The sequence below is a fragment of the Schistocerca cancellata genome, chromosome 2 (assembly GCF_023864275.1).
Source record: "Schistocerca cancellata isolate TAMUIC-IGC-003103 chromosome 2, iqSchCanc2.1, whole genome shotgun sequence".
Classification (NCBI taxonomy): Eukaryota; Metazoa; Arthropoda; class Insecta; order Orthoptera; family Acrididae; genus Schistocerca; species Schistocerca cancellata.
The window spans coordinates 528,597,824-528,886,181 of record NC_064627.1 but is presented as its reverse complement, the minus strand read 5'-3'; the positions used below and the strand labels follow the sequence as shown (position 1 = coordinate 528,886,181).

Genomic DNA, 288,358 nt, shown 5'->3' with positions numbered 1-288,358 from the left:
TTGCTGCATATTGTTTCATGAACTGAAAATGTTGTTGTCCTATACTGATGTCTCTTCTCGCATGACTTCTCTTAGTTGTATCAGTCAGTGTTCGATCTGCTGCGTGACATCCTGGGAGATTTTCACTTGAAGCTTATGGAATATTATGCTTCTTGCACACCTTGTCCAAAAGGTTAATCCCCTTATCTCCATGTGCTAACCCTTTTGAAGCTTTGTGCCAGGAAAACAATAATTATATTTAGGAATGTGTAATTCGACAGGCAGGTTATCAATAATACCACCATCAACTCTGATGTGCTTGTTATCACTCATGTTATACTACTGCACAGTTTGACTTTGCATGGACTTTTGGAAGTGACAGGTAAATAAAAAACAATATTATTTATTTCATGATTACTGTTTAGGTGTATCTTTAGTAGGAATAAGAATGAAACACCCTTGAATGGTGTATTTTGTTATGTCTCAGTAGTTATAATCACAGTGAATATATATGATATTTACGTCGATATATACGTTAGCCCTCATAATCGTGGACAGGAATGTAGTCGCAATAATGGAAGCATCAGAACCATCATGATGAGTAACGATTAACCCTAATCTTGCAATAAATCAGCTTTGATTTTTTTACAGGTAAGTGAAATTTAAAGTCTAGCTGTGAAGGAAACAAATCATTTGTAAAGTGTCACATCTGCAAGAAAACTGTGTGCAGGACATCAAAAGACTATTATTTTTGTTCATTATGTAACGGTAACTGGTAAAAACAATCAGCAAATACATGTGAGTTTTAAAATATAAAATTATAATTTGTGTAAACCTTGTTTATTTTTGTTAATTTCATTCTAAATTTCCTAGTACTTCTAACAACAGATTCATTGGCAGTAACAATAACCCATTGACATAGGGGAAATAAAGGAAAAGATCGCGGGTCATTAGTGACCCAGCCGTGGTTCTAGGTATGTCCAAATACCAGCGGTTCTACTGTTAAGTGTACACAGCATTCCAAGTCCCTCTTCTTGCACAATGGTGGGCGCTATGAGGTACACCTGATGTCGACATCCCGCACCTATTCCTGCATCTCCGAAACCTCGTAATGGCCACTGCGCGGGCAAAACTGCTGCCGTTATACGGGAATATGCTGGTCAGGAGTGATGATGTCATATGCTAATGAGAAAATTTCCTACACTTAAGGGACCAGTTTAGCATAGCGGTCATATATCGACATAACTACTGGCAAAATGCTCAGAAGATCACAGAGGTTGCCTTATGGAAGACCAGAAGCTAAAATATTTGTAAACATATTGGGCATAGCAGCGATCAAAATGAACAGTAAGAGCATTTTTATTCATAATTGGTGACTGGTTTGGACCCAATGCGGATCATTTACAGACAACACTCGAGTGATAACTTGTAGAGATGATGGCACGAAGCAAGAACTGATGATACCATCCACAGATCAACTACAGCAGTAGGGGCGGGAAAAATCAACCGGGTAAAACCGGTACCGGTGTTTTAGTTCTGAATAACCAAAATATTTCGACATTTGTTTTGTCCCTGGTACAACAGGTGTTTTTTATTTTCTCTCTCTCTCTCTCTCTCTCTCTCTCTCTCTCTCTCTCTCTCTTTTTTTTTTTTGCTCAAACTGAGTTAAACAAACCATAAAATCAGTTAGCCATAGTAGCACTGCTAATTTTTTTTTGTTTTTAAGCAAAGCTTCTTTTCTTTTTCTTTTTTTTTTTAAAAAAAATAATAATTTTCATTCATAAAATTTGCATTGGATTTAAATATTGCGTTATTATGGACAATAAGTTGTCTTCAATAAAAATGCCTACAGAAACGACCAATAAACACATAACACAAGAATTGGTACAGCATTATGCAGGCATGTCTCTGCTACGACGTGTTGCGGTTTAAGGTGCAGTGTTGCGGGACTTGCCCACACCTGGTCTACACGGTAGTCTCTCGCTGTCGTCACCAGACTCATTTTGTATTGCAGAATAACGCCAACCCTAGTCTGGAAATATTTTTACATTGTGAGCTAACAATGCAAGGTGCTTGTCTGTCAGATCTATGAAATAACAAAATAGGAAGAAATTATGTTAACAGTAATGAGTTAAAAACTTGGTAACAATTCATTTGTAGTATACAGTAAAAACGTAAAGTACTTGATATGCTGTCTGTGTCTACATAATGTGCCTTTATCTGCTTATTGCCCATGAAAACGGGCAAATTAACACAAAGAAAAAGAGTTGTTCAACATCAGTTTTCACCCTTGAGCACTGATTATTCGCAATGTCCAAATAGTACGGCCCCAAATTATGACTTGATTTTTGAGCAGATTTTCAAAAAATTAGAATCAGTGGCAGAATACAAATTATTTTTTTGTAGTATTCAATCACATTTCAAGAAAAGCAGTGAATGGTGGGTGGACTATCTTTTCTTTTATTTAGCTGTGTAATTTTATATTCTGATTCTCCGTATCTTGAAACAGAGCACAAGTTTTTCCATCTTCGTTCAATTTCTAACATTTACCACAGGAAATAACACATATATCTATTTTTTTAAGTGTACCGTGTGAGCTGCTAGAACTCAGAAATGAGTCCCAGTACAATCAAGGGAGTTGCATGGCATGGTAGCCATATACCCCCCCCCCCCCCCCCCTCCCCCAAATTCATGAAGAATGTTCCCATTTTTACGTAAACGGCATGCTCTTGAAAATATAAGGGCTGCAAAGTTTCCCCCTGAATGTTCTGGAATGTTCGGGAATAGTCCACAATGATCCAAAATGTTCTGGAATGTTCGGGAGTAGTCTGAAACATTCGGAAAGGTTCCAGAATGTTTGGGAACATACCAGATCGTTGTGGAACATTCCCTAAAACTCTTGAATTTTGTTAAATGTTCTGTAACATTCTGGACCATTTGAAGCCATTTTGGTATGTTCTGGGATTTGTCACTTTTGGTGCTACCAGTAGGATACATTGACTGAATACAAACTGAAAATAAAGTGTGTAAAGTTTACTTAGGGTATTTGTTAGCAAAAATTTGATTTGGTTTATATTGTAGTCAATGACCAAATGTAAAACAGGAGGAGATCTTCCCAGTTTGGAAGTTAAAAGGCGAAAACAAAATGAACAGCGAAAAAAGGAAACCGACAAAGGGTGTGAAGCATGTTTAAGTTCCCAACAGATGACTAGCGAGTAGTGTGAGATGCAGAGAAACTGAAGAACAACAAAATGAACGGACTGAAGAAACCACAATTGCGACACAGTCTTACAAAAAGAATGTGAACTCAAGCCGGCCATGAAAATATCACATTCAAGAAGCACAGACGAGAACAAGTAAACAATACAACCTAACAAATGAAGCATTCCATTACTACCCAATGAAAGAATATAACATACACAAACATGTCGTAGTCGGAAAAATGGATAATCTCTGCCAATTTTGCAACATGAAAAAATTCAGTAGAGAAACACCAGGATTCTATTGCATGAATGTAAAATTTCGGTTACCACCACTGGAAGCATCTCCGCAAGAATTTTTACATTACTAGGCCCAGCAAATTCCAGAATCTAAACACTTTCCTCAAAATATAAAAGCGTACAACACTTCTTTGAAATTACTTCTTTCGGTGTCACTTCGATCAGCATTAAGATAGGTGAAATTGATTATGTTTTTCCATCTAAGGATAAATTTATCACAACCACTACCCAACAAAATCATAAATTTCGGCAAGTATCTTTCATCGCTGTCCGAGATGTACAGAGGATCTTACACAAATACCATCAACTGATTCACACATTCAAAACTGCCCTAGACCGAATTATTTCTGATGCCGATAAAGTTACAATTCCAGCTGACAAAACACCATCTGGAGAACACGCACGTCGATTTAATGCATCTCAGACAGACGAAGTCACCATCGTAACTCTAGACAGTGATAACACAAGCCGTGACATAACGGTACAACGAAGAAGAGAAGAACTACAACCCACTGCAGACACATATGCTGCCCTCCAATATCCATTAATATTTCTGCATGGAGAGGATGGATATCTTTTTACTGCAAAACAAACTAACCTGAAACAGGCGTATAAACAAACAAAAAGTCACTTCCAAGAAGTTCTATGCTTACTGCTTAATGATCAGAGGCAATGAAGCATACAATCACATTCTCAACACTCGCTGCTTATTCCAACAATTCCTTGTAGATGTGTATGCAAAAATAGAAGCGGAATGGATGCACTACACAAGACTGAATCAGAAGAAACTATGCATAGAAGAACACACCTACCTTTGAGGTGCAGTCATAAATGAAGGAAACATAAACTACATTGGAAGAATGTTAATCTTATACTCGTCTTACATGGGAAGTATGACACAGATGTACAAATACGCTCAAGATGCCAGTAGGATGGTATCAACTAGCATGTTGACCATTAGTGGCTCAAGCTTAGCTGCCAAACATACTAGTGCACAGGCACAAAACCCGGCAGTAAAGCCGAAGTAAATTGAACATTATTGTTAGCGCACTAAATTCAAATATGTAAGGGACAATCATATTAGGTATATAATCTTTTAATTTCTTGTAGTACTTTAACATACATAGGATAAGCTGACATATCCATTTCATTAAATAAAAGAGAAGCCGACAAATAAAGGGCATCAACCCCTATCGGCAAATGTAAATATAAGTTACGTACATGCTAAAACACTGTACATCTCCATACTATGTCAATGTACAGTGTGGGGGCAATTGTGTAGGTACACAGTGGAAGACCCCCAGATATGGTAAAGTCAAAATTTATTAAAAAAATGAAACAGCGGTAATGACAGAATCAAAGACCAACCATAATTATCAACAAAGACATTAATTATGAATCTGCAGGAAGGCACAGACAAATGAACAAAAAACATCACTCAGTTTTTTGTACATGATTTTGCTTCACTCTCTCGTATGTAGAAGGATGGTTAAGATGTATTGCTCGGAGTATGGCGTGCTATGAGTGTTTTGTGTTATAAATGATTCTGAGTAAGAGAAGACTTAATAACAGTATTAAGTATTTTTATTGAAGTGAAGTGGAGCCAAGTTGGGAGGAATTTCCTTCATGTTTTATGTCATCTTGAGAGGCACTGGTGTTCCCTGGAGTCGGTTGCCTGCATCTACAATTGATATGTAGGAAACGAAGTCCACAGTCATATTTTCACAAGGTTAACAAGAAGGAGAAGCTTTCAGAAGATGACAAATATAATTAAAATATATATAGTGATGGACAGAAAAAAAAGAGAAATGATGCAAGGTAAAGTGAATGAACAGTAGCACAATTTCGTACGTACAGAACATTAATAATCATGCGATTATACTATCCTTTAATTTTTCCATTTTAATTGTACACACACACACACACACACACACACACACACACACACACACACACACACACACACACACAATTATTATTATTATTATTCAGTAAGCGTGCATAAAACAAATTTTAATAACAACTAAATGGGGCAAGGTTGGTCCCGAGAAACTATCATTTACATGTAGATTATATCCGATATATGCTGAAACATTTATTTTGCATTTTTATTATTTGTTTGAGGCAGTCCTTGGGCACTATGCAGAGGATGAGTTCGGCAGCAGAAATTCCTATGTAACAGTAAGTGCTGTATGGAGCTATGATCACCATATGGATTGCCAAAGAAAGTTCAAAGGTATGATGCAACTTTAATGCGTTGCACCATTCAGACTAATTAAGATATTTACATCATTTTTGGCTTACATGACACACAACATTTTTATGCAGTTCAGTCAATTTTGCAATGTGTGCCTTGGTGGCATGCATAATGCCCAGCCTGCATTCAAACTCTATCCACACCTACTACAACACATTCACATCAACTGTGGCAGTGGCAGCAACAATAAATCACTGATGTGTTTGACAAGCATATGGAAGATTCTGTCCTTGACATAACCCCACAGAAAGCTGTTTAGAAAATCTCCATCCTCCTTTAAATGGCAAAGAATGTGCACAGTAAACTGCATATGTTGTGGCTTGTTGTTTGGTCTCAGTGTGTCCAACAATTGCACTCAGTATGGATACTTCTGTACAAGTTTCTAAAGAACATGGTGTACAGTCATCCTAGGAATTTGCAGCATCTGCAATGCCCTCCAGACAGACTTTTGTAGTGTGTTGAAAAGTCAACTATATCCATTCCGTGTCAGCTTCATTTGTCCCAGGTGGTCTAGTATGATGCTTCACATCAGTGACTCCTGTCTACATAAAATTCCTGTATCACCAGCTTATCAATGCCTATGAGGGTGGCTGCTTCCTATTTCATACTTAGAAGTTCTTTGACCCTGCAGGTCAGATTTGGTCTGAATAAACATTTCCACACACTGAACTCTTTCTTGGATCATTGTCTTTATGCTTCACCCATCACAATCTGGAACACAAACAAACAAAACTTTGTTAGTTTTTCTGTCATGTCAGCCAAACATGACTTGAATATCCTAATTCGTTTGGATGCTGTAACACACTGAAGCTGTAGCATACCTTTTGAAACAACCTGTTATCCTTATGAAATTCAATGAACATGCAAGCAAACAATTTAATGAAAAAAAATCTAAATGAAAAAGAATGTTTTGTACAACTTTTAGTTTAGTACAAGCTTAGCTACTTCTCAGACAGTTTTTTGTATTCATTTATATACAACAAAATTTCAGTAACATTCAAAAATGGAAGAACTACTTTAATTTGGTATAACAGAAGAACAAAAATCGCTAAATCACTATTCATGAGAATTTGAATATTTAAAAAAAAAAAAAAAAAAAAAAACAAGCTGCAGTAATTGAAGAGAGAAAATAGAAGAAGAAGAAGAAGAAGAAGAAGAAGAAGAAGCTCAACTTTGATGAATCTTACAAAGTTGTTGTTTGTCTGGAAATCCAGGAATAACAAGAGAAATACTGAAAAATAAATGTTTATTAATTTAACTTTGACTATGATACTCACAGAATTTCCTTTCAAAGGATAGGCTTTACACTGAGGGGTATAAGTAGGTACTATAATACCGAATAATACACCCATTACTAAAAACATTGATTTACTGTACTTGATGGCACAATGTATACAGCACAAAACACCAAGAAGAGGGCACCAAGAAGTGGGTCTCTGCTTGACGCTCCAAAGAACATGGCAAAGAAAAATCAAACCTTCGTAGCTGGTGACACTCGATGTTTAACTACTTCTGTGAACGTCGCCACATAGCCCCCACCCCCTTGCAGTATGGAGTACTCGTCAGTGGACGGGGCCAGCGGGGCAACAGGCAGATGTGTGATTGGTAACTCCTCAGCGGCGTCTGGGATCGGCGGCGATGGCTGTGGTCGCAGCTCAAGTGGGGGCCACTGGACGGTGTAGTCGTCGAATCTCTGAGGGTGGTGAAGGCGTCGGCCGGCCCTGGAGTGTCGGTGTGGTGAGGAGATATGCGACGCATATGGCACACGCAGGAACACAAACCCGTTAAGGCGCATGAATGCTCCGATAGCGTTGACGGATGTGGAGGGCATGAATGAGAATCGTCGCACTACTGACGTGGCTGGTGTGGAAGTAGGTGGCGACGCACTCGGTTTTACCAACAGTATGTAAGCAGAATCACTCGGATAGTGATAGAGAGGTTCGTGATGTCCTCCAGGGAAATTTCCACCCGCAGTTCAATCATGTGTGTCTCCGGTGGAAGGCCCTGGTCAGTTCTGGGTAGGGGTGCTGGGAAACCTCGGAATGGGGAGCCGGGAGGGGTCAGGGGTTTGTGCCGACCCGGCGAGGGGGGCACGGGACTGTTGATAATATGTGCTTGGTTAGGTGTACCTTGATGTTCCCAGCATGGGGGGAGAGGTCTGAGAGCTGGGCAAAGAGCTTGGCGGAGAGCTGTTGGTGTCACTGGAGTTGGCTCGGGACGAATTGGACAGTGAAGGTCGGGGCGAGAAACTTCAGAAGGGTGAGCTGGGAGTGCTGCAAGTTGCAGGGGGCCTAGAAGTGGGAGTGGCTAGGGGCAAAATAAGGGAGCTCGATTGTGAGCTGTGAATGTGATTAGAGGAATATGCATCCTCGACAGGCGGGGGCGGGGATGTTGGCTCCACGTACGCTGGTTTTATCCGGTGAAGCGATACAGTGACTGGGTTGCCTTTGACCTCGATGTCTAATGTCTGGTCTGTGCGTTTAACAATTTTATGTGGGCCAGTATAGGGAGGCTTTAGGGGAGTCCGCACTGTGTCATCACGGAGCATTACGTATGTGCAGGTTTCCATGGCTGTAGAGTGGGGGGGGGGGGGGGGGGGGGGGGGGGTAGAAGTTTAGAGCAATGCAGTTTGATGTCTCTGAGTAAGGTGTGTAGCTCGGAGCTGATGGGTTCAGGTGAGGGATTGACCAGTTCACCAGGTAAGACGAGTGTCTGTCCATACACAAACTCGGCAGTTGTGCCCTTCAAGTCTTCCTTGTAGGTGGCGCGGAGGCCAAGCAGTATGAATGGCAGTGCCTGTCCATAGCTTTCCATGGCATTGAATTGCAGTCTTTAGCATCTACCGTGTTTTTGCTAGCGTCTGTAGTTATGAATAGTTCTGCCTCCAGGCGAGGGTGTGCTATGGTAAACACCGAGGCCAAAAGTTTTTTTAATTCCTCGAAAGCGGAGTTCATTTCTTCTATCCAAGGGACGGGTCATGTGCCTGAATGCAATTCCTTGTAAGTAGTCAGCACTGCATCTGTAACACTGGTTGCACTTTAGCGGGTGGGGGGTAAAGCCCGCTGATGACACCATGAATCCTAGGAAGTCAACGGAGGTCAAGTGTAACTGCAGCTTCTTATTGTTTGTTTTCGATACCTGCTGCCTGCAAGGTATCGAGTACAGTTTGTACATGGGTCTTGTTGTCCTTTAGTGAAGGGCTGAACACGAGGATGTCATCTAAATAGGTGAAACAGAAATCGAGGTGAAAGAGAACCTCATTTATGAATCGCTGCCAAGTCTGGGCTGCTTTACGAAGACTGAAAGGCATGTAACAGTATGCAAAAGGTGTGGTAATGGCTGTCTTTTCAATGTCTTCCAGGTGCCATAGGTATCTGATGATACGCACATTTGCAGTCAATGACCAAAAAATAACTACAGCCGAATAGTGCGTGTGTAAAATCGGCTATGTTGGGTACAGGGTACTTGTCAAGAATAGTGCGGGCGTTGAGTAGTGTGTAGTCTCCACACATTCTCTTGCTACCGTCTTTCTTACCTATGAAATGTATCGGTGTAGATCACGCGCTGGAGGAGGGCTCCAGGACTTTGGCTTGTAAAAGCTCAGTAATTTGCTCCTTCCCAGTCTGCATGAGTTCAGTTTATAAGTGTCTAGTTTCTACAAGAGATTGGAGGTCCGTCGGTTAAGCGCAGTTTGTGGACGGTTCCGTTTGTAACGACCGAGACTGTTGGGTCGATGCGTGCGGCCGCGTACTTGTGAGAACTCATGTTGTGCAGCAGCCTGTTGGAGTGGCATGAGGTCAGTGCACTCGGTGTGGTTCAGCAGGTCCGAAGTATTCCAAGGGTGCTGTTTGGTTGTCTTCAGGTCAGCTTTTTGTGTCCTTGCTGACATAGTGTGCTGTGTGGCCGTAATCTGAGTTGGTGTCATGATGGGCATTTCTAGGGAAGATGTCTGCCGCACAGAGGTGACAAACGAAAGTGCATTACGCTTGCGTGTAGTGGCAGTCTTGTCTTTAGTTAGCGAGTCCGGCACAGGAGGTGTCGCTGGCAGTGAGGGAGTACAGGCCTCAACCGTGGTGTTGGAAACTGGCGCTAGTGGCGACATGACAACTGCCTGTGCGCGAGACGTCACTGTTTGTGCATGCGGTTGTCGTGGTAACGGCTGAATGTTTACAAATATCCGTGTCTATGGGTTGCAGTTGTGCGGAGTCTGCCGAGGGAAGATTAGCACTGTGTGTGGGTGGAGAATCACTGTTTGTACACTGAATCGAGGCACTGGTAATAACCTTAGAATTGTGCTCTGTGATGCGTTGCTGTAGCATCTCGATGTGGTGTCTGGCGGCCATAAGCTCGAACGTAACCTTTTCCATTCGACGTTTGATCTCATGCTGTTCCTGTTGTAAATGTGTCCTCTCGTCTGTCTCAGCAAACAGTTTGTCACTAGTTTGTTGTAAAGTGGTTAAGAGTGAGTCACACAAAGTGAGTCGGTATCACATGCACTCGCAGTGGCGCACTGGGCCATTCGACATTTGAGCTCGTGCTGTCCTGTTGTAAATATGCCCTCTTGTCTGTCTCAGCAAACAGTTTGTCACTAGTTTGTTGTAAAGTGGTTGAGAGTGAGTCACACAAATTTATTAGGAGGAAGTACGAACTCAAGTCGGTATCACACGCACTCGCAATGGCACACTGGAAATGTTCACCTGAGGGTTCGTGACAAACAGTATCGCGCCCTATGTTAGGCGAAAGTACATGGTGGTTAAGAAAGCCAATGCCCAGAATTGGTTCTGGAATGTCTGCCAACAGAGAAGTCCACTTAAGTATGCACTTGGGGGAAAGGTGAACGGAAAATGATGTTGAGCCTACACACTTTAGACGCATAGCATTGACCGCTTGTAACTGTGTATGGTGTGGTTGGGTGTTTGCTGGTTTCATTGACAGTGGTAGCAAAGACACATCTGCGCCCGTGTCGATGAGGAAACAAATGCCGTTACACAGTCTTTGATTTACATGCGAGTGCACTTAGGGAGTGGCTTCTCTACTGAGTGGAGGGATGGCTGGCGGCTGGCATTTTCGTTGCAGGTGGTAGCACCTAGACTGACCTGCGCGATGCGTTTGGATAGTAGCAAGTAGGGCTGCATCTCTTAGCACCCAGTCCAAACTTGGTATGGTAGTAGCAGAGTAGCAGAATGGGTAGAGTTGTGGGTGCTCTTGCGGCTCTGGATAATTGGAAGTGTGTTGAGACTAGGGGGAAGGGGCGGAGGTGGCGTAGTTGCTGCTGTTTGTGTGGCTTGTAGCTGGTTCGGCTGGCCCGGTGAGTTGTGCCGGGTGGGGGGGGGGGGGGGGGGGGTGTTGAAGCCTGGGGGGGGGGGGGGTTTCTGGGCATGGAGTATGCACTGGAGAGTGGAGTACACTCGGTCAGCAGCACGGATGCATTCTTCAGTTGATTCATCTTCGTGGCTGGCGATGGCAGTTTGGACGGAGAGAGGCAGTTTCCCAATCCATATTAACATGAGGGTGTCACTGGGCAGGGCCCATTGGTTGACAAGGAGTTGTAAGTGTCACCACAGTTGTGACGGAGTTTTGTCACCGAGGTGCTCCTCGTAGATGAGGTTCTGAACCTTTTCCGTTGATGTCTGGGTGACGCGTTCCAATATTATCTCCTTGACAGTTGTGTATTTGTCTACCTGTGGGGGTGTGCTAACTAAATCATGGAGCAGGCCTACACGGTCATGGAGGTTGATCAGCAGTCAGATGTATCTTGAGTCATCATTGAGCAAATAGTATAGAAAAGTTTGTTCTGTGAGAGCGAACCAGAATTTGGGGTGCTCTAGTGTGAACGTTGTTGGTTTCGGTAGCCTCTCAGGTGGCGGCGGTTTGGAAGCAGCTGATGAGTTAGGTGTGGTCTCGGATGTCAGGTCCCATGTGGGGGGGTTGCTGTATCTTCAAGCCTTCGCGGCGCAGCCAGTGTGCTTGGTGGCACTGTAAAAACGGGCGGTTGGGCAGTAGGGTTGTTCAGCGCAACGAAGCAGTCAACCGACATGGCTGGCGCAACACGTGTTATGGTACATGGCTGAGCATTAGGCCAGCGTTCACAATTGATGTTGCTTGGTCCCCTGGTGGAATAGTTCACTGTGCTCGACTGGAGCAGTGCGGTACTACGTGACCACGGTGCGTTGTTTACAATGTTCACATGGCACATATAAAAAGAGGTTCCATGAACTGGTACGAAAAAGTCCTGAGGTACGTTCACTGGTGAAGGTATGGTAGCACTTGCATTATTAGAGTAACTGCCTGACAAGTCAACAGAGACGTTCGTGAACTGTGCAACTTGTTACTGTGCCACGTTCGTGGAAGGATACTGTTGAAGTCTATATGGGACAGAAGCAGGTCCATCTACAGAATTAATGCTGTCTGCTTGCACACTGTAATTAATGTTTCGTTGCACTGCTGTAGATGTAGGAGATGCGAAGGGGTTGTTCCGCTGGTGGGACTCATATTTCAGCGTAACGTGGGGGAAGCATGGCATCACAAAACCAAAGTCACTTGGATTGTTCTCTAGGTTATGTACTCAAAGTGGCGCGGAAGAAGGTTCCGGCGATGTAGCGTGAGCTGATTTCACTGTGGCAGGGTGTTGGAAATCCAGCAGGTTAAACACGCTTTCTTCATTGTGCTGGTCGACGCCGAACTCCGGGTGTGTGTTGCCCGTGGTCATGGTCTCCATGATGCGGTTGAGTTGATGGATATAAATGGCGTTTTTCGCGATGCGGTAGTCCCAAACGCTTACCTCGTGCGAAATGATGGAATAATGAACTCGGGTTCACCAATATGGGGTATAAGTACGTACTATAATACTGAATAATACACCCATTACTAAAAACACTGATTTATTTTACTTGATGGCACAATGTATACAGCACAAAAGACCAAAAGAGGGCACCAAGACGTGGGTCTCTGCTTGATGCTCCAAAGAACATGACAAAGAGAAATCAAACCTTCATAGCTGGTGATGGTCGATGTTTAACTACTTCTGTGAACATCATCACAACACCAATGGTGGGGGTATCTTTGTTGCCATAAGGAATGTGATAATATCTGGTGAAGGTTTACATATTCCAAATGTGAAGTTAAGCATCAAAGATCGGTTAGACAGCCTAATCAGATGCCCTTATAGTCCACCCGCATTGGAGCTATAATTGCTGAGCACTGGAATAAACCTGGAGAATATTGGAGGTAAGTTTCTTGATAATGCTGTTCTTATAGGGAAGACTTGAATTTGCCATCTTTAGAATGGGAGCATTGTGTGATTAATACTGATACCAGGTACAGGGATTTGTGTGACATTGTTCTGCTTGCTTTTTCTGAAATATAATTTGAGCGTTTAGTTAGAGAAATAAGTTATGAGGGCAATTTTCTAGATCTCACAGCAACTAATAGACTTGAACTTCCTGAATCAATTAATGTACAAGCAGGAATCAGTGTCCACAAAGCTGTTCTACCATCAATGACTACACTTCGTGGTGTAACATGCACATTGGTAAAGCAATGTGCCACCCAGCATCTGCGTAGCCAATAAATGATGATTGCAACAGTTAAAAGTATTCTTATTAGTTTAGCAGTTTGGAATCACAAACTTGAAGCTTGTAGATATTGTTGGTGCACATAAACTGGTACAGATAGACACCACATGTCCTCATGGTGGCATAACAATTGCAGTTTACTATGTATTGTGGTACTTGTTGGCTTGGCAGTTATTCTCTCCTGCAGCCTTCCAGCTTGGAGAAGTGAGACACACCACTTAATAAAAATAGAATGCCATTACAATGTTAGTCAAAACAAGAAAGAATCTATTTCTCTGTCAGTTTATATGGAACTGTCATTTCACATGGTCAGACAGGGTTCATGTAATGTCATATGAAGTGTACAGTATGAACACTAAAGAAGCACTTCCTGTTATTTGGTAGAAAGCATAAAATTTATCAAAGCTTCCATATTCCAACATGTAACTATTACTGAGAAGAAGTCCACTTTAATCTAATATACATCGTTTGTCAGAACATTTATACAAGATGCAGTAGTTCAGAATTTGAGGATGACAACACTCACAATCTTAACATGCACATTTCTCAAGCTAGGGAGCTACAAAATGACTACAACTGCTTTACTGGCACATGACAGTGCCCCAATAGCCAACAGTAATCACATTTGCGCTCACTAACCTCCAGCAATGCAGTTCTCCCAGCATGGCGGTCTGTTTTCCCATCAGTATTATGATGCAGTGAGACAGTAAAGCTTTGTTTGGTGGACTGTGTAGAATCCAGTGTCATTTTTTTTATTAATTACTTGTGGTAGTGGTGTGTGTTGTAGGGTATTTATGGGTATTTGCATCCAAAAGATTTTTTAAGGAGTTATCTACACACACTGACAATTACTGGTAGGAGAAGATTAATTTAAATTAAACATTGTGCTAACTGTATGTCTGTATTGAATAGAAGTGTAGAACAACACTTAGAAGGAATATTCAAAACCTTTCATGAATAGTCAACTAACTTAGATAAAGACTTATAGTCTAGTAATGCAAAAACTGACACTCAAGATGTTAAAGTAGATGTAAATAAGACAGAATTAAAAGCAGGTCTAAAACATTTAAATAGTGGCTTAACCATTTGTGTCCCAACAATATGAAAAAAAATTATACAATTTTAAAAGCCTTCACAAAATTAATCTTTAGTATCATAATAAGGAATGAATTCAAGAAGAAATTGGCAAAAAGTAAACAGTCAATTGTTTTAAGAATGTGGTTTCACTTTAGAACCACTGGGACAGGCTGTTTTCAAGCTCTTATCATTTCATGTGATATACTTAAAAGCAATTTCACATTTTTCCTTGACGCAATCTCACATTTCTCAACTTCCATCAACCCATAATGCCCAAAACAAATTATAGTCCTAAATAAGAAACAAAAAATGGGTCTAAAATCTAACAAATTTACATGAAAAGGCCATAACACCCTAGTGGTTTCATTACAAAACCACTCATAAAAGCAGTAGTACAATCTCATATTTATGTTACAATAACTAAAGATATAATTACTTTCAATTTAAATTATCTCATCAATATGATCATGTCTCAATTTCTTACACGCATGCTGCACAGTCTCTGTGCCGACTATTGCTTCTGAACACTGTTAAATGACTACAACAATGCACTACATTTGTAGTACCTCTGTATACCACTGTATGTCTCTGTCTTGCAATATCATTGGTGGATTCATGCAAAAGGCACTGGTACTTCAAGACAAAATTAAAGAAATGGTGGTTTGAGGCAGAAACCACTGATGGTCAAAGGGTTAAATAATAAAGATGTAAGGCTCTGGCTTACACAAATGTCCAGTGACTGCTGAATTAAATAATAAGTTATTAGTAAAAAAACTAACTTAAAATTAGGACTGAAGACTGAATTATAAGCAACTAACCAGAAATTAGATGAACAGAAAAATGATTTATGAAAGCTGTGGTGTAACATGTTGTTCCACCTCTTTCTTGGAATCAGATGAAAGATGTTCATGTAAAAACATTGTTTAGGTAGTTAGCATGTACAGAATTTTCGAATATGTGCACACTGGTTTGAACTCTGTACAGAGTTGGAGTGAGACACATGAGCATAGAACATTACCAAGGTGGAACACCGATTAGGCACCTCTACCTGCTGTGAATGGGTCACTTATGCTTTGGTGCCACAGGTTGGCAACGTTTTGGAAGGCAGAGAACAAGAGGCACTGTCTACAATGACAACACCCAGAAACAGTTGAAAGAAGCTGAAGACAAATGTCAGTCTATTCTGTTCTGAGATTCAGATCGAGATGTTGTTCTGATGAATAAGAGATTTGTCCACCAAATGTTATAATTGTTATATAAGAGCAACAAAATACAGAAGAGTTCTATAAAAAGCAGTTACATCGTTTCATAGCAATTTTGGATAAATGTGGGCTCTCTTACAGTCCTTGACCATCTGCAGTTGAAGAAGAAGTCACATGGATAAGGAGTGACACTGCGTAACAGGTCTACAGCTTGAAGAAACTATGAGCGGGTACCACAGGAAAATAATCAGGGTAAAAGTTTTTACATAGAGCATCAAGGTGACAGATCATTAGTGAAGTTGTTGGCTCAGTTACAACCCATAACTTGAGTTGTAAAAACCCATTTTGGCACTGTTATATCCTAGCCAGTAATGCCAACCGAGCCCGCTGCCAAAAGGTTGGCAGCATCAAAGTCCGGACGCCGTCCGCATAAGCAGCGCCAGCGATACAGGAAATCGCCGCAAGTCTGCGCGCGCCACCGCTGGCTTCTGGCTTCTTAAGCGCTGGAGTCGCGAGCGCTAGGACAGTTCTGTATTTGCCGCTCAGTGGTATACTCGCCACCAATTTGTGTACTTGCTAGTCAGTTGTGTGTTCATCGCAGCAGAGTTGTTGTTTGTCGTCAGCCGACGCTGACCTAGCCGCTCCGACTCAAACTAGACAGATTTCTGTAGACACGGAGTTCACTACTGTGTTTCTGTATCTTCATTAATAAAGATAAGTACCGACTTTTATTTAATCAGAGTGTTTGGGTTTTCATCTTTCTGTTCACTGTTCCAGCGGACCGGTCGGCCCGCTATTAAAAGTGTGGCGGTGACTTCGTAAGCCATTTCTACAGCGAAGTGTTTGTCGCTACGAACGCCGCCACAAAACTGGCGACGAGGACTTCCGAACTCGTGTGCAGGGCTGGTTCAACTTGTTTCTTGTTATACTAATTATAGAGATAAAATTTTGGGGGCTGGTTTAATTTGTGTTCACTATGTCTGCCGAATTACAACAGTTGATCTTGTTACAGAGTCAGCAAATACAAAGTCTGGTGGAAGCAATCGCCAAACAAGCGGCTAATCCACCAACACCAAAGGAACAAGCACAGGCAGCACCACCTTTCCGTGCTTTTGATGCATCAAGAGAAGAATGGCGAGAATATTTCGCGCAGTTGCAGGCGCACATGACAGTCTACAAAATCACAGGTAATGAGCGGCAGCTTTATTTAATTTCCACTGCAGGCGTGGACATCTATAGACTACTTTGTAAGTTGTTCCCGGAATCCAAGCCAGAAGCTTTAGACTATGACATTGTTGTTAACAAGCTTGCTGAGTATTTCGAGTCGCGAGTTCATGTGGCAGCAGCCAGATTCAAGTTCTTCAGATTAAAGAAACTGCCACATCAATCTAGTAAACAGTGGTTAACAGATTTACGGGGCCTCACCCGTCAGTGCCGATTTAATTGTGTGTGTGGAGCTTCCTACAGTGATGTCATGTTACGAGACGCTATTACTCAAAACATTGCAGATTCTCGTATTCGTGCTGCTATCTTAAAGTTGCCTGACCCGTCATTAGAGACTGTGTTGAACATCATTGAAGCCCAAGATACTTTTGACTATGCTGAGTGTGAGTTCGATCAGCCATGTATTTCTCAAATTGCCTGTGCTAAGCAAGTTATGTCATGCCCGCGGCCCCACCGGCTGAGTCAGACTATAAACACTAGCTGGCAGCGTCATGTTACAAAGATTCGTCAGCCGCGTGTGCAACATGATAGAGTTAAGTCTTGCCCTAAGTGTGTTCTTGCTCATCCTCGTGAACGTTGCCCGTTAAGAAACGCGGTTTGTCACTTTTGTCAAAGGAAAGGACACATCCAGACTGTTTGTCTGCATAAACGCAAGAACAATTCTAGTGCTGCCCAGCCCATGGATATTCATGTTATTCAAAGCCAGCCCGCCCAGAAGGTCGCGTTTAAAGACTCTTCCACAGTTCGGGTGGGTAATAAACTTGTTCGCAATAAGCCACCCACCCAGCCCTCTGCTATGCGACCCAAGCGTAATTCAAATGCTGTAAAAAGTAATTTACAGACTGCAAGTGAAGCGGGAGTTGTTGTTCCACCCGCCCAACCCACGAGTTGTCGTAAGCAGCGAACATGCGCTAAACGCGCTGATTTTGTGTCTTCCGCCTCCACTGCACCGATCCAGAGACAGTGTAATAAACTATTTGTGAAGCTACGCATCCAGGATAAGACCTTCAATTTTCAATTAGACGCTGGTGCGTCTGTGACTCTAATAAATAGTGCTACGTATGCGGCTATCGGCCCCCCTAAACTTTCAGCGGCAAAACATTCTTTGGCTACTTATAGTGGAGAACAAATTCCTGTGTTAGGTGTATATAGCGTGCCAGCCACATTTCGTGGCAATACAAAAACAGTTTCATTCACAGAGCTCCGTGCTACAGACAGTGTAAACATTTTCGGATTAGACTGTTTTGACTTGTTTGGCCTGTCTATCCAAGACAATGTGTTGCAAATTAATTCTGTTGTTGTTCCTCAAGACAGCATAACCGATCTGTGTAAACAATACAGTGACATATTTAAAGACGAACTAGGTTGTGCTGCGAACTTTGCCGCTCATATTACGTTAAAAGATAATGCTCAGCCTCGATTTTTTCGTGCTCGTCCAGTGCCTCACGCCCTCCGGGCACCTGTAGAAGATGAACTTCGTCGTTGGCAAAACAACGGTGTTATTCAACCCGTTTCAGCGAGCCAGTGGGCTTCTCCCTTAGTTATTATAAAGAAACCGTCTGGCAAGTTACGTTTGTGTGCTGATTTTAAGTCGACAGTTAATCCTCAGACTGTCATTGATTCTTTTCCTTTGCCTAGACCGGACGAGCTGATGGATAAGTTAGGGGAAGCTCGTTTCTTTTCCAAAATTGATCTCCGTGAAGCATATTTGCAATTGCCCCTCGACGAGCAATCACAACAGTATTTTGTCATAAACACGTCGTTGGGGTTGTTCCGTTTTCTGCGTTTGCCTTTTGGTTGTGCGTCAGCTCCAGCTGTTTTTCAGCGTTTTTTGTCACAACTTCTGGCTAATGTGCCATCATGTTGCAATTATTTAGACGATATTGTTGTGTCCGGTCGGACGCCTGCTGAACATTTCCGTAATTTGGAGTGTTTGTTTACAGTGTTGTCTCAGGCAGGCCTACGTTGCAACATCGATAAATGTTCATTTTTCCTTACGGAGATGGAGTATCTGGGACATGTTATTAATGCTCAAGGCATTCATCCCTCCCAGTCACATTTAGCAGCTATTCGTGATTTGCCCGCCCCTCGCAATCTGCATGAATTGCAAGCAGTTCTTGGCAAATTGACATATTATATTAGGTTTATACCTAATGCATCACAGATTGCTGCACCGTTGCATTGTCTCCGCCGTAAGCATGTTCTGTTTGTGTGGTCAGCTGATTGCCAATCAGCCTTTCAGCAGCATAAAGAGGCTTTATTGAATGATCGTTGTCTGGTCCATTATGACCCAAACAAGCCTCTAGTGTTAGCTTGTGATGCCTCTTCTTTCGGCCTCGGTGCTGTGTTGTCTCACCGAGTCGGTAACACCGAACGTCCTATTGCGTTCGCATCTAAATTGCTAAACAAAGCTCAGTGTAATTATAGCCAATTGGACAAGGAAGCGTTGGCTATTGTGTTCGGTGTCACAAAATTCCATCACTACCTCTATAGTAGACCATTCTATTTAGTAACAGATCACAAGCCTCTGACGTCACTGTTTCATCCGTCTAAACCAGTTCCTCAGCGGACAGCTCAGAGACTACAACGTTGGGCTCTTTTGTTATCACAATACCAGTATGAGATACTGTATCGCCCTACAGCTCAGCATGCCAACGCGGACGCGCTTTCTAGATTGCCGATTGCTGCGGATGATGTCTTCAATTCCTCTGAAGACTCTTGCCATCAGATTGACGCCAATGAGCATCAATCCCTCCGGGATTTTCCGATTGATTATCGTCAGGTGGCATGTGAGACAGCTACGGATCCTCATCTGAGTTTACTATTACGTTTTGTTCAACGTGGTTGGCCGTCCAAGGCAAAGGACATATCGGATCCTGTGGTTCGTCGCTATTATCTGCAACGTCATCTGTTGTCTGTTTCGCAAGGAGTTTTGCTGTTACGCACCGAGAATGACCAGCTTCGTGTAGTGGTTCCCCAAGTGCTCCAATCCAAGGTCCTCGACTTGTTGCATCACGGTCATTGGGGAGTGGTCCGCACCAAGCAGCTTGCCCGCCGTCATTGTACATGGATCGGCATTGATAAGCAGATTACGCAGATGTCTACAGATTGTTCGACGTGTGCCGAATACCAAGCTGCTCCGCCTCAACGCTATTTTGAGTGGGCACGCCCTGCCGGTCCCTGGCAGCGAGTACATATTGATTTCGCTGGTCCATATTGGAATTCTCGTTGGCTCATCGTGATAGATGCATTTAGTAATTTTCCGTTTGTTGTGCCCATGCAGTCTACAACGTCTGCACAAACTATACAGGCGTTGACTTCAATTTTTTGTATTGAGGGTCTTCCAGAAGTTTTAGTGTCTGACAATGGTCCACAATTTACCTCTGCTGAATTTGAAAGTTTTTGTTCTGCCAATGGCATTCGCCATGTTCTTACTCCGCCGTTCCACCCTCAATCGAATGGTGCAGCGGAACGTTTTGTACGCACATTCAAGGATCATATGGACCGTCTTCGTGCTACGCACTCTCGTCAGCAGGCCCTCATCACGTTCCTGTCGTAGTACCGGACCACGCCACGTGACGGCCCTTTGCCTGCGGAGCTTCTCCACGGCCGTCGTCATCGCACCCTACTACGGTTGTTGCACCCCCCGGATCGACCCGCCGCTTCTGAGCATCGCACACGTTTTCAGCGCAACGACGCCGTTTTTTTCAGAGTTTATCACGGTCGCCGTCGTTGGGAACGAGGCACCGTGATAAGTGTCCAGGGTCACGGTTTTTATACTGTTCAAGGTGCTACTGGGGTGCACAGGAGGCATCAGAACCAGTTGCGCCGCGTTGGCCCGGATTCTGCCGCTCGTTCTTTGTCCACAGATTTGGTCCGCGGCGGGTTCCAGCCGCGCCTTCCGACTTCGCTGCCGCCTCCAGGGCAGCAGCAGCAGCAGCAGCTGTCGCCGCTACCACGCCGACAGCCCGTCCCATTGATGCCTCCCGCACAGCTTCATCTGAGAGCGCCCCAGGTGGTCGCTCCAGCGCCTGCAGTCCCTCTTCAGTCGCCACTGCCTTCGGAGCAGATGGATGTCGACCCCTCAGCCAGGCTGCCATCTCAAGCGGTGGCTGTGCAGCCTGTCCTGCAGCCGCTTTCCTTGGGCACCCCCAAGGAGTATGACACTGCAGCGCCTTGTCCGGCGCCCACTCAGCAGCCGTCGATGCAGCGTCAGGAGACGCTGCCTCTCTTCGTGGGTCCCGACGCCCCGTCGCGTCCAGTACCAGAAGCTGCGCCCGTGGTCACAGGCGTGCACCCTGACCTCGGTTTTCAGTCGGTGTTTCCCGAGGCCCCACGCAGCCAATGCTGGGGTGCGGACCGGGGACTGCCACCGACAACAGTCTCCGCCCCGGTCTCTTCTGCTACGCCTGCGGCCAGACCCCTCCCCCGCCGTCGACGCTCGCCACGTCATTATTCAATGACGGTGCGGCGATTTGGGGGGGAGGAGTGTTATATCCTAGCCAGTAATGCCAACCGAGCCCGCTGCCAAAAGGTTGGCAGCATCAAAGTCCGGACACCGTCCGCATAAGCAGTGCCAGCGATACAGGAAATCGCCGCAAGTCTGCGCGCGCCACCGCTGGCTTCTGGCTTCTTAAGCGCTGGAGTCGCGAGCGCTAGGACAGTTCCGTATTCGCCGCTCAGTGGTATACTCGCCACCGATTGTGTACTTGCTAGTCAGTTGTGTGTTCATCGCAGCAGAGTTGTTGTTTGTCGTCAGCCGACGCTGACCTAGCCGCTCCGACTCGAACTAGACAGATTTCTGTAGACACGGAGTTCACTACTGTGTTTCTGTATCTTCGTTAATAAAGATAAGTACCGACTTTTATTTAATCAGAGTGTTTGGGTTTTCATCTTTCTGTTCACTGTTCCAGCGGACCGGTCGGCCCGCTATTAAAAGTGTGGCGGTGATTTCGTAAGCCATTTCTACAGCGAAGTGTTTGTCACTACGAACGCCGCCACAAAAGGCACAGTTCCATGACAGGAATGAGATGTAACATTTAATTTGGTGCCCAAAGGTGAAGGACATGGACAACAGCACCTGAAATAAGAGACCTTGTGTGGTAATAAAAAGGACTTTCAAGAAATAATTAAAGTACATAGGGCATTGCCAAAAGCAACATGAATAAACTATGAAGAAGATATAGGTGAACACATGCTGTAGTGTCACCCAAAGTGATTACAATATTTAAGTAGAAGCAGTTATTCCACGATTTGGTAAAAACCAAATAAACGTTAATTATCACAAAAGAAGAGATAAAGAAGATTAGCTGACCACAGCAACCAGTCAACAACAAGAAATATTTACATACTGAAGTAACTGTCGACAAGTTAGTCAAGAAACCTTACTTCAACAGAACCACAGATTCTGATTCAGAGGCTATGAGTGCAGCAGTGACCTTTCAGAGGCTATGAGCACAGCAGTGGCCACTTCGAGCAACTGTGCAGCAGCTGACCACTGCAACAACAGCACAGGGCAGAGCAGCAGCCAATATATCTAACTACACGATACCTGCACAGCGGCTGATTGCGACATTGCTTTGCCCATGCACGATGCAGCAATAGCATGTGCTTTTTGTGTGTGTGTGTGTGTGTGTGTGTGTGTGTGTGTGTGTGTGTGTGTGTGTGTTTGTGTGTTTGTGTGTGTGTGTGTGTGTGTGTGTGTGTGTGTCACAGGATTACAGTGTTCTTGGGTACATATGTTATAATCACCACGTATGCCTATCGTCACATGCAAAATGGCTAGTTGTCTGTCAGAAATAGTAAAGAAACTGAAGAGTTGTACAATGGTAGTGAAGCTCAGGCAAAGTAATTAAAGAAATTAGAAGGGCTAGATGATTTACAAAGATAAGAGGGAGAGTTAAAAAATAGAAAAACCTAAATGGAGGAAATAAACATATGATTAATATCTCTGCACAAGGATTTAGGAAGTATCTACAAAAGTCTGATATTGAAGATAGTAAAGTTAGCTAGGGTGTTACAGTATGAAATAAATAAACAGTGTAACCTACTAACAAATGAAGTGAATTAGCAGTTTAAAGAGTTACATGATGACACTAAGACAGTATACACTGAAGTGCCAGAGAAACTGGTATAGGCATGCGTATTCTAATACAGAGATATGTAAATGGCCAGATTATGGTGCTGCGGTTGGCAAGGCCTATATAAGACAACAAGTGTCTGGCACACTTGTCAGATCAACTACTGCTGCTACAATGGCAGTTTATCAAGATTTAAGTGAATTTGAACTTGGTGTTATAGTTATGACATGAGCAGTGGGACACAGCATCTTTGAGGTAGCAATGAAGTGGAGATTTTCATATATGACCACTTCATGAGTGTACTGTGAATATCAAAAAATGTCAAATCTCCAACATTCCTGTGGCTGGAAAAAAGATATTGCAAGAAAGGGACTAATAATGACTGAAGAGAATCGTTCAACATGACAGAAGTGCAACCCTTCCACAAATTGCTGCAGATTTCAATGCTAGAGGCCATCAACAAGTGTCAGTGTGTGAACCATTCAACAAAACATCATCGAAATTAGCTTTCAGAGGCAAAGGCCCACTCGTGTACCCTTGATGACTGCACACACAAAGCCTTACACCTTGCCTGGGCCCATCAACACTGACATTGGACTGTTGATGACTGGAAACATGTTGCCTGGTTGGACGAGTCTCATTTCAAATTGTATCAAGCAGATGGATGTATACAGGTATGGAGACAACCTCACAAATCCATGGACTTTGCATGTCAGCAGCTGGTGGAGTGGTGGAGGCTCTTTAATGGTGTAGAGCATGTGCAGTTGGAGTGATGTGGGACCCCTGAAACATCTAAATATGACTCTGATAGGTGACATCTATGTAAGCATCCTGTCTGATCACCTGCATCCATTAACATTCATTGTGCATTCCTACAGACTTGAGCAATTCCAACAGGACAATGCGACACCCCACATGTCCAGAATTGCTATGGAGTGGCTCCATGAACACTCTTCTGAGTATGAACACTTCTGCTGGCCATCAAAGTCCCCAGACATGAAAATTATTGAGCATACCTGGGATGCCTTCAGAAGAGATTTCCACCCTCTCAGATTTATGGACAGCCCTGCAGGATTCATGGTGTCAATTCCCTCCAGCAATACTTCATACATTAGTCAAGTCAATGCTATGCTGTGTTGAGGCACTTCTGCATGCACGCATGGGTGGGCGGTTGGGGGGGGGGGGGGTGGGGGATGGGGTGAAGGCGACACTACATGATATTAGGCAGGTGTATCAGTATCTTTGGCTCTACAGTTTATATTCAGATCTCAGGTATGCGAGAACAGATAGAGAAATGAGAGCTAAACAGAGATTTTGATGAAGTAATTTGTGCCCTAAATACTTTGATCAATTTGGTGGAGCACCTGCAGGAACTAGTTGAACCAAAAGCAGAAAAGAATGTTGATTATACTAGTGCTATCACCAGTTCTTTCGGAGACACTGTACTGCACTTGAAGGAATTCCTAAAATTCAAACCAGATAGTTCTGTACAACTAGCTATCTTTTTGAAGCAATTTAAGAAAGTATTACCTGAGGGTTCAAGAGATAGAACTAAAATAAACTTTATTGTTAAACATTTACAGCAGGAAGTAGTAGACTGGAGTTCCAAATGCTGAAATAAGATTAAGAGACCGAGTCACTTGAAGTAGCATTTAAGAGAGAGTTTAAACATCCTAGCAAGTGTACTGAAGTGTGATGATCATAACCCTGATTATGAAAAATGTATAAATATTAATGAATATTCAGAGGAGGAATTAAGTATTAAATAGTGTGTGTATCAGGAAGTTTGGCCACTAGAGTAGATGCTAAGAATTTTATTGTTTATAATCATTAATCTGACAAGCATGTGAACAATAAGGTATAAAAAGTATATTATTAAGTTGTGAATAGAGGGTGCATGAGTTGTCATGTGTGCTGTCAGCTGAAATAGTAGAGTTTGTGGTAAATCACACCTGTGTTCAGGTAGGTATGCCACATTATGTAGATGCACTGTATGTGTCAAAATACAACAGATGGAGGTAAAGATGTATGTATGGTGTATCTATTCTCCTAGAGAAGGGTGAGGCTTAGAAATTTACAATCCTCAAACCAGTCGTAAAGGACAATCACAAGAAAAACTCACTCACACACACACACACACACACACACACACACACACACACAAGTTAAACAAAAGCTCTTCCTTTTAACTAACTAACAAACAGCTCCAGTAAATATAGATGACAAACATAATTGCCTACAAATTTAACAGAAGTTTACTGGGTCTAACTCCCCATCAGTAAAACAAGCAGCCAAGTGAGTATTGTACTTTGCCTGTACTCAATTGTCCCAAAGAGTCACCAGAGTAATTGCAAGGGGTAAGGTATCACTGATGTTCCATAGATTGGATAACGGAGAATTAAGGGTACAGGCAAACATAAGAGAGTTCACAGCTGACCCCATAGCCTCATGTCTGGCCAAACTGAAGGCCCGGTTAAGCCAAGACAAGGTTGTATCCCACCGAGGCCATGTTCTACCATGATAAATGCACAGAGTGGCCTTGAGGTTCCTGTTAACTTGCTCGGCAAAAGACGCCTTGGGATAGTACAGGGTGGTTGTGATATGTTTAATAATATTGTTAAAGCAAAACCCTTTAAAGGTCTTGGAGAGGGAAGCTGGTGCATTATCGCTCACCAGGCTCTTGGAGGACCAAACCAAGAATGATCTTAGATAGCTGCTGGACCGTGATCTCAGCAGTGGTTCCCTGCATGGGCAGCAGCCTCTCGAAATGGGAGAAGGCATCCACAGCTACAAGGATATACTTATTGCCCCTTTTGGTACAGGGTAGAAGGCTGATTTAATCAATAAACATATGATCCAGAGGGTATTCCTCGCATTCAGATTGCAGGAATCCTCTATGTCATCCCAAATCAGGTTTGGCACTCTTACACAGAACACAGTTACTGACAGTGCTGAATGTCCCTGTACAGTGTAGGCCAGAATAATGTGTCACATACCCAGCTCAAAGTCTTATATGGGCCCTGGTGTCCACCCACTGCTGAGTCATGGAAATAGCAAAGTACTATCCCGACCAGTCTCCAGAGAGGCACACTTTCCACTTTTGACCAGACCCAACTTGCTTACAAAGAACACCCTTTCAGAGGCAAAATCTGGGAACCACCTCTCCTCCTTCCTATTGATTACAGAGTGGACCCCAAATAAGACCCTGAAACTGCTTGGTATGAAGACCGCAGAAGAGCTCGGGTGTTTTGAAGAGAACAGCATTCAACTGGAGGTCCAGCTCAGTATTACTTTACCCTTCCTCCGACTCTTCCAAAAACATGCAACTAAACTCATTGGTGACATAATTATCAATTCCCCCTATGTGACGCATTCGAAAACGAAAGACTGAGATGCATACCGCCGGCGGGCAATACAACCAGTCATGCAGGGCATGGCCAAGACCCAACTCAGAGCATGGTTATCCATCTCGATTATGAATTCTTGGTGTTCAAGATAAAAGCTGAATCTTTCCAGGGAAAATAGGACTGCCAAAGCTTCACATTCATTAATGGAGTATTTACGCTTGGGGTTGGTAAGTCACCTAGCAGCATAGGCCACTTGGTGTCTCTCTCCTAATTTGTCCTTGGAGGAGAATGACAGCAATGCCAGCCTGGGAGGCCTCTGTTTGAACAATAAAGGTATTGTGTCTTCCCCTCCCCTTTTCCTGATGTCAACTATTAGGATGAGGAGATCACTGTACCAGACACCGTTTAACGAAATGATCTGAGGAGCCACAACAGTAACACCGACATGGTAGTGCCCTGCTTTCACTAATCTGGACAACCTTCTAGGTATTTCCTTCCCCAGGAAGCTGACTGCATGACAACATCTCACTTTGTTCATCCACAAAATCTAAAGCTTCAGCTGAGTCAATGAGTTCCTGAAATTGCTGTAATGACTCGGGCTGCCTTGAGAAAATGAAATGCGACTAGTCCTGAGGCCACATACCCTCAATCGTATGTTTGATGCAACTCTATTCCAACACCTGCATATCAAGGGCTACCACAGATGTGCATACATGGTTGAACTATTGAGCCAAAGTTTCATCTGGTGCTTGCAAGTGCCAATAGAAATCCCATTCTAATTTCACACACATCCATACTGGCAGTTTTCTTCCCACTACTCGCTGCTGAAGCTGCCTCAGAGAGCCCTTAGATTGCAAAACTTCAGAAACAATGGTACTCAGAACCCTTTTAGTCAGAGGCTAGTTAAGAGCCACTATAACTGGATGTGGCACTTGAAGGACATTCGAATGAACTTGCAGATGAACAAGCAACCAAAAAACAGATCTAATCTGAATTAACGTCTCCACTGGCAACTCTTTCACTTCCTTTAATAATGTGGCAAGAGGATTAGGCAGTTTAGCAAATTGTTCTGATAATGCAACACCAGATGGAGACGTGGCCACAGCAGCTGGCACAGAGGTGCTGGGTTCAGAATCCAAACTTCCCCCCCTCTAAACGTAACACCAACAGGCGAGATTGGAGAACATGCACAGTGTTTATTAGGTGGGCTTGAGTTTCTACAGTGGGCTGTGGCAAGACAAGTAAGGCGAAATCAGAGAAACAATGACTATAATGCATTAAATGGGCTTAACTCAACAAATTTGCTGATAGGTGGGTTGAGCGGATTCTAAGAAGGTTACAGTGTGAGAGAACACATCTATAGCAGCAGAAAGACGGAATATGAACTCACCATTATCAGTGAAGATGTTAGCTGATATCATTACAGGAGTGTAGGTTGCTGTACAGAGACAGGCCGCAAGGTCAGCAACACTTCCGTCACACAACTGGCTGCACATGCACAGTTCATATATCAGATGCTCACAACCTAAATATGCTATGCCCAGGCCTCTGCAGGTGGCCATGGTGGTAATGGTCTCCTGCAAACAAGGAACAGACATCAGTATATGAGAAAACCAGTAATATTATAAGGAGAAAGGCAATTGATAGAGAACTACAAGCCACATGAAAATGTAGGAGCCCCCTCCCGTAGATAAAACTCTGCTACCAGTTGAGTCTTAGAAATTTACAATCCTCAAACCAGTTGCAAAGAGCAGTCACAACATAATGCAAACACAGGCTTGTAGTTCATAAAGATTTATTACACATATCCCCAGAAACAGTTTTACAATATCTCTTACAAAATAGATTGAAACAAGTTAAGCAAAGACTCTTCCTTATAAGTAAATAATAAAAAGCCCCAGATGAAAACAGATGACAAGTGTAATTGCCCACAAATTTAAAAGGAATTTACTGGGACTAAATCCCCATTGGTAAAACAAGCAACTGTACAGAATATTAAATGACAAATTTTAAGTGAAAGAGTAAATTCCCCAATGGGAACCTTAGACCAATAAACAGACCATAGAACAAATGAATTCCACCAATTATACAGTGACTTATTCCACTGAACTCACTTGTGAAATACCTTTCAAGCATAACAACAATATTTAGGCAGAAAAGACAGTTATTGTTATAGTCAGTTTAAGTTCCATGCAACAGCGAGCACAGCTCAATGGATGACCCACCCTATTATAAGGGTGAGCAAACTATTAAGAACAGGGGACACACCTTGGCCCAGCCCGAACACATTAATGAGAGGAATCTCCAAATAATTACAAGAGAGAATACTCAAGTACTGGGGTGAGCAGCGACTCTGATGGAATACACCCAAGTAGCACCGAGCATCACCAAAATATAGCTGGGCGAGACAACAGCGTCTGAACATATTTCAGTCAAGGTGCCACCCGCTGTATTGATCAATCTGGAACTGATTGTGCCTGCCGCTTGTAGTACACTGTAACATTTTTTAAAAAAAAGACCGGCAGCCAAACCAAAGAACATAACACAACTCTCTTATTTCAGAGCTAAGCCCTCCCTTTACATTTAATACTCTTAACACATGCAAGACCTCAAACAAATTATTCATAGCTCATAATTCTTTACTCTTACAAGCAGGCCCCAAGAAGAAGCATACTGTCTGGAGAAGTTGACGGACTGCCAAACCAAGAGCATAAAAACTTATAATACAAGACACTAAAGTCATTGCCCCTCCAAATGGAGACCACACAATAAATCATAATATCTCCACATAAAATTACAAGCACACTGTCTTCACACTAAACATGGCCTGCTCACTACTCTACAATGACTCACACAGCCTTCACACTACTCATGCTTAGCACTCCCATCTCTGGACAGTGTTTTACACTCGTAACTCCACTACTCAACATACACAGGAACCAAGACTGGATTCCTTATTCCTGTCATGGTGGGGATAATCACATACAAATCACTGTTTCTGGCTGTGAACACAAATTACAATCATATTGATCAAAAATACAACTTCAAAGAAATAGCAGATGCCCCCAGCAGCAAACAATGAGAATCCACATAGCATATATAGGCATCCAACATCAGGTAGTACAATATACACACTTGCTAGTGCATTGGAGGCCATCACCACCAGCCTGCCGCCAACAGACTCCTCAAATGATAACACAGCACCGTGAGCAACCAACGCTCCTCTGTAATGGTCACTCCAAGACTTGCCAACACAACATATGCCCAAGCAACAGGCAAGCACGACCACTAGAGCCCCTGAGTGGAAAACCAAGAGAGCCATAGCTGGAAGTACCGTGCTTAAATAGCAGCCATAAGAGGAAAACCAAAGAGAAAACACCCATGCCAGCTTAAACGGAGTTACTGCCCCTACTAGATAAGATAATCACTGGTGCCAGTGACTCCCCCATGCTCAGAAGGTATTGTGTATTATTCTGAAGACACATACAGATCATTACGCATGTGGTGTGCCTCAAGTAGCCAGTCATAGAGCTGGGAAAGGGACACCTTTTATTTTAAAGTTATTTATGAGAAGTTATACAGAGGCAGAGGGCCAATGGTCACGGCTGAACTGTGAAGTTGGTAGCCACTACATTGGTGCCAGGGTACGCTAGCACGGTGTGTGGTGGGGGAAGGCAGCTGGCCATTACTGTGGACTGGAATGATGCCGTGGTGGTGCTGGCATATGTCTGCAATGGGTGGGTGGCGACAAGAGGTGTTCTGGGTTGTGTGCTGTGTGTGATGGTGGGCAGTGGCCCAGTGCAGGCTGGAATTGCAACTCACGGAAGATGATGTTGCATGGTTCAGTGATGGATGCAGGAGGTGTCCCACGTACTGAGAGGAGTTGTGCCATGGTGCAGTCTTACTGAACATGGGTGGCAGTGGGGAACTGGGGCAAACAGGGAATTGGTGGACATGCAGGGTGTGGCCAGTATGCATGGCATAATGCATGCCAGAGTGTGTGGGTGTTGGTGAGTGTTCCTGCTGTCTCTGCCATCTGCTAGATGCACTGGTGGGGTGCTGGCACAGCAGTGGGAGAGGCACCACTTCTTGGATGCTGCAGGCACATTCTGAGCTGCGGTGAAAGTCGATGAGCTGCTGGAGGAATGGCACCTGTGGCTCAGTCAGTCAGTGGTGGTGAAGCATTGAGCTCGGTGTCATGCATTGTGCCTTTAGCGTCAGGTTCTGCATGCTAAGGAACAGCAGCGGGAGAGGTAGCAAATGGGAGCGATGTGGTTGCATCTAGGTTCCAGGCACTGGTGGTGTCAGGGTGGGTGTCAGTGCCAGCAGCGTCATCCGTGACATCAGTGGTTGGTAGGATTATCTTGACTGCTGGTTGTGCATCAGCGTCATTGATGGTGAACAAGTAAGCTGGCTTTAGTCTGCTGTTTGGCACCACTGACAGGCTACTGTGGTGGCACACAGTGTATGTTTTGTCACTTGGCTGTAAAATCAGGTTTTTGCCATGCATCGTGGAGGTATCAGCTGCATCTGGGCCATGTAGTATTGTGATTGCTAAATTTAAACTGGGATACACAACATAGTGGGGAAAGCCACTTGTCAGGGCCAGATGATGATGATGATGATGATGATGATGATGATGATGTTTGGTTTATGGGGCGCTCAACTGCGCAGTTATCAGCGCCTGTACAAATTCCGAACCTTTGCTTAGCCCAATATTGCCAATGTCATGATGATGATGAAATGATGAGGACAACACAAACACCCAATCATCTCGAGGCAGGTGAAAATCCCTGACCCCGCCAGGAATCGAACCCAGAACCCCGTGCTTGGGAAGCGAGAATGCGACCGTGAGACCACAAGCTGCGGACTTTGTCAGGGCCAGGGGCTGTCCCTATACCAAGTTGGCAGAGGATGCTTCCATGTCAGCCTTCTGGCCACCCCATGAACCTAACAAGACCAGTGGCAAAGTGGAGGACCATTTTCCAATGCAGCAGGTAAGAGAGGATTTCAGTGTTTGGTGGAAACGTTCCATCATGTGGTTTCCTGCAGGATGATAGCTAGTGGTAGTATGGATGAGGGCACCACACGTCTCAGTCATGCTTTTGAACACATGGGAAGTGAATTGGCACCTGCAGTCAGATGTTATGTGGTGGGGAGAACCAAAACATGAAACCCATGTGTTGATGGACACAGCGGTGACTGTTTTGGCCAAAATGTCTAGGATGGGCATGGCTTCTGGCTAGCATGTTAACTAATCTATCATTGTGAGGAGAAAGTGGCAGCTGTCTGTAGAGGGCAAGGGGCTGACGAGGTCGATGTGGACATGGTAGAATCGATATTCAACAGGGGGAAATGAGGTTGTGAGCATAGGAATGTGATGGCCCACTTTGACACACTAACATGGGATGTAGTTGTGAGCCCATACATGGCAGTCCCGTTGGACGTCAGGCCATAAAAAAGATCCTGGATGAAGGCAGGAGACTTGCAGATGCCAGGGTGTGCTAGCCCACGCAAGCTGTCAAAAGTAGTTTACAGAAGGCCAGAGAAGGTAGGGGTGGACGCAGTCTTTGGACCCAGTGGTGTCCATGGAATCAGATGGGAGAACACATGAAACATGTAAGTCAGTGGCCAGTGCACGGGTGAATTTGGAGAATGAGATCTGAGTTCGGATCCTGACATTAGTGCACTACAGTGGGGTTGGGGGTCTGGGCTCCTGCGAAGGCCTCATAATCTAGCAAAGGGCTGAGGGTACAGGAGTGGCTGAGGCAGTCAGTGACAATGTTGTCGATGACAGCTAAGTGGCATACATCAGTGCTAAATTGCATATGCACTCCTTCCGGCTGAAGTGCCAGAGCGAAGTTTGATCACCATCTTCCTGAGAAAAACCCATCATGAGTGGCCAGTGGTCCACAAAAATGGTGAAATTGCACCCCTCATCAGAGGAGCAAAAATACTTCACTGCCTTGTACATTGCAAGCAGCTGCCAATTGCACGCAGCGCATTTGTGTTGTGGTTCTGACAGCTTGGCTGAAAAGAAAGCAAGCAGCTGCATAGTGTCCCCAATATGCTGCCTAGGGACCACGCCAATTGTGGACTGACTCACATCAGTGACAATAGTGATGGGGACAGAGGGGGAGGGGGGGGGAGGTGCAGCAGAAGAGCTTCCTAGGTAAGGTCATGTTTGGTGTGCTCAAAACTGGCTGACATACTTTGAGTCCATGGTATGGGTCTGCTACATTTTGTATACCTCACAGTGCAGCAGTGAGGGGTTCCTGAACAGGATCTATTTTTTTTTTTTTAAGGAAATTGTGGAAAAAATTTTGCCATCCCCAAAAATTTGGGTAGTTTCTTGTATGTTGTGGGGCATGTAAACTCAGCAACTGTGAGGACTTTCTCGGGTAGGGGACATGAGCCGGATGTGAAAATGACGTGTCCAAGGAACTCACTGTCTGCTACCCTGAACACCCATTTGTTCACATTGAGGAAGACCCCAGCTTGTTCCAGGCTGGTAAAAATCTCCCTGAGTAGTTCATGGTGGTCCACCAAGTTCTGGGAGTAAATAAGGATGTTGTCCGGATAAGCAAAGCATACCATTGTGCCTTGGGGGACGTCTTCCAGAAAATGCTGCAAAGTTTTCCCGCCATTACAGAGGCTGAAAGGCATAAAGGGGCTTTCAGAGAGACCACAGTGTGTAATAATGATTGTTTTCTCCATGTTGTCCAGTGTGATTGGGATCTGTGTAAAAGCTTTTGTACAGTCTGTCTTACTGAATATGGTAGAGCCCAAAATGATGTTACTATAACTGTGCAAATAGGGGACAGGATAACAGTTGGGAATTTTTCATTTATTTAGATGCTGGTAATCACCACAGGGGGACCAGGTGCCTTCCTTCTTGGGAGCTAAGTGGAGTGTGGAGGACCATGGACCTTTTTAAGGGCACAGGATTCTGGCAGCAATGGAGGCTTCATTTTCTGCCCACATGAACTTGCTTTCGGCTGGCTAGAGAGGGTGGATGCAGCAGTGTACCAGTACCAGTGGACCCAGTGTTGCCGTGATATAGTGCACTGTGCCATGGTGCACCTCATGAGCAACACCAGGGGGGGCGGGGGGAGGGGAGTGGAAGTTTGCAGATGAGATCAGCAAAAGGGCGCTGGAGTAGGATAGGTGCTGAATGGTAAAGTGGGAGGTGTGGCAGGTGGTGCAGGGTGGGGAATGATGTGATGCACCACCTATCAGATGACTCTGAGTGAGATCAGAGAGGAGATTCAAGTGGGAAATAAATCTGCACTGAGGATTGGGTTGTTGATGTTGGCCACAGTGAAGGTCCAGAGAATCTCCTCAGCAAGGCCAAGGTCAAACAACAGGTGTGGGGGACATAGGTGGTGATGACAGAATCATTTGTGTTGTTGAACATGAAAGGGGGGGGGGGGGGATTGCAGCCAAAAAGGATAGGATCCTGTCTGGGAAGATGGACAAGTCCAGACTGGTGTCGATAAGGTATGGTATGGACAAGATGGAGTAATGGTGGTCTGATACGAGCAGGCACTGTGAATTTGTGGAGCAACTGGCGGCACTTACTGCCAGTTGCTGACTGTGTTTGGGTACCACGAGCATAGTGGATGGCAGTTTGCTGCATCACTGCCAAAGCTCTCATGGTACCAGCACTCATGGTTCATGTCAAGTGGCTCCTACTGCTCATTAGGCAGGTGGGGGATGGGTATGGGTTGCTGCACCTGTGGGGTCGTCTGTGGTGACAGTTGCATGAGTTATGTGGGCCTTGGACTTTGAAGGGTAGGGGGGGGGCGGCTGAGGTGGTGGGGGGGAGGGGGACATGAGCATGTGAGGGTGGAGGTTAAGTTAGCCATCTCACTGCACAGGCGGGCCATGATGTGTGCTAAATCAGGCTGCATGTCCTGAGGCACAGGCAGTTGTATTCTCTTCAGCTGTGCTTCATAGCAGCTGGGAGACTTGTAACTGTGGTAGTGGGGGGGGGGGGGCAATCAGGGTAAGGAGAATGGGCAATGGATACTGCTGGCAAAAGGTCAAAGGATTTGAACATTCAATTTGCTATCATAGTAGCCACATCAACATATGTATGATCCTGCATGGCGAGCTTGGTGCGGATGGCCACAAGCAAGTGAAAATTGCAGATGTGAAGGAGGAGTTTGTCCGGCAAGACATGGGTTTCATCCAATGAAAACAAGGCCCAGGAGCACTGCATTTCTGAAGATGCTAAGTGTGTGATAAGGTGCTTTTACAGTTTATTGTAGCTACCAAACAGTGGAGGTTAGTGATAATGTCATGAGCTTCTGCCATGACCATGGGTCTGAGCTGAGCTATGGTAATAGTGAACTTCATTGTGTTGCTCATAATATTAGCTCTAGCAAAGACTGCCTCGGCAGATGCAAAACATAGACACAGGTCGTGGCATCAAAGGCGGGGAGATGGATGAAAAGTCTGCTCGGCTGACTGGTTGGCACCAGAACTTGTGCAAAAGGTGTAGCACTGCTCATGAATTGGGCAAACTATGTGAGCAACTGATTAAAGACAGTTACCAGTGATTGCAGCTTTGACAGCACATTTGCATGGCTGTGATCAAAGGGAATGCTTTGTGTCACAGACAAGATTCCAAAGGTTTGCTCTGTGGGACCATTTCCCGAAGTGTACTGCATCTTGATAATAAGTGTAGCTGGACAGATGGGAAGAGGAGATGATCAGGATGGCACATTTGGTGCTCATGTGTGCACTGTGTGACACAGAGGTATACAATGGGTGCTCTAAAGGAGGGATGTGCTGTGTGAAAAAATTCAATAATTGGGTTCACCAGTGTGGGTACACATTTGTGCTGTCACTTATCACCACACAGCACACATTGCCACTTTATTTAAAAAGGAAAGTAGGTGGGGGGTGGAGTGGAATGGAACATGTATTTTAGAAACATGCATGAGGTTAGAAATTCAGCCACTTGATTATTTATTTATGCACACAATCAAAAACTACTCATAATTTGTTTAAACATCTGTTTACAACAGTTCATGTCCTTGTTGGCAGAGAACTTGCTGTCCTGGTATTGTAAGGGGGGGCCTACAATAACAAGGTGCTTGCGTTAAAATAGGTAGCAGCACGTTTGAGTCATGCTGTGATGAAGCAAGCTGGGATCTTTTTATTTCCTGTCTTGTTTTGTCATCTGCCTCCTTAAATTTGTTTTTTCACTTTTAACTAGTTACTATTAGCATATGTAAGTATAATTTGCAGGGTTGTGAACAGTGAAAGTAAAGAACTGTGAAACGCAACTGTGCAACTGTTGGCTATATCATTTACAGTAATCAGTGTTGAACTTCCAACCTCCATTTTTCAGCCAGCATAATAATGGAGTACATCAACACCGAGGACTATCAGTGAAGAAATAAATCTGGTGAAAGTCACATATGGTGCCCTTATGGGTAAGGACTATTTTATGTGGGCACCATAAACTAGGACTCACAAACTTTGACAGTGAACTCAAGAGTGGTTTATAGTACAGTGATTTTAATGAAGGAGATGCAACAACCAATCAGCACTTGGGTTTCATGGCCACAGTATGACAGCAGCCAATCAATGAGTGGTTCTATGGAAGTAGCTGATAGCTGTACTTCGTGGCAAAGTTTTAAGAAAGCATTTTTAGCTGAATATTGGTCCAAAGAGAAGCAGCAGAGAATTTTGAGTAACTTTGCGGAAGAGAGAGATTTGGCTCTAGGAAGGTTACTGTGAAAGGTTTTGTTGGCTTTGGATAAACAAACTGAAATATTTGGAAAAAGAGCTAGGTAGTGAATCAATAATTATTGGTTTAGAAACTAAGTTGCATCAGAAAGTTAGAGAATTGCTTGTTCCTGCCCCCAGGGGTAATATTAGTGATTCCTTGAATTATGTTCATGAAGTGGAGAGGGTGAAGCCCTCAGTGGAAAATCGTAGGAGGAATTTTGATGACAATAATCAATCAGGGAGACAACTTCATGTAAATAGGATGAACAGACTAATTATAGTAGAAATTCAAGGAATGGCTCTGTGGAGGATAGCCAGAATGGGGAAGGAAATGGTAGGAGAAATTCAATCAACAGAAATGGAGGAGATGATTTTAATTCTGGATCAAACCATTTAAACTAGATAACGCTCCAGTTTTGGCTTGCACTAAAACAGTTAGTGATGAAGAACCGCTTGTGTATAAATGTGCTGTAATCATGAGTAAGGGTAATGAAAATGATAGTAATAAGATGAGTGTAATTACTAATTATAGGGATATGTTGAATGATGGTGTGGGTAGCAATGTTACTCTTATAAAAAGAGAGGAGGAAGTTACTTTAATAAAATTAAGTAGTGAAACAGAGTGTGTTGCTGTTGCTCAGGATGTCCAAAGTGTCTAAATGGATGCTAAATTTTTAAAGGGGGCATAGGAATTCAGGTTTTTTGCTTTGTGGTCTAATACTGGAAACAAGAATCAACTAATTAGCCAAGTATATGAGGACAATGAAAGTCACAGTGGGTCCAATTCAAACAGTAATGATAATGATAATAGCAGTGATGAATCTAGTAGTGATGAGGATGAAGTATTTGAATTTATGATTGATAATGATGGTAAGGTGTTAAGTAAAGAAAGAATAAAGGAGAATAATATTAGGCCTAATGAAGAGTTAGAGTTTGAGAGTGGTAATGAGGAAAAGGACAATGCTATCTGTCATTTGACTGTGTCTGATAATCATTTTGGTAAGCAGGATGATAGTTTTTTCCAGGGAAAGGATTAATGAGGATTTGTTGCATGAAGAAGATCACATGGTAAGTAAAAAGGAAGTGTGGCACCCTATAATGACAGCAAGTGTACAAGGTAAGCATGTTTAGTGTTTATTGGACAGTGGTAGTGATTTGAATGGCATTTTACAGCATTATTTTGGATCTATTAACACAGAGAGTGTAGTAGTGATGCATGTTTCTGGAATAAAAATAACTGGTGCTACTGGTAAGCTATCAGAGTGTGAAACAAGAGGTACTATTAACTGGGAACTGGGAGGACAGCTGTTGGAGTGCAATTTCTTGGTGATTCAAAATCTCAGCATTGCTGCAATATTTGGGACTAATGGTGTGTAGATATTGATTTTGCTAGTCATAAGTTTAGTTTTAAGTACAACAGAAGTAGGTATGAATTATCATTTTTGGGAGGTATGGACGAGTGTGTGCAAACTGAATTAGATTTGCAATTAAGAGTTTTGACCAGTGAGTGGGTTACTGAGGAAGAGGAGGAGGTTGGAAATAATAAAGAGAGTTGACAATATTACAGGTATTTTAAATAGTCAAAGGAAGGAATTGAAAAGTATTCTCCTGAGCAACTGTAATGTATTTTCAGACAGGCCAGGTTTGGTAAGAGATTTTGAGTGCATATTAAAGTATAGGGATCATGAACCATTTTTCCAAGAAACCTTATATTATTCCATTTTCAAAAAAGGAAGCACTGAGAAAAGAAATTCAAAATATGATCTCATGGGGGATTATTGAAAGGTCAACCAGCAGGTGTAATAACCCACTTGTGGTTGTAAAGCAGAAGAACAGTGGTGTCAGGTTGGTTCTGTATGCCAGGAAGTTAAATGAAATTGTAGTAGGAGAGAGTGACAGACCAGCTAACACAGAAGAAATTTTGCAAAAGTTCCATGGATGCAAATTTCTGACTTCTTTTGATGTGACTTGTGGCTATTGGAATATCTGTTTAGCTAAGGATTCTAGGTCATGTAGGGCATTTTTACATGAAGGTAAGTGTTACCTGTGTGGTGCTATTTGGTCTGAACTTGTCGGTGTGTGTTTTTATCAGAGCAATTGACAAGGTGCTAGGTGAGATATTAACCAATGAAATAACGGTCTATATAGATGATATCCTCTTAGTGAGTGCAGAATGGTTCAAGCACTGTAAGACTCTGAATGAAGTATTGAGAGCTATGTATAAGGGAGGTATGAAACTGAAATTAAGTAAATCTGAATTTGTAAAGAAGAAAATTTCATTTTCAGTTTACAGGATTAATGAGGAAGATACACAGCCTGATACAGAAAAACTTGCTGCTATTGCAGATTTCCCACCCCCAAAGAACAAGAAGGATCTTAAAGCTATGTTTGGCTTCTACCGAAAGTTTGTATCAAATGAGTCATTTAACCATCCTTGCCTTGGTCATTTGTTGAAAAAGAATGTTGTGTGGAATTGGACAGAGGAATGTGAAGAGGCATTTCAGAAACTTCCTGGCAGATTAAAACTGTGTGCTGGACCGAGACTCGAACTCGGGATCTTTACCTTTCGCGGGCAAGTGCTCTACCAACTGAGCTACCCAAGCACGACTCCTGACCCATCCTCACAGCTTTACTTCTGCCAGTACCTCATATCCTACCTTCCAAACTTAACAAAAGCTCTCCTGCGAACCTTGCATGCAGGAGAGCTTTTGTTAAGTTTGGAAGGTAGGAGATGAGGTACTGGCAGAAGTAAAGCTGTGAGCTCTCCTGCGAACCTTGCATGCAGGAGAGCTTTTGGTAAGTTTGGGCACACAAACAAACAAAAACATACACACAAAATTCAAGCTTTCACAACCAATGGTTGCTTCATCAGGAAAGAGGGAAGGAGAGAGAAAGACGAAAGGATGTGGGTTTTAAGGGAGAGGGTAAGGAGTCATTTCAATCCCGAGAGCGGAAAGACTTACCTTAGGGGGAAAAAAGGACAGGTATACACTTGCACACACACACACACATATCCATCCGCACATACACAGACACAAGCAGACATCTGTGTCTGTGTAGGTGCGGATGGATATGTGTGTGTGTGTGCGCGAGTGTATACCTGTCCTTTATTCCCCCTAAGGTAAGTCTTTCCGCTCCCGGGATTGGAATGACTCCCTAGCCTCTCCCTTAAAACCCACATCCTTTTGTCTTTCCCTCTCCTTCCCTCTTTCCTGATGAAGCAACCGTTGGTTGCAAAAGCTTGAATTTTGTGTGTTTGTTAGTTCATCCCTATGAAATCCCCAAACCACCTTCCCTACCCTCTGGCTCCTACCCTTGTAACCGCCCCCGGTGTAAAACCTGTCCCAAGCACCCTCCCACCACCACCTATTCCAGTCCTGTAACCCGGAAGGTGTACACGATCAAAGGCAGAGCCACGTGTGAAAGCACCCACGTGATTTACCAACTGACCTGCCTACACTGTGAAGCGTTCTATGTGGGAATGACCAGCAACAAACTGTCCATTCGCATGAATGGACACAGGCAGACAGTGTTTGTTGGTAATGAGGATCACCCTGTGGCTAAACATGCCTTGGTGCACGGCCAGCACATCTTGGCACAGTGTTACACCGTCCGGGTTATCTGGATACTTCCCACTAACACCAACCTGTCAGAACTCCGGAGATGGGAACTTGCCCTTCAGCATATATTCTCTTCTCGCTATCCGCCAGGCCTCAATCTCCGCTAATTTCTAATTTCAATTTGCCGCCGCTCATACCTCACCTGTCTTTCAACAACATCTTTGCCTCTGTACTTCCACCTCAACTGACATCTCTGCCCAAACTCTTTGCCTTTACAAATGTCTGCTTGTGTCTGTGAACATGCGGATGGATGTGTGTGTGTGCGAGTGTATACCGGTCCTTTTTTCCCCCTAAGGTAAGTCTTTCCGCTCCCGGGATTGGAATGACTCCTTACCCTCTCCCTTAAAACCCAAATCCTTTCGTCTTTCCCTCTCCTTCCCTCTTTCCTGATGAGGCAACCGTTGGTTGCGAAAGCTTGAATTTTGTGGGCATGTTTGTGTTTGTTTGTGTGTCTATCGACCTGCCAGCACTTTTGTTTGGTAAGTCTCATGGTTTCAATGTTTACTCTCTATCACCTTTGGCTTAGATACAACGTCAATCATTAAAGCTGATGGGTTGTATCCCATTCTTTGGTATTCTCCAAACTAATATTTCATTCAGAAAATCTGTATTTTCACACTTCTTTTTCACTCCTGATACAATGTAAGTACATGAAATTTAATAGCTCCTTTTAGCAAAATTAAAATCCAGAACACAAGAACAAAAATGACCTTCACATTAATCAGTCACTTAGTTTACAACATACAATGAGTCATACATAATATTGTATATAAAGTAAAGGCTTGCATCTATGCTACAGAGGTGATTCGAATAAAATTACTAAAATTTTCTCCCAATTCTTAACAAAAATAAAGAAAAACAACAATGAATACACTGCAGGAAGTGGTATAATGCTTCAAGGTCGCCAGCCTTGGTGCATTTCACCAACCCCCACCGACTTGGGTGGTGGTATCACCATTACATGAGTTAGTGTCTTCACAGTCAGAGTAAGAAATTCCTGACTGCATATTAATTGGTGGGATCAAACATTATATTTAAGTAACACTCTGTGAGTTAAAGAAAACATTTTCTTTGTTGTTTAGTTTGGTGGCAGTAATTATGGCTTTGTCATTGTCAATTTTTTCCTTGCCTGGATGCATGCAAATGGGGGCACACTACTGCCAGCCGCTCTCAGCCCTCACAAGAATTGTCAGAACATGGATTAGAAAACAAACCAAGCAAATATCTGTATTAATTCCTGAAGTTGACCTTTTCTTAACAATAAGGGGAAGTGTTTGCTGCACCCTCACACCAACCATCTAAAAAACATCAAATTTGCACAAAAACTTCTCTGATTATAATCAGCATTTGAGTAAATGAAGCTGGTTCATTTGAAAAACCTTAGCTCTATACTAATGATTCTTCTAATATTGAAACTTCCATATACAAAGAACATGAAAATAAAACAAAAAACTTAATACCAGCCTTCAGTGAAGAAATTGCCGATGATTTCATTCCTCTAGCTCTTAGGAAAACTCCGTAACAGGCTAACCTACATTTACTCACATGTCGCTTCAAGAATAAGTGGTGTAACTCCACGCTTCTTCTTCTCCCCCCCCCCTTCTTCTTCTTCTTCTTCTTCTTCTCCCTATCCACTTTTTTTTTTTTTTTTTTTTTTTTTGGGGGGAAGGTGGGGTGGCAGTAATGTTTAGTGAGTAGCTTTCTGTTAACATCATGAATAGTGTGAATAGTGTAATAACTAATTTGCGTAGCAACCATGTAGGTATCAGCACAAGTTTCTGCTGTAAGTACAGACACCTACCTGCTGACAACTGAAGTGGTGTAGTTGAAAGTTTCACCATTGTGCTTACTATTGTTTCGAGTTTTCTTAGTTCAATATGAATCTTTTAATTTTCTAACAGTTCCAGTAACAGGATTTTACCTGTTTAATTGTTTAAATTATATCCACTGTGATTCACTATGAGTTCTAATGATAAAAACATCATCAGGAAACTCATTATTTGGGGTGACAACAGATACAGCGATGAATCTTTTCCATCATATTCAGACTTGTGGCAGCTATTGACAAATGATAGTCAGCTCTTTGAACTGAATTTCTTTGGCTACAGTTCTAATTGGATGTTTTGTTTTGATGTAAATGTGCTTGATCATGTTCTGCTGTGTAATATGTGCAAAACAAAGTGGTGTTTGCTTACTACTTGTATTTTGTGGTTTCCATTAAACATTCGACAAAGAGCCACAGAGATGAGCCCAGATTCATGCAGTTCCCGTATTTTCTTTGCTGTGCTACGCTATTGTGGTCATGTAATGGTCACAGACAATGGATTATGATAGAGCAGGCCTTGTACCTTCACGATTGTGTGTGCCAGATATGCCGCAGGTTTTGCGTTCGTTGTGTGCAGTATAATTTTCAGACATACCTTGCCTGTTTATGCTTCCGGACTCACAAACGCAGCTCCATAGCCTGTCTGTGTGTGTGCCTCCTTGGCAGGAAGACAAGCCACAGTGCCAAAATGTGACACTACAACTGGACAATACAATGCGTTGATGTGTCCGCATCATAGTTCTATGCCAGTTAAGAACGAGGATTCTGTGGCTGTGATAGACACTTACTTGGTACCAGTGCTGGTGCTGCTACTGCTAGCCTGTCTACCAGCCTACCCGCTCCTTCCGTGCTGGTTTGGTATACGTCAGTCAGGACTGCCATTTCTTTCACGCCAGATAGAATCATGACTTTGCCACATTCCGTTCCTACCACTATGTTGTTTTATGCCCCCATGCCCACTGTGCCATATCTTCCATGCCACCCTCTGCTGCCCACCACTGAGAATTCAGGTGACATAGCACTTTCCAGGCCAGTATCTATCAGGCCTATATTGTTCGATGTGTTGCCAACATACCACACGCACCTACTAGCCCTTCATCCGTCCACATCGTGTCTTCTGCACCGACCTCCACTGGCCACCACAAAGACCTCTGGTGACATACCACTTTTCAGGTCAGCGTCTCTCGCGCCTACGTTGTTCAACATGTTGCTCACATTCATGTGTACCTGTCAGCCTCTCTCCCGCCCATGCCTCTTGCATCACAATTTTCACACCTTGTCTTTATGGACTCCACCCAGACCTCGGGCTACAGCTTGTCTAATGCACTGGTCTCTACTGCACTTATGCCTGTGTTTTGTCCTCCTATATCCACTGCGTCAGTTCCCCCACATGTTTCCTTCAAGGATGGAGTGCAGATCATCAGTGACTTATCACCGGGCCCACCTCACTGTCCACTCGTTCGACTCTTGGTGCTCTGTTGGTGACCTCAGGGCAGGTTGATCGCTTCCCCTGTTGCCTCCACTCACCCAAGACAGCCCAGAGACTTAGTTCATGCTGGTAGATAATATCCTTGACATACATTGTATGCACAGTGATAACGCAAAATTTGTCTGTCTTATCTTGCATCTACGAGAACATACTGATCTAATCAGTGACCCCATAATTTTCCCTGCTTCCTTCCCAAAGTATGGCAATGCCAAGTCAATTATCATCGAATGCTTCTCTTGCTCTCCTGAAGATGTCTTGTGCTATGCCATCTGTGTGGAAGTTTTAGGAGATAAAAATACTTCGGAACATTGGAGGTGTCTAGATACCCTCATTGATTCAGACATGCTGCCCAATTCTAACCTGTGGGTTTTATGGATGGTCAAGCTCCCATATGACTTTCAGTTGCACCTGTTGTCTTATGCAAACGACCCCCTGGATGCTCACCTTCTCTTCACAGATAGGGCACACAACATTACCACCATTGGCTGCTCTTATCCTCTACCAAGCTCTCTTCAAATGACGCAATTGGCACAACTGCCTCACTGGCACACTGTCCTCCTTGCAGACGAGGCTGCACACACCACATGGGGTAACACTGCTGCCGCCTGTCGGCCTGACTCGAGCCTTTCTGGCAACCCCTCCCATGGAACCTACCAATCCTGGTACCAAGCACAGTGCAACAGATGGTGCGAGCAACTCCTGCTGCACACAGTATATCCACTGTGCTGGTTCCACATCAGATTTGATGATGCTGCACAGAACTGCCATCCTCCATGCACACGTGACTGAAACATGCTGAGCAGTTCAGTTTAGGTGCCCCATCCCGCACTCCTTAGTGTCTCCTCAAATCAGTCATCATCTCTGGATTCTCTTCCTTCCAGCCGCCTTCATGTGAAGGATCTCATTACACAGTCCTTCTTTCTGGTTGACACTGGTGCCGATTCAAATGTGATTCCGAGGTCACTTGCTCTAGTGGACCTTCTCCAATCACTGATGATGATAATCACTCTTCTGACTGCAGTTCTCGCCCGACTTGTTTCTTACTTGGACATTTCAAGGAGCTGATGTTGATTTTCCAGTTATCGCCATAGATTTCCTTGACTCTTACAGCCTCTTTCTTGAGCTCTGCACGGTGGTGGTTACTGTACTACTCGTCAACAAGACTATTCAGAGTTTCTCCTCCCCCATTACAGCCTTTCCAGACTATTTGCCTGAGCCATTTGCTCACGCATCTACCGAATGTTCACACTTGGCTGAGTCCCTTGCAGCTGTTCTCGTCGAAGTCACATCGCAACACCGTGACATCTCCACTCTTTGCTCCAGCAACAACACCCTACGCCGGTAGATTGTCAACATGACAAATAAATTGCAGATAGCTCATCAATCAAATACAGAGTTCTCTATTTCAGAGGTACCCTCCACCAAGGGTTCTGCACACTTGCCTTCAACACCTTCACCAGTGGTTTCTAACGTTAGCAACTTTAACGCTTGCTGTGTTTCATGTGCCATTTCTCAGACTTCTCCTGGCACACTGCGTCTTCAGTTGACAAGTGTGACTGTGCATCAGATCATCACAGTTACTGTCAGAACATGCCATTGTTTGTACATCATGTAAGGACTTCCAGTCAGCCACAGCCCTTGCCACCTTAATGTTACCTAGTTATGTCATGCTAATGCTGCATTACAGGAAATGATAGGCATGGATATTGTGCAATTGTGCACCCCTCCTATAGCACCTGGTGATGCCCTGTTCATCTGGTGCTGAAAAAAAAAAAAGAGACTGTTTTTCCCACCTCCGTGGGACTACTGCAACCTGAACACTCATATGTCTTCCCCACATTAAGGACTTCTCCCAACAACTTCATGGCGCACATGTTTTAAGCATGATCAACTGCTAAAAAGCATACCATCAGATCCCAATTTTTAAGGACAACATTCTGAAAACAGCAATCACCATCCCCTTTGGACTGCTTTAATATGGCTTCATGCAGTATGGTCTAAAAAACGCAGCTCATACTTCACAGAGATTTATTGACTCTGTACTGTTTTTGCTTCACACACCTGGATGACACCCTCATATATTCTTCCTCATCATGAAAAATGAACATCATCTGCAACAGGTCCTACAAGTTCTTTCTGACCACGGTGTGGAAATAAACCATAAAAAATCACAACTCCAATGCTCCTGTGTCCTGTTTCTTGTATATTCTGTCTCATTTGAGGGTATCGGTCTGCCATCTGATCACGTTGCTTTCATCGGTAACCCCCATCTCCCTGAAAACTATTGCGAACTGAAACAGTTTGTGAGGATTGTGAACATTTTTCAACCTCATATTCCCCATGTCGCCTCTCTTCAGGCCTCTTTTAATTGATGCTTTGGCTGGAAAAAATCACTTCTGGGTTTTGTAACTTTCAATGGCCCAAAGACAAGAAGCGCTCTTCCTGTGACCTGAAGATGGTCCTTACAAATGTATCTATTGCCGATACTTGCCTATCCATCACTACTGATGCGAGTGAAACCTCCATTGGAGTTGTGTTACAGCAGCATGTCAGTGATCTCTCTCAGCCTCTGTGTTTCTTCTCCAAAAAAGTTTCAGCCTCTTAGTGTAAATGGTCCGCCTTCTACAGGGAGCTCCTGGCCATTTATAAGGCTATACATTATTTCAGAGAGGACATCGAAGGATGAAAAGTCACTGTGTTCACAGACCACCAACCGCTGGCTAATGCCCTTTACAACCCCTCGCCTGACATACCTTGTCACCGCTTTTGCCTTATGGACTTTTATGTCCATATCCAACCGGAATCCATTAGATTAAAGGGACCGACAACGTCGTGACAGACTACATGTCACATGTGTATGCTATCTCTTTGGTCATCGACCTGAATGAACTCGTAAGACAAGAGCCTCACCGTTCTTCGTCTCTGATCATACAAACCCATCATCTCCCTGGCTCGACATCTCTGATCCCTCTACAGGGAGCTCTTGGCCATTTACGATGCTGTACACTACTCCTGAAAGGACATCGAGTGATGATAAGTCACTGTGGACCATCAACTGCTGGCTGACGCCCTTTCAACCCCTCATCCGACATACCCCGTCACCGTTTTTACCATATGGACCTTGTATGTCAATATCCCACTGGTATCCATTACATTAAAGGGGCTGACAATGTTGTGGCAGACTACATGTCGCATGTGTATGCTATCTCTTCTGCCATCGACCCAAATGAACTCGTGAGACAACAGCCTCACCCTTCTTCGTCCCTGATCATAAAACCCCATCATCTTCCTGGCTCGGCATCTCCGATTTTATGAGATGTTTCTACTGGTACTCCCAGACCTGTGGTTCCCACATCTTCTCACTTTCGAGTTTTTTTTGGCCTTACATAACCTGGCCCACCCTGCCAATAAGGCTTCTGCTAGGTTGGTCATGAAGCATTTTGTATGGTGGGGCATTAACAAGGACAGCCATGCTTAGGTCCAGGCCTGCCTCCCATGCAAACATAGTGAAACTGGTCTGCATGCCCAACCACCATTAGGCCAGTTTGTCATTCCTAAGGATAGATTTTGCTATGTTCATCTCGACCTCATTGGGTCCTTACTCCCTTCAGGTGGTTGTTGGTACATACTATCTATCCATTGTCGATTGCACCATGAGGTGGGTTGAAGCGGTTCCTTTACCTGATATTACAGCCAACACTGTAGCGCAAACTTTCAATCAGGAACCGGCTCACAAGCTTAGACTGCCCCTCCTCCATCACCACTGACCAGGGGCGGCAATTTGAGTCATCACTTTTCACTAAACTGTGCGATTTGTGTGGCTCTAACAATTTCCTCACAACTGCGTATCATTCTCAGAATAACAGGTTAGTGGAGCATTGGCACAGGAGTCTAAAAACTGCTCTTACATGACATGATGCCTCATGGTCAGAGGCCCTATTACGGTTTTTTTTTTAGGGATTCACACTGCTTTTACAGACAATGTATGTGCCTCTTTGGCCAAGATCTTGTTAGAGAATCCTCTTGTTCTTCCAGCTGAGTTTGTTGAGAATGACGCTCCTCCTTTGACAGAGCTGCCTACGTTTGTTAAGTGTGCATGCTCAAACACGGTCGGCATGTGACGCCTCCTCCTAGTTATCACTCTACTCCTTAAGTGTTCTTACATAAAGAGTTTCCACAGTGTGATTATGCGATTCTTTGCAACAAATCTGTTTGACTAGCCCTTCAGCTTTCATATTCAGGTCCCTACAAGTTTGTTCCCCATGCTGCAAAAACTATCAACTTTTGTCTCCAAGACAAACATCATGCAGTGTCGCTCAATCACATGAAACCGGTATGGGTCCTGAATGATACTGTTCCCTCCTCTCTGGCTTCTTCAGAGGCTTGATCCAGTGCAGACTCCCTGTCCCTTAATACCAACAACCAATGGACACTGTGTGTTTCCCCTCTCCATGAATGAAATGTGTGTGCAGTGCCATTCACCCGCTTTGACAAGGAAAAACCATGTGACTGCTACTTCCTTTTGTATACCTGCCCCTCTGTCTCAGGAATCATCACTCACTTCCGTCCACTCGGGCATCGTGAGATTCGCTGCTGACATCTCAGCATATCACATTGACAATCTCTCTCTTCAACTGTGAGATGGGCTACTGTTTGTTCTCCTGGCTCACCTGCAATCTACAAAGGATCCTGCCACTGCCCACGTAATGCACCTTTCACACATCACCTGACACAGATGAAGACAATATCTCTGCACTCATCGACATGGGTGGATGCCTTACCATTGTCATCCAGCTCCTTCAGCAACACACTCCATCACAACCACACTCCGTGCCTATCACCAAAGTGAGTTCATCCCAAATGTCCTCCTCGGTGGCTCCGTGATTTCGAAGTGTTCACCGTAACAGTCAAGCCTCCACACAACAGGTCTGACATCCCCTTGTAGACTTCTCAGTCCCACTGGAATGTAAATTACATTGATGATGACACACTCCTTCGTCCTTCCCCATGTTGCTTAGCATTGCTGGTGGAGTGGGGAGGAAGGGAGGAGGGCGGGTTTGCCATAGTTGGCTCTTTGGACTGAACCTTTTCGGGTAGAGTTCTATTCAGAGGTTTCGTTTTGATGCACACATGTATAATCATGTTCTGCTGTGTGGTATGTGCAAAATAAAGTGTCATACGCTTACTACTTGTATTTTCTGGTTACCATTAAACGTTCATACATAGATCCACAGACTTATCCAATGCTAGTTATGTTTTTGATTTTTCTATTTTTTTTATTTCTTAACAACAACAATTAAATTACAGTTAAATTGTTTCTTGTTTGTCAAAAGTGTTTACAAATATAAAGTAAAGTCATGGAAAAGACGAATTGCAGAACGCATTATCATAGTACTTTCAGCAGTGAGTTCAACTTGCATTGCCATGCTCATCACAAAGATACTTGTATATGTTGTGATATTTTTTATAACAAACTCGGGCATTCAACAAATGAAAGAGTAAAAATAAAGATTACAGCTTCAACAGAACCATGGTTTGCATTTATGCAAAACTGTAAAAGTTCGGGAGTTAATGTAAGTGGACAATGAAAAGTAAAATTTTGACAGCTGCAAATGTGCCTTTTAACTAGCTTACTACAAACATAAGGCACTGCTATGAGCTGTGGCACTGCTATGGCACTGCTATGAGCTGTCATCAAAATTAGGGTTCATGTACTGCTGGGTTGGAGCAAATGGACCTCAGGGTTTCCAAGAAATTGTTGCATATTTGATCAAACACATGGAGAGTATCTCCACAAAATAGGTTGTAATGTACAGTGATATCTGCTCAGGACAGGACACAAATTGGAAAAGCGACACAACATTTAGAAATAACATTGAAATCATACACCATAAATTCATACAAATTTGCCATTCCTACCTTCCCAATAATGTGATTTTGTCTCTACAGAAATTTTCAGCAGGAAATAACAGATATTTTGTTCCAATTATTGGTAGAATGTTATTGCTAGGCCAAGGAAAAATCTTTAATGTCACTGTAATGATAAAGAATGGCTTCTTCTTTGTGCACTTATTGAAGTCAATCATAAAAATGAAGACTAACACTGAAAAACATCCAGTTTTATGGCCAAAGGCAAAGTGGATTTGGTAAAAATGATGACTCATTCATTATATATTCCAAGGAAACTCCTTCAACAGACATGGAATTTTAAAAGTTGGACTTACAGATGGACCTAAAAATTAACACAGTTACTAAGAGAAAGTTGTTCACATGACCACAGGCTGTTACATAAGAGATGAGAGACATGGAGGATTTTTTGCTCTTCATCACTCCTAGTAAAAAGCTCTGGATTTCCAAGCGGGTTGTTGTTGTTGTTGTTGTTGTTGTTGTGGTCTTCAGTCCTGAGACTGGTTTGATGCAGCTCTCCATGCTACTCTATCCTGTGCAAGCTTCTTCATCTCCCAGTACCTATTGCAACCTACATCCTTCTGATTCTGTTTAGCGTATTCATCTCTTGGTCTCCCTCTACGATTTTTACCCTCCACGCTGCCCTCCAATGCTAAATTTGTGATCCCTTGAGGCCTCAGGACATGTCCTACCAACCGATCCCTTCTTCTAGTCAAGTTGTGCCACAAACTCCTCTTCTCCCCAATTCTGTTCAATACCTCCTCATTAGTTATATGATCTACCCATCTAATCTTCAGCATTCTTCTGTAGCACCACATTTCGAAAGCTTCTATTCTCTTCTTGTCCGAACTAGTTATAGTCCATGTTTCACTTCCATACATGGCTACGCTCCATACAAATACTTTCAGAAACGACTTCCTGACACTTAAATCAGTACTCGATGTTAACAAATTTCTCTTCTTCAGAAACGCTTTCCTTGCCATTGCCAGTCTACATTTTATACCCTCTCTACTTCGACCATCATCAGTTATTTTGCTCCCCAAATAGCAAAACTCCTTTACTACTCTCAGTGTCTCATGTCCTAATCTAATTCCCTCAGCATCACCCGACTTAGTTCGACTACATTCCATTATCCTCGTTTTGCTTTTGTTTATGTTCATCTTATACCCTCCTTTCATGACACTGTCCATTCTGTTCAACTGCTCTTCCAAGTCCTTTGCTGTCTCTGACAGAATTACAATGTCATCGGCGAACCTCAAAGTTTTTATTTCTTCTCCATGGATTTTAATACCTACTCCGATTTTTTCTTTTGTTTTCTTCACTGCTTGCTCAATATACTGATTGAATAACATCGAGGAGAGGCTACAACCCTGTCTCACTCCCTTCCCAACCACTGCTTCCCTTTCATGCCCCTCAACTCTTAAAACTGCTGTCTGGTTTCTGTACAAATTGTAAATAGCCTTTCGCTCCCTGTATTTTACCCCTGCCACTTTCAGAATTTGAAAGAGAGTATTCCAGTCAAGATTGTCAAAAGCTTTCTCTAAGTCTACAAATGCTAGAAATGTAGGTTCGCCTTTCCTTAATCTAGCTTCTAAGGTAAGTCGTAGGGTCAGTATTGCCTCACGTGTTCCAATATTTCTACGGAATCCAAACCGATCTTCCCCGAGGTCAGCTTCTACCAGTTTTTCCATTCGTCTGTAGAGAATACACGTTAGTATTTTGCATCTGTGACTTGTTAAACTGATTGTTCAGTAATTTTCACATCTGTCAGCACCTGCTTTCTTTGAGATTGGAATTATTATATTCTTCTTGAAGTCTGAGGGTATTTCTCCTGTCTCATACATCTTGCTCACCAGATGGTAGAATTTTGTCAGGACTGGCTCTCCCAAAGCCGTCAGTAGTTCTAATGGAATGTTGTCTACCCCCGGGGCCTTGTCCCGACTCAGGTCTTTCAGTGCTCTGTCAAACTCTTCATGCAGTATCATATCTCCCATTTCATCTACATCTACATCCTCTTCAATTTCCATAATATTGTCCTCAAGTACATTGCCCTTGTATAGGCCCTCCATATACTCCCTCCACCTTTCTGCTTTCCCTTCTTTGCTTAGAACTGGGTTTCCATCTGAGCTCTTGATATTCATACAAGTCGTTCTCTTCTCTCCAAAGGTCTCTTTAATTTTCCTGTAGGCAGTATCTATCTTACCCCTAGTGAGATAACCCTCTACATCCTTACATTTGTCCTCTTGCCATCCCTGCTTAGCCATTTTGCACTTCCTGTCGATCTCATTTTTGAGATGTTTGTATTCCTTTTTTTGCCTGCATCATTTACTGCATTTTTATATTTTCTCCTTTCATCAATTAAATTCAGTATTTATTCTGTTACCCAAGGATTTCTACTAGCCCTCGTCTTTTTACCTACTGGGTCCTCTGCTGCCTTCATTACTTCATCTCTCAAAGCTACCCATTCTTCTTCTACTGTATTTCTTTCCCCCATTCCTGTCAATTGTTCCCTTATCCTCTCCTTGAAACTCTGTACAACCTCTGGTTCTTTCAGTTTATCCAGGTCCCATCTCCTTAATTTCCCACCTTTTTGCAGTTTCTTCAGTTTTAATCTACAGTTCATAACTAACAGATTGTGGTCAGAGTCCACATCTGCCCCTGGAAATGTCTTACAATTTAAAACCTGGTTCCTAAATCTCTGTCTTACCATTATGTAATCTATCTGAAACCTGTCAGTATCTCCAGGCTTCTTCCATGTATACAACCTTCTTTTATGAGTCTTGAACCAAGTGTTAGCTATGATTAAGTTGTGCTCTGTGCAAAATTCTATCAGGCGGCTTCCTCTTTCATTTCTTAGCCCCAATCCATATTCACCTACTACATTTCCTTCTCTCCCTTTTCCTACTACCGAATTCCAGTCACCCATGACTATTAAAATTTTGTCTCCCTTCGCTACCTGAATAATTTCTTTTATCTCATCATACATTTCATCAATTTCTTCGTCATCTGCAGAGCTAGTTGGCATATAAACTTGTACTATTGTAGTAGGCATGGGCTTCGTGTCTATCTTGGCCACAATAATGCATTCGCTATGCTTAGCTTACCCACACTCCTACTTTTTTATTCATTATTAAACTGACTCCTGTATTACCCCTATTTGATTTTGTATTTATAACCCTGTACTCACCTGACCAGAAGTCTTGTTCCTCCTGCCACCAAACTTCACTAATTCCCACTATATCTAACTTTAACCTATCCATTTCCCTTTTTAAATTTTCTAACCTACCTGCCCAATTAAGGGATTTGACATTCCACGCTCCGATCTGTAGAATGCCAGTTTTCTTTCTCCTGATAATGACATCCTCCTGAGTTGTCCCCGCCCGGAGACCCGAATGGGGTACTATTTTACCCAAGAGGACGCCATCATCATTTAATTATACAGTAAAGCTGCATGCCCTCAGGAAAAATTACGGCTGTAGTTTCCCCTTGCTTTCAGCCGTTCGCAGTACCAGCACAGCAAGGCTGCTTTGGTTAGTGTTACAAGGCCAGATCAGTCAATCATCCAGACTGTTGCCCCTGCAACTACTGAAAAGGCTGCTGCCCCCTCTTCAGGAACCACACGTTTCTCTGGCCTTTCAACAGATACCCCTCCATTGTGGTTGCACCTACGGTATGGCTATCTGTATCGCTGAGGCACGCAAGCCTCCCCACCAACGGCAAGGTCCATGGTTCTTGGGGGGGGGGGGGGGGGGGTCCAAGCGGATGGCGGTGCTGAAGTACCACAACATTACAATGAGTGACATACTGATCACTTTCTGATGAAGTCACATGGTCTGCAGATGCTGTGTTATTTATACTAGTGGAGTAGCACCTCCCTCTGACTATTGGCAGCCTTGTACTGTCTGGCAAGTGGGTGGAGAGGGGAGCGAGCCTGCATTGGAGGGATTGCAAGTACTTTATCTGCATCTCTGTGTGGGCATTTTCATTATGAATGGTGTTGGTCATGCTCTTGTCATATTAGTGCTAGCACCAGATTGCATGCCACACTTGGTTGGTATAATTCGTATCTGTTGACAACACTGTCATGAAACCATATTTTAATGAAACCTCTTATGACACTGTCCCAATAACCCGTTGCTTGGCAAAGCACTTTGGTGTTCTGGATGTCAGGTGTGGTTTTCCTTGAAACGATGCTCTGCTATCACTAATATTTCTGGCTGTTTCAGTACCAAGTGGCTGATGTGCTCCTCATAGTGTTTGCCCAATGTATTGATGGTCACATTCACAGGTGATTCTGTAAATCCCCAATATGTTCTCTTTTAGTTGGTTTTTCACAGAGTCAACATACCCTTTCATCCTTGATGTTGATTGGAAGCCGGTTTTATTTTGCATTTTTTCACTTGCCTCACAATTTTGGCTATGTCTGGTGTCATGCACAGAAGGGAAGTGAGTCTCTTGTCTTCTTCCTCTTCCTGCTTTCCAGTATCTTGTCTCATCTTGAATGCCCTAATAATCTACACTTCACTGTAACTATTTTTGTGTAATACTTCCTTCAGGAGCTGTAGTTGACCTAGAAAGCTCTTTCTTTTTATTGCACATGACAGGGTGCAATGCATCCTGAAACAATCATTGTCTCTGAACTGTTCCTATATTGTATCCAGCATACGGTGCCATAAAATGTATTCAAATCCTGCATTTGATATCACAGTAAGTGGGCCACACCTTAACCACAAAATATACTCACCCCCCCCCCCCCCAAATTACAATACCATCTCCCTGTACTTTGCTCTTGGGCACTTCACTTGATAGCATTTAACATTGTCCAGGCACTTGCCAAACCGAAGCCTTCCAGTCGATTCCCACAGGGTATAGCATGATTCATCACTTCAAATCATTCACTTCCAGTCATACAATGTCCGTGGAATCATGATATTACTCTTTAGTGTATCATAGCACTGACTACAGAAATGTGTGGCATATGGGGACCTGCTTGAACATTGTACCCTCATTCTTTTTAACTCCCTACATATTGTCACTATGCTAGCAAGACTGCTGGTAGCACATCAGATCTCATGAGTGATTCATTCACACTGATTTTGTGTGATTTTTTACAACCACTCACAACAATGCTTGACAGTCCACATCTGCCGATACATGGGGTCTGCCTGGTCTTTAGTTGTAGCTGTTCTTTCTTGTTTCCACATCATAATCATCTCATCAACGGTCAGTTTCAGCCAGCTTAGAAGGATGGAAGTGTCCCTGGTGGATCTGACCATCAGGTGACTAGTTCATATTTGAGGTCACAGAGTCTCATGACTGACCCATTCTGCTGTCATTTCTTTTCTAATAACAACACAATACTCCCCACCTTCATTATTTTTATACTTGTGGGTCCAACTCCATTACAACTAATGTTCAATTCCACATTTGCCACTGTCACATACGCCACTCACTAAACTAGCCATTGTGTTTGCTTGGCTATTCTGGCATGAGACATTTCTGATTTGTTAATGGTGGAGTTTATAGGTATACCACTGGTCCTACCAGCCACAGGTGATATCAAACTATAAACACAGTAACATCCACTGACAATGCTCCAACAGCAAGCCAACATTGAGGATGAAACTGTATAGTTATGTTAATAAGTGGGCAGTCACCTCATGTCTTTTCATTGCATGCTCCAGGACACAATGATTACTCCATACAACAGGCTCCACCACTGACTCCATACACATCACTTCGTAGCTCCATGCCTGATCATGATGAAATGCCATGAAACACACAAGACATGCTGACAATGACTTTGACATTTCCATTTCTCTTCACTGACTGAGTGTGAGGTAAAATTGGCCTTCCTAGGCACACTTATAGTAGCATCCATATTTCCATCATTTTTCACTGACTGAGATTAAGATTCAATTGACCTTTACAGTCATTCACATTACAAGCCCTACATGTACACCACCATTCTACAGTCATACAGTATTGATCATTAATTGCTGTTACATGTCCTTTGAATTTTAATTCACTAGAGTCATTTTTAGGCTGCCATACTTCAGTTGGTAAAAAATGGAATTGTCTGCCTGTTTGTCTGGTCTCTCTGTCCGACAGTTAAGAACCCTTTTGCTCAGGAACTGGTACACATATCAAGTGTAAATTTTGGTTACAGAATAAGGTCTGTGGTTCCTTGGTGCTGTAAAAAATTTAAGCTTTGGCATCAATGCAATCAAAAGATACAGCCTGTATGTCGCATATTTTGATATGAACTAACTCATCAAAACCTGCAGGGTACTTCCCGTTGATCTAGAATCATTAAATTTGGCAAGAAGCAAGGTTTTACAGTACAAGTATGGGAAATAATCCAAAAATTGTTAACTTGTAAATATATGTAATGTATATATTGTAATTATATAAAATGAAAAAATATTCATTTTTCATGTTATCCCACTGTTCGTCTGTTAAGGCCATTTTTTTCTCAAGAATGGGTGGACGTTTCAGGCTGAAATTTATGTCACTTAGTAAGGCAGTGTAGAAAAATTATGCTTCTATGGCAATGCAATCAAAAAGATATGGCCATTTATGTCAGATATTTGAATGTCTTGTCAGTACTTACATTGATAATGGGCAAGAATGATGCAAATTCTTCATTCCTGGACTCTCACTTACCCAGATTTTTTGCAGTTTTGACAAAAACCTCTATTCAAAAGAGCATCAGTATCCGAAGTAGATACTGGTAAGCCTTTTTATTTACTATCCATCTACATCTACATCTACATCTACATGATTACTCTGCAATTCACATTTAAGTGCTTGGCAGAGGGTTCATCGAACCACAATCATACTATCTCCCTACCATTCCACTCCCGAACAGTGCGCGGGAAAAACGAACACCTAAACCTTTCTGTTCGAGCTCTGATTTCTCTTATTTTATTTTGATGACCATTCCTACCTATGTAGTTTGGGCTCAACAAAATATTTTCGCATTCGGAAGAGAAAGCTGGTGACTGAAATTTCGTAAATAGATTTCATCGCGACAAAAAACATCTTTGCTTTAATGACTTCCATCCCAACTCGCATATCATACCTGCCACACTCTCTCCCCTATTACGTGATAATACAAAACGAGCTGCCCTTTTTTGCACCCTTTCGATGTCCTCTGTCAATCCTACCTGGTAAGGATCCCACACCGCGCAGCAATATTCTAACAGAGGATGAACGAGTGTAGTGTAAGCTGTCTCTTTAGTGGACTTGTTGCATCTTCTAAGTGTCCTACCAATGAAACGCAACCTTTGGCTTGCCTTCCCCACAATATTATCTATGTGGTCTTTCCAACTGAAGTTGTTCGTAATTTTAACACCCAGGTACTTAGTTGAATTGACAGCCTTGAGAATTGTACTATTTATCGAGTAATCGAATTCCAACGGATTTCTTTTGGAACTCATTTGGATCACCTCGCACTTATCGTTATTTAGCTTCAACTGCCACCTGCCAAACCATACAGCAATCTTTTCTAAATCGCTTTGAAACTGATACTGGTCTTCAGATGACCTTACTAGACGGTAAATTACAGCATCATCTGCGAACAACCTAAGAGAATTGCTCAGATTGTCACCCAGGTCATTTATATAGATTGGGAACAGCAGAGGTCCCAGGACGCTTCCCTGGGGAACACCTGATATCACTTCAGTTTTACTCGATGATTTGCTATCTATTACTACAAACTGCGACCTTCCTGACAGTAAATCACGAATCCAGTTGCACAACTGAGACAATACCCCATAGGCCCGCAGCTTGATTAGAAGTTGTTTGTGAGGAACGGTGTCAAAAGCTTTCCGGAAATCTAGAAATACGGAATCAACTTGAGATCCCCTGTCGATAGAGGCCATTACTTCGTGCGAATAAAGAGCTAGCTGCGTTGCACAAGAACAATGTTTTCTGAAACCATGCTGATTATGTATCAATAGATCGTTCCCTTCGAGGTGATTCATAATGTTTGAATACAGTATATGCTCCAAAACCCTACTGCAAACCGACGTCAATGATATAGGTCTGTAGTTCGATGGATTACTCCTACTACCCTTCTTAAACACTGGTGCGACCTGCGCAATTTTCCAATTTGCAGGTGAGCGAGCAGTTGTATATGATTTCTAAGTAAGGAGCTATTGTATCAACATAATCTGAAAGGAACCTAATCAGTATAAAATCTGGACCTGAAGACTTGCCCGTATCAAACGATTTTAGTTGCTTCACAACCCCTAAGGTATCTACTTCTAAGAAACTCATGCTAGCAGCTGTTCGTGTTTCAAATTCTGGAATATTCCATTCATCTTCCCTGGTGAAGGAATTTCGGAAAACTGTGTTCAATAACTCCGCTTTAGCGGCACAGTCGTCGGTAACAGTACCATCGGCACTGCGCAGCGAAGGTATTGACTGTGTCTTGCCGCTTGTGTACTTTACATACGACCAAAATTTCTTCAGATTTTCTACCAAATTTCCAGACAATGTTTCGTTGTGGAACCTATTAAAGGCATCTCACATTGAAGTCCATGCAAAATTTCGCACGTCTGTAAATTTTAGTCAATCTTCGGGATTTCGCATTCTCCTGAACTTCACATGCTTTTTCCGTTGCCTCTGCAAAAGCGTTCGGACCTGTTTTGTGTACCATGGGGGATCAGTTCCATCTCTTACCAATTTATGAGGTATGAATCTCTCCATTTCGTGCTGTTTCTGCCCTGACGGAGGCTTCTGCGTTTAATGTGGCCATTTGGGAACTTACAATGTGGCAAGTTCTTTTGTTGAGTGGAGGATTGAGCCAGTAGAAAAAACAGAATCACGCTGAACTAGCAGTCAGGAGGACCATCCAGATTTACATTTAGTTTGATATCCCTAAATTTCTCCAGGTAACTACTGGATAGCTCCTCTGAAAAGAAAATAGCCTGTTTCCCTTACAGTTCTTTCCCGATCTGAGGTTGTCTTGTCTATAATGACCTTATGATGAGTGTTAAGTTTTGATCTTTTCCCATCCCCCCCCCCCCCCCCCCCGAACTCCCTGGTGCTGTTCACACCACTGACCATAATTGTGACAATGAATACTTTGGTTATAATGTAAAAGGTATGAATATTCTCTTGGAGAGGATGGTGGGTTGGGGTGAGTCAAAAGCCACTTTATGACAGCAAAATCCCTTTATTAGTTTCCAAACAATGGGTAGTCCAGAATGGAATAACAACAATATTAAGAAATGGATAGATTGTTACCACATACAGGAGCAGACAAGACAAGACAAGACAGACAAGACAGACACAACAGAAAGGATGCTGTACATTTTAGCTGTTGGCCAAAATGCCTTCTTCTGAAGTAGAAACCACACCTGCATTCACACAAACGCAGCTCACACACACATGACCATTGTTTCTGGTTGTCGCGGATGGACTGGGTTGTATCTGCGCATGATGGGAGGAGCAATCTAGTGGCAGGTGTAAGGAGGCAGCATAGCACGAGGAGGGGTAGTAACAGGTAGTGCAGCTTGTGGAAGTGTGCAGAAATGTGGTAGGGTCAGGGTAGGGCTGCTAGAAGCAGTTGGGAGCTTTGTGGAGGAGGTGGTGAGGGAGAGGAAAGAAGGAAAAAGGACAAAGGAAAAGGAGACATATTGTGTGGAAAACAACTAGTGGATGTATTGGTGGAATGGAAGGCTGTGTTATACTGGAGTGGGAGCAGGGAAGGGGATAGAAAACCATAGGTCAAGTACTAGCAAATGTTGACGTATGGGGGCTTACGGGAACATAAGGTATATTGCACGGAGAGTCCCACCTGTACAATTTAGAAAAACTGATGTTGGTAGGAAGGATCCATATGGTGCAAGCTGTGAAGCAATTGTTGAAATGAGGCATACTTCTTGGGCAACATATTCAACAACTGAGTGGTAAAGCTTTCTCTTGCCACAGTTTGTCACTGGCTATTCATGCAGACAGACAGTTTCTCAGTTTTTAGTTAGTTTACTACTTCTCAGTAGTTGATATTAGTAGCTAAAGTCCACATCAGGTGGGTGCTAATTGGTGGGCAAGGAACCCAGGGAAACAGACAGCGAAGCATTGTCGTGAAGACACCAGTATCAACTGCACCAAGCTCAGTGTGATGTTGGACCAACCTTGCAATGTGAGCATTTCTCACTGCGTGGCTGAGCTGCATAAGTAGCAGAAGTGGCTTTCCTCCCCCACTCCTCGTCAAGCATCTGGCACTGGTGATTGCTCACTGCCTTGGTGGTAAGGAGGGCCTCAGTTGGACCTTCAGCCCATAAATATAAATACTGTGGTTGGACCCCCTGTTAGTCAGTCCTGGCAATATGCCTGTGAAATGTAACAGACCAGAATGGAAAGCAAATGGAACAGATCATTATTACAACTTTTAGTTCATTGAGGGCTAACCACCACCCAAATTCCAATACCATTTTGAAGATGTAATGGCTGTATTTTGTGCCTTATCTTAGTACACCAATTATATCATATGCAACCTTTCCAAATTAGACAAAGAACAAGATAATCATAATGTCAGATACATAAAAAAAATAGTAATCTCCACCTAGTGGATAATTATTGAGTACTAAAACATCAAACCCATAAAACTCAGTCTACTGCTAGGAACATATCTGAAATTCTCACTGTGGCGGTGTGGTTTCAGTTGCCTGAGATTTCAGTCGTGTGTGTGTGTGTGTGTGTGTGTGTGTGTGTGTTTGTGTTTGTGTGTCTATTGTTGACAAAGACCTCAATGGCTAAAAGCTCTATTTGTGACAGTGTTTTTGTTGTGCCTATATGCGACTCAGCATCTCCGCTATATGGTGAGTAGCAACTTTACTTTTTATAATATTGTTAAATTCTATCCTGCATCTTCCATTGTTTGAAATTCTCATATTTTATTTAATTAATGTATAATGAAAACACGTTATACCATAATGAAAACCTCTTGGATTTCCATTTGGGTGGCAAGGTTAAAATACCACATTGTTCTTCTCGTGAAGTGTTGAGATATGCAGATGCTGTGATATTTGTGCTAGTGGAGTGTCTCCCTCTACCTGGCTACAAGCGGACAAGTACTGTCGGTCGGCCTGGCGGATGGGGGAGGGAGTGAGACTGTGCTGGTGGGGGTAGCATGTGCTCTGCTTGCATCTCTTTGTAGGAATTTATTTATTTATTTATTTATGCATTTATTTTACCTGGCAAGATTAGGGCCTTCAGGCCCTCTCTTACACCTAACCAGGCATACCCAGATTCAACAAATTTCAGTTTCTACAGAACATTAAGGACATATAACATGTTATACAGTATTAATGTTACAGAAAAAATTAGAGATTATAAAAGTACTACAATGATAATTATAACAATCAAAAAGTAATTATAATAATCAAGAATAATAATAATAGTAATGACTATGTATAGGAAAGTGAACATATTTTTTCTTTTATGAATGTCAGTCCTATTGCTAGTTGGGAATTTTCTCGTTATATTCTTGCAGCTTGTGAGTTATTCTCATCAAGCAGACACATAAGATGATAGAATGGGGTGAAAGAGATATAGAAAAGGTAGATAAGTTAGAGGAGGAGAAATAGAATGGTAAAATTCGAAGCTATGATGGAGAGGAGAAAGAAAAAGATGAGAGGGGCACGACAATGGTGGCTATACCGTCCCTAATATGTAAGTCTTGAGTTCCCTCTTGAATGTTAAGTGGTTCTGGATAAGACGCAGATCACAGGGGAGCACGTTCCATAGTCGTATGGCTGAGATGGAGAATGACACAGAGAAAGATTTTGTGTTATGTAAAGGTACAGCCAAGATGCTAGATGTATCCGATCTAGTATAGCGGTTGTGGAATGATGATAGGTGTTTAATGTGAGAAGATAAGTATTGGGGGCACCAGTGGCTAAGAAATCGTTGAAGTAAGCACATCGTGTGGAGATCGCGTGCCTTATGTGGGCGTATCCAACCTAGCTGGGAGTATGAAGAACTGATATGATCATGCAACCATATATTGCATACGTATCTAACGCAAGCATTCATCACTAGCTCGAGGCATCTCGAATTTTCACTATTTGTGCCGTGTTGAACTACATCACAGTAGTAAAGATTAGGCAAGACTAGTGTTTGGACTAATTTTTGTTTAACATGGGTTGGAAATATTTTTCTAAATTTTTGAATTGCATGTAGGGAGGAGAGCGATTTCCGGCAAGCTGTGACTGTTTGTTCTTCCCAGTTTAGGTGTTCATCCAAGATTATTCCAAGGTCTTTTACTGTTTTTTGGTATGGTAGTTGGGTACCATTGAGGAGTATTTGAGGGACTGTTTCGCGAAAGTACCGACTGATTAACTTTGGATGAGATATAAGTATGACCTGTGATTTCTTGGGGTTTAGTTTCAGACCTAGGTTCTGTGCCCATCGAGAAACAGAGCAAAGATCTGCGTTCATACTCGCTACTGCGTCAGCAATGTTCTTGGGGCTTGCACTTATGTACAGTTGGATGTCGTCGGCATATAGATGGTAGTTGCAGGAGTGAATCACTGAAGAAATATCATTAATGTACAGTGAGAAGAGTAATGGACCAAGGACGGAGCCTTGGGGAACTCCAGAGCGCACGTTTTTCCATGATGACTTTTCCGACCCACAAATGACTTGTTGACTTCTGTTTTTGAGGTAGCTGTCGAACCAGTGTATAGCGCTGTTTGAGAAATTCAGCTGTTTCATTTTAATTAGTAATATATCAAAGTCAACTGTATCAAAAGCCTTGCTAAAGTCAAGCAGTGTTAGGATGGTAGCTTCACGTCTGTCCATAGCATGTTTAATGTCATCAGTTACTTTGATTAATGCAGTTGCTGTACTATGGTGCTTTCGAAAGCCTGACTGATATTTGTTGTGGATGTTATGAGTTTTGAGGTAATCCGTCAGTTGTTCATGGACGATGTATCCTAGGGCTTTAGATATTGCAGGTAGTATGCTGATCGGCCTGTAATCACCTGGCGACTTAGGGTTGTCAGTCTTGGGTATAGGTTGAATTAAACTTTGCTTCCACTCAGTAGGATATGTACTACTGACAAGAGACAGGTTGAAGATGTCTGTGATAGCTGGAGTAATAGTGTCTACGACGTTCTTAATCATGCCAATGCTCACTCCATCATTTCCTACTGCCTCGGAAGAGATTCTCATAATTGCCTTGTGTACTGTGCCAGTAGTTACATGTTTTAGGTAAAACTTGTCTCTCGAGAGATTGATATCTTGGGGCTGGTAATTTGTCACTGCGTGGCAGTTTATAGCTGTTGAGAAGAAATCATTGAATTCTTCTGCAGACGCTTGATAAACAGCGTCAGATCTTCGCTTCCCTATACCGAAACTGCGCAGCTTTTTCCACAGTGCAGCAGGTTTTGTTATACCGCATACGACAGAGCGGGCATGTCTGATTTTGGCATTCCTCACGCTTTGCTTGGTTCTATTTCGGAGTTTTCTATAAGCTTCGTACGCCTCGGGAGTGGGTTACGCTTGAAGGCCCTATGTGCAGCATCACGTTTATTCATTAACTGGCGTAATGCAGTGGTGAGCCACGGAGCGGGAGCTCTCTTTACCTTGACAGTGCGTTGAGGAGCATGTTTATCATACAGTGTAATAATTTTGCGACATAATTCCCGAATTTTTCCGTCTAAAGTCGGTTCATTGCTTATATCATGCCAAGGGATGTCTGAGCAATCCTTTTGAAGAGCGTCATGGTTAACAGTTTTTAGGTTTCTGTAGGTTACCAGGTGAGATTTTTCTTTGGTAGTATGCACTGAGTAATTTAAGAATATCACGTCGTGAGCAGAGAGTCCTGGAGCGGATGCCTGATTGGCGCGAATTATTTTATCTGGTCGCTTTGTTGCTATTATATCTATGAGTGTATGGCTGTGTGGCGTGTGATGAGTTGGGTCCAGCGGTGTTAAACTCATATCATTGGAGTGGAACAGTCTCCTTAGTTTTTCTGCAGAGGGAGATTTTAACTGTAAGTCGATGTTTGTGTCGCCCATAATGATTATGTGTTCATACAGTGTCACGAGCGAGGACAGGGCAGACTGAAAGGAGGACATAGCACCGACGTTTGGAGGTTTATAGATTACTCCAATTAGCAGTTTCTGATTTGATGTGTTTATTTCGAAAAACAAGAACTCTGCTTCTCCTTCGCCCTTTGCATCCGATGTGCATAGTACAGTAGGTCTGAGATCAGAGCGAACATAGGCACCCACACCACCTCCGCGTCGTGTTTCACAATCTGCTCTTAGGAGAGAGTAACCATTGATTCGGATAGCGTCGGAAGAAATGTTTGGTTTCAACCAAGTTTCAGAGACGAGGATAACATGGAACAGCGATTGGCAGAACAGGTCACAGAACTCGTCGAAGTGAGCCGTTAGCGACTGCGCGTTCGCGTGGGCCACAAAGAGCCCGTCGCCGGAACCGGTCCGTCCCATTGTGGCCGCCTGTAGGACCGAGCGCGCTCCGTCTACCTGCTGGTCGGAAGAGGGACAAAAGCTGGATTTCGCGGGGGAAGACATATTTACAGGTGTGTCCAAGGTCGTGACTGACTCAAGCGTCTGTGAGCTAAAGGTGAAAGACAAGCTGGAGGTATCGGAGAAAGGAGCAAAAAGAAAGATGGAAAGTGGCAGTAGTGGTTACGAAAAAGATAATAGTAGTAGTAGTGGTAGTGACGAGGATGAAAATGACAGATATAGAAAGGCGGTTTTAAGGAGATTCCTGTTAATGGACAATGTTAATTCCCGTTTGACTGATAATATGAATATGCATGAGCACTTATGATAGACAAATAAAGAAGCAATATTTATGTGAAACAATTGACTGATTTTAAAGAGAGTACTTATGGTGCTTATAGAAATAACAAAGCAATATTTACGTAAAAAAATGAAAAAAAGAATAAAAATTAACTTATATTAACAGAGTACAATATGAGACTTTGTGTCTCGCGATATTTCGCTCAGACTTTCAGTTCGGACATGTTCGTCACCGTTTTCCTCCCTCCTTCCGTCTTGACTACGATCCTGCCATCCTGGGTCCATACATTTTGAAGGCCGAACTGTGTGATCGCAGTGTTCAAAACTTTTAGTCTTTCGCGCGTCAGATCTTCCCTCAGGGTAACCCCACTCTTGGCGAGTTTTCTTTTCTGGGCAAACACTTCAGCTCTTTTTCGGTATGACACAAATTTAATTATTATGGGCCTGGGTTTCATGGCACCTAGTATCCTGCGCCCAACACGGTGGCTTCTGTCAATGTCGGTCACGTCGATCTGCACGCCAAGTTTCTCACGCACGAGGCTAATGGCCAGGTCGTCGGTGTTTTCACGATCGTTCTCAGCTACCCCGAACAAGCGCAAGCTGTTCCTTCGCTGATACTGCTCAATTTCATCGGTGGCCGCAGACAGTTTAGCTTCTAGGTCGGCGGCTTTTTTCTCTTGTGCGGCCAGGGACTTTTTAAGAGACTGGATTTCGGTGCTGTTGCGCCCGACAGACTCTTGCAGTTTTTCCATGACCGCGGCCGTCACAGAGTCCGTGATGGACTGCACGATTACGTCTAGAGTGTCTTTACTGTGCAGCGCCGCACTCACCTGGGACCGGACGAGCTCCCCGATGTCGGGAAGCGAGGCCTCACCTGCCGACGGAGACCGGGCGCCCGCGCTGCCTGCGCCCCTGTAGCCTCGCCTGCTGCTTACTCGTGCTCTTCCCATTTTTCACTCACTTATCACTTGTGGTAATCAACGGAGAACAACACACCACAGCAAGTAACACTTGTTTAGTCGTATGCACACGTTGTGGACTGCCGCACTTCTCTGTAACACCTTCAATGAGCGGAAAAACTCGCGAGCCAAAGAAACGCGCGTCACTCAGTGGCCGCCATCTTACTTATACTTCTGGCCACATCTTGCAAAACTGGACAGTGCTGATCACGATCTCATCATATTGTTGAAAATGCTGAATTCCAAGCTGCACTTGGTCGGTATTCTTAATCTCTGTTGACCAGACTGTCATGAATCTGCATTTCAGTGAGTGAATTTATGATGCTGTCCCAATAGCTATTTGCTCAGCAAAGCACCTGTGTTCAGAAAGTCAAAGGTGTGGTTTTCGTTGAAACTATGTTCTGTTATTGCTGATTTTTCTGTCTTTCCCATTTGCACATGTCTCATGTGAAACTTGCAGAATTTCAAAATACAGCGCTACTTTCGTCCAAAGTACTGTTGGACACTTCCACAGACAATGCAATATATGCCCAGTACATTCACTTTTAGTGTGTATTTTGTATAGCCAAGTCAATCTTTTGCCTTCAGCAGTGGTTGGATGGTGATTCTTATGTTGGATTTTTTGAGTAGCTCTGTTGTTCTGGCTAAGAGAGGTCCCAGGTATGGAAGGAAAACAAGTATCTTGTCATCTTCTTCCTCTTCCTGGTTTCCAGCATCTTGTGTCTTCGTCAAAGCCCTACCAATCTGTGCTTCACTGTAACCATTTTTGCAGAAAGCTTCTTTTAGGTGTTGTTCCTCCAGGAGGCTGTCTTTAACACAGACGACGTGTGCTCTATGTCCAGTGCCTGTCTACTATGCCCTTCAACCACAAAAATATTGTCAACACAGTGGAAAAAATGCTTGGTTTCCTGGTTAATGGATAGAAGAGCCACCTCATCAAAGTCTTCCATGTAGAGGTTTGCAATCCGAGGAACAAGTGGGGATCCCAAGCCCACTCCACACATCTGTTCATAAAACTCTCCACTGCACTTTAACTGGGTGGTTTTCAGTGCATATTAAAAGAGTTTAACTGTTTGCAGCTCGATATGTTGGTACAGCAGCACCAAGGCGTCTTGCAGAGGTACTTTCCTCAGTAACGACGTAACATCGAAACTCATGAGCAGATCATCTCTTCATAATTGCGTATCCTTAAGTATTTTCAGGAGATTGGCCAAGTTCTTAAGATGATGACTACAGTACCCTACATGTGGTTTTAAAAGTGTCACCACATATTTTATCAACCCATAATGGTGTTGAGTGTCTGCCACAGAGGCATTCCTTCCTTTTGGATTTTTGGCAGTCTGCACAGGCATAGTGTCCATGGCGCCCTTTGAACTTCCTGTAGGCTGGGTCTTGTAACAGTGGGCCAATTTTATGATAGTAATCATTGGTGCATATTAGCATCATTGCATTACCTTCATCTGTTGAAAGAAGCATGTAGTCAGCATCATCTCTGTGATCAGATAGCCTGCTGTTATCATCATATTTGGTATCAAAAGTCAAGAGCCTGCAGCTTTCCCAGCAAATCTCCTCTGCTGCTTCCTTTGGCAGTTCTCAGAATGCTTCATCCACACTATTAATAATGTCCAGTTTCGAAGTTCAGTACTTTCTTGAGCTATGGGCAGCTGTGAACTGTCCTGCCAGTGCGTGGGGAGGGGGGTGAGGTTGCAGTGGTGGGTGTTGCCGGCATTCCATTTGCATTTGCGAGTTGGATGGCACCGATCGCACTTTCGACATATTGATACAAATGCCAGATTCCGTACCACACTTAGTTGACATCCTAATTCTCTGTTGAAAAGATTTTTGTAATCCTGCATTTCAATGGATTACTTAATTACAATGTCCCAATAGCTGGTTGCTTGGCAAAGCATGTTGGTGTTCTGATTGTCAAAGATATGGTTTTCCTTAAGGCTATGCTTTGTTATCACGGATTTTTCTTTCCATCCCAGTTGAACATGCCTGAAGCATTTTGGCAGTGTTTCAAAATACAGTGCTGCACTTATCCATTGTACTGTTGGCCACATCAACAGGCAATGCTGTATATTCCAAGTATGTAGATTTGTAGATAGTATTTCACAGATCCAAGCCACTCCACCTTCAGCAGTGGTCAGAAGAAAGTTCTTATGTCACATTTTTCGATTAGCCTCACAATTTTGTTTGAAAGTGGTCTCAGGTAGAGAAGGCAAATGAGTGCCCTATGTACCTGGATGATCAGCATTGTCTGCCGTTATGCTGGATGTGGTAGCTCAATGCATGCAGGCACAGGTCTGTGTGTGTCTTCTTCCTATACACTGAATGGCCTAGAAAACCATCTGCCTTCTTCCTTCTAGGAATGGGAGACAAACATTCTCCACTATTTTCACTGTGAAAGCAATTTGCCAGAAAATGATGAGTATGATACTCATTGAAACACTGGTATTTTAACTCTGCCACCTGGCTGGAACCTCAAGAGCTTTTTCACCAACAGCCAGGCAAGCCTGCATACACATATACTGCACCTCAATAGGGAAGAGATGTTCTGCAGCATCAAACAACTGGTAAAATAATGCACCAGGACAGCAAAACTGCTAAACATTAGTTTTCCTTCAAAAATTTTAAGATGAAAACATCCTACGACAGTTTATGTACCTATGACACCCAGTGAAATCAAAGATGACCGACCACATTTTATGATGAGCAGGTATGGCCATAGTGAGGGAGCACATTCAGTTTACTTGGGAAGAGCTGGACAAGAACTTCTGTACTCTCCTCCCATGCCACCTGCATATGGCAGAGGCACTACCAGAATACATTTGAGAATGGGCACATTACATCTTTTACATCAACAGCTAGGTCAGAAATGATGTGTTGCCGCAAAATAGCTTGGCATATCTGAGACTGTTTGGAGCTCAGACAGCCAACAAGGAGCCAAATAACACTAGAGCTATTGTAAATATGACGGATAAAGTAATGAATTCAGCTACAATTCGGACCTCAAGAAAGGACTGAACTTCGCACATGTCCTGAGGACCATACCAAAACTAGACAAGCAGCATTGAGGAAGCAATACGAGGCCTACCAAAGGAAGAAGCAGAGGAGATCTGCCAGGAAAGCTGCAGGATTATTGACAAGTCCTAACTTCCAAAAACATACATTATGGTAGCTAACAGGAGGCTATCCAATCACTTAAAGCTAATGCTGACACATGGTTTTTCCAGCAGATAAAGGGAATGCAATGTTGCTGATAAGCACAAATGATTACCATTGTAAAATTGGCTCATTGCTACAGGACCAGGCCTACAGGAAGCTCAAGAATAATCTAACCTCAATTATGACCACGTGAATTGTGGCTCTGCTGAAGAACTCAGATTTGCCAGAGGCAGTGAAGGAGAGGCTGTATATGAGGGCACCATGGACACCATGGTTGTACAGACTGATTAACATTCACAAGGAAAGGGTACCACCTCAGCTGACACTCGACATCAACAATTCACACAATTATGGAGTGATAAAATACCTGACAACACTTCTGAAACCCCTTGTAGGACACTGCAGTCATCACGTAAAAACCTCTACCGATTCTGTGAAAATTCTTAAGGCTGTGTTGTTACAAAGAGACAACACTCTTGTGATTTCAACATTACATCGCTATTGAGGAAAGTACCTCTCTTCGGTGCTGCTCTCTCATTTTGAGCCACAAATAGTTAAATTCTTTGAACATGCACTGACGACCACCTACCTCAAGTGCAATGGAGAGTTCTATGAACTAATGTGTGGAATGGGCATGGAATCCCCACTTGTGCCAGGAATTATAAGCCTCTACATGGAACACTTTGAGGAGGTTGCTCTTCAAATCATTCATCAGAAAACCAAGCATTTCTTCTGCTATGTTGACAATACTTTTGTGGTTGAGAGCACAGCAGACAGGCAATAGATGAGTTTCTGGATCACCTGTTAACACACTCGTCATATTGTTTTTGGACCATGTTAACAGCATTTATCACAACACTGCTTTCACTATGAAAATATAGGAGAATGGTTATCTCCCTTTTCTGGAAATAATAATAAGGAAATAGGTAGATGGTATGCTAGGCAATTCAGTGTATAGGAAGAACACATATACAGAATTGTACCTGCATGTAATGAGCTACCACCATCTAGTGCAAAGGCAGACAGTGCTGGCCACGCTGGTACATAGAGCACACGTCATATGCAGTAAAAAAAGTGTCCTGGAGGAACAACAACACCTGAAGGAAGTATTATGCAAACTGAAGCACAGATTAGTAGGGCATTCAGAAGAGGTAAGATGCTGAAAACTGAGGAACAAGACAAGAGACTCGCTTTCCTTCCATACCTGAGAACCCTCCCTGGTAGAATTGCAGGGTTACTCAAAAAATCCAATAAAAGTACGATCTTTCAACCAATGCTGAAGACAAAAGATTGACTTGGCTATGTGAAGGACCCATTAAAAATGAACATATAGTACATATACTGCGTTCCCTGTGAAAGTGGCCAACAGTACTTTGGGCAAATGGATCACTGAATTTTGAAACATTGCATCAAGGAGCTTTGCTCAGCAATCAGCCCAGGATGAAATCATAAAGGCATTCACTGAAATAGGGATTCACAACAATCTTGTCAACAGAGGTGAAGAATACAAACTACGTGCGGCTTGGAATTCGGCATTATCAACAGTACGAGTAGAGCATGGGCAGCACCATTCAATTTGCAAGAAATGGTTGGAATGCCTACAAAGAGATGCAAACAAACAGAGCACAATCTGCCCCAATCAGCACAGCTTCACATTCCACCCTCCACCCCCTCCCCACCCCCAAATCAATCCTGCATCTGTCAAACAGTCAGTATACAGCTGCCTGTAGACAGGCAAAGGGGGACACTCCACTGGTCCACTAGTAAAAATATCACAGCATCAACATATCTCAGCACTTTGCCAGAAGGATTGAAACACAAGACGTTTTCACTATGGCATAACATGTTTTCATTATATGTTAATTACACAGAATGTGAGAATTTCAGATGTTCCTAGCAACAGAGTTTTTTTTGGTTTGGTATGTTGGTACTCAGTAAATATTTACATATAACATTATCCACTAGGTGGTCATTACAATTTTGTTTATATATCAGACATTATGATTACCTTATTCTTTTTATAATTTGAAATGGTTGCATATGATATAATTAGCATACTAAGATAAGACACAAAATACATCCAGTAACCTTTAGAATGGTATTGGAATTTGGGTGGTGGCTAGCCCTCAATCAAAGAAAAGGTGTGATAATGATCTGTTCAGTTTGCTTTCCATTCTGGTCTGTTACATTTCACTCTCATATTGTCAGGACTGCCTAAGAGGGTGTCTAACCACAATAATTATGGGCCAAGGTCAAACTGAGGCCCTCCTTGCCACCAAGTCACTGGGCATCTGCCAGTGCCAGATCCTGGATGGGAGGTCACAGTCTGAATATTTTTTGTGCTCGTGTCAGTCGGCATAGCTGGGACAGGCAACCAGCACATCCTGTACTCATACAGCCATGCCAATCTGCCACTTTTGTTCCTGACGCAGTTCAGCCATCCAGCCAGAAATGTATATCTTTCAAGGTAGGTCCACCATCACGCAGAGCTGGGCATAGATGATACTGTCATCTTCACGACAATGCTTCACTGCCTACGTCTGTACATTCCATGTCCACCAACTAGCACGCATGTGATGGGAGCATGAGCTACTAGTATCGACTACTGAAAAGTAATAAACCAACTAAAAACTAACAAGTTCTCTGTCCACATTAATAGCCACTGACAAACTAAGGCAAGAGAAAGCTTGACCACTCAGTTGCTGAATATATTGCCAACACAGAGTGCTTCATTTCAACGACTGCTTCACAGGTTGCACCACATGGATCCTTCCTACCAATACCAGCTTTTCTAAATTGCGCAGGTTATAAGTGTCCCTGCAATATATCCTACATTTCCACAGCCCCCTGACCTCAACCTTCGCTAGTCCCTGTCCTCTAGTTACCTATCCCCTTCTCTACTTCCATACCAGCATAACACAGCCTTCCATTCCCCCAATGCACTCACTAGTCCTTTTCACCCCAATATCTCTCCTTTTCCTTCCAATCTTTCCCTTTATTTCTCTCATCCCCAAAGCTTCCAACTGCTTCTACCAACCCTACCCTGTCCCCATCACATCTCTGCACACTTCTACAAGCTGCACTACACGTTCTCTGATCCTACCCTGCTATTACCCACCTTCCCCACCCCATGCCTCCTCCTTACACCTGACACTGGTTTGCTTCTCCCATCATGTGCAATTACAACCAGATCCAGCTGTGACGGCTAGAAACAGAGATCATGCATGTATAAGTTGTGCTTGTGTGAACAAGAAGAAAGCATTTTGGCTGACAGCTAAATCGAACAGCAGTCTTTTTGTTGTGTAACTTGTCTCATCAACTCCTCTATATGGTTTGAAAAGTAATAAATACATCTTGCTGTCACTGAGTATCTTTTGATTCATCCCAATCCACCATCCTCTACCAGAGAAGATCCGGACCCTTAACATTACAATCATGGGGGAATTGGAAGAGTGTCAGCTCATCATACTCAGGGTTCCGTGTTCGAAATGCACTAATTGCAATTTTCTTTTAACAGTTTACACATGGAATTGTTATAGGGAAGAACATTTTTCTGACATGCAAAAGGATGTTTTGGAGTTTATTGCAATGTTCTTTTGGCAATCTGTTTTTGCTTCATTAGTTGAAAGTAGCAGGCCTATATATACATTTCTATACATAACACCGCACCTATCAGTACAAATGTACTCTGTAGGTTTGCTACTTTCAACTAATGAAGCAAAAGCAGACTGTCAAAAGAACATTACTACAAACTCTGATGCGTCCTTTTACAGGTCAGAAAAATGTTCTCCCAAATAACAATTTCACGCATAAAATGTAAAAACAAATCACCATCAGGGCACTTTGAACTCGGGACCTTTAGTACAACGATCTGACACTCTACTAACTCCCTTACCAGGGCTCTTCACTGCCATGGCTTAGGGATACACTTTTCCTATACACCATAGTTCTGGTGTTACTTTTAATTACCGTTTACATATCTTCTACTGGACGACAGAATGAACTAAATCGGTGTCTTGGTTGATACTCTATCGATACACATTTGGTGCCAATCTGAGTGTCTGATATCTGGAGGGTTGGGTGTCAATAGTGCGTTGGGCAGTCAACTCTGCTCTTGGCCACAGTTGGTGCAGTGGGCATTCATTCATGTGTTTGGTTCTTTATACATGTCCACATGAAATTACATGCAGCTTCAAACAAGCAACAATGATCTTTTAGTAACAGAAGTAGACATTAATGGGCAAACACTGAATGAAGTGCAGCATGTAAAATTCCTTATAGTCCAGATAGATAATCGGTTAAAATGGAATCAACACGTGGATAAATTTGCCAAGAAGTTCAGTTCAACACATTAGGCCTTACAGGCATCTCCCACCGTGTTGACCTAACGACAAGAGTGTTGGCATATTATGAATATTTTCACTCCATGGGGCATCAAACCTAAACATGTTTGTTCAATAAAAGTGAGCAGTAAGAATATTGTCCAAAGAAGACACTCTTACATTTCGCAGAAAATTGTTTAAGGATCTTGGGATTCTTATACTCACTTCACAATACATTTACTACTTGATGATTTTTATAGCTGATAATATAAATCAGTTGTAAATGAACTGTTATATAAACAGTCACAATACAAGACATAAAATAATTTTCTAATAAAGATCGACTCCTCAACCAGGATTCAGAATGGAGTTACGTTCTCTACTGGTAAGACATTCAATAAGCTCATGTTATTATAACGCAAAAAATTGGGAATCCCTAATAGTTCAAAAGAAAATTAAAACACATGCCTCTCTAGCCACACTTTCTACAAATTGTCTGGATAAGGTTCAGTGACTTAAAGGTTCTGTAGCCCACATGTTTCAATGTTTGCCATAAAGCTGTACAAACAATAATATACTATAAATAGTACTAAGTACTGATAGAGGTAAAAATATTTTCTTCGAAAAATACCACTATAATCAAGTAGATACTATGCTAATATTGGCAAATAAACAGTAGCTATACAGTAGAGCTAAGGTGGCAGCATGTTTTTTTCTAAAGTGTATCAGCTTTCTTTCTAATTTTTCAATTAAAATACGTGGCTTAAATGTGAATAGTGCTCAACAATATAGTGATAGTTTATTGCAAATATACAGAATACAACATAAGTTTCTACAAGACTTTGCCTTATATTAACATATTTTTTTAACTCGTACCACATTCCTAAGGATTCTCCTCCTTGATGGGATCTATAGAACATGAAAAAATTGATTTCAATTGAACTTTGTCCTCATATGTCAAACTTCATAAAACCGCATTTAAAATAGTTGGAAAATCAGTAAATACATGGCAGATGACACTCAGTTCTGAATCACTGGAATAAGCGGAAGACAGTAAGGTCAGTCATGAAATATGAACTGGGTATTACACTGAGGTGACAAAGTCATGGAACAGTGATATCCACTTTTGCAGATGGCGGCAGTACCGTGAACACAAGGTATAAAAGGGCAGTGCATTGGCAGAGCTGTTATTTGTACTCAGGTGATTTATGTGAAAATATTTCCAATGTGATTACGACTGCACGATGAAGAGACTTTTAACGTGGAATCGTCGATGGAGTTAGATGCAAGAGAAATTCTACTTCGGTAATAGTTATGGAATTCAGTTTTCCAAGATATGCAGTGTCAAGAATATCAAATTTCAGGCATTACCTCTTACTATGGACAATGCAGTGGTTGACGGTTATCACTTACGGCCAAGAGCAGCAGCGTTTGCATGGAATTGTCACTGCTAACAGACAAGCAACACTGCATGAAACAACCACAAGAATCAATGTGGGATGTACGGCGAACACACCCGTTATGACAGTGCAGCAAAATTTGCCATTAATGGGGTATGGCAGCAGATGACCAACACACGTCTTTCCTAACAGCACAAAATTGCCTGCAGTGCCTCTCCTGGGCATGTAACCATGCTGGTTGATCCCTAGATGACTGAAAACCACGGCCAGGTCAGATGAGTTCCAGTTTCAGTAGGTAAGAGCTGACGGTAGGGTTCGAGTTTGGTGCAGACACCATGAAGCCATGGACCCAAGTTGTCAACAAAGCACTGTGCATGCTGGTGGCAGCTCCGCAATGGTGTGAGTTGTGTTTATATGGAATGGGCGGGGTCCTCTGGTCCAACTGAAGCAATCATTGAATGGAAATTGGTTATGTTTGGCTACTTGGTGACCATTTGCAGCCATTCATGGACTTCATGTTCCCAAACAATGATGGAATTTTTATGGATGACAATGTACCATGTTGCTGGGCCACAACTGTTCGTGACTGGTTTGAAGAACATTCTGGACAATTTGAGCAAATTGTTTGCCCACCCAGATCTCCCAATATGAATCCCATCAAACACTTATGGGACAAAATGTTGCACTGGCGGTACTTTTGCAATTATGGACAGCCACAGAGGTTGCAAGTCTCAATACTTCTGCAGGAGACTTCCAACACCTTACTGAGTTGATACAACATCGAGTAGCTGCATTATGTTGGGTGAAAGGAGGTCCAACATGGTATTAGGAGGTAGCTCAGGAGTTTAGTCACCTCAGTGAATGTCTTGCAGACAGAAATACTCAACCCTCCTTCAGAAGCAGCTGTAAATGTTTACCTACAGACTAAAATACATCTCTCTCTTTCGCTTAGGAAGAAAGCAAACTTTTCAGCAAATCTGAAAGAATTACGACACACGATGTAGAAAAATAGTACTAATTTAAAGTTAAATTACTTAACAGGATTACAGCAAACCAATGGAAGTAGTCAAAGTAGTTTTGAATGTGACTGCAGAATCTTTACCTACAGAAGAAACCTCTCTCTCCTCTGAAGGAAGATTCTTTCTACATACTGTAAAGTACATGAAAATGAAGGTGTTGTCCAAGAAGGGCTTACAGGAATTTGTGAGGAATGAAAATGCGTCATGCTTTACCAGTCTCTTCAAAAATTGTTGGTAAATTACTAACAAGCAAATATGAAATACAATGTCAAGATATCAATTTCATTTCTGGAAAGATAACAGTACATTCTACAATATCAATGAATATTCTCTTTGGAGAAATTCTGAAAAATCACAAGAACCTAGAAATCCAAAACATTTGATTATGTACTCCATTAAGTAACAAAAAAGGTAAAACAATCGAGAACCCAGAGATTGGTTTCACCACCACAGTGCTTTACTAGGCAAGGAGCTATTGAAGGTAGTTTGCTATTGCTTTCTCTTAAGTTGCATTGCCTCCCCCAGCCAATTACAGAGGAAATAAAGCGTAACACAAATTCCAAACCAAGGTGCAATTTGAGTTTTTGGAATTAATTAACACTGCAACAATAAATTCTAGGACTGACTGAGGATAAGGCCTCTGAGCTAGTATTATATAAACTGGAAAATAAGGAAACTGATATCCTACCTTTTAATGATTTAGATTACGTTTAATATACGGAAAAGAAAGCACAGCTGTAAAGGCAAATGAAGGAAATTATTTCTGTTATGAACGAGCCTGTTGTTAATCATCTGACTCTCAATACAAATTGACACAAAGTCTCATTGGGAGGTAACACACATGTAACAAATAAAAATAAAAACACACACCAAATTCCCTACAAGTGCCAACATCCAAGGCAGCTTAAATCCATAACACATCTTAATGGGTAATACTGTATTAACAAGTGTTTCAACACACTGTTTTAATCCCAAACCACCACTTCATACATTCCTGACACAGTGAAGAGTTTTTTGTCATATGTCAACTAAATGTTTTTGAAACATTGCCTACCAGTCTACATTTTCCCATTGCAACTGTCGAAGCACCATTTGGCTTATGATCTTTCAAAGGTGCAATTTTTTTAATTTTCTAATATCTGTACAGCATGCTATTCTTTTCTCCTTAACCCTCAAGGGTTCCTTGCTTAAAGTGTGGCAAACCCAAATAAAATTGTTCTGCACCCTTCCATTGTTGTTTCACAATGGCAAGGCCGTATCTAATCTTCTGTTATTGCTTCAGTTAACGCAGTGATAAACTGTGCTGTCATATGTCCAAGTGAGCAGCAGTAATATAAAATAAACAGCAAATTAACGAATTATTTGGGAATAAAGAGATGACTCAATGAAAGCCAGAAGTGCTGCGTCGTTGACAGATACAAAAGCAGAGCTTTGCTTTGCTAGCTTTCGGAATGAAATTCCTTTCTCAAGCTGTGGGAGAATGAGAAACACACACACACACACACACATTATTGGGTGAGGGGACAGCCACCCTTGGGTTTAAGCCAGAGATATTATGGTAGCGAAGGATAAGCTGTAAGGCGAGCTCCCATCTGCACAGCTCAGAAAACCTGGTGGCGGTGAGAAGGATCCAGACGGCACAGATTGTGAAATAGCCACTGAAATTTTCCATGTTGTGCTCCGCTGCAAGTTGTGCCACTGGGCAGTCCACCTTGTTTTCGTTTCTGGCAACAGTTTCACAGTGGCCACTCATTCTGGTTGACAGCTATTTGGTTGACATACCAATGTAAAATGCTGTGTTGTGGTTGCAGCAGATCTGGTATATTGGATTGGACTGATCTTGGGGAAGACGCCAAACAGCGAGGTCATCGGTCTTATTGGATTATGGAAGGATGGAGAAGGAAGTTGGCTGTGTCCTGTCAAAGGAACCACCCCAGCATTTGCCTGAAGCGATTTAGGGAAATCACAAACAACCTAAATCAGGATGGCTGGACGTGGGACTGAACTGTCGTCCTCCCGAATGCGAGTCCAGTGTACTAATAACTGCGCCACCTTGCTTGGTAGCTGGTATATAACATGTCTGCTTTCACACGTGGTCCAGCCTCTGATGGGGTAGGATAAGACTGTGACAGGACTGGAGTATGAGGAGGTGGGTGAATGGACAGGGAAGGTCTTGCATCTGAGTCTTTGCAAGGGTCTGATCCCTGTGGCAAGGGATTGGGTGGTGGGAGTGGCATAGGGATGGACCAAGATGACATGGAGGTTAGGTGAGTGGCGGAACACCATTTTTGGAGGGGATGGCAGTATCCTGGGTAGAATGTCTCTCATTTCAGAGCATGTTGCTGGTAATAATAAATGATCTGATGAAGGACATGGCTCAGTTGCTCCATTCCTGGGTGGTATTGGGTGACAATGGGGGCACTTCTTTGTGGTTCGTTCTTGGAATGGATCTGAGTGGTCTGCGAAGGCCTTTGAGAGGCTTTCAAGCGTACTGGGTAAGAGAGTTCTCATCACTGTAGATGTGTTTGTCACAGGTGGCCAGACTGTATGGGAGTGATTTTTTGGTATGGAAGGAGTGGCAGCTGTCAAATTGTGGATACTGGTGGTGATTGGTGGGTTTGATGGGGACTAAGGTGTGGCTGTAGCCATATGCAAGGAGGGGATTGACTTCTAGGAAGGTGGCATGATGGTTGGAGAAGGACCAGGTGAAGTGGGTGGGAGAATGCTAGGTAAGAAAAAAATGTACGGTCCATGCGAGAAAATGACACCAAGCTAGCAGCACAATCCCACAATGAGGCAGTTGTCCATGAGATAATGAGTAATCAACTAAGTGGTTGACTGACTTCTGATGCAACTGTGCTGTTTAATACTTTGAGGGGGTCATTACTGTGTGATAACAACTATCCATGGCAATAGAGTGATATAATGAAAGTTTATTTGATTATTGTTTAATTAAACAGTGCTTTAGCACATATTGTGTAAGTTTTATTTTATCAGAGTTCAATTAAAATAGGATTAAAATTACAGCACTGTGCTCATATGCATACCTTAACACACAAAGATAGGTATTCTTTACAAGAGTACAAAGAGTGCTGTGTGCCCACTCATTTTATGACCATCGGCACATCCGCAAAGGGGTTAAATGTCTCCCTACATTCATATCATATTTACAGTTTATGTTGGCAATACTTGTAACCTTGCTTCTTCTTGTACATGCATTTCACAATTATCAACTTTCATTTCAAACATCATATTTTCAATAATTTTTTCCGCATTATTAGCCTTGCCTGCATCACAACAGTTGACTTCAACCAGACAATTATAGCTTATTATTTTACATGGGCCATTCCACTTGTAAATGAGCCAGAATAAAAAGTGTAGCTTAAAGGAATGATATTTACTTCTTTTTAATAAAATATTATTTCTTTTTTTAAAAAAAAGGTGGCACTAACTTAATCAAGTTTATTGAACAGGGAAGTTACTGACATTAAGTGTGCACAACATCGTGAAATTTAAAAAAATATATTTAAAATTATTACTCTTTTCTACAGTTGAAGTGCTATCCCTCAGTTTTGTAAATATTGGTCTGATCACATAATCTATGGTGCTTTCGAATGCATCAAATTCTGGAAACAAGCAGTTCTTATGTAATTTTGGAAAACGCTTTCTACTATGTAAATTCCTTTGTTTTATTGTATTTTTGTTGTAATCTTTATATCTGATGAAATCTGTAACATGAAATACCTCAAAATATGCTCTTGGGTCATCACTTTCTTCCAGAACCTCTTCAGTAGAATACTGCATTGTAGTTTTGGAGGGATTATTCACTGAAAAACCAAATTTATTACCACCTAAGTATATTTTGTTACAAGTGAGATATTTTATAAGTAATTTTAGTAAGGAAAGCCTATCATCAAACCCTGTTTTTCACACTTTTAAGATTAATTTGGCTACAGGTATCATTGAAACTGTTCTTTACGCAAGAATATTTAAATACAGGAGTATCTAAAAACACGACATGAATGACACAGAAAAAAGTGAGAAATTAAGAAAGAAATGTAATGAGACCACACACACACACACACACACACACACACACACACACACACACACACACACACACACACCATAAGATTGCTTAATCAACTGATATCATCATTTGATTTCTACAAATGTGCCCCATCCTTGTCTAGTGTAGTTAAATGAGTCCACTAAATTCTGCTGGAGAGTCGAATTAAAAGAAAGCAGTTCTTGCTAAACTCTTAGATAATGTATCAGATATGCACTAAAATAATCAAATAAAATAAAAAAACCAACAAGTGGGTGTGGAATGAGATATCTGAAGAAATAAAATGGAAAGTCTGAAAGCTTTATTTGAGTGATGTCTGTTGAAAATACCCTGAAAGAAAAAGCACAAAGTTAGTTAAATGAAGGGAAGAGAATGACATTGAAAAATCACACGACAATGACAATTACAGAAGCATATGGGTATTTTGATATTAAAATCCTGACCTAAACATCCACAATTAAATATTTTAAATTCTGCCCACCTCAAATACTTCCATCCCAGACAGCCTAACATTTACTATCTCAATATACAAATTTCACCTTTTTTGGAAATGTTGCTAAACTGAAAACTTTCCAGAAAACCTACAGAGCTGGTAAGATGTGGCACAGTACTGAAGGTGAACATTGCAAAACAATACACAGTAATAAGTATGACGTGAATAATTTACAAAATACTGGTGATTATGGTACTGAAACAAAATCTGTTGTAGTCAGGGGACAGTGAACGTACATGGCTCCATTGAGAATTTACTGAATCAGATTCTAAAACAGTTGTCTTTATTTAATGTCCATTGTTTTTTAAACAGTTTGAGAAACAGAAGGAAAAATCTTGGAAATGCCAAGTTATACCACAAATTTTTGGAGTAACATACTAAAATTAAATCCACTGTCCTTCAAAATCATGAACTAATAACTTTTATGAGTAGTGCCTGGATTAATGGAAATACAAAGCTGTCACATGCTATTTGGGAGGAAATGTCTTGTATAAGTCTTCAGCCTAGACAGTTGTTAACACCAGCATCCGTGATCCTCTAAAGGAAAAATTTCCAGTCTTCATTATTTGCTTTTCTAGTGATGGATGTACTGGACAATTACATACATCAGAGTTACATTTACTAGAGAAATGTGTTAACTTGTATGTTGAGTCAAACTTCCTGGGCTACATCCTATGGTAAGGATGATGATGATGATTACACGGTCCATCCAAAAAGTTCCAAGACAGATTTTATTCCTGGTGTAAAGCAATGTCAGCATGATAACTACAGTGGCACACCCGATGGATGACTCGAACCTCCCGATGGGGGGGAGTTGCGCGAGTCGTGACAGGACACCTCAGACTGCGCAGCAGTATTGTAACAGTGTTGTGTCGCAAATATCAATGGTGCCACATTTTTAAATAAAGTGTTCAAGGTGTTCTCCAGAATGTTTTTAAGAAGAAAGTATGTGCAATGTTTGTCCTGCACACAAAAACAATGTAAATGGACACCTTCCCTAACTTCACTGAAATGCAGAATGTGGGCAATTCAATTCTGTTAAAAAATCATCACGAGCAACAAGACTTGATTTTTCAGTAAAACCTACCACAAAGCAACAAAGTCTAGAAATTCATATGAAGGGTGAACGTTCTGATGACATAATCAACATTCAAGTCAATGTGGTGTGCGTGCTGAACATCCAGAAGGAATTTACTGACAGTTTACATTGTTCTATGAACGTTCTCTGTGTTGTAGTCAAGTGAGAGAGAACTATATAGAATACCTGAAGCATTAAAACCACCGTCTATGTTTCTCCATCTTTTTTTTATTAATCTAGTCTTGAAACTTTTTAGACTGATAGGGTAACAAAAAGACCTGTATGACAAAAAGGAAAGATGAGGCAATAACTGCTAAAAGTGCAAGAGACTTCTATAAACATGCAAGAAAACATATTCAAGTAATAAGAGTGCCATTTGTAACAAGGGATCCAGCTTTAGCATGATATGAAACTATACAAGCAATTGAGATGTCCCAAACAAAACAATTTTGAAGTCCACACTGATTCAGTTTATTGCATGGTTTACCTATCAGCCCAAATTTTGATTAGTTCGTGTTTTAGGGCCAAATATATCCAGTTAATAAACAGTGTCACCTCTTTAACATTCTGATGAATTTAAATCCTCATTTATCAGCGTATATTTGGTTATTGAAGTGATCACAAACAAGGAACACGTGTTATGGTGGTGTGAATTTAAGAAATGGGGGTGATTCGTAGTTTAACATTTGAACTGCAGCCAACAGCATTGTTCCGCCATGTTAACCCGTAGTGTACGCTTCAGTGACGATTTTCATGTTAATTTAGGTATGACAAGGTTATTTATGCACTATGGTGTTCATTATGTGTGGTGTGAACCAAGTACAGGTATTACTTTAAGAATAAACAGAGACTGTTTTCCAAGCATATAAATTCTACTAGGTCAGAAACAAACAGCATTGCCAATTACCACAGTAGACAATGGCTGGAGGATGTGGTGTGGAAAAGGGAAAGAGAGCACAATGGCAACAGAGCGAAATATCATACTCTCCCTCTGCACCGAACACCTCATCAGAGCTGCCTTCTTGAGTGCACACCACTGCAGTAGTGTTTAAAGTAGACAGTAGGGTGGAAAAAATAAAGTCGTCATGTACATGTAAAGCAGAGCTGGAAAATTCGAGGCGATGTGTTTTAAAATGTGTGGATGATGCCATGACGTTTAAGTTGGAGTAAAATAACATATTTTACAATATAACACTGAAAATGTCAGGTGATATTTCTCCGATATTCAAAGCCAACAGATAATAAGGCCAATTAGCACTTGGATTTTTGTGATTTAAATCATAGTAAAATCATCATCTAGATTTGTAATTCCATTCTTTTATATTATATTACAGAAATTCTGAGACCATCAAGCTACTCATTTTATGTATACATGTTGCATGTGCAAGAAATATTGGTCACAGGCACAAGACTATTAAAATGTCATTTCTGTTTTGAGTATATATATTGTGTACAGTTTCTAGTATGTTACTAGTACCTCAAAACAGGTCTTGTAGTTGTCCAAATTCATAGAAAATTGTAACTGTCTTTCAGAACCTTGCAAGATACAGTTGATTTTGGGCACACGTAGAAAGATGGGAGATTTGTCCAACATATCTCAACCCATTACAGATTAGCAACTTTGGGTTCTGTGGTGGTGAGAAGTGATCAATGATAATAACCCGCTGCCATGGACATTAACAAAATTCAGTGTGAGTCATTATTCTATATACGTATCCTTGAAAATGTTTTTACCAGAATGTGGAATCTTTTTTTGTTTATGATTTTTATGATATTTGGTTACTGTTACACCTAGTTCAGTGATGTAAATAAAAATGTGGAAACTGTATCCTACTGTGATTACAAAACACTGGTTTTAAGGGTGATTTTATCTTTACAAAGAAGGCAAAGGTAGCTCATGTTAGTGGACATTTTGTCTTTTTCAAATGGACAACTCTTTAATTAAAATTCCTGATGGTCATATTTTTAAAAACTCCAACAAAGCATGCAAGGGTAGAATCTTTATCATTATAAACAACACACTGTTTTATTTGTTGGTTAGGAAGAACTACAAGCATTTTCTAAGCAAATGATAAATAAAAGTGTCATTCATTTTTGCATAACCAAACACGTCCTCTCATAACACAAATTATTATAAAAAACCAACAAACTGAGACAAAACATTTCTAGTTGGTCACCATGGTTAACCCTAGCTTGAAATGGTGTGCAGACTTAACAGGAGGCACTGTAATACAAAAGCACATGATATTACTAAAATGTCTCAGTCACCTCTTCATTTACATGAAACCAGTAAGAATACTAAGCTTAAACTGGAGGAAGTTGTGTCACAAATAGGTTTGTCAAATTGTGGCACATTTAACAACGGAAGGAAAGCAAGCTTTATCATCAGAAAAAATAATAATAATATTAATACTCTGCCAAAATGGCTTAATTACAAACAGGGATGAAGTAGACAAAATTAGTTTTATTACATGTGACATGTAAAAACATTTTATCACATATGTATTTATAAAATGAATTTAATATACACATATATATATACATATATAATTAAACAATTTATAAGACAAATTATACACATCAATACACACTGTCAAGTGACAGGAAAATTTCAAATGCCTATTTCTTAAAACATCCAATGCAATCAGTAGGATTGGTATCACAAAAGAATACTGTAGGTGTCTATCAGCAACTTGTGACGATAATTCAAAAACTAAATAAAATAGCATTATGTGCGTAACATTTCACACCCACTGCACACAAATTTACCACATAAAATACTATGTGCGCCATAAATTTAATATTGAGGAGACATGTAATGTACATTTATGAACCTGTAAGAACTGTAAAATTATGGATGTGTAATTACTTAATTTCCATATTGTTCAATGCAGGAAATAATTATGTTACTCAAAACCTGTTATTTAGGGACCACCGAGATATTTAAATAATTCTGCAGTCTTGCTGAATCATGTCACTGATGCTACTTATACGCTACACTACAAGAGAAACTAAAACTATATATTTCTTGTACAGTTGAGTACTAAGCTTTACAGGCAATGATAAACCAGGGTAATTCTGTGTATCCTTACACACAATTTTGTAAAGCGGCATGAGAAACAACAAATAGGAATGAGTGGACACATTCAAATACAAACATTTCCTAGTAATAAATATCTAATCTAACATCTCAAACTAGGCTATATTACAGAAAAAATGCATGCTACTGCAGACAAAACAGGAAAACAAGAAAAAATAATCTACAAGCCACAATGTGTAAATGACACTTATGAGATCATTTCTGTCAATTATATCATTTATAAGGTGGCAAATCTATACAACACACACATATAGAATAGTGGATACAAAAATATTGGGATGTAAGCACCACATTACTTAAATGTCATATTCACGAGAATGAATAACTGCCATGGAACATAGGGATCATTTTGCAGTTTTACACAAATACACAACTATAAAATTACACTAATATTAATACTAACACACATATTTTCCGTAAGTTAGAATACACTATAAATGCAAATATTTTATCACATCACAGCTAAAAATCTCAGATTTTCATGCACATATGTAAAAGATAACAGTGCTTTCTTCTGTAACAAGAATTACTTCACTAATTCTTCTCAATACTGACAGAAAACTAAACAGTAGCAACAGGGATAAAGAAAATAAACAATTCAGAATCTTTTTACAAAAAAATTACCTAGCACTTCTAGCTAGAAGGTCAAATAAACATAGTCAGAAAAACAAACACACACACACACACACACACACACACACACACACACACACACACCAGAGAAAGAGATAGATTTGATTAATTAATTTTTAAAAAATAATTTCTCATCCTCTTCAAGTTTACTATGATTGCCAGAAAATATCCTTGTCACTGGGTTTAGATTTAGATCTGTAATTATTTTACACTTTTTAGGCCCAAAAGCTGTTTCTTTGGTTCATTCAACTGTTAATACTGGCAAGGATTGATCCTAAACAAACCTAAATGTTGCTCCACAGAAGTTGTCCGATATGCAAACGACACGGAGAAAATTTTATTTCTCAAGCTGTGCATGTAACTGTGGAGCCGGTTTAGTTTTCCAAACTTTTAAGGCAATTTCCACTGAAACAAATGACAGAGGACACAAGCTACCTGCCACTCTCCAAGCTTGCTTTCTTTATATCACTCATAAAAATGGATGTACACACTATTTGAAAAGTACGAACATAGAAAAAAAGTACGTTTGAGTGCTAGAAAACATGTTCCTGCAGACTTCTTCATATTTCTTCATCACTGAGTCTGATGAAGCGAAATTATAAACCCACATGCAATTTCGAGGATACTAAAATTCTGAGGCATTAATTAAGATTAATATTCACACTGTCCACTGGCATCTAAATCTACAATTCATGTATGGCATGCTCAAAACAGTCTGACACGAAATTGAGAAAAAAAGTAAAAAATGAAAGAGGCACAAAACAGAGACAGCTAACCAACCCTGTTGGAGGTGGAGGTGAGGAGGAGGGTGAGACCTCATACTTGATTTAAACCTTTACAAAATTTAAAAGCCTGAAAATCTCGATAACAGAAAGTAATTTGAAACAATGAATGTTCACACTGTGGTAATGAGAACATATCAATTATAGAGGTATTTCCAAGGAACCACAGGTAACCAATTTTCTAAAACACACTCAAATTGTAGTACTATCTTCTACATAGAGTACACAAGAATGATGCCTGTACTATTCTGTGTCATCAAAATTAGAGACAGAATCCCCATATATTCAGACCTACACATGTTATGCAACTGTGGGGTTGTTGTTTCACACTAATAGATTTTTTTTTTCTAGTTCTGTTATTTCACATTGTTTGAAAACCACATGTGTGTTGTATATGTATTTTTCCAGCAATGTGCACACTCCACAGCCGGCACAAATCATTTTAACAATTACATATAAATAGTTCCACAGCAAGACAGTAATATGTACACTTTATATACATGTAGAACAATATATGTTCACATTGCACTCAAACATTTGACAATAGAACAACAAAATATTGAAAGTTCTACATTCAACAACACAAATCTGCAAGAAAAGAAACTTTGTTATTCTTCAACACAGTAAGATTTTTCTAATAAATTTGTAATTTCTGAAGCAACAGCAATATAACAAAAATGGAAGAACAGTTCAGATACAAAAATATTCATTTTAATTTAGATTTACTCATTGAGTTTCAGGCTCCTCTCTAAATCAAGAACAGACCATTTTACCACAGTTGACATGGAAGCAGAAGTTTTAATTAATGTGTCTCTGATCATCTGCCTCAATGGCTCTGTGTAGCTAGTATCCTCATCCACTTAAGATGCAGAGATTAGTCAAGAAGAAGTCACATAAGACTCACTACCGAAGTGTTTATTTCCCTGGAGGTAGGCCTACATGCTTGATGTGAGCTATTACTTGAGTAATGGAAAATGTGCATTTTAAATAATCTATAATGATCATTAGGCTGTATTGTAATTTCACTACTTTTTGTGGTAACAAGAGTTATAACAGTGTCCATTTGAAGCTACAGAAATGCTAACTGATTTCTAGTATCTGCTGATTTGTTAGCATTACTAAGAGCAATACATCAAACATGAAACTTCCTTAGTCTAACAACTGTTGCAAAATTGTCCATTAAAATTTACAAAAATGCTACGTCCATTAGTTGGTAACTGTTACAGCTACTAAGAGGCACTACACCAAAATGTGGAACATATAATATCAACAGTATGTGGTATTATGAAGCACTGTTCATTTAAAATGAGCAGAATGTATGACACACACACACACACACACACACACACACACACACACACACACACACCTCCAACATTTCTTGCAGTCAGCACATCATATCATTCCTCTTTAAAACAGCTTGAGGGCATTTGTACAACATAGATAATCCATCAACACACTCCTCCTTCAGCCAGCACTGGGCACAAACACATTGTGGACATGTACTTTAGCAAATAGTCTTGTCCTGTATGCTGATTTACGAAATCAGCTTGTACTAACATCTTTCATATGGAATCTTTCTGCCTACTCTGAAAGATGTGAGGCTTTCAAAATAGGATGGAAGCACAATATACATGTGGTAATCCACTTACTATTACAACCAAAAAAGCACGTCTCTTTCCCTATGTTCATGAGCAGAGGACAGAAATTGATATTCCATAAACCGTGCTGCTTACCAAAGCAAGTAGTGTGTCGTCATTAAAACAGTCTCCTACATGTACACAACTACTGGCCTGTACACCTTACCATCTATTAAGTATATGAAACGATTTCTTGTAGTCTTTCCAAATTTAAAATTACATAACCTATTACCGATTACATCAAGCAATATGTAAAATTTCGTACTCTATACACATTACAATCTCAAGGAACGTTTCTCCTCGATCCAAACACAAAATTACCCTGGAATGAAACACTTCAAGTCTTTGTCACGAAAAAGTATCATCATCTTACTGTCAAAAATAGTTCCACATACATACAAACGCCTTCTCCTCAAAAATATTCGGGCAATCTTAACAAATCTCACCCACTACATACGTCGTTATCTTCGACTGACACTGTGCACAACAGATTCAAGCATTTTCTTCTGCAGTTGGAAGCCAAAATGCCATATTTGTGCAGGCAGACGCAAGCATCATGTACTTGGGGTTGAACTGCACGCACTGGACAGGTGCTGGATGATCTGCATTGAGGACACAAACTTTGTACCCAGTATCTGCGTTCCACACATGAACTCTGCCATCCGTCGACCCACTGAAGACAAACTGCGAGTCTGGGCTGAAAGATGCTTCTATGGGTATTCCCTTGTTGTTTAAATGGCCAGTAAATGTCTGCAACGGTGTCCCGTGGAAGGCATCAATCAGTCGGATAATTGACCCATTTGTAGATATCAGAATAGTTTTCCCATCACGACTAAATTTTAGTCCAGTCCAATCACACTCCCTTTCTTGGCTTAATTTAAACGTTATGAAAGGACCTTTATCGAATGATCTCAAATCGTACAGTTTAATATGTTCTGAGTTTACCCCGGCTGCAAAGATAAGTCCTTCAGGATCGTATGCTGCAACTGGTCTTCCTGACAGATGCATAAGCCCTTGGCAATTCGGTGACCTCAGATCCCACAACCGCAATGTTTTGTCCAGCGAACCTGAGAGAAAAGTGTCTTCAACAGGGGATATGCAGAGTGAGACAACTTTCTTTGTATGTCCTGGGAAATAGCGAATATACTTATTATCGTGAAGGGATAAATATCGTATAGTATCATCCACTTTTGTGGAACTGTGAATTGCTGTGTTTTTTGCATGCGTAAAATGTATGAGATCAACTCCATATTTCTTGCTGTTGACTGTCCTCATCTGTGTCCCTTTTTCACAATCGTATATCACAATTTGATCATCCTCGCTGCAGGAAATCAATGTGTCTCCACTCGGCGAAAAGTCAATGCTATTTATCTTATCTGTATTCTCCCTGAATACTTTCGCTACCTTAAAACTTCGAACAACGTGGTCTACCAACTTCATGTTTATATAAGTTTAGCTGGATATTAAACCATACACGTATAATCCAACAACGCTTGATAGTTTCACCGCAGTACTACAGGATAACAAAGAACAAACGCCGACCGGAGAGAATCAACGTTCACAAAACACATGCCTTCACTTCACCGTCGTACGTAAATAATACTGTTAACAATTAACAAAAACGCGGGTTTTGTGTATTACGGCAAACCAAGGCAACCTTCGACAAGCTTAATCACAACACTAACGCGACAACTCTACCTCCGTCACAGACTTCCGACGTATCACTAACCGCGATCGTTAGCTGCGAACCGTGGAACGAGATATCTTGCAATAGATGTCACTGTATTCGCTGCGTCCAGACAACTGCACGAACTCCATACTTTGCGGTGGAACTCTTTGGTTCAGTACGTGATGTGGTTTATCTTTGTTATAGTCTGGAACTGAAAGCTGCACCACAGTCCACACATGTGGTGAAAGTATAAGGAAGTAGGAACTGATGCAAGTGAGGCCAGTGTATATGACGTTTGTGATAATACCAATTGCGCTCTCATTTTCCGTGGAGGTATATCTGAATGACATTACACAGTTCACCTAGTGTCAATATACATTTTATTTACTGTGATATTAAAGCTGTAAATATATTTCTCATTTACAAGCAATGTTTACTGTTTGTTGTGCCATATGTTGAAACTAAACTGAGTGACATGAAAGCTACATTATTCTTTAATACCAATGTTTCGTTCGAATAAGATTTTTTTCAGTCAGAGGAGAGCCTAATCTGCTGTAAATAAATAATCATCTTCATTTTTCAGTGTCGCGATTAACCGCCGAGATGCCACCAACAGCGAAAGAAATAAGAACAACCTTTCTAAAATTTTTTATAGAAAAGAAGGGACATCAGTATGTACATTCATCCTCAACAATTCCCCTTGATGACCCAACACTCCTCTTTGCAAATGCGGGAATGAATCAGGTTAGTAACCTGACGAATTAAAATAGACTTTCTGAGCCTGACATGCACATTCTTTCTTTCAATTTGTTTGCCCTGGAGAGTAAATATTAAACTAGAAACATTTGTTGTGTACACTGAGAGATGAAAATATTGGTTGTTACTGTAATTGCCTTTACATGTTTATTCAATATTTGATTGTGAATCGGGACTTTTTCATCATATTCGTTAATCATTAGTTAGACTGGTGTAATAACCGAAAGGAAAGCGCTGTTCTCAAACAACTACAATTATAAAATCAGAATGGTCTAGAAAAGCAGATGGACCATATGGTACTTGGTCGGGTTATATTTTCAACATTTATGTTTGTTATGGTGCAGGAACAACTAACGGAAAAAGCACTACTTCGATATAATAAATATATCAATGCGAGGAAGAAAAAAAAAGTGTATATTGTTCATTGAAAAAAGAATTTGATATCCTGAAATATAGTGTACATGATATTTTCATGGGTTTATTAAATTTCGTTGTAGATTCCTTTTGGCTGTCAAGGACAAATCCAAACAACCCTGAAATTTCCACAGCATATTTTAATAGTCATAAGTTTATTATTTTTAAACTGCCCTGCCTTTTTATAAAAATTCTTCCTCGAGTTTGGGAAAGCAATTGCTTCTTTTTGGGAAGCCAAGCTTGTCATCAGTTTAGATAAGTTTCTCAACTTAGTTGCCACATACAGGTAAATATATGCCTAAGGCTCAGATTCTTGTAAGTTACACTATGTGATGAAAAGTATCTGGACACCTGGCTGAAAATGACTTAAAAGTCCGTGGTGCCCTCCATCGGTAGTTGTGGAATTCAACATGGTGTTGGCCCACCCTTAGCCTTGATGACAGCTTCCCTCTCACAGGCATACGTTCAGTCAGGTGCTGGAAGGTTTCTTGGGAAAGACAGCACTTCATGGAGTGCTGCACCGAGGAGAGGTATCAATGTCAGTTAGTGAGAGCTGGCATGAAGTCGGTGCCATTCAAAATCATCCCAAAGGTGTTCTTTAGGATTCAGATCAGGACTCTGTGCAGGCTAGTCCATTGCAGAGATGTTATTGTTGTGTAACCACTCTGCCACAGGCCGTGCGTTATGGACAGGTGCTCGATCACGTTGAAAGATGCAATCACCATCCCCGAATTGCTCTTCGACAGTGGGAAGCAAGAAGGTGCTTAAAACATCCATCTAGGCCTCTGCTGTGATAGTGCGATGCAATACAACAAGGGTGCAAGCCCCCTCCATGAAAAACACGACCACACTGTAACACCACCACCTCCAAATTTTACTGTTGGCATAACACATGCTGGCATTCCCCATATCCATACCCTGCCATTGGATCGCCACATTGTGTACCATTTTTTGTCACTGCACAATGTTTTTTCACTGTTCAGTTGTCCTATGTTTACACTCCTTACACCAATTGAGGGGTCGTCTGGCTTTTATCGGCGGGATGTATGGCTTATGAGCAGATGCTCGACCATGAAATCAAAGTTTTCTGATCTCCCACCTGTCATAGTGCTTGCAGTGGATCCTGATGCAGTTTGGAATTCCTTGTGATGGTCTGGATAGATGTCTGCCTATTACACATTGCAACCCTTTTCTACTGTCACTGATATCTGTCAGTCAACAGATGAGGTTGGCCTGTACGCTTTTGTGCTGTATGTGTCCCTTCACGGACTTGCATTCGGGAGGATGACGGTTCAATCCCACGTCCGGTCATCCTGATTTAGGTTTTCCGTAATTTCCCTAAATCGCTTCAGGCAAATGCCAGGATGGTTCCTTAGAAAGGGCATGGCCATCTTCCTTCTCCATCCTTCCCTAACCCGATGGGACTGATGACCTCGCTGTTTGGTCCCCTTCCCCAGCAGCAACCAACCAACCAGCTGTCCCTTCATGTTTCCACTTCACTATCGCATCAGAAACAGTGGGGCTAGGAATGTTTAGGAGTGTGGAAATCTCGCGTACAAACGTGACACAAGTGACAACCAATCACCTGACCACGTGCAAAGTCTGCGATTTCCGCGGGGGAGCCTATTCTGCTCGCTCATGATGTCTAATGACTACTGAGGTTTCTGATATGAACTATGTGGCAGTAGGTGGCAGCAAAATTCACCTAATACGAAAAAAAAAAAAAAAGTTTTTGGGGGTGTCCAGATACTATTGATCACATAGTGTAGCATTATATGAGCCAACTCCCGTATTACATCTGCACCTACATGTCTGCTGTGCAATTCAAAAGCAAGTGCCAGGCAGAGGGTTCATTGAATATTTCTCTGTGTTCCACACAAATAGTACACAGGAAAAATTAAGACTTAATTCTTTCCTTGCAAGCTTTAATTTCTCTTATTTTACATCATTTCCCCCTATGTAGACCCTAACAAAATATTGTAGGATGTGTGTAGTGTAGGCAGTCTCCTTAGTAGTCCTTTTGTATCTTCTGGGTGTTCTACCAATAAAACAGTCTTTGATTTCACCTTCCCCAAAACATTTTCTGTTTTATTATTCAAACCTAATTTGTTCATAATTGTACTATCTAGATATTTAGTTGAATTGACAGCTTTTAGAGTGTATACTCTCACCCGATTGGCTTATGACCAACAGAAACAAATTATCAACAGCAACATGCAGTGCAAGAGTCTAGTACACCATGAGTGCACTTAAATGTGCGGATTGACTTGTTTTTGGTCTGGAGATTGGGATTTTCTTCCCGATGTTCTGACAGGCTAACCTTTTGTGAAGCTCAAGGCCTAGGTTATATTGGAATGCGACAATTTGGTTGAGAGTTGGCAAAGCCAGTGAGTATCAAAACAAAAATAAAATTGCTGATACAAATTGATGCCTAGTGTGGTTAGAAAATCATATGTCCAACACTGCAGTTACCCACTTTGACACATTATTTGGCATAATCCATATCACTTCCGGCACTTGAATTTAGCATATGTTAAAATTCAGACGTAAGAAACACTATTCTTTCGTTTTCGCCTAAAAAAATTCCTGCCCCGAGACACAGGCCTCCAAAGATGACACTGTGAACACCATTTTATAATTTACAGATTTTTTTTTTTTTTTTTTTTTTTTTAATTCCAATCCAGAAAAGTTAAATTTTTTGTGTTAACAGAAACATCTGATTCCACCCGTCTGCTTTGACCAATGATGTCACCAATATGGTGGAAACGACCATTCACAACAACTCCCATATTGCAACTATGATGTCATTTTGCAAACATGACAACAAACAGAAAAATAGATTGGAAAACCATCAGACACATATTCCTCCAAAAATATAATGAAACTAACAGGACAGGCAGGGGTAAATGGGGTTTTTGGGTGGGGACAAACTAAAAATAAACACACACCACTAAACCAAACAACAGAAACTATAAAATAAAATGACCACAGCCTTCCCAAAACCAATTAAAAACAATATCCACTGGAATCGAACACTTCCCTTGACCTATATAGGTCAACAGCAACTACCGATACCACACTATAAGTCTCAAAACTTTCTCCACCACCACCACACTTAATCCTACCACAAAAAACCCCCTAGAAAATCAAAACGAGAATCAAACACTCCCCTTGACCTGTTATCCTTATCTCCACATATAGCCGTCCCTGAAGCGAGACACCAGAACTTTAGTAAGCCTCACTTCTTCACGGCACGCTGAACACTTCACGACTTCAGCCAACATGCCAAATAGCTGAAGAATTTTTATTAGAGACAACACACTGTCCCCCATCATTACTGACAACTGAAAACTGTTGACATTGTCAGTCATATCCATACCTACCAAAGACATAAACAAAATGATTTACCAAAATTCACACACGACGAACAGAAAAAAAAACTACAATAACATCGACATAACAAAACCAAAATCGTTAACTCACTGAACAATATTCCACTGAAAGCACAGTCACCACTGATACCACACACATGCAATGCTCCCACGTAAATGAACCCTATACTCCACATAACACGCTACCCATATACACACCACCAGAGACTGCAACAATACACCGCCTATAAACACGCCACACAAGCAAATTAAACCAGAAAAATCGCCTAATACACAACACACACACACCACCAGGGAGCACCCATCAAAATGACGCCTACAAAAACGTCCTGTTGATTAGTACCATGTAGTACTGTAATCTCTGCATGGGAGAGTTTCCACTTTTAAGTTGGATAGATTTTATTTTAAAACATCATTTTTTTATTTTATTTTCAAGGTTAATGTATGTCTTCACTGAAGATCTTTCTTACTAATTTCTTTGTTACAGTTTCTATTGTCTTTGTTGCAATTATTTCTTATCACTTTCTTTGTTGCAGGTATTTCTTGTCACTTTCTTGGTTTCAGGTATTGTCACTTTCTTTGTTGCAGGTATTTCTTGTCTCTTTCTTTGTTGCAGTTATGTGTTTTCACTTTCATTCTTGCAGATATTTCTTACACTTTGTTGTAGTTTCTTGTCCATTTCTTTGTTGTGGTTGTTCATTGCAGGTTTCTCTATTGTAGTCGTTCAGTGCTAATTTGTTTACTGAAGAGGCTGCTGAGAAATATGAGGCCATCTAGTGAGTTCTGTGTTTTCATGAGGAATTTGCCAGTTGACACAGTTGCTGTGTGTTTTGTGAAAAAGACTGTTTGAGATGTTTTCTGACTGGGGCCACACGAGAGTGAGGTGTTCTGACAATTTACACATCCACAAAAGAGTGATATATAAGACAAATAGAGGAAGAATTGTTGTTGTTGTTGTCTTCAGTCCTGAGACTGGTTTGATGCAGCTCTCCATGCTACTCTATCCTGTGCAAGCTTCTTCATCTCCCAGTACTTACTGCAACCTAAATCCTTCTGAATGTGCTTACTGTATTCATCTCTTGGTCTCCCTCTACGATTTTTACCCTCCACGCTGCCCTCCAATGCTAAATTTGTGATCCCCTGATGCCTCAGAACATGTCCTACCGACCGGTCCCTTCTTCTTGTCAAGTTCTGCCACAAACTCCTCTTCTCCCCAGTTCTATTCAATACCTCCTCATTAGTTATGTGATCTATCCATCTAATCTTCAGCATTATTCTGTAGCACCACATTTCGAAAGCTTCTATTCTCTTCTTGTCCAAACTATTTATCGTCCATGTTTCACTTTCATACATGGCTACACTCCATACAAATACTTTCAGAAACGACTTCCTGACACTTAAATCTATACTCGATGTTAACAAATTTCTCTTCTTCAGAAACGCTTTCCTTGCCATTGCCAGTGCACATTTTATATCCTCTCTACTTCAACCATCATCAGTTATTTTTACTCCCCAAATATCAAAACTCCTTTACTACTTTAAGTGTCTCATTTCCTAATCTAATTCCCTCAGCATCACCCGACTTAATTCGACTACATTCCATTATCCTTGTTTTGCTTTTGTTGATGTTCATCTTATATCCTCCTTTCAAGACACTGTCCATTCCGTTCAACTGCTCTTCCAAGTTCTTTGCTGTCTCTGACAGAATTACAATGTCATCGGCAAACCTGAAAGTTTTTATTTCTTCTCCATGGATTTTAATACCTACACCGAATTTTTCTTTTGTTTCCTTTACTGCTTGCTCAATATACAGATTGAATAACATTGGGGCAGGCTACAACCCTGTCTCCCTCCCTTTCCAACCGCTGCTTCCCTTTCATGCCCCTCGACTCTTATAACTGCCATCTGGTTTCTGTACAAATTGTAAATAGCCTTTCGTTCCCTGTATTTTACCCCTGCCATTTTGCACTTCCTGTCGATCTCATTTTTGAGACGTTTGTATTCCTTTTTGCCTGCTTCACTTACAGCATTTTTGTATTTTCTCCTTTTATCAGTTAAATTCAGTATCTCTTCTGTTACCCAAGGATTTCTACGAGCCCTCGTCTTTTTACCTACTTGATCCTCTGCTGCCTTCACTATTTCATTCCTCAAAGCTACCCATTCTTCTTCTACTGTATTTCTTTCCCCCATTTCTGTCAATTGTTCCCTTATGCTCTCCCTGAAACTCTGTACAACCTCTGGTTCTTTCAGTTTATCCAGGTCCCATCTCCTTAAATTCCCACCTTTTTTTGCAGTTTATTCAGTTTTAATCTACAGTTCATAACCAATAGATTGTGGTCAGAGTCCACATCTGCCCCTGGAAATGTCTTACAATTTAAAACCTGGTTCCTAAATCTCTGTCTTACCATTATATAATCCATCTGATACCTTCTAGTATTTCCAGGATTCTTCCATATGTACAGTCATCTTTTATGGTTCTTGAACCAAGTGTTAGCTATGATTAAGTTATGCTCTGTGCAAAATTCTACCAGATGGCTTCCTCTTTCATTTCTTTCCCCCAATCCATATTCACCTACTATGTCTCCTTCTCTCCCTTTTCCTACTCTCGAATTCCAGTCACCCATGACTATTAAATTTTCGTCTCCCTTCACTACCTGAATAATTTCTTTTATCTCATCATACATTTCTTCATCAATTGCGGAGCTAGTTGGCATATAAACTTGTGCTACTGTAGTAGGTGTGGGCTTCGTGTCTATCTTGGCCACAATAATGCGTTCACTATGCTGTTTGTAGTAGCTTACCCACAGTCCTATTTTTTTATTCGTTATTAAACCTACTCCTGCATTACCCCTATTTGATTTTGTATTTATAACCCTGTATTCACCTGACCAAAAGTCTTGTTCCTCCTGCCACCGAACTGCACTAATTCCCACTATATCTAACTTTAACCTATCCATTTCCCTTTTTAAGTTTTCTAACCTACCTGCCCGATTAAGGGATCTGACATTCCACGCTCTGATCCGTAGAACGCCAGTTTTCTTTCTGCTGATAACGATGTCCTCTTGAGTAGTCCCCGCCCGGAGCTCCGAATGGGGGACTATTTTACCTCCAGAATATTTTACCCAAGAGGATGTCATCATCATTTAACCACACAGTAAAGCTGCGTGCCCTCGGGAAAAATCACGGCTGTAGTTTCCCCTTGCTTTCAGCCGTTTGCAGTACCAGCACAGCAAGGCAATTTTGGTTAGTGTTACAAGGCCAGATCAGTCAATCATCCAGACTGTTGCCCCTGGAACTACTGTAAAGGCTGCTGCCCCTCTTCAGGAAGCACACGTTTGTCTGGCCTCTCAACAGATACCCCTCCGTTGTGGTTGCACGTACGGTATGGCCATCTGTATCGCTGAGGCACGCAAGCCTCCCCACAAATGGCAAGGTCCATGGTTCGTGGGTGGGTGGGTGGTAGGAAGAATTAAATACTGTGAATTAGTCGACTACAGAGCTAGGTGTCAGTCCTGTTAAGAGACCATGGTCGTTGAAGTAGTCATAAGCTCTATGCATCAAGAAACCGCAGAGAAATTACTAAAGCTATGGATGAATACACTACAGCAAAACTGACCACTCTTCAAAGTAGAAATTCCATCTTGAGAAGAAAATGAATCAAAGCACTCTTGCATCTCTTGCCTGGAATTTTTCACGAATATCAATTCAGCTGTTGAATACTGTGCATCCTATAGTGAAAAGGTGCAAGTTTTAACAATTATTCAGAGATATTTTCAGAGAAAAAAGTTTTGAGCCATGTTCCATCAATATCAAAGAACATGGTAGGCAAATCAGGAAATGTGAGGTCTGTAAAAGGAGTCTTTGGAAGACCAGATCCCTATTATGGTCATCCTATGGAAGCAGTTCAATTTAAAATGTGCAGTCATTTTATCTGGGCGATAAATGGGACTGTTCTCGCCAGAGTGCCAACAAAATACACTCTATAACTGTAACAGCTGAAGGTCAAAAAGTTGTGAAAGTGAAGAGGTACATGACTCGTAGTGTTAAAGAAACTTTTGCAATTTATAAGAGCAACTATACAACTTTACATATGGGAAGATCAAAATTTTATGCACTACGATGTAAGTGGGTAGTTCCACACCCACCTAGAGATGTCTGTCTATGTGCGTACTGCACGAATTTTGAACTTTGTGTGGGTACTTTGAAGAACTTACTGGAGAATGTGACATATGACACCTTAGTTGAGCAAGTGAAGACATTAGTAGTCTGTGGCATAAAGCGAGAGACTTGTTTGTTTCAAGTATGTGATGACTGCCCTGGAAAGGGAGGACTGTCTTTACAGATACTTGGCGTGGAAGACAAAGCAGATAACACTGCAGAAATTACGTGTGTGACATGGGAGGAAAATAAATTGAGAAAACTGTTGCCTTTGACAGTTTCATTGATGAACATGATAAATGGTCAGTGAAAGCAGTAACACACCAGCATCTGAAGAAATTGCAACAACACATTGCAGAAGTGAGAGGTCGTGTACAGGCTGAAGAACTGTGTTTGGTACTTCACTGTGATTTTGCTGAGAACTGGTCTGTAACTCTCCCACAAGAATTACAAGGGTATCATGGGAGTAATGACCAGGTTTCTATTTTTACAGCAGTGACATTTTTTCGAAACGAGACCACGAGTGTTGTAGTTATAAGTGACGACACAGGACACGACTCAGCTCAGGCTTTGCTAGCAATGCGCAAAATTCTTCAACTGCAAACAGAGACAGAGAAGACAATCATCATTTATAATGGTGCTCCCAGTCATTTTAAAAATCATTCCCAGCTGTTTGAACTAAGTAAGTCGCTTGTGCCAACTGACTGGATATACAGTGCTACTGGTCACAGGAAGGGGCCTTGTGATGGTGTAGGCGGTCTGCTGAAGCACCATGCTACCAAACGTAATCTTTCCAGACCAAATACAGCTGTGATTCAGAATGCCGAAGACTTTACAAGAGTTGTAAAATCTTACACATCCGCAGCCCTCATTCTTTTGTCCAAAGAGAAAATTGAAGAATTCTGTGAGCAGAAAAAAGAAGAATTGTGTAAACAAACTACTAGGATTTCAGAAAACTCATTTTTGGACTCAAAGTGATGAGCGAATTCATATTGGTTACACTTTAGAGAGCAAAAAAGAAGAAACTTTGTTTGTTCGGCCAACACCTCAGAAACAGTAGGATAATATTCAGATTCACAACCTGAGAAGGGGGATGTTTGTGGCATGTGTGTATGACTGCGACTGGTGGATTGCAGAGATTATAGATGCTAGTTATGAGTTAAACAAAATTGTAGTGAACTTAATGCTACCACATGGACCAGCTGCTGGATATAGGTTTCCAGCTGAAGGACAGCAACACCACCATCAGTGCTCACTTCCTGCTCGCAATGTTTTGAAGTGCTCCAGTTTCTATTGGTTCAACAGGAAGACATCACTCTATATCAAAGGAAGATACTGAAGCATTGGAAAACATTTTTAGTTCATAGACTGGCTAATTTCAGTACAAAACAAGAGTGCACAGAAGTTGTATAAATTGAAACCTTTAAGTTGTTGGACCTTTCACATACATTTTAGAACCATTTAAAATGCTTGATAAATGAGTCTCTTACTCATCTCTCAAATCTAAAATTATGTTAAATAAGGCTAGGTTTTGATTTTTATGATGATGATGTGGTAATAAGACAGGTTTTATTCTCCTTTTCAGGGAATGTAGAAGTATATGTTACTAATCAACAGAAAAAGAATCAAAATTTTATGGCTTCGCATTTTTGAAGAAAATTTTTTCCATAAATTATATAAAAATGTTCACAGTGCTATAGTAAAAGAACTTTGACAGTTAAGTCCAAATAGAGGATTTAAAAGACACACACACACACACACACACACACACACACACACACACACACACACACACCTAAAACTGTTCCAGAGATTTAAAATTCTTCCAAAATTCCCATCTTCAAAATGGAATGCGCTGTGTCATCTTTGGAGGGCTGTGTCTCAGAGCAGAATTTTTTTGTTGTCGAAAACAAAAAGTACATGTTCATTACTTAGTCCTTCATTCTAACGTATACCAAATTCAATATCGTCTTAGACTATGAAGTTAAGATTTTTTCCTAGCCTCCCTGAATTGATATAGACTGTGTCATTTACAATTTCACTTATCATTCTGGTGACATCATTAAATTCTATCCCATTGGAAGCAAATTACAAACCAAAGGAAATTACGAATGTACATTGTTCTTTGCTAGAGACAACACACTCGCAATTGAAGACAGGTGCTGAAAAATGGGCTAACCCTCAAAAGTAAAAGCTTAGAGGGGGATTGACAGAAATTATGGTATCTTCCAATTTATGTAACCTTTATAGCTGTATATGGACCTTACAACATAAAAAGGTGAGTATACAGTAATAAAAGAGAATACCTGTCCCAAAACCAACCAGTACTCCTTTTTCTACACCATGCACAAAAAAGTTTGAAAATTAAAAAAAAAACTCCTTTTAAAATAAACCCTAACAAACAGAACCAATCACTAACTGAACAATCACTGACAGCTGCCTCATGGACAAAAAACCACATGGACGAGTTATAGAAAAAGTAACATGTCGAAGAAAACATTAACACACGTCACCAACCTAAACCAGATTCACCACCAAATTGATCACCATCACTTCTGTTGGAGGGAGACACTTGGCCATTTTCATAAGCATTGCCACTTTTTATAGATACGACTTATTATACCAATACACCATACTTCAGAAGGCAAGTTACTGTGCTCATGGAATTGCACATCACCTCAATGAACATGCGACATTACTATTGGATCTCTCTCACAACTGACACATGCAATGACTTTTTACAAATAATGCATCAAGAAGCTATCCTGACTTTGATTCACAAGCAAGTACCAACTTAAACAGCATAATTGCTTCAAAACACCCTCTTTTCTCATTCCAACTTGACAGTTTTCGAAAAACTTTCCATATGATTTCACACACCATATCATCATTGTGACAGGTAAGAGCTGACACTTGGTATCAAAAACTTCAGCTGACTTCATAAAACCTATTGAAATCAGAAAGAGCTGCCTGAGGGCAAAAGTGTTTTCGGTTGGAGAAATATATTTGTTGTTTATCTGATATAGATTAATTGAAAAGGAACTCCCTTCACTTTTTTCCTATCATTTTTAACATTGCTTTATAGAACACACCTTCTTCTTGTTAACTTTATTTCCAGTTTTGAGATTTTGCTGAAATGTAAAAAATTCTGTAGATGAATACTTATTCCGGTGTATATTTCCTGTTTACCAGTTTAAACCAATTTTTTTGGGGAATGTGGATCCCAACAGTGAAATGTCAAAATGGGTCAGAGCTACAAATACCCAAAAGTGCATTCGAGCTGGAGGTAAACATAACGATTTGGATGATGTTGGTAAAGATGTTTACCATCATACATTTTTTGAAATGTTGGGAAATTGGTCATTTGGCGATTATTTCAAGGTATGTACAAATTTAGATGTTAATAAGACATTGCTTACTAACTGAACAGTAATGGCATACAGTTTTTTCACAAATAAAGAATAGTTTTTGCACAGTAAAGAAAGGAAGAAGGTTGGTGTTTAATGTTCTTTCAGTGTCAAGGTCATTGGAGATGTGCCAGGTCAGATGGATGACATTGGTGGAGGAAATTTGCCATGGTTGTGTTGAGAGATGGTGGTGATGGTTTAGCATGCTTCAGGGAAAGTACAAAAACCAGAATCAGCAAGTTGGAATGTGATTTGAGCCACACTCTTATTCTAGAAGAGTAAAGTGTCAGCCAGGACACAGCTTAACATAAGGAAAGGTGACTGCGAGAGTACAAAGTAGTCCAAAATGGAAAAAGAAGTATAAATACTTACATTTTGTCATTTGGCATTCTGAATTGTACATCCTTGGCTGAAATTGAATCTGTTATATACCCATTTGGATCAGAAAATGTGAGAAATTGCAGTTTCAATGAGGCAAGGAATCCAGTAAAGCAGTGGGTGTTGTGATAAAGTAGATAACAAGAGACAAAGAAATGGTAAGATACATAGGAATGTATGTACAGAACCTGGAAAGAAGCAAGGGAGAAAACGGATAATGTAGAAAATAATAAAGAAAAGCTTTTAATGTTGTGAAATCATGAGCAGAAGAAATGTGAGTTGTTGAGATGTGGTACTGAAGTATCAGACATACATGATGTACATTGGTGAACCAGCACAGCCGAATACAAATAAAAGATACTACAATGACCTTGGCACTAAACTAAATTCACGTTATATCCTTGTTGTTATAAATTATTAGTATAAAATTTTAGAACTAATAGTCATGAAAATGCTTTTAACAGGCTCAAAAAAGTTTTGCTTTGGTAACTCATAGCAGGATATTGACTTATTAAACACAAAATATGAATAATTTGATTTCCCAGTAAGATTCATTTTAAAAAACTGAATTCATAAATGTAGAAAAAGTTTTAAATATTTGTAACTTTTAAAGTGAGCTTTGAGTTCATAAAATTGTATTTGTTATGATTTTGGCAAACTTGAGACTGTGCTTCACTTTTAATTTTTGTAGCAAATTCAGAACTACTTTCACTCAAGTTAAAATATGCTGTAATTAATTTAATTTTTATAATGTCAAACACCTAATTTGTTGTTTTACCTAATTTCAAATCATCAGTAATCTTTTTGGAGTCTATGTTATCTAATGCTTATGAACTTGTAGCCATAAAAATTTCTCAGTCGAAGAAATGAGCTTGTTTCTTAATGTGACAAAACATTGAAAATCTGCACCAGAGAAACAGCTAAGTGGAATAAATGTATTAACTATTGGGATAACAATAAATATATTTTAATAAAACTGCATAACACACCATTTGTCCTCTGCATGGAACTAGTTAATTAAGATTAATTTTCATATGCTGAATTTGGATTTTATTTTAGTTTTTCTCCATGAAATACAGTTTCTTCTGGGTATCAGTTTCTTTGCTGTTGTGAAAATATGCTATAATTTAATGGAAATAAGTTTCAGTTCACATGCAACAGGGGAACTTTATTCTCTGTGTAATCTGATTTCTATTTGTCCATCTAATGTTAACTGTCATAATTCTGCTTTGTGCTGCCACCTGGTGAGTTTCCTTGCAAATTTGCAGAAAGAGTATTGGTGCTACACTGTAATGGCAGTATTGTGTTTTGTGCTTATGTAAAGTTAGTGTTGTAAGCGAGTATTCTGTCAGAAACCTTTGTACAGCCTGTCTAGACAATGTGTAAATAAACCCAGTAAGTTTAGTTACATATGTGCGGAATATATAGTGAAAAGTCAAAAGCATATCATACTCCTGTAGTTAAGAAGGCATGTGAGTTGTATTTTGACTGCAGACTTGGGAACCAAGATAAGTCTGTTGCTTCGCATCTTTGTTATTACGTATGAGCAAGTAACTTGCGTAAGTGGCTGTACAGTTCTTGAGCATCAATGCCATTTAGGCTAACAATGGTGTGGTGTGAATACTAGGATCATGCCACTGACTACTACTTTTGCTTGACCAAAATGAGAGAGTATTCTACAATATCAGATCGTGCTATTCACGGAGCAAAGTGGTGCAGTGGTTAACACAGTGGACTTGCATTCGGGAGGGCAATGCCTGCGTCCGGCCACTTCAGGCAAATGCCAGATGATTCCTTTGAAAGAGCACGGCCAATTTCCTTCCCTGATCTGATGGGATCGGTGACCTCAGTCAACAGCACCTCTGTAGGGACTTTAATCTGGCATAGGCACAATCTGAGTTATTGGCTTCATGATTGCCAGGATGGAATTAGCTTGCTCAGGGTTTTAAAATGACTTCATGTAGGAGGCACCAGAGTGAGTTCATGTACTGTACTGACAGTCGGTGGTTTGTTTGGAGCATTGCATCATGTTCACAACCCTGAGGAATGGAGGCTCTTTATGGTTCCTTGAAATAAAGTTTAAAGAGCAGTCCTCCTTTGTAAAGCTACAAAATATCCCTCAGCTCTTGCGATCCTTTTTGTAAAGCTACAAAATATTCCTCAGCTCTTCCGATCCTTGATTAACACAAAAGAGACTTGTGAAACTATGCAAGACTTGGTCAGTTACTTACACTATAATATGAATAACTGAGAATTGTGTGCAAATCTGAAAGTAAAGGGCTATTGAATGGTACGCAACTAGATTACACAAAGTACTGCTTCTTTCCATGCTAGTGGGACAGCCACAACAAGAAGGAACATTACGTAAGAGTTGCCTAAGCGAAACTCGTACATTCCAAGTAAGATAAGTGTTGTATGAGTTGTTAGTGAACCCTGAAGATATGTATTTCCTACCCTTGCATATTAAAATGCAGTTAATGGAGATATTTGTAAAAGGGCTGGCCAAAGAAAGGGAAGCTAATGCTCGTCTTAAAGACAGTTACGCAACTTCAGCAGTGCAAAGATTGAAGAGCGAGTATTTAATCGCCCCCAAATATAAGAGCTTATGCAAGATACAGATTTCACCAACTTGTTAAGTGAGACTGAAAAAGATACATGGAATGCCTTCAAGTCTGTGTATGCCTGTGCTTGGAAATCATGAATCTGATTACTATAAAGAAATTGTGAATAACTTGATAAGATGTTTCCAAAATATGAAGTGTCATACATCGCTAAAGTATGTCCTCGATTGCCATCTTGGCAGATACAAGTGATGAACCTGGGGAACCTTTTCACCAGAAAGTTGTACTAGCTGAAAAGTGGTTTGTGGGGCAATGGAACAGCAACATACTGGCAGAATATTGTTGGCCCTCAGGGACACTGCAGAACATGAATATAAAAGACAATGACTAAAATGGTCTTTTAACTTATCCTTGGGTGAAATATTTGTCTTTCAAAGGTTCCCAAATTATGTATTTTTCGTAAATAATGAAACCTCTAATTTTGGGAAACAGTATGTGATAGGAAATTTTTATTTTCAATTCATTATTCCCCATAACCGCGACAAGTGAAAAACCATAATTTTATCTGGAGGACAGACAAAAAGTTGAAATGTGGTGTAAATTGTAATTCGTAAAATTTCCTTTGAATAATCTACTAAAGAAAATCGGATTGAATAATTATTTAGAGCAGTCAGTTGAGGTATTTAAAAAATAATCATAATTACAACCATGTGCATGTGAGCACACATGCACGTGCAACTTTATTCTCAATTAAATTCCCAATTGTCTGCAAGACGTTCTAGAGCAGGCATTTTATTGCAGTTGCACACTTCTGTCAAACAGAAACATTTTTCCTCGCTGACAAGTTACCTAGAATATTTTGCGATAAGTTATTAGTGAATGAAAATAGCAAAAGTAAACGTTGACTTTTTGTTTCCAAAATTTGATATTAATCATAACATACAGTGTGCAGAGCTCAGACATATAAGATGGACTGCAATATGTTACTTCAAGTTCTTATCAAAATGTACACCTAAGAATATTGTTTCGTTTATTGATTTATCATGATGCATAATTTCAAATAGTGTGATAAAGACTGATGGGCTACTGAATTGCTTGTATTATGGTTGACCTAAATTCAGTGACAGTCCATTTGCAGAGAACAAGTTGTTAATTTCTGGGAAAATATTATTTTACATTATCAAGTGTTTAAGCAAGTCCATCAGACTTGCATCCTCAACAAAGAGAACTCCATGTGTTTCTTAGATATATAATGTAAGCTCATGTATGTGTAACAAGAACAAGAGTGGGTCTCCATCTCGATCTCTGTGGTACACCTGTAGTAATATTGCTCTGTTTTCAAGATGCTGCTTCATTATGTACATTCCCTGTGTTTCTTAATGCAACATTCGGCATCCTTTTAGTAGGACAGAATGAAAATCAGTTACCTGAAAGACCTCCGATACTGTAATACACAGAGTACGTTTGGAAGAAACTGCACAATCAAAAGTTTTCAACAAGTCACAGAAGAGACCAGTTGGCAGTATTTTGCTGTTCAAATTTTGTATAATATGACTTGTGGATTGAGATATGGTGTATTCTGTGGAAAAACTCTTCTGAAATCAGAGTAAGTGTGAGTTCTCAGGGCTTATTAAGGATGTAGCAACTGTCACAATTGATCAGACAGTTCCCTTACTTGAATCTCAATCGATTCTTTAATGAAAGTCCCAGAAGCTACATGCATGTGTCAGAACCTTAGTAAGGACACAGTCCATTTGCTGTAATCCTGATAAGCAGTGTTCCATGACTGATGACTTGTTAGGTTACTTCAATCTGGTGTCTTGTTGATGTTCTTGGACACACAGGCAGTGTATATGATAGAACCCACACTCTCATAGTCCGAAATTGTCCTCTCCACTACCAACCAATGCCCACTTTTTAACTGGTGGGCAGAAGACTGTCTTCACAGGGTGTTTATGATGAATTCATCCTGTCTTTCCAGATAATGCGCCACAAAATGGGATGAATGTGGTGGCAACATTCTCCTGAGGTTTCTCTTCTGTTTTCACAGGTTGTACAGTCATTGTCAGACATGATGCTCTCAGAGTTTGCCACTCAGTGTCCTCAGATGTTAAAGTTCTTGGTTGACACATCTGTTTGTCACAGAGGGGTTAAGACTCCATGTATCAATATTATGAGGACATGATTCTTGTGAGTGTATGTAATTTCTGGCCAGTGAGTTCCAAAGAACCTGGTGGAAAAGTGAAACATTTAATCTCAAATATATGTCACAATCCTTAAGCTTACAGTTGTTAAAATATTTTTCTAAATCCATGGATTTGCGAATATGATCTGGATGTTTTCTGAAATAAGGGCTAAGCATATCATCCAGGTATTTAGCAAAGCGAATAAACACGGGCACCAATGTTGCTAACAAAATCCTATCACTTAACAGTGCTGTCTGGCAAGTATGGATTAGTGGAGAGGTGGCGTGGCCTCCACTGCACTTGGGATAGATCTGAGTTGATCTTCTGATATGCATTGTCTTCTAACTGGCCCTATATCTTCTCAATGTTATGCTGATGAGATAGGACTACAGTTGCATTGACTTTGACATCTGTTAAGAGCACAATATCTGGATCTTCTCCCAGTTCCCATATGATAACCCTCTTCCTGCTAGAGATGTTTGGTTGCATACATTTTCTCTGTGTGAGAGTGTGACAGGTTTTACAGAAACAGAAGAGGAACCTCAAGATGATGTAACCATTGCATTTATTCCATTTTGTGTTGCATTACCTGGAAAGATAGACAAATCCTCAGAAACACCAAATGAAGATGGTCTTCCACACACCAATTAACCCATCCATAATGACATAAAATTTTTGGCTGACACCTGTAGCATTATACATATCTTTCTACTCTTCTTCCTGTAAGGCTGCCTTTAACCTTTCTGTTGCATATTAATGAATAAGTCTGTTTTACATCTCACCAATTCTTTGTAATTAGATACAATGTTTAGTATGGCTAATTGTGCTCCATGGTCAGACAGACCATTCGCTACGCAATAAAAATATATATAACTGGTTAAGTGTACACTCCCAAAAATGTTGTCTACAGATGCTTTCCTGTGTAATTCTGGTGAGAAAATTAAGAACAGAAGAAATGTTGTAAGAGTTCAGTAATATGTCCAAATCATTCATTTGATGTGAGGGTTTAAGAAAATTAGTATTGCAAAAAAACACAGACTTAATTCATGAATTCAAATTTCGTTCATTGCATAGCTTTGAAGAAAGCTATCGACTAGGCTGCTATTATTAATAATAATAATAATGTTGTTGTTGGTATTTTGTATATTTTTAAAAAGCACATGATTCATAATTCCACAGACTACTTTTTCTACAATTGGATGGAAAACCTCAAGTGAGAAAAGTCTCATTACTGATATTAAACAATAACAAAACATTTGTAAAGCACTATTTTCTTTATTTTAAGTCCACGTTGCTCTTAGCACAGCTTTTTATATTATTTATAAACAGTAACCCACACACTCCCAGTTGTTTAAAGAATCAAACTCCCATTTATAAAATACCATATCTCCTGAACTATGTGTCATAAAAGATTTTTATTTTGTAGGTTGAGTGTGTTGATAACGGTTTGTAAATGTCTTGCAAATAGAAGTCATAGAAAAGAGATAATAAATTGAAACTTCATTCCTGACACTGAAGTTTTACTGCATGAGCAATGAAAATGTGGCAATATTTTCCTTTTTTACCTTGTGTGAGGGTGTTGGCAAGAAACAGTTTTGAAAAGATTTGAAATAATGTGTAAAATTTGTTGGAAGTTGCTAATGGCTGACATCAGCAATTTGAGTTGCACTGGCTTGAAACATATACATAGTTTCCAATTTTAATACGTATTGTGTGAAACTTTTAACACAAGATTATGCCTGTTAATGAGTAGATTGTAGCAAAATTTTAAAGTTTGAAATTTGGTCAATATTTATTTGAAATAAAAACTGGGCATAATTACCACAGGGAGTTATTTGTGATTTTTATTTATACAAAATTGTACATATTTTCTATCTGATCACTGTTCTTATTTCAAAACGATCAGTTTCAAGCAATGTCACCAAGCTTCAGAACATTTAAATAATGAAAATAAATTACACATGAATTCTATCCTTGAGTTTATGATATTACAAAATTGAAACATTATTCTATTTAATTACAGTAAAAAAGTTGAGTAACATATGATATCTCAGAGTTACACAGTAAAGAGTCTTAGTAAAGCACCTTAATGGAACTATCGGTTACACTGTCATGTACTAAAGCTGTACTTAAGTGTGTTCACTTTATATTACAATTTTTGAAGATATTTGATATGTTTGGAACACTTAAAGTGTTAAAGAGTGCCCTCTATGTGTACTAACAGATATAAAATACAATAATTTATATAGGAAACATTACAAAGTCGTGTATGAGTATTCACCATATAGAGGAGATTCTGAACTGCAGACAGGCACAGTGAAAAAACTGCTATACATTTTAGGTTTTGGCCAAAAGGCCTTCTTATGAAATGCATACAAAAGCACAATTCACAACACGTGACCACTGTCTGGCCATTGTGGCTGTACTGAGTTGTAACTGTACCTGATGGGGTCAGCAATCCGGTGGTGGGGTTTGGGCATGATGTGGAAGGGGGAGGGCGGGGTGGCAGGGAGGGGTGGGGGGAAAGTGTAGTGCTGCAAGTTGGAGCAGGCAGGGATGTGTTGGGGACAGGGTAGGACTGTTAGGGGCAGTCAGGACATTTGGGTGAGGAGGGAGTGATGGAAAAGAGAGATGTAGAGAAATGGACTAATGGGTGTTTTGGTGGAATAAAGGCCATGTTGTGCTGGGGTGGGAACAGGGAAGGGGATAGGTAAGTGGAGGGACAAAGGCTAACAAAGGTGTGAGATACAATGCCAAATGCAGGGGATGTTGTGTTGGCGGATGGGGCTTTGGTTGCACGTGCTCAGAACAAGTCATAACTCAGCGAGTGTGGTGGGCATGAGCTTGCTCCCAAATCTTGTAGTGCATGTTTTATATATTTGGGGGAGGGGGCAGTTACGTAACATGGCTGTGGGCACAAAGGCTGCCAGTGGTGACCACCACATTGAGGGATGCCTTCAGGTGCCCGAAAGAAAGCACACTGCCAGGGCAGTTGTGCTAATTCAGGCCCAGCCATTACCTACTGAAAACAGGTATGTAGTATCACTGATTTGCTGCCAACACACCAGCATAGATCAATAAAATAGGCAAAGACAGCTGCACCTCCTCCAGTTGTCATTAAATGGTTGAGCAACTTTGAGAGTTTCCAGCAACTCTTCAGAGAATATGCCCGAAGTCACCATTGTTGATAGACTGTGGAAAGACACACTTAAGAGTTCTGTATTAACAACAAAGAGGATTACATGGCTGTAATGGAAGTAATAGGCAGAGAGAGCCTTCATTTTCACACTCATTCCTCAGAGCCATTGAAATTCCTCAAGTGGTGGTCTGCAGGCTACCTTTTAAAATTTACCTGGGTCACCTCAAAGATGAGCTTGAGGGTAAGGCTTTTATTGTTAGGGTGGTCCCCATATAAAGCCATTGAAATCTTAACAGGCAGATGCCTTTTTTTTTTTTTAATTTTGTTATCCTAGTTTATAATACTGAAAATCAGAAAATATTTCAACTTGAGCATGTTGTGAATATCACAGGCATGTCAGTACAAAAATTTCACGGTAAAGATCGCAAGGCGGAATGTTGTTCTTTCCAAGGCCTGAACCATGTAGCGAGATTTTCCACAATGCCTCCCCAATGTGCAAAGTGTGCAGGGCCGCATCGGAATAGACTCTGTATTGCACCAAAAGAGGAAACACCCAAATGCTGCAACTGTTATCTCAACCACATTGCTAGCTACCGCAGGTGCTGAGTGCAAAGAATTTGAGAAGGTGTACGCTAAACAGCAGGCCAACAACAGTCTGGCCAGATGTGTTACACCTGACCTGAGCTTTAGTAATGTTGCAAGAGCAGAGGCTGCCCTGTCCATTCCTCAGGCAAAACTGGCATAGCTCTGTGTAGAAAAGGGTGCCACCAGTCAGGCCTCACGTGCCAATGTTTACAGCATAGGCGAGTGGGCCGGAGTGAGTGCTGCACACTCTGTCACTCAGGAAGTCATTGACAGGTGCATACCAACTCAGGAATGCCCTGAGTATGGTCCAGTATCAGCCAATGGAAGTGCACAGCAGAAAGCACCTACCTGTCCAGCAGGTTGTGGTAGACTTGCATGGGGATGTATTGCCGATGGGACGCACGTACAATGTAAACTCTTCTCTGCAAATTAGGAAAATCAGTTCCCTTCCTACAGATGATTTCGTAGGCGACCTCCAATCTGTGTTGAACAGTCAAGGAACTGCTCGTGACTGCAATGACAAAAACCCATTGAAGCCTATAACCAATAGGTAAACAAGAAACACCATGGATAGTGCTCAAATACATCAGTTAACAATATGCACATAGAACACGTGCAGCATATGTCCGCAGGCTGGTGAGTTTGGGCAATTCCTACAAGACAAGACAGTTGATGTTTGCCTCAACCAGGATACTTTCCTTAAGTACAGTGTCTGTCTGTATTAAGACCTCCCTAAAACACCACATAGTGCTGCTACCACTGTTCACTACAATTGAACCTTAAACAGTATGGCATGAGATTAAGGTGGCAGTGGAAAACCACTGAAATAGAGGCGGCAGGCAAGGTGGCCACATTACCCACTGACAGTGGCTCTCTAGAAAGTTACAAAGCAGTTCCTAGGGAAAGGGCAGCCAATTCCTCCCATTAAATTTGGCAGAGAACTTACCTGTGAACCTGATGTCAGAGCCCGTGTCTTGTCTGACAAATTCGCCGACAACTCCCAATCAGTAGAGGATAAAATTGATGACCAGTATACTTGAACTGTGCAACAAAGCTACCCATTTTTTTTCTCAGATGTGGCAGCAGGTGATAACATCGAACTAACAAATGAAGACAAAGTAGGACTTCAACTTTGCACCTTGAACCTCAGGAAGGCTGGAGGTTGTGACCAAGTGGTGTCTGCCATGCTCCAGCAATTCCCACTTTGTACCGTAAGACCATTACTGAAGTTTTCAATCCCATTTTGAGGACTGGCAAATTCCTAAATATGATAAAGCTGCTTGACTACCTAAATATTATCTCTCTCTCTCTCTCTCTCTCTCTCTCTCTCTCTCTCTCTCTCTCTCTCTCTCTATATATATATATATATATATAATAGAAGGAAACATTCCACGAAGGAAAAATATACCTAAAAACAAAGATGATGTGACTTACCAAATGAAAGTGCTGGCAGGTCAACAGACACACAAACGAACACAAACATACACACAAAATTCAAGCTTTCGCAACAAAATGTTGCCTCATCAGGAAAGAGGGAAGGAGAGGGAAAGACGAAAGGATGTGGGTTTTAAGGGAGAGGGTAAGGAGTCATTCCAGTCCCGGGAGCGGAAAGACTTACCTTAGGGGGAAAAAAGGACGGGTATACACTCGCGCACACACACACATATTCATCCACACATATACAGACACAAGCAGACATAAGGGAAAACCCAAATCCTTTCGTCTTTCCCTCTCCTTCCCTCTTTCCTGACGAGGCAACCGTTGGTTGCGAAAGCTAGAATTTTGTGTGTATGTTTGTGTTTGTTTGTGTGTCTATCGAAAAGCGCTGGCAGGTCGATAGACACACAAACATACACACAAAATTCTAGCTTTCGCAACCAATGGTTGTCTCGTCAGGAAAGAGGGAAGGAGAGGGAAAGACAAAAGGATTTGGGTTTTAAGGGAGAGGGTAAGGAGTCATTCCAATACCGGGAGCAGAAAGACTTACCTTAGGGGGGAAAAAAGGACAGGTATACACTCGCGCGCACACACACACATATCCATCCGCATATACACAGACACAAGCAGACATGTCATATATAAAGGAAATGTGCTGACTAATTCACGGACTCATCATTGCCCAGCCCAAACCGTTAAGCATGGAAATTTGGAGGGATGTTGATCTTATACTGGAGGCATTGTTTAAGAAGGAGCTTTTTTGTTTATTTGACATTCCCTCACTAAGTGGGTGAAATAGGGGATGAAAGGTTTTTTGAAAATATGTCACTATTAAGGCAATTTTGAAGTTAGAACTACAAAAATTGGTATTTGGTTCTTCAGTCAGAAATAAATATAAAAAAAAGTGCTTCAGCATTTTTGGAAATTCGACCTGTAATGGGGTGAAATAGTGCGTGAAAGTGTTTGTTGAAAATAAATTATTATTAAAGAATTACTAAACCATTTTTAAAGCTGCATCTAGGGAAATTGATTTTTGACTTCTCAGAAATAAAAAAAAAAGTGTTTTTCATTGTTTTTGGGAATTCACCCCCTGAGCGGGTGATGTAGAGGATGAAAAGTTTTATGAAATACTTCATTATGAAAGTAGAATAGTGTTTTGGTCAGAAGTACGTTCAGAAAAGACCATGTTTCTATGGCCTTAATTAGCGTGGAAAGCATGAAAGGTGTGCAGTTTGTGAACTAAATCAAAGAAATCTATAACACTCACTAGAATGAATCAGCTTTGTCCGAATTGCATTGAAGAGAAACAGATGATTAATAAATTAATTTTTCAGCAGGTCTAAAATATGTTTTTAAAATTATTTTTGGTGTGATTACTACACAAACTAATCATTACTAATGACAAAATTGATACCATGTTTAAATGCAGTTCCACGCACAGGAATATCCATTTGAGATGAGGGATGTGTGTTTTCATGTGTATGAAATGACATTAATTCATTGGAACATTTTAATTATGCAAAGGCTGCCATGTAACGAGTCACTAAACACTTTCACAGTGTGTAGATTTACACATAAGCAGTGGGTATGAAAACATACAAATTCAACAAATACTGTTACTGAAAAACAAAATAAAATCTGTGCAGACCATACAGTCTACGCCAGCAGAGCAGCATGCTCTAAGCTAGTGATCGTATTGAGCACATTGACAGAGAAGAGTTGATACCACCAGAGCACTTTAGGTGTGGCCACAACACATAACAGTAGCTACTGCAGCTTATGGAGGATGCAGTGAGAGCCTTGAAGTGTCAGGAGTACTCAGGGGTGATACTCCTGGATGTGTCCTGCATGGCCGCATGCTTAATAACCACACCAGAAACAGCATTTTGACAGCAAGGCTTATACAAGCAGGTGTGTTCAAGTGGTCTGTCCTTGGCCCCCTGCTGTAATCCTTGTACACATCTGACATCCCAAGGACGGAGACAATTTTGTTAGCCTTTATACACGGACAACACCGCACTCTATGCCCACTGCCTGAATGTCAGAAATTCTGTGTCACTGTCTGCAGGTGGCAGGTGTTGTTTTAGAGACCTGGGCCAGGCAATGGTGTTTGAAACTGAACATTGCAAAGAGTCAGGCTGTTGTAATTACGTGGTGCAGAGTGCTGTTGGATCTTGTGCCTGTGTGGATCATGAAACACACCACCCCATGTTCTTGCACAGTGCAGTATCTCGGGGTAACCCTTGACAGGCACCCCTTCTGGGGTCACACAATCGGAAGTTTGGGGTAAAGCATGTGGCCTTCTGAATGCACTTCACCCCTTGCTAAATCCTGAGTTAACACTTCCTCCACACTGTGGCGCCATGCTGTATCTAGCACTGATTCGACCAGTGCTAGAATATGCAGCCATAGTGTGGGGAAATGCAGCTGAATGCCTTAGTTGGTGGCTTCAAGGCTTGTTGGGGAGAGCCTTAAGACTTGGCATGCATCTCTCGTGAGATTTCCTTACCCGGGAGCACCAACAAAGAAATCTTTATTCCTCTGATACGGGACTGATTCTGACAGACTGTCCGACTATTCTATGAAATGTCGTGGCATTCTGAAAACAGGCTTATTGCAAATCTGGATAACCAGCAACATAGGAAGGGGGACTGCTAGAAGGCCAACCTGCCACCACAGTGAATATAGGATAAACAAAACATGTAAAACGTGCTCAAATTACAAAGAGGACATACACAAAAGTTAGGCACTAGCAACACTTTTAGAAAAAGCAAGAACAATTAATAACAACTTAGTATGCACAAAAAATACAGACTGACTATTAGGAAATGAGTGAGTGCAGTAGGATTAGTCATGGTTGAGGCCAGGGGATTATAGGAATACAGAATATATTTCACAGTTCAGAAAAGTTGGTGTTGCTAGAAAGGATCAAGACTGTGAAGGTGAAGGCTGTCATTGAAGTGAAACACATTGTGTTTGGCAGGAACTTTAGCAAATGGGTGGTCCAGATGTCTCTTGTCCACAGATTGTCCGTGGTCATTTGTGTGAACAGATAGATTTTTTTGTCATCATGCACATCTAAAAGGAGCACAGTGATTGTAGCGTAGTTTGTAGATAACTTGACTGCTTTCACAGGTAGCCCTGCCTTCAATGGGATGAAAGATGCCTGTGACCAGACTGGAGGAGGAGTAGGAGGGGATAGTATGTATGGGACAGGTCTTGCATATATGTCTGTTGTGGGGATATGAGCCATGAGGCAGGGAGTTGGGGGTAGGGGTGGAGTAAGGATAGTCAAGGACATTGCGTAGGTTTGGTGGGCTGTGGACTACCACTGTGGGAGGTGTGGGAAGGACAATGGGTAGAATAGTGCTCATTTCAGACAATGATGAGAGATAGTCAAAACACTGGCAGGGAATGTGATTCGGATGCTGCAGTTGTGGGTGGTTCTCAGTCGTTTCTGTACAAGGTTGCTTGGGTAGTTTTGGTCTGTGATGGCCTCATTGTTACATTTGGTGAGAGACTGCTTGTCACTGCAGATATGATGACCACCAGTGGCTGGGCCCTGTGAAAGGGACTTTTTGGTATGGTATGGTATGGGATGGGGTGGGTAATAACTGTTGAAGTGGAGGTATTGCTGGTGGTTGGTAGGTTTGGTACAGACAGAAGTACAGATTTAGCAATCCTTAAGGTGGAGATGAACATCGAGGAAGGTGGCTTGTTAGATTAAGGAAGAATCAGGTGAAATGAGTGGGGGAGAAGGCATTGCATATCTGGAGGAATTGGATAGGATGTCCTCATCCTCGGTCAACTTCATGATGTCATCAGTGAATCTGGGCCAGGTGAGGAGTTTAGGATTCTGGGTGGTTAGGAAGGATACCTCTGCATGGCCCATGAACAGGTTGGCATAGGATGGGGCCATTCTCAAGCCCATTGCTGTACCACAGATTTGTTTGTAGGTGATGCATTCAAAGGAGAAGTAATTGTGCATGAGGATGTAGTTGGTCATGGTGACCAGGAATGAGGCTGTAGGTTTGCAGTTAGGGGTAAGGTAGTATTTACTAACAGCAAGGCCATGGGCATTGGGGATGTTAGTGTAGAGGTAGATGGCATAGACAGTGGCAAACAGGTTGCTGTGTAGTAAGGAAGACGAACTGTGGACAGTTGATGGAGGAAATGGTTGCTTTCTTAGATATAGGAGGCTAGGTTGTGGGTAATAGGCTGAAAGTTTTGGTCCACGAGAGTAAAGATTCTCTCAGTGGTGCACAGTAACCAGCCACAATGGTGTCTCCTGCGTGGTTGGTTTTATGGACTCTGGGAAACATGCATAAGGTATGAGTGTAGTGGAGTAATAGGGGTGAGAAGAAAGATTTTCTCAGGGAAGAGTTTCTGGGATAAACTTGAGGATTTTAAGAGTGACTGGAGTTCCTGTTGTTCTGGAATGGGGTCACTGTGGCAGGATTAGTAGGTAAACGAATGTGACACCTGGTGGAGTCCTTCTGCCGGATAATCCCTGCGGATCAAAACCACAGTGATGGAACCTTTATTGCAGGTAGGATTATTAGGTCAGGATCGGTTTTTAGGTGGTGGATTGTGGCTCTTTTTGTGGATGTAAGATTGGTTTCAATGTTGCGGGATTTAAGTAATGATGGTGTGGCAAGGTCTGAGGTTAAAAATTAGTGGGATGTTAAAGGGGTATTAGAGGATAGTTGGGGAGAACTATGGTTGGATGAAGAAATGAACCGAGTAAGGCAGGGTTCATTATTGGTTTTTGTTTGAGTGTGATTGTTAGGTTTGGTGGTGAAAAAGTACTTCCACTGGAGGAACTGGGAGAAGGAGAAAATGTCTTTAACAAGTCCAGTATGATTGAATTTGGGAATAGAGCAAAATGAAAGGACTTTGGAAAGGACTGACACTTCTGTGGGACTAGGGGTTTTGGAGGATAGGCTGACGACTATGTTTCTGGTCTGTTAAGGTTTTGGGTTTTCTGTGGTTGTGGTGGGGAGTTTCTGGGGGTGTGGTACGTGTAGTAAGTTTGTAATTACATGTTTGTTGGCTATTAGGGGATGTGTGAGAGGTTTCTAGGCTCTTGCAGAGCTGGAGGATAGTGGAAGTCAAGGCAGAAGTACGAGGCATACAAATATGAGAGTTTTTTGAAGTGGTGTTGAGCATAGAGATTGGTACTTTGATGGACAGGCCATTTGGTGGAGGGGGGTGAGGGAGTCCAGAGCTAGGCAACAATTCAGGAACAGTATGCGGGACTGGGTTATGGCTAGGGGTTATCTGTATTGGTGCAGATAGAAGCAGCAAAAACCCATAGTGGAAAAAAAAATGCCTAAATCCAAGTAAAATACATGGGAATAACTCATTGAAGCACACAAAATCACATGCGAAAAACTCGAGGACAGAATGGGTTAAGGACGCGGGTAGAAAATAGTCAAACCTTAGGAAGTAGGCCCGATAGTGAATGGCAAAAACACAGTGAGATTTAAGAGAAAATAAATCAAAATACAATAATAGTGGGATGCCGGATAGTGGGTCACAATGTCTGGGCAGAGGGAACAGCAGATGTAATTGGGTTTGGAGAGGTTAATACATGCGTGTTGCAGTAATGGAAGAGGGAGGGGGTGGAGGTTGGTAAGGTTGAGATTCAACAAGTATGTGTAGCACAGGAGAGCATGGAAAATATACACAGGGATTACTTGGGGGAGGGACTCCTCCAGCAGTCAGATACATCCATCCATAAACCGTGCCACACTGACCCCCATTCCAGAAATCCAATGGAATCTCCAGTCCCTCATTAAACTCTTAGGCCCATCCCAGAAATTCTCTCCTGACTCTTTCTCGTCATCCCTACCACTCCCCACACACTTATCTTGTGCATGCTTCTTGAACTCCATAAACCCAACCACACAGGATGCCCCACTGTGGCCAATTACTGTGCCATACTGAGAGCATCTCTACTCTTGTGGAACAACACCTTCAGCGTGTTAGCCATAGTGGGATGGCAGGTGGAATATAAGAAAATATTTTAAAGTTTTGCCATCTTTTATGACAGCCTGAAAACTATTTTTGTGGTCAGCCAGAAATCAATGGAGAACATACTGACCATAGTTTTCAGTCTTCAGTTCGCATTCTTCCTCTACTCACTGAAAGAAAGGTTTTTACTCTCTGTTTACTCAGCGGGATCAGGCACTATGATTTTCATAGATAAAAGATTTGCATTCCAGCTGGCTAATGTATTCAGTAAAAGTTCACATGCACAAACATAGTAATAATCACAATAATAATAGTAATACTGATGATGATGATGATGATGATGATGATGATGATGATGATGTCTCTATCATATGAGCAGTCCAGAGGCGACCTTTACAGATAGTTCCAGTTAAATGGCTTTTTGCCTTGACTTCTAATCGTCAAAGTTAATTGCTTGCCACAAAAGTGGAAAATAATCTCACCACTTGTCTCTCAGTGTTGTTAACATTTATGGGCGGCACACAAACAATTACTTCCGTGAAATCTAAGCGATCCAGGTTAGTCCTCAAAAACTCATTTCCTATTTGTACCGAAAAAATGCATTTAGTTGCAGACTGGCTGTGATGTCATCAAAGGCAGCACGTATGCCGGCGTTTGACTGACATAGACTGATTGATAGCTGGGTGTGAAGTGAATGTCACTGCCTCTCAGACCATATTTAATATGAGCACAACAGACAGTCGAACGGAACATATGCCATTACCTGTTCTATGCCCATATAGCAGCATCTAAATGGCCACTTTCTTAGACACACACTAATTTATAACATTGTTTTGTATCAATCTAAAATCTTCGTAATTTTTGTATGAATGGAGTTACGTTGGCTTTAATTACAGAAAAAGCTGTAGCTCGACTCTCTTTAAACTTTGCTGGCTACAATTTTTAGAATGGAGACTACGTATTGATTGTTATTTACATCAAAGTCTTGAAACTTGTTAAAGCTTTATTAATTAATGCATGTAATCTGAACTTTCTATCATTAATATAAATGGTACTTAATCTATTACAAATAAGGACATTTTGTCCCAAATGTAGTTTTCAGTAAATTACTTGAATACTATTAAAGGTAGCTTAATAGGGTCACATAGTTAATGTTCTTATATCAATCTGAAGCTTCATATGAATTTTCATATTTCTGAATCTAATATTTAGTGCCTTCAGGACTTTGTAAAAATGTTGATTTTGATCAAAATTTTGCTCTGGTCAAGTTGAGACTTACAACAGTTAATTGTGACATACGTATGCACATTCTGAACAATTTTTGGCTTTCTAGCTTTATTATTTAGCGCCACTTTTTTTTTTTACTTAAAACAATGTACTTAGTGAAATTTTTCATCTGATCATTCTGAGCTATAACATTAATGTACTGAAGCATATGTTGACAAAGCTTGGAAAAGCTACTTCAATTTTTAATTTCATTCTTAGATTATGGTGCAATACTTATATGCTACGCACAGGTACGTTATGACGACATGGCACTAGTAGCAGTGAACTGGGGTAACTCCTGGCACACTCACTCACCACTGTCTCTCTCAAATGATACAGCGCTTGTTTTGCCACACCATAACTTACCTAACTGTATAAAAGACACCAACCATTTCCTCCACCAACTTCCCACAGTTCCAGTTCCTTTACCACCTCGCACCTTGCTCGTCGCTGTTTATGTCACCTCCCTCTATCCTAACATCCGTAATGCCCATGGCATTGCTGCTATTCAGCACTATCTTTTCCAGCACCCAGCTGACTCTAGACCTACAACTTTCATGCTGGTCACCATATCCAACTGTATCCTCACCCACAGTTATGTCCCTTTTGAGGGCCCACCTAGAAACAAATCCGTGACACAGCAATGGGCCCATGCATGGCACCAGCCTATGCCAACCTATTCATGAGCATGTAGAGAAATCCGTCCTAACGACCCAGAATCTCAAACCCTTCAAATGGCTCAGGTTCATTGAAGACATCTTCGTGATCTGGACAGAGGGTGAGTACATACTATCCAAATTCCCCCAGAAACTCAATACCTTCTCCCTCGCTTGCATTGGCATCTACATCTGTATCTACAAACTCTGCAAGCCTCTGTATGGTGTGTGCAGAGGGTACGTTGTACCATTAGTAGTCATTTTCCTTTCTGTTCCACTCACAAATAGAACAAGGGAAAAAAGACTGTTCATTTGTGTCCATGGTCCGTAAGTGAAATGTATGTTGGTAGTAAGATCATTCTGCAGTCAGCTTCAAATGCTGATTTTCTAACTTTTCTCAATAGTGTCCCTTGAGAAGAATGTTGGTTGCATTACCTGTTTAATGTACTTTGTGAACACAGTGTGGATAACAAAAGAACTGTGTTAATCAAACATCTTGTCAGACATATTATCTGCAATAAAATTATGGGCAAAATCTTTGATCATTTTCAAATTTGAACTGAAGTACAATAGGGTAATAGACTGTCTCCACTCCTGTTCAACCTAGTACTCAATATCAGACATTTTAGGAAAAAAAATACCTGGAATAAATATTAGAACAAAATATAAACAAGTAGACATTAAGTGCTTTGCTTTTTTTTTATGATCTAGCAATAATTACCTGGACTCCTGAAGAAGCAAGCCACACCGTTAAGAAGTTTCGAGACTGCCATCAGGATCAGACTCAGAATCTCTTATGAGAAGAGACAACACGTAGCCTCGAAGAGCTGAAACCTGGCATCACTCACAACCAAGTGTGGCAATGTCTGACAAGTTAAACACTTAAACTATCTGGTGGAACTATGGGAAACTCCAACAATGAAACAGTAGCGAAAGGTGTACACACACACACACACACACACACACACACACACACACACACTAGCTGGAGACCAATTGACCTGCCCTTCTTTTTAAGTGTCCCAAACGTATCCCTCCCTTTTCCCAAATGAATGAACAGTTAGTTCTGAAAGCTAGTTTGTGTGTCCCCTTTAGGTGTGTGTGTGTGTGTGTGTGTGTGTGTGTGTGTGTGTGTGTCGACAGTACTATACGGTGTGTGTGTGTGTGTGTGTGTGTGTGTGTGTGTGTGTGTGTGTGTGTCGACAGTACTATACAGTTTGCCTGCTGAAGCTAAGTACTGACAAGCTTCTGCCTCATAAGTTATTGCTTCAGTCTTATCAAGTTTCCCTTTGATGCAATTAACAGTATATGATTATAGTTCATATTAATACTGTACACTGTGTGCAGGTTTCTATTGAAGTTAGTCCCTTTGGCTACAGATGGTGTATAGGTAACTTCTAGGAAGTAATTCTAATAATGAATGAAAAAACTGAAAATGTTAACAACTACCTGTTTGCTTATGAATGCCATGTCTTCATTTATTTGTATTTGATTCAAATATGTAAAAAGTGTCTGACTGGGACGTTAAAGTTGTTGAATATTGCTTATAATTAAAACAAAATAATTGTAAGAATTTTTCCATTGAGAGATTGTGGCAATTTCTTTCAGTTTACTTGTCATGTAAGTACAACATCTGTATCAAGTATGCTGTACTGTTGACCTGACTCACTTGGCTCGAACAAAATTCCAGGAAATTTTCCCCTTCTATGGCCCAATCTGTATAATGAAATTAATCTCAAAACAGGTTTCTATTGGTTTTGTACATTTTCACTGGCACACTATTAACAGTTGAAATTATTGTGATTTTTTTTTTTTTTGTATAAATTTTGTACTTGTTATAAACATAATGTCTCAAGAGAAATCTGAAGAACATCCTCATTATAAGCATATTCAGCATTATTATTAGAAAATCTGCCAAAAAGTTTGTCATATTAATGTGAGGGTTGACCTGTGAAGTGGATTATATAAAATAGAAGATTCTGTAGATCAAATATAAACTGATATCGAGTTAAAACTTTGAATTCCATAACACAATGCTACGAAAATCATTTCGGGTGATTCCAGATGTTAATATGTTTTCTTAAACCTTCTAATGAAGTATAAAATGAACTGAAACTTGCATTCAGCCATGTCTCCCACCATCAGTTCTCTTAGCAAAATGTTTGAAACACTGAATTGTGTATATGGAAATGAAATTTTCTGTGTCTTTTTCATCTCTGATGAGTGAGTGCTGCTGTGTACGAAGAAAGAATGAATATTAGTTGAAACTAATTGGAAAACAGCCTAAATATAAATTGTGTACATGACAGATATGACATTTAACCCAGAACACTATTAACAAAGTCGACACTATTTATAAACAAAATTTTAACCTTTACTGTAAGTTAAGATACATGTATTTTTGACATTTTAATAAAAATAATTCTTTTCAATCATCGACATTCAATACACCAATTTTACATGCACTATGTTTCAGAAAGAAATTTGCACGTGGGCATGGGAGCTGTTAACCACTGTCTACAATCTACCAGCAGATCGTTTGTATGTTACGTATTTTGGAGGAGATACAGCAGCTGGATTGGCACCAGATGAGGAGTGTCGACAGATTTGGATAAATTTGGGGTAATGTGTTTTAATGCAAGAAACAGTAATTTTAAAAGTTTTGTTAGTAGAAACATTTGTGCAGTGTTGGACAGAATCAGTGTTCACGTTGGGTACTATTGCAGAGAGAGACTTGTGGTCAACAAATTAATTGAAAGTTCCCACTGTGATCTAATTTTCTATTGATAAGAAAGAAAATCTTTGTATAAAATTGTGAGCAAATAGGAAATTGGCTGATAAGACCAAAACACAATCATACCTACTGAAAAAAAAAGTCATTGACTGGCAGATAGCAGCAGGAGCAACAGTAATGTGCATGAATATTTTTTGAAGCTCATTATGCCTAGAAAATAAAGACTGCATGCAGTAACAAAACACACTGTTATTGCGCTATAATAAAACATTTATAACTTTTAGGTTTAAAGTGCCATATTTGTCCTTCTTCATGAAGAACTTTCCTGAACTTCGTGATTTTATTTAAGTGGTGTATGAAAGAATACACTAAGCAGATTCAGAAGGATGTAGGTTGCAGTAGGTACTGGGAGATGAAGAAGCTTGCACAGGATAGAGTAGCATGGAGAGCTGCATCAAACCAGTCTCAGGACTGAAGACCACAACAACAACAACATGAAAACCAAAATGTGTGATAACTGTAAAAATAACCAGAGGTTTTCACATGGAAATACGAAGTTTTTTAAGAGTTTTTGAAGTTCATCACATACTACACCTCCAGTAATGCATTTGTTGTGTAATGCCCTGTTGTGTATCATCAGTCCATTGTATAACAGGAATGCAAATGTGTATGTGTAGAAAAGTGAGGCTTAATGTAAACTAGTACAAAAAGTAAATTTATGCTTGTGTATCCTGCTACTGGTGCACTGGATCTGTATTTGTAAAGAGCAGAGATCAAATATTTGTTTGTCTTCCAACTTTAGGATTTCTGCCATTTCCTTAATCAGTTAAACAAAATGCTGGGAGGGTTTTCTTGAAAAGCACACAGCCAGTTTGCTTTCCCATACTTCCACTATCTGAGCTTGTGCTTGTTCTATGTGAGCTGCCATCTCTCTCTCTCTCTCTCTCTCTCTCTCTCTCTCTCTCTCTCTCCCTCCCCCCTCACTCCCACCCCTTTCTCTCATTTTAAGATGATACACCAAAATATTATAATTGTGATTCCTTTTGCTTTTATTTGCCTTTCTTCCAAGCAATGGAACTCTCACTGTAGTGCAACATAATTAACGTTTGACGATTCCTGACCTACTACCAAAATATATTCTAGAATGTATAGCTGCATTAATGCACTGTGGTGTTGAACGTCGGTGACACAGCTTCCCTATTTTATTCAAAGAGAGCTATGTGGTAAGCAAGCACACAAGAAAAGTACTCACAACAGTCAAACAGTTTAATGACGACACAAAACTTTACAATCCAGCACAGGCATTTACACCACAAGTCTGAAATAGCACAGCTGAAAGCAGTATCTAGTATTGTAGCAAAATCCAGTTCACGAGAGCAGAATCCTGGTAATTATCATAAAATTGCAAGCCAGAATGGATTAACTGGTCTCTGCTCCTTGTTATACATCAGCGATTGGTGTCTCGGTGAACTGTGATGGCATCGATAGGTGCCGTCGTGTGCAGACCTCAGTCCCCGGGTTGATGGTGCCGCTGGCTGTTGGCTGGCCCCATACTGAACTTAATGAAGGTGTGGGTGATATGTTAATGATGGCTCACTTGGCCGCCTTGCAGAAGTGGAGGCGACATCCAGTCTCCGTCTGGCAGTTCCCGCACCAGTGATGGCAACTCAATTAGTCTTTACTTCACGTGGAAGACACGTGTCGTGGTTGAGGCTCTGGCCTGTGAATGGTTGCAATATGAGTGTGTTACCACATTCCTCTTGCCTTGGGGAGACGACAGTTGGGATGGCTGCTGCGATGCTCCAGATCTGTCTGTTGCTAAGTTTCCTCTAGGAATGTAATGTCTGAGGCATTGGGCTGTGCTGAATCCGATGTTGCCAGAAATTCCTGTAGTGTAACATATCACTTTGGTTAAGTGAAGCATTGCACGAGCATTTTTAGAACCAGTGAGTACTGATTGTCACTAAAAAAAGTTTAATTTTGTAATGAATTAGTATACTGTACCATTTGGATGCACGTTTTATATATGCACGTATATTATGAAATGGATAGATGCAGCATGTCTGCAAGCTGGTATGATGATAAACGTCACACCATTGTTGTAGTACCCCGAGGTTGGGCAGTTTATTGCGTATCACTTGCCCTGCCTTAGAGATATGATGCGACCCATGGAGGAAGAGCAGCTGTGACATTGCCTGTGACGTCACAGGAACAAAAGAAAACTTGTTATATAATCACTCAGTTAGAATCTGTGGACTAAGAACATATTTTGCACACAGTCCTTATTAATGTAATTGTGGTGTTCCTAATAATGAAGCGGTTTTGGACTCAATGGTCATTGTAAACAAGAGCACAGTATATGATGTAATGTTTACGAGAAGCATTGTACTTATTTCAAGAATGGATGTTGGATTTCTGCTCCTAATTTCCAAGACAAACTGCAGCAGTTCGAGAAAAGAAGTTCAATCATAAGATATTAGCAAGTATGCAGAAATAATAAGATGAGCACAATTAAATAATCGCAAGTTGTAGCTCCTGATCAGACCACACATTGCCATCCATTATCATGGTAAACACCCAATGCAACATCATACCCCCTTGTTGGCAGGAACTGGGGAGTTAGACAGGAAATGGCGTTTGTGAAGGTGGCTCCACTTGACCTGGTTGGAAGTGCCGCAGCTCAGTGGTGGGCGTCAACCACTCTAGCTCCAAGGTAGGATATGTTTTTATGTCTTGCTCCCAGAAGGTGTGGATGTGAATGTGCCACAGTGGCACCAGCTTACCTTCTGGTTGCACTTCCTGTGGTAGGCCTTCTCTTGGCTCCAACTGAGGAAGATCCTACAAAGAGCTGAAAAATCAGCTGATGAGTGCTCTGTGTGTTTGGGTGTGTGCAGGGCATGACAAAGGACCAGAGGGGGTCCATTGGCTGGAATGATTATTGGAAAAGTTGGAGTGCTTGGGTGTGATTGCTGCTGATGTGATACGGGTGCACATGGGGGTGGTGGTAGTTGATCCTCCAGACAAAGCCACAGCTGATTTTGGTGACATGCTGTTTGCCCATTGCCCACTAGCAGTGTGAAGATGCACTGTCTCTGCTGCTTCTGTATATCTGCAAAGGTCCAGTGCTCCTGACAGCTAAAGTGCAGGACCAGATTTGAGTCTTTGGTTTGAATTTCAGTGATGGCAGTGTTTGGGATGGGTGTGAGACTGGCACCTGTAAGTGTAGTAGAATGTGCAGCTGGTGGACGTTCAACAGCTCTACTGGGCTCTTTCCATAGCACCACTTTGCCAATTCTGTTTGTTTCTGTGACCCAACATTGCACTATGTTACACAAGTATTCTCATTTGTTTGGTCACTACATTTTCACACCTAATGACCATTGTACAGCTGACTGGTTACAGGATTTTAGGCAATACAGTTGTAACAAATGAGGCTTTGTAACTTGTTGAAATGTCTCATTAAGTGATATTTTTGTTTGTTGCAGGATTCCACCCAGTCATGTACTACCAGGAAGCATGAAGGACAACTTTTGGGAAATGGGAGAGACAGGACCTTGTGGCCCATGTTCAGAACTGCATTTTGATCGGATTGGTGGCCGTGATGCATCTCACTTAGTTAATCAAGATGATCCAGATGTTCTTGAAATCTGGAATCTTGTGTTTATACAGTATAACAGGTGAGTAAATTTTGGCATTGTTTATTTAACATAACAAAAATTAGATGAGAGAAATCAAAACCAGAGTAAAAGTTGTGTGCACTGCTGATCAACTGCAACAAAACAGATCTTTAATTTGTGATAGGGAGACCCTGAAGTAGTAGAGTATTTGAATCATGTTTAAAAAAATTTGTGGCAACACTGCAAACCTCTTGCAAAAAGTGGATGTGTCTTTACTGCAGCTCTGTTTGTTTACATATACAATGCACAGTAAATTAGATATATCTTTCATTCTGTTTACACTTGTAGAATGGATTGTCATATTAGTTTCATAGATAAGATCCCTATGCATGTCACAGTGATGTAGAGGTAATCAGTCATCCTGGGTTCAAGCCCACCCATTGCTTAAATTTTGAATAAAAGCATCAGAAATCATGGCCAAAGACTTCCAGTATGAGGAGTCAGCTTTGTTCTGTCAACGGCTTTGCCAGAGTGGCCGGAGGAGTGGAGTTAGATTCAGGCCACATTCTTGGCCTTTGCGTGGAAAACTATCCTTAAAAGGTGAAACAAGTTGTTATGATAAATGGCACGTGGATGCAGAAGGCACCAGAAACTGCAGTGTTAAAGGCATGTTATGTGTATCCACAGAGCAGTTGGTCTGTAATTGAAAAAGTACCATGGCAAACTCTCCTTGAGCATAAGATTTGGGATTAGTCCCCCATCCAGAATTCGGGCAGGGGATTGCCAAGGTGGAAGTAACCATGAGATAAAGACTGAATAACAAGTGAAAGTATAACATTCTGTGAGTTAGGGCATGAATGGTCAGAAATCTGAATGTGGAAAGTAAGCTAGGAAATCTTAAAAGCTAAGTGCTAAGTTTGTCTAGATATAGTGGAGGTCAAGAAAGTGAAATGGGAAGAAAAGCATTTCTGATCAGACACTGGAGTAATATCAACAGCAGCAGGAAATGATATAATGAGAGTAGGATTAGCTGTGATGAGGAAGGATGGGCAAGAGTGAGTTACTATGAACAGGTCATCGATAACGTTGTTCTCATCAGGATGACAGAAAACCAATATCAACAGCAGTAGTGCAGGTAAACATGCTGACGTCACAAGCAGAAGATGAATTGGTATGGAAAGTATATGAGGATATTGTCAGGGCAATTAAATATGTGAAGAGAGGTGATCATCTAGTAATCTTTGGGAGGCTGGAATACTGTGCTAGGGGAAGGAACTGAAGATTGTCTTACAGGAGAGTATAGACTCAGTTGTAGGAATGGGATACTAAAGCAACCAATAGAGCTCTGCAATAAATTTCAACCAGTAATAGTGCATACACTGTTCAAAAATCACATGAGGTGGTTCTGTACTTCAAAGAGGCCTGTAGACATGTGTTCATTTCAGCTGGGTTACATCAGTGTCACACAGAGATTACAAATTCAGCCCAGGGGCAGATATGGACTCAGATCACAATTTAGTAATGATGAAGAGTGGACTTAGACTTAATAGGCTCTTTCAGAAGAATCAATATGGAAATAAGTGGGATATTTAAGCACTGAGGAATGATGAGGTGTCTTTGATGTTCTCTAAGGTTGTAGATACTGTTATAATACTACAATAGGCGGTTCAGTTGAAGATGAATGGACATCTTTAAAAAGGGCAAACAGAGAAGTTGGGCAGAGAAAAATAGGTACAAGGAGCGTATCTGTGGGGAAACTTTGAGCAACAGAAGATAGAATTTATTTGATCACCAAAAGAAGGAAATACAAAAAGTTCAGGAAAATAAAGGAATGCAGCCTATTAAGTCACAGATGAAACAAATTGAAAAGCAAGTAAGTAAAGATAAAATAGCTGCAGGAAAAATGTGAAAAAAAGTTTTGTGAAGGGCTAATTCAGCATGTAGAAAGGCAAAACAACCTGTGACGAAAGCAAAGGCATAAACATTAAGAGTGCAGTTGGAATTCCACTGTTTAAATGCAGTGAAAAAGGGAATAGGTGGAAATATTTCATTGAAGGTCTCTACAAGCATGAATGAGCTATTAGATGATCTGGTGGAAGAAATGGGAGCCGTTGTGGAAGGTAGAAAGGAAGATTGGGTTTAACGTCCCATCGACATCAAGGGCATTAGAGACGGATCACAAGCTTGGATTGTACCAAGGATGAGGAAGGAAATTGGCCATGTCCTTTCAAAGGAACCATCCCAGGAATTTGCCTGAAGTGATTTAGGGAACTCAGAAAACCTAAATTAGCACAGCCAGACACAGGTTTGAACTGTCATCCAGAATGCAATTCCAGAGTACTAACCACTGTGTCACCTCGATCGGTGTCAATGCAGATGACAAAGGATCCAGTGTTACATAAGTCAGACTTTTAAAAAAGTCTTAAAGACTTGTAGTCAAATAAGGTAGAAGGAAGAATTCCTTTAGATTTCTCTGAATTTGTTGGGGGAAGTAGCAACCATATGACTATTCAAGTTGGTTTGTAGAATATGAGTCTCAAGACATATAATCAGGATTTGGAACCATAACATCCACACAATCCCGATGATAGCAAGGGCACATAAGTGCAAGAACTGTTAATCTGCTTAATGGCTTGTGCATCCAGGTTTCTGACAAGAATAATATACAGAAAAATGAAAAAGAAAATTGAGGATCTGTAGAATGACAATGTTTGCCTTTAGGAAAGGTAAAGACATTAAAAAGGCAGTTCTGGTGGTGGGGTTATCAAATACAAGCAAGACTTTTCTTAAATGTTAAGATACATATGTAGGATTCGACAATGTAATATGGTGCAAGATTTTCATAAGTATAAGCTACAGTTAAAGACATGTAATATACAATATGTCTAAGAATCAAGAAAATCAATAAGGTTGAAAGGCCAAGAACAAAGTATACAGATTAGAGAGAGTATAAGACAAGGATGTAGCCTTTCTCCTCTACTGTTCAATCTGTACATCGAAGAGTATAAAATAAAAGAAAGGTTTAGGAGTGGGACTGACTGAATTTCAGGGTTAGAGGATATTGGTGGTAACATTCACTGATGACATTATTATCTGTAGTGAAAGTAAGAAAGAATTGCAGGATCTGTTGAATGGGATGATCAGTCTAGTGATCATGCAGTATGGATTGAGAGTGAACTGAAAAGACTTAAGAAAAATCCGGACACTTTCATAGGATTTGTCTATGTACAAAAAGGTTTTGGCAATGTAATATTGTGCACACAGGTGATACACAGTATGTATGATAATACAATCAGCATTAGAGATCGTGAAGTACACAAAGTGAAGGGAGTCTGCTACCTTGGAAGCAAAGAACATAAGACAGATGGAGAAGGGAGCACATAACAAGCAGATTAGCACAGGCCTTTCTTCCTTCCACAACAGCCCCCATTTCTTCCACCAGATCATCTAACAGCTCATTCATGTTTGTAGAGACCTTCAATGAAATATTTCCACCTATTTCCTTTTTCACTGCATTCAAACAGTGGAATTCCAACTGCACTCTTAATGTTTATGCCTTTGTTTTCACCACAGTTGTTTTGACTTTTCTATATGCTGAATTAGCCCTTCACAAAACTTTTTTCACATTTTTCCTGCAGCCTTTTTATCTTCACTTCCCTGCTTTTAAATTTGTTTCATTTGTGACAAGGCTGCATTCCTTTATTTTCATGAACTTTTTGTATTTCCTTCTTTTGGAAATCAAATAAATTCTATCTTCTGTTGCTCAAAGTTTCCCCACAGATACGCTCCTTGTACCTATTTTTCTCTGCCCAACTTCTCTGTTTGCCCTTTTTAAAGATGTCCATTCATCTTCAACTGAACTGCCTATTGTAGTATTATAACAGTATCTACAACCTTAGAGAACATCAATGACACCTCATCATTCCTCAGTGCTTAAATATCCCACTTATTTCCATATTGATTCTTCTGAAAGAGCCTATTAAGTCTAAGTCCACTCTTCATCATTACTAAATTGTGATCTGAGTCCATATCTGCCCCTGGGCTGAATTTGTAATCTCTGTGTGACACTGATGTAACCCAGCTGAAATGAACACATGTCTACAGGCCTCTTTGAAGTACAGAACCACCTCATGTGATTTTTGAACAGTGTGTGCACTATTACTGGTTGAAATTTATTGCAGAGCTCTATTGGTTGCTTTAGTATCCCATTCCTACAACTGAGTCTATACTCTCCGGTAAGACAGTCTTCAGTTCCTTCCCCTAGCACAGTATTCCAGCCTCCCAATGATTACTAGATCATCACCTCTCTTTACATATTTAATTGCCCTGACAATATACTTTCCATATCAATTCATCTTCTGCTTGTGACATCGGCATGTTTACCTGCACTATTACTGTTGATATTGACTTTTTGTCATCCTCATGAGAACAACGTTATCGATGACCTGTTCATAGTAACTCACTCCTGCCCATCCTTCCTCATCACAGCAAACCTACTCTCATTATGCCATTTTCTGCTGCTGTTGATATTACCCCAGTGTCTGATCAGAAATGCTTTTCTTCCCATTCCACTTTCTTGACCTCCACTATATCTAGCCTGAAACTTAGCACTTCGCTTTTAAGATTTCCTAGCTTACTTTCCACATTCAGATTTCTGACAATTCATGCCCTAACTCACAGAATGTTATACTTTCACTTGTTATTAAATCTTTCTCTCATGGTTACCTCCACCTTGACAAAACTATTTGTTGCTCAAAATGATGTACAAGGGTACCACTGGGCAAACAAACAGGCAACAGTTCATCCATTTGTGTTCTATTATAAAGATCAAGATAAACTAATGAGTCCCAGTTTTTGTGTTATAAGTGACTACAGCAGTGCAATCTTTTCAACTGCAATTAACAAACCAAATAAAATTGCTTCACCCTTCCGTAAACAAACTGATGTTCTTCTCTGATGGTACTGCAAGCCTATATAAAAACAAGAAAAATTGTTGACATCTCCTTTCACAAAGAAGACTGTGGACTAGATGTAGAATCACACTTTTTTGCATCATGCCATGGGAAGAATGCATGTGATGGAGTTGGCAGCACAACAAAGCGAGCTGTCACTAAAGCTAGTCAGCAGTGGACCTGTTGCGCGGAGTGGCCACGCAGTTAAAAGCGCCACGTCACGGATTGTGCGTTCGCTCCTGCTGGAGGTTTGAGTCCTCCCTCTGGCATGGGTGTATGTGTTGTTCTTAGCGTAAGTTAAAGTAGCATGTAGGTCTAGGGATCGGTGACCTCAGCAGTTTGATCCCATAGGTATTCACCCACATTTTCTGTGGGCCTATGGGAACCAGATATTGACACCTCAATAAATGTTTAAATTCTGTAAAGAACAGGTAAAAGGGATTACCTGTGTTTTTATAAAATGTGTGGAAATTCACGAACTCTTCGCCAGTGTCTTGGAGGAAAGGTTCAGCACTTGTCAGATGATTAAAGGCACATGATTTTTTTTTATCTTATATGTCAGTCACACAACATGCTCAGGTGTCAGTTCACATCAACATCCCCCAATAACGAACACCATCAGTGCGGAAAACTTGTACCAGCGACACTTAAAAATAGTGGGTTGTGTTTATGGCGAACATTGGTGGATTACTGAAGTTGATAGTATTGATTGCCAAAACCAAGATGTGCATGTTACGTTTTACCACCCATCAGGACCAAGGACCTCATTTAAAAAAGTTGAAAAGGGTCAAGTCTGGATATCTGTTAAAAACGTACTAAAGAAGCTGTCTCCCCTGTAATTTACAGCAGTGACAGGGTGAACTGCTAACCTAATGCCCAAACCGAGTGAAGAAATTTCTCTGTTGTTGAATGAGCAACATAGTAAAAACAAATAAGTTGAAAACAAGATAATGTAATTAGTTGACTCATTTTTAAAAAAAGTTATCATAGTATGTTTAAATTATGTAACTGATACACTTTATACATTAGTCAAAATATTACAGATATTAAAAAATGTATGTGACTCTTTTTTTTTTTAAACTTCCCATTGTATCTCAAAGTTGAAATTTATACTGTAGTTTGATATCATAAAGGTCTACAAAGTGTGTAATTTTCAGATTTTTATCTGGTCCTCTAACAGAGATATTGCAAGCCAAAGAATGAAAAAATTTAAAAAATCAATTTTTAAAATAATGTGTTTTTTCAGTGTAAGCTTCTCACCATTGAGATTTAAAAAGTAAATGTACTGTGTAGTGTAATAACACAAAAAATGTTAAGGCTGAGAAATTACTCCTTCTTTGGAAAAATACTGTTCAAAAATTGAATTTTTTTTTAATTTGCGACCAATAAATTTGAGCGATTAAAAATATATTAAGGAATACATTCATGGTGATCATGGTTTTAATTTATAGCCCAGTGTGTGCTGAATTAAATGTTTCTTATTTGAAAGGCCTGGGGCAACATGTTACTGAATAATTCAAGAAACTGCAGATACTTATACAGGGTGTCTACGACCCGGGACAACTGGGAGATCTGGGAAAAACCCGGGATTTTTTTCATCCGGGAGAAAACCGGGAAAAACCCGGGATATTTTTAGAATTCCAGAAATTTTTCATTGTTTTAGTTTTCAGTTAAATTTTTGTAATTTTGACTAGTAAGAACCGACACACTAACAAAGGATATTACTGTATCCCGCTACTGCAGAATAATACTTCAACAATAAAACATGAACGAGAGAAAAAAACGAAAATAACTTAAATTTCAAAGGAAATGCGCCATATACGACGACGACACAAGTGCTCATGCAAGCGTCTGCCAATTGAAAATGTGTCAAAGGCTTTAGGAAGACTATGCAGTGCTTCATAACAACAAATTGCCTCCAATGAGCGTGAAGTCGCAACTGTTTACATTCAATTTGTTTTAGCATTTAACGTGCGGGCTCATGCGCATGCGCAGTAGAGTCACGTTTGAGTAGTAGATTCTCCCGCTTCTGTCAACAGGAATGTGGCTGTTGGCTGTGCAAGCAGTCGCAGCAAGCAGCTAGATACTTCCAGGAAATGGGGGCACGTAATTCATATTCTTGAGGGGGGAGGAAAAAAAAACTTGTTCCACAAAGCACCTAGCATCCAGCGCACGTTTGCCTATCAATTAGTCATATGATTTTGAAACGCTTCTCTGTTGGTTTTTGAACACATTTTAAGTTGATTTCTGAATGAATCATAAGCTGACTTTTGAATGCATGCATAGTGTACATGATGTCTCTGTCAGGAGAATCCTCGTTGCATCTAGAAATAAACTTTCCACAGACAAAAGGGGCGGGCTATACGAGCTGAGTGGAGTAAAGCCGAATGGATGAATGGCAATCGCTGTCTGATTATGTGGCTGATTGGGTGTGCAAATGATCAGCATTGTTATAATTACTAGCGAAATCCATAGATTCATACTATCAGAATGGAAATAAACGACTGACAGGAATAACAGGTGAGAAAGATTATGTATTATCTTCTCGGTGTGTCCAAAAAAATGAAGTTTTGACAGAAAATGTTTGGCCAGATCGCTACACTAGTAAGGACCAGTAGTGCAGTCCCCGGCTACCAGCCGCTTAAGTTCTATTATGGAAGTAACACGGAAAACGTGTTGTACGAACACGTAACAACGCCTAACCGGAGAATAATTGCGGGAGAACTAAACCAGTGATTCTGGCAGGGTTAGTGAAGTTAATCAGCAAACAAATGTTGGCAGTGGCAGCAATAGCTACAGAATTGGTGATGACAGGATTGTTTGTTAGAACGAGGACGGAGAAGAAACAAGGACATCACACAAATTATGGAAGAATAAGATGATTCCAAATTTATATAAAAATTTTGTAATACTAGTTTTCGATCTCATGCTAGAGATGAATGAAACGTGAAACTATTTCCTAACATAAAGCTTTTTGCTTGTAGTAGCTGTCGTGTTATAAAAATTGACCATTTGTGCCAAAACAGTCTCGTTTATTTGGTGTGTTATAAAATTGCTGCCGTATTAGAAAGGCCTATTTTGTTTTATCTAGCATACAGTGACAAAAGAGACGTAATCAGATCGAGAAACCACACTAGTCTTGGGTATTATTTGTATTAACAGCTTTTTCAGTATTAGACTACATTTTGATTTTCCATGTAGCAAAACTTTGATGAGGTAAAAGATTCTTTCACAGAAAGGAAAACACGCCATGTAAAGCTGTAGCAAGATTAGAGAGAAAAAAATGCTAGGAGCTAAGGTTTGAAGAAATGTGTAATTTCTTGCTTATCTCTTGTCAGTACTGGTTTTATATATCCTGTATTTAATTTTATGTTACACAAAACAGCAAGTTATTAACTAATGGGCAATGAAGAGTTCAGATTTTCCGAAGAGTTCTTGTTCTCTCGATTACAAATAATCCCATCCGCTATTAATTGCAAGATTTTTTTTTTAAGAGAGGCAGGCTGCCAAACCGGCCGACTGGGAGCAGGAGAGGCACCACAGGACATTTCAATTTCCATTCTCCTGAATATAGTTTGGACGTGCAGTAGAAAAATGCTGTATGAAGAGGCATGAAACTGCACATGGGCGTACGCAAGACCAAATAATATGTCTTACATTTCCTCGAATACATACGTTTTATGTTTCAGACTTTTCAGAAAGATGTGCGCTACAAGATGAACATATTTTGAAAATTCGATTTTTTTTAGTATTGACCCGGTTCGCAAATGTCGTAGATCCGGGGCTGATGCGCAGAGCAATCTGAGCTATAGTGGGTAGTCTCCACGTGACCCGTGTTTACGTTCAGTGATTTTGCTGTTTCCCCTTAGTTTACTCTCATGTCAAATGAATACAAAACAGATATCCGTGGCTGGGAGCTATCAAGTGAATTAAAACACATTCACATAATTACTAAAGGCTGAAATATGTCATTAGTTTCAGATTTTATTTTATTTCCACCTTTCTGACAGTCAAGCATTAATCGCCTTGCAGAACAATGAACTTGCCTTACGCGGGCAAGCGCTCTACCATCTGAGCTGTGAGACCGGGTGTGAGTCGTGCTTCGGTAGCTCAGATGGTAGAGCGCTTGCCCGCGAAAGGCAAAGGTCCCGAGTTCGAGTCTCGGTCGGGCACACAGTTTTAATCTACCAGGAAGTTTCATATCAGCGCACACTCCGCTGCAGAGTGAAAATCTCATTCTGGAAGTTATTTTTGTCTGTTTGCTAAAGAAATTTGACTTTTGCTAATCTTTTCCGCAGAGGCAGTCAATAGCTACAAAATAGCAGGTCAGCAACTGGAAGCAGTTAATACCATAAATTATCTGGGAGTACGCATTAGGAGTGATTTAAAATGGAATGATCATATAATGTTGATTGTCGGTAAAGCAGATACCAGACTGAGATTCATTGGAAGAATCCTAAGGAAATGCAATCCGAAAACAAAGGAAGTAGGTTACAGTACGCTTGTTCGCCCACTGCTTGAATACTGCTCAGCAGTGTGGGATCAGATAGGGTTGATACAAGTCATAGAGAAGATCCAACGGAGAGCAGCGCGCTTCGTTACAGGATCATTTAGTAATCGCGAAAGCGTTACGGAGATGATAGATAAACTCCAGTGGAAGACTCTGCAGGAGAGAGACGCTCAGTAGCTCGGTACGGGCTTTTGTCAAAGTTTCGAGAACATACCTTCACCGAAGAGTCAAGCAGTATATTGCTCCCTCCTACGTATATCTCGCGAAGAGACCATGGGGATAAAATCAGAGAGATTAGAGCCCACACAGAGGCATACCGACAATCCTTCTTTCCACGAACAATACGAGACTGGAATAGAAGGGAGAACCGATAGAGGTACTGAAGGTACCCTCCGCCACACACCGTCAGGTGGCTTGCGGAGTATGGATGTAGATGTAGATGTAGATGTAGATTTGAAACGAAATGTTTAATTCCACAGTACTGGGTAGTTTCAACTGTTTGCTGCATTTCAAGTGCACGTTTTCATTTTCTAGCATGTATGGCATTATGGCATAATAAAGAACCAAACATGATATAATACAGTACTGGTGCTCCAAGAAAATTTACATCCTAAAAACCACACTTAAAAGCTTAATATCAGGTCGGGGTCTACGGTACTTCATTGGGAATCTGAACATACGAATGTGCCCTTAAGTATGCACTTTAAATGTGCACATTTTAATATGGTTAACGAAATTCCGATGCTCTTGCAGTATCATCTTTCATTGATGATCTTTTACACGTACGTACATACGGGCTTCCTACGTCATGATATCTACCCAATCGCGGTGTCGCCTGTTACCTGAGCTCTCTGGCAACTGCTGAAACGAACCTATTTGTAACAGGTCGCAGGAAAATATTAAGATTGGTGGTTTGAAAAGCGTTACTTTCAAAGTAAATATCCTTTTACGTAAGTTGAACTACGTACAAGAATGGACCGTGAATTTATTAAATCACAAAGCGTTTGGCTCTCATTTAAAAATGAGGTGTCTGATGACGAGCCATTTAGAAGCATTACGAACCCTCGAACCCTGAAGATCAGACATTTATGTCATTATTAAAAATTTTACAGGCACATTTGTATGATATCTCTTAAAGTGTAACATGCACAAAAAAGATCAACAGTATATGCGAAAGCTTAGCTTCTCGTGCAGCTTGAGACCAATATTTTATGTGAAAGCTTTGCTTTTCTTGTAACAACACTATGTATATTAATTTAAACTATTAACTTTCCCTGTTTGGCACGCTACTTAACACTGATGTTGCTATTGGCTGACTACATCACATGTCCTATGCTCTGAATATCCTCTGTCATCAGCGGCTTACGAAAGCGCATTGAAATCTCGGTTTCAATGGTTCAGGAAGTAACATGCGGTGTTTGGTGGATTTCCAATGTATGTTTTCGTAATACGAAAATACGCAGCGTACATGTTGCTGCACACAAAGATATTTCCAAAACGTGTCTCTTTCTCTGAGTTTCGTTTTCTAAAGTGCCGGGAAATTGTACGCTCGTGTACAAAACCATAACCATTCAAAGGAGTGATAGGGGAAAATATACTGTCATCCTGGAGAAAGTGTGTTTTAATCCGGGAATTTTTTTTCCTTGTCCACGTAGACACCCTGTTATAAGAGCAAAAAACCGCTTGTGGCATGAAACAAAAATGGCTGCTTTTTCTAAATGATAACCACTAAAAATTTTAAAAAAATAATTTTGAATCCACCAAACAGGATGGAATTCACCCTGCAGGTACCATTTTTTGCTGAGTGGTCAAGCAACCAGTGTTGGACCAGTTGCAATAGGTTGACCCTAATGGTTAATGTTAAGTCCCCACATGTTACTGGTTCAGATCTTGTCACATGCTTTGATTTGTTTCTTTATAAATCTTTATCAAAATGACTTCGATCATTATTTTTATTCAGTTAATTGGTTTAAATATAATTTTTCATTTCTGTTCATTTGTCACAGTGTTTTACTTGCATTAACTTCTTCATTTACTCTCATTTTTGTTTCTAAAATTCTTTTTTCACTTGAGATCTTTGTTCATGTGAGTTTAATTATTCTTATGTATTAACTTTAATTTAATTTCTTCTGTTTTATCTTCCTGTATTTTCCTTCATTTTATTGCATTCATTATTTCTATTCCTTATTCTGTTTTTCTTATAATCTCTTCACCTGCACTATTTTGTCCATAGTGCAATAAGAATTTGTGTTAAATGTTAGTATGTGGATTACCTTCCAAAAAAAACTATACGTCTAGTAACAAGAAATACATTTTTGAGACCATTCCACAGATAATATAAATAGATTATTTCATCTTTTGTTTTTAACTGACAAATCGGTATTTTCAAATTGTTAAATATTATGATAGATAAATAAAAATAATTAAATTCACATGCACCAAAATTCCAAGTGTAAAAAGTGTAATAGAAAGAAGAAATGAGAGCAAATAAGACATTTAATACAGTGTTCAAAACGATGTGCTCAAGGAATAGGCAAAAAAAAAAAAAAAAAAAAACCATTTAAACCAATTAATTGAATAAAAATAATTATCAAAGTTGTTTTGATAAAGGTTCAAAAATAAAAATTTTCAAAGCACCTGATAAGTTTTGAAGCCACAACCTTTTGCATGTGGGGACTGCACCTTAGCTATTGTGCTACACAACCATTCTGGCGTACGTTAAGTTTTTTTTTAAGCTATAGAGAGCCAAATGAAATTCAATTTTTTTTTTCTCTCCTTCTGGTACTAACAAACTAGATCCTGTTAGGGTGAAGGGCTGCTGGGTGTGATATTTGGGAAGTTAACCAACAACACCGTATAGATGGTTTCAAAAAGATGATCCCACCACTCCTTGTCAGAATTGCATCCAAGATGCATATATCTATGTGGTGGTGTTCCAGATGTGCTCAGTTGGATTGATGTCAGATGATCTAGGGCTCTTCATAAATATGCTATAGGTTGTGAAATGTTTTTCAAACTCTTGTGACTCCAGTTCAGGAGTGATGTTGGTGCGTTGCTAAAGAAACAAGTAGACTGTAAGGTCTGTAGGTAAAAAATGTATGCATGTGATTGGATGGTAGGTTCCTGCATTGTTTGCTGACAAGATATGATGGCCGATGTACCAAGACACACATTTCAAATGCAGTGATCATACCCTCCTCCACATGCCTGAACGAGACTTTCTGTCTGTTGGTATAGATTTCAATATACTGGGCCATCTGTATGTACAGGTTTGCAGCATGACTTCTCTATATAGATATTTCTTTTTGTGTTTTGATCATCCTGTAGTAAAGTTCTACATCCATAGCAGTATTTGTACACAAGGACATTTTACAAGCAGATATGTGGGGTGGTGGCTTTTGTACCATATAACGAAGTGATGATTCTGATTGGAATGGATTCCCAAGGTGGTTTCGTGCCAGCACTCAATAGGCAGTTACAATTGGCAACTCATTTACCACATTTTGTTGTTTGCTTGTTAAAATAACATTTGCTGTGTTTAGTAAGAGATGTGGTGTCTTATCCATGTTGTTGTTGTCCCTTGCAAACATGCAGAAATTTGATATTGTACAGCCAAGAATTTGCACAATATTGTCTCAGTATCTAATTATGCTGTTGCTGAGCATTGTCCAAGTAGTCCGTTGAGCTATCGAGGTGTTATGCTAATCATTGCAACATCCCAGTGTTTCTTGGCATAGTTATGTCCCTGACTTCAACTCACTGTATCAAGTGTATTTTCAGATATGTAATCATAAGTCTCAATGTCCCATGTGCTTGCATTTACACATATTTCAGTGAGTTGCACGTTGTTCTGTGAGCAGTCTGATATATCTTGTGATAAACAGACCACAGAATGGCATTCTAGCTGTTCAGATTTCAGGTGTGTTGCTGCAATATTTTGCTTCTGAGGCAGGAGAATCCCTTCACTTTGTCTACTTCATGGGCCCCAATTTTGATGTTTCGTATATTATCTTTCCTCAGTTTACTCTCAGTCCATAGTGAGTGCTCACTTACACTATTCATTCTGTTTGACAGATCCTGCAATTCATTTAGCACACACATTGGTCAGCACACTGTTCTCCCGGCTGTTGTCAGTTTTCATGATTGGTGCCACTACTTCTCAGTCAAGTAGCTCCTCAATTGGCCTCTCAAGGACGGAGTGCACACCGCTTGTCAACAGCACTCGACAGACCTGGACAGTGACCCATCCAAGTGCTAGCTGAGCTCAACAGTGCTTAACTTTGGTGATCTGATGGAAATTGGTGTTACCATTGCAGCAAGGCTTTTGGCCCTATTTGTCACGGCTTCTTCAATTTCAGATTGAACAACAGTAGGGGTGAAAGACTGCATCCCTGCCTTACATCTTTTCTTACAGTACTTTGCTCTTGATCTTCCAATCTGCTTGTTCCCTCTTGGTTTTTGTGCACATTGTACGTTACCTGCCTTTTCCTTTAGCTTACACTTATGAAGATGTTGCACCATATTACATTGTCAAATGCTCCTCCCCCTGTTGACAAAAAATTCTTGATTGCCTTATCAAGCCCATCGTCAGAACAACTTCCTTTCTAATGCCTTTACTGTTCTAAAAGACAAACATTGTCATGTAACAGATCCTCAGTTTTCTTTACCATTTTTCTGTATATAACTCTTGTAAGCAGCTTGGATGCACAAGCCATTAAGCTGTTGACAGTTCTCACATTTATCTGCCCTTGCTATCATTGGGATTGAGTCACAATATGTTTCCAAAGTTTGATGGTATGTCTTGACTCAGATTGTACAAACCATCTTGTTGCCACTTCTCCCAGCCATTTTAGAAACTCTGGAGGATTGTTGTCAAAGCCTTCTGCCTTATTTGACCACAAGTCTTCCAGAGCTCTCTTACAATCTTACTCTTAATACTAGATCCCCTATGGCTTCTTTACCACATCTGATTTCTTCCTCAGTCTCGTCTTCAGACATGTCCTCCTCCTTAAAGAGAGGGCACAAAGTGATTATCATGTTTTGATTAAACTGTCTGTAGTCTCTTTCCCTCTCCGACCCTACTTCTCTTCCTCAGTAAGGCTGCAGTCATTCTTAACTTTATTTTTTCTTCACAGATTTATAATTACTCATAATGCAATATTCTAACCCATATTTTTTACTGTCATCTATACCATTAAAGTTTCTTTGTTTGATAAAAAGTTACAAATGGGTATAAAAGTAGGATAAAAATAGCTGGCACTTCCTGCAAACCGTAAATATTGTAGTTAATATTTATTGTATTGATGTATGTATGTATTATTTCATTGCAGAGAGTCTGACGGAAGTTTAAAACCCTTGCCAAAGAAGCATATAGATTGTGGAATGGGACTAGAGCGCTTGGTGTCTGTTATCCAACAGAAGCGTTCAAACTACGATACTGATCTTTTTGTCCCACTTTTTGATGCCATTCAGAAGGTATGTGTGTAGAATTGAAATATTTTTCAAACAGAATTAGTAAAATAAATTGCTTTAGATAGGATTTTTCATTAGATGAAAGATTAAATATTTTTTAACTTGGTTTATTGATAGTACAAGCTTGTGATGTGTCATAAAGAAACAAAACTATTCTCCAAATATGGCAGTGGAAAGTTCTGGTAGAGTGAAAGTTAAGGAGTAAAAGTAACTGAAGAGAAGAAGCACTGAATCACTGAAAGTCACATAAACAAGACTGATAACTTTGCCAATTTATGGAGTACACACAGAACACTGTTTTCTGGCTTAAGTAATGCGCAAGAGGATATGCAACAAAATTTGGACATGAGCTAAAGGCTTTATGCAAGTTCCATCTGTTTCTGCTGCTATTTTTCATTGCATCTGTTTAACCACTATGATACTATGGAACAATGTACACCAAATGCTAATGTGTTCTATTTATATTTTACTGAAAGTTGGACACCTTAATTACTTATGCTTTATATTTTATGATTGTCAATTTGTTTGCATTTACAGGCATACTCTGCAAACCTCTGTGAAGTGGATGGCAGAGGATGCTTCGCATGGTACCAGTTATTATGGCTTTTGCTCTGTTCCCTCCATACAGGAAATACAGAAGAATGATTCACTAAACTGCCTCCCATTATGCACTGCTGTCGGCAATTTATTTGTGGTAGTCATAGCCAATCGAGTGATGGTAGCCAATGAGAAAGTTTTTTTTTTGTGGGGGGGGGGGGGGGGGGGAAGATTCAAATATATTACATTTCCTTTTGATATGGGGAATGGATGAAAACTAGATATGCTGGCAGACTGACGTGTAGCAAGCCCTAAGGCATAAGTAAGTTTAGAATGTGACAGTGTGGTTGCAAGTTGGCAAAGCCAACAAAAGTGAATGGAAGAAAACTACATGTGCTGACTGACCAAACTGTAGCAAAGCCACAGATGTAGATTAGTTTGGAATGTGAATATTTGGGTGCAAGTTGATGAAGCCAACAAATCTCTGCGTCAAAATAAGATTGTCCTAATACACTAGGTGACAGAGGTCATAGGATAGCGATATGCACATACACAGATGGTGGTAGTATTGTGTAAAGAAGGTATAAGAGGGAATGCATTGGCGGAGCTGCCATTTGTACACAGGTGACTTGCATAAAAATGTTTCTGACGTGATAATGGCCACACAACGTGAATTAAGAGACTCTGAATGCGGATTGGTAGTTGAGCTAGGTGCATGGGACATTCCATTTCAGAAATTAAGGAATTCAATATTCCATGATCCACAGTGTCAACAGTGTGCTGATAATACCAGATTTGTCATTATGTCTCAGCATTGACAACGCAGCAGCCGGCGACCTTCACTTAACTGAGAGGAAAGTAGTAAAGGCCAGCTTCTGTCCACATTACACCTACTAACAAACAACAGTACTTACATTTTGACAGTTTCCATCCTTTCCATGTCAAACGTTCCCTTCCATACAGCCTTGATATTAGAGGCAAACACATTTGTTCGGATGCAGACTCTTTACAGCAATACACTAAAATTTTCACCTCAGCCTTCACTGCACGTGATTAACCCACCAGCCTAGTTCAAAAGCTAATCTCTACATCTACATTCTACATTTATACTCCGCAAGCCACCCAACGGTGTGTGGCGGAGGGCACTTTACATGCCACTGTCATTACCTCTGTTTTCTGTTCCAGTTCACCTTCCTTCCTTGCTTCCTTCCTTCCTTGCTTCCTTCCTTGCTTCCTTCCTTCCTTCACCTCTCTTCCTTCCCAGCCATCACATCCAGTCCTGGGGCTGCTGATCCCTCCTAACTACTACTTCGGTGCACACCACTTGTCACTCAATATTATCCTGCTCAGATAATTTGACAAGGCTATGACTTCCTAAAATCTCGCCCTTGAATGAAATCCATTCTGTCTGAGATTTTGCCCACCGCACCTAGAATAACTTTTCATCACCGGCCCAACCTCTGCAACATTCTTGTCAGACCCCATGCTTCTTCTGCACCTATTGCCCTACCCTATGGCTCCTACCCCTGTGACCATCCTTGCTACAAGACTTGCCTTATCCACCACCCATACCAGCCCCGTAACTGGCAAAACATATTCTATCAAAGGGGAGGCCACCTGTGAAATGACATGTCATGAATGATCTGTTAATGTGTACACTGTTCAGCCTTTTACATCAGCATGTCTACCACCAATTTATCAGTTAGGATGAATGGTCATAAGCAGAGGGTGTATACTGGCAATACATATTATACTCTTGCCCACTGCTGTCCCCAACAATCAGTTTTTTCATCTCATCCTGTCCTATAAGTCTCACCTGATCTGGGGTTCTGAGTGACTTTCCTAAACTGTATCCCTTTACCTAAACCTCTCCAGTACTTTTCCTTCACCTCTCTTCCTTCCCCTTCAGCCCTTCTGCTTGAAGAAGGAGCCACTGGCTCCGAAAACTTGTATACATAAAAACTTTTTTTATATGTGTGTTCTTCTGCCATTGCTTGGTGAGTAGATTTTTTTTCTATCCAGTTACATTATACTGTAAAAAAATTTATTATTTTTGATGTAACATTAGACAATGTGACTATCATGTCATTTTTAAATCTGATTTATTGTTTATAACAACCTGGTGCATATAAGAGAACAATGGAATAATAAACTCGAAAGTGGTTACCAACTAATGGTCTTCAGCAAATATTATTGATGTGGATTTACAGCTACTTAATTGCAGTTTTGTATAATTTGTCATGAGGTTCATGCCCCTTAGTTCATTCAGTAATGATAAGGAAAGTCTGTAACCAACCACACATACTTAATACAAGCAGATGGATTATGGGAAGTGTAGAAGCTTATGCACATGTGAGTTAGGACCTTGTAGTTTTGGAAGGTGATATCTGCTGTCCTCAGTAGGTAACAACATATGTAACCGTAGTGATGTGCAGGGTTACCTAAAATCATTTTGTGTTAGCCCTTGCTTGCAATTCTAGAACACCCTTTTTTTTTTAATTGCTGTCGTCATTCTCACATCACCAGTTCTGGAGGAACTTCGTGGTTGTTATGAACAGCCCTTTCCACAGTTTAATACTGGAGTCACTGAAGAGTGGATTTCATTGTGGCTCATGTCTCGCTGTGTATAGCGTTGTTAGCTTCAATGATACTGATCTCAATAAACCTATCATATGCCAGTGTTTGGTAAAGTTATTCAGAGTAACTGTGATCTGATAACCTTCGTCCCTAAAAGAAAGTCTCCTTGCCGACCTCTTCTGTATCTGGCCTTTGTCACAGACAAATATATAATACAACACCTAGCTTTTTGCAGATTAACTTAATTCACTGACGTAACTTCACACCAAATGATCGGGTTATCACCCCATATGGGAAACATGTTTTTCCTGTGATATTCCCATAATTTTGATAACCACCAGTGCGAGCAATGTCTCAAAATACTAATTCAGAAAAAGTATGGTATTCTGCCACTAAAATATGTGGACTGCATTATTCCAAGAGTCGTTTAGCGTGTTTTGCATGCTAATCCTCGTACCATTGATCCTCAAGGCATGCTCTCTGAAAATTTTAGTTTGCTTAATTTTTATTGCTATTTTTCCGTTGGGAACTGAACACTCCACAAATATGTTTTGAAGATTCAGTGTTGTGTGTCACGTTGTTGTCATTGTCGTTGTCGTTGTCGTCGTCATTGTTGTATTCAGTCCACAAACTGATTTGTTGCAGCTCTCCATGCTACTCTATCGTGTGCAAGCCTCATCATCTTTGAATAACTGCTGCAGCCTACATCCTTCTGAATCTGCTTAGTGTATTCATCTCTTGGTCTCCCTCTACGATTTTTACATTAGAATTGTGATAACCGGCTTACTTCTTAAGTTGTGTTTTGGAGTACATTTCAGAGTTAAGCTCAATTAATGCCTCCATTCTGGAAGCTCACTGTGTTACTTGATTTTCAGTTGATAATTAAATATTTCTGTCAAATTCCATAAATAACATTCACTTTTTATTATTATTACTATTATCAACATGAAATTTTCACAAGCTCTGCTCATTACATGAAGTCTTGTAAAAGAACCGTTAATTGGAAAATCATTATATTAAAATCACATTTTGTCAAAGACATTGGTACACAGTCACCCTGGAAACTACTTTTTCTTAGAATATTGTATCAAAGCTGCCATCCCACCACCTATCAGGACCCCGCATCTGTAGCCCTTACTCGTTTTCCAAGCTCAGCTGATGAGCACGACCATATCTGCAGAGCTGTCCTGTAACTCCACGGAAAATCTGAAACTCGCGATATAATGGAATCAATATTGATGATATTGCATCATGAATTTGGAGATGAAGACATGTTGACTGTTTTTTATGTATAGGAAATAGGCTAAGGGATACAGCGCCTCCAAAATGAGTCATCCACACTTTAATCTTGACCTATAGTTTTATACCACCATCCTAGTGAAATGTAAAAAAAAACATTTACATGGTATATTAGTCAGATCAGATTACTGGTCATTTTGTATAGGACTACATACCATGAGCACTCAGATATTCAGTCTGTAGAGACATAGCCTTTCATTTCCACAACTTCTCACTGTCTTATATACACACTGAAGAGCCAAAGAAACTGGTACACCTGTCTGATATCGTGTAAGGCCCCTGCGAGCGTGCAGAAGTGCCCCCACCCCTGGGGGCTCGCCGCTCTTTGACTTTGCTACCATGGGACCCCAACCTTTGCAGCATCTTTTCCCTTCCATGCTAAATGTCTATCTTCTTGCTGTTCTTTTTCCCCATTCCTTGAGGAACATGTGTGGGCTGTTTTTGGAAATGTGATCTGTGTTTTTGATACTCAATATACGAATACTCTCCACTATTCCATTTTTCTTTCTTCATTCACTGTCTCCTATCCTTTCTCTGCTTTGGTGTTTGAGGTTCCTCTTTACTTCTTCCTCCCTGTGTTGTCCTGAAAGCCATGTCTGACACATTACAGGTGACTGGGTGACGCGTAATTCCCATACCCGAGTTGACATGTAGGGTTTGCATGTACCCCCTGGTACAAGCCAGGCCCAGCAGAGAGGGGTGATTGCCTGAGCTGCTACCTTCCCAAATTTCTGATTGGTCCCTCTGTCAGGTGTTCGGGAGGTGTGACCTGAAATATGAACAATAACATAATTCAGGTGCAACCTCTTTCGAAAGGGGGCCCCCAGTTGGAAGGAGTGCGCCATCAGTGATGCTGGCAATCGTGCAGCTGCACCAATGTTCCTCGTGGTTTCATGTACTGAAAACAGTCAGTGCGTTGCTATGCTCAATCCATTTACTATTGAGAAAGGTGCTGATGCAGTTGCTGGTCCTGTGAAATCCTGCTCTCGTTTACGCAATGGCATTTTGCTTTTGGAGACTACTTCTGATTCTCAATGACAACAACTGCTTGCAGTTTCACTTCGTGTCGAGGTCCAGCAAATGCTAAATTCTTCCTGTGGTGGTATTTACACTAGTCTGCTTGATGGTCTGACTGAGGCAGAAATACAAACATACCTCTCCCATTAGGGAATCATTAATTGAAAAATCATTATATTAAAATCACATTTTGTCAAAGACATTGGTACACAGTCACCCTGGAAACTACTTTTTCTTAGAATATTGTATCAAAGCTGCCATCCCACCACCTATCAGGACCCCGCATCTGTAGCCCTTACTCGTTTTCCAAGCTCAGCTGATGAGCACGACCATATCTGCAGAGCTGTCCTGTAACTCCACGGAAAATCTGAAACTCCTTAGTGGCCACACGCACTCTCTTTCTCACGTTTGACAGAGTGGTTCCATTAAAGATCTAAGCACCTTATGAAGTTATCAAGGCCAGACCATATATTCCAAACCTGATGCGCTGCTTCCAGTGTCATCCATACAACAACAACACTCGAGAGTCCTGTCGACTACCTGCCAAATGTGTAACTTGTGGTAGGGATGCTCACGAGGGTGATTGTCCACCTCCTTCTACCTGCTGCACCAACTGCATGGCGACCATGCTGCCTCCTCCCGCAATTGTCCCATGTATCTCAGTGAGCAGGCTGTCCAGGTGATCTGGGTGGAGGAAAAAGTGCCTTAACTGGTAGCTTGCAAGTTGTTGGCGAGTCGAAAACCCTGCGTTCCACCATCTGGCACATACAGTACTGTTCTTGCTGCATCTCGTTTCATGAAGAACGTGGCCACGCTGACATGTGACTTTGAATTTAGCACCTCGGTTCTGAATCGCGCAGCGTTATGGTGGCCTCCCTGTCTCCTCCTCCACCAACTCTGCAGCCGCCGAGGTGCACCCCTCGGTGTTTTACTTGTCATGACTCTCTTCCAATGGAACTTTCGCAGCCTATGATCCAACAAAGAGGATTTACAGCTGCTCTTATAATCGCATCTCCTACTTGTTCTCTGCCTTCAGGAAACAAAATTATGTCCTCACAACCACTTTGAGCTCTCGCATTTCTTCCCAGTCGGTTTTGACCTTCACCCTGAGGTTGGCATTCCAGCTCATGGGGGTTTCGTGCTGCTCATACATGGCTCATCCCATCTCCCTGACTACCTGCCTTCAAGCTTTTCCATCCTCACTTGACCTTTTCCCTCTGTACTGTTTACATCCTTCCATCATTTGATGTCACCAGGGTAGACTTCCTCCAGTTTATTGGGGAGGTACCGCACGCCTTTCTGCTGCTTGGTGACTTTAATGCACACCATCCTCTTTGGGGTTCTCCCAGAACCTGTCAAAGAGGTGCCCTTTTGGTTGACCTTCTTAATCAACTTGACCTCCTCTGCCTTAACGCAGTAGCACCCACATTCCTTTCAGACTCCACGCACACTTATTCCCATTTGGACCTATCCTCCAGCACTGCCCAGATTGCCCATCATCTCAAGTGGTCTGCTCTCTCCGACATCGGGTGCTGGTGACTGCGCAGTTGAGTGCCCTACAAACCAAACATCATCTCTCTGACACACATTCGAGCGACCATTTCCCGTGTGCTATCCATTTGCTGACTCATACCCCATCTACGTGCACACCCAAATGGCAGCTTACTAGGGCTGACTGGAGGCTTTACCCCTCTCTGACGACATTCGACAAACAACATTTCCCCAATTGTGATGACCAGGTGAAATATCTTACAAATGTTATCCTTACCGCTGCAGAATGTTCCATTCCTCACACTTTTTTTTTACCATGCCATGATCCGGTGCCTTGGTGGACTGAGGTGTGTCGCAATGCAGTTTGCACACAGAGACGTACTCTCCACATTTTTAACCATCATCCAATGATGGCAAACAGCATGTATTATAAATAGGGACAGGAAAAAATCGGTGTTATTTTATGGCCAAAATCGGTGTTATTTTTTGCACTTTTCGGTGTTATTTGTCTGTGTTATTTTCTGGCAAGCTTTTTCGATTGTCAGTTATCTATTTTTGTCATATTTAACCATTTTTCAATGCTGTGTTGAAAATAGAACTATTCCTAGGGTAGGGTGGGCCATACATGAGACAAGTATAGAGAAAAATTATTTTAACAAAAAGTTTTGACACAAATAATTATTTAAAAACAAACACCAATGGTAAAAATAAAAATAACAGTATGATGCAGATATTTTATTGATGACATGTTTCCCGCTTCTTCATATCGTTCTTGAGCCGTGGAGACCACAGAAGCCGGTCTCTGCAGCTCAAGAATGATCTGAAGATCTGCTAGGAGCGTGAAACGTGTCATCATTAAAGTATTTGCAACAGAGACTATTATTTAAATTTTTAACATTTGTGTGCTGTTGTTGCGCTTGGTCACGATGGTGTGGAGTGATACATGTATTTTAAATACTGGGAAAAAATTATTTATCAATGATGTATCCAGCAGATTAAAAAATATACAGAACTTCCCTTTTTTTCAGGTCCGCAATCAATTTTTGACACTCGATAGTTTTTCTCATTGACTTAAATATATATGTTAAATGGTTGAAATTCCTTATGGAATAGCAATAATGAAACTTAGAAGAAAGTATTTTAATGTAAAGAAAAATCTCTGCCTTTGCAACGCTATTCTTAATAAATAAAATGTCTTGGCTGCATCCCCAAGAGATTTTTCTGTATGAATATCACCAAGAAAGCTTGAATGTTATTTTTTAGGTATTCCTAAGGAACAAAATCCTTATAAACATTTACAAAAGGTATTTAACTTGGGTTAAAAATAAGACAAAATTTAATTTTTTTAATGTTCTCTCAGATGTTGCTTGGAAACAAGATTTATAGTATATTTCGTTACACGTTTTGAGTTTTAAATTCCATTTTCCATCAGTAACACAGTCTTTTAATAGAAAAATATTTTCTTTTAATGTAGCATTTTTTACACACATAGCTATAAAACTGGTAGTAAGACTCATTTGTGTACTGCATTTTCAGCTGTTTTTACCAAGATCTGGACAAAGGGGGGGAAAACAGACAAAACATCTGATATGCTTACCTTACTGGTAACAATGAAGTGTAAACCTGAAATATCCAAATGCGGGAACTGCAATAGCTTCGAAACAATTGAAAAATGCGCCACAAACAAAACACGAGACAAGCGAAGTGTACCCCCACTCTAACTCAGACAGCTATGCGCATCCGCGAATCTGGAAGCTTGGCAGCATCAGAAAAAATTTTGCGAGTAGATGCTGGCTGCTTTCTCTCACTGTTATACTCCAAACAGCCACACCCCAAGTAGTCAGAAGCAGGAGTAGGCACTGCTTATATGCGATTTCAGCTCTGCGCATGCTTGGCAAGCTGTCTGGTATCTGCTTAAATGAACCTTATTTCAACAAAATTTGAAAACAATCACATCGATATTAATTAAAATTTTCGTAAGTTAATACACGCAGAAAACATTAACCAAAACATAGAAACAAGATAAAACTTAACATAAAAGTCTGATGTTCTTCCCTCAAAGTATTAACTACAACTCACTTAATGACTTTTAATAGTATACATTGAAGTGACAAGAACGTGGGATAGTAATAGCCCATACACAAATGGTGGTAGTAAGGGCATACACACGGTATAAAAGATCAGTGCGTTGGTAGAGCTACCATTTGTACTCGAGTGTTACATATGAAAAGTTTCCAATGTGATTTTGGCTGCATGACAGGAATTAACAGACTTTGAACATGGAATAGTAGCTGGAGCTTGTTGCATGGGCATTCCATTTTGGTAGTCATTAAGGAATTTAATATTTTGAGATACATAATGTCAACAAGGTTCCAAGAATGCCAAATTTAAGACATTACCTCTCACCATGGGCAAGATAGTGACTGGAGGCCTTCACTTATTGATCGAGAGAGCAAATGATTTGGCCACCCAGATCTCCTGACATGAATCGCATCGAACATTTATGGGTCGTAATTGTGTGTTCAGTTCTGGTACATCATCCTACACCGACAATGCTTTTGAATTTATGGATAGCTATAGAGGCAACATGGCTTAATACTTCTGCAGGGGACTTCTAATGTCTTGTTGAGTCCATGCCACATCGAGTTACTGCACTACGCCGGACAAAGGGAGGTCCAACACGATGTTAGGAGATGTCCCATGACTTTTGTCACCTCAGTGCACTCGTAAAGAGCATTTATCCTGTATGTAAAATTCATTGCTGCTTCTCCTCTTGTATATTTTGTTGTTGTTAGATGGTTTTGAATGTCCGTTTAAAAACTGCTACTAATCGCGGCAACTACACTGATGGAAAAAAAATTGCAAGACCAAGGAGGAGTTGTGCAATGTAAACAAAAGTTGGTTGCCATGTTTCAAGAGCTCGTTGGAGGGAATGGTGGAGGTCTTTTGCATTTTGTGATGAAAGCTGGTTCTGCCTCCATGCCGTTGATGGCCATTTGTTGGTTAGGAAGTCACTAATAGAATGTACCAGAACACCTGCTTTTGGATGGGGAATGGCTTTAGTAATGGATGACCCTTCACAAAAGTGAAAAAAAAAAAAAAAAAAAAAAAAACTTTTTGTTTACTTATCTGATTTGGAACTCAGTTGATGATTAGGAATCAATGCCATATTCCATTGCATATGACTGATACACCCTGTTCCATTATTTCTTCCTTATTATCCTACTTTCTGAAATTGACTGTGACTATTTCTTCTGGATTCCTCTTGTGGCAGAGTGTCTGTGGTGAAGCTGCCCATTGCAACAAAGGTTCTCCCTCATTGACCTATCTAACTACTTCATTGTATACTATGAGGGTTGTGAAATGCAGTGACTCATTAAATATTTCCTCAAATTCCACAATTGGTTCTGGATGTCCTTCTGAACAATGAGTTCATGCCAATCATTCTCTCTCTCTCTCTCTCTCTCTCTCTCTCTCTCTCTCTCATCGTTCCTTTTACTGAAGGTGCTCAAGGATCCTAATTGGATATCGGTAAATGTTTTACTCCTTCCCTTGATAAAAATTTTTTGATAGCTTTTCTCACATATTGTGGCTTTTGGGGCTTATAGCTTTTGGGGCATTTCTCTTTTATACTGTCCATATTAATGTTTGTGGGCAATTTTCCATTATACCATGCAGGAGGATCAACAGTCTCTCCTCCTTTTGGAAACTGTTTCTCCACTTTTAAAGGTTGTAATCCAAATTTAATCTTCTCTAATTCCTTCATGGTTTTATCCTTGTTTGTTGACTTAGATAAAAGAACGAAACAGTACCTTGGACAACTTGTAACTTGGACATTTTCAGTTCCTGGATGGAGTGATTTAACCATATTCTTTGTAAGCTGTGGGTCTGTTATCATTTCATTTTATAGTACTTAATCTATACAATACAGACAGTACGTATTGGTAATTCTGAATTCTGTTTTTAGGGCACAGGAGCACGCCCTTATTCTGGCAAGGTTGGTACAGATGACATAGATGGTATTGATATGGCTTACCGAGTACTGGCTGATCATGCACGCACCCTGACAATAGCATTAGCTGATGGGGGTCACCCAGACAATACAGGCAGAGGGTATGTACTGGAGTTGGTGTTGTGTAATTCAAGTAATCAAAATATAATAAAAAACTGTTGAAATTTCATATTTTTAAGAAATTGAGACTGGAAATCTAATTGATTGCTATTGAGTCACTTGAAGTATTTATTTAAGCCTAAGCATAAATTTGTTGGTTCTGTATATAGTATCCATTAAAGCTGCTCAGTGTGCAGAAAGTTTTCCATATTAAAATAATATCAGATGTTCAGATTAGTACAGGAGATAGGGGTATGGTTTGACAAAAAATGAGCACTTTTCAGTTTTTGTTAGTGTAATGCAGTCATGGTGGAAGGGTAAATGGATACTAATAGAAATGAATAGCACTTGCATAGCATGCTTCAGTCATGATACTTTCAAGTGCTTTTTGAGCAGTCTCAGTTTTCCTTTTATATACTTCTGTCCATTTAAATTGCCTTGTAATTGTTCTATTGGAAATGATTACTTTGCCACTCTCGTGTTCCTTTAATTCAGAATTCTTGCTCAGCATTGGTTTGGAAAAAATGAATTAATTCATATACATCTCAAGTGAAGAGTGGTGGAAAATAGTGAAAAATAAAGATTTAATTTCCTTTAATGAATTGTTATGGTTGTTATGATGTAAATAGTAGAAAGGCCTAAAAATTTCTATCTGCTTAAAATCTAGCAACATTTCAAATAGCCAGCAATATTTTCAGTGCTAACAAAAAGAGGTCATGGCATTAGTTTCTGTGCTGTATAAACCATTCCACTTCCTCTACCAAAATATGGCAATCAATAATGGGGATTTATGGAAGAAAATAAATACGTCCACACACTATTATGTTGAATAATGCCATCCTATCTCGGAAAGTGGCAGAAAATTTCTTCCAGATCATCAGTTCAGGCAGTTAAAGCCCCCACATTCTGTCTGTCACAAAACTGTGGAGAGGAAGAGACTGAATTTTATGATGGATAACACAAAGGGGTACAATCATCCATTCACACTGTGGAACCTGGAATCAGGTGTCAGAGGCTTACAGTGTCTCACCTCGGGCAAATAAGATTCAGTATACTACATAATCTCAACTTACAATCATGCTGCTTTCAGTATAACCAGGACTGGTACCAGCTACTTCGATTTATTGAAGAACACTATTATAATAACCCATATGAAGTGGAGAAGGATAGTATGCTTACCAGTAAGTTTCTAGCTTTGCCTAAGCATCTTGTGTGGGGGAAAGAGTCATTAAGGAATCATCAAGTATCTTCTTGTCTGGGTTCTGGAGTCTAGAAAACTGCTTAGCTGGTTTCTGTTTCTGTTTGGGTTTGGGAGATACCACTCATCAATGAATAATGCCTCTCTAATGAAGGCAGCAGAATAGGAAACCTTCCTCCACAGTCAGTTTTAGGGAGTCTTCTTCAGAAAGGCGATAATAGGACATGGAGGTACAATATTGTCAAATCATTTTAGACCAGAGAATGTGAAGTTGCTTTCCCTTTCAGTTACTATTTTTCCTTATCAAGTCGGATGTGTACTTGTTAGATCACTTCCTTCAAGAGAACAATGCACCTGAAGGAAGTGTGCTCTTTCATTTTGCCATCACCATCATCAGTATTATATTCACAGTAAAGAGCGCAGTTGAATTTTCCTTATTTGTGGATGAGTTTTACATTTTCTGTTCCTCTTCCATTCTCAGCTAGACAGCACATCAGTTTCAGCTGATGAATTACAAGCTGGAGGAATGGTAGAAAAAAATGAGGTTTAAGTTTTCATTACAAAAAAATCTTTGTTTGATTGTTAGACTTACATTGAGTTCCACAAGAATGGTACCAATTGAAATTTTAATGTAATAGTTGCTTCATGGTCATACATTGACTTGACCGTCACAGCTCAAGGAGTTTAAAGTCAGAAGGCAGAAAGAACTTAACATCCTTAAAGTCCTTAGCCCATGAACCTGTAGAGCTGAATCTTATACAAGGCATTTGTGCAGTCCCGATTTAAGTATGGTTAATCTGAATATGCCATATATTCACCACTCTCGTGGGTTTGTGCTTGGCTGCCATAGCGCTCCAGCCTTTGCTGTTCTTTTTCCCCTCCCTTGGGGAACTTGCCTGGGCTATTTTTGGAAATGTATTATGCATTTTCGGTAATCGGTATCAGAATACTCTCCACTGTTTTTCGTTCCTCTTTCTCTTTCTTTGTTCACCTTCTTCTATCCTTCCTCCGCTTTGGTGTTTTGAGGTTTCTCTTTTTCTTCTTTTCTTCTTCCTCTCTGTGCGCTCCTGAATGAAGGCTGGCCCACGCATCTTATGTGTAACAGGTGACTGGCTAACACATAATTCCCAACCCCAGGTTGACACTTAGGGTTCGCACATACTCCCTGGTACAGGTCAGGCCCAGGGAGGGGTGATTGGCCGAGCTGCTACCTTCCCAGATTACCAGTTGGTCCCTCTGTCATATGTATGTGAGGTGTGAACAATCACGTAAGGCGGGTGCGCCCCTTTCTGAAGGGGGATCCCAGTTGGAAGGAGCGTGCCATCGGAGACGCTGGCAGTCGTGCGGGATTTTCTCCCAAATAGCCAATCATCTTCATAGTCAGTGGCTACAAAATGTAAACGGAATGAGGCTAATGATTCAATGACCCTCCCAGCTGCACCATGGTTCCTTGTGGTTTCACGTATGGAAGACAGTCAGTCCATTTCTATGGTAAATCCATTTATTATTCATAAAGGTGTTGATGCAATTGCTGGTCCTGTGAAATCCTGCTCTTGTTTACACATGGCACTTTGCTTTTGGAGACTAGTTCTGATTCTCAAGCACAACTGCTTGGAGCTTTGCTCCTCCATGGCTGTCGTGTTAGTGTCCAGGCCCATCGAACACTGAATTCTTCCCACGGTGATACATTGGCCTGCTTGATGGTCTGACCGAGGCCAAAATCCAAATGTACCTCTCAGCCATTGCCGTCTATCGGGTGATGAAAAAGGTAGATGCCTCCTTAGTGCCCACTTTTGATAGAGTGTTCTTCTGTCAAAGATCAAAGCAGCTTATGAAGCTATTACGGCCAAACAGTATATTCCAAACCCAATGTGTTGCTACCTGTGTCATCGCTATAACCACATTCGAGAGTCCTGTTGACACCCAGACAAATGTGTAACCTGTGGTAGGGATGCACGCAAGGGCGATTGTCTGCCTCCTTCTCCCCACTGCATCAACTGCAATGGCAACCATGCTGCCTCCTCCCACGATTGTCCTGTATATCTTACTGAGTGGGCTGTCCAGGAGATGCGGGTGAGGGTAAAAAGTGCCTTACCTGATAGCTTGCAAGTTGTTGGCTAGTTGGAAACCCTGTGTTCTGCCATTTGGCACCTACAGTACTGTTCTTGCTACACCTTGCGCCATGAACGACATTCCCACACAGACATGTGACCTCAAATTTAGCGTCCCAGTTGTGAAATCATCCAGTGTCACGGTAGCATCCCCGTCTCCTCCTCCCACTGTGCAACATGCCGCCAAACTTGGGCCTCATGGGGCTGTCACCAACTACACAACTGGCAGGCCAGAAAGGACAGAAGGAATACTCCTGTGAAAACTTCTTACATCCCTCCAGCCATCCGACATTTGACTCTTCCTCTGAAAATCAGAAAGGCTCAAAGAAGTCAAACAAAGGCAAATGGTCTTCTCCTTCACTGACTCAAAGATCCTCTTCAATGGTGTCACCACATGATACCCTCGCCCGGCTGAACTCCATGTCTCTGGTGCGCACCACCAACCATTTTTCTGCCCCGGATTCTGCAGGCTGACAAAAGGAAAATGCTGACGCTTCTGTAGGCCTCATAGAGTAGGATCCTCCTGCCTCTGTGTCCTTTAGCAGTGAGTCTTCGAAGGCTGGCACTTGGCAGCCAGTGAGGTGACACCCCTCACTTTTTCCTTGTTGTGACGCTCCATGAATGGAACGTTCATGGTCTTCAGTCCAACATAGAGGATTTATGGCTGCTCTGAGAATCGCAGCATCCACTTGTTCTCTGGCTTCAGGAAACAAAATTGCGTCATCACGTCCGCTTTGAGCTCTCGCATTTCGTCCCAGTCCATTTTGACCTTCCACCCCATGGACGGCATTCCATGTCATGGGAGACTCATGCTGCTCATAAGAGATGACAATCGTGGTCAACCCATTCCCTGATTACTTGCCTTAAAGCTGTTGCAGTTTGCCTTTTCCTTCCTCACTAGACCTTTCTCTTTTGTACTGTCTATATCCCTCCGTCATTCATTGTCATCGGGGCAGATTTCCTTGAGCTTATTGGGGAGGTACCTCACCCCTTCCTGCTGTTCGGTGCGTTCTTCCAGAACCTATCAGAGAATTGCACTCGTGGGTGACCTACTCAATCAACTTAACCTCCTCTGCGTTAACATAGGAGCTGCCATGTCCCTTTCTGATTCCACACACACCTATTCCCATTTGGATCTATCCTCCTGCACTGCCCAGCTTGCCGAACATCTCTATTGGTCTGTTCTCTCTGACACTTACTCGAGCAACCGTTTTCCATGTGCCATCCATTCGCTGACTACCCCACCTACATGCACGCCCAAATGGCAGCTTACTAAAGTCAAATTGAGGCTTTACTCCTCCCTGGAAACCTCCGATGAACAACACTTCCCCAGTTGTGATGACCTGGTGGAATATTGTGCAAATGTTGTCCTTACTGCCGCAGAACATTCTATTCCTTGAACTTACTCTTTACCATGACGTGTCCTAGGCCTTTGGTGGACTGAGGTGTGCCACGGACACAATTTGCGAGCAGAGATGTGCCCTCCATGTTTCTAACCGTAATCTTATGATTGCAAACTGCATTTCATTCACTAGTTCTTTTAACATTTCCACGTCCTCTTCCATTGTGTGGGCCCACCGCCAATGGCTCTCTGGGACCAAGATCCATTCCACAATTTCCAGCCTGACTAGCAGACGATGTCATCGTGAACCCTATGCTACCTCCAACATTATGGGCCGCCATTTTGTGGAGATTTCCTGCTCCTGCCACTGTCACCCTGCCTTCGGCTATCAGAAACTAGCAGAAGAGGCTCGAGCAATACCATTCTCTTCTCAGAATCCTGAATGCTACTATGCCGCCATTACTATTATTGAGTTAGATTGTACTCTCACTTCATCCCAATCCTCCGCCCATGGTCAGACAATGTTCACATGTAGATGTTGCAGCACCTTTCCCTTGCAGGCAAGCACTTGGTGCTTCATACATACAACCACATCTGGGCAGAGGGCACATATCCCAGATGCTGGCATGAAGCCACTGTCATACCCCTACCGAAGCCCAGTAAGGACAAAAATCTTCCTTCTAACTACCGCCCGTTTCTCTCACCAGCTGTGTTTCCAAGGTGATAGAACATATGATACATGCCCAGGTGGTACGGTGGCTCGAGTCTCGCAATTTACTAACCACTGCAAAGTGTAGATTCCGAGTGTAGCATTCTGCAGTTAACCATCTCGTCACTTTGTCCACCCATGTCATGAATGGGTTTCTGCAGAATTCCCAGACTGTAGCTGTGTTTTTCGATTTGGAGAAAACGTATGGCACGTCCTCTCTAGAAGTGGGGCTTCCATGGCCGCTTGCCATGGAATTTTTAGAAGACCGCATTTTCAAGATAAGTGTGGGTTCTGCCTTGTTGGACACCTCTATCCAGGAAAATGGTGTGCCTCAGGCTTCTGTCTTGAGTGTCCTGTTTGCTATCACCATTAACCCTATAATAGCCTGTCTCCAGCCAGGCATTTGACTCCCTTTTCATTGACGATTTTACCATCTATTGCAGTTCTCTACGGAGCTGTCCCATTCAGCGGTGTCTTCAGTGATGTCTCAATCATCTTTACTTGTGTAGCATAGAAAATGGCTTTCATTTTTCCACTGACAAAACTGTTGGTATGAATTTCTGGCTGTGCTATTGGTTTTGTCCACCATCTTTACATTTTGGGCCTGATGCTCTTCTGTTTGTTGAAACTATATTCCCGGGGCTCGTACTCAATAGGAAACTTTCGAGGTCCTCCCTTGTGTCTCCGTCAATGTTCTATGTGTCCGCAGTGGTACTTTCTGGGGAGCAGATCGAACCAACCACCTCCATTTGCACCAGTCCCTTGGCCATCCATTTGAAACTAGACTATGGGTGTTTTGTTTATGCATCTGCATGTCTGTCCCTTATGCTGACTCAATACTATCCACCATCATGGCATTCATTTTGGCCATTGGCACCTTTTATACTACCCTGGTTGAGAGTCTGTTTGCAGAAGGTGTTGAACTACCGCTGTCCTATCGCCGTGGCTTTCTTCTCAGCAGATACACATGTTGTTTGTCTGCCACGTGTGGCCACCCATCCTGTGCCTCCTCCTTCAATGACTCCTTTGATCGCCGGGATGGGGCATGTACCTCTTCTCTGTTACCTCCTTGAGTTTGTTTTCGGCTCTTACTCCGGCAGCTTAACTTAATGCTACCTGCACCTTTCATGATGGGTTTGAACTCTTCACCACCTTGGCTTTGTGTGGTGGCCTGTGTTCACCTTGGCCTTCATTCGCTTCCTAAGGACACTAATCCAGCCTTGCTCTGTTGCCTTCACTTTCACGATCTTCGCACAAAACTTCATGGTAGTACCTTAGTGTACACTGATGGCTGTTGGAACGACCGTGATGTTTGGTATGCCTTTGTCATTGGCACTGACATTCTTTGGTATCAGCTTTTGTAATACTGATCAGTATTTACAGCAGTACATCTGGTGACACAGACTTTCAGTTGCATCATCTGCTCAGACTTTGTGTACCCTTCAAACCCTCTGTATGCTGTACACCATCCATCCTGTAGTACAGTGGGTTCTGGAAAGCTGCAATTGCTCACTCTTGGTGAAGCTGCTGTGATGTTTATGTGGGTTCCTAGTCACGTTGATCTGACAGGAAATAAGGCCGCTGATGCTGCTGCCGAAGCTGCAGTCCTCGTACCTCAGCCTGCTAGTTCTCGTGTTCCCTCTGATGATGATCTTTGTATTGCTGTCTGTCAGCAATTGGTGTCACTTTGGTATCACCACTGGTCCTCCCTTGTGGGTTATTAAGCCTCTCCCAGTGGCTTGATCGACCTCCTCTTGGCCCTCTCGCCATGAGATCATTTTAGCTAGGTTGCGTATCAGCCAGTCTTTTTAGATGTCGCCATTTGTTAAGTAGTGCTCCCCCACTACTTTGTACTCATTGCACTCAACCTCTGACAGCCCACCATTTCCTGACGGAATGCCCTTTTTCTAACCATTTATGCTCTCATTTGTGTTGCCATCTGAGTTATAGGCCGTTTTAGCAAACGATGTGCGGGCTGTCAACCGCATTTTCTTTTTATCTATTGTAGCAGTATGGTGAAGGGCATTTAATTTTTAGTTCATGGCCTGTGTTTCTCTATGGTGTATTTTATGTATCTTTCTCGACGTCCCTGTTTTTAGTTGTCTTCTCTCGCGTCGATTGGAATTAACATGTAGTCATTTTTAACTCTTCTCTTTGTATTCGTGTTCTACAGTTCTGACAAGGACACACATGACCCTCGTCGTTTTTGCACCCTAAAACAAAACAAACAATAACGGCTCTGCAAGACACATGCATTTAAAAATGTTGCATGCTGTCCATAGGGAGGTGATTAGGCTGTGTGATCCTAATCTGAGTGTGAATGCCTTGTGGAACTATAAATGGCTGACATTAAGATTATGTGATTATGGTTTGGAGCAGGTTTGCACCTTGTGTGAATAAGACAGTTAATCTGATTTTAGATATGACAGTGGTGTATTTTTCATAATTATTTGAACTGTGCTTTCAACTTTATTTTAAATGAGTGTTATGACTGTTTTATGTACTCATAGGTCCCAAGGAGACAAATTTATTCATTTCAGCTGCTAAGGTTCTGTATCATTAATTAGTAAAGTATATACAATGTGTAGTTATTGGTATTGAGAACGCACCTTAACAGAAAATTTGTAATCTACTCAGATTGTGTGTGCCCTTGACTCAGTAGTGAAAATGTATCTGGCTGAAAATGATTCAAAACATTGTAGGGTCTGGCATAACTTGAGGATGTGAGATGGTATATATAAAAGTCTTGGCAAATGATGTCTGTAATTCTGTGAGGCTGTTCACAGATGGTGCAGTTATGTGCAAAGAGCTAATTTGATATAAATGTATTGTTTTGTTGTGGTCTCCAGTCTGAAGATTGGCTTGATGCCTCTCTTCGTGCTACTATATCCTACGCAGACCTTTTCTTCTCCAAATAACTGCTACAGCCTACATCCTTCTGAATCTGCATACTGTGTTCATCTCTTGGTCTCCCTCTAAAATGTTCCCTCACACTTCCCTTCAGTACTAAATTGATGATTCTTTGATGTCCCAGAATGTGTTGTATCAACTGATCATTTCTTCTAGTTCAGTTATGCCCCAGATTTCGTTTCTTCCCAGTTCTGTTCAGTACCTCTTCATTAGTTACTTGATCAGTCCATGCAATCTTCAGCATTCATCTGTAGCATCACATTTCAAAAGATTCTGTTCTTTTCTTGTGTAAACTGGTTATTGCCCATGTTTCTCTTTCATTCACAGCTACATGTCATACAAATGCTTTCACTAAAGACTTCCTGACACTTAAATTTCTGTTCAGTGTTAACAAATTTCTCTTCTTCAGACACACTTCTTATCATTGCCAGTCTGCATTTTATATTCTCTCTGCTTCATTCATGATCAGTTATTTTGCTGCCCAAATAGCAAACCTCATCTACTACTTTAAGCATCACTTGATTTAATTTGACTATATTCCATTATCCTTATTTTGATTTTTTTTTTATATTCATCTTATATCTCCTTTTAAGACATGCCCATTCCATTCAACTGCTCTTCCAAGTCCTTTGCCATTTCTGACAGAATTACAATGCACTGGCAAACCTTGAAGTTTTTAATGCTTCTCCTACTCCCCATGTTTCTTTGGTTTCCTTTACTGCTTGCTCATTGTACAGATTGTATAACTTTTTATGAAGGTGGTGCTGTACATCTTTAATGAATGTTGAGAACTGAATTGTGCAATACACAGCTGTGACAGTATATTTTATTACAGACGATCGCTTTCAGTCTAGGCTCAGACCATCATTGGGTCCAAAAAACCTCTTAGCTGTGCATGTGTGTGATTATAGTACCAGTTATCAGATATACAATGCTCCATCATTACTATTAGCTGTAGATGTATAACTTTGTGTCCATTTACCCCCAAAGCTGTTCATTGTGTGATAACTTCGTGGACTGAACAGTTTCAGTCCACAACTTCATCAGAGTCGTTATCTGCCCCTGGAAATGTCTTACAATTAAAATCTGGTTTTGAGGTCTCTGTCCTACAATTATATAATCAATCCGAAATCTTCCGGTGCCTCCAGGTCTCCTCCATGTCGTTTCATTAGGGCGAATGTAGTGGCGAGGAAACGGGGGTAGATAATGAGGGTCTTCCATGGCAATGTAGGTTACATAGAAAGGACGGAGAAATCACTGAACAGGAGGCAAAACTTTGTGCCCTTAAGGCTGAATTATAAAATGTGCATTTGGAATTATGTAGGCTACAGGAAGAAAAAGAGGTGGGGTGTTGGAAAAAGGTAGCAAGCAAAGGGAGAAAAAGGGAAACTGTTGAAAAAACTTTAGAAATTCAGTTATTACATCAACTTTGCTTGCTGTCTGAAGTAATGGAGGGAGGGCTTCATCCAGATATGGTTGAATGTAGGTTGAAACAGAATATTAGCTTAAAGAAAAAAGACAGGTCGGGATCAAATCAGAATAGGAAAAGAAGAATTCTGCTTCTAGGTAGCAGTGATGGAAGGGGTGTAAGCCAGCAGCTTCAAGAGAAATTAGGTGCAAGATACCAGGTCATAAGTTTTGTGAAACCAAGTGCTAGCCTTAGCCAGGTGACAGAAAACTTAGGTCAGGTATGCAGGGACTTTGAGAAGAAAGATCAGGTAATTATAGTTGGGGGAGCAGGGAACAGCCTGGCTCTGACTTCAAGATTTAGTATTAGGAGTGACCTGTCTAAAATAGGAGCAGAAACTGGGCACACAAGTGTGCGATTTGTGGAGGTCTTTCAGCGGTGAGCTGAGCAGACACTGGCAAAATCTCACATAAGTATTGTTTCAGTGGCAGCTGGGGATACACTACACATGGCATGCACCTAAATAGGAAGGGGAAAGAAAAGTTAGCTTCCAGGATTGCACAGGCTCTGGAAATCAGGGAATTTCAAACACATCAGAGAAATCAGGGAAATTTGAAAAAATACTGGAAAAATCTCGTTTTTTGTCTCAGTAGATGAAATGGTTTGTTTATTGAGGTGTTGTGCATTGTAACTGGCTGGGTGCATCTGAGTACCGCTTCCCTACTCTCCTCATTACTACCATTTCTCCCCTTCCCACTATTCCCCTCAGCTTGCAGTTAGTGCTGCCACCACTTCTTGTCACTAGCCCCCCCCCCCCCCCCCTCCCCGGGGCTCAGCATTCATTTGCTGAGTACGGGCTTGGCGACCCCGGGGTCCTGAGCTGGGGACTGGTCAGCGCCGCCAGTCTCCTGTCACCGTAAACCCCGGACATACTTCAGCGACCACCGCATGGCGCGGCGGTGGAATGTTGTGTGCTGCGGGGAATGGTAATCTCGGCTTGACCGCCTGGATTGCGAGGAAGGTAAACCTCTATAAAAACCCCTCAATCTTACGGTGTGCTGCGCGCCTATAAGATGCATGGCTGTTGGGGTGGAACAGTCGCAAGCGGGCAACCTCTGGGGCACCTGCCGCACCCCAGTTGTATAGGGCTTACTCAGGCACGCGGGGCTCTGTCTGAGCGGACCTTTAGTTCCCTAGCTGCTCGTGGGACCACAATGGACCCTTCGACCTCTACATTTCCCCCTACCAGTGGATTGGGTGGGCCACTGGTAGGAAAACACACCCAATCGAAAAAGTGACTTCGTGCTGGGAGTCCTCCAGCGCCTGGTGTTACTAGAGATTTATCAGACTGTCGTAACAGAGCACATGCTGATAATCAGAATGTGTTTTTGATTGTCAAACGGAAGGAAGGTAGCTTTGAGAGAGTTTCTCCCTTTTATATCCACAAGGGTCTTGAGGGAATTGCAGGAACACTGAAATCTGTGAAGCGTCTGCGCAATGGGACTCTGTTAGTTGAAACTTCTAGTTCCCGTCAAGTCACTTCTCTTAGGAAAGCAACCTGTCTTGGAGAGTTCGCTATCGAGACCGAGCTCCACTCCACTTTGAACTATAGTAAGGGTGTTGTGACATGTAGGGACTTGGTGGATATCCCCAAGGATGAGTTGAAATCTGAGTGGGCTGACGAAGGTATTGTCGACGTGCAGCATATTATGAAACGAGTCGATGGTGACCTAGTCAAATCCGACTCGTTTATTCTCACGTTCAATTGCCCGAGACTCCCAGAGCATGTTAAAGCTGGTTTCTTACGATTGCCAGTATGGCCATATTTCCCCAACCCAATGCGCTGTTTTAAATGTCAGCGCTTTGGGCATACTACGTTGGGGTGCAATGGGATAGCCACTTGTGGTAAATGTGGTCAGCCTGCCCATGAAGGAGCCGATTGTTCATCGCCTGTGAAGTGCGTGAATTGCTCTGGGAGTCACCCTGTCTGGAGCCGGGTCTGCCCCATCTATCTCGAGGAACGGAAGATACAGGAGATCAAAACAACTAAGCGCATCCCCTATGGTGAGGCCAAGAAGCTCTTTCAGGCCATGCAGTCTCCTGTGTTTAGAACATCTTTCGCTTCCACTCTGCAGAAACAGTTGGCCACTGTTGCTACACAAACGGAGGTTGCTAGTGTCAGCACTAATAACTGTGTTTGCCAGTGCACTTGTGCTGCTGCGGTTGTTTTGCAACCTGCAGCTCTCCCCACAACGTCGGACAAGGCCGTGGTTGCTGACATTGGGGTACTTCCTGCCCCTCCCCATATGGCACCTTCTGCCCAGGCGAGTAAAGCTCCAACTGTTGACAAGGTTCTGCATTCTAAGCCCCCCAAGACGAAGACGCCGAAGGTGAAGGTTTTGCCACCTGAGGAGACTAGTCAGGCTCAGTCCGATGATGATGCCATCGTACTGTCTGACATCTCCCTTGGGTCGCCATCGGAGCTGATGGACATTGCTGTCGACCGGGGGCGATATTCTCGCCCCAGGAGTAAATCTCTGGCCAGTACTGGCTCTCCTCCAAAGCACAGGGGCAGGGTGAAAATTCAGGCACCCTGATCACTGGCTCCCATATTACAGTGGAACCTGAATGGGTTCAGGAAGCATGTGGCCAAATTACAACTCCTTGTACAAGAGCGCCCCTTGTGCTTATGTCTCCAAGAGACACATTTCCGGGCCACTGATGCTCCTTTTTTACGGGGCTATACCGTGTATAGAAAAGATGATCTGATGGGGGAAAGGGCAAAGGGTGGTGTTGCAGTTTTTGTCCATGACATGCACCACTCATCTGAGCTCCCTCTCGTTACGGACTTGCAAGCAGTTGCAGTTGACCTTCTTGTGGGGCAGAGGCTCACAATCTGTTCCGTTTACTTACCACCTCAGGATGCAATAGACTCTGAGGCTCTCACAGACCGTATTACCCCGCCCATTTCTCCTTCTGGGGGACTTCAATGCTCATAATGTCTTATGGGGCTCTCCAACTACTTGCCCGAGGGGTCGCATTCTGGAAAGCCTCATGGCATCCAAAGAACTGTGCATCCTCAACTCTGGTGCTCCCACTCATTTCTGTACTGCTTCTGGGTCGTCGTCAGCTATTGACCTTTCCTTTTGCTCTCCAGCACTCGCGGATTCTGCTCTGTGGGAGGTTGCCGCTGACCTCCATTCTAGTGACCAATTCCTCATTTGGATTCGCCTCCTGGATGAGACTGTGGCATTACCAGTGCCACCCAGGTGGCACCTCTGCAGAGCTGACTGGATACTTTTCAGCGATTTAGCTGTTTTGGAACACCGTGCCAGCGTCCACGAATGGGTCGACCATGTTACAGCCGTGATCTCCCATGCTGCTGAATTGTCGATCCCACGGTCCTCAAGTCATCCCAAGAGGCACCCTGTCCCTTTGTGGAATACTGAGTGCTGCTCAGCCATCCGAGCCCACCGTGCAGCTCTGCGCCGCTTCAAGTGCCGTCCCTCAGCTGACAATCTTGCGGCCTTTCGGGTGGCAAGAGCCAAAGCGCGGCGAGTGATTAAAGAGAGTAAACGACGGTCATGGCAATCGTTCCTGAACTCCATCTCCCACTCCACTAGTTCTACAAAAGTATGGGAAGCCATCAGGAGGATTTCCGGGAAACGCAGCCAACTACCTGTCACGGCATTGCTGCATCAGGGTTGTCTACTCACGGCACCGAGAGACATTGCCCAGACACTGGCCATGTATTTCGCCGAATCTACTGCCACTATTAACTGTGATCCAGATTTCTGCCACTACCGCACTGCCATCGAGAGGGATCACTTGGACTTTCAGTCTCCAAATTCTGAACCCTACAACTGCCCCTTCACAATGTGGGAACTGGATTCGGCGCTGTCTGTGGCTCATGATACTGCGCCAGGTGATGATCAAATCCTGTACAGCATGCTGCAGCACTTGTTGCTGCCATCCAAGGAAGTTCTCCTGAATTGTTTTAATATGATATGGTCATCCGGCACGTTCCCTGACTCGTGGAGGGAGGCGATTTTGATTCCCCTCCTCAAACCGGGAAAAGACCGAATGCATCCCAGTAGTTATCGGAGTACTGCTTTGACGAGCTGTGTCGGGAAGACATTGGAACGCATGGTCAACCGTCGCCTGGTTTGGCTGCTCGAGACCAGGCAGCTCCTTAGCCACTCTCAGTGTGGCTTTCGGAGATGTCGTTCAACTATAGACAACTTGACCCTGCTTGAGGCGGCCATCCAGCAGGCCTTCCTGCGTAACCAGCATTGTCTAGGTGTATTCTTTGACATTAATAAGGCGTATGACACTACTTGGCACCGCCTTATCCTCAATCAACTCCATCAGTGGGGCTTTTGTGGCCATCTCCCCATCTTCATTCGGTCCTTTCTTTCCTGCCGCCTCTTTCGATACCGGGTTGGTAATGTGTTATCTGATTTGTACGTGGAGAATGGTGTTCCTCAGGGAAGCGTTTTAAGTGTCACCCTCTTTGCCGTCGCCATTAACAGTATTACGTCCACTATCCGGAGACGCCCAGTGCTCCTTGTTTGTGGACGATTTTGCTGTTTTCTGTTTTTCCTCCAGTCTTGTCACTGCTAGTCGGTAGCTGCAGCTCACGATAAAGCGATTAGAGGCATGGACTGCGAAGACGGGTTTTACCTTTTCTGCAGACAAATGTGTGTGTGTTCATTTTAATCGTTCTCGACGTGCTTTTACCTCCCCTGAATTGCGTCTGAGGGGCACCATTCTTCCTTTTAGGGACACTGTGAGGTTCCTGGGCCTCACTTTTGATTCCAAGTTGTCATGGTTGCCGCACCTTAAAGACCTCAAGGTGCGGGCCCTGAAGGCGTTGAATATTTTGAAGTGTCTGAGCCATCGGTCCTGGGGAGCAGAGCGGGCGTCTGCTGCTGCTGTTTTATAGGGCTTTCGTCCGGTCGCGTCTTGACTATGGATGCACTGTGTATGGGTCAGCGAGGCCTTCGTATCTGAAGATTCTTGACGCAGTACACCATGAGGGTATCAGGCTGGCTACTGGTGCCTTCCATACCAGTCCCATCCCCAGCCTGTGTGCTGAGGCAGGGGAACCGCCGCTCACCATCCGGCGGAAACTCCTCATGGTGCGACGGGTGTGTCAATTCCTTGCCTGTCCTACCTCCCCTGCATACCCTACTCTTGCCCGACCGCCTATGGAACGTCTCTTTTCCAGTCGCCCAAGGGCAACGAGACCATTTGGGATTCGTGCCAAGCATTTGCTTGAGTCCCTTGGTGTGGAGCGTGTGGCACCCCAACTCCAGGGTTTTACCCGTCTGCCATCCTGGTTGCTCCAGAGGCCCAGCGTCCTTTTAGACTTGTCGGAGTACCAGAGGAGCTGCACTCCTGCGTTTGTTTTTACCTCCTTATTTTATGATATTTTAAACCAGCATCCCGACCATGTACCAGTATTTACGGATGGCTCTAAACAGGGGGACTCTGTTGGTTGTGCTGTTGTTTTCCCTGATCGAGTCGTCAAGTTACGGCTTCCTGCAGCATTTACCATCTTTGATGCCGAATTGTTTACGATCTTGCGGGCATTGGAGCAGATGAGATGTGTTCCCAGTCTTAAGTTTCTCATCTGTTCTGACTCCCTGAGTGCCCTTCAGACCATGCAACACTTGTACCCAGCGGATACGGTCGTCCCGAACATCCATGATGCCCTACTCCACCTGCAACGGCAGGGGAAGGAGGTTTCTTTCTGCTGGGTGCCGGGGCACGTGGGAATTAGGGGGAACGAACTGGCGGATGTGGCTGCCAAAGATGCATGTTCCCTCCCTCACGTTGTTGAATGTGCCGTCCCCCTCCATGCTGTTACCTCCCTTTTGCGTTTTCGTGTTATGCGTCAATGGGAAGAGGAGTGGCTGGCAGTCGGTGAAAATAAGCTGCGTCTGGTCAAGGCCACCACGCGGCCATGGCGTACGTCCTACCAGTCATGCAGGCGGGATGAGGTTCTCCTCACTCGCCTCCGCATCGGGCACAGTCCCTTAACGCACTTACTCCGGCGGGAGGACACCCCAATCTGCAGTGTTTGTGGCGTCCAGATTACGGTCCGCCACATTTTACTTGAGTGTCCTTTAATCTCTGACCAGAGGGTGGTGGTTTCCTTGCCACCGGATTTGCCCTCTATTTTGCAAGACGACGCAACGACTGTGGTTAAGGTCTTACGATTTTGTGTCCTGTCCAATTTGTTGCCTCGGATTTTAGGGAGAGGATTTTAATGTGCTGCTGGGTGACTGGCTCACCCAGGCTTTAGGTAAGAGGTCCGTCAGTCACCATTACCTACTTGTTTCACTTCGATTTCTGTTCTCTTTTCCTTGTGTTTCCTTTCCTCTTTTAGTGCGTTTCTTCTCCTCTTGTTTTGCCTCTGTATGTGAGGATTTGGAACTGCGTCAGGTCTGTGTCTTTTAACCGTTCTCCTTGTTCGATGTCCGTCTTCGTCCCTTCACTGCATGTGTTCCTGTTTCTATGCGTTTGGGCGCTGATGACCATGCTGTTTAGCGCCCGAAAACCTCAAACCACACACACACACTTGTCACTAGCCTAGCAGCTGCCAGTGAGAGGCAGTGAGGCATGAGTAGTAGTTTGTGTGGATCTGATTCTCAGAGACTGTAGACGCAGCAGCCAGAGACGGTGGTCATGTGTGCACGAGTTCGTGTGTGTGTGTGTGTGTGTGTGTGTGTGTGTGTGTGTGTGTGTGTGTGTGTGTGTGTGTGTGCGCGCGCGTGCGTGCACGCGTGCTCTCATTTTCTGACAAAAGTAATGGCTGAAAATTTAGTTGTGAGAGTGTGATTGTCTTTTGTATGTGGCTGCCTGCAGCTCAGTGATCGTCTTCTTTATGATGAGTTGCTACCTATTCTCGTTATTATTGATTGTCGGCATGTTTCAGTAACTTACCTGTTTCATGGATTGATCGCCATGGTCTCATTTCATCAATATTCTGTCTGTGGCTTGTGAACAGCTGGCCATATGATTGGATTTCCTTGACTGGACAAAACCACAGGCTGTTTCTGTGGGTATCTATATTGGATTGGACCTGCCGATCTGGATCCATTTGGTTCCCACTAACGTGTAGGCCCTGCCTCTCGAATCTAGTCTCACCAATCTGTCTACAGGCCAGGTCTGTTTGTGTGTGGCATAATGCAGCGGGTTTTCATGACCCAGGACTGCAGTGCTCCACAGCAGGCCAGAGGCCATGGGCAATGGATTCCAGGAATTGCAACTATCTCACCACAAGAACATTGTACATTGTGGTGTTTTATGGACATTTTGTTTGTTCTAGTACATTTTGACACTTCAAAAGTACGTTAAAAATTATGGACAATAAGAATAAGAAAATTGTCAGTCGATGGTGGTTTGTACGCTATGAACTCATGTATTTCTTGAAAGAAAAATCACACAATATCTTTAGAATAATAGATGTAACACAGTGAGTAATAATCAAAAGTAACAAATATAGTAGAACCAACATTTTATTGGTGATCACCTACAGTGTTAGTTTACACAATTCTTCCCCGCCTGATACACTTCTTTCAAGATGCCTATTTTTTTTCTGAGGTTAGTAGGTGAAGGCATTTTAAATCTGTTCTGACTCCAAGGAAACACGTATTTTTGTCAGCAAATGTGTTACATTTTTTTGAGATAAAATAACGTCAGTGGTCTTAATGAAAAATATATACCATTTGGCTTGCTTTCTCCATCTAAACAGTTCATTACAGATGATGATGTTAGTACTTAAGATTTTTGCTCACATCAGGAAACACCATCTGCTTGCAAGCTGTTTTTTGGGTATTTCCTTGTTTGCACTATTGTTTCTTGTACTGAAGCTGCAGAGAGAGATATTCTCAACTTACATCTTAACTTACCCTTGAGATCTCAAAATTTGTCAGGGAAAAATGTTAAAACTTGGCTGGAAATCAGGAAAATATCAGGGAATTTCACTTGGGGAAACTTGTGGCAACCCTGGCTTCTCTACTAGCAGATATTGTAAGTGGGTTCACAGTCACACAAGGGATGATCCCTGTGGTTAATGGCATCAGGCAGGCAGGTTTATTTAGGTTAAAGCCAAACTCCAGACAGACAACAATCAAGAAAAGTAGAATAAAAGAAGCTTCGTGTACACTAAATAGGGATAAAGCTAAGGGTAGTATCAATGTATTTCATCAAAATATCAGGGGACTACAAAAGAAAGTAGATGAGCTGTTAGTGTGTTTAGATGATCTCAGAAATAAGAATAAGAATGAGATTGATATACTGTGTCTGTCTGAACACTATGTAACTGTGGGGATGGAAAGTGTCAGTATAAATTATTATAATGTAGCTTCTTATACTTGCAGATCCATCATGGACAAAGGAGGAGTTGCCATGTACACAAAACAAGTGTATAAGTACAGAACTATAGAAGTAAGCAAATTTTGAGTCGGTCAGCACTTTGAGGTTTGTGCATGTGAACTACAGCTAGATAATGTAGTGTTGATATTAGCAACAATGTACAGGTCCCAATTAGGAGATTGGGAGCTATTCATAAAAAAATTTGACTCCATGTTATGGTGTCTGTCAGACAAAAAGAAGTTATTAATCTGTCATGCTCTCCCAGTGATAAATGGATTATCAGACCATGATGCACAATTGATTAACTTACAAAACCTAACAGGGTGTACAGTTTAGAAACAATTAAGTAAAAGTGTAATGCTGGTCAACCTGGTATCTATAGAGCACCCCAGGGAAGGTTTAAGAAATGTTAATTGGGGCGATGTATATAATGAACCAAATGCTAATGATAAATGCAACATATTTCTTGATAAATTTATATCCCTTTTTGAACATTGTTGCCCCAAAAAAATTACTAAATGTAAGACCAAACAGTTTCCAAAGAAACCTTCAATTACTATAGGTATTTAAGTGTCTTGAGGAATAAAAAGAAAATTGTATGAGACAGTAAGAATTAGTAAAGACCCAAAAGTAATTTTACACTATAAAAATTACTGTAACATACTGAGACCAGTTGTCAGAAAATCAAAAACTATGTATATTAGAGATGAAATTAACAACTCGGGCAATAAAATCAAATCGATGTGGAATGTTGTTGGAAGAGAGACAGGAAGTAATGACTGGTGTAGGTGGTATTACTATTAAATACAATGAGACCATCTTAACAAACAGTACGAAAGTAGCTAATGTATTTAACCACCATTTCTTAAGTACAGGTGAAAAAAATTGGTGAGAATAGTTCAAAAGAAAAAGCCAAGCAGTACAAGGAAGATCAGTTTTGAGAAATCCTTCTAAGATTAATTTTCATCTAACAACCTCTTGTGAATTAAGCAAAAATCATTAAATCTTTCTAAAAAAATTCTCTTTGAGTAGATATTAAAACAATGTGGAGCAGTTAAGCTGTTGTTCTGAGTCATACATATAATGAATCGTTAACACAAGGTATTTTCCCAAACAGGTTAAAATATGACATTGTCAAGCCTCTCTACAAGAAAGGGGATACCACAGATGTCAATAATTACTGGCTGGTAACCTTGCTTACATCATGTTCAAAAATCATCAAGAAAGTAATGTACTGAAGAGTGGTTAGCCATCTCAACAGTAATGGGATACTTAGTAAATCAAAGTTTGTATTTCAAAAATGCTGTTCTACTGGAACAGCAATATACAATTTTGCTGCACACATAATTGTTGTTGTTGTGGTCTTCAGTCCTGATACTGGTTTGATGCAGCTCTCCATGCTACCCTATCCTGTGCAAGCTTCTTCATCTCCCAGTACTTACTGCAACCCACATCCTTCTCAATCTGCGTAGTGTATTCATCTCTTGGTCTCCCTCTACGATTTTTACCCTCCACGCTGCCCTCCAATGCTAAATTTGTGATCCCTTGATGCCTCAGAACATGTCCTACCAACTGGTCCCTCCTTTTTGTCAAGTTGTGCCACATACTCCTCTTATCCTCAATTCTACTCAATACTTCCTCATTAGTTATATGATCTACCCATCCAATCTTCAGCATTTTTCTGTAGCACCACATTGCGAAAGCTTCTATTCTCTTCTTGTCCAAACTATTTATCGTCCACGTTTCACTTCCATACATGGCTACACTCCATACAAATACTTTCAGAAACGACTTCCTGACACTTAAATCTATACTCAATGTTAACAAATTTCTCTTCTTCAGAAATGCTTTCCTTGCCATTGCCAGTGCACATTTTATATCCTCTCTACTTCAACCATCATCAGTTATTTTTGCTCCCCAAATAGCAAAACTCCTTTACTACTTTAAGTGTCTCATTTCCTAATCTAATTCCCTCAGCATCGCCTGACTTAATTCGACCACATTCCATTATCCTCATTTTGCTTATGTTGATGTTCATCTTATATCCTCCTTTCAAGATACTGCCCATTCCATTCAACCGCTCTTCCAAGTCCTTTGCTGTCTCTGACAGAATTACAATGTCATCGGCGAACCTCAAAGTTTTTATTTCTTCTCCATGGATTTTAATACCTACTCCGAAGTTTTCTTTTGTTTCCCTTACTGCTTGCTCAATATACGGATTGAATAACATTGGGGAGAGGCTACAACCCTGTCTCACTCCCTTCCCAACCACTGTTTCCCTTCCATGCCCCTCGACTCTTATAACTGCCATCTGGTTTCTGTACAAATTGTAAATAGCCTTTCGCTCCCTGAATTTTACCCCTGCCACCTTAAGAATTTGAAAAAGAGTATTCCAGTCGACATTGTCAGAACCTTTCTCTAAGTCTACAAATGCTAGCAACGTAGGTTTGCCTTTCCTTAATCTTTCTTCTAAGATAAGTCGTAAAGTTAGCATTGCCTCACATGCTCCAATATTTCTATGGAATCCAAACTGATCTTCCCCTAGGTTGGCTTGTACCAGTTTTTCCATTCGTCTGTAAAGAATTCGCATTAGTATTTTGCAGCTGTGACTTATTAAACTGATAGTTCGGTAATTTTCACATCTGTCAACGCCTGCTTTCTTTGGGATTGGAATTATTATATTCTTTTTGAAGTCTGAGGGTATTTCTCCTGTCTCATACATTTTGTTCACCAGATGGTAGAGTTTTGTCAGGACTGGCTCTCCCAAGGCCGTCAGTAGTTCCAATGGAATGTTGTCTACTCCTGGGGCCTTGTTTCTACTCAGGTCTTTCAGTGCTCTGTCACACTCTTCACGCAGTATCATATCTCCCATTTCATCTTCATCTACATCCTCTTCCATTTCCATAATATTGTCCTCAAGTACATCGCCCTTGTATAGACCCCTCTATATACTCCTTCCACCTTTCTGCTTTCCCTTCTTTGCTTAGAACTGGGTTTCCATCTGAGCTCTTGATATTCATACAAGTGGTTCTCTTTTCTACAAAGGTCTCTTTAATTTTCCTGTAGTCAGTATCTATCTTACCCCTAGTGCGATAAGCCTCTACATCTGTACATTTGTCCTCTAGCCATCCCTACTTAGCCATTTTGCACTTCCTGTCGATCTCATTTTTGAGACGTCTGTATTCCTTTTTGCCTGCTTCATTTACTGCATTTTTATATTTTCTCCTTTCATCAATTAAGTTAAATATTTCGTCTGTTACCCAAGGATTTCTACTAGCCCTCGTCTTTTTACCTACTTGGTCCTCTGCTGCCTTCACTACTTCATCCCTCAGAGCTACCCATTCTTCTTCTACCTATTTCTTTCCCCCATTGCTGTCAATTGTTCCCTTATGCTCTCCCTGAAACTCTGTACAACCTCTGGTTTAGTCAGTGTATCCAGGTCCCATCTCCTTAAATTCCCACCTTTTTTTGCAGTTTCTTCAGTTTTAATCTACAGTTCATAACCAGTAGATTGTCGTCAGAGCCCACATCTGCCCCTGGAAATTTCTTACAATTTAAAACCAGGTTCCTAAATCTCTGTCTTACCATTATATAATCTATGTGATACCTTCTAGTATCTCCAGGATTCTTCCATGTATACAACCTTCTTTCATGATTCTTGAACCAAGTGTTAGCTATGATTAAGTTACGCTCTGTGCAAAATTCTACCAGGCGGCTTCCTCTTTCATTTCTTAGCCCCAATCCATATTCACCTACTATGTTTCCTTCTCTCCCTTTTCCTGCTCTCGAATTCCAGTCACACATGACTATTAAATTTTCGTCTCCCTTTACTACCTGAATAATTTCTTTTATCTCATCATAAATTTCTTCATCATCTGCGAAGCTAGTTGGCATAAAACTTGTACTACTGTGGGCTTCGTGTCTATCTTGGCCACAATAATACGTTCACTATGCTGTTTGTAGTAGCTTACCCGCACTCCTATTTTTTTATTCATTATTAAACCTACTCCTGCGTTACCCCTATTTGATTTTGTGTTTATAACCCTGTATTCACCAGACCAAAAGTCTTGTTCCTCCTGCCACCAAACTTCACTAATTCCCACTATATCTAACCCCTTTTTAAATTTTCTAATCTACCTGCCTGGTTAAGGGATCTGACATTCCACGCTCCGATCCGTAGAATGGCAGTTTTCTTTTTCCTGATAACGACTCCCTCTTGAGTAGTCCCCGCCCAGAGATCCGAATGGGGGACTATTTTACCTCCGGAATATTCTACCCAAGAGGACGCCATCATCATTTATCCATACAGTAAAGCTGCATGCCCTTGGAAAAAATTACGGCCGTAGCTTCCCCTTGCTTTCAGCCGTTCACAGCACCAGCACAGCAAGGCCGTTTTGATTATTGTTGCAAGGCCAGGTCAGTCAATCATCCAGACTGTTGCCCCTGCAACTACTGAAAAGGCTGCTGCCCCTTTTCAGGAACCACACGTTGGTGTGGCCTCTCAACAGATACCCCTCCGTTGTGGTTGCACCTACGGTACGGCCATCTGTATCGCTGAGGCACACAAGCCTCCCCACCAACGCAAGGTCCATGGTTCATGGGGAAGGCACACATAATAGAGCATCTAAATAGTAAAATGTCATCAATAGGAATTTTCTGTGACTTATCCAAAGCATTTTATTGTGTGAACCATGCCATTATGTTACAGAAATTACAATTCTACGGTATAAATGGAACAGCATATGAGTGGTTTAAGTCATATCTACAGAAAAGGAAGAAAAAGTTTCTTTATTTGGATTAAGTGACTTAAGAAAGTATCCCACTTCATCTAACTGGGGTGAAATTACATTAGGTGTTCCATGGGCTTCGATCATGGGTCCCCTTCTGTTCTTGATATATCTAAATGACTTCCCTTATTATCTGAAACAAGAAGCTAAACTGACATTGTTCGATGATGATACATGCATCATTATTAATCCAGTAAAAGGAACTCCAATAGAAAATGATACAAATAATTTCTTTGGAAAGGTTATTGATCGGTTTTCTGCGAATGGACTTGTACTGTGTTTTCTCAAAGTTCAGAGCATCTGATTTTCTACTGCAAACTTTCTACTACAAGAGTAAGTAGCCAGGGTAGAGCATACTAAGTTTTTGGTTGTACATGTACATCAGAATCTTAATTGGAAATTCATATCTCGGATCTCCTAAAACAACTAGGATCAGTGGCTTTTTCAATCAGAATAATTGCTAATTTTGAGGATATAGAAATTAGCAAGCTAACATATTTTCACTTGGATTTCATGCGGAATAATATTTTGGGGTATCTCAACACCTAGACAAAAAGTTTTCACTGCTCCAAAGAAAGTGGTCAGAATAATGTGTGGGGCTCTTAGTCGCACATCTGTTTAAAAGGTTAGGAATTCTTACAACAGCCTCACAGTACATTTACTCAGTAATGAAACTGGTTCTCAACAGCATGGACCTGTTTAAAAACAACAGTGACATTGATGATTATAATACTAGAAGAAAGACAGACTTACACTGTTCTCTGCTTGACCTGTCTTTGACACGGAAAGGGGAAAAATATGCTGCTGTAAAACCTTTCGATAAATTGCCAGATGAAATAAAATGTCTGACAGAAAGCAGTAATAGTTTCAAAAATAAATTGAAATCATATATCCTTGACAACTCCTTCTATACCATAGATGAATTCTTGAATAAGAATAAATGAATCTATAGGTATAATTTGCATTTTGTGCCATTTAATGGAATGCGATATGTGATAAAAACTTTAAGCTTTATACCCTGTGCAAAATTCTACCAGGTGCTTTTCTTTTTCATTCCTTTCCCCCAGTCCATATACACTCACTATTTTTCTTTTCTTGAAGAAGAAATGCACAATTTTTCACAGGTTTTTTCAGACAATGTGGGAGAATCATAGAAATGCTCGATGAGCTGCTGTTGGAGCCAAGAAACTTACTACTGTTTCTAGGGTCCTCTCACAAAATGATGTTGCTAAAATTAGAGAAGTTCAGGCTCATACAGAGGTGTGTCAACAGTCTGCCTTTGTAGTACATACCTTCTCTGATTGGAATAGGAAAGGGTAAAGTGTGGCAGGTGCACTATTTACCATCTGCTACACACAATGTAGTGGCTTGCAAAATAAAAATGTAGATGTAAGGATTGTGGGAATAAAGAGAAACATGTAGCAAGTGCAGCAGTCAAAGACACTTGTTGAGATAGCACAGTGCAAGACATTTCAATCCCCCTATATGTAGTTTTCTTGCTGATAAGAAGAAAAATAATAATTCGGTGGAAAGAAGAGTGGTTGCAGTAATGAACAAGTTGCCGCCAATGAATGACAACATTCACAACAAACATTGTATGAAAAGGATAGTTACTACTCATCATATGGCAGAGATATTGAGTTGCAGAAAGGCACAACAAAAAGTTAGTTTTCAGCCGACAAGGCCTTTGACATAGTAGCAATGTACTCACATGCACACACTCAAGCAAATGCAACTCTCACACACGACCACAGTCCCTGGCAGCTAGAACCAAATTGAGTCTCTCTGACCATTCTGTGACTCAACATTTCCGCTATATGGTGAGTAGCAACTGTCCTTTTCAGTATTGTTACATTCCACCCTGGATTTTCTGTTGTTCAGCATTCACAACATTAGACTATACTGTACATCCTCTACCCAAACAGACTGTAAGGAAGTGACGCATGCCAGACTTAAAACAGGATGTTGCCCTACGAGCCTCATCTATCTTCTTACACAACACGGCCACCTACCAGTAGGAATGCTTGGTGCTGTGCAGCTTTAAGATGTTTATTAAGGGACATTTTCTATACACCAAGAGCTCTATTATAATTTTTTTGCCAAAACTGGTGACCGGGTCTCATTACCCCTCATCAGTGGCATATTATGTATCTCTGTAACAGTGACATGCATGTTATTTAATACATATGATATGGAATCTGTCCTCTCTCGTAGTATACGAGGGGCGACCCAAAAGTAACCGGAATCGTAATGCTGCACATCGTGTACTTGTAGTAGCAGGTTGCGCCGCCGGAGGGTTGTAGTAGGAACTCTGCTGAGTCATTCTGCCACGTGGCGTCACCCAACAGTGAGAAGTGTGGTTTCTTTGAGTGTGCATACAGTGCAGACGTGACACGAGGAAATGGCTAGTTCTTACGGACAACGTGCGGCAGTGAAGTTTTGTTTCTTGCTCTGCAAGAATGCAGCAGAAACTGTTGATGATTCAGACGGCCTCCAAAGACCATGCTCTTGGTAAAACACAAGTGTGCAAATGGTTTTTTCGGTTTAAAAAGGGAGAAATGTTGGTTGAAGATCAGCCCCATTCCGGTCGACCTTCAACTGCTCGAAGCGAAGACAACATCGACAAAATCCATGATCTCATCAGTGAAGATCGATTCAGGGCAATCAAGCAACTTGAGAACTTGTCCGGGTTGTCCTGGAGCTCAATTCACCGCATCTTGACCATCGGTTTGGGGATGCGAAGTGTGGCAGCAAAATACGTGCCGAAGCTTCTTACTGGAGATCAAAGGGATCGTCGCGTTAAAGCCTGTCTCGAAATGAAGGATGTGTTCAAACATGATCCACATGTTTTCAACAAAATCATTACAGGTGATGAGTCATGGTGCTATGGGTACGATCCAGAAAGTAAACAACAGTCATCATAGTGGAAGTCACCTGGCTCACCTCGACCACAAAAAGCTCGACAAGTGAAATGGAATTTGAAAACGATGTTGATCTGTTTTTTACATCAAAGGGATCATACAATCTGAATTTGTCCCTGAAAACCAGGCAGTAAACCAACAGTTCTATTTGGAGGTTATGAAATGACTCCGCTGAAGTTTGTCGCGGAATCGTCCAGCTTTGTGGGATTCTGGGGTGTGGTTCCTGCATCACGACAATGCTCCCGCGCACACGGCTCTCAGCTTTCGCCAGTTTTTGGCCTCAACGAAGACGACTAACTTTACCCACGCACCCTATTTGCCGGATTTAGCACCCTCGGACTTCTTCCTGTTTTCGAAGATGAAAAGAGACTTGAGAGGGAAGCGTTTTGCGGATGTGGAAGACGTAAAACACAATGTCGTGAAAGTGCTACCTGGTATCAAAGAGGACGAATTTTAAAGGAGCTTCGAACACTGGAATGAACGTTTGGACAAGTGTATTAATGCTAATGGAGAGTACTACGTAGGAGATTAAGGTTGTATTTGAAAACAATAAAGTATATGCTTTCTAGAATGAAATTCCGTTTATTTTTGGGTCCCCCCTCGTACATGTTGTCGTGTATGTTATTGCTGCCAAGTCAAAGACAGTGACATATGACAATGTGTATACTACCTGTAGGACAGATTTCATATCCTATCACATTAGCTGACATGCGTGTCACTGCTATGGAGCTACATAATATGCCACTGATGATGGGTTATAAACCCAAAGACCAGTTTTGGTAAATAAACATTTGTAATACAACTTATGGCTTTTAGAAGGAGTCCTCTTGAAAGATTAGGTGTATTTGCAGAACAGAGTTTTATCTGATGACAAGTTTAATAGGAGTTTTAGAACTGTGTGTGTGTGTGTGTGTGTGTGTGTGTGTGTGTGTGTGTTGGGGAGGCGGTGGCAGTTACAGTAAAATCAAGTGATTGGCTCATCTATTTTTTTTATCAGGTAATCAGCTGATCACAGTAATCTGTAGCGTTATTTTGTTTAATCCCTTCTTAGCCTTTCCTTCTGCTACTATGATTTTCATTTACTGACATATATTTGAACATACTTCTTCATTCAGCTCAGAAACTGGCTTTACAGCAGAGAGGTTTTCTGCTATGTCACTACTTCCCTTTTTGAAAACAGTTTGTTGTCAACTTTTTAATTTTTGCATTCATTGTAATAAAATCTGTAAATGTGATAGCTTTGTTAGTATAAGAGTGATTAAATGTAGATAGAGTATAATCAGCTTCAGAATTCCTGGCAAAGCAAGCAAAAATGATATTAAAAAGGACTGTGTTAAACAACAAGAAAAATACTGCAGTTAAAATTAATTCTTTATTTATTAAAAAGTTAATGGAACACATGACGGGTAATCTGTTGTAGAAACACCATGATACACAGATCAAATTTACTTACACACAAAGGCCTTTAAATATGTCTGCTTGTGTCTGTATATGTGTAGATGGTATGTGTGTGGGTGCGAGTGTATACCTGTCCTTTTTTCCCCCAAGGTAAGTCTTTCCACTCCCGGGATTGGAGTGACTCCTTACCCTCTCCCTTAAAACCCACATCCTTTCATCTTTCCCTCTCCTTCCCTCTTTCCTAGCTCGAAATTTTGTGTGTGTGTGTGTTTGTGTGTTTTTTATTGTGCCTATCTACCAGCACTTTCCCGTTTGGTAAGTCATGGAATCTTTGTTTTTTCAAAAATAATTTCAGTTTTTTTTTGGTGACCCCTCATATTAGAGCTTCTTCTCATCCCATTCAAGTACAGTGTGTGGAAAGGGTAGCTAGAATGCCTCTGTTGCACTGTAAGTAGTGTGAACTTGTATTCATGGTCCATACAGGAATGATACATAGGAGATTGTAATATATCAGTAAATTCCTTGTTTCATTGCAAACAAGCTTTTACAAGATAGTTGGTGTCTACCTTCAAGAATGTACCACTTCAGATTTTTTAGCATCTTTGTGATTCTCTCGCATGTGTCAAACCTGTGACCCTTTGTCCTGATCATCTTTGAATGTATTCAGTATCCCGTAATAGGTGTATTTGGAATGGCTCCCATACACTTGACCAATATTCTAGGATGGATTTAACAGCATTTTGGAAGCAATTTCTTTTGGATACTGACTACAGTTATCGAGTATTTTACTAATGAACTGAAGTATGCACCAGCCTTACTTACAACAAAGCCTGTGGTATTCCTTCAATTCATATCCCTAAAATTGTTACACCTAAATATGAGTCAACTGATTACAGCTGTGACTCATCAATATTTTACAGCTGTGACTCATCAATATTTTAGTAATAGGATTCTACATTTTTTCGTTTTTAGAGGTGCAAAATGTTCTATTTCTAACTATTTAAAGTCAGTTGCCAATTTTTGCACCACTGTAAGATCCTGTAAAGACTTGACTGAATATTTGTGTAGCTTTTCTGGACAGTACTTTATTATAATTAATGGTATCATATGCAAAAACTAGGATACTATGAATATTGTCTATCATTTTATTAATGTACAACACAAACACTGAGGATCCCAACACACTCTGGAGCATTCCCGAAATTTTGCCATTTGTTGTAGCTTGTAGTTGAAAAAGCTTTCATATTGGAAAATTGTCACTTGCTCCAAGAATAGCTAAACCTCTATGAAATTATTAACATTGTACTACAGTATGATGTCAATAAATTTTAAATGTTATGAATTGATTTTTCTTATTTTATTTATAAATTATTAAATTACTCTTTGATTGCTAAAGGTGATTTTTTGTTCTAGTTATGTGCTGCGACGGATATTGCGACGTGCTGTTCGTTATGCTACAGAAAAATTAAATGCAAAGCCTAGGTTCTTTGCTTCTTTGGTTCACACAGTGGTTGATTTATTAGGAGAAACATTTCCTGAGGTAGTTAGTACATCTATTTTCTAATTACTTATGCTCAGTATTTTGTGGAACCTTTGCAGTTTATTTTCATTTTATTATTTATTTTTTGAAATGTACACTGTCTCTTTTTCCAAGTTTGGTTAGAATTAGTGCTTACCTGTTATAGAATGTATTGCTCTTTAGGAGACAGATATATGTGTATTTCTTCTATGTGGACATTTTTAATCGTCACAGTGACACAAGTGTTATAGCTTTCTACAAAAACAATGGCATATTAAGACACAGAGATTGTTTAAAAGGAATACATAAATTTCTTTCCAATGGTCTTGATTAAGGGTGTCCATGTTTTTCCTAAATTACACCTGAAGATGGTTCCTTCAGCAAATTCACTGTGGATTCCTAGTCTATCTGAGCCAGTGGTCAACCCCTAATGATCTAGGTGTCAATGGACATTGAACTACAATCTTCCCTTGTTACTGCAGCTGGGTCACCTTCCCCCATCCATTTAGGCAATTAAATTGTGTCCTATTGACTAACATAATCTTCTGAAAGGCAAGTATGATCCACTGAACACCTCTCCCTGACAGATGCTACAAGCAGGAGTCTCCTGTCAGAACAAGAAACAGTTTTGTTAGTTGACACTATGCTGTGTGTGAGGAAAGACCTACAATTTGTGTTAAAGAAAATTAGAGGTAACATTCGGTGACACACTGTAATTGACTGATGGGGGATGGGAGAGTGCGAAAGGTGACACTGAACATTGGCCATTCAGAATGTTGGTCTTAGTAATATAAAAATTTTGTCTCTTGCTCATAAAATAAAACCCCTTTTTAAAGAATCTGTAGAAATCTATATAACTTCTTCTTCTTCTTCTCCTTCTTCTTTTTCTTCCATTTCAACCTTCTTTGTGGTACATCAAATCAATTAATTTTTAATGGTCTGTGCCTTTCAATTAGCCCAGTATCTTTTCATTCTTTCTGATCTTTCTTTCCTTTCTTCTTCAGTGATTTGATTTGTTCATTTGGTTTTTATTTTGAGTTGGAACCTCTCTTGTCCCCCTTTTTATTTATTTATGGGAAAACTCTCCGACCCTTTTGAGACATAAACTGATGTACAGCAAGGAAAGGACTCTCCCCACTGCTATTTAACTGCGCTCTAGAAATAGACATAGAAAAAAGTAATGTAATCTAGAAGTAGAAAGTTGAACTGACCTTCCAAGCCGGCCAGAGTGGCCGTGCGGTTCTAGGCACTACAGTCTGGAACCGAACGACCGCTACGATCGCAGGTTCGAATCCTGCCTTGGGCGTGGATGTGTGTGATGTCCTTTGGTTAGTTAGGTTTAATTAGTTCTAAGTTCTAGGTGACTGATGACCTCAGAAGTTAAGTCGCATAGTGCTCAGAGCCATTTGACCTTCCAACTCAGCAGAAACACATAACAAGAAGTCCCTTGTATGGAATTCAAAAAGAAGACATTAGAATACAGTAATCAAACTGAAAGCCTTGTATGCAGCTGAAACATTGTCCACCACCAACCATGGTTCAGGTGAAAGGCTGGAGACCAAAGAAAGGAAGATATTAAGAAAAAGTCTTGGGCCTAGATTCCACAACAAAATTATTCACATGCAAACTACTTCACATCAAAAACAAAACCCTTTACCAAACTACTGAAAAACTCTCAGGCACAATGAGGAAAAGAAGAATTGACTTTTATTAATACATCCTCAGAATAAACACAAACAGTTTAACAAAAATATTTTTTGACTGCTTCTGCACCAAAGAAAGTCCAATCAAATTGGTAAAATAATAATAATAATAATAATAAACCCCGTGGAGGCCCGGGAAAAGAATAGGCCTCCGGTATGTTCTGCCAGTCGTAAAAGACGACGAAAAGAACAAACCACTAATAGGGCTAACCCCCCTTTTAGTGTGATTACTTGGTTCAGGACAGAACTAAAGAAGCCTCGGGCAAGCGCCGTCATGGTCGGGGACGACACTTGAACTCTATGCCCGCCCACAATGGTAACGACACTGCTAGCCAACTGGAAAATGATTTAAATCCAAATAGAGGTGTTTTGCAGGATATGCTTCCTGCAACCACCCTAGAAGGAAAACAAAGACAGAGGATGAGATGGTCAGATGAAGTTAATAGACACCTCATGTTCTGTTATTACCAAGCAACAAACCTAGGAACCAACACAACTGGATACAGATCACAAGTACACACAACATTTATTACCAGATACCCGGAATTAAAATTTTTAACAGAACAACGACTAGCTGATCAGATCCGTGTAATAATAAAAAATAACAGGAGACCCCAGTCAGAATTAGAAAACATCAAACAACAAGTACAACAAATACTGGAACAAAATAATGTGCAATCAGAAGAAGAAGAAAATATAGTAATGGACTCAAACATCCCAGAGCAATCAAACAAAGACCAACACGCATCAATTAAACAATCAGAGGAAAACGAAATCTTAACACAGCCACCAGAACAAGCACAAATAGAACACAAAGAGAGACACGTGTTAGATACAGAAGAGAAATTTCAGCTGACATATATAGAATACAAAGACACAAATACAGACATTAGACCATTCTTGCATAGACCGCCAAATAACCCACAAGTCGAAACAACAATAAAAACTATCAACACAATCATACACAACAAAATAAATGAAAACACAACTATGGAAGAGTTACAACTACTGGTTTATATAGGAGCACTCACTACACTAAATATACACACTAGGTAGAGATCAGAACAAACCAACACACAGAAGAAACCCACAAAACCAGCATGGCAACACAGGCTACAGATCAGAATAGGAAAAACTGAGAAAAGACATCGGACAGCTAACACAATTTATAAGAAATGAAATATCAGACAAAAAACGAAAAAGGTTAGGTAAAATCTCACAACAAGAAGCAATAGAGCAATTAGATGAAAAAAAGCAGAAATTACAAGCATTGGCCAAACGACTTAGAAAATACAAAAAAAGTGAAAATAGAAGGAAACAAAACCAAACATTCAACACAAACCAAAAGAGATTTTACCAAACAATGGATAACACACACATTAAAATAGACAATCCACCAAACGTAACAGACATGGAACACTTCTGGAGCAACATATGGTCAAACCCGGTACAACATAACAGGCATGCACGGTGGATACAAGCAGAAACAGACACATACAAGATGATACCACAAATGCCTGAAGTGATAATTTTGCAACATGAAGTCACCCGAGCAATTAATTCTACACACAATTGGAAAGCCCCTGGAAATGATAAAATAGCAAATTACTGGCTAAAGTAGTTCACCTCAACACATTCACATCTCACTAAATTATTTAACAGTTACATTGCAGACCCATACACATTCCCTGATACACTTGCACATGGAATAACCTATCTGAAACCTAAAGATCAAGCAGACACAGCAAACCCAGCTAAATATCGCCCCATAACATGCCTACCAACAATATACAAAATATTAACTTCAGTCATCACACAGAAATTAATGACACATACAACACAGAACAAAATTATAAATGAAGAACAAAAAGGCTGCTGCAAAGGAGCACGAGGATGTAAAGAGCAACTGATAATAGATACAGAGGTGACATATCAAGCTAAAACTAAACAAAGGTCCCTACACTACGCATACATTGATTACCAAAAAGCCTTTGATAGTGTACCCCACTCATGGTTACTACAGATATTGGAAATATACAAAGTAGATCCTAAATTGATACAGTTTCTAAACATAGTAATGAAAAACTGGAAAACCACACTTAATATCCAAACAAATTCAGATAACATCACATCACAGCCAATACAGATTAAGCGTGGAATATACCAAGGAGACTCATTAAGTCCCATCTGGTTCTGTCTTGCTCTGAACCCACTATCCAACATGCTAAAGAATACAAATTATGGATACAATATTACTGGAACATACCCACACAAAATCACACATTTGCTATACATGGATGATCTAAAACTACTGGCAGCAACGAATCAACAACTCAACCAATTACTAAAGATAACAGAAGTATTCAGCAATGATATAAATATGGCTTTTGGAACAGACAAATGTAAGAAAAATAGCATAGTCAAGGGAAAGCACACTAAACAAGAAGATTACATATTGGATAACCACAGCGACTGCATAGAAGCAATGGAAAAAACAGATGCCTATAAATATCTAGGATACAGACAAAAAATAGGAATAGATAATACAAATGTTAAAGAAGAACGAAAAGAAAAATATAGACAAAGACTAACAAAAATACTGAAAACAGAATTGACAGCAAGAAACAAGACAAAAGCTATAAATACTTATGCTATACCAGTATTGACCTACTCATTTGGAGTAGTGAAGTGGAGTGACACAGACCTAGAAGCACTCAATACACTTACACGATCACAATGCCACAAATATAGAATACATCACATACATTCAGCAACAGAAATATTCACATTAAGCAGAAAGGAAGGTGGAAGGGGATTTATAGATATAAAAAACCTACATTATGGACAGGTAGACAATTTAAGAAAATTCTTTCTAGAGCGAGCAGAAACTAGCAAAATACACAAAGCAATCACTCATATAAATACATCAGCTACACCATTGCAATTTCATAACCACTTCTACAACCCTTTAGATCACATAACATCAACAGACACAAAGAAAGTAAATTGGATAAAGAAAACACTACATGGCAAGCACCCATATCATCTAACACAGCCACACATAGATCAAGACGCATCCAACACATGGCTAAGAAAAGGCAATATATACAGTGAGACGGAAGGATTCATGATTGCAATACAGGATCAAACAATAAACACCAGATATTACAGCAAGCATATTATTAAAGATCCCAATACCACAACAGATAAATGCAGACTTTGCAAACAACAAATAGAAACAGTAGATCACATCACAAGCGGATGTACAATACTAGCAAATACAGAATACCCCAGAAGACATGACAATGTAGCAAAAATAATACATCAACAACTTGCCATAAAACATAAAGTAATAAAACAACACGTTCCCACATACAAGTACACACCACAAAATGTACTGGAGAATGATGAATACAAATTATACTGGAACAGAACCATTATAACAGATAAAACAACACCACATAACAAACCTGACATCATACTCACCAATAAAAAGAAGAAATTAACACAACTAATTGAAATATCCATACCCAACACAACAAATATGCAGGAGAAAACAGGAGAAAAAATTGAAAAATACATCCAACTAGCTGAGGAAGTCAAGGACATGTGGCATCAGGATAAAGTTGACATTATACCAATTATACTATCAACTAGAGGAGTCATACCTCACAATATCCACCAGTACATCAATGCAATACAGCTACATCCAAACATATATATACAACTACAAAAATCTGTAATTATTGATACATGTTCAATTACCCGAAAGTTTCTAAATGCAATATAACATATACCATACAGTTACAAGGAAGTCACGCTTGATCAAGGTCCGCGTCACGTTCCATTTTTAACCAGACTTAACAGTCTGAGAAAAAAAATGTCAATAATAATAATAATTCAGTGTTATCTGTTCTTTCGAGAACAGTTACTATCTTCATATATAGTTAAACGGCTACCCGGCCATTGACCTTCATCTGTGCGAGTGCGCACAGGTTGCCTGAACTCTTACGGGAATCATCACCTTAGTGTGCGCGAGTAATGAGTGGATGGACAAATATGTGTTAGGAACATTACGTATGTAGATTGTGGACAGTTGGGAATGTGGGTCTCAAGGGAAGCATGCAAGCGATAAGTCCCTGCAGTCGCGCTATTTACCTCTGTCCTCAGTGGCTCAGATAGATAGAGCGTCTGCCATGTCAGCAGGAGATCCTGGGTTCGAGTCCCAGTTGGGGCACACATTTTCGGCTGTTCCCATCGAGGTATGTCAACAACACCTGTCAGCAGTTGAGGGTTTCAATTAATTATCATTTATTCTAGAGAAGCCGCACGGTCATCAATGGTATCTGTTCTTTCGAGAACAGTTACTATATCTATATATACTTCTGTTTTACTCAATGACTTTCCATCAGTTACTATGGATTGTGACCCCTCTGACAGGAAATCACAAATCCAGTCACATAACTGAGATGATATTCCATTAGCATGCAATTTGACTACAAGCCACTTGTGAGGTAGTGTCAAAAGCCTTCTGGAAATCTAGATATACAGAATCAATTTGAAATCACTTGTCAATAGCACTCAGCGCTTCGCACAAGTAAAGAGCTAGTTGTATTTTACAAGAACAATGTTTTCTAAATCCATGTTGACTGTGTATCTATAGACTGTTCTCTTAGAGGTAATTCATAATGTTCAAACACAGTATATGTTCCACAATGCTTTTGCATATTGACATTAATGTATGGGTCTGTAATTTAGTGGACTACTACTAGTGCCTTTCTTGAATATTGGCGTGACCTGTGCAGTTTTCCTGTCAATCCGTACACAATCCAGACCAGAAGGCTTGCTTTTATTAAATTATTTAAGTTACTTCACTACTCTGGGATATCTACTTCTAAGTTACTCATATTGGCAGTATGTCTTGGCACTAGCATATTTTACATACAACCAGAATCTCTTTGAATTTTCCACCACGTTTCGAGACAAAGTTTCATTGTGGAAACTATTATAAGCATTTCATGTTGAAGTCTGCGCTAATTTTTGTGCTTCTGTAAAAGATCAGCAATCTTGGAGGTTTCATGTTTGTTTAAATTTGGCATGTTTTTTTGTTTCTGCAACAGTGTTCTTACCCGTTTCATGTACAAAGGGGGGTCAACTCTGTCGTTTGTTGATTTATTTGATACAAATCTTTCAATTGCGGTTGATACTATTTCTTTGAATAAAAGTCACATCTGGTCTACTCTTACAGTGTTAATTTGGAAGGTGAGGAAATAGTATCTCAGAAAGTCATCAGGTCAATTTTTATCTTTTTTTTTTTTTTTAAATATGTATATTTTTTGTTTATTTTTGTAGAACCTGCAGGTTAAAATATTCAGTCTTGCTATGATAACCGTGAGTTCACTAATCACTTAGCCATTTTGATGCTCGTTATTTGCTCAAAATTGTTTGTGGCTAAGAGGTCAAGTGTGTTCTCAGAACTGTTTACTGTCTGAGTGAGCTCATAAATTTAATGCTCGAAATAATACTCAGAGAGTGTGCTTAATATAATTTCAGATGATGTTTTATGCGTATCTCTGGAATGAAACGTATTTTGCAACATATCATTGTAAATTGAAGCCACCACCCACTAAAATTGAGAGTCTGGTATGAGTTTGAAATTAGACTTAAGTTCTCTCTGATCCTTTCAGCAATTGTATCATCTGAGTTGGGAGGTCAGTAAAAGGATGCAATTCTTATTTTATTCTTATTGGCAAGAATGCCCTCTACCCATAGTAAGTCACAGGAACTATCTACTTCAATTTCGCTGCAAGATAAACTACTTCTAACAGCAATAAATGCACCACTACGAACTGTGTTTAGCCTATCCTTTCTGAAAACCATTAGGTCATTCGCAAAAATTTTGGCTTAACTTTTCTCTGGCTTTAGCCAGCTGTCAGTGCCTATAAAGATTTGAGTATCAGTGCTTCCTATTAGCGCTTGGAGCTCTGGTACTTTACCACCACAGCTCTGACATTTTACAACTGTTATATCGATGGTTACTGGATCTATGTTCTTCCTGTGTTCAACCTGAATCCTTTCAAATTGGAAACCCTTTTTGTGTTTGCCCAAGATCCTCTTATCTAAAAACTCAGCTACCCTATGGCGCAGGTCGAGGAATCTGTAGCCTTCAAGGTCACAGAACCATCTGAGCCTCCGATTCAGACCGTCCGCTCGACTCTGCCTCTTCTTATCCAATCCTTCTTAAAGAATTGGTGCTTCCGATACCATGTTGGTGATGCCTTTCTGATTGCTATTTTCAGGAGAATGTGATTCCCCAAGGTAGTTATGTTGTAATAAAAATAAATAAATATTATTAAATATGCATATGAAAACCCTTTTGAATTGATATAACACAATTGCGTTATTAGAAATATTCTGCGCTTATATGAAATTTTAGGCTGCCGGACTTCGTTTGTTACTTCTTCAGTTGTAGCTGCAGGCAGTGGACTCAAAGTACACCGGCATTTGTCATAATTAAGAAAATCCTCCTTACTTGGTTTCACTTGAATAAGAAATACTTAAGACTGGTATCAAATTTCTTTCTTATTTCAGACATGTGTGATATAAAATACTCATAGCCAGTCATCCTCTGTGCAGTACTACTTAACAGACCTTCTACATTTGTTTTTAATAAATCTTAATTTTACGATATCCTGGAGGCAATAGGGCTTGATGCTCTTTGTCAGCTTCTCTTTTACTTAATGGAATGGATATGTCAGCTTATCCTGTGTATGTTAGAATACTACAAGAAATTAAAAGATTATGTGTATTATATGATAGTCCATTACATATTTGAATTTAGTGCACTAACAATAATGTTCAGTTTGCTTCATTCTCGCTGCTGGGTTTTGCACTGGCACGCTGGCTGATTTGGTGGGTAAGAGCTAGATGCTAATGGTCAACATGCAAGAAGCTACCGCCGCACATACGTGCACTGGCTTTCTTAGTGTTGATTTCACATTGAGTATCACACTTTCACCCGAGTGTCACATACTGAAGAATTCCTGTGGTGTTTTGTCTTCATTCTGGGTGCAGCGTGTGTGTGCTTATCGTTCAAAATCTGACACTGTGGCAGATGATCTCCATTTTTATGGCCCATACATCATTATTACTTGTCATACTGGCATTTTCAGCGGAGAGAACCCTGACCAACAGTATCCGTTGATAAGTACCGGCTCGAACAACTATAGTTCATTTGTCAATGTGTCAAGCGTTGTGAGCCACGAAACTTGGAAGTTATTTCATTGCACACGCATGTTCATTTCGCCACACCTGACCGTCTGCTTATTGAAAGACACAAATAGCCATCCAAAACATAGTATAAATTGCTTGTCCTTAAATTTCATTTCTTCATATAGAGTTTGGTTTCCAGTGAAAATTCATACAAGCTTTGAGTTACAACAATATACATAATGTGACATCGTATACCTATGGCTGACATTCCACCCATTGCTTATATTACAAACATAAATTTCTTAAATTTTAGAATGTTATAAAATTTTCATTAAATGGGTTCTGTTACTACAGTTTGTTTGTTAGCTTCAACTTATCTTTGTTCACATCACATATATAAATTAATTATAGATAGGCTTTTATCACTTATGGGAGCTCATTTCTTTGTTAGGTAGAGGAGGGAGAAAAACCTTCGAAATAGGACTAAAACATTGCGCATTGCTGGCCTGACTAGACTTGGCACCGCATCCTTTGTTTGGGACGGAAGAAGGGAAATACTCATCTACTGGTTTAAGAATTTATGAGGAACTGTTGCTCGTACAGTCATCGACTAGTTGCCAAGAACTTTGATTCAGTGAAATAATGTGTACCAACTAATCATTGACAAGTGTCATGTTGTTCCTACATGTGCTAGTGCTGTTTACTTCAATTCACATGTAGGTTAGTGTAAAACATGATGTTTAACCATCATAGACTTATCTTTTTCAAATAACTGGAAATGTAATTATTCAAGCTTTCATGTGACATGATGATAAAAATTAAATGGTTTTTGTAAAATCTCATGCTTAAATGTTTATGTGTACTCTGCAGCAAATAGGTACTGATAATTGTTAAGGAGACACACTACGGCGATGCGTATTTCATTTGCCTTATGACCTTTATTATAAATATCCTTATAACTAAATTGTTTACTTGAGGTGCGGCCCATTTCTTCATTTGGTACCTGTTACTCTCGACACAATTCCCTCCTTCTGCACGAGGATGATGCACTGGTCGCTGAAAGAAAAAACTTAAAACTAACTCGAAACTAATTGCATTGCGTAGCTCGGTAACCACTGATACATTTGGTCATTGCATAAGTCTACAGATATTTCTGTACTTCGTTTAAATTTGTAGACTTTCGTTTACTCTGTTACCCATTGTGATTATTCACTCAGCAAAGAAAATTACTTGACATCTCTCATGGCATTTTGGTGTTAGTCCTTAGCTTACAAGTTTCGTATAGTTTTTCATAATGCTTCATTTTGGTTGTAAATATGTTGTATATAATTTAGTATTTAATAATCTCTGTGTACATATATCAATAGGTTCCTATTGATATATCTGTAGATGTATTTCCATAGTATTTCCATTTACTTTGTATTTAGGGTAAGTACACATTGCATTCCTATTCTGGTTGCGCCTTCAGCCAGTCTGTTGTGCATGCACACAGACCAGTGTCTCCTCTCCTGCTACTGACGTCAGCACGTATTGTTGAGTGCGGGCAGCTGAGCCATATGCTAATTTTGTTTACCGTATTTACTCGAATCTAAGCCGCACTTTTTTTCTGGTTTTTGTAATCCAAAAAACCGCCTGCGGCTTAGAATCGAGTGCAAAACAAGCGGAAGTTCTGAAAAATGTTGGTAGGTGCCGCCACAACTAACTTCTACCATCGAATATATGTAGCGCTACACAGACATGCTTGGTAGGCACAAAGATAAATGCTGGCGTAAAAACCTCTGCGTCAGTAAATAAATTAAAAAAAAAAAAAAGGTGAAAAACGAGCTTTTTTTTCTCCGCCCCGAGTTTCGACCACTGCATTTTCATACATTATCCAACGAAGTAAATACAAATTCCGTATTGTTCATCTTCGAATGTAGCAGAATTTCAATGTACTACGAAAATCCGGCTGGCATGACTGTTTGGGATGTTTGTCAATATGGCCAACTCTACGTTCTGAATTTTTTCGTACCTGTGAGAAGAGATGATTGCTAAAAGGAACCTGATGAAATGTGAATCACATGCAGTATTCTCTTCACCATAAGAATAATATGAATATAAACATTTTGCCATGTATTCTTTGGTGTTTACTGCTATCTCATTTAAATCCTGTCTGCCTAATAAACTACGAAACTAGAGTGAGACAACAGCAAACGCGGAAGAATATTCATATCGTGTCATGTTTATATTCGTATTATTCTTATGCCTAATAGTGATACAATCAGAAATGAAGCACAGCAACTGACTAGATTTTTAAATCTAAGATGACTCTAATTTCTGTGCAGAATTTGATTACTAAAGAAGCCGCCGCAAAGATTTTCAAGCGGAAAATTTTTTCACCAACTCTCATTCAGAACATGTTTTATCCTACGCAGTCTATTATTTGGTTGTTGTTGATCATTATCAAAGGAAGCAGCAGTGTAAGTAACAACAAATAGCAGTCATTTGCCATTGTTTCACTAATGAGACGATTCCCCCCCCCCCCCCATCCTCTCTCTCTCTCTCTCTCTCTCTCTCTCTCTCTCTCTCTCTCTCTTTCTTTTTTTTAAAGCGGCGGTAGTGCACACAAAAGCAAGACAGGCCGTAAACACGCACTATCAGAATGCTACAAACAATGCATGACACAGTACAGTAATGCACTTTCAGCTTAGAGTGACGTAAACACCTATAAACAAAGAAAACGGCACTTATCAGATCAAAGCAAAATAAGCAATCTATTCAAACCAGATGAAGCAAAAAAGGAAGGGTACCCGTATAAATACGGACGGAGCGCCTGACGCGTAGCAATGGCAACCTGGTAAAGCTTAACTGCTAAGCTTACGACTCGAACCCAACTACTGTAGCTGTATCGTCATTCATTCGACCCAAATTGTGTCTCATATTACAATGGACCAACTTTGTATCGATTTGGAGGTGCGGCCTATAATTTCTCTCTCCCCTTGAATTTCGAGTCTCAAATATCACGTGCGGCTTAGATTCGGGATTTTTTTTTTTTCTTTTATTTCGAGTCCCATTTTTCAGGTGCGGCTTAGATTCGAGTGCGGCTTAGATTCGAGTAAATACGGTATACTTTCACTTCGCATGAAGCAGTGTGTTACTTCTCATTGCTATTAATTTTATGCCTACATGTAAGAATCAGAATTATTACTTATGCCTATACACATTACTTTATCTTAAAATACTCTTCAGAAGAAAAATTAGACTTAGAGCTATGTACACTATGTACAATTATCATGTGATAGAAAGAAAGAATGCTACCTAGCTTCATCATTCTATGGGGGTGTTCAAAAAGTCTCTCCGCAGAGCCATATGATTGTTAGCCGCACGTGCCATATGATTGTTTGCCTGCCTAGGTTACTTCCCTTCTAGTGGACTCTCCCAACATTCCATTGTTTCATTTATATCAGCCAGTGTCAGTAGTATCATTGGTGTGTGTCGTTACCTGTTGACGTGAACGTTTAAGTTCAGTTCCTTTGTTCGTTTTTTTCGTTTTTGTCAGTGTTAAAAAGCTAACCATTAAAGAACCTGTGTTTTTAGTTGAACAAGTGTTCAAAGCTGGCTGTAAATACACAGTTCCAGTTCATCAAAAATTTAATTCAGTTTTCCCAGAGACAACACTCCCACATCATCATACTGTGCGAGAATTTCAAAGTACGGGTTCAGTGACAGATGCACTGACAAGTGGTTGTCCTAGCGTTTTTCTGATAAAATGTCCATGAGTCCGAACAAGTCAGTAAGAAAATTCGCCCAGGAAATCGATGTTAGTGTCATAACGGCCCACACAGCTGTAAGGAAAAAATTAGAACGTTTCCCATACAAAGTGACAGTCATGCAAGAACTGAAAAATACTGATCATGGCAAGAAACTGCATTATTGTCAATGGTTCAAAACTTTTGTTCAACAAAATGCAAGGGATGTTCTTAATGAAACGTTTTTCACTGATGAGGCATGGTTTCATTTACCCGGGTACATGAACTCGCAAAATTCTCATATGTGGAGTACTGCAAATCCATTGTGTTTCATGAGGAACCACTTCATTCTGTGAAAATAGGAGAATGGATTGCAATTTCTAGATGTCGGATTGTGGAGCCTATATTTTTCAACGAAACAATAAACCCACAACGATTCTGTAGCGAGTTTCATTTCGGTATATTCACTGCTGCCTACGGCACGTGCGGCTAACAATCATACGGCACTGCAGAGAGACTTTTTGAACACCCAGTATAAAAGCTTTTATGTTGTTGTGGGGATGGAGACCCTTGTCTCTTCCTGTTTTCTCATAAAGGTATGGTATGGTATTTTGGAAATTACATATGGTGCTGAATAGCGTAATTGCCACTTCTTATTCAGTTTGCCAATTTTTGTCGATTTAGGATGCGTCTGTAAGAGGACTCGATTCCCTTCAAAAACTTGTGTAACACGTTTCAGTTTCTTATTATAAATTTTCTTTCTATACTCTTCCCTGTTTCCTAGTGTAACCATGGCTTGTTTGATTTTGTCTTGTAGTGTCATTTCTATCGGAGGTACCTTCGGTGTGGATGACTCCCACTCATTCATTTGTTTTGTCCATAACATCAATTCATTAGGGGTGAAACCTGTTGAAGAATGTGGAAGGTTATTGACAACTTGCATGAACGGAGTTACATACTCTACCCATTGGGTGTGTTTATGAGGGGTGTATGTCCTAATACTGGGCTTGCTTCTGGGTGAAAAAGACGTACTAATATATGCTTTATACCCTGTGAGACCATAAATTGCTTCCACTTTTGCCCAATGAAGTATGAAGCATTATCAGTTAGTAGTACCTGTGGTTTACCTACTCTTCTCAAATAGTCTCCCTCAATTCTTTTTCTGATATTTGTGGCTGTTGCATTTTTAATGGCATACATTTTGATATGTTTCGAGAAAATATCTTTTAGTGCTACTATGTATCTTGCTCCTCCTCCTTGAATATGGACGAGCTATGTCCAGGGATACTATATCTAGAGGTTTTTTTTTGTGAGTATTGTGTGTAGCTCAGTATATTTTGACACATTGGACTGTTTTGACTTTTGACATATTGCACACTTTCTTAATACCTGTAGGACTCATCTTTTCAAATTTGGAAAACAACAAAGTGTTGCAATTTTTTCAGTACATTTTCCTACTCCATAACGTCCCCATACTTCATGTGTGTGCCTTACAAATACGTCGATATAATCTTCAGGAACACACACACATACACACCATTGATCAGATTTTTCATGTTTCCCATGAAACAAAATGCCCTTATACTCCTGACACCATTTACTTACCTTCCCGCCTTCATCTTACTTAAGGTTTTAGGTTTTGCATGACTTTACTTCTTCTGTGACAGAGTGAGGTGGCGGGACGATGGTTCAATCCCGCGTCCAGCCATCCTGATTTAGGTTTTCCGTGATTTCCCTAAATCGCTCCAGGCAAATGCCGGGATGGTTCCTTTCAAAGGGCACAGCCGACATCCTTCCCCATCCTTCCCTAATCCGATGAGACCTATGGCCTGCTGTCTGGTCTCCTCCCCCAAACAACCCAACCCCAACTTCATCTGTGATCTTGCTGTTTTATAATTTTCATTTGCTTACAAAACTTACGGTAATCTGACTGTAGTGCTGTACCTTGCATTGATAATGTTCTGATTTCTGCATCCTGCTCAGTTAACTCACCAGATTCCTCTAAACCTTGCGGTAACCAGGACAAGGCATCCATAATAACATTCTGACATCCTTTAATATAAACGATCTCAAAATTGAATTCTTGTAGATATAGACACCACCTAGCTAATCTATGGTGTAATAGTTTACATGTTAAAAGAAATGACAGTGACTGATGGTCACAGTAAACTTTGGTATTCTTGCCCTAAAAAAAAAAAAAAATTCAAACTTTTTAAATGCCAATATCATAGCTAAACTTTCTAATTCTGACACAGAGTAAGATCTTTCTGCTTCTGATAATGTGGGACTAGCAAAACTGGTGACTTTGGGTACTTCCCTACCTCCTTCCACTCGCATCTGGAATAAGCATGCCCCAGCCCTTAAAATGAGGCATCCGTGCATAGACAAAAATCCTTGGACATGTCAGGGTAGCTAAGAATGTTTACATTGACTAATGCCTGCTTAATGTTATTAAAGTCCTCTTGATACCTATCATCCCATAACCAAAGCCTATTTTTTTCGTAACAAGTTGACCAATGCATCACTGTTCATCAGTTGCTGTGGTACGAATTTGCGAAAAAAGAATGCTACTCCTAAAAACGCTTTTAGTTGTCATTTATTCCTTGGAGCTGGACAATTGTGTATGGCATCAAGTTTTTTGTTTGGATTAGGTAATATACCTTGTTCTGACACATGTTCTAAAAATTTGACTTGCTTCTTTCCAAAACTAGGCTTTTTTAAATTGGCTGTTACTCCAAAATCTGCAAATCGTTGAAGCACCTGTTCAATGAGCCTGATATGTTCTAACCAAGAGGGTGTGGCTATTAGCATGTCGTCTACGTAAACAGTGACTTTGCTAAGCAATTCTGGTCCCAAAACCTTGTCCAATGCAGATGTAAACACTCCTGCGCTAATGTTCAATCCAAAAGGTAGAACACTGAATTCATATCTTCTGCCACCACAGACAAGTGCTTCATATTTTCGACTTTCTTCATGGAGCTTTATTTGCCATAGGATATCTTGAGATCGAGTACACCGAAATGTCTTGTATTGTAAAACTTTAGAAGCTGTTCATCCAACTTGTCTGGTCTTATGCGTACTGGCACTATAATCTTATTGATACCTCTAGCATCAAGAACTAATCTTACAGAACTGTCTGGTTTACTTACTGGTAATATTGGAGTACAATAAGGTGAAAATGAAGGTTGTATAATTCCCCATTTAATCATATGATTGATATCTCATTTTGCCCATGGAATAGGATATGACGTTACACGAAATGGCTTGTGTGGATAGACTTCAAATTTATATTCATAGTCTCTGATTACTCCTGGCTCCTTACTGAAAACATTTGCATACTTAAATAACAAGTTACAAAGTTCTTGTTGTTGCATATCATTCAGTACCTGTGATTCACTTAGTTTCTGCTCTACCATTTCATAACTAACCTCAGTGTTTGCTTCTGGTTCAGTATCAGATTTGTTTGTGAAATATACAGCTGAAAAGAAATATTGTACTATTACTTTTGACTCTGGTTTGTTACTTTCATCGGGTGTTTTAATTAAATTAAAAGAAAAAATATGTCCGTAATTGTTGGGTTCAATGTGTCCTTTACATAAAAGTGGCATTTACCATTACCTATGTCAGTCTGTGTTTCGTATCTTCTAAACTTGTCTAAGCCAATAAGACAATTAACTATAAGTTTGTTAATTATTAGAAAGTTGCACTTTACTATAAAATGTTCAATTTGTAATGGAATAAGTGCCTGATGCTTAACCAATTTAGTCTTGCTGCCTGTAGCAGTTTGCACCTTGCAATTTTGTACATGAAATCTTGTGAATTTGCCTCTATTCTTCAGTTCACAAAAAATGCATTTGACATTAGGTTGGTAGTTGAACCTGTATCTAAAATTAATTGTGTGTCAGTATTAAATATTTTCACCATAATGATTGCTTGTATTTGTTCATCCTGGACTTTATCTACTGTATGTAACTCATGCTGATATAAATCATCCTTGATGTCACCTTGTTTGTCAAACCTTATGAAACATGTTTGTAGTTTTGCTCTGCCCCCACTCCCTGATAGGTCAATAGCCCGGGTCATAACTACGACTGGTTCGTGTATTCTGATGGCATAGTGTGACTTAATTCATTACTTGGACTAATTTCGGCTAGTTGCACTGCGTGTGTACTTCACCAATTTGTGTCGTTAGCTGCTGTGCAGTTATTTTGCTGCCCAAAGGTCAGCTGCGGTACAGCATAAGGCATGGCACAGTTGCTGCATGTCGGCGACTGCTGCAGCTGACTGTTTCTATTCATATTTGGCATAGGATCTTGTGATGGTGAATTGTAATTTGCTCGTGCATTGAAATTACCCCTGTTGTTTTGAAAATTTCTTTTAAATTATTTGTTTTATCCATCCCCATTACCGTACTTGTTACCTCTGGGTACATAACTTTGTTGTTGTATGTACCATCCTTGCTGTGTGTTTAGATCATGTTTTACTGACTGATCTACATAACTATGTTGTTGTTGTGCCTGATTTTCTGTTGCTCTATTGGATACAGTTCTTTCTTCATAGATTAAGCTGATAGAATCAAGCACTGACAGAAAATATTCAGTGTCATGATCTGGCATTGTGACTAATTTTTCTCTAATGTGCAATGATAGACGACTTTTCAAAATTTTTAACCCGTCTACCTGTGATATTGGGTTCGTCCAGTAGCGTGTCTTGTTCAGGTATTTTTCATAGTATCCACATAGGCTACCGTATGTGCCATTGAATGCTGCGCAGTTGAAAACCTTGCGTCTGAGTCTTTCTTGCACCGCCTCAGGCCAGTATTTGTTGAGGAAAGCTCGTTGAAATTGTATATTAGTGCTGCAACGTTCGGCCACTTCAGTTGCCCATAAAAGAACATCACCTCGCATATATCCACGACAAATATGACTTTCTGTGCTTCCATCCAGTTGTGTGGAAATACATGACAAAAAGCACTGATAAATACTACGGGATTCATTCTATTACCTTCGGTAGTAAATGTAGGAAACTGTCGATGTCTCAGAAAACCCTCGTCTGAAAAAATAGTTGATTGACACATGGCATTTTCGGTCGTATTTAGGTGTTTATTGTAGTTACCTGTAATTCTGGCTAGTAATTGTTCAGGTAGTGGAGTTGTGGGTATGTTTACAGTTTGCACTCCACAACTGTCACTGGTATCTGCTGTGGAACTCGTGACAATTTGTGGACAGGTAGCAAGAGGTTGTGGTTTTTTCACTGTAGCCTGTGTATTATTTATATGCATATTTCGAGATCCGGTGCTATTTTCTTCTAAAGGACTGTGGATCATTTTTTCCACAGTTAGTAGATTAATATTTACCTGGTTCACTATTTCATTTTCTTTCTTCTGAATAGCCTTTTCTACCACATCTGTGTACAACTTACACTCTGTTACTAACTTATCTGCAATGGTATTACCCTTATCTAACATATCTGCTACAGTTTGACTAATAATATCACTCAGATTTTCATTGACCTTCTCTCTCTCCTCCTTATCACATGCTGAGTCAACTTCTAAAGTTGCTACCCTTAAAGTAAGCTCTTCTGTAGTTATAGGTATACCTCTATTTAGTTTGTTAACGAAAATGGTTACCTTTTTTTGCTGTCAAAACCAACTGGTTTCGTGTGGCTTCAGTGTTTGTGTTTGCAACTGTGATTTTCTTTATCTGTTGTTCTACTAGATCATGATGGTTGTTATAAGAATCTACCTTATGTTTTAACTTGGTAATGTTACTATTAACTTCAGAAAGTACTTCATGCTTTACCTGTTTTTTCATATCATTCAATTTTTCGTCTGTTTCAGTGCGAAAATTTTTGGCTTAAGTCATTGAATTTCTGTGAGACCTTGTCCTGCAAATCCTTGAACACTTGTTTTGTTCCTGCTTCATTGTATTTAGATCTTGTGTAAGACTGTTTTGTTACTATTTTACTGTGTTCATATCTTCTGTGACAGTGTTCAGATTCTGTGTCAAATTATCAATTTTGGTGTTCATATCTTTTCATATAATTGAAATTGGTGTTCATATTGTGTTTCATATCATCAAATTGCATGTTTATATTATCAAATTTCACGTTTATGTTAGATAATAACTGCCATAGTAGTGCTTCAGTAGTACTACTATGATTGCTGTCAGCTGTACTTTTTAAGTTAATATTTGTGTTGCGAACAAGTGGTGTTCGTAATGTGTTTTCAAAATTCATGCTGGAATTGCTCTCCATTGTTTCATTCATGAATAGTATGGCGCTCTGGGAGATGCGTGACGTTGTTACAGACATTGTGTCGTCAAGGTTATTCTGCTGTGGAGCGTTGCTATCATTTGTCACACCTGTGACACTCATTTCTGATCTACTTAAACTTTCTGCAGTAGGCATGCATGGCACCTGAACTTCAATTGTTCGATCACACAATTCTACGCCATCTTGGCTGATTGTGTTTTTACTATCACTATCAACAATGGGCATATATTTTTCGGCCATGTTATATGAATATGCAAAAAATAGAATTATCACAAAAATGTTAAAATTTCATTTGCTAATTATTACACTTGAAAAATGTAATTTACGTAATGTCAAAGCCCATTTTACGTCTATTATGATGTGCAAACTATTGTACTGCAATTCTTTATGTTTTTCTGACAATAAGTATCGCACTGAAAAATTTCTGTAGATTTCTTGCAAATTAAATTCAAGGAAGGGAATAATGAGGAACAGATTTCTATCTACATCAAAAGAGGTCCTACCAAGCGCAACCTTGCAAGCAACTTGCGTAACCGTCCTACCTTTGCTGCGTCAAACAAAACAGCTTACTATAGAAAATTTTACATGACCTGGGTCCAATTCTTATTCCTTTCAAAAATTTTCTCCTCAATTTTGCTTTTTTGCGTTACTTGCTCCCCATTGTGATTCATGCAAACAGAAAATGCAGACAATTGGTTTTTACGGCCAATAACAGTGTCGTAGAAATTTCTTACTATAACAATGATTAACAAACCCTATTCACTCATAACTGCTGCCCTGAAGTACTGCAACACAGGTCAACAATTGTGTTGTAATAAAAAATAAATAAATATTACTAAATACTTTTAAATATGCATATGAAACACTTTTTGAATTGATATAACACGATTGCATTATGAGAAATGTTCTGTGCTTATATGAATTTTTAGGCTATCGGACTTCGTTTCTTTCTTCTTGCATTGTAGCTGCAGTCAGTGGACTCAAAGTACACCGGCGCTTATCATGGTTAAGAAAATCCTTATTTCAGATATGTGTGATGCAAAATACGCGTAGCCAGTCATCCTCCGCACAGCACTACTGAATAGAACTTCTACATACAAGAGAGTGTGTAAAAACAAAATCATGTACAAAAAATTGAATGAATGTGGTCCCCCCCCTACCCCCCTTCCTTTCATTTGAGCGCACCTTACCACGCATTCGTAATTAACGTCTCTGCCAGCACTTATGATTGATCGGTGTTTCATTTTTTTGTTTTTTAATAAATCTTAATTTTACAATATCCTGGGGGTCTTTCACCATGTCCTTATACACAGCGTACTTAGTGTCACAATGTTTGCACTCACTTTTAATGGCATCTCCTCCACAGTCAGGAGTCCTGTTAAATACTCATTGTGGATGATTTCACAGTCTTCTACCATTGCTCTGACCTTACACTAACAATGAGGCAACCTCAGCTGACCATCAGGAGGTGAAAGCTTGGGCCAATAAAACTCGTTTTAAGTTCTCACCAGAGAACAATGTATCAATTTTAGTCATGCTCTTCGAAGTTTTAACTAACCAGAGCTCACAATGGGGGGAGAATATTTTACATATTAAGGACACTGTGCACTTTTTGGTTCTGCTATTTGACTCGAAAGCAACATTGCTGTGCTCCTGAAAGACCTGGGAACAAAGGTGTTCAAATCACTGAATATTGAAATGCCTTTGTGGAAAGGCATGGGGAGCTGAGAGACCCCACCTCCTGCAGTTCTATAGGGCATTTGTCAGATCAGTTAGATTACAGCAGCCTTGTTTATGGATTAGTCCGTACTTCCTACCTAAAGATGTTAGACGATGTCAACAATGCAGAAATTTGAATATCAACTGGAGCCCATCAGACCAGCCCAGTTCAGAGTTTGTGTGCAAAGGTCGGTGAAACACCACTCTAGATTAGGCGGCACCTCCTTCTGACTCGTCAGACCGTGAAAATCGCAGCATTGCCTCAGTCATTGTTATTTAGTGCGATGGTCCACCCCAACTTTTACTGGCTGATCAGAAATTGGCCACATCTGACCAAGTCATTCAGGATAAGTGCTACTGACTGTCTCAAGGGTATATCAGTCCTGTATATATCAGATATATCAGACCTGTAGATATATCAGACCCCCAAATACACAGCTGGGGTGGAAGAAATTGTCGCCTTGGCATCCTCAGAGGCCTAAAGTGATTTTAAGCTTTTGGAAACTTGTACTCCAGATTGTGTTTGTACAGCTCTTGTTTTCTTCAGTTTCAAGTATGTACTACAGTTTGATGATTCTTTATGTGGATGGATCCCAGGAAGAGAATGCCCTCAGTTGTTCAGCTGTGGTTTCCTTGTAGGTTTTTCAAAGTGTGCCTTCTGAAACAAGTTACAAATTATGATGTGAAGTTATATGGATGTATGATGACATGAGTAAGTTTCTTGTCTGTTCTCACATGCTCAGTGCACTACAAGCGATGCAACATACGTATCCAGTTGATTCTGCTCATCCATGGCTCCTTACAGTAGCTCCGGCATTGTGGCGAGGAGATGATCCTTTGCTAGGTACCTGGACGCATCGAGACACAGGGAAACAACATAGCTTACAAGACAGCAAAAGAAACAAGTTGGATGAATTACGCATCAGTGGAAGACTGAATGGTTGGAGGTGGTGGAAGTACTGCTCCCAGACTGCAAATAGAATATAGCCTTTTAACACATGGTTGCCTCGTCAGGCAGGAGGATCCACCAGTGTGTGAGGTTTGTGGTATGCCACTTTCAGTTCAGCGTATTTTTGCTATGTGTGTTTTATATATTGACATCAGAGCATCGCCGGCATCCTTACTGACACTGACTCCAGCGTTACACAGGTTCTGAAATTTTATGAACTGTCGGGCTTCATCTCTATATATCTGGGGAGGGGAGCTGGACTTGATGCTTTATAAACTACTCCACACGTGGGGAAAGCATTTGCCTCTCTCCCCCACACATTCACCCTTCCCCCCACGATAAAAACATGCTGACTTTTCATCAGGGTACTGACCACCATGTTGTTGAGTGCCCTGCATCTAAAATAATAATTTCATCAACCACTGTAAGATTGGCCCAGAATGAACATGGAACTTTTTAGATCATGTAAGTACTCTTTAATCACACGCAAGGAGTGAGTCAGTACATTTCTCACTTTTAAGTTACTTGTAAAATTGGCTACTCGTATATCGATCTAAAGACTGCATTCACAAAGAAGAAGAATTGCCAGTGGCAGCTCATGCAAAATTTTGCCAATGTTCTGCAAAGTTGTGGCCTATAGCCATTTGGCTTCAAGGGTAGTAAACATAACTAAATTGAATATATTAATTTTATGTATTTAAATTGAAGTCTTTAAATATATCTAAATTTCATAATCAATCATTTAACATAGTGAGGAATAAAATAAAATGAAGAAAAGAATTATGTGAGGCAGCAGGAATCAAACCCGGGCTGACAAATCACAATTCAGCTATCACACCATTGCACATGCTATTATGCTGAAATCCCTCATACTCAATGTGTAAATCTTTAGAGGTTTTTATCTTTTCCTATGGCCCAGTCAGGTGAAATATTCTGGGAACTTGAAGGGGGCATCAACCTATTCTACTAACAGTTTCATTTGATTTCTGCCCACAGAATCAGTGGCCTTTTGGAAATCAACAGACATCTTTTGAATTCAGTAATCTGTGACAAATGATTGACTTCTGATTAAATATTTGTTCTGAACATGACCTACCCTTCATAAGACCATCTTGATGTTCTCTTAAATTACTTCACAGCATGGTTTCTGTTATGTGTAGTATAACCTTGGGAAATATATTACTGGTATATGCAACAGATTTCAAAGAAATTCCTCTGGAATTTTTGACATCTTGTTTATTGCCTTTCGTCTGTTTTATATGTATCAAGATCACGTTCTGCTGCCAGGGAAGTTCTGCTTATACAGTCTTCTCCATTAGCTTTATAAGGTTTTGTTAACTTCAACTTCTTTAATAGTTGGGGGTAAATCTTCTTTTAGATTTTCATAAGTGTTTTAGCTTATGGATTGCTTTTGTACAATTAAGAAGTTGATCAAAATATTTTGCAAGTACTTCAAAATTTTCAGTGTTACGTAAGCCAAGGATAGCATTTCGCTTGTGATGTTAAAAATTACACAGTTGGAGTTATGAAGTAACCACTTAACTCGCGGAATGTTAGATAAATTAAATAAAAATTCTAACTGCCAAAATAACTCTTTACATCTAAAAAACAAAACCTTTGCCGTTTTAGTTTCAACTTTCAGCAGCCATTTTATGATGAGTAACATAAAAAGAATTACATGCTTGTACCCTTAGATAGATTTCAGTGTATATGTGATTCCTTAACACATGATATATGCCAAGGTGTGATGTGAAAATCTGAGAGGAAATTGAAATCTTTGCATTAGGATTGTTTTGCCAGAGTAATTCAAATTTAGAAGTTTTATGCCAGAGGAAAAATGTTGCAATGTAGGAAATTTTTGTTGACACATTGTCTACACGCTATAAAGAAAAAGAAAAATAAATATTTTAAGGCCAAACCCAAATCTGTGAATGAACTTAACTTGTAAAAGTCCTACATCCTGACAATTATGCACTATTTAAAGTGGTGCTAAACATCCTCAGTGACCAATAGTTTATCATTAACTTTACTATAATAGAGATTGGAAACATTTACTGAAACTATTATCTACATGTGAATTGAAATAATTGGTTAACTGGTTGCAAGTCACTATTGTTTATTCAGTTACTGTGATCTGTTAGCAAATGAAAGATTCAGCCAAGAACATCTGGAAAATGTAGTAATTTTGTCCATACAAAACTGTTTCATACTTTTTCTTAAAAATGAATATTACATTGTAGAAGTATATCTAAAAAGAAAGATGATGAGACTTACCAAACAAAAGCACTGGCAGGTCGATAGACACACAAACAAACACAAACATACACACAAAATTCGAGCTTTCGCAACCTAAGGTTGCTTCATTAGGAAAGAAGGAAGGAGAGGGAAAGACAAAAGGATGTGGGTTTTAAGGGAGATGGTAAGGAGTCATTCCAATCCCGGGAGAGGAAAGACTTACCTTAGGGGGAGAAAAGGACAGGTATACACTCGCACACACACACACAAATATCCATCCGCACATACACAGACACAAGTCGGATGGATGTGTGTGTGCGCGAGCGCACACCCGTCCCTCCCTCCCCCCCGAGGCAAGTCCCTCCGCCCCCGGGACTGGAACGACTCCCCACCCTCTCCCTCAAAACCCACACCCCTTCAGTAACCGCCCCCGGTGTAAAACCTGTCCCATGCACCCTCCCACCACCACCTATTCCAGTCCTGTAACCCGGAAGGTGTACACGATCAAAGGCAGAGCCACGTGTGAAAGCACCCATGTGATTTACCAACTGACCTGCCTGCACTGTGAAGCGTTCTATGTGGGAATGACCAGCAACAAACTGTCCATTCGCATGAATGGACACAGGCAGACAGTGTTTGTTGGTAATGAGGATCACCCTGTGGCTAAACATGCCTTGGTGCACGGCCAGCACATCTTGGCACAGTGTTACACCGTCCGGGTTATCTGGATACTTCCCACTAACACCAACCTGTCAGAACTCCGGAGATGGGAACTTGCCCTTCAGCATATCCTCTCTTCTCGCTATCCGCCAGGCCTCAATCTCCGCTAATTTCTAATTTCAATTTGCCGCCGCTCATACCTCACCTGTCTTTCAACATCATCTTTGCCTCTGTACTTCCGCCCTGACTGACATCTCTGCCCAAACTCTTTGCCATTACAAATGTCTGCTTGTGTCTGTGTATATGCGGATGGATATGTGTGTGTGTGCGAGTGTGTACCTGTCCTTTTTTCCCCCTAAGGTGGGTCTTTCCGCTCCCGGGATTGGGGTGGCTCCTTGCCCTCTCCCTTGAAGCCTGAATCCTTTTGTCTTTCCCTCTCCTTCCCTCTTTCCTGGCGGGGCAGCCGTTGGTTGCGAGAGCTGGAGTTTTGTGTGTATGTTTGTGTTTGTTTGTGTGTCTGTCGACCTGCCAGCGCTTTTGTTTGGTGGGTCTCATCATCTTTCTTTATATATATATATATATATATATATATATATATATATATATATATACCTAAAAACAAAGATGATGTGACTTGCCGGATGAAAGTGCTGGCGGGTCGACAGACGCATAAACGAGCGCAGACATACACACACATACACATTTGTGTATGTTTGTGTTCGTTTTTGTGTCTGTCAACCTGCCAGCGCTTTCTTTTGGTGGGTCACATCGTCTTTGTTTTTGGGTATGTTTTTCCTATGTGGAATGTTTCCTTCTGTTATAACCATATATATATACCACGAAGGAAAAATATACCTAAAAACAAAGATGATGTGACTTACCAAATGAAAGTGCTGGCAGGTCGACAGACACACAAACATACACACAAAATTCAAGCTTTCGCAACAAACTGTTGCCTCATCAGGAAAGAGGCAACAGTTTGTTGCGAAAGCTTGAATTTTGTGTGTATGTTTGTGTTCGTTTGTGTGTCTGTCGACCTGCCAGCACTTTCATTTGGTAAGTCACATCATCTTTGTTTTTAAATATATTTTTCCTTCGTGGAATGTTTCCTTCTATTATAACCGTATATATATATATATATATATATATATATATATATATATATATATATATATATATATATATATATATATATAGAGAGAGAGAGAGAGAGAGAGAGAGAGAGAGAGAGAGAGAGAGAGAGAGAGAGAGATAGGGAAACATTCAACGTGGGAGAAATGTATCTGGAAGCAGGGATTTTGAGGCTTACCCAACAGAAGCGCTGGCAGGTCGATAGACACACAAACATGCACGCAGGGTTCTGGCTTTCGCGGCCGACGGCTGCTTCGTCGGGTTGGGGGGGGGGGGGGACGAAGGGGTGTGGGTTTTGAGGGAGAGGGTGGGGAGTCGTTCCAGTCCCGTGGGCGGAGGGACTTGCCTCGGGGGGAGGGAGGGACGGGTGTGCGCTCGCGCGCGCACACACATATCCATCCGACTTGTGTATGTGTGGATGGATGTGTGTGTGTGTGTGTGTGTGTGTGTGTGTGTGTGTGTGTGTGTGTGCAAGTGTATACCTGTCCTTTTCTCCCCCTAAGGTAAGTCTTTCCTCTCCCGGGATTGGAATGACTCCTTACCATCTCCCTTAAAACCCACATCCTTTTGTCTTTCCCTCTCCTTCCCTCTTTCCTGATGAAGCAACTTTAGGTTGCGAAAGCTCGAATTTTGTGTGTATGTTTGTGTTTGTTTGTGTGTCTATCGACCTGCCAGCGCTTTTGTTTGGTAAGTCTCATCATCTTTCTTTTTAGATATATTTTTCCCACGTGGAGTGTTTCCCTCTATTATATTCATTACATTGTAGAAGGGTTCATTAAAAGAAATTTTCGGTTATATTGAAATTTCACTTGGCCCAATGGAAGTATTCATTAAATGTAGACATTAGTTCAAAGCAGTTTATTTATTACTGGGTTTTACTGTCAGCGTCTACCTTATATCCTGTATTTATTGAGAGAATTTGAGTTGTTGTTTTTTTTAAAAGGCATCTTAAATATCACTGCCTCGATTGAATAAATTTCTTTGCTTTGCTGTTTACTGGCCTTGGCAATGAGGGGTTGCTAAGTGCTGCACAAAAAAATCGTGAATAATCAGAATTGTTGTAGGGATACCATACTGTCATCAGTAGGAGACATTTAGTGGAAGTAAATAATCATTAAAGTGTTGCTACCACTCGGTGTTGATACTTTGTACCTTGTGTGCATGATATTGGGAACTCATGCATTTGTTCTGGAATCTTTAAAGATCTAATAATTTTTTTGTATTGTTTTGTGCCTAAGAAATTTTTCCAGTCATTACTGTCCTCGAAATCCCTGTTCAAAAGACTTAATTACGCTAAAATCAATCCCTCCAACCCTCTCCCATGTTATGTGTGTTTACAAATGCCAACCACCTCCCTTATCAACATAAATCAGCATTCTGAGTAATTCCTTCACTAATGTGCACTTGTTATTAGATTATTAACTACCTGAAGTGTTCTGAAAGTTCATTCTTCATTTTTTCCCAGGTAAAAAGTGATCCACAGAGCATAATAGACATTATTAATGAAGAAGAAGAACAGTTTCTTAAAACATTGTCTCGTGGTCGGAACTTACTGAATCGTACCATGGATAAACTTGACAATTCCAAGGTTGTCCCAGGTAAGAATGCCATTTAATTCTCCATTTGAAAATTTAGAAGCAGTTCAGATCGGTCCAACAATTATAGAAGTATCTTTTTCTATTATTAGTGGATAAATAAAACTTTCTATTTATATCAGATATCAGCGAATCTCCTTACCTATGGCTTTAGATTTGTCATCCTCAGTTGTCTCATAGACGGAAGGGATGAAAGGGCCTGAGTTGTTACTGAAGTTTATAACCTTCTTCTCTCTCTCTCTTTCTCTCTCTCTCTCTCTTTTTTAATTATAATAAGCTTTGTGCTGGACTTTAATTCTGTAAGTAGTCCATGACATCATGGGGCACAATATGGAGAATTCTGTTCTTTCTAAGTTAATTGAACTTTAATGAGCATCAGTGTAGATGGATGTAAAATGTAAGCTATTTTGAAATACTTGCAGACATATTGTTTTGAGTATATATAGAAAAATATTGTGGTTTAACGTTGACAGTACATTTAGTACACCGATATTGCCATAAGTGCTCTTCAAGCTGTCTTATGATACATGGTGAAGTGCACATCATCTACTATCATCATTTTCTTCTTTTTGTGGTCTATTCACAAGGAGTTTGTGGTAAGAACAAATGTTGGTAAGCCTTCATATGTGCTTGAAATTCTCTGTATTTACCACCGTGGTTATTTAGGAAGATTTATGTGGGCAGTAGCAACAAGTTAATTAGCTCATTTTGAACTGTGTTCTCAGAATGAAGGATCGGTCATTGTAGTTGGTTGAACGTATGTGTTACTCTTTTGCTTACTAAATGAAGTATTTACTTGTGTTGAAATGTGGTGTTCCTTATGTTATCTAGTAACCTACCTTCTTAGGGTCTGACTGATAAACAGTGTTCAAGAAATTGTTGAATATTTCGTAAGCTACCATTTTCCAGTGAAACCTGGGTTGAATCTGCCTTTCCTACAATGAGTTTTATGTGGAAATTTCTCTTTAAAGTGTTCAGGACTCATATTATTAGCTATTTTATGATTGTGAATGGTTCTGCTGAATTTTGTAACCAATTGTATAAACAGACAATATTGGCCAATGGGCATTCCTTTCTGTTCATCTATAATATATTCTCTGTGTGTTGTGGATTTGGAGAGAGCTTTGGTCAGTATTGACCACATTACATATCTTTAAATTATGCAGTTATCATAAATAAAATACAGTGAGTGAAAGTTTATCTATAGGGACTGGAAAAATTCGCATTTTGTGATAAATGTGATGCTGATGCAAATTCTGCCTCAAAATGCAAAATTACCTAATAGACTCTATTTCACAGTGAATTATAAACAAAGGAACTATTTTATCAGAGATGGTTTGAAATATATTTATTTTCAGCGTAGTAATATCGAAAATGTAACCAATTTTCAGTTGCTGATACAATACGTCATCTGGTGAAGCTCAGTTTAGAAAGATAATGTGCATCAGAACCTGTTTGTAAAACAGAAACTGCTTGAGCACAACAATGTATTAGTAGTCTTGATGCTCTGGCACCATGCCAGCTGTGGGCGAGTGAGTGATATGTTTTAGATACATGGCGAGTAAAGCAACCTAGTGCTCAGCTGTGGGACCTAGCATTGTATAACAAAGCAACAGATACCTTTGTTTCCTAGCTAAAATTCAAAAGTTGGTGTAGTGTGGACACCTGGAAAATTAGGTGGCAGATGTTTTGAAAGGTGATGGTGTCAAATATCACTAGAGATCGAGCCTGAACTACTTGGTTAACAGTACTCTACTGACCTCAAGAAGCAGTTGTGCGGTAGCCATTCCTGAATGCTTTGTATTGTGCATTACTTGTTGTTTTCTTTTCTTATTTCAAATGAGTGAAGCGACTAATGCTGGTCCATCACTGATTTTGATTACGAAACCTTAAAACACGAGAAGAGACCAGTGATCCCTGTGACAATGTGTCAGTTCTGCTTTCACAAACACTGGTCTTGGCTGCTGCCTCGTGAAAGGGAGGCAGGGCTTCTTTCCACACACTGCTCCTCTCACCTCCTGCTCAAAATTCTAGTTTGTTTACTCTTGCAGCTGTCGGCCACTGTATAGTGTCCGCACTTTGTGCTATAGTGATTAGAAAACAAAATATGTCACGTTTTTCAGCTGCTCCAAAATTCTTCCCCTAACATTTGAATAGTTACTTTCGGTTCTACTTCTACGCTAAATGCATTTTCAGTTGTACCTATAGCGTTGTCAGTTGTGAGTGGCACAACTATAAATGCTCATGAAAGGTAAAAATTAATATTCTGCAGATTTTGTAATCATTTAGTTGGGTCTGTCTGAGGAACAACAGCAACTACAGCTTTTATGAAATACATCAAATGTATTTGCATTTGTAAATATGGACAACCATCAGTTGTATAGTGGAATGATGGCAATGAAAATTTGTGCCAGACTGGGGCCCAAACCCAGATCTGCCCAAACATCTGCTGTGATACAGTCAATCTGTAAGGTTAAGGATTTCTGCAGAAAAAGAACAAATTTTTAACAAACATTAAAAATGCACTGAAATGTTTGAAAACAGATATTGGCCAAATAGGAAAGGTTAAAAAATTTAAATGTCTTAGACAGATAACCAAGAAAATAATTTGGAGGAAAGTATACATCAAATGGGAAGGGTATATGGTATAACTAAGGATCTTTACAATAAAAAAATGCCTGTCTAAAAATCTAAAAATAAGACATTACAATACAGTAGTAAAGCTTAATGTCTATATGCAAGCAAGTGTCTAGCGTTACATTAAAATTTAGATAAATTGGAAATACTAAAAAGGTGAATGTTTGAAAAATATTAGGCTCACGAAGAAACTATGGAAGGTTTAAAATTACAAAGTAACCATTGAAAGTTCAAGTTGGTGTATCAACAGCTGTGGAAAGGATAGATTACTACTCACCATAAATTTGGTATGCTGAGGCACAGAGAGGCACAACGAAAAGACTATTACACATTAAGGTTTTGGCCAAAACCATCATTAAAGAAAAAAAGCCACACATGCATTCCATTCACACAAGCAAGCACACATCACATATACATGACCGCTATCTCTGACTGCTCAGGCCGGACTGAAACTGAATCGCATTGAACGGGAGAAATTATCTGTAGTGGAGCAGAGAAGGGGGAGGGATAGCAGGGGGAAGAGGAAACAGTGCTGCCTGCTGCTGGGTAGTGAGTGGAAACAGTAGGTTCTTATAAATTGAGGCCAGAATGACTATGGGAGTGAAGAATGTGGTGTAAGGATAGCCCCTATCTGCATAGTTCAGAAAAGCTGGTGGTTGAGGGAGGGATCCAGATGACCTGGGTTGTGAAGCAGTCATTGAAATCAAGCATGTTATATTCAGCTGCATGTTGTGAAACAGGGTGCTTCATTTGCCCTTGGCCACAGGGGGAGGGGGGGGGGGGGCATTCACACTAAGGATAGTTGGTTAGTAGTCTTACCAATATAAAAAGCTGAGCAGTGACTTTAGCAGAGCTGCTTCATGACATGGCTACTGTTACAGATGGCCCAGCCTGTGATGCGATATGATAAGCCCATGACAGGACTGGGTTAGGAAGTGCTGGGTGGGTTACAGGGTTTTGGGAATGGGAGTGGCATAGGGATGGACTAGGTACGCACAGATCTAGTCTGCAAACAGATTTCTCTTTCCATATCCCACACTCTGCAAATCCTCCCACCACCCCAAGAACCACCTACAAAGCAGCTCCACCCTCGTCACCCGGTATCACACCAGCCAGAGTGGAACAACTGAACCACATCCTTCATTAAGGCTTTGATTATCTGTCATCATGGCCTGGTTGAGGGCATCCTACCCAAGATCCTACCTACCCTTCGTAATGTTGTGTTCCATCACCCACCCACCCAACCTCCACAACATCCTAGTCTATCCCTGTGCCAGTCCCAATCCCAACCTCTTTCTGCAGGGATCATATCCCTGTCAAAGAACCAGGTACAAGAGCTGCCTAATTCACCCACCCAGCAATTCCTATTCCAGCCCTGTCACAGGTTTATCTTAACCCAATCAGAGACAAGGCCGTCTGTGGAAGCAGCCATGTTTCATACCAGCTCTGCTGCAATCATTGCTCAGCCTTTTATATGCCTATGACTACCAACCAGCTAACCATCAGGAAGAATGGTTGCTGCTCAACCTTGGTCAAGAGCAAAATGGACCAGACTGTTGCACAACATGCAGCTGAACATAAAATGCTTTATTTCAATGGCTATTTCACAATGGGGGCCATCTGGACCCTCCCCTCTACCACCAGCTTTTCTGAACTGTGCAGATGGGCGTTATCCTTAAGACACTTTTTCCACTCCGAAAATTGTCTCAGCCTCAACCTATTGTAATAAACTGTCGCCCCACCCTCCACCTAACAGTTTTCGCCCACTCCGTCCTATTACCACCTTCCAATTTACATCCCCTCACCCTCATTGTGCACTGCTTTATGCCAATGCAGCTACCAATCTTTTACCCTTATCTGCTCCTTTCCTCTCCCTTTTCTTCCCTCCCTCCCTCCCACTCGACCCCCTGCCCAACAGCTTCCCCACACTGCTCCAGGTAGCCTTGTCTGCCATCTCTGGTCCCAGCAAACTCCATCATGCAGTACTGTTTCCTCTTCCCCTTCCAGTATCCAACTATCCCTTCCCCTTCCCCACTTCGCTATGGATTGTTACTCACATTCGACATGTTCAGTTTCAGTCTGGCCTGAGCAGCCAGAGATAGTGGTTGTGTGCATGAGGTATGCTTGATCATATGAATTCATGTTTGTTTTTCTTTTCTGGTGAATGCTTTGGCCAAAACCTTAATGTTTAACAGCCTTTCCATTGCACCTGTTTGCAGCTAAACATTTCATCTTTATGGTAGTAGCAATCTGTCCTTTCCATAATTGATGAAATAACAATAAAATTTACCAAAACATAGAAAAGAGAACAGAAGTAATGAGAAAAAGAAGAATGATATTTTGTTGAAATTTGTGTTGAATGTGAGACTGTAGAATAACCAAAATGATTTAGAAATATTTGTGAGCTAAAAGGTCAACAGGAGGAATGACCTACGAAGCAAAACAGGATTTAGCACAAAGTAATATAAAATCTGAGGAAACAGCTGACAGAGAAGTGTTTAGGGAAAAAGTATTGAATATAGGAGGATTCCATTGTGGGAGAGTGAAAAAAAGTGCCTGAAGTGGTCAGAAGATTGGGCAAAAAATAGGGAACAGATGAGAGTAGTGGAGGGGGGGGGGGGGGAGGAGAGGAACTGAAGTACGTATGTTGCCCTTAGTTGGCCCATCTGAGAAGAAAAAGTAATTTAAGTGTTAGGACATCCTTTTAAAGAAGGTTTTTGAGTAGTGTGTAGCCTTGTATGTAAGTGAAGAATGTTTTATAGACAGTTCAGACGAGAACATAATATAAGCTTTTGAGATGTGGTGTTACAGAAGAATGTTGAAGATTAGATGGGTAGCTGGATAATTAATGCAGAAGTACTGAATCGAATTGAAATGGGGAGAAAAGAAATTTGTGATACAGCTGGACTGAACAGAGGTAAGGCATATCCTGAAGCATCAAGGAATCGTCAGTTTGGTAATAAGGGGAAATAAGCAGGTTCAAACAGCTGTAGGTTGCCATAGTGATGCAGAGATGAAGCAGCCTGCATAGGATAGACTAACGTGGACAGCTGTGTGAAGCCAACCTTCAGACTGAATACGACAACAGGAACACGTTGAGGGTCAATGGCCAGTCTCTATATCAGATGTTGCAAAAATATAAAAATTATGTGCAGAGTTCTCTCTACCTGTAGGTGAGGGAAATGGAATCCATCTCAGTGGAGCTATTTTCTGTCGTGTTGAAGTGATCAGAGCAAGCTGAATTTCATAATACTGCTGTTTGCAGAATTTTCATCATTCCCTAAAGAGGAGATTTTCAGTCCCCGAAAAGGATGTAATATTCAATCATAAAACACCTTCTGTAATTCTACAACAGACTGATGTCAGCTCAATGTCAGCAGTAGAGCTCTATAGATTTGCACATCTGTCAAACAACTCTTATTGCAAGCAGAAATACTGCATTTACCCAAATATAAGCCAAACTAGAATGGAAGCCCCACCCCAGCAGTGAGTTTCGGAGAAAAAAAGAAAAACAAATTGCACTCATATAAAGGCACACTTAAAAATCAAAACAAATATGTCTCATAATATGGTGGGTAAAGTATAAAGAGGCCCCACCACTCAGGGATTTGCAGGAAGTAGTTCTTATTTGTAATAATTCTCATGGAATTAAATTTAGCCTGTCAGACACTTAAAATTAGCGCTACATCACAAACAGCAGAACTAGATCAACCGGAGTCACCAAGACTTATACCGACTGTACCATAGCTCATGTTAGAGTCATAAGTTAGTCTTTCCATATCACACATACATAATCCAGTATATTTTCTTTCAGTGAAATATAGTGTTTGCATCCAAAAAATTTACGTTTTTGCTTGACAAAGTATTACACTTGATTTAAAGACTATAAATTTGGCGAAGAGCAATCTGTCTATTAAGACACTGATTTGTATCAACTCTAGTACATGTTAGATGTGGTACATTATTAGATTATTTTTTTAAAATCCTAAACAATATTGTTTGTCTACACAGAATCATTTCCTACACAAATGAACATGCAGTTGTCATCGCTACAGAAAATCTTTCTTCTTCAGTGTATGTCAGGTGAGAGCATTCTTTGAAAAAACAAGGCAGCCATAATTAGGAATTACACAAAGTTGGGCTGTGAACAGTGACGACACAGGCGAGTCTTACTGCCCTGCATACTTGAAACACAGTCAGGATTTATCATATTTTCTGGTACAGTTAGTGAAATGCTGGTATAAGCCTCCCAAGGATTCAAACTCTTTCACCACCCAGCAGAGCACTACTTTCTCTTTGCTGGTGGAAGAAGCTCACACAGGCTTAACGTAGACCAAGTAGACCTGTGCTACGGAAAAACTCCCAGTAATGTGGCAAACAAGAATACAAATTTACAACATATAATAGGACAAAAAGATGTAAATAACTAAGACATAAACACCCACAAGATAAAAAATAATTAACATTCAGTACTCAAATTGCTAACAAAATGGCTTTTGTAGCAAAATAACTACATAACGCACCTACTAGTGGCATTTTTCAGAACTTTGCCCCTAAATCTAAGCTGCACGTGTATTTATAGACTTGCAAATCGGAAAGGAAGGTCAGGTTGCATTTGGATTAATATGGTAACCTGTGTGTTCCTCAGTTGCAGAAGACAAAGTGTTACTTCAGTGGCCTACAGTAAAATGCTGCTCAAAAAATCAGTCATTTTCACAAATCTGTAGAATCATACAGTTATTTCATAGTATCTTGTCGCCTTCCGTTTGTTGAACATTTTGGTTAATTTTCTATTGCATTACAACCAATGTCAATATATTTTATCATTTGTACAATTATTGAAATATATAACTGTAATGTGATCCAAAGTGAAACAGTTTGAGTCATCGAGTTCAGTATTTGAGGTTCTCCATGTCATCGTCCATTCTAGTGCCGCTTAAGATAAATGAGCAACACAACAGATGATTTGTATCTGCTTATTAACTTCATGAAAGACCAAACTTTTAACTGTTTTTGTTAGATAAGTAGACAGTTTTACTCTCAGATTCATTAAACTCTTCTTATATTGCTCACCTTACATTCATACGGCTTCATTTCGCTTATGTTTGTGGATGGAGCTTTACATTAATTTATATCTTTGCTGAAGGTGCCTTGCTGTTGTAGCAGCTTTCTATGAAGGCTATCAAAACACAGTGAATCTTTCCCAACTCTCACACCTGTATTGCAATGTATTCTGTAGCCATGTGTGTGCCAAGTAATCTTGAGTTTTATACTCTGCAAATCCTTCCCCAAAGATGAATGTTTGATGAAATACATGTATATTCTTCTGGTCTCTCTGTCATTGGGAGGCCTAAGTTGTTACCTTCACAAGTTAGTTGTCTAATTAACTGCTAAAGGTAATTTTTGAATAAGGCGTTCAGAAAAGTCTCACGTGCATTCCCTCTCCTATCATTTGTCCTAATCATATGAATTTTCCAATCTCTAACTGGTAAGTTGAACCCCCCCCTCCCCGGTTATTATATTGTGATTAGGAAATTTTTGCACAAGATTCTCAATGTTTTCTTTGAAACATCAGATTACCACCATTGACCCACCGTTGAAGCTTACCTTAATGTTAACATTTTCACATTTGGGATGTGTAGTAACTTCATTAGATGTGAATGAGTCATCTACAACAATAAAGATGTCACCACTATGGTGTTCAGTCTGTCCTCACCGTATATATATATTCCATTTGGAATTCAAGATTTTGCAACCATTCCTTTATGATTGTAGATAGTATTATGTACCTAGTACTGGTATTGCAAAACTCAGAATTAAAGCAGCATTTAGGCAATTTACTTAAATTTCAGTATATTTGGTTGTGGTATAGCCACTTATAGCAGTGATTGTAACTTGACAAGGAGAGGATTAAAGCCAAGAGTAGGTAGTCATCACCCTCTTAATAAATAATGTATTCCTAAAAATGCAATTTAAGTTCCCGGCTTTTTCACAACTACTTATAAACTGATATCTCTTTCTTCTCTTTTTTTAGCCAAAATCGATGTTAATGGGATGATAAGTAGGCAGTGTCAACATTATTTGGTCAAGATTGGTTACAGTATTCCTGGCTGATTGTAGAAGTGCAGTTTGTAGGGCTTAAGTGTACTTCATTGGGCAATTGTTGCTTAATAATTAACATTTACTTGAGTACCATTCCTCTCATACTCAGGAGTATGTATACCGTGTCACTGGCCAGTTTAGCAAAATCCCTAGTTGAGCCCATGCTGTTGCAGTTTGGATCCTTGTTACATATAAGGTAATTCTCTGCCTGGAAGTGTTGTTGCCAATGTCATGATTGAGATAAACTGTACTAAAAATGTAGGAAGTGAAGAATAGAGTTTTCCTTGGAAAATTGTAATTTACATTGTTTAGCCTTTGGGGAAACTGGTTACAGCAATGTAAAATAAAATATTTAGTGTCTTCTTCTCCTTCTCCTTCTTCTTCTCCTCCCCCCTCCTCCCCCCCCCTTTAAGCAGGGGAAGAAATAACTTCGAAAGTAGGCTAGTTTTCAATTACACCCATTTATTACTGGGCAGAGTGAAATACGTGTGTGGTGGCTGGTTCGATGTTAGAGTGAGCATGGATGCTTGAAGGTCTGCAAGAGGTGTAATAATGTATTTTACTTCTTTCATTTTCTGTTGATTTCACCAAAATGCACATTTGTTCTCTGCAATTTTTCCATTACCATGGTGTATTTTGCCCTAGTACTAGTACCTGTTTCTTAATCACATAAAAAGGCTCTGCTTCTCACTTCCCATTTTCCACCATTCTATTCAGCCAGACAGTTTACTGGAGGTCCCCTATCCTCACGCCTACGTGGGCATCTTCTCTTTCTTCCCTTGTTGAGTCAGTGTCCTAATTCATTGTGTGCATCTGGTGTCCTCCTTTCTAGGTGTCTGAGCTAGAATTCTGGTCTGTTTCTGTTGCATCAGTTAATGTTTTTCTGGCTCCCTTAATCTCTTATTGTTGTATTCTTCAAATGATGCATTTTTGAAATGCCACAAATTTTCCAAACATGTATTTCCAGCGCCAGTACCCTATCTGTTTTTTAATCATCTCCCATGTTTCTGTACCATATGTAGCCATATTCTCAGCAAATGACTTATAATTTATTTGCTTCATCCTTTTTGTTTTATTGGTATTCCAGACAACAGAGCTGAATTGTATTATTGTTCTTTTGCCTTGGACTATCTTGTTATATATCGTAATTATGCTTTTGCTATTGGATGATAATGATACTTCCAAGCATCTGGAAGTGTCATAACTGTTGGTTTCTATCAGTTCATAGTGCAGCTGGTCTGCATTTCTTTCTGCTATTGCTAAATATTCATGTTTGCACATGTTAATTGTCACTTTACATTCTTTGTATCCTTAATTCAACTTTCATAACATGTAGATTCCATCGTCCTCACCCCCAGCTACTGTAACCAGAGCTGTGCATCACGCCAAATTTACCTGCGTGAGCCAACATGCACCTTCAAGGCCCACGGCTCACTTGGGTACCCACCTGAGCCTGGACGTCAACAGGGCTCAGTGCAGTAGGGAAACAGACAGTGCTGGGACGGTGGAAATGACGGGCCACATGTGAGCAGAATAGCTTTCTGAATCATCTGCACTGCGCTGAGAATCGCGAAATTTTCATATGCTAGGAAGAGGCTGTTCGTGCACCTTTGAAAAGAAGAACAACTCATAATATAAAATAATAAAGGCAATAAAGTAATGTGTAATACAGTAATGAATGTAGCACAGGCAACTTTTTATTTTCTGTAGAATTCATCCTTTCCTTTTTCCGGTTCTTTCTCAATCCTCCACATTTCTGATCTCTCTTATGAAACTTGTTCTTAAATTTTGTAGTTAAGTTTTTATTACACTTTGGTCCACAGTTTTGTATCTTGTAGAAATTTTTCAACACTCTCTTCATACATCCTATTTCTGTATTCTTATTCATGTATCGTTCCTAGGTGATTTTCCACAAAGTCTTTTGTGGTACTCTTTTATAAGTTTGTGATGTGGCCAGTGGTGTACTCCTTTGCCACACTGAAAGCAACTAGAACATGCTGTCATATGCAGGCATTTTGGTAGCCAAGTTGTCAAAAAAGATAAGAACGTCTTCCCCCTGTTTCCCTGAAAAAAAAAAAGGAATAACCACTCCCACAGCAGTGTCATCTAGAGTGGATGTGACTGTTCCCTCTCTGCTGCTCTAAGCTCATTTACTTCTATCTGTAATTTATCATCTGATCCCAAGTTGCTCAATAAGCTCAGCAGCTGAAACTTCCTTTGCCATGACTACAATTTAATCAGAAAAAGTATACCCAAAGAATACAAAAATTATTTAGGCAGAAGACAGGAAAAGGAACAACCCAATAGGCTCGGAACCAAAATAACTGAAATGGGCACTTGCGCACTATTTTCTATGTTATGTAGCACATCGTCACTGTAGGTGATCCATACTGCTAATTCCATGAGGTCCATCCCCCACGATGCCTCAGCAGAGTTCCTGGCACCTGTGTACACAGGCATGGGACTCCACTGCCCATCGCCAGATTCGAACATGGGTTCTCTGCTGGGCATGAGAAAGAGGATGGTGGAGTTGTGTCCATGGATGTCTCCTGATGACAGAATAACAACATTTATTGGTCAACTGCAATGCAGTGGCTGTTGGCTCTGGGTGATGTTTGTTTCCGCTCATAATATTATTGGCACCAATGAAGGTGGCTAACAGATGCTCACATATGCACCTGCTACAGCAACTTTACCTTCCGTGGCGTAACTGGAATCTGCTATGGCCTTGCTGGGTTGTATCGCAGCAGCAGAACCATGTGCCACAGACATCTGTTGTAATCGTGGCTGGGGCCATGGTGGTGGCGGCAGTGGGACAGGTCAGTGCCCTGTCTCAGCAACCATCCCCTGCGGCAGCTGTCCAGCGGTGGTGGGCTGGTATCCTCAACTTCAGCTTCCATCACATTTGTGGAGGTAGCATTCCAGGATGATAGTGACAGTGCGTTACTGCAATGCACCCCACGCGATGACTCGTAGTACAGGTGGCTGCCTACTGACAGCGTCAGATGAAGGCATAATTGTCACCAAAGTGGTTTGTCGAAAAAGGGGATACAAAGGCTCTTCATAAAGGTTAAAAGTCAGATCCAACTTCTAACACCAATATGCAGAATGGCCAAGCTAAAAATGTGGATGAAAATGTAGCCGTTGCATTTAAGGGTAATAAGATGAAGGCATAATTGTCACCAAAGTGGTTTGTTGGAAAAGGGGTACAAAGGCTCTTCATAAGGGAGTCATGACAAAAATCTTGAGTGTCTGCTAGCTTGGCATGTTGCCTGTCGAACCCAATAACAGAGAAAATGAGCAGCCTCCCAGGTCCACTACAGAAAAAACTCACCTGATCTGATTGGGAAAGGCTTATTGGTGCCTGGGATGTGCCAAAACCAATCTTGGCATGGCAGTATGGCATGTGGGCTCTCGCTTCCCTGCCCCAGCACTGGTGGAAAAATCGAAAATAGCGAAGCTGTTACAATACTTAGTAGTAATTGTGCTTTGTACAATGCTGCATTCAAAAGTTCAATATTTGCTTTAGCTGGTCCCAGAGTTTTGACATTCTTCACTTATTTCTCATTTTTACACACTCCATCAGGAGTTATTGCTGAGATGCTTTCTCATGACCAGACTAGGGCTTGGTTTGGATACTTCACTGCAAAACTCAATTTTCTGTCTTCTCTGCCAAGGCGTGGCAAAACCCTGAACTTCACTGAAGCACACAAATCCTGAAAACTTGTTTCTTGTAAAGACTGCTCTCTCCAGCCTCTTTAGTTGTTTTCCGATAGCTTCTCTGGTTTTTTAATGTGAATTATGATTACAGTGTCAGTAAAATTCATATTTCAAAGACAAATTATACCTTGTATGACGGAAATGCAACTTTTTTTTAATTCAGTTCTGTTCGTTAATTTTGGTCCAGGTTCAAGTTTAAATTCTATTATCATAAAATTCTTTATTTTGAGTGAATTTTGTTGACAATGCTGTTTTTCTCAAATAACCTTTAATGTTTGTTCTCCACAGGGACATTACTAAGCAACTTCAATTTTCCATCATATTAAGCATTCAAATTCCCAAGCACTAAGATTTATTTTTGACTAAGATTTTCTTTAGTATCTTGACAGTTCTGTATAAAACAAATCGTTTATGGCATTGTCTTTGAGTTTCTATATTACCATGATTGTTACTACCAATAAGTACCCATTATGCTTTATATGCTCTCGAAGTATTCTATGATTAATCAGAATACATGATTTAATAGAATTCTCGGAGTTTTGTGGATAATAATTGAGACTCTTCCATGTGTTCTCCATTCTTTAGTATCTCCATTTTAGATATGAAAATAAATGTGTCTTTCTTATGTCATTTCTGCTTCATTTCAGCCAACTTGAAAATATCTATATTGACCTTCATTATCTCTTTTTAATATTTCATTGTCTTTGATGACAATATCCCGAATGTTTCATGTACCAGTATTCATTGTCTATTTCTGTGCTATTTTCCATTTACCGGATAATCATTCTTGTTTCAAGGCTCAAAGGGAAATTTTGTAATTTGAGATTTGATGTAGCAACCCCAAACATGGACAACAAGCAAATTTTTAATCATAGTTTTCTACAAATTTAGACTAGGGCTTGGTTTGGATACTTCACTGCAAAACTCAATTTTCTGGCTTCTCTGCCAAGGCGTGGCAAAACCCTGAACTTCACTGAAGCACACAAATCCTGAAAACTTGTTTCTTGTAAAGACTGCTCTCTCCAGCCTCTTTAGTTGTTTTCCGATAGCTTCTCTGGTTTTTTAATGTGAGTTATGATTACAGTGTCAGTGAAATTCATATTTCAAAGACAAATTACATCTTGTATGACGGAAATGCAACCTTTTTTTTTTTTTTTAATTCGGTTCTGTTTGTTAATTTTGGTCCAGGTTCAGTTTTAAATTCTGTTATCATAAAATTCATTGGTTCAGAAGAAAAAATAATTCAAAACTCGAAGTATGGATTGAATTGTTAAAAAACTTGCTCAGCCCGTCTTTATCAAGTTCGTTCTTGAAGTAATCTTCTTTTGCCTCAACTTAGAATATTCATTAGGTTTAGTTTTAGAGAACATTATGATAGTTTGGAAAAAATAAGTAAATAGACATGCATTATGCTTGAGAGTATTGTCAAGACTATCTTGGCAGTACAGGTGTGTCTTGCCCAATCATTATTTTGTTTTTAGGGAGCATTGACAGTGGAACACAAGAAACGTAAATTTTGAGTGACTTCAGTACTGCCCAGTCACGATGAGCCCAAGAGCATCATTCTCTAACGGCAACTAACATGAACTTTGGTAACTATAGAGCCTTATGATTCTTTTGTAATGGAACTGTAAAAGAGCAAGCAGCGTTATTAATATCAGTGTAACACAATTACACCCAGAGATAGTAAATCTCCCAAATGGCAGTGGCACATTATAAGCACATGTGAAAGCGAATACACACATTAGTCAAGGGCAGACAGAGTTAGTTAGAACTATGCAGAAAAGTCAACCAACGAAGTCACAGGAAGACAGAATGAAAGTAGAAATAAAGCCCTCCAGTTTCCAGACCTGTGGCCTAAATTTTGGCATATAATGAAAATTCATTTCTGCAAGGTTTCTCTCAGCTTTTGTATCTTTTTTCTGTACGGGCAGAAAATCCCCTTAACTCTTAACACAGTAAAATTATGTACTTAACTTAGACTTCATCAATATCTGTTGCATTGACGGGCAATTTTCTACATCTAACCACATCTCCAAGACCACCCCAAAGCTTTAGTGTGCCAGTCTCTCTCTCTTCTGGTTTTCTAGATGTCATAGATAATCTCACACACACATTATGGGGATACCACCCTTGGAATAATGTACGATGATGGTTTGATAAGTCTGGTAAATTTCCATGAAAGACTAGAACATTTTTGTTGTGCCTTCTCGGATGATAAGCTTGATTATTCCAAGGATTTTACAAAGAATTTCAACAATGTACAGCACAAAGTTCATTGTTGACAGCTGTCTGAAATGGTTTGTGTGTCAACTGCAATTGAAAATGGAAAAAACAGTTTCTTGCTGTTGCCAAATTTTTTCATTTGGAGGATTGGACTGCCACCAGAATTGGATTAAGATCATGTGGGTTCTGCACAATCATTGAAGATCATTTACTTCTGGATTAATTAATTTGAACATCGTTGTACAAGCACCGAAGATGAAGAACGGTCTGGCCATCCAATGGAGTAACATAAAGGAAACCATTGACAAAATCCATGATATGTTAATGCAAGACTGCTGAGACTGTAGGCATCTCAACTGAGTGAGTGCATAATATACTGCATGGAGAATTGGCTATTAAGCAGCTGTGTGTGAGGAGGGTACCACAATTGCTTGCTGTAGACCAAAAGTAAATCCAGCACAAAATTTCAACACAATGTCTCATGATGTTTAATCACATTTGCAAGATTTTTTGCAGCAATTTGTGACTGTTGATGAGACCTGGACCCATCATTACATGCCAGAGTCATAATGGCAGTAAGAACAATGGACAAAGGTCATTGAAATTGTACCAAAAAAAGGCAAAGGCCATTTTGTTTGTTGGTAATGTGATGGCCTCTGTTTCTGGGATTTCCATGGAATAATCCTCATAGGTCACTTGGAAAAATGCAGAATCACAAGTGGACTGTAGTATGCTTCACTGTTAGATTATTTTAAACTTGCATTGACTGAAAAAAGGCCAAAGTTAGCATGCATAAAAGTGCTCTTTCACCAGTATAATGTAACATCCCACAAATCAGTGAAACAGTTGGGCTTTGAATTGGTTCCTCATTCCTCCTGACTACCAGACTTAGCCCCAAGTGACTTCTTCCTGCTCTCTAAGTTCAAACTTTGGCTCGTTGGGAAGAAACTTCCATCAAATGAGGAAGTGATAGTTGCGGTCCTCGAGTATTATGCTGACTTTGATAGAATGTATTCTTCCGATGGAATCAAAAAGTTGGAGGTTCGCTTAAGCAAATATATATCTCTTGAAGGAGACTGTCGAGAAATAAGGTGAGTTGTTTATGAAACACATTTTTTAATGCTTTTTTATGCAACTTATCAAACCACCCCCATATGTGGCAGAAAATGGGAAAGCCATATTCTAGGGATTGAACTCGCAACAAAACTTTTACTCTGTAGCAGTGTGTGCACAGAAATGAACCTTCACAACAGCATAGACAGCATAGAAAGATTCTGTTTGAGCACCAGACTGGCGGATAGTTTCCATATGTTGTGCATGTATTCACATTTATGCACACACTGCTGCTCTGTGTAATTTCAATTTCAGAGCTTCATATTATTTGTAATTGCACTGTAAAAGTATTTATTCTGAACATAGCTAAGAGTTAACAGATGTGGCTGATTCCTTATATGGGAGATATCTCTGTCAACAGTGTTCAGCTCTGTCAACCATTTTTCAAGACAGGTAAATATGTTGGTCAGGATGTTACTGTTTCATTGCCATTCATCATTGCTGTTTTTTGTAAAAGTAAATGCCCATTAGTTTACTGTTAAACGTTCTTAATTTTCTCAACTTCTGTTAGCAAATTTAATCTTGTACTTACTACTATTGTGTAATTTATCTGATCATACATTTTTCAGTCCCTAAAAGGAACAATTTGTCTCATCACATTAATACGTCATTCCTTATCAGACTGTAGTATCCTTGCATTATCTATCAAAGCTGGTTCAAAACTTATGCGAAGAGAAAAATTAATTTCCATTCCTGACTGTGTGAGCAGGTAGTCAGCTGATGAAAATGGAGGGATATGGAACTTCAGGTAGAACTGTGGTTGTTAAAGCTACCCTTATGATTAATGACAACTTTGTTGATCACTATTTCCAGTTGTTGTAGCGATATGGAAAATAAGAATAATTAAAATATGTAAGAAAGATAGAAAGATTTGGCTCTGATAGATGGTAATTTTTTTTTATTTTTTTACAGATTGAAATCTGGAAGATTTAATAATTGTTTAAATTTGTCATACTTATTGCACAAATATTCCATTTCATGCTCTCTAATTATTGTCTGCTCAAATTGTTTCCTTTTCTTGTCTGCTCCTTCTGGTGCCAACAAAAATGATGCTGAATGCCTCAGCAAAGACCACTCAAAGCTGCCCCCTTCTTATATACAGTGGAAGCAAAATTAAATTTTCCTGTATATTGCAGATTCAGAAACAGGTGTAACTAGTCAGTTAAAATTGGGACATTTTATTCATACTACAAGATGTCACCACATGATTGAGTCATTGTAATTGAGTGATGCAGTTGAAATTTTGTTAATTCATTTTAAAAAGCAAAGCTTTTTGCAGTTCATTTTATTTTATGTGTACAAGTTATACTACTGTTTCATGTGTTAGAGGTTATGTACAGCACAAAACTGTTTTCGTGGGTAACTTATTTATGTGTTAAATTTGTAGAAATTACGTGTTTTGATATATCCTCCTAATTGTACAATGAAAAAGACTTGATATTCAAAAGATATTAAATACTAGATAAATAGTTGCCTTATACAGGTGTATCTGTTTGAGGAGAACTACTATTTACTGGCTAAGAATGCCCAGAGCGAAGTTTGACTAAATCTTTGAATTTCATAAATTGAGTACTCAATAGCTAGTTCAATGTAGATGGTGCCTATGCATTTAAATCTAGCTAATTTTGTGTTATTGTTTGTAGAAACAAATGTATTTTTGGTATGCTGTTGTAGAGGTATGTATTATGCAAGTGAAGCTAAAGTTCTGGACACCTCCATTCCATTAAGTTCATAACACTTTAGCACATTGTATCAAGATTTTTCTTCCTTGTTGGAAGTAAAACTTTTTAAGAGATTTCATTTAAAATTGTCTTTATTAATTAAATGAAAATGGTGGTATTAAGATGAAATTAAAAGTTATAGGTAAAGTCATCAAATTTATGGGACAGCAGAGTGTAACTAATTTAAGCTTTGTACCCGAGTTACTGATTCAGCATGTTCCATTAACAAAACTTTAAAAGTTTAACTTTAAACATCTAAATTTTTCACAAACTGAAGGCATGTTATTTCATACTTGCAGGAGATGTTGCTTGGCGATTGTATGATACATACGGATTCCCTGTAGATCTGACACAGTTAATGTGTGAAGAAAAAGGATTAGTTGTAGATATGACAGCTTATGAAGAAGCCAGAAAAGAGGCACAGGTACAGAAAATACCATTATTATATGAATCGAATTATAAAATAAATTGTAATGTAATATGGATATTTATGCCTTACAAATGTTTTGAATGTGTAGATTCTTTCCCAAGGCAAAGGTGTTGGTGCAGATACCCAGATTGCATTAGATGTCCATGCACTTACACGTCTTCAGAATGAAAGCATCCCAGTGACAGATGATCTCCCAAAATATAATTACCATGCTACATCAACAGGAAAGGACGCTGATTACGGTAAATGTTTGGGAAAAAAAAAGTTTTGCTTGAATTATGCACGAAAGTTGGAAAATCATAAATTGTTTTCTGACAACATTATGAAAAGGGTGGTAGCCACTCACCTTTTGGCAGAGATGCTGAGTTGCAGATAAGCACAAGTAAGATTTCAGCCAAAAAGGCCTTCACCAGAAATACACACACACACTCATTGACTCACACTCACACTCACACAAATGCAAATCATACACACGTAACCTCAGTCTGGCCACTGAGACCGGCCTCAGCAAAGACTGTGGTTGTGGATGCGGGCAGGCGCATGCACGGGCCAGTGCACATTGTCTGTTTCTGTCTGCGACTCAACATCTCCGCTACATGGAGTAGCAACTACCCTGTGAGTGTGCATCCTGCGCGCACCGGTGCGTGCATGTGGACTTTGTCTGTTTCTGATGAAGACCTTTTTGGTTGAAAGCTTACTTGCTGACAGTCTTTTAGTTTTGCCAATCTGCGATTCATCTCCCCTGTATAGAGTAGCAACTATCCTTTTCATAATATTGTCATTATTCCGTCGTGGATTTTCCATTGTTTGATAAATTATTTTCTGTTACAGTAGTGGTGCTTACAGTCTAGATTTAATAATATTCCTGTTAAATGAGTTGTATGAAATTGCAGCACCCAGAAATAAAAGTGTGAACAAATCCAGACTCTTTGTGAGTAGCAGCAGTAAGTGATTAAGACTGCGGAGAGCTGTTGTACACACAGGGCCAGCACTGTCATCACAGTGGAAACTGGAAAGTAACTGTCATGCCAAACCTATTCAATCAAGAGCCATAAACAAACTGGAAAGCTGAAAACAAATACTAGTATGTCTCACGGACATCAAAGGGTGAAATATCATTATAGGAGTGAGTTTGAGAGGAGGGAAAATTATACAATCTCTGAAGTGGGCTTGTCATTTTGTATTGAGTACGTTTCTATGACAGTGATGAGTATGTGGAATCAATGGCCGGAAAGGGGGTTGTGCGGTGATCAGTGTGTACTGTACCAGACAAGTTCATTACAGATTGGGTTGAATGTCATCTTGTTTACCTTACTGTAACCGTCCAGGCACATTTATCCACCATTTCATGTACATGTTGGAATACTGCAAGTCTCCTAACTGACAGTGTTAACAGTTTGACAATTCATGCAGTAAGGCTGGACGTATGCACATCATCTCGGTGGCTGCCATTCTCTAGAAATCAAAAATACCCTGACCTGCTATAAGCACATGACAATCTCCGAGGGTATTTTGAGTGGCAAAATTTGAGGTTTTCTTTGTTGTGTTCCATTTCGACCCACTGTGCAACAATGGCTCCTGATATGTTGTGCACTGATGTGATGATAACTTGCTGGCAGCTTATTATTCCTCCAATGCCCATGTCTCACCTTCTTACCCCTATGTCTGCTGCCTATCCATCCCAGATTTGTATAATGGACTCTTGCTGCCTCCTTCCAAGCTGCCAACTACCACTCCCCAATCCTTCTCCCACTTCCTGCCTCATTTTCCTGTCTGCATCACACGTGTGACTGAGGTAGAATTTCCAGCCAGTACTTACCTTTAGGATGCAAAATATCAGTACTGCCACCTCCAGAGTTCAGGGAAACTAGTAATGAAACACATCTTTGCACACATCACCACCTAACACACCCGCTGTCCCCTTTTTTCATTATAATCATCTTTTCGTTATACAGGGTGAGTATAATTAAAGTTAAACTTTCAAAACACTGTACAAATAACACCACTGGTCGGAATGACGTCAAATTACAACAGAATATTATTGGAGAAGGGGGAGAAAGTATGGCAGAAGAAAAAAAATATGGTGTGATGCGCTCTATGTGTCAGAGTATATAAATTAAAACACCTGTCATCTGCACGACCCATTGAATTTGGTATAAACACGCCAGGTACACAGCTTTTCCTCCTTTCGTGTCTGCAACATTCACCATGACTGTCTCAATGCAGGATCGCACTCTGCTTGTAAAGCTGTATTACAATAAGGGTTTGAAAAAAGCCGTTGGTGCGAGAAAATGATTCGAAAATTCAAAAAGACAAGTACGTTTGGTGTGCAACCTGGTAGAGGAAGGAAACTAACTGCTTCAACATCAGTGGAAATGGTGGCCACAGCAGTGCAGGAGGAGACGAGTGGTGGTGTGCAAATGTGTAGTGTGTGGAGAATCGCCTGAACATTGGACATACCCTTGAGCACAGTGCGTAAAATCCTAGGAAACTTCCTTCTTTGTTATCCATTCAAAATTACCCGTGTGCATGAGTTGCTTCCTGTTGACCTACCAGCAAAAGAGACCTTCAGAATTTCTTGCTCGCATGAAAGTGGACAATGATTGGCCATGGAAGATCTTGTGGGTGGACAAAGCCCACTTCCATCTGACAGGTTACGTCAGTACACAGAATTGGTCAAATATGGGCAAAGGAAAATCCACACGCAAATCAACCAGTACCACTTCATCCTGAAAATACCACTGTGTGGTGCAGGGTTATGGCATCATTTATCATACAACCCTATTTTTTCAGAGAGACAGGTGCTTCCGGTCCTGTTACCTGTACCATCACTGGTAAGTGCTATGAGTGTCTTTTGCACAACATCAGTCCAACTCTCCAACAGCATGGATGTGTGGATGGGATCATTTTTATGCAAGATGATGCACCTCCGCACATTGCAAATCCAGTTAAGCAGCTGCTGAAGTGCCATTTCGGAAATGCTGGAATTATCAGGTGCCATTTCCCTACAGCCTGGCCGTCCCAATCACCTGATCTTAATCTGTGTGACTTCTGGCTGTGGGACCATCTGAAAGCTGTTGTGTTCAATGTTCCGACTGCAAACTTAGCTGCATTGAAGCCATGCATTGTGCAACACATTCTGAATGTGACACTGGAATACTTTGATCATCTGTGGAACATGCTGTTTCTCGATTTCAAATTGCAGTAAACAGTGGACATCGTATTGAACATGTTTTGTTCCAGTCACACAGAAATTAATAATCCGATTCAATTTTGATTGATGCTTTTTATGCAGTTTTTGGCCTCAGCATTATTAAAAACCGATTTTTCCTATCCAATGTGATATTACCTTTCCATGATGAATGGGCTTTTGTAACTAACAGTATCACTCCTGTACACCCATGCACACTGAGAAGTACAGTTTGTTTAATGTCAAATGTACACCTTAGGCATTGTTGCATGGTTCAATTGTCATTTGTAGTCGACCACTATTAAATTATGATGCTTACAGCGCCATCTATTGCTACATTTTGTAACTATTTATTTTTCTTGTGCCACACATTTTCCCCCTTCTCCGATAATATTCCGCTGCAATTTGACGTCATTCTGATCAGTGGTGTTATTTTGACAGTGGTTTGAAAGTTTAACTTTAATTATAATCACCCTGTACCTTCTGTGTTTTGTTATTTGTTTTGTGTCACTGTTGCCTTTTTCTATTCGTTTTTATTATACATTGTTGTTCTCAGTCCTCCATAGCCCCCAACCACATCTCTAGTTGCAGTTGTGCTGTTCATTTTTCATATCTCTCTCTCTCTCTCTCTCTCTCTCTCTCTCTCTGTCACCATCATTTCTGGACTGAAGTCTTCCTTCAGACTCACTCCCTTCCCTCCCACCAACAGGTAGGCCTCTCTCTTCTTGTCATCTATATTTCTCCTCTTGAAGGTAAGTACAGGACAGTAATTGTATCTCGTGTACTGTAGGTTCATTATTTTATTGAATGCTTTTCCTGTGGACAAATCAGGTATAAGGTTGGCTCGAACCTCTCTTGCTATAGTTCTTTATCAAACACTGCTGATGCTTTCTTGAACTGCTTACAAACTGCAGTCAGAAAGATTCCTCAGTAATATATTCAAAGCAGGACATTTAGAGTACTAAGCTTTTCCATTCCATACAGGACTACACTGCAACTCAAAGAATTTTGTAATCCAAATCATTTATGTATTATCACAAATCCAGTTGTGCTAAGTTCATTTCATTCACATGTATACCTCTTGGCTTTGTAGTTTTCATAGATGTTAGTGCATTTCATTGTGAGACAGAGTATTTTATATGTGCCATATTTACTTAAATTAATTTATTTCAGAATTTGGACCATGTATTGGGGAAGTGGTTGCAATATATTACATGAAAGAGTTTGTGAATGAAGTCACCTCTGGTCAAGAATGTGGGATAATTCTTGATAAGACATTGTTTTATGCTCAGCAGGGAGGCCAAATATATGACGAAGGTTACATGGTGAAAGTTACAGATGAGGTAATGTTAGCTAAAAAATTTTGTGGTTGGTCGTTTTTAAACTGCTGTTTTCCTCTGTTCGTTTTCCCTGCCACTAGTGGTCTCATAATTTCAAATTTATTTACAGAATGTAGAGTTTTCTGTGAGAAATGTGCAGGTCTTTGGAGGATATGTGTTGCATATTGGAACTGCTGAAGGAAAAATTCAAAAAGGAGACAGAATGTCTCTTCATTTGGATACTGTTCGAAGGAGGTTGGTAATGAACAATCATACAGGTACACATGTACTCAATTTTGCACTGAGAGCTATTCTTAAGACTGAAGTAGACCAGAAAGGATCACTGGTGGCTCCCGATAGACTTCGTTTTGACTTCACAAACAAGGTAATTTTATCTCACATCCCCCTCCTCTGTCATCCTTTGATTAATACAGCCATACCTGTCTTGCATGAATTATCAAAAAACTTTTAATTTTAATTACTATTAATTATTAGAACTGTATTTTTTATTTGCAGGGACCAATGTCAGTGCAACAGGTAAAAGAAACTGAAAGTGTGTCAGTGAATATGATACAGCGCAATGAACCAGTTTATGCGAAGGAATCGCATCTAGCAACAGCAAAAACAATCAAGGGTTTACGAGCAGTTTTTGATGAAGTTTATCCTGATCCTGTTCGAATAGTTTCAATAGGTGTGCCTATTGAGAAACTAGAATCTGATCCTTTTGGACCTGCTGGAGACAATACTTCAGTTGAATTCTGTGGTGGAACGTGAGTAATTGTGATTTACATTTGCAGTTTTGTGACCATGCATTTACATATAACTGTGTCAAGTGAATCCAGAAAAGACTCCAAATTACCAGCCTATGAAAGAGGAAGGTGTGAAGCAAAATATAAGTTTAATTACCACACTTTCAAAATTCCTTTCAGCACTAAACTTTATCATCTTTTCCAAACCTCTGATGTAATTACTTTTCCTTGTGTAGATAGCAACACCACCAACTTATATGCTGCTTTCTATTTCTGGTACTGTGTAACAACTAGGTACAAGAGGAGCCACATTTGTAATAGAGCCTTCAAAATATCTAGATTGTTTCCTAAATCTTACACATACTAATAAGAAAGATAAATTTGTTGCTTGTAATTGTTAATCTTTATGGGGCACCATGATGTTGCACAGATTGGAACTGTCTAGTTAAAGAAACTGAGTAGACATCTCCTGCTTTTAAGTGGGTATGGAATTTTGCTTTGACCTCTGTATTAGGCCCCTACCAAGGATCCTGTTTTTTTTTTTGTTTTGGCTGTTTGATTACAGAATTCTTTTGCTGCTTGGAATACACTTTACTCCTGCAGTATAACTCCCTTCTCTAAGTACTAGAAATGAGACACTGTATAAGTGAGCAGGACTGTGTCAACAGTTTAAGAAACTTAAAGTTTGCTTGGAGACAGTGTCAAATAATTGTTTCATTTTCGAAGTTTTCATTCATGAACAAAAGTGTCGCAAAGCAATATTCTTTGACAATTTATTTGAGGACTCTCCAGATGAGTATCAGCAGTGGCCTGAAACTGTGCTATGTTGCCCAGTATTTGTTGTACTTGTTATGGGCCATATGATTGCGCGCAGTTGCTATTCTAAGGTCCAGTATCTAAAAGATTTACAATACCATGACAGGTGTTGTTCTGAAAATCTAACATTATTTTCTTTAATTTCATTCTTCATTAATACATAAATATTAACTGGACCTTGTGAGACACGTATCACAAGTGCTTGTTTCAACAGGTGCTATGTCAGTACATCACATACATCCACTTTGTACCTCCTTATTTATACTTTATTTACAGACAATCAATCAGATACATCAAAACAATGAGGAAAAAGAAAACTTTATCGGTTTTCTTTCTCAGTTTGTTTCACCTTCTCATAAGCAGGATTACTAGAACCTTTGTTTAAATTTCTTGTGATAGTATTTGTCTGTGTGGGAAAGACAGATAAGCCATTGCTACTTAATAGTGTGGTTTTTTTTTTTTTTTTTTACAACTGGTGTAAGTTGTTGAATTGAACTACACACCTAGTTTAACTAGACTGCTTATTTTGTGATTCATTCCACTAGGAAATTTTGTGAATGAGTACTGCATTATTTATTTTTCTGTAACTTTTCAAATTGCACAATGGTTGTGTTGCAATAAATTTACACTACTTCCACCGTTTTTCACAGCTACATCAAGAGATTGAAATTTATTGTTCAAATTCTAGCATGGTTTGCGTATGGATCTACCAATGTTTTTTTACTTCAAGTTTACTTATGTCGATTTTTATGACTGTGGTTAAACATTGTAAACTGGACACACATTCGTTCAACTTTGAAATTTCAAGCTTTCAGTTTTCACACACTTACGTTTTCCAGTGAAATTAAACTTTTTCTTGGAGCCACGTGATAGACTTTTAAAACACCAATATTTTTAATAGATCATTTCATACATCCTATTATAATTGTTGATGTAAATTATTTCACTGCTTACAAAAAATTACGTACAGTAGAATAAGCTTTTTAGTGAAGAAAAAATATTGTACTGTCAGAAATACGAAAATGGAGCAATCATGAGAAGAAAAAATGGCAATTTTGCTCTTCTAGTATATCTGTTCTTCAACCTTACATATAAAGTTGTTCTACCAAGAAGTGACTAGAAACCATAAATAAGAAAAAAATCATATTATGAAAAAGTTGACATGAATGTTTTGAAAGCAGAATGGTGCATTTTGGAAAAAGTCAATGTGCAATGTGCTCTGGTCATTTTTCTTCTTATAGATTTCACATCTTTTGAGAAAAATAGGAGTCTGGGAAAGACATCGTAGTTGCGTTCATTGATATAACGAAGGCTTATGACACTATTTGAAAGGCAGAGAGATGGCGAGGTCTGAATAGACCGGAATCGTCAAAAGAAATGTGTCTTAACATCAGAAGCATGTACAGCGAATGTCTGAATTATGTTACAATAGAGGGCAGTGAGAAAATGTGCTGCCACCAGTGCTCTTTACTATAGTCGTGAACAACATTGTAAGGAAAGTTCAGCAAGGGTCAGCAGCAGATGTTATGAAAATCATAGCATGTCAAATGATGTAATGATTTGGGAAGAAAATGAGTAGAAGTCAGAAGGAAAATTGAACAGAAATTGGAAGAATAACTAAATACGTGGAAGAGAGTAATTGAAAAAGCAGGCATGGAAATAAACTTAACAAAAAGTGAAGTTATGAAAATCAGCAGGAAAAATGAAGAAATGAAGGATGTGAGTTGTAATGGAAAAATTATTAAACAAGTAGATGCTTTCAAATATCTAGCTTCTGAATTAACCAAGAAGGAAACATCAATGATGATATAGTGGAGAGAATTGAAAATTATTTAGAATTTTTAATTATTGTGTATCAATTGTAATTAAAAATTGGAAAATACTTGCTAAAACAAAGCTCATGATATGCAAGTCATATTGTCTGGCAGTTTTGACCTATGGATCAGAACGTTGGACCTGGACAAAGAAAGATCTGAGCAGAATACATGCAATAGATGCACTTTTTACAATGCATCCTGGTGAAGACTAGAAGGGACCAGATAAGGAATGAGACAATATGAAACACACTTCAAATTAGTGCCTAAAAAGAAACTATGGAGAGAAATGGGCTTAAACAGTTTGGCCAATTTTAAGAAAGAAACAAGACAAGAAAGATTTCTAAGAAGAGCCCTAGAGTGGACGGAATCTGGATGAAGAGCAATCAGAATATCATGAACAAGAGAAAGTGATCAGGTGAAGGATGATGTGAACTGGATTATAATGGGAGGAGGATGACAGAATATGGGAGAAAATAGAAGCTTGAAAGAGGCTCTGAACAACATATATAATCAGAAATATTTCAGGAAGAGTAGTTGTTTTACTTCTTTTCATATGCTTAGAATATACTAAGGAGCACAATAATTCTGGTCTCTCCAGGCATGTTCATTGCTTGTTTAGAGTATAGATTAATTACATTTGCAGATGTAACATATTTCAGTTCCCTTGTCAGATAGGCTATAAAGAGAACATTGCAGTCAGAAAACAGTACTGGGTTTTATAGGTACATCTGCCTTGTAAGTTGATGTTTGTTTTGAAAGAGTAAGGAAAAGTATGCAGATCTGATGTGTTAAAATCCAATATTTCTTTCCCGAATTATTAAACAGAATTACTGTAGATCAATAAAAAAATCACTTCTACCTTTTGATACTGTAACTCATTAGATGCATTGATATATTTTGTATATTGTTCCGTATTAAATGCAAAATTCAGTCAAGAAAACTGTTGAAATTAAAGTGACAGACTCACTGACCAGTAGAAACACTTAAAGCAGTAATCCTAGTTTCCCATATCAATTGTTTATTCCTCAGGGAAGCAAGAGAGATTTGTTGAGAGAAGTTGGGAAAAAGGGAGGGGGGGCGGAGGCAAAGTATCTTCATTTTAGTCCCCCTCTCACCCTCGCAACATACGGGCCCCACCCAAAATAAGATCTGAGTAACGTTCCCCCTTACCCCACCAATCCCTTTCCAATCTTCCTTTTTTCTCACTTTCTTATGGTTCTGAAACTAAAGTTAATAATTTCTACTTTGTTTTTATTGGCAATAATAGAACTTGTGCTATCCGAAGGTTCTATTTCAATATTTTACTCAATGTTCTTGAGACCTACAGCAGTTGAGATACCTGTTTTGATTAAACGCAAGTTCCACTTCTTTGCAGGCACTTACATCAGTCTGGGCACATTGGAGACTTCATCATTGCAAGTGAGGAGGCAATTGCTAAAGGCATAAGAAGAATTGTAGCTCTGACTGGTCCAGAAGCTGCAAAGGTTGTTCAAATATATTATTATTTCCTGTTGGGAAAATTGGAGTGTGAATAGAAAATATTCTATGTACCCTTTTTCACGAAATGCATTTTCAGTTGTTGTGTTCTCGGTGCTTGGTTGCTTTTCCTTAGAATTGATCCAAATGCCAAACAAAGGAAAAAGTGTTTTGAACATGTGTTATTAGATGGCACATAGTCTTTATGCCATGCTGTGCTTTGCCTTGGAGGTCAAAAATTTAAAATATTTTTAGTAGTTGTTATATCCTGCCTACTCGTCAATTATGGAGTGCCTAGAAACGCGCTTTCTTGGATAGCTAGACAACAATTCAAGAAAATCATAATGAATTTTATTACAGAAGTTAAACAACAATAATTAACTTTGAGAAATACAAATGTGTTGTAAGCAAAGGGCAACATGCAAAATAAACAATGTCCTTCAGTATAATGATTCCAATACAAGTGAAGTAATACCGTGGGTGCTTCTATCCAGGTTGCTGGTCTTGGCGCTTCTGTAGAACTGGGCCACGACCAGTCGGCATGGCGCTTATGTCCTTTTTGTTGAAACTGTAGGTGGGTACAAAACATAAGGGCTGATCAAAGCTTCCATTCAAAGCCGTACCATCAGACTCGGTATGCCAATCAGGCAGAATCAACATAAGCACTGAGACGATCACCCACTCGATGCAGCAGGATGAAGATACCCGTTTGGTAAAATGCTGTATCCTGCTGTGTGAAGAGGACTATAACTGGCTGCTGCATATTCTCATCCCTCGGGAATAATTGGCCCTTCAAGGCAATTTTTTCCCCCTCCAAGTGACTGAAGGCATGATGATTGCATAGGGAAAGGTATGGGGAAAGATCAGGACTATAGGATTGGTGCTAGAATGTTAGTTGGCATCATCCGTAATGGATGAGCCTCCCAGATAAAAAGCATCTCGGGTCGAATCATGAAAAGCACAGAATTTGGAACACTGTTCCACAACAGTAGTTTTCGACAGAAATGCTCCCCCATTCACATTCTTCGCTCTCCAATGGATGTCTACCGTATTCATCATTTGGCAGTCAAGAAAAGAATGAGGATCAATTTATTAATAATGTCAACAGTTAACATTTCTGCATTTAGTGCATGCATGTCAGGTTGCTACAAATGCCACACTTAAATCTTGCTTACATGTCCGTGCTTAAATAACCACATCAGAGTCATGATATGTTGCATACATGCTGCAGCAGTGCCCTCAAAGGGAAATTTTTTGTTGCCCCTTATACATGTGGATTCTTGCAAAGAAGAAAATGGCAAACAGCCACAGTTAGTAATGCTGTTTTTTTACGCAAACAGCATCATTACCAATTTCAAGCCAACAGGCTCATCTTCAAACAGCTGTTCGTGTTTGTATTACATTTGTTATTGTTTACATTAATTCTTGGATGAAAAGCAGCCAACAGCTAATATAAACAGTAACAAATGTAATATAAATGTAAACAGCCATCTGGAGATACACTTCTCAGTTTCAAACAAGTAATGATGCTATTTGTGTGAAGACATAGCTTTATTAACAGTGGCTGGTTGAAGTTTTGTTTCTTTACTAGAATGAACTGTAAAAGCTTTGTTATTGGTACTTAGAACCAGCCAGTTTCCTGGTATGGTACTTAGTACATTCTTAATAAAATATTTATTTTCGGTTGTTAGGATATAACTCAGTTGCAGGTATGTTCAAACAGAGCTACATTGTTTTTCATCTCCTGAAAAACGTCAGATTTGCACTCAGAATATTTTCCATTTCCACTCTTCAGTTGATTCTAGCACTTTTTGGCCAGTAGCTCTGACTATTATTTCTTCTTAGTTATATTTTTATCTGACTGTGTTGCATCTCTTCAATTGTCATTGATGAAGATACATTAAACAGCTGCAGTTACTCGAATAAATGCACAAATGTAGCTGGTACAGGTGGAAAATAAAGAAATCTTGAGATTTTCTTTGCTGGTTTTTTTTTCTCAAAAAAAGGAACAGAAAGCAAAATGATAAGTAGAGGAGGTGCAGAGAGCTATGAAAGATGTAAAGAGAAGGTAAAAAGTCACATATAATCGCGTTCATATCATAATGTCATTTAAATTGAAGTTCAGCAATGTAAAGCAGCAGATGAAAGTTTAGATGGTGAATTCTTATTGTTGGGGCCCAGAGGTGACCCCAGCAATGACGGATGAAGTGGCTGTATGAAGGTCAGAATGAAGCACTGCTGCCTTCATCTGGACATGGGTTGAGAGTGGTGGTGGTGGTGGTGATTGGAATCGAGCAGCAGATTGTTGGTAAGACATCCCTGAATGAATAGGACTTCTATTCATGTTAAGTACAGAGGTGTGTTCACCATATAAACTCAGCAGGTCACCTGGGCTGTGGCAGGATAAATAGGGTCACCCACCGATGCCACCAGCATGGCAGTAGCTGACAAGGACAGCGTACAGTGGTCGATGAATGGCAGTCACATCCAGGCTGTGCTTTGGGCCATGAAATATTGCCCAGGAGGGATGGTACTCAAACCCTAGCCTCCAGCAAGTTTGATGTTGAAGGTGTGTGCTGACCCAGTGCAGCAATCAGTGACAAGGTGGTCCATAAGCACTGAAGTGCGGCAACAGAATAGCCAGACAGTTACCAGTCTGGACTCGAGCACATACCTCACCAGGAAGGTGGTTGCCCTCAGTAGGTAGCCACCCAGTAAGTGACTCAGCGATGTTAAGATGCCAGATGGCCCAGTTCAGGTGGTTGGCTGTAGCTCTAGTCCAGAGTATGCGATTCGCTGCATCGCTGTGTACTACAAATAGTCATCTCAAAGTTAGAACCTAATAATGGTAGCATAGCCTGGTATCGCGTAAACATCTTGGTACCATCTGAGAACATATGAGCACACAGAAAGAGGGAATTATTCAAGTACTGTTTTACAAACCAGACCAGCTGCTGTTTTCCTCTCGCCAGTGCTTTAGCCCAGAAATCAAAACAAGTTAGCATGCTTGCTGGCCATCATGAATCAATTGAGACTTCAGTTGTCCTGCTTTTCTCATCCAGTCTGTTTTTCTGTAGGATCTGGCATAGCAGAAAGATGTTTCAATTTCTCTTTCCACAAGTTGTGGTGGCTGAATTTGTCAGCATCTGCGTACTGAATAAGTACTCTTGCACTCTGAATATTTTTTCTTACTCCTTAGTGTGTGGTCACCATAATAATGTCTTTTTGCTCCCTAAGACTTAGTTTTGCTGCATTGGTACCAAGCATTCCAGTGGTCCAGACCAGCTTGTGGTGTCATTCATCCCTTCTTCATGTCCAGGTTTTACATATATGAATGTAAAGCATCTGAACACATGTTTTACTAGTTGACATAATAATAGAAAATAAATAAAAGTTTTCGCTTGTCCCTCTTACTCTAATGTAGCTTAAGTGACACAGTTTATTGGCTATTCCTTGGCATCTGTTGTTCTGCATCATCACCCAACAAACTAATAATATAGATTACCAAAACTATTCTTAGTTAATTCCTTTCACCAATCATTTAACATCAAATTGTTCCATTCAATTGTTCATTGTGCTTCGCATTCTTGCTCATTTACCAATGGTTTCTAATTTAATTATTACTTAACTAATCATTATTCACTATGAGTAGCACAGTACATTGGTAGTTGATGAAATTGGAATTCACAGGGATGGGCTGTTTTCCGGTTGAGTTAGATGCAGGTTATACAAAGCAAGATCAGAAATGCAACAGTACCAGGAACTGAGGCAATCAAGGTCATAATGTTATTGCACTGCCTATTGTGGTACTGCTGTAAAGTCAAGAAAACGAAACTGTTTGCATGGAAAATGGCTACTCATTGAACCAGAGTTCTGCTGTGTCCCCAGTGTGGCAGGTTCCAGTGGCCTGTTTGTTGTAGCTTCTCTTCTCTTGAGGTTTACAATGCTGGTGCATATTATTTATAGTCTTAAAGAGAACTGTCGCAGTAAGAACCAAAAAATAAGAAAAAAACTCCCAACAGCACCATGCACGTAAAGATGAAAATGGTAGTCTTTTTTTAAACAAACTCTTAATCACTTTCAGTAACAAAACCACAACACAAACATTCTTGCACCTTGTCACATCAAAAACATAATACCTACCATTTTGAGCACTCAGCTGCTCTGGTGTGATGCCATTGTTCGTTGTCAGGTGCCTGCCCCTTCCCCTCAATATGCGGCTTTATGTGCCATAATCAATGTGCCCTAGTCCACTGCTACCAGCTGCTGTATCAACATAGCAGTTGATGCGTGGTCTGAGCACCAGTTCTCACTAAGCATTCGTGTAGTGCACACAAAAAAATCTTAAATAAAAATGTAGCACCTTACATTACTGTCTGCTACTGTTTAGGCATACTGCTGTTTCTCTTGACATTTATCCTTGGTATTGCTGCATAAATTTAAATACATATTTTAAGAGTCTGATATCACCTTGCTGAGCATTCTTGATTCATATCACTGCAAACACTCAAATTAGTTATTGTCACTGCCTTCATCTTGGTTACTGTTGCAATTGTCGCTGTCTTCTTTAATGTAGTGCTTTAACACATTTTGCACATATTCTTTCTGTAGTATACTTCAGTGTCTGAATTCACAAGGTGAAGTGTATTGGTATGCTGTTTTCCTAACAGTAAGATACAGTCAGTTGTAAATTAGATAAAACTTTTTATTGCATTAATTATCTATTCTCTTTGACTGCATGTGAGTACGCTTAAGTACTAAATTTCCAGGTTTATATATAATTGGATACGCCAACTTATCGTGTGCAGCTTTATGTTTGCCACCAATTTCAGTAATGTTTCTTTCACATTTTAATGCACAGTCCAAGGAATGTCATTAGCAGACAAGTCTCCAATTGCTTTACGTATTAAGCTGTCAGGGTTCTGGTCAAATAATACTTCAGTTGTGGTATTATGTGGTTTATTGTTTAAAACCTTTTCAAATTTTCTGACAAACTGTTTTCACTTTACAGTCTTTTCTGGAAATATACTCTGCAAAGCCTATTCATATCCTTCATTATACACTCATATTTATTAGAAGTTGGCCTGTAGTGTGATGTATATACTGGCACAGCATAACATTTTTCAAAGTCGTTCCGGCCAGCTGTCTCCCATTGTCACTAACTGTTTTCTCAGGCTCACACATCTTCATGAAGTAAAATTTTTCAGTTTTGATGCTTTGACTGTTCCTCTAGCCTTTTTAGCAGATATAAATTTACATGTTTAGAGAATAACTAAATATGACTCAGTTAATGGCCACAGAAGTTTAATGGTATGTTTTAGGGTTGTACCATATTTAACTTGTAAGAAATGAAACTGTAATTCTTAATGTTACCACCCCCTGTGTGTTCAGGGGTAAGAATAGGCCAGTGGTATTCCTGCCTGCCGTAAAAGGTGACTAAAAGGAGTCTCAAACATTTCGGCCCTTATGTGATGGTCCCCTCTTGGGTTTGACCACCATATTTCAAAATTATTCCGAAGAGCGAGCCAATTGGGGAAGGGCGCCTTACTTGGTGCATTGTGTCCACCCTGCATTGAGACCTTTACCCAGTTTATTCGTCATTGCATTGCAGTCCCGCTCGCTCTCCATCTCTTGGGTAAGCATGCATTCCTGGGTGGGATTTCCGCCATGCACTCTGCAGTGTCGCTTTCTACGCTGACGACGACCATGGACCACTTGCCACCTAATATCCAACACAGTAGCCAGTCCATTGTGGTGGGGCCGCCATGTACCCTGTTGGTTGTAGCCCCCTGACAACACAGGGATCGCTCTATTGTTGGCTGTGCCATTAACTCCCCACATATGCCAAGGAGTAGATGCCGACAATGCACCTGCACACAAAGCAAAACTTGTTCAGGATACAATCAAAACACTTGGCTGGGAGCTGCTACCCCACTCACCGTATTCTCCAGACTTGGCCCCTTCTGACTACCATTTGTTTTCATCAATGGGACACGCATTGGCTGAGGAACACTTAGATTCCTACAAAGAAGTCGAAAATTTGGTGTCTGATTGGTTTGCTTCAAAAGATGAACATTTCTATTGGCGCGGTGTCCACAAATTGCCAGAAAGGTGGTCAAAATGTATAGAAAGCAATGGTCAGTACTTTGAATAAAATGTTTTTACTTTTCAATTCAAAATTAGTGTTTCATTTTCACACAAAAACGCTCATTTCATACTGGTACACCTGGTATTTTACAAGTTTTCATCAGGAATTCAAGGATATGGTTTCTGAAAAAAGGTACTGGTCAGCATTTCTATCTCTCTATCATTTTTAACAACCTTCTGAGCTGAAATTTTTATTTTACAAACAATTGTTCTAATATTTTATCACTTTAAGTTACATTGTTTCAAACTTTTAATAATTTTCTATTTTACTTACAGGCTCTGAAGAAAGCTGATGTTCTTCAGAAACAACTTAACCAACTGCAGTCAGTTCTAAATTTACATGATGATTCCAATATCAAAGATCTGCAGAAGATGATTGCTGATTTGTCAAATAGTGTGTCACAAGCAGTAATTCCATATTGGAGAAAGGTAATTGTGTTTCATCAGTGGTGAGTAGGGAAAGGAAAAAATCATTTCTTTTTGTCAATTTCGGTGTTTCTTTTTGCAGATTATGGCATTGTTTTTGCCAATTTTGGTGTTGGTTTTTTTTTTACCAGTTTCGGTATTGGCTTTTTTACCAATTTTGGTGTAGAGTTTTTTTTACCAGATTTGGTGTAATTTTTTGCCAATTTTGATGTAATTTTTTTGCCAATTTTGGTGTCAGTTTCTGGTGTATTTGGTTTGGGGTGTGGTGCATTCCTTATTTTCATTTTATCTCATTGTTGTTCAGTGTAATGTTGAAAATGAAAATATACATACCATTTACATTATATGAGGGACATTCAGTAGTTAGAGACAAATTGATGTAGAAATAAAATTGTGTTTTTACAAAATTAGACTTTCACTACTTCTCCAAAGAAATCTTCATCTTGTTATTTGAACCACTTTCCCGCATATTCTTTGATCAATTCATTGTTGCTGACCTTGTTTCCTCATGATGCCTCCTTGAGTGGACTAAATAAATGATAATCCAAGGGAGCCAAATTTGGACTCACCCAATCCATTTTTTCAGTGGTTTTGTGGGTCAGGTGGGCGATTTGAGGTGACCATAGTCTTGTAGCAATATTACACCTTTTCTTTGAGATCCACAATGTTTTCCTCCCATTTTTGGCTTTACTTTGTTCATCAGCACGTCTCAGTAGTAGACACTGTTTATTGTATGCTTATTTTCCAAATATTCACAAAAGGTGATACGTTGGGCGTCCCAAAAGGTGGTCAACATTACTTTTCCTGCCGTTGATTGTATTGTGAATTTCTTTTAGGCAGATGTGCTGGTGTGCTTTCATTCCATACTTTGGCATTTTTAACTCCAGTCCTAATTAGTGAACTCAAGTTCCATCACACTTTAATATCTTGTTTATGAAAGGTGAACTGTTGTAGCCACTTACAAAAATTTCTACAGTTCATACAAATTTCACCACACTGCAAAATCATTCAAGATAAGATTTTAGCAGATTTTTCACATTCAGAAAGCAAAAAAAGGATCACAGGAGGTTGTCCAACTAATGTGGAAACTTCCCAGAGGGCATACCATTATTAAATGCAATATTGAGGATATAAGCAAAACCATTATTAAGCATCAGCTGCCCTCAGCTCATCCTAGCAGTGCCAACCTATAGTGACAGAAGTACAAAACCCCTCCTACAAAACAAATTAGAGAGATTAGAGCGCGCACAGAGGCTTTCAGACAGTCGTTCTTCCCGCGAACCATACGCGACTGGAACAGGAAAGGGAGATAATGACAGTGGCACGTAAAGTGCCCTCCGCCACACACCGTTGGGTGGCTTGCGGAGTATAAATGTAGATGTAGATGTAGATGTAGAACTGTTTCGTTCCCACATCTGGTTCTCTCTGATTATTGAGTGTCCCTAATGTTTACTGACATCACATATCTCATCTATATACATTATTTTAAAAAATAATAAATCGTTTACATTTGACCCTTTAACATCTGTACAACCATAAAGAAAGCATAGTCATAACTTTAAAGTTCTCACCAAAGATACTATGCCACTCATTTGTTAACACAAAGCAGCTACTGAGTGTATATTTGATCATAGAAGACAAGCTTTTTGAGCAAAACACTAGATATTTGACAGTGTTTACAAAATATCTGGTAATGGGGAAAGTGGCCTTTTCACTGAATAATGAAGCGACTTGCGTCTAGTCAGAATATTTTTACAGCTGAATCCTGCCATTACTGATATGGTAGAACAGTCTCTTTGTCATGTCAGTGTTTAACTGACTCCATCGTAATCATCCTATGGTTGAAATAAGAATCTGTGACTATGAATATAGAATTGCATGCATCTGTTGTAAAATTTCTTAGGTTAGTGCCAATGTGCTACCGAAAGTATTTCAATGTTCTCTTCATCTCTGCCTGAAGTATTTATCCCTTCATGTTTCTCAAAAACTTTCCGATTTCATCACCAAAAATTCCTTTTGTGCAATAATGAAGCAGGCTTCATACACTGACTTGGAAATTAAATCAAACACAGTCCGAACGGGTCTGCAAGGCCCAATGGTACTGCCTGGCTGCCATGTCATCCTCAGCACTTAGGTGTCACCTGGTGCAGATACGGAGGGGCATGCAGTCAACACGCCATTGTCCTGGCCGTTGTCAGTTTCCGTGACCAGTACAGTAGCTCCTCAATTGGCCTTGCAAGGGCTGAGTGAACCATGCTTGCCATCAGCATTCAGTAGACCCAGACAGTGACCCATCCAAGTGCTAGCCAAGCCTGACTGTGGCTAACTTCCAGTTTATGACTGTGGGAAGGCTGTTGGCTTAACGTGGAATATAAATATTGGTTTTATCTAACAATGTCACTTTTCCTGATATTTTTGCCAACAAATTGTACCAAAAACAATGCAGTTCAGAGAGATTCTTAATGTGGTGCATGATTTAAGCTGCATATCTTCATTGTATGCAAGTATAAATAAGAAAACTACCAGATACAACAATTTAACTTCAGAACACTTAATAAACATGGCACCTGCTCAGTTTGCTTCCATCACCCATTAAGGTGATTCCAAAAGAAACTGTCAAACCATATCATGCAGTACAATTGAAATTCATCTGTCTATGTATGGCTGTTGTGGTGTCAGCGAACATCACATATCCCGTGCTGTGTGATTGGCTATGGAAGCTAACCAAGCAGATGCCATCTTGATTAACATGTTTGCAAAACTACATAACATAATTGACCATGCACATGATAGATATGTACCCAGCAGAACAGTTTACAGTGGGAGGGAACATCCATGGTGTACAGTTACTGTAAAGAAACTTCTAAAGAAACAGACATTACTGCTTAAAAGATGTAAAACAAAGCATAGGGCTATAGATAGAGAGATGCTGAATGAAATGCGTTTGGCTGTCCAGAGAGCAGCCCTGGATCTACTATGATTCCAAACTGGGGCAAGATCTGGATAGTGGCCATTTTCATCTACCTTCTTTACTTAAATAACATGGCAGCACATAATTTACGAAGTACCAATATCACATGCCTATTATGTGTACTACAAGCAAAACGTTTTATGTTGGGAAGTAATTTCAGATTTCATTCATATGCTTCAGTTTTTCAAACACAAGGTCGAAAAGTAGTAGTACTGTTTGTCCACTGTAAGTTGATGATTGGCACGGTGGCTGTCAGCAATGGTTATGACACCACATTACGCCTGCCAAGGGTAGAGGAGTGGCGAGGGGAAGGCAGTGTTGGCTGCCTGCAGTAGTGCTGGCACCACCGCCCACGTTTTGTGCTTAACACTCACGGAAATATTTCCCACTTAAGTGACACTTCTGTAAGATTGGAAATCACCTAATTTGTTGACATATTCATGATCGAGAGTTTTAGCTACAACTTACGTGTTATTTATTTGTCACAAATAATGAAAAATGAAAGTAGATGAACATGCAGCTTATGACACTATGAATCAAATGTCAAAAACTGATTTTTTAAATCTGTTCACACATTGCATTTATTAAACACAGCACAGCAGTCATATTTACAAAGCGTAATTAACTGTACCTGAAAGAGCTGCCCAAATGATGTTCAGTAAAGATAACTGTCATTCGTGTTTGATGGAAAATCATCATAATCATCGTAGCTTGAGGTGTGGTACTGATGAAAACTTAATCAATGACCATTTCCATTATTCCATCTCGTGTCCAGTACGCTTGCTCCAGCTGCTGCACTTTCCTGTGGGAGCCTAGCCAATCCTGTGCAGTAACTGAAAGGAAAGCAGCATTAACAAGATTCTGCTGTCTTTCCTTTGACATGTCACCAGTGACGTTGTTCTCCATGAACCTGCATTTTATTTTGGCTCACGCCAGTTGTGTCAGATTTAGATTGCAGTTGTAGGGCGGTAAACAGACAATTTTGTGGCCTTTGCTCTCGGTGATTTTATCCACAATGTACACTTTCACTGGTAGTTTGTTTTCCTTTCTAGGCAACAGTTCAGTCATTCTGATTGAGTCGTTGCAGTTTATTTGCCAGTCCCGCAACCACTCTAAAATCATAATCCTGCAGTCACATTTATTAGGCATTCTGTCAAACTTCCTGCCGTGGTATGGTGCATTATCATAAAATCACTGAATTTGGTGGAACATAGGAACCACCATATCTCCAACCCCCCCCCTCCCCTCCACACACACACACACACACACACACACACACACACACACACCTACCTGTCAACATACAGTAATTTCATCAATTTCAAGAAATTCACAAGTTAATGAAAACAGATTCTTGCATGAAGCTCTGACAAACTAAAACTTTGTACCAGAGTAGGTTCCCAGGTTCGAGTCCCGGTCTGACACACAGTTTTAATTTTTCAGGAAGTTTCAGATCAGCACGTACTCTGCTGAAAGGTGAAAATTTGTTTCAGTTTCTTGCATCTTGCTGCAAGTACTTGTAAAATTTGTCATTTAATTAAACTTTTTCTCAAACTTACAGAAGTTGTGTGTGCTCATCAGTAATGTGAAAACATCAGTTTCGAATATAAGATTAGCACAAAGGCAAATAGGCTGAAACAAATGTACTAGTGGAACCCTTAAGCACAAGTAATTGGCACCACCAGTCTGGGAAATGCGAAATGAGTTTACCATTAAATTTGTTTCACCAGCAGGGAAAACAGAATGGCAATATAGCCATCTTTAAATTTTAGATGATTTTTTAATGTTACTTTAAACATAAGTGCTTTACATTTATGTTAAAATCTGTAAACACCGCTTTCAAAGTCAAAGAGTAATTAAAAGGCAATCTCTTGAGATATTGCACCGTATTTTTGTTTTCCATTATTGAATATTTGATTATAGAATAGACAAGAGATGTTCGAAATTTGCATATGACTTTCTCAAAGTTTTTAGTATACGTGAAATGCTCTGATTTTAGTTAATTGAATAGTGTTTTGTGGTAACATGAATAGGTAGGTGGTACTCTAACATTTTTCTTGTTTTTAATTTTTGTGTTTCATCATGATTTTTATTCATTAATAATAATGCAGCAACAGTGAAGGCTGCTTTGGTTTTTAAGAATAACTGCACTTTTGCAGCAAGTACTAGCGGAAATTTGCTGAAATACTCTCTCCCCAGTGACTTGAACAAGTAAACTTGAGTAAGATTTTTTTATAATGTAAACATCTCAGCAAGCGCTTACAGAAGTTACGTAGTACTAAACACAAGTCTTCCGTAATACTTCGCGTCTTTGGGCAACTTGATGTTTCCAGCCCTCAGAAACACACACTTTCTCCTCTTCTGGCAGCACTAGCACAATAGTAAAGTTATCGTGGCTAAACAGTAGTACGAAATTTTTATATAAATATGGAGTTTTCATATTCTTACATATAATTTGCGTGATGTCCCTGTTTATTCTCCTTCCTCGTTCTAACAATCGATCTTGTCATCACTAATTCTGCGACAGTTCCTGTCATTGTCAAAACTTATTCTCTGGTTAATTTCTCTGACTCTGCCAGAATCACTGGTTCAGTTATCCCACATTTATTCTCTGGTTAGGCATTATTATGTGTTTCTTCAATGTGTTTTCCACACTATTCCAAGAATAAAATTAGAATTGAGCAGCTGCTAAGTGGGAACTATACAACTGGCCCTTAGTAATGTAGCGATTTGACAAAAATATTGTCAAAATTTCATTTTCTTAGATACACTGAAAAGATTGTATATTACTTTCCTTACCTGTTATTCATGTTAGTCATTTATTTCCACTCTGATCATCTGAATCTATGAATTTCGTTACTACCGTATTTACTCGAATCTAAGCCGCACCTGAAAAATGAGATTCGAAATAAAGGAAAAAAAAAATTCCCAAATCGAAGCCGCACCTGAAATTTGAGACTCGATATTCAAGAGGAGAGAAAAGTTTTAGGCCGCACCTCCAAATCGAAACAAAGTTTGTCCATTGTAATATGAGACACAATTTAGGTCGAATGAATGATACAGCTACAATAGTTTGGTTCGAGTCTAAGCTTAGCAGTTAAGCTTTACCACGTAGCCATTGCAATGCGTCAGGCGCTCCGTCCGTATTTATACGGGTGCCCTTCCTTTTTCACGTGCTTCGTCTGGTTTGAATCGATTGCTTATTTTGCTTTGATCTGATAATTTCCGTTTTCTTTGTTATAGGTGTTTGCGTCACTCTTAAGCTGAAAATGCATTACTGCACTGTGTCATGCATTGTTTGTCGCATTCTGATAGTGCGTGTTTACGGCCTGTCGCTGCCCGCGGCAGGGCTTGCTTTTGTGCGCGCTACCGCCGCCTACAATTAAAAAAAGAGAGGAATCGTCTCATTAGCAAAGCAATGGCAAGAGACTGCTATTTGTAGTTACTTACACTGTTGCTTTCTTTGATAATGATCAACAAGAACCAAATAATAGACTGCGTATGATAGAACATGTTCTGAACGAGAGTTTGGCGAAATTTTTTCTCCGTTTGAAAGTCTTTGCGGCCGCTTCTTTAGTACATCAAATTCTGCACAGAAATTAGTCATCTTCGATTTAAAAATCTAGTCAGTTGCCGTGCTTCATTTCTGACTGTATCACTATTAGGCATAAGAGTAATACGTATATAAACATGACACGATACGTATATTCTTCCGCGTTTGCTGTTGTCTCACTCTAGTTTCGTAGTTTATTAGGCAGACAGGATTTAAATGAGACAGAAACAAACATGAAAGAATACATGGCAAAATGTTTATATTCGTATTATTCTTTTGGTGAAGAGAATACTGCATGTGATTCACATTTCATCAGGTTCCTATTAGCAACCATCTCTTCTCACAGGTACAAAAAAATTCAGAACGTAGAGTTGGCCATATTGACAAAAATCCCAGTCTTGCCAGTCAGACTTTCGTAGTACATTGAAATTCTGCTACATTCGAAGATGAACAATACGGAATTTGTATTTACTTCGTTGGATAATGTATGAAAATGCAGTGGTCGAAACTCGGGCGGAGAAAGAAAGCTGGCCTTCCAATTTTTTTTTAAATTTTATTTACTGACGCAGAGGTTTTGGCGCCAGTATTTATATTTGTGCCTACAAAGGATGCCAGTGTAGCGCTACATACATATGCGACGGCAGAAGTTAATTGTGGCGGCACCTACCAACATTTTTCAGAACTTCCGCTTGCTTTGCACTCGATTCTAAGCCGCAGACGGTTTTTTGGATTACAAAAACCGGAAAAAAAGTGCGGCTTAGATTCGAGTAAATACGGTAATTACATCAACACTTATCATTCGCACATGCAACCAACCGAGTAAATAAACAGTGATTGGCAGTCACATGTATGGGTATATTTGGTTTAGCTTGTGTTGCCCTGTCCCCTTTTGTCTGTGGGGAAAGTTTATTTATTTCTAGATGTGATGTGGATTCCCCTGGCAGAGACATCAGGTAAACTATGTGCGCATTAAAAAATCGTGTAATGGTTCATTCAGACATCAACTTAGATTGTGTTCAGATATGTTCAATAAACAAATGGGAAGTGTTTCAAAATCATATGAACAATAGATAGACAAATGTGCCCTGGATGTTTCCTAGCTTTGTGAAACAAGGTTTTCTCATTCAAGAATGTGAATTTGGTGCCTCCTGAAATTGCAACCCAGGGCAAATACCCAAGACATCCCCCCTCCCCCCCCCCTCTTCCCTCCCCTGTATCCCTTGTAGATCTGAGCCTGCTGGAGAGCAATGTGTGATGCCTTCAATTATTATCATAGCAGTTATTATCAAATGATATTTCATAAAACCCAAAGATATTATGGTCATATGTAAAAGCTGTTAGTGCCACAAAGCTAGTGTCCAGTCCCTAGCAAATGAGACAGGAACTGAAATTGAAGGTAGCAGAGCAAAAGCTAAAATGCTTAATTCCATTTTAAAATGTTTCTTTACATAGGAAAATCTAGGAGAATCTTCCCAGTTTAATTCACATACCACTGAAAAGATGAATGAATAAGTATTACTGTTAGTGGTGTTGAGAAACAGCTGAAATTGTTAAAACTGAACAAAGCTCCATGGTCAGATGGAATCCTTTTTAGAGTCTATACTGAATTTGTGGCAGAGTTAGCCCCTCTTCTAGCTATAATATAGTGTAGAATCTCGAACAAAAACCATGCCCAGTTCTTGGCAAAAAGCACAGGTCACACCCGTCTACAAGAAGTGTAGTAAAAGTGATCCACGAAAGTACCACCCAATATCCGTGTCACCGATTTGTTGTAGAACCTTCTAATATATTCTGAGTTCAAACATAATAAGGTATCTTGAACAGAATGACCTCCTCAATCCCAACCAACATGAATTCTGAAAACATTTATCATGTGGTACCCAACTCGCACTTTTCTCTCATTACGTACTGAAAGCTTTGGATCAAGGCAATCAGGTAGATGCAGTATTTCTTGATTTCCAAAAAGGATTTTACTTGGTACTACATCTATGCTTATTGTGAAAAGTATGATCATATGGGGGTATCAAGTGAAATTTGACTGGATTGAGGACTTTTTGGTAGGGTGGGCGCAGAATGTTATCATGGATGGAGAGTCGTCGTCAGATATAGAAGTAACTTTAGGTGTGCCCCTGGGAAGTGTTTTAGAACTCTTGCTGTTCATATAGTGTATGAATGATCTTGCAAACAATATTAATAGTAACCTCAGACTTTATGCATATGATGCAGTAATCTGTAATGACATACTATCTGAAAGAAGCTGCATAAATATCCAGTCATATCTCAATAAGATTTCAAAGTGGTGCAAAGGTTGGCAGCTTGCTTAAATGTTCAGAAATGTAAAATTGTGCACTTCACAAAACAAAGAAATGTAGTATCCTGTGACTATAATATGAATGAGTTGCTGTTGGAATTGGCCAACTCGTACAAATACATGGTTGTAATACTTTGTAGGGATATGAAATGGGTAAAGCAGGTGGTATACAGTTTATCGGTAGACTATTGGGGGTGTGCAGTCAATCTAAAAAGGAGATTGTGTGACCGGTTCTAGAATTTGCTCAAGTGTATGGGACCCATACCAAATAGGACTAACAGGGGATATTGAATGTATTCAGAGAAGGGCAGCACGAATGGTCACATATTTGTTTGATGTGTTGGAGAGTGTCACAGAGATCCTGATGGAACTAAACTGGAAGGCTCCTGAAGATAGATAAAAATTATCCTGAGAAAATCTGTTAGCAAAGTTTCAAGAAATGGCTTTAAATTATGACTCTAGAAACATACTACAATCCCCTACATGTCACTCACAAGGGGATAGTGAGGAGAGGATTGGAGTTATTACTGCACACACGCACAGAGGCATTCAAACAAATATTCTTTCCACACTCCATAATTGAATGGAACAGGAAGAAACCATAATAACTGGTACAGTGGGTCGTACACCTTGCAGAGTACAGATGCAGATTTTGAACTGCCGTATTTGGGGGTTTTCATATTTTCACTGGTGTACTACAAATTTATGACATTTACGTAAGACACCACATAAACACATTAGATGCTGGCATCAGTCACCCGGAGTGGGGCATCTGATGTTTTTAACATATTTTCAAAAATTGTAGCTTTATAACTGTGATTGAAATAAATTTGTGTGATGTTTAAAATGAAACTGTAAACCTGGTTTATCTGTTCTTAAGAATCTTATTATGAAATATTAATATTAGCAGATACACAAAATGTTGTATTTTACGCATGGTTCTTAGTATAATATGTTCTGAAATACTCAGGCATATAAAGAGCTACATTACAATTTGGACACAACCAGACATTTCCTTTTTGCATATTTTCCCTTTCTGGTTCTTACTGACTTCAGGTTTGGTGTCTCCTCCCGCTCCCCTCCCCCTCAGTGGATGGCATCTTTTTGGCAAAATGTTGTCCACTAAGTCTGCTTGGTCGATGAACTGGAGAATAATTAACCTCTTGAAGTATGTTGCCTTGTGCCTCAAAAGAAATTTTGTAACTGTACAAGAAACTGAGGGAGGGTGCACTTTCTTCTTTCACTCATATTGTGTGTCCCTTTGTACAGTGTGAATGCATTCGTGATGCTTATCACAAACCAATGAAAGAACAGTTTTCCCACCATCTAAACTGTTCTCTCTTGAAAGAATAATAAACAATAATGTGAAATGATCTATCTTCTCCTACTTTGTGAGTATTATAATCCAGGGTTACGTCTGGTTTTGCTTAGTTGCTGCCCCCACTCATGATCTCACAGTTACCTCTGTTGCTGAAGTAGTGTAGCATCAAAAACATCTCTAGTCTTCCTCCATTTTAGGCAGAGCAGTTGTTCTCTTCTCACAAAAAAAATATGTCCTGTATTTATTCTCGGTTTTATAACCACACATTAAGGAAGACCTTTCCTGTTGAGCATTAAAGCACCTACTGCTTTTGCCTTACACTGCTGCAAACAACCAAACACAGTAGGTGACATATAATAGTGATCTATGTATGTCATGTAATGCTTGTGTAAGTATTTTTCTAATAGTTACAATAGGGGAAAGGCAACCACACCTACAGCAAATTGAAGTGTGGAACACAAAAACACAGAGCAGAAAACAGAATTCACACTGGCTTTTTGGGCACTAGCTCTTTTATCAGCAATGGTACACACACACACACACACACACACACACACACACACACACACACACACACACACACACCGAAATGAACATTAGTCCTGCTGTGTGCTTTTGGGTGTCTGCTTGATTGTTTGTGTAAATGTGTGTACTATTGCTGCAAAAAGAGCTAGTATTCAAAAGCTAGTGTGAGTGCTACTTCCTGTAATATGTATCTGTGCTTTACACATTGATCCACTATAAGTGACTGGTTGCCTTTCCCTTATTTTACGTGTTGCTCCTTCCAGTAATTTCCACTGTTATAGTTTTCTTATAGGCTATTAAAAAGTGCCATATCGCCATGCTCCTGTGCCCTCCCATGCTCCTGTGCCCCTTTCCCAGCACACGCACCTCCAACCTAAGTACACATCCAGTTGAAGCATCAGTAGCTTTGTGCCGTACTTGTGTAATTTGTTTTTAAGTAAACATTAGTATGTATTTGTCCTTGAAATGCATCAACTGACAAATATTTATAGGAAAAAAATAATGAGGGGGAGACTTTATTCTCAAGGTAAAAAAAAGGATTAATTTTGAACAGTGGGTCACAGTTAGGCTGATTATGAGGAATGTAATTTTCATTGTTGAAATGCAAGTTCAACAAAATTGCTTTCAATCTATTGTGGCTCATAACTGTTGCATCAGACTAACTATGAAAAATGGCACTTTTGACCAATAATCATTGCTTTTCGGCTTTCTCAAAACACACATTTGAAGGCACAATTGGCCACCAATGTATTTTGCCTTCTGTGCATGACTATTATTGAATCAGCATACCAGGTAGTCTCATTTTATATTATTTTTATTATTTCATCTTTTGTCTAGAGTCTCATTGATAGTAATTCTTTAATTACTTACCTGAACATTCACACAGCAATTTGGATTATTAGTGGAATTGTCAACTCTGTCAGAACTGGAATTGTAGATTTCTTCTTTCAGAAGATTGAAAACATCACTATCATTGACATTGGCATGGCAAAACTACGTAGAACTCGAGCAGTGGGTCAACAAAGATACAAGCAGCAGATGAAAGCAGTATGGTACTCACCTCAGACTGCCAACATACAAAACTCAAATCAGAATCTGAAGACTATGCAGTAGCACAATGCAGATCTTATCCCTTGTGCAAACTACATTGTTACAGTAGGGGACAGGAACGCGAATGACAGTTCACACAGTGTGAGCAAAACTTTTTCACTGTCTGCCTAACTAAATGCCACTGCCCATCCCTACTCAGGCTCTGTCCACAGTGTGTTAAAAGATCTCTCATAATTTTATCATTTTCGATATGGTTTGTTGTGCTAAAGTGTTGATAAATGTGACATTGGTGAGTAAAACTGTTACTGGAATGGAGTTCTTTGGAAGTAGTACCTTGTTCGTTATGCAGGAAACGAGCTCTCAATTAGGATAATATATGAGCACCAAACTTGAGTAGGAGGTCAAAATACAGTTTCAGGAGTCAGTGACTTTCAGTTCCTATTTGCACTGCCACCCTCACATTTACTACATTTTTAAATGAGAATGAGGAAAATACCAGATTTTGTAAAAACCCACCAATTGCCGATTGTGTCACTTAAAACCACCTTTTTTCACATTATCATTCACACAAAATTTTTCTGCTCCCTAATGATGAGATTTTGACCCAAATGGCTCTACTTAATATTTAAGGCTACAGTGTGAATATTGCGATGAAGTGAAAATCAATATTATGAATGTATTAGATCTACAACTTTGCTTCTGCCATTTTGCATTAGACGGCAGTAGCGGCAAGTGCGGTTCGGGTGGTTGGTCATAGGTGTAATACAATAAGCTTAGGCATCTGTAAACATAATGCCATAAAATATTAGTCTGTTTATGATTACATCATAAGGTTATTCTCGATGAAGTACGTCAACTTACTTACCCATTTCTTGCCATTTGCGGGAAGTTCCAATTTTCTGCTTTAACACAAAGAAATCTGTGGCTCTTAAAATGCTGAGTAAGACCAACGGTGAGGGAACTGTTAGTGGAAGAACGTGCAAAGAATGTTTTCAATGCCTTAAGAATGACGATTTTTATGTTGAAGACTGACATGGCGGTGGAAGACAGAACATTTTCATAGCTACTGTGTGTGTGTGTGGGGGGGGGGGGGGGGGGGGGCGCGTGTGTGGGCGCCGCTAATCATTTAATTATAATCTGTTGATAGTTATTTTAATAATCCCATTTCCTGTTACCTTCCAATCCATATCACTTAGCTCACAGTCTCTTATGACCTCATTATACGTAATACATGAAATTTTACATAAATAAAAAGTGTATATTAAAGACAATGTAAAAATATGAAGTAAATAAAGTGTTAAAGTCCAAAAATTTGATATACATACATTAATAAAATGAAGTCCTGATACTACAATATCAGTAATAAAAACTATATGAGTGAAGCAAACTGTACAGTACTAGCTCAATAAAAACTGAAAAATTACCTCCTGTGTACAGTGAGCAGTTATCTCCAGTCATAGCATTGTTGAAACCTATCCAGAACATTCCATTATTGGAAAAGACATTATGGTTTCATTTACAAGTTCTCAGGCCATCAGTTAAATTGCAGTTTTGAGAGAACCATATGAAAGTTAATCTGTTTGGAAATAATATAAATAGCACCTGTGAAGTCTGTGAAATTCCTCCATATTAATTCTAGTGAAAATGAATTTTTTTTTTTTTTTTTTTTTTAACCTCCCCTTATATCCTGTGTTTTTGGTTGCCATTAAGTTTTAAGTTATCAACACATTTAGTTGTACATAAATTTTACTATGTACTGATTCTGCTTGTATAATACTCAACAGAAAATGTATTAGTTATTAATATAGCTAAAATACATTAGAAATACTATCCCATCATGATTATTTCATGAACTGTTTGTCAGAAACTGCCAATTAAATCTGATAAAAGAAGTTTTTGAAGTTGTTAAAAATTGTCAGCTGACAAAAAAATTTTCAATATCTGTGCAGAATTTCATATGTAAGCAGCTGTTAGCAACTCCAGTTTCTATATTCCATGATGTTAGAATAGTATCATTTCAAAACAGTTGAATTGAAAATGATGAATACAGCTCTGACTCCTGCTTGAGGCTGCCACTTGGTTTGAGCAGTAGTTCTTTTGTGTTGAATCAGTTGTCTCCTGGAACAAAATTTCAATTAAGAAATTAAGTATGATATTGTAGTATTATTATGAACAATCGCCACGTGAAAAAAATTGTCTTGGCACTCTGTGCTGCATCTGAATACACAAGAATTCAGTATCTCTGTATTGTTTCAGGAGGAAATGAGGATGTCTTTAAAAACCATGAAAAAGCAAGTGGATGACAAAGAACGTGCAGGCAAAGCTGCTGTTTCATCCAGTGTGGTGGAAGCAGTAAAATCAATGCTGCTGGCACAGCCTGACAGGCAATTCATTGTGTGTGAACTGAAAGCTCTTTCTAACACAAAGGTTGGTATATAGTTGACATTCAAAAATGGTAACAATTTACACAAAGAATTTGAAATAACATATTGATTATATTTATTTTCAGGCTTTAGATTCAGCCCTGAAGCAAGTTAAGTTGTCATCTCCCGAAACAGCAGCAATGTTTTTTAGTGTGGATTCTGATGCAAAGAAAATAGTATGTCTGAGTGCTGTGCCTAAGGTAATATACCAACTCTTAAAAAAAGAATACATTGTTTAAAATCATGAGATAAATTATTGCTTTGGACGATTTTTAAAACAAGTCTTTCAGATGATATTTACAGATCATTGCTAAACGACTGATGACATTACATTGCAAAGAGAGGAAATAAGAATCCCTTTGTGTACCTTAAACTACAAATAGCAGAACTAAATGTGTATTTGTTAATATATGATTTTGTCACTGTTCAGCAAACGACTTTCAGAAGAACTTTTGACATTGCTGTAAATTGCTTTACCTCCTTGGGTTTCTGCATGTAAAAACCACAGTATACATCTACACTGAGGTCGGAAAAGTCAAGGTATAGTGATATGCACATAAGCAGATTGCAGTAGTATTGCTTACACCAGGTATAAAAGGGCAGTGCATTGGTGGAGCTGATATTTGTACTCAGGTGATTCATGTGAAAAGGTGTCAGACATGATTATGGCCGCACGGCAGGAGTTAAGACTTTGAACGCAGAATGGTAGTTGGAGCTAGACACATTGACCGTACCATTTCAGAAATCTGTAGGGAATTAAACATTCCAGGATACGTTGTCTCAAGAGTGTGCCAAGAATACAAAATTTCAGGCATTGCTTCACACCTCAGACAATGCACTGGCCGGCAAACTTCACTTAATGACTGAGAGCAGCAGCATTTGTGTAGAGTTGTCAGTGCTAACAGACAAGTAACACTGCTTGAAATAACCACAGAAATCAATGTGGGACATACGACAAATGTATCCGTTAGGACAGTGCAGTGAAATCTGGTGTTAACAGGCAATAACAACAGACAACCAACACGAGTGCCTTTCCTAAAAGCACAGCATCGCCTGCAATTGGAACCTAAATGACTAGAAAGCTGTGGTCTGGTCAGACGAGTCCTGATTTCACTTGGTAAGAGCTGATGGTAGGGTTAGAGGGCGGTCCAGACCCCATGAAGTCATGTACCCAAATTGTCAACAAGACACTGTGCAAGTTGGTGATGGCTCCATAATAGTGTGAGCTGTGCACATGAAATGGACTGGGTCATTGAGTGGAAATTGATATGTTCAACTACTTGGGGAAACCATTTGCAGCCATTCATGGACTTCATGTTCCCAAACAATGATGGAAATTTTATGGAAAACAATGCAGCATATTACCAGGCCACAGTTATATGGAATTGGTTTGAAGAACATTCTGGACAGTTCAAGTGAATGATTTGGCCACCCAGATCACCTTATATGAATCCCATTGAACATTTATCGGATGTAATAGAGAGGTCAGTTCATACACAAAATTCTGCACCAGCAACATTTTGACAATTATGGACGGCTCTAGAGATAACTTGGCTCAATATTTCTACAGGGTATTCAGACAACTTGTTGAGTCCATGCCATGCTGAGTTGCTGTAAAAGATTTATGATCTGCGTTTTGAAGAAGCATCCTCTGTAATAAATGTGTGAGCATAGCTAATCCAATAACGTATTGTAATGTTGTTTCTTTTACATGGTGAACAAATACTTGTACCAAGTGATTTTTCTCAGTGGGGTCATCTAAATACTTTGATCGTGTTAAGTGCCACACTATACACATCTTATAATTTCACCAACTATTGTCATAATAATGAGAATCAAATAATTCAAGTGCCAATTTCTCATTTGTAGTAGGTGATCATTATTTCTTTTTGAACTTTTCTTGAAAGTCTTTTTACAAATTGAATTCTTCCAAGTGTGCTCTTCACCATTCAGCAGAATCCTGTTCCAAATAACTGAAAACAAATCTAACAATGGAAAATCCAGGATGGAATAATGACTATATTATGAAAAGGATAGATTGGTACTCACCATATAGTGGAGATGTTCAGTCACAAACAGGCATAAGAAAAAGACTGCTGCACAAGCAAGCTTTCAGCCAAAAGGCCTTCTTTTGAATTAGGCAAAACACAAACACAACTTGTGCACATCTGACCACTGTCTCTGGCTGCCGAGGCAATCTATCCTTTTTATAATATTGAAAACAAATCTACCTTTTAAGTGACACCCTAACACCTAGACAAAAACTCTCTAGAAGTTCTCATAAAAAAGTTGGATGGACACCCACTTCACATTTAAGTTCTAATTTTATTAGACTTTTGCGATTCTCACAGAGGTTTTCTTTTCACGCACCCTTCAATCCTTACTGGTTCTGCCCATTATTTTTTGAATTCTGCCTTTGTTTTCAAATACAGATAGATTGTCCACCTTCCGCCGACAGCACGCTCACTGATACTATGTGCGCGTGTCTGACTAGCAGTCATTCCCTGCCAGGTGACGTTACTATCGCCTGGACAGTTTTGTGTCAGTAGTAGGTCAGTGGTCCTAATGTTCTGGCTAATTAGTGTAGTTACTTCCAGTACTCTTTAATTTCCTCATATATTTTTCACTTGTAACTACTCTTTATTGTCTATATTGCAACTTCTTCCAAAATTCAAAATCTTGGTTAACTTCAAAGAATAAATTGTTATCACTTCTGCTTCTTCATCAGATATAAGTTTATTTAATTCAAACAGTGGAAAAATCCAGGATGGAATAATGACAGTATTATGAAAAGGATAGGTTGCTACTTGCCATATAGTGAAGATGTTGAGCCACAGACAGGCACAATGAAAGACTGCTCAAAAGATATTCTTCTGAAGAGACCACACACAAACACGCATGCAGATACAACTCACGCACACATCACCACTATCTCTGGCTGCCAAGACCAGACACAAGTCAAGTCTGGCCTCGGCAGTCAGAGACAATGGTCGTATGTGTGAGAGTTCAAAAATAAACATTTGCATTTGACTTTGGGTATATTTGTTTATACTTCAGACATCAACAGCTTGCACAAATATGACATTTCGATGTTTCAAGCCATAATAAATTTCTCACTCACTGTCCCTCTAGCTTCCTTTTGAATAGATATGTTTACTATGATGCATTTTCTTAGGAAGTCTGCACATCTCCAAGATTGGAAGGATCCACGGAATACTTGTTGCTGCATCCAAACGGGTATTTCATCTCGCTAAATTCCCACAACTGCCATTCCATGTTTAAAATGCAGACCATCCCTCAGTATGGCTTTCCATGTGCACAATAAAAAAGACAATACACAATGACAATATTACAGAAAAAGTAGATTGCTACTCAGCTTATAGAAGAGATGTTGAGTCACATATAAATGCAACAAAAGAGTGATAAACATGTGAGCTTTTGGCCAAAAGGCCATCTTATAAAGTAGACGACATACACACATTTACCCAAGCACATCTTGTACACCAAAGATCACTGTCTCAGCCAGACACCCTTTCTGACTGGCATAGACAGTGGTCATGTGTATGTGAGTTGTGCTTGTGTGGATGTGTGTGTGGTGTTGATTTTAGGAGATGGGCCTGTTAACCAAAAGCTCAGTGTGTAGTAGTTTTTTTGTTATGCCTCTCTCCAACTGAGGTTCTCCTTTATATGATGAGTGGCAATCTATCTCTTTAATTTCGTAACATTGTGGTTATTCCATGCTGGATTTTCCATTGTTTGAAAACAGTTCTCAGTAACCCCCCCCCCTTTCTCTCTCTCTCTCTCTCTCTCTCTCTCTCTCTCTCTCTCTCTCTCTCTCTCTCACACACACATACACACACACACACACACACACACACACACACACACAGTGTGTATCATACATTGTGTTATTTCAAAGTGAGGGGATCTACCATCAAAATATTTTCTTTGTGTCTGTGGAGCTCCTATAATCTAACAATTCTTCGTCCACTCTCAAGAGGAGTAAAATCCACGTATGTGTGATATGCTCTGTGAGTGCAAATGTGTGTTGTGTGAGAGGGTGTTAGTTGGAGCAATTAGCAGTTCCAGATATTAATACTGCACTTTCTCATTGACATTATCGTGTTCCATGCAATTCACTACTTCATGAATAGTGCCTTTGGATGTTTTCCCTTGGTATACCATTGTAAAGCTGAGTAGCATAAAGACACTGATAATGTCATTGGAAAAAGTGGGATTGATATCCTCATCGGGTCATCTACATTTAGGTTTTCCTTGGTGGCTTTTCTTGGTAAATTCAGTTATTACCAGGATGATTCCTCCAGAAAGCCCACAATTGATTTCTGGCCTTACCTTGTCCATTCTTAGCTTTTGCTTTGTCTCTAATGAACTACTGTGTTCCTCCACTCCTCCCTTCAATCCTTCATTGCTGTCATTACATAGCAATATTCCTAAGTGTGTGCCTGAATATGTTTTGCTGCTGAAGTACTTGTTACTTGACAATAGTCATCCGAAAGTGGTCAAAATCTATAGCTACGCAGACTACTCCTATGCTGTGTGCATAAAGACTGTCCTTCCAAATTTCCTTTTCAGGAGTCTATAGCTTGGCAGCAATGCAAAATTTATAAATATTTCAAGGAACAAATTGGTAAAATTGTGGTTGTCTCTCTGTCAGTTCAAAAACCTCAAGAAGCGAAACTCACCACAGATAGGAAGCCTCATATCCAAGTGAAAGAGGAGAAGTAATTAGAAGAATTATACAATATAGCTTATAGGTATTGAAGACAATAGCACAAACCAGTCTAAAAAAAAACACTGATTGCTGGAGCAAAAGTATCATTTTGTGATGATATCACTAGAAACTGAGAGAACTATTTGTATTATAAAATAAGTGTCTGACTTGTCCATAAATGGTACTTGTGTCTATGTTTGAAAAAGAAAGATTGCATTGTGTATGACTTTGGAGTGATCAGTTACATATTTTTGCCAGGAATACAAGATTATGTACACTTTCCTCGATCCAAGCGTTATACAAGCCGGCTGTGTGAAATCTCCGTATTCCAAGCTTTTGTAAGTTTTGTGTTCCTTATTCAGAGAAAAAAGAGAGATGTTCGGAGAAGTTTTTCTGGAATGGCATATCGGATCGAAAATAAATCATCAGTGTCTTTAGTGTATCAAAAAGTATCTCAAGTGAAAGAGATGTTTGGCACTATACATGGGATTTGAGGAAACAACACTGTCTGAATGCTGTAGAGTTCAGTTGTTTGTAATTCCTTCTCTTCATACTAGCAGAAATTATGAGATTAGTTTCTAAGATTGTGTATTACAACCTCCTATCCTGCTTATAGCTATCTTGATCTGTTTTCTACTGTACTGTCCTTTAAAACTAGTATTGTGCCAGTACACATGGACATTTCAGACCACATCATGTCTTGAATGCCTTTACAATCACTGAGCCTTTAGCTAGCCACAAATGAGCAAACTCCTGCATCAGGTCAGAACCCTGGGCCGGTTCCATGGATATGATAGATGGCTCTAGCCTGCTGATCTCAGGCCCATTGTTTTCCACTAACGTGCAGGCCTCACCTGTCTGACCTAATCTCTCAGATCTGCCATAGGCCAGATTCTTTCATGTGGGTGTAAACCAGTGGATTTGTCCATGGACCCAGAACTGTAGTGCATGCTTAACAAGAGGCCTTGGGTGACAGACTTCAGTAGTTGCGACTCTGTATTAGCGAAAGTATGTTGTACAGTGTGATGTTTTTAGACATTATTTTACTGTAGTAAATTTTAAATTGTGAAACTAGTTTAGATCATTGACAGAAAGTTAGTGTGGGTGATAATAGAAAGAAAATGGTGGCGGTCGCCAGTGATTTATGTGGTGTGCACTCTTATATTTCTTGAAAGAAAAATTGCACAAAATGGATCAAAAAATGGGTTGTTGAAAGGCAATGTTTCTGACGTATGAATCTGATTCATAGTCACGGGCATTGATTTTTATTTATTTATTTCTGTTTACATGTCTGGTTCTATAGGACCAACTTGAGGATCAAATCTGCAAGGTCATGAAACGTGTCAGTACATGACATTACAACATAAAAGTAATAACAGATAAAATAAAATGTTTATGTATCCAAAAAAAAGTCGTGCCTTAAATTTAAGTAAACGCAAACAACGAGATAACATAAGAATCAGCTTAATTTTTCAAGGACATCCTCAGCAGTATATAAGGAGTGACCCATAAAGAAACTCTTCAGTTTAGATTTGAAAGCAGGTGGGTTACTGCTAAGATTTTTGAATTCTTATGGTAGCTTATTGAAAATGGATGCAGCAGTATGCTGCACACCTTTCCCCATAAGAGTTACGGAAGTCCGATCCAAATGCAGGTTTGATTTCTGCCGAGTATTAACTGTATGAAAGCTGCTAATTCTTGGGAATAAGCTGATATTGTTAACAAGAAATGGCAGTAAGGGATATACATATATATTGAGAGGGCACTGTCAAAATAACCAGACTAGTGAACGAGGCTGACAAGAGGTTCGTGAACTTTACACCACGTATTGCCCAAACTGCCCGTTTCCGAGCCAAAAAAATCCTTATAGAATGGGAAGATTTACCCCAAAATATAATACCATACAACAAAGCGAATGAAAATAAGCCAAGTAGACTAATTTTTGTGTTGAACTATCACTTACTTCAGATGTCGTTCGAATAGAAAAAATGGCAATATTAAGTCCTTGAACTAGATCCTGAACGTGGGCTTTCCATGAACACCCAGAAATGTGAACTGTTCAATTTCAGTAATCATATGCCTGTTATGTGAAATTAAAACATCAGATTTTGTTGAATTTTGTTAGAAACTGTAAATACTGAGTCTTACTGTGATTTAACATTTATTTATTTTCTAAAAGTCATGAGCTTATGTCATAAACTGAACTATTTGAAACAGAGCCAATGTTGCGCACAATATCCTTTACAACCAAGCTAGTGTCATAAGCAAACAGAAATACTTTAGAATTACCTGTAATACTAGAGAGCATATCATTTATATAAATAAGGAACAGGAGTGGCCCCAACACTTATCCCTGGGGCACCCGCCATTTGACCGTGCCCCACTCAGACCCCACATCACGGCCATTCTCAACACTGTGAATAATGACCCTTTCCTGTCTGTCATGAAAGTGAGAGGTAAACCAATTGTGAGCTTCTCCCCATATTCCATAATGGTCCAACTCTGGAGCCATATTTTGTGATCAAGACAACCGGACACCTTAGTTGAGTCAAAAAATATGCCTAGTGTTCAAAACCTTTTGTTTAATCCATCCAGTACCTTACAGAGATAAGAGAATATAGCATTTTCAGTTGTTAAATGACTTAATAAAGCCAAACTGTACATTGATAGCAAATTATTTGATATAAAATTATCTATTATCCTTACATACACAGCCTTTTCAATAACTTTAGCAAACAAAGATGGCATGGAAATAGGTCTAAAAATGTCTACATTATCCCTTTCTCCCATCTTATAAAGCTGCTTTACTACTGAGTTAGCAACAGACAGAGGCCAATGCAGTTTCATCTGTGCTTGCAGAGTGATGTGTGCAAGCAGCAGTAGCAGAAACTAATCATATATTCAGTTTTTCATATTAGTTCCGCAAGTTAATTCAAATTACTTTGTGTCTTTTTGTGCTTGCGTGATGAATTTTTTCGGATCTTTGCATATTTTCGAATTAGAAAGGGGTAGTATCAAATTTTAATAACGGTAGAATGTAACATCGCGTAGGCAGTTGTCATTTGTACTAAGACGGGTAGGATCGCATTTTAATATCTGTATAGTGGCGTAGTCATGGTCATTTGATTGCTTAGTTCGTAAGTAATTGTTCATATATCGCAGCTCAATCTGGCGCTGGTGACACAACTGTGCAGTCGCATATTGCTGTTTTATTTGTCGCAACTCTATACGTCCAGATACTAGCAGTAGGATGGATAGGGTGTGTGCGTGCAGTGTGCGGGTGCAGGAGGAACTGGCCGCAGTTCGCGAGCAGCTGAGCGTGCTGTTGGTCATGGTCAGCCGCCTTCAGGCTGCTGCCTGGAGGTGCAGCGACGGCGGAGGGTCTGGCGCGTCGCTTGAGACATCCCAGGTGTCACTTGCTGTGTCTGCTGACTCAGCCGCCGAGGCACCTTCTAGTGTACCCAGCGCATTGGGGCCGCCCTCACCTCAGGGTGAGTGGTGGACTGAAACACGTTCATGTCGCTCGAGGTAGAGGGTCAATGTGGTGGCTGGCCAGCTGGCCTCGCCTGTTCATCCTGTCAGTGGACAGGTGGCCGCTCCTTCAACAGGGCCCGAGCAGGCACACGGGGGAAAAGGCTTGCTGGTTATTGGGAGCTCCAACGTTAGGCGGGTGATGGAGCCCCTTAGGGAAACAGTGTACAGGGCTGGAAAGAATTCCAACGTGCATTCGGTTTGTCTGCTGGGGGGGCCTCATCCAAGATGTGGAGGCGGCCTTGCCTGCAGCTATCGAGAGTACGGGGTGCAGTCGTCTGCAAGTAGTTGCTCACGTCGGCACCAATGATGCCTGTCGCTTGGGTTCTGAGGCGAGCCTCAGTTCATACGGGCGGCTAGCGGATTTGGTGCAGACCACTGGCCTCACACGCGAGGTGCAAGCAGAGCTCACTATTTGCAGCATCATTCCCAGTGTGGATCGTGGTCCTTTGGTTTGCAGCCGAGCGGAAGGTCTCAGCCAGAGGCTTCGTCGACTCTGTGATGGTCTTGGCTGCAGATTTCTAGACTTGCGCTATTGGGTGGGGAATTGTGGGACGCCCCTAGATAGGTCAGGGGTGCACTACACAAATGAAGCAGCTACTTGGGTAGCAGAGTACTTGTGGTCTGCACATGGGGGCTTTTTAGGCTAGGCAGTAGTGCAAGGTGTCATGATGAACACTCACCAGTCGATGTGCAGGCAGGGAAATCAAGACGCGCTCAGTGTAAAGACACTTCAGCTATCAAGATATTAGCAGTAAATTTTCAGAGTGTTCGGAATAAAGTTCCTGAATTTACTGCCCTCCAGGAAGCGTGTGGCGTGTAAATTATTCCCGGGACTGAGACCTGGCTGAACCCTGAGATAGGAAGTTCTGAAATATTTAGTGAGGGTTGGAACGTGTATCGGAAAGACATATTAGACACCGTAGGAGGTGGTGTCTTCATTGCAGTTGACAAAAATATTGTGTCTACTGAGGTCGAAGTAGAGTGTGATTGTGAAGTTGTTCGGACACATTTAACAGGGCTAGGAGAAATAAAGTTAATTGTTAGGTGTTATTACTGGCCACCAGGTTCCACCGTGACAGTTCTAGAACCATTCAAAGGGAGTCTACACTTTGTATCGCAGAAGTACCCGGATCATGCTATATTAGTTGGAGGCGACTTCAACCTACCTAGTATAGACTGGGATGTCTATGGATTCATTACAGGTGGTACAGACAAGCCGTCGTGTGAATTACTTTTGAACACATTATCCGAAAACTGTCTTGAGCAGCTAAATCGACAGCCAACGTGTAAGGGACATATTTTAGATTTGGCAGCCACGAACAGACCAGACCTCATCGACGGTGTCAGTGTTGAGACAGGGATTAGTGATCATGATGTTGTCATTACGACTATGGTTACAAAAGTTAAAAAGTCAGTCAAGAAGCCTAGGAGAGTATTCTTACTAGAAAGAGCAGATAAGCAGTTGTTAGCATCCCACTTAGTAAATGAATCGACTTCATTTACTCCAGTATGATGGACATGGAAAAATTATTGGCAAATTTTAAACACATTGTAAATCACGCATTGGAGAAGTATGTGCCAAAAAAGTGTGTTACGGACGGAAAAGACCCACCGTGGTTTAACAGCGCAATTCGGAGAATGCTCAGGAAGCAAAGACAGTTGCACACGCAGTACAAGAAAGATCGGGAGAATGAGGACAGGCAAAAGTTAGTAGAGATTCGTGCTACTGTAAAAAGAGCGATGCGCGAAGAATACAATCATTACCACCGTCATACTTTAGCAAAAGATCTTGCTGAAAACCCAAGGAAATTCTGGTCTTATGTAAAATCGGTAAGCGGGTCGAAGGCTTTGATCCAGTCACTCACTGATCAGTCTGGCCTGGCAACGGAAGACAGCAAAACGAAAGCTGAAATTTTAAATTTAGCATTTGAGAAATCTTTCACGCAGGAGGATCGTACAAACATACCGCCGTTTGAGTCTCGTACAGATTTCCGTATGGAGGACATAGTGATAGACATCCCTGGGGTTGTGATGCAGCTGAATGGGTTGAAAATACATAAATCGCCAGGTCCTGATGGGATTCCAATTCGGTTTTACAGAGAGCACTCTACTGCATTGGCTCCTTACTTAGCTTGCATTTATCGCAAATCTCTTGCCCAACGTAAAGTCCTGAGCGACTGGAAAAAAGCGCAGGTGATGCCTGTATATAAGAAGGGTAGAAGGATGGATCCTCAAAATTAGAGACCAATATCCTTAACATCGGTTTGTTGCAGGATTCTCGAACATATTCTTAGTTCAAATATAATGAATTTCCTTGAGACAGAGAAGTTGCTGTCCATTCATCAGCACGCCTTTAGAAAGCATCGCCCTTTTTTCACATGATATCTTGCGAACCATGGATGAAGGGTACCAGACGGGTGCCATATTCCTTGACTTCCGGAAAGTGTTTGACTCGGTGCCCCACTGCAGACTCCTAACTAAGGTACGAGCATATGGGATTGGTTCCCAAGTATGTGAGTGGCTCGAAGACTTTTTAAGTAATAGAACCCAGTATGTTGTCCTCGATGGTGAGTGTTCATCGGAGGTGAGATATCATCTGGAGTGCCCCAGGAAAGTGTGGTAGGTCCGCTGTTTTTTTCTATTACATAAATGATCTTTTGGATAGGGTAGATAGCAATGTGTGGCTGTTTGCTGATGATGCTGTGGTGTACAGGAAGGTGTCGTTCTTGAGTGACTGTAGGAGGATACAAGATGACTTGGACAGGATTTGTGATTGCTGTAAAGAATGGCAGCTAACTTTAAATATAGATAAATGTAAATTAATGGAGATGAATAGGAAAAAGAATCCTGTAATGTTTGAATACTCCATTAGTGGTGTAGCGCTTGACACAGTCACGTCGATTAAATATTTGGGCGTAACATTGCAGAGCGATATGAAGTGGGACAAGCATGTAATGGCGGTTGTGGGGAAGGTGGATAGTAGTCTTCGGTTCATTGGTAGAATTTTGGGAAGATGTGGTTCATCTGTAAAGGAGACCCCCTTATAAATCACTAATATGATCTATTCTTCAGTACTGATCGAGCATTTGGGATCCCTATCAGGTTGGATTGAGGGAGGACATAGAAGCAATTCAGAGTTGGGCTGCTAGATTTGTTACTGGTAGGTTTGACCATCATGCAAGTGTTATGGAAATGCTTCAGGAACTCGGGTGGAAGTCTCTGGAGGAAAGGAGGCATTATTTTGTGAATCACTACTGAGGAAATTTAGAGAACTAGCATTTGAGGCTGATTGCAGTACAATTTTACTGCCACCTATATTTCGAGGAAAGACCACAAAGATAAGACAAGAGAGATTAGGGATCGTACAGAGGCATATAGGCAGTCATTTTTCCCTCTTTCTGTTTGCGAGTGGAACAGGGAGAGAAGATGCTAGTTGTGGTACGAGGTACCCTCCGTCATTCACCGTATGGTGGATTGCGGAGTATTATGTAGATGGAGAGTACTTTAATCATTCATGAAAGTGACCATTCTGAAAAGAAAAATTAGAAATATGGCTAAGTGCAAGGCAATGGCAAACCACCTGCGCTAGAACCTTGCCTAGTCGGTGGTGCGGGTCTCCCGCATCGTCGCCTACGCTCCTCAGAGTATGGGACCTCATCATCACAGGGCTAACGTACAACACAGTACTGTAATATTGTGCTAGGCACTCCATCATATCCATGAGAGTCCTTAGTCTTCAGTGATTTAATTATTGACTCAGTCTCCCCCTTGGGAGTATCACAGAGGAGTATTTCAGACATCAGTCCCGGAAAGGCATTTTCCAAAAGATTTATATGATTGCCTGTAAAAAGGAAGTTTTTATTTAATTCTCCAGCAATGCTCAGAAAATGATTGTTAAATGCTGTACATATATCTGACGTATCAGTAAAAGAAATATTTTTACTATAAACTGACTTTATATCATCGACCTTGTGCTGCTGACTAGACACTTCCTTCACAACTGACCTTATGGTTTTAATTTTATCCTGTGAATTAGCTATTCTATTCACATACCACATACTCTTTGCCTTCCTAATAAAATTTTTGAGCACCTTACAATACTGTTTGTAATGGGCTACTATAGCTTGATTGTGACTACTTCTAGCATTTTGATATAATTCTCACTTTGTACTACGTAATATCCTTGCCCCACTAGTCAGCCACCCAGGCTGCCTTTTATTGCTAGTACCCTGTTTAGAACGTTCTAATGGAAAGCAACTCTGAAAAAGCATGAGAAATGTGTTAAGAAAGCATTATATTTGTCATCTATGTTATCGGCACTGTAAATGTCTGCCACTCTTGTTCTTTAACGAGGTTTAAAAAATTCTCTATTGTCATTGGATTAGCTTTCCTATATTGTTTGTAATTATATGTGACATTTGTTTGAGTACAAAAGCCTTTTAGTTTTAAAACTTATGCGTCATGGTCTGAAAGGCCATTCCCTCTTTTACTAACAGAATGCCCATCTAGTAATGAAGAATGAATAAAAATATTATCTAGGGCTGTGCAACTGTTCCCCTGCACCCTAGTTGGAAAAAGTCAATCTGCATCAGCTCATATGTGTTTAGGAGATCTACCAACATCCTTTTTCCTGCACAGTCATATACATAATTAATATTGAAGTCACCACAGATAACTAATTTCTGGTACTTCCTATAAAGTGAATTAAGAGCCCTCTCTAGCTTGAGCAGAAATGCTCTGAAGTCAGAGTTACAGGACCTATAAACATCAACAAGTAGAAGTTTAGTTTCACTAAATTCATCTGCCCCTGTGCAACATTCAAATATCTGTTCGGTGCAGTGCCGTGACACATCTATGGACTCAAACAGGACACTGTTTTTGACATACACAGCCACTCCCCCACTACGCAAGGAAGTCCTTGAAAAACAGCCAGCTAATCAGTATCCTGATGAAGGAAGCCTCTGAATTGTCAAATTATTTAAGTGGTGTTACTATATACCAATAATGTCAGAATCAACATCTATAAGCAGTTCACTAACTTTATGTCTAATATGTCTTATATTTTGATGAAATATGCTAATTCCTTCTTTACTTGGATGCCTGACCTCCTCTGAAGGTGATTCCTTAGTTAGAGGGACTTTCTTTAAGCAGGTATACCTATCAGATGACTTCAATCTAAAGAAGGTGCAGCTCTAACGCCAACTAATGCAGGAATTCTTCCATGAGTGATCCCATCACCACCCACTACACTGTCACTTATAAGCTTTGCCAGCCTCCCCCTTCCCATACCTATTGAGGTGCAATCTATTGATAGACTCAAATGGCACCATTGCAATGAGACCCATGCCCTCTGCCATGAATGCCTTCTCTAGCCCCATGTTAATACACCTAACAGTCACATTAAGATGAGGCCAATCATGACACTGAACCAATCATGACACTGAAACAGTTGCTTGAAATGCACTTTAGTGCCACCAGTTTGAATAGCTATATTTACCAGGTCAACACTTACATCATTTTCCTTGTCCCTATCAAGACTGTTCTCTGCTCCACCTACAATCACTACCTGATCCTCTTTCGTCAAATTCCTACGTAACTCCCCTATGCTGTCAGTCAACTGACACAACAATGCACTAGGCTTCATGATACTGGTGACCTACTACTCACTCCCGAACACTTCCTGGCCCACACCTCTACCATGTGAACTACCTAGTAGGAGAACCTTCTTCTTTCTGTTAGAGTTTGCAATTAACTTAGGCCTCCTAACTGCTGCATGTTTCCTACACCTACCCCTATGGCTTCAAGAGGCTACTCTCCACTCAACTCTAACATTTAGTCAAATCTATTCATATAAGCAAAGTAAAACTGTCTGGATATCTCCTCCTCCTAGCTGCCTTCTTGCCAACTGCCAGTTCCCATTCCCCAGCACCCTCCACCCTCCTCAATGTATCTAGTTCCTCTTTTGCATATTGTAACTGCACCTCAGGAATGCCCACTGGCTTCCCCACTGCATCCCCCCCCCCCACCCCACCCCAGTGAAAATACTTCTAACAAATCCCACATCATAACCCACTACTCACAAACCTACGACAAAGACCACACTTCTCACTCTTGGTAAAATTTTACAGTTACTGAAAAAAACTAAATGTCTACATCACCTAAGTTCTGTTACACCAGGAGAACTATTTATATAACTAACAATAACGATAGTGGTCTCGAAATTCTCTCTGTACTAAGAACGTAACAACTTTTATTAAGACTACTAAAGTACAGCTTATACCAATAGCAACAAAACTTCACACAATTTATTAGCTAAAACCAAACATTCAAGCGGGCACTGGAACACTCAATGAAATTAAAACAGTGAATTAAAATTTTACTGAAATGTTTCACTAGAAAAGAAACGTCAGCTGAAAACTACCGCACAAAATTTAGTAAAAGACTTCAATGCACAGAAAACTCTAAAAAACACAGTGAGTGAATGTTTCCAAATGTTTATTAAACAGTTATTTCACCACAAACAGCACAAGAGACTACTAAATTTAATAACTATATAACAGTGCACTAACAGCTTTGTCAGAACTTAAGAACATCCACAACTGCATGCCAAGAAATGTAAACATACTGCTAATATATGGATGAATGATTGAAAACTACTTAATTTAATATTTAAATACAGTTCACAAACAATTTTGACAGTACATAGCTTTATAACCGCTACAGCTGGAACCGCAGGCTCCAAAATGTAAACACACTGCTGAGGCTTGAGACTTGGATGAACATCATAAGCACGCTCACGAAAAATGTGAAACTCATTAAAGTTCGATATGTTAGGTGTTAAGAAGAGAGCGGTAATAAATAATACCTGTGAAATAGTTAATGTGATACATTGATGGGTAATACAACAACCTTTTATTGGAATTCAATTCATTGTAGTGGTTTATAGAATTCATCACTTGTCTTTTTTTACAAGAGGCTTGCACCTTTCTGAGCTCTTTTTTCTGAAATTATTAAATGTATTTTAAATATGCCTTTGCAACTACAAGAAAATGCAAATTATTTCCACCAAACACCTTTCATTTTATTGAAACATCATCAGTGGTTTTTAATGAAACAAATTTGTAATTTGACCTGCTTTCTGTACCTAAATCAGTTCATTACAAAAGACGTGAATTTTACTCATGGTATTTTATGTTTGAGTTTTGATCACATCAGATAACATCTTCTTGCATGATTAGCACTGTTGTTTTCCACCTAATCCCACACTCTTTGCAGAACTACACATGTACATACACAATATACAAGCAGACAGTTTTTGCTGATGTGAACAAAAATTGGACATAAAATACTGTAAATAAATTCGGAATCATTTGTAACAAACTGTTTTTAGATCTAGAAAACCAGCCAAATTGTAAATATGTTTTGTTACAGTGTGCACATTTATTGAAAGAAGCACACATTTTCTTGTAATTGCAAATACGGATTTAAAATACTTTCAACAATTGTAAAGCAGTTACAGACCGTAATGCCACCTACACATTAAGAATTTCTTTTCTGAAACTTTATTGCAAATTTTGTATTTTAAATTTTATTACACTTTGGTATACAGCTAGATTACCATCTAGAATGTTTAAGCTATGTCTTTGTACATGCTTTTTATTCACATTCTTGTTCATGTAAAATTCATGTGTCACTTTTCAGAAACGGATTTCTCTGTACAATTGTATAAATTTTTCGGTGTGGTCATTGGTCCACTTCTTTACTATACTTGTAGCAACAAAAACTTTATCATCTCAAAACCAAAGGAAAACTCACAGACATGGCCCATTATAGAAATCTACAAGCATGTAGTCAGTTGGGTTGGTGAGATTGCCAATTCCCACTAATTGGCAGAATCTGTTGGAAATATTTGTGGGTTGTCACTGAAATCAACTAGCGTGTGGCCAGCCTCCTTGGGTGCCTGTTTTCCTTATCACATTATGTGAGATACTTATTTTTAATTCTGTTTTAACAAGTTTTTCATGGGAATGGCACTTCCCATTCATGGCATCAGTTATTTTTTTATCATCATTAAATTACTTTATCTTCATAATAATTGCTCTTATCGTATCATTTTTTTGTTCAGTTCACTTTAATATTTAAAACGTTAAAAGGTAAAGAACAATAATCATTACCTATTTGATTAAACATTGCTCGTAAAATATGCTTGACAATTTAAATTTCTCTTAATATGGTGCTTCTACAAAAATATATTGTTGCAGAACTTGATCAACCGAGGACTAAAAGCAAATGAATGGATCCAGCAAGTATCTGGTATGATGCAAGGAAAAGGAGGTGGAAAACCAGAATCTGCACAAGCCTCTGGTAGTAACACCAGTTGCCTTGAAAATGCTATTCAAACGGCTATTAAATATGCTGAGCTGAAACTGGGAAATGATGTGAATTGTGTTCAGCAGAGCCCAGTTAAAGTTAATGGACCTGTTCTCTATATCCATCACGGAAGTCATAAATCATCACAGTGTCAGATAGCTGCAAAATATGGAGAACATGTCATTTCTGTGGTTCAGAGGGATACTGACATGGGGAAAAGCAAGAAGAATGCTGAATACATATCAAAATTTCCTTTTGATGGTGTTCCTGCTTTTGAAGATGATAAGAAAAATGTATATCTCTCTGATGCTAATGCTATTGCCATTTATTTGGCAAACAACCAACTGAAAGGTGACAATTCTTTGCTTTCTCAGGCAGAAGTACTGCAGTGGATGAGTTTCGCAGACAATCATATTTCCCCAGCAGCTCTTTCATGGGTATATTCTTGTCTTGGAGCTTCCTCTCTAGGTTGTAATGTTGCACAGGCAAAGAAAGAAACTGAGAAAATACTTGAATATTTAAACAAAATTTTTCTGAAGAAAACATTTTTAGTTGGAGAAAGGCTTACTCTTGCAGATATATCTGTATTCTGCGCCATTCTAAGTCTGTATCGCCATGTTCTAGAACCAGCAAATCAAAAGAAGTTTGTCAATGTGACAAGATGGTTTAAAACTATTCTTCATCAGCCAGTTGTGACTGATGTTATTGGACCATTTGAATTCTGTGAAAAAATTGCAAATGTTAAGAAAGGAAAGTAAATTGATGACTGTGTCTGACACATGTCCAAATAATTATTTTCATACTTTCAGTGAAGGTCATCATGTACAGATATTTTGTAAATGCCAAGAGTGGAATTCCAGAATAAACTGATGGAAACTTTATAAAGCATGAGTATCAGTTGTTTCTTTTTGTCCCAACATGTTCCTTCTAACTCATACTATTGACAGCTAGCAGAAATAGTATTCATTATTGCTCTTTCAAAAAGCTACCACTGTGGCATTAATGAGTAGGGAAAATACTACTCAGAAATATTAGTTCAACTTGAGAATTGCATCATAATTATTATTAAGTGTGCCTAACCTCTACAATTCTCTTCTACACAACTTTAAAGAATACTACTATCAAATAAATGTTCAACAATTTTTTTTCTTCGTATTGAGTCCATTTGAAAAAGTAGTGAAATTTAACATTGAAAATTATTTGATTCCCATGTACATTTCCTGATGTTAGTATCAGATGAAATATACAAAGTTGTGTATGTATCTCACAAGTATGCGGCAAGAAAATCAAGCCAAACTGAAAAATGAGTAATTAAATGTGTTTGTACCAAACATTCAAGCTTTCTTAGTGTAATAGCCAGTATCACTAAAGTCCTCAATTGTTTCAATTTTGTAAGTATCACACCATTGACAACCACAACCCATTCCAGTTTTAACACTATGTCAAAATGATGTTGTCTAGTGATGTGAAAGAGCAACTTGATGTAATTACATAAAACAATGTAATGAATGTGGATGAGTAGTTACTTTTGGTGTACAAATTTCTAAATATTGGGAAAATATTCTTCAGTGACCCGACAGGGATGTTTATCTGAGGAATTAGGCCATTGTGGCAGATGTATACCTCTGGACATATCAGAGCTGTTAGGTTGGAGTAGCTGTAGTGAATGCCGGCATTGCACTCATTGATCTGCAATAAATGAAATGTCCAGCACCTATGATTTGTATGTCGAAGGAAAAGCCCTGAAGTTAAACATGGCTTGGGGTGGCTACTCTGCATGTCTACAACATCCTATCATGTAACACAATTTTTATGCGTTTGTTCAAATACCTCATCGTTGCCTTAGCTCTGTGGATGAATATTGTTTTTGTTCACATAGCTTTGGTACCACCAGAATCCTTTTGTGTTTTGCAGATTAAAGCTGGTAACTGCTCAGCAAACTGTCAAGGCTCTTCTTTCACTATATAGGGTAAAGCTTGTTCCTTCAGAAAGAGCACACAAATGCTCACGAGTAAGATATGGTGGCTGCAGAAGCAACTGACAAGTTGATGTCATGACAACAACACTTTCACAACAGAGAGAACTGAAATCCACTCACATCATTCAAAATTTGAATACTGATTCAAAATTTCATTTTTTCTTCGGTCATTGCCATATTCGGTCTGTTGCTGGATCATTTCAGTGTAACAATTGCTCTCACTGATAAACCTCATAATGCTATTAATTTTTTTTTTTTTTTTTTTTTTTTTTTTTTTTTTTTTTTTTTTTTTTTTTGCTCACTGTAAGGCAGTATCATTTAAATTATAATTCTTGTTGCTGCGTTGTGCTTGGCAGCTTTTGAACAACAGTGGCAAGATAAATTTAAATTTATTTGTTTATTGTGCAATAGCTATGGCTGTTATTGTAGAATCTGTGGACCGATTCAAGTGAGAGTGTGACTGCTTCACCTTTGTTGCATTTGTCATTCCACCAGTACTGTAACATGAGCTGCAATGAATAAATTGGATTCATCTTTGTTGTATTATTTTGGTGTGGGAGATGGCCCAATTAATGCATATTGAACCACATGATTAAAACTTTGTTCAACAATCTGAATTAAGTGGGCTTCTTTGACAGTCTTAGAAGCCTCCTAAGTCTAAGAAAAACAGAAATTCTGTTTCAATGACATGAATCAGCAAACCAGTGTTTAGTGGTATTAGTTGAAATAGTCTTGGTTGCAATTTTAGTTTTTTTATGTATCAACTACGCGTTTCACCTTATTTAGGCAACACGTAGTTGATAAATAAAAAAACTGAAATTGCAACCAAGACTGTTTTCAACTGATACTAAGAAAAACACTTTGAAAGTAGTACTGTGCTTTAGACAGACATTGGACTCAAATTTGGGAGAAGTAGGGTTCAAATTCCTGTCTAGCGTTCCAAATTTGGTTTTCCTATAATTCCCTTAAACTACTTAAGGTGATTTATGGGATGATTCCTACAGTGACTTGAATTAGACAAGTTCGAGAAAGACTTCAAAATGAGCGGTGGCTGGCCCACTGACTGAGAACGTCAACAGTGAGTTGTCAGAGAACAACAGTGAGCAATGTGAGAGAATGACAGACAATGGGGATCGCATGGCAGAAGTCCAAAGGGCAAACCAAGGTCGAATACTAAGACATAATGAATTCAGAACCAAGACAATAAAGTGTAGAGACATCTGTATGATAATGCAGAGAAAGCACAACTAACTGATGGGGAGACCATGCTGCTGGCTTTAAAGGGGCAGCTGCAGGCCCAGATAGGCTAGCCGGACAGGTGTGGCTTCTTAAGGCAGCACTTACATCAGTGGCCACAGCACCTGCAATTGCAGCAGTGCCGCTTCTTGGCCATACTGTTCAGCTCATCTCAAGTGCACTAGGCTATGATACCAGAATTCCTTTGAAAATACTATGGCCTGTCCTTTTGCAATCAATCTTGTGCTCCACCTCTAATTACCTAATCACTGATGGATCATTAAACCTTAATCTTGCTGATTAGAATTCATGTACCATCAACGAAAGGATTTTTAGAGTGGCTAGTTCCCCAGAGATTTTAAAAATAGGAATAGATTACATACCATGGTGAGATATTGTAATAGAGGGGCAGGAGGAGGAGTAGTTATCATTCTACTGAGTGCTCAACATAAGAATGTCAGAGAAAATGGCTAGCTGACATAACAGTGAAAACAGACTAGCAAAAAGATCCTGTTGTACAGAGAAATAACTCTTTCATGTTGTTATGTTCCAGTTAATTTTGGAAAGTTAAGTATCTAATATATGACTTAAGATTTAATTCTGGCCTGCAAAAGGAGACTCTACTAAAAGCTTGGGTGATAGCCATTAGTTACATCTTAGTGAAAATTAAAAGGGGAGGGGAAAAGGGACAATCAGGTTAGATCCAGAAAGCTCAATACATATGTGCACCTGTTAGTGCTTATAAGCTAACTATCTAAATGGATCACATTAGGAGAACACATATAAAAGGGCTGCTGACCAGCTTGCATAACGTCAGTCTGGCGAGTACTAAACTTATTAAAGGTAACACAGAGGTGAAGTGCTAAATGATTGTTGACATGAGGTCTCTTCAGACATGTGATCTGTGTTTGGAAACTGGTCATGTAGATTGTGGCATTGAGATTTAGAAGCCCTCGGGCCTGGCCTGCAACTGCTGAGAATTAGCACTACTCACACACCTCATCAGATCGTTTATTTTGCTAAATTTTGTGTAGGTAGTGATGATGCTGATGTAGGTGGTTCTGCCCATGCCGTAAGCTGCTGTTGGAGTACCTCTTGTCCACTACTCCCAATGTTCTTTCACCTGGACCGGAATGATGATGTTCCAAGAACTCACATGTTGTAGAAGTGTCTCCAACAACTTGCTAAGAGCAAGTTGTTTCCTCAATTTATTTTTGAGTAATTATTTTCTTCAACTGTACCATATCTGATTTCAGTGTGGTGTGCACTAATTAGATTTCATGTTCATGCCACAATGAGAAAAGAATTTGGCTTCTTTTTCAGTGTTCATATAATTCAAGTTTAATTGTTGTCTCTGTTGAAACTTTTTATTAGAAAATAATTACCAGGCTCATACTAGTTTCCTCATTTATTGTAACTTACAATTACCATAGGGAAACATCTTACGTGTCATTCCCCCTCTCTCCTGCTCAACATCCATGACTGGGGCAGGAAAAGGTAAATGAATGGTATGCAAAGTACCTTTCACTACTTGCCGTGTATCTAATTCACTCGACCTCGATAGTTTCCCTCGGTAGCTCGCACCTGATGGTCAAAACTGGCTGAAAACAGTCGGTGATAACAAGGGTAATTCCAGTAATGTTGTCCACACAGTATATAAACTGAATTTGAGCCACTGTCAGTATACATACTGCACTAATTTGTAGTTCTTCCTCTGCAATCTTAGTGCAGTAGAGCTAACCTAAACTAGATAATTAGCAATTGTTTAATGTGTCAAAAGGACAATTAACTTAAGTTACAAGATTAGTCACTTTTATGGGTGACACTTATTTTACTAGGATAACACACTATCTTTCAGTTTGAGCATAAACACCACAACTAAATGAGACTGCACTGTGAAAATATGTTCACTCTATTACTGCACTGGATTGTTATCATAGCAGTGCACCAATGTCAAAGTTAATAAAAATCGAAACATGTTCACAATGCAAAGTAATTACTAGATGTTGCAATTGAATTAATAAGTGACATGTCAGGACATGAGATCAGACTCGAAATGCGGTACATTCTATGAGCTGTTACGACTGTGACAGACTTTCCCGTACTGGTCACCATAGTTCTTCCTTCTGTGATTTCTTGCTGCAGACTGCAGTCTGATGCTCACATGGTCTTATAAAGAATGGTGTAAGAGCAAACCAAATGAACTACATAATACTTTGAAAATCATCTAGGTTCAATTTGGCTGATCTGAATAAACAGTGGACTTTCACCAAAACTTGGCTTGTAAAAAAGGTTACTGATTAGAAATTTAGAAAAAAAAAATATGGATACCAATTTGCTTCCATGATGTGGATTCTCTTGTAAACAAGTATAAGCACCATATTGTAAATTAGATGAAATTATTAATTAGTGAGTTTAATTAATTAGCACTATACTTCATATTGTACAGGAAACTCAAGGTAGCAAAAGTAGGTAGTCAAAGGTCAGAAAATAACAATGGTTAGGGTTGAATCTGAAGTTAAAATTGGTAGTGTCTCAGAACTTCAAGTTATTTATTTCAGAATTAGTAGTAGTAGTAGTAGTAGTAGTAGTAGCAGCAGCAGCCTTATTCATCCGTAGATCTCTTTTTACAAGGATATATGACATGTCAAAGTATTTACAAGTTTAGACCAATTTAAAATAACTTCATTCATATACACATATATTTGCAGACTTCTGGTTAGAGGTAATCATTAGATTTACTCCTGGTATACAATACTTTTTTTTCACAAATAACTTATTTAACGCCACACTGTTCACTCATATCTCACTATCAGTCACTGCACACATGATATGCACATTGTTTCATAACACTTCACTTACCCCCCCCCCCCCCCCCCGCCCCACACACCCACACACACACACACACACACACACACACTGGTGATCTCTAGGCCATTTTCTGTACTGCAACTTCCCATTTGCTATCCTGAAAATCTGAGTCAGCATTCCTCCATAATGAGTGCGATGTTGAGCTCAGAAAGAGGAAGAGGTCTTAGCATTGTGCTATGCATAGCTTGGAGGTAAGTATTTGTAGAAAGGAAAAAAAAAAAAACAAAATGAAGGTGATACGTGGAATGTTGGATGTTTTATAATAATTATTATTATTATTTATTTGTATAACATTTTTTATAAAACCCCTAATCTGTTTTATCTACGTAATCCTATGTATAAAATGTATTGCATAACAGGTACTTTTTAGCTGCCTTTTTCAATTAGTGTATTTTTGTAATTTCTTTACTCTCTTTTGGTAATTTATTGTAAGTTTTATTCCTTGGTAGAAGATGCTGTTTTGAGTTTTATGTTTACTTTTTCTTGGTAAATGTAAGTTGAGTCTATCTCTTGTTGCCTGGTCATGGACAGAGCTGTTGGTGCAGTAATTACTAATGTTATTTTTTATGTGTACAACTGACTGCTAAATGTATTTGCATGGAGCAGTTAAAATCCTCAGTGTTTTGAACAGATCTTTACAATGAGCTCGACTAGTAGTTTTGGTTATTATTCTTAAAGCTAATATGTTGTTGTGGTCTTCAGTCCTGAGACTGGTTTGATGCAGCTCTCCATGCTACTCTATCCTGTGCAAGCTTCTTCATCTCCCAGTACCTACTGCAACCTACATCTTTCTGAATCTGCTTAGTGTATTCATCTCTTGGTCTCCCCCTACGATTTTTACCCTCCACGCTGCCCTCCAATACTAAATTGGTGATCCCTTGATGCCTCAGAACATGTCCTACCAACCGATACCTTCTTCTGGTCAAGTTGTGCCACAAACTTCTCTTCTCCCCAATCCTATTCAATACTTCCTCATTAGTTATGTGATCTACCCATCTAATCTTCAGCATTCTTCTGCTGGAAAGTCACAATGCATAGCTTTCAAATGGCGTAGGTCATTAAATTAGATTCTGACAATTGACTTAATGACACAATCTACAGTCAAACTAATGGTACAAATGGAATCAGTGCAGAAGGAAAAATAAACTGAACAATTAATTTAAATTGATCTTTGCTCAATAATTGATTTTCAGGTTTTCATCTACATATCACATGTTATATAAGTTTTATCAGAGACATAATTCACTTCGGAAAAAAATCTATAAGTATGGGGAGAAGAAGACATAACCGATGGGAAGTATCCACTTGTTATGTCTCAACTGCAAGGTGGCATGCAGGGTATAGATCTAGATGATAAATTCTTCAGTTTTCACCTCATAAGAAGATGATGGTAACAAAGCATCTCGACTAGTTACCAGGCCCAAAACATATAAATATACTCTCCACAAAATTTATTTTACCTGCTAAAAGGCAATTCTGACCATCTGAGTCAAAATTCAGATGACGAGTATTTGCTTTTCAATAAGTCTTTGCACCTTTCTGAATTTTCAACAGCAACAACTGTGATGTCAATTGAAGTCAAACTTCTTCGCCTTTTATTTTATTTTTATGTTTAGGCCAGCTTCACTTTTCAGCATTTTCAATGGTAAAATTCCCTTTTAATTGTAATGATTTACTGTCTTCTTATTGTCTGATGTTTACTAAATAAAATTATTATTCTTTTTCTCAGTGTTTATTACATGTATATCAGGCTAAATACCGTATTTACTCGAATCTAAGCCGCACTCGAATCTAAGCCGCACCTGAAAAATGAGACTCGAAATAAAGGGAAAAAAAATTTCCCGAATCTAAGCCGCACCTGAAATTTGAGACTCGATATTCAAGAGGAGAGAAAAGTTTTAGGCCGCACCTCCAAATCGAAACAAAGTTTGTCCATTGTAATATGAGACACAATTTAGGTCGAATGAATGATACAGCTACAATAGTTTGGTTCGAGTCTAAGCTTAGCAGTTAAGCTTTACCACGTAGCCATTGCAATGCGTCAGGCGCTCCGTCCGTATTTATACGGGTGCCCTTCCTTTTTCACGTGCTTCGTCTGGTTTGAATCGATTGCTTATTTTGCTTTGATCTGATAATTTCCGTTTTCTTTGTTATAGGTGTTTGCGTCACTCTTAAGCTGAAAATGCATTACTGCACTGTGTCATGCATTGTTTGTCGCATTCTGATAGTGCGTGTTTACGGCCTGTCGCTGAGCGACAGGGCTTGCTTTTGTGCGCGCTACCGCCGCCTACAATTAAAAAAAGAGAGGAATCGTCTCATTAGCAAAGCAATGGCAAGAGACTGCTATTTGTAGTTACTTACACTGTTGCTTTCTTTGATAATGATCAACAAGAACCAAATAATAGACTGCGTATGATAGAACATGTTCTGAACGAGAGTTTGGCGAAATTTTTTCTCCGTTTGAAAGTCTTTGCGGCCGCTTCTTTAGTACATCAAATTCTGCACAGAAATTAGTCATCTTCGATTTAAAAATCTAGTCAGTTGCCGTGCTTCATTTCTGACTGTATCACTATTAGGCATAAGAGTAATACGTATATAAACATGACACGATACGTATATTCTTCCGCGTTTGCTGTTGTCTCACTCTAGTTTCGTAGTTTATTAGGCAGACAGGATTTAAATGAGACAGAAACAAACATGAAAGAATACATGGCAAAATGTTTATATTCGTATTATTCTTTTGGTGAAGAGAATACTGCATGTGATTCACATTTCATCAGGTTCCTATTAGCAACCATCTCTTCTCACAGGTACAAAAAAATTCAGAACGTAGAGTTGGCCATATTGACAAAAATCCCAGTCTTGCCAGTCAGACTTTCGTAGTACATTGAAATTCTGCTACATTCGAAGATGAACAATACGGAATTTGTATTTACTTCGTTGGATAATGGGAAATACGGAAGCGTCCGATCTAACCCGTCGGCTTTGACCGATGACGTCACAAATATAGCGGAAACGACAATTCCAATATGGCGGATATAGAAACGTTGCATACGTATCACAAAGACGAAAACACATAGAAAAAGAACACACACAAAGGTTTCACAAGAACAATCTGCTAACATTGATAGCAAACAAAGATAATAATAAACAAGTGGTACTCAAGGCCAGGCAGGGGGGGGCTGCGCCCCCCCCTGACCCCCCCATCCCGCCAAAAAAAAACTCCCAACCTAACCTCGTATTCAGGGCTACGCTACAGATCAATGTGTAGGTCAATCAAAAGATAAAAAAAAAAGAAACAAATAAAAAAAGAAAAAAACAATATTGATTCATTAGACATAACGAGTAGCGACAAAACATATAGACCATAAAGATTGAAATGACGTCACACACCACAACACCCTTACGTCACGGGTCAAAGCCGACGCGTGAGATCGGATGTTTCTGTTGACCCGGATAATTCCTTTTTTTTTAATTTATTTACTGACGCTGAGATTTTGGCGCCAGTATTTATCCTCTACAAAGTATGCCTGCGTAGCGCTACATATATTCGGCGGCAGAAGTTAGTTGTGGCGGCATGTACCGACATTTTTCATAACTTCTGCTTGTTTTTCACTCGATTCTAAGCCGCAGGCGGTTTTTTGGATTACGAAAACCGGAAAAAAAGTGCGGCTTAGATTCGAGTAAATACGGTATCAGGCCTGACCAGTAGCTAAGCCCTTATTAACTAAACACTGTAAAAGACTTTCATTCATTTATTCTTCAATAACATTGTTATGTTGCATGTTCATTGAAGCACACAGACGTGTAATACTCTGAGGTCTTCCTTGGCACTCCATACAGTATTGATAGTCCCACACAGCGTCTGTTGTGACATAAAAACTTCTGCTGCAGAACTCCATCTGCCGCATGGCTTCAAAGGAGTACCTCAAACAAATAACAAAGATACAGAACAAATATTTGAACACCATCTACGTACAAATAACACTTTTTGGGTCACTTAAGCCCTATTTAATTACCATTAAAATTAATAATATTAGTTGTACATAAGCTTGCTCATTTGTAGATGGTGAGGGTACATAATTTTTGTGTCTCTAATGTTTGTGAGAAAGTTCCTGAATTTAATTCAGCCGAATTCTGTACCCTCTCACTGGAACATTGACAGTTTAATCTTTCTCTGTTGCATTTTCTTTTAAACTAGCTAATGTGAACAGAGATACAGGGAAATGAGAAATTTTCGTACAGATCTTGTTCCACCTGCAACTGTAAGGTTTCACTAAACTGTATTTGGTCAATTGTTGATCATTCTGGACCACATTTGCTGATCAACACATCTGAACCTCTTGACTCCCACCTCTTCTGCATAGATTCTCACACACTATAAGGGAGAGAAATTTCCTGTGCTCCCCTGTAACAAATTCATTTTAAGTGCAGTTTCCCATCTCTCCCTTGTTCCCCACCCAATTGGTCATGAAATTCTTTTCTGAAGTTGCTTGCTTCCTGTGTGTGGTGGGGGGGGGGTGTTTTTTTTGTGTCACTCCAACCACTTTAGTGTCTCCCTCTACATTACTTGAAACCACTTACAGTGGTCTTGGAGATTGAATGTGGTAGTTAATTCAATATGGTCTCTTCTGGCACCAGTTTCACTTTTGTACATCTTAGTCAGATTATAGCTTCAAATAGTTGCCAGGATTTCTCACTATCCTTTTGTATTAGTTGAGCTTTTGGTGATACCGCAGTAGTAAAAATTTCTGGTAGCTGATGCTTGAGGTTGCCCTCTTACCTGAAATAATACTCTTGTAAATGACCAATAATAGCACTTTGCAAAAGGTGCAAATTTACAAGTTTTGCCCAATATAAGAACTAACAAGTGAGCATCTCTGGCCTGTAAACAGTGAAACATAAAGATCTATGAGCACCAAATCATATAATCTCAGAAATAATTGGTTCACAGGAAGAATGTACATTAATGCCATTCTCTCTCTTTTTAATTCTGAAATGGGGAAAAACAGCTATTCCTGGGTTTCAGAATTATTAGTTCCTTTGTCAGGGTAGAAAGAGTAAAGATTAAAAAGTAGTTGCAGGTCGAGCACACAGCACGAGAGACATATCCAGCATGAGAACAAGAGCAGACCAACTTCAGAAGTATTGAAAGTTGAAATTTTAAACTTTTGGCAAATGATGTATATCTTAAGAACTCATTTTACAACATTGAACATTTTTCAGCAATAGTAATAACACTGCATTTGTATAACTCATCATCTCCAAACTGGGTGTATCCAAAATTTTCATACCAAGTCATAGCTCCTACTTTTGCTTGGAATGTAGAATAATCAACCCTATGGCAGTAACTTAATTTCCTAAAATACAAAAAGCGTTTTACTAGGAAATATTTAATGACTTGTATCTTCTTCTTCTACAACTTCCAGCCACTGACTTGGTGTATTTAGAACGTGAGCCTCTCCATATTTTCATGTTTCTTTCTCTACTCTGTTCCAATCTTCCCCTCTCTTCAAAACACATTTCTTCCCTCCAACAATCCGTCCATTTATCGGTTTACCTCTAGGTCTCTTGCCTCCCATTGTCATTTCATGGGCCTGTCTGTCTAGCTGGCCGGAGTGGCCGAGCGGTTAAAGGTGCTACAGTCTGGAACCGCACGACCGCTACGGTCGCAGGTTCGAATCCTGCCTCGGGCATGGATGTGTGTGTGATGTCCTTAGGTTAGTTAGGTTTAAGTAGTTCTAAGTTCTAGGGGACTTATGACCACAGCAGTTGAGTCCCATGGTGCTCAGAGCCATTTGAACCTGTCTGTCTCTTGCCAACTACCATTCTTTGAACATCCTCATACCATCTTAATCTTGTCTTTGTTATGGTCTCTTGCATGGGCTTCTCTTTGATATCTTATTCCTTACTGCATCCATTCTAATAAGTGCTATTCTGCTTCTTTGAAATTTCTTGTTGCAATCCTATATTCTGCTCACCACCCTTGTATATGTTACCCATGTATCTGATGTATTTGTGAGTTTGTTCAGTATATCATCATCATAATTTTTGGCATACATTCATACTCCAGACGAAGCTTCTTACAGAAAATCTTGGGCTTGCTTTCCCCTTTCACTAATCTCCTCATTATTCCACCTGCTGTCATCTATTATGCTCTTCAGGTGCTTATTGTAACTTTTTGCTTTGTTTAGTACTTGCCCTCTAGAACTTGTATCAGTCACTCTTCTCCTGGTAAAAAATAACATCTCCACTTTTCACTTCTTTGAATAAAATTTCAATTTATACTGTCCCATCATTTCCTCCCATATGTTTAGACTTTCTTGTATCTCTCCTCCGTTCCCCCACAGCATTAAATTATCTGCAAACACCATTTCTTTCATATTTTTATCTTCTGTTCACACTGCAACTCCTGTCATTAACTCATTCATAACACTGATGAAAGGTATAGGTGATTATGCACACCCTTGCTCCAAACCATTTTTTCTGTTAAAACCCCTCTGTCACCTATTTCAAAACCCTTGTCACCTATTTTTCTGTTTTTACACAAATAACACTTCATTGAGACTTTTTCTTTATTCTTCTCAGAGTCAACCTTCCATTTCCCCTTTTCTGAAGAGTGAGTGTAAGTTGAGGATAATCTGAGGTGAGGCTCGTGAGTGCGGAGGCTTAAAAAGTTGCTTGGTCCAATCACTATTACAGCCAGTGAGGCGCTACTAATTCAGCATCTTCTAGTGGCTTGTGAAGCACCACCTAGCAGTGTATGTGCGAGCTCTTTATGGCAGCAACATGCTGTGGCTGGTTCACAAATGTCTTCTGCTGAAATGTGAGTTGTGCGCAACATGCTGTGTGGGGTTGATGAAGACTTTGTTGATACTGCAGTTACTAAATCCTTACCATATTTGTACCTCTTGGAACTGACTTATTACTAAACATTAGACCTGCTGTCAACCTTCCACGTCCAAACTACGACTGTTAATATTTTTAAAAAGATCGGGAATCCGATATATCGATGTTTTAAAAAAAATTATCAGCTCTCGATATATAAAAAAAAACTTATAGATATATCGACGGAAAAAATATTGATGTACCGGCATAGAAAAATACCGGCTGCAAACTGTGAAGTGATCTGAGAATAGGTTGAGGATAATCTGAGGTGGAGTTCGTGAGTGCCGTTTTAAAGCTGTATATTTAAGTATTGATTTATTATTAGATATTCTGTACATTGACGAGTTAGCACCTGCCTATCAGCCTTAGAGCAAGAATTGAAAGGACAATGACACATGTTCACTCTTGGCGACAACTACTTTGCTAACATTGGTAACTGCATGTAAGTGGCGCAATGAAAGGTGTCCAATGGGTCTGTCGTTCGCTTATGTTATTTATCAGATTTGTCCAGAACACAACATGTTGACTTCCCTGTTTTTCCGTTTCGCCATTGCCAGGGACCTACCAGTTGTAGTGCCAAAATTGTGTGGTGGAGCTAAATGTTGCAGTTCCTGTTGGTAGCACTGATCACCGATTACGTCAGCATTTCCCCTCACACATCTCCCTCCACTGCAAAAACCAATCTCATCATTTAGACTTTTTTAGCAACTGTTTTTGAAGAATGCTTATGTGAAGAAATAGCGCACTAGTTGCATTAAAAATTGGTTTTTAAAGCAAACGGTGTGCTATTTCTTCACAAGAGGAATTTTGTTACTCCAATGACCCCCCCCCCCCCCTCCCAGTGTGGTCAGACTTCTTCTTTTGTGCCACTTATACTTGCTTCACACAGTCAAAGAGAGAGACCGAATGTGATGAAAGCTGAAAAAAACTCCTTCAAACAGTGAAAGTTAATTCTTCTACAATTTCAAAAGAACAACTTCAAATATATAACAAAAATTGTGAAAAAATATAATATAGAATAAAAATATTGGCACTCGATATTGCCATTTTGATATCTATATATCAGCGGGAAAAGTCACCAATATATATTGACTTTTTGGAAAAAAATATCAATATATCAATATTTTATCAGCAGCCCTAGTCCAAACCCATTTGTTCTTTTCTCAGTCCTCCTCCTACTGTCTTTTCGAGAATATTTTCAAATATCTTGACATCATGACATGAAAGTAACTCCACTGGAAAATCCAGGATGGAATAATGACAGTATTGTGAAAAGGATAATTGCTACTCAGCATGTAGCGGAGATGCTGAGTCGCAGATAGGCACAATGAAAAGATTGTCAAACAAGGCTTTTGGCCAAACAGGTCTTGATCAGAATTTGACACACACACACACACACACACACACACACACACCGCGCGCGCGATTAACACACGACCACAGTCTCTGACTGGCCATGTGTGTACGTATTGCCTAATTAATTCTGATGAATGCCTGTTTAAAGCTTTGTTTGACAGTCTTTTTGGTGTTCCTACCTGAGACTCAAAATCTCCGCGATATGGTGGGTAGCAATCATCCTTTTCATAATATTGTCAAAGTAACTCCTGTGGATTTAGACTTGCTTTCCTGCAATCCTTCTTAATAATTGGCACTATGATCCGCTTTTTCCAGTCTTCAGGTGACCTCCTTCCTTTCCATATTCTTTTCATCATCCAGCAGAGCCACAGAACTGCAGCAGCCACGTGTTGTGGCACTTCTGCATGCTGTTGGGGGCCCTAAATGATATTAGGTAGGCGTACCAGTTTCTTTGGCTCTTCAGTGTACATCACAAAATACATTCAAGTATTGTTAAGGGCATTTGCTTTATAAAAGTCAGAGAACACTATTATTTTGAGGAATAAGTGAACCTACCAAATTGAGACGTCTAGCAAAATTTTATCGTTTACAAATCTTATATTTCAAATATAACACATAGACTAATCAAACGCCGGCCGCGGTGGTCTAGCGGTTAGGGCGCTGCAGTCCGGAACCGCGGGACTGCTACGGTCGCAGGTTCGAATCCTGCCTCGGGCATGGGTGTGTGTGATGTCCTTAGGTTAGTTAGGTTTAAGTAGTTCTAAGTTCTAGGGGACTTATGACCTAAGATGTTGAGTCCCATAGTGCTCAGAGCCATTTGAACCATTTGAACTAATCAAACAGTTACTCAGTTCTTTGGCGTCCATGAAACTGGTACTGGTATACTTTTCATCAAATTTCACACTTAAACGTAAGCTCCAAGCTCAAGAGCAATCATTTTGCCCTATTATTTGGGAACACTATGTGACGAAGCAATCTGGGATAATTTTTCTTCCCCTCTTGTTTTGCCATCTGCCTCTTTTCTTTGAATTCCTTTTTTTTTCATTTTTTAACTAATTACCATTAACATACCTGAGTATAATCTGCATTTTCATAAAAGAGAAAGATTGGCCGTTAGTATCTTTTGTTACAGAGTGAAATCAGTAATTGTTTCATAGCTTAAATTCTATTGTTGACGTATAAACAAATATAAATTCTGTAGTAATTACAGACATTTGGGAGACGAAACAATAGCATTCTTAAAGTACCTATTTGGTTCTAGCTTGGTAACAAAACCAGCCCTTAATTAGTTCCAAAGTAATTAACAGTGTTGCCAAAAGTATTGTTTGCGTAACTATATACGTTAGTTTCATGATTTAAACAAATAATTCGGCCTAACTTTTGTAGTAGAAGGCGCGGCGCGTTCAACTTTGCAGCGCTAAAAACACACTTAGAATTCATTTAGAAGGTTGAAACTTGATTTGTTTTATTCAGAAACTCCAAATAATTTTATAATGAAAAAAAAAACAAAAAACGCTAATTTTGTCATTTTCGTCGTTCCGGCTCCCCTTAATTTGACAATATGTGCGCCCTGTAGACCAGTGTCTTTAAAACTCCAGTGTTCTGCTAGCGTGCAGATGTAAATCAATGTGTGTAGGTCTGCAGTATGCACTGTGGTTAAACGACCCTTCTGTCCTCCTTTCGACAACTACAGTCGGTGACAGAATAAGCGAGACCACCCCCGGTCTGTCGTTAGCTGCCTTCTCACGGGACGTGGACGCGGAGCTGGTGACGTCACAGCGTGGAATACCACGTTCCACTACACTGCGGAGCGCGAAATGAAAAATGTGGCGTTTCAGAATTTTGCTTCATGGAGAGGAACATTGCCAATGAGATGTGACATTGCTTTACATCACAAGCGGAACCTAGGAGTCGCTAATTTTGTATTAAGTTAAACTACGTATTTGGTGGGTTTTCTTTATTATACAGTATGTGGTATGAAAGTAAGCAGTTTCAAAGCAACAGCAAACTGAGGATATCTTGAAAACCCATCATTCTAGCTACGATCACTGTTATAACTTGTGGGGCATGAAAGTATACTTTCTATCAAAAGCATGTCGTTTTGGTATAATTTGTCATAGTTAAACATCAAATAATGACATTTGTAAATACAGTCTTTAGACATGCATACCATATAGGGGAAGGTCGTGTAAGTTGATGAGTCAAATACGACAAATTTTGGATTTCTCTGATAACTCTACAGATAGTGCTGCGTGCACTATTGTGTTGATTCATTAGCGTACTCTGCAGGTATATTCGTTGAACTAGACTCACTTGGTCGTTTTTTCCAATGAGAACAGAGATTTGGAAGTGCACACTGTTTTTGTAACAATTTTTCCTACAGTTTAAATAAATTTCGTGAAGTATACCTTTTATATTAATGAATATTAGTTGATTCTTCTTAAGCCTTATAGATATAACGATTGTTTAATAAGGTTTCAATGAAATTATCCTATAAGACTTCGTCTATTTGAATACTTTATCCAAAATGTCGACTGCAGTTAAGAGGGCGAATTATGCAGAGTCTAACATAGCAAATTTGTCGTCTTACCCACCTTTCTTTGTTGTAATGGTTCTAATTCCTTTGTTATTGTAAAGTCGTGTCATTTTTGTGCACACCGACCAGCGCAGCATCGCAAAACGGCATCAAAAGGCGCTGACCTGAGCGCCAATAGAAAAAGCGGGCAGCGCCATGCCCGTGAAGACAAGGGTTCAGCGCCCCCTGTCAACGCTGATTTAACGAGCCGCCCATCGCTGATCGACCCAGTTCGGTCACAGTCTTTGTGAGCGTCAGTACCGAGGATTAGTTAGCCCACTTTCTTCGAGCAGTAATACGTCGCC

The 288,358-nt window shown here is 40.1% G+C and overlaps 2 protein-coding genes across 2 annotated transcripts; one reads left to right on the top strand and one right to left on the bottom strand.

Moving 5' to 3' along the window:
• Window positions 1–83,047: 83,047 nt before the first annotated feature.
• Window positions 83,048–88,067, bottom strand: LOC126162076 (WD repeat-containing protein 82). Its single transcript, XM_049918348.1, has one exon. The coding sequence runs from the start codon at window positions 87,718–87,720 to the stop codon at window positions 86,773–86,775; it is 948 nt and encodes a 315-aa protein (XP_049774305.1). The 5' UTR covers window positions 87,721–88,067; the 3' UTR covers window positions 83,048–86,772.
• A 72-nt stretch (window positions 88,068–88,139) lies between these two features.
• Window positions 88,140–272,034, top strand: LOC126162075 (alanine--tRNA ligase, cytoplasmic). Its single transcript, XM_049918347.1, has 19 exons — window positions 88,140–88,282; window positions 88,533–88,693; window positions 99,862–100,050; window positions 120,737–120,882; window positions 124,480–124,671; window positions 139,404–139,548; window positions 150,434–150,579; window positions 179,160–179,286; window positions 206,341–206,473; window positions 224,289–224,413; window positions 224,508–224,661; window positions 228,783–228,952; window positions 229,059–229,313; window positions 229,445–229,698; window positions 233,686–233,794; window positions 240,210–240,362; window positions 254,347–254,517; window positions 254,600–254,713; window positions 271,041–272,034. Exons 2-19 carry the CDS (start codon window positions 88,553–88,555, stop codon window positions 271,905–271,907), a joined length of 3,591 nt encoding a protein of 1,196 aa, XP_049774304.1. The 5' UTR covers window positions 88,140–88,282; window positions 88,533–88,552; the 3' UTR covers window positions 271,908–272,034.
• Window positions 272,035–288,358: the final 16,324 nt, after the last annotated feature.

Excerpts from the sequence above, each read along its gene's own strand:
- LOC126162075 (XM_049918347.1), top strand. The coding sequence starts at position 88,553 with ATGCCACCAACAGCGAAAGAAATAAGAACAACCTTTCTAAAATTTTTT. Across the intron at positions 100,051-120,736 it reads CATTTGGCGATTATTTCAAG|AAAGAAATTTGCACGTGGGC; the intron begins GTATGTACAAAT and ends ACTATGTTTCAG. Across the intron at positions 124,672-139,403 it reads GTGTTTATACAGTATAACAG|AGAGTCTGACGGAAGTTTAA; the intron begins GTGAGTAAATTT and ends ATTTCATTGCAG.
- LOC126162076 (XM_049918348.1), bottom strand. The coding sequence starts at position 87,720 with ATGAAGTTGGTAGACCACGTTGTTCGAAGTTTTAAGGTAGCGAAAGTA.